General features: G+C 44.8%; 4 protein-coding genes across 8 annotated transcripts in view; 1 reads left to right on the forward strand and 3 right to left on the reverse strand.

The window, feature by feature from the left end:
• Positions 1-18,763: 18,763 nt before the first annotated feature.
• Positions 18,764-21,187, reverse strand: LOC122939995 (transcription factor Adf-1-like). Its single transcript, XM_044296272.1, has 3 exons — positions 19,742-21,187; positions 19,258-19,420; positions 18,764-19,176 (listed from the first exon to the last, which is right to left on the reverse strand). The coding sequence occupies exons 1-3, from the start codon at positions 19,929-19,931 to the stop codon at positions 18,819-18,821; spliced, it is 711 nt and encodes a 236-aa protein (XP_044152207.1). The 5' UTR covers positions 19,932-21,187; the 3' UTR covers positions 18,764-18,818.
• Positions 21,188-21,287: 100 nt separating this feature from the next.
• Positions 21,288-44,014, forward strand: ADRM1 (ADRM1 26S proteasome ubiquitin receptor). 3 transcript variants are annotated; one of them, XM_044296269.1, is made up of 10 exons: positions 21,288-21,384; positions 27,615-27,825; positions 28,123-28,239; positions 32,369-32,492; positions 34,835-34,921; positions 35,486-35,567; positions 35,668-35,900; positions 36,755-36,915; positions 43,513-43,615; positions 43,819-44,014. In XM_044296269.1, exons 2-10 carry the CDS (start codon positions 27,616-27,618, stop codon positions 43,917-43,919), a joined length of 1,218 nt encoding a protein of 405 aa, XP_044152204.1. In that variant the 5' UTR covers positions 21,288-21,384; position 27,615; the 3' UTR covers positions 43,920-44,014. The 3 variants fall into 3 exon arrangements, with proteins under 3 accessions (XP_044152204.1, XP_044152206.1, XP_044152205.1); XM_044296271.1 differs by having other exon boundaries at positions 36,758-36,915; XM_044296270.1 differs by lacking the exon at positions 21,288-21,384 and adding an exon at positions 22,650-22,780.
• Positions 44,015-44,253: 239 nt separating this feature from the next.
• On the reverse strand, positions 44,254-168,091 carry LAMA5 (laminin subunit alpha 5). Its single transcript, XM_044296273.1, is given in 81 exon segments — positions 44,254-45,776; positions 51,078-51,197; positions 51,289-51,382; positions 51,461-51,591; positions 51,752-51,908; positions 52,033-52,185; positions 52,486-52,675; positions 52,930-53,081; positions 53,189-53,327; positions 53,943-54,110; positions 54,291-54,421; positions 54,506-54,649; positions 54,738-54,870; positions 55,586-55,740; positions 55,832-55,960; positions 59,037-59,196; positions 59,527-59,660; positions 60,126-60,279; positions 60,695-60,831; positions 61,205-61,390; positions 61,653-61,795; positions 62,048-62,227; positions 70,084-70,197; positions 71,326-71,428; positions 71,585-71,726; positions 71,821-71,975; positions 72,057-72,173; positions 72,275-72,471; positions 72,651-72,824; positions 73,545-73,656; positions 73,836-73,946; positions 74,029-74,180; positions 76,205-76,348; positions 76,535-76,715; positions 77,100-77,200; positions 77,403-77,617; positions 78,817-78,897; positions 78,985-79,112; positions 79,194-79,304; positions 80,478-80,708; positions 80,823-80,906; positions 80,998-81,102; positions 81,962-82,123; positions 82,206-82,346; positions 82,871-83,015; positions 84,975-85,179; positions 85,636-85,844; positions 86,165-86,280; positions 86,366-86,505; positions 86,616-86,742; positions 86,846-87,014; positions 87,097-87,194; positions 87,278-87,386; positions 87,462-87,622; positions 87,698-87,851; positions 88,708-88,814; positions 88,899-89,041; positions 90,689-90,827; positions 92,978-93,134; positions 94,731-94,830; positions 95,218-95,323; positions 96,944-96,993; positions 97,082-97,181; positions 98,282-98,334; positions 98,522-98,659; positions 101,333-101,467; positions 102,446-102,580; positions 102,807-102,944; positions 103,134-103,274; positions 105,292-105,351; positions 105,945-106,079; positions 107,318-107,408; positions 107,509-107,627; positions 108,011-108,126; positions 110,027-110,124; positions 112,320-112,379; positions 112,381-112,491; positions 112,596-112,714; positions 114,766-114,883; positions 163,853-164,005; positions 167,763-168,091. Coding segments are annotated over 81 exon segments (11,022 nt in total). The 5' UTR covers positions 168,036-168,091; the 3' UTR covers positions 44,254-45,633.
• Positions 168,092-286,191: 118,100 nt separating this feature from the next.
• Positions 286,192-288,358, reverse strand: part of RPS21 (ribosomal protein S21) — an 11,460-nt gene continuing 9,293 nt past the window's right edge. For all 3 annotated transcript variants that reach the window (XM_044298366.1, XM_044298365.1, XM_044298367.1), the window contains exon 6: positions 286,192-286,266. In XM_044298366.1, coding sequence (XP_044154301.1) covers positions 286,257-286,266 — 10 coding nt within the window. In that variant the 3' untranslated portion in view covers positions 286,192-286,256. The remainder of the gene's footprint in view (positions 286,267-288,358) is intronic.

Consider the following 288,358-nt stretch of genomic DNA (forward strand, 5'->3'; position numbering starts at 1 on the left):
ATCAACGGCCCATGCCTAGGAAATAATCCAAAAACAAAATCCATTTCCATGGAGCCATTCTACCCATGTGGCCCATGCTGAGAAAATCTATGCCCGTGTGGCCCACACTGAGATAATGGTCACTGCCTATGGCACCAATGCACAGGAAATAGCCAATGCCTATGAGGTCCATGCACAGGAAAGGACCCACAGCCATGGGACCCACGCACAGAAATACCCGATACCCATGCCAAAAAATAAAAACAAACCCATTGTCATGGGGTTTATGGCTAGAAAATAGCCGAGGCCCATACACTGGAAATCAGCAAGTGCCCATAGGTCCCAGGAAATATCCCCCCCACCAAGAAATAACAAAACGGAGCTTGTGTCCAGAGAAAAAGCAATGCAGTATGGCCCATGCCCATAAAATAGGAGGAGCAGGGCATGGGATTCTTGATGCAATGTGTTTTTATTTTTTCCTAAGGGACTTGGCCTTTTTCTTACCAGCAAAAGCCCAGAGGGATCCTGGGAATTGTGCACACTGTGACTAATAGTAATGAAGTTCTATGAAGCGTAAAAGAGCAATTCCCCTAAAATAAAGCAATCCCTATAAATAACGGAGGTGCCGTCCTCTGTCAGGCTTTTACCAGCCAGCTATTCCTGGGGCAGCTGGCAACCTCCGTAGTCACTTTGACAATTCACACATGGCGACTCTGTCTGGCTGCGCAGGGATGCATTGCCTGCTTTGGCTTAGCTGGGCGACAAGCTTTACTGTCCTACTGGTTGTCGCCCAGCTTTCTCCATATCGGATATAACGCCTGATACTCGTGAAATTAGGATTTGTTTTTATTTTAGAGCGAATTCGCTTAGACTACATTCACACGACTGTATCCGCGTTGTGGTCCGCAAATCAAGGTTCCGCAAAATACGGATGCGGTCCATGTGCATCCCGCACTTTTTGCGGGCCCCATTGTAAAAATGCCTATTCTTGTCCGCAATACGGACAAGAGTAGGACATGTTCTATTATTTGTGAAATGGTCACATAGATGGCATCTGTGTTCTGTCCACGATTTTTTGCGGACCCACAGAAATTAAAAAGCAAAAAATGCGGATCGGACGCGGACAGAAATTACTGTGGTGCGAATGTAGGCTTATTTGTATGTGTTTCTGAGTCTGACTGTGACATGAAACTCTAAATAAGACAAGTATGTCAGATATGGATGGCGGCTGGTATGTCTACCACCAGCTTTATGTGAGCCCAGTCAGTAACATATGTACATAGATCATGCAGCCAGGAGTGCTCAGTGTACATCACAACCACTATGTTGGCCCGGGGGTCAGTGTGCGTGTGGGAGATATATATATTTGAGAGAAGATTGTGCATACAGGTGTATACTTGTATGTGTGTCTGTACATAAATACCTATATGCGTATATGTTTCTATAGAGAGTACACCTGTATAACAAAAGCAATATTTAATGTAAAGCCAATGGATTTAACTACAGAGGGGTGTTTTATAGCAAAAGGGTGACATGGGAGGGGACAACATGGTCGATTTAATATTGTGTCTGAACTGGGTTTATTAAAATTAGTTGTGATTATGATGTACCGCCATCTTGTGTCGTGTCCAAACATCTTTTAATGGCCGCGTAACTTGTTCTATGGCTGTGTGTTTTATATTAAAATGAATGAGAACCATTGCCAGAATCAAGATATCCTAAAGCTTAATTATTTCTGCAGAACGGGGAGGCAAGCTATTGTATAGCATGTGGCACATGTCGTCACCACTGCCTGGGCACTGGACTGCCCTGAGGAATAGACTGAGGAAAGCTGCAAGCGGAGAAATACAGACATAGAAGTGTCAAAGTCTTTAGGTTTTGCTCACAGCCAGTGGCAGCGCTGCACGGGGGAGATGAACACTTGCTGCTGGGTTCTTCTACATCACTGGGAATCCTAGTAGCCGGACATCATGTTGTCTAGTTCAGACAAGCCACTGTCATATAGCCATTAAGAAATCTGGCCTTTTGCGGTCTGCAAATTGCGGATACTGTCTGATTTTTGCGGACCCATTGAGTTCAATGTGTTCATCGTCCGCATTTTGCGGCCAAGTACAGGACATGTTCTATTTCTTTGCGGAATGGACATGCAGGTGCGGAAAGCACACAGATCATATGTGTGCTTTCCCCATCCGTATGTCCGTTCCACAAAATCCGGAACACAAACCAATTTAAGTCAATTGGTGTGCAAAAAAAATAAAAATTCAGACCGCACACGGACTGCATCATTTTACGGATCAGCGATTTGCAAAACAGATACGGTTGTGTGAATGAGGCCTTTGTGTAGGGGTCTTCTGTTCAGGGCTGTCATCTGTTCTGCAGAATGGACACAGGATCTTACAGATAACAGCTGATCGCTATTTGTCCCGGCAGTCGACTTTGTGATCACTGTATTGTCAATAGAATGAGCAATTGTCCAAAGCAGAGCACTTCATTATTGGGGTTTTCCATCCTGACAACACACGCCACCTATTTAAAGGAAAGGATAGGAGACCGAGAGATTTATTGCCAAAGAGAGCAAAGCTAAAATGTTCTTCTATTATATAAATGGTAAAAAGTATAAATCTGAAGGTGTTGGCCCTCTACAGAGTAATGAGGGGGGAGTTGCAGAGAGCGATGAGGAGAAAGCAAAGCTATTAAATATTTTTTTCTCCACTGTATTCACTGAGGGAAATAAACTGTCAGATGAAATGCAGAATGTAAAAGTAAATTCCCCGTTAAGTGTCCTGACCCAGGAAGAAGTACAACAGCAACATAAAAAGATTGAAATGGACAAATCGCCAGGACCAGATGGCATACACCCCCGTATCCTAAGAGAATTAAAGGGGTTATCTGAGTTATGAAAAAAAAATATATAGCACTGAAAATCTGATATATAACTGAGCTAAGCAAGTTTTATGCCCAAAAATATATATTTTTCCTCATTTCCCTAGTTCTTTTCTGGGCCTTTGTTTACATGCAATAAAAACAATCTCTGCCCCTCCCCCACTCTGCTAAGGGAGTGGATACAAGAGCTGCCCTGAGTGACATGTCTGCCTGCTGGGAGACTTTGCAGCATGTTGTATGTGTAGGACTAAAAGTCCCAGCTGTATAATGACACTGCTAAGGGAGTGGATAAAAGAGCTGCCCTGAGTGCTGGGAGACTCTGCAGCATGTTGTCTGTGTAGGACTACATGTCCCAGCTGTATAATGACACTGCTAATACACACAGGATCTTCCCCCTACCTTCTTGTGTAATGTTCTCTCTAGTATATCAGCTCCAGTGCCCAGTATTGTCCCTGCTGCAGAGCTGTGCAGCTGAAGGGGTTAAGTATCCTAGCAGAGAGTAGATGGCAGTGAAGGGGGGGGCGTGGCCAGCACAACAGGCTTGTAAACTACCTTTATCAGAGCAGGGAGAGAAGCTGACATCACAGGTCATGTGACCCTCAGTGAAATCTGAGAAACCAGGCACCGGAGATAAAGTGAGTGAATTGGAAAGCTGTTACATTTGCTTAGTTAGGAACATAGAAAGAACAAAAAAATAACTCGGATAATCCCTTTAAGTAATGTCATAGCCAGACCCTTATCTCTTATATGTAAGGACTCTATTATACTGACAGGGAATGTCCCACAGGATTGGCGCATGGCAAATGTGACAATATTCAAAAAGGGTCCAAAAACAGAGCCTGGAAACTATAGGCCGGTAAGTTTAACATCTGTTGTGGGTAAACTGAAGGTTTTCTAAGAGATGCTATCTTGTTGTACCTCTATGACAATAAGCAAATAACGCCATATCAGCATGGCTCTATGAGGGATCGGTCATGTCAAACTAATTTGATCAGTTTCTATGAGGAGGTAAGTTCTAGACTTGACAGCGGCAAATCAATGGATGTTGTATATCTGGACTTCTCCAAAGCATTTGACACTGTACCACATAAAAGGTTAGTATATAAAATGAGAATGCTCGGACTGGGAGAAAACATCTGTATGTGGGTAAGTAACTGGCTCAGTGATAGGAAAACAGAGGGTGGTTATTAATGGTACACACTCAGATTGGGTCACTGTCACTAGTGGAGTACCTCAGGGGTCAGTATTGGGCCATATTCTCTTCAATATATTTATTAATGATCTTGTAGAAGGCTTGTACAGTAAAGTATCAATTTTTGCAGATGACACTAAACTGTGTATAGTAACTTTAGGCTACTTTCACACCTGCGTTAGGTGCGGATCGGTCTGGTATCTGCACAGACGGATCCGCACCTATAAATGCAAACGCTGGTATCCGTTTAGTACAGATCCGTCTGCATAACGAAGTAAAAAATAAGTCTAAGTGTAAGTCAAATGGATCTGTCCTGACTTACATTGTAAGTCAATGGGGTACGGATCCGGTTACAATTGCACCGATATTGTGTCAACGTCAAACGGATCCGTCCCCATTGACTTACATTGTAAGTCAGGAGGGATCCTTTTGGCTCCGCACGCAGCGTTTTGGTGTCTGCCTCCAGAGCGGAATGGAGGTGGAACGGAGCCAAACTGATGCGTTCTGAACGGATCCTTATCCATTCAGAATGCATTGGGGCTAAACTGATCCGCTTGGGGCCGCTTGTGAGCGCCCTGAAACGGCTCTCACAGGCGGACCCAGAAATGGCAGAGTGAAAGTAGCCTGACACGGAAGAGGACAGTATACTACTACAGAGGGATCTAGATAGATTGGAGGCTTGGGCAGAGAAGTGGCAGATGAGGTTTACGCCCCTTATGTCCCGTCTCTGAATTGCTCTGAGGTTCATACAATACATTTTTGTACTCTTTGAGTTACGGCAGGTTTTGTTCTCCAGTTACATCCAGAGCCGCATAATCCTCTGCCCTTGTTGTTGTGTTTATTGTACCATCGCATCCTGTCTGACCACCGATCACCAGCTACTGTGAAACGCGTCCTCCCTTCGCTCCACTCCAGTTTGAAATCATAATAAACAATGCGTTGTGCATCGATTGTCATTTGCATCTAATTTATTCCTATTAGAACGAGAACACAAATTCATCATATCCACACAAAAACGACTACCAGCCTTTTATTGTATACCAAAAATACACAAAAATCCAACTGCTCCCCCCGGAAGACCTATTATCTCAGGGATAGGATCAATAACACCAACCTGTCAGAATACATAGATAAAATGATACAACCATACGTGAAAATAATTCCCTCCTATATAAAAGATACCACGGCCATCATTACAACACTAGAAGCAATAGAGTATAATGATAACTGGATACTTGGGACACTGGACGTAAATTCTTTATATACAATAATTGATCACACACAGGGTATATCAGAACTCAAGAAACACCTAACTGATCATTCGCCCCTCAAAACAGACCAAATAAATTTCATCACAACTGGAGTCCATTTTATATTAACTCACAACTATTTCATTTATAACTCTGTATTTTACCAACAACAAATTGGCACAGCAATGGGCACCAGATTTGCCCCGAGCTACGCCAACATCTTCATGTCCGAATGGGAACGGGAGGTGATTGGTCCTAGGCTCGGGGCAAGCCTGGCTCTGTGGAGAAGATATATTGACGATGTGATATTCATATGGCAAGATACTGAAAGCTCCTTACAATCATTTCTAAACGAAATCAACACCAACAATCTCAATTTAAAATTCACATCTAACACAACTAAAACCCAAATAGAATTCCTCGACTTAAAAATCCAAATAGAAAACACCAAACTAATATGTAGCACCTACGAAAAACCGGTAATGAAAAACAACCATATTCTATTCTCCAGTTGCCATCTTCCACAATGGTTAAACAATATCCCAACAAACCAATTCAGAAGACTAAAAAGGAACTGCACTCTCAACACCAAATTCGAAGAAGAAGCCACCGAAATGAAAAATAAATTTATAAATAAAAAATACCCAGCCAAATTACTTGACAACGCACTAAATAAAGTTAAAAAAATGGATAGACAGGAATTCTTTAAAGAAAAAGAAGAAATTCCCATACAACAAAAAGAAGAAGCCAGACTAATCTTGCCCTACAATGCCCAACATAAAAATATCGCCAAAATCATTAATAAACACTGGCATCACTTACTCAAAGACAAGACCATAGGTCCAATACTCAATACTATACCACCAATAGTTTACACCAAAGCTCCTAATCTAGGACTAAAAATAGCTCCCACGATAAAACAAAAAGGGAAAAAAGTACATAACAACTGGCTATCTATGAAAGGCTTTTTCAGATGTGGGCAATGCAATAATTGCAAAGTGACAAATTTTCCCAAAAAAACTCTACAAGTGTGCTCCACTCACAATTCATTCAAATTAGAAATAGAAGAATGTCTAACATGCAATACCACAGACGTCATTTATTTACTGGAATGCCCATGCCGCAAACAATACATTGGTAGAACAAAAAGACAACTGAAAAAAAGAATATCAGAACATATAGCAAACATCAAAAAAGGATACGAACAACACACACTATCCAAACATTACAAAACATACCACAACAGCGACCCATCATCTCTCAAATTCACAGCTTTCGAAAAGATTGCCAAACCATGGAGAGGAGGTAATCATATAAGCAATATGTCACGCAATGAATCCAAAAGAATCTATGAATTTGACACCCTAGTACCTGCAGGGCTAAACGCGGAATTGGAAATTTTTGGATTCCTGTGACCCTGGGGAGGTGCCTCCCTGGGAAAGTGAAATAGAGGTCAGGCTGTTACCAGCACCCCTATCTCCTCTCCCATCTAGGCCCCTCTCTGCCCACACGCATCATGAAATATCTCTTCCAAACACTCATCAGATGCACAAAATAGCAGAAACCACCAAAGAAATTGTAAAAATGTAGTCTATTTTATTAACAATTATTAAAATCAAACCAAGTAACAGCAGGAATCCATTTAATTATCTACATGAAAAGGACAAGTAATCCCGATTTCAAAATAATCTTGAAAAATCCCATAAATATGAATATTTCGAAAAAACGCACACTAACCGCATCAAAACCGTAATGGACATAGGAATACCAATAAAGGTATAACATTCTTTTTTGACACAGACACAAATAAGAAAGCCAATCAGCTCAAGATTACGCAGATCAGAATATACAAAACACCTACCAAACTATAATTGTAAGTATAAGACAACCTAAGATAATGAAGCTACAATAAATACCATTCACTAAAGACCCAAATAATAAAGCTGTGACTAAATATGACATAGTCACCAGATTCCCCACCTAAATCAAACAATTTGACTTCAAGTAACAAATAACACTTGATAAAAAAAAGGGGGGGAAAAACGCACTGTAACCGCATATTTGCAAAAGAACCGCAAGCACTAAATAGCGGAAGAACAGTGAGCATAAATCTAGGGATGAGATCCAAGACATATATGGATCTTTTATAATAGTAATACAGATTACTCCTAACAAGAAATATAGAACAACACAAATAATGTGAACAAACATCAGTTCATTTCTATTTTTATTTTCATTTTTATTCATTTTTATCTATTTTTACTTTTATATGCATCCCAGTCTCATTTCATTTTTTCTACATACTAAATCCAGACCAGGATTTAAACAAACCAAATCCAAACCAGGATTTACAAGCAACTCAATCAAATTGAAGGCAACGCCCCTTAAAGCAAACAGCATTTAAATCCTCACTCGCTCCTGATACAACACAAACCACTGAGGAAGGGACCAAAAGTGTCCCGAAACGCGTCTGGTCTAAGGAAGCAGTGAGGACGAAAGGATATCCACCACTTGGAATTATTTAACTTCCGCAAAGAACATATTCTTCTCAGCGAGAATCTTTTCAAATACCCCGCAGCAAAGGAGATTGGCCAATCAGGAACCACATCACCGTGTGACGTTGACCCGCATCATCATCACGTGCAGCATCACATGGTAAGGCGAGAGATCACGTGGGACGCCACGCAGGTCCTTGCACAAAGGAGTACACCGTAACGGAAGAAGAGGGGTAAAGTACAACCTTCTAATTACTAAGTATTCCATTAAACAGGACGAATATATGAATAGACTGCACCGGGAAACTATATAATATATAAAAGACTACTTCCATATATATTCTATATATATTACCAGCAAGGTACCGTCTCTACCATTAAAGGGCGGATGTTCCAATATTGGTAAATCCAACGAGTAGAAGAACAAGCAATGCAGATTCCCTACCAGTAAATATCTGACATTGTTCTTAATATCACTCACACCATTATATTCTATAATCAGTACTGATTATCCAATTTTTTATTATATTTTTTATCGTGCACAATATATATTTGAGTGAACCAGCACCAATTTTGCACTATTTTCTCATCTTATTTCCTTTTTTTTTCACGCTTTTCTACTATTTTCACGATTACTTTTGCATCAAAAACATACTGGATTACCTTTTACTTACAAGGTCACTGTACATGGACTGAAGAATACAAATACTCCAGAAAAACATCCCAACTATATGACTCTATATTCCAGGACTCATTGAATAGACTCTTTCAATATTCTGAACACCAGATACAACTTTATTTTTATTTATTTTTTCTTTTACCTATTTCTCTCATTTTTATTATATCTTTTAACATATGTCCAGATAATTTTTTATACATATAAACAATTAAAAATTAAAAATATAATTAAATAAGCCAATCGAATACCTAACTGTAACTAATAAATACTATTTATCCAACCAAATGTGAGTGTGCCATCACAATTCTGTTTTCCAATACAATACATTCTCGCGGTTTTTAGGTGTACCGGTGATTGAGCACCTCCATCCATATTGACCAATCGGTGAGCCTCAGTAACACTTCTAATTGCATCTAATTTATTGCGTCTCCTGCCCAAATTGTGCCCAGTTACATTCACACAAAGGCATTGGGAACTGTCAGGCACATTCATCAGATTACTGTCCAGTTCCCACTACTCAGATCACTAGGGAAAGCCCTGGGCGGGCACTGAATCATCGAGGAATGCTGGGAGATTCCCCCCTTCCTATGCAAAATGTCACAGTGGTGTGCAGAGACTGACTGCTGTAGTAACATGATGTCGATATAGATAGCCTATCATTATGCTGTGTCCTAAACAAGGAATGGTGGGCCCCGGATGAAAATTTGAAAGGCAAGTATGATACAAAGACTTCTTTAAAAAGAAAATTAAAAAATATCATAGTATATCTTTATGGTTAACTAGTTATTCCGATAGAGAGCTCCACATCCTCCATAAAATAACATTTTTTTTATGCAGTCACCACTAGAGGGAGGCCAGGAGCTTACTGCATACACATTGAACTCAATAATATTGTGTGCAGTAAGCTCTATCTAGTGGCAGCGACAAGAAACCAGAATTTTTTAATTTAACTATTTCTATACAAATTTAGACCTCTGTGTCATAAATACATACAGTGTCTTCCCAAAGTATTTATCCCCCTTGACTTTTTTCGTATTTTGGTGCCTCACAACCTCATGGATTGTATGAGGATTTGCATCATTTCATTTACAGAACATGGCCACAATTTTGAAGATTTCTTTTTTTTTTTTTATTGTGAAGCATACAACAAATAGGACAAAATAACAGAAAAGGTCAATGTGCATAACTATTCACCCCCCTAAAGTCAATACTTTTGTAGAGCCACCTTTTGTGGCAATCACAGCTCCAAGTCCCTTTGGATAAGTCTCTATGAGCTTGCCACATCTTACCAATGGGATTTTGGCCCATTCCTCCTTGCAAAACTGCTCCAGCTCCTTCAAGTTGGATGTTCTGCACTTGTGAACAGCAATCTTTAAGTCTGACCACAGATTTTCTATTGGATTGAGATCTGGACTTTGACTATTATCTTTGGCCATTCCAACACGTATACATGTTTCCCCTTAAACCACTCGTGTTGCTCTAGCAGTGTGTTTGGGGGCATTGTCCTGCTGGAAGGTGAACCTCCGTCCTAGCCTCAGATTACGCACAGGTTTTGCTCAAGAATATCCCAGTATTTAGCACCATCCCTCTTTCCCTCAACTCTGACCAGTTTCTCAGTCCCAGCTGCTGAAAAACCTCCCCACAGCATGATGCTGCCACCACCATGTTTCACTGTGGGGATGGTGTTCTTTGGGTGATGTGATGTGTTTGGTTTGCGCCAGACATAGCGTTTTCTTTGATGGCCGAAAAATTTACATTTTAGGCTCATCAGACCAGAGCACCTTCCTCCATACATTTTGGGAGTCTCCCACATGCCTTTTCGCAAACTCACACCGTGCCTTTTTGTTTTTACCTGAAAGTAATGGCTTTCTATTGGCCACTCCGCCATAAAACCCAACTCTATGGTTGTGTGCATGGTTGTGTGCATGAGGCCTATTGTGTTCTGATCCATCACATAAAATTCAGATTAATAAAACATTGAACTTAAGGCTGTAATGTAACAAAATACGAAAAAAGTCAAAGGGGTGAATACTTTTGCAAGGCAATGTAGCTCCAACCACAAAAAAAAATCTATAAATCAGCACAGAATGTTGGGCCTAATAACAAAAATATGGCATGGAGATTCATTTTTAGTTTCTCAATAAACTCTCTCAGCTGTTTAATAGGGTACAAGTCACCCCCAACAGTTCTAATGACCTACTTAGACCATAGATGGATACATCTGCCCAATCATTTTTAAGCTTTGCATGTTATCTTCTACACCCCCCTCCCAAATGGAGACATCAAAGGTTTTCTTACGTATCTTGAGAGCTTTGGAGACATTTAAAGATTTCCTGCAATTTTTTGATTATTTCATATTTAGTTCCATAAAAAGTGAAATATGCACTTGATGAATACAGAGCTCAAGGCTCTATGTAAGAGCTTCTCTTCCAAAATCATTTTCTTGTAATGCTCCTCTAGTTCCATTGTTCCGTTACTTATTCATAAGGACGGTTCTCTGAAGATTTTAGACCATTCATTGCTTTGTGGGGGAAAACAATTTGGGCAGCATAAAAGGGCATTATTTTCACAGGATTGTCTTCATATTCATACATTGCTTTGCAAAATACAGTCCCACTTATCTGACTGTGATATACATAGAACTAAAAGGGGTAAAATAAGTGAACCCTCAATCTGTGTTAACGCGCTGAACATCTTTCAGAGGCATGTCCCTTGAGACCTTGGATCTCCTTGTACTTGCCTAAGCTGGCCTTCTTATTAGGTTATGGAATTTGGCTATTGGGATTTTTTTTTTTTTTTTTTTTTCTCTATTCACTGACATGGGCCACTGAGGTCAGTCGATAAAACCTAGATCCCCATGGTGGTCCCATTCATCTCACAGTAGAGTTAAAGTCAGGATCCTCTGCCATCAACACCAACTGAGGTAAATTTGGTGAAGAAGAGTTCACAAAAGTTGAAATCTTTACAATAAATAAGTCGATTCTTGGTGATCTCAGGCTTCTATGTGGCTGCTAGGCTTCAAATGAACAATTCTTCTGTTGATGTTGACTCCAGAAGTACATGCTTGGTAACCACAGGCCTCCAGGCTTGTACTTGGCTATAGCCACCCAATTAGAAAGGCTTTGGATGTTCAGTTGCAACCAGAACTTTGTTGTGTTTTGAGAGGGCAGGTAGGTTCTACACAGTACAGAATTTGGTGGTCTTTACCCTAAAGTTGCGATGTTGAGCTGTTGTTTAACCCCTTAAGGACACAGCCTTTTTCACCTCAAGGACCAGGCCATTTTTTGCTAATCTGACCAGTGTCACTTTAAGTGGTGATAACTTTAAAACGCTTTGACTTATCCAGGCCATTCTGAGATAGTTTTTTCGTCACATATTGTACTTCATGACACTGGTAAAATGAAGTAAAAAATAATAAAAAATGTAAAATAAATACCAAATTTAGCAAAAATTTGAAAAAAAAAGCAAATTTCCAAGTTTCAATTTCTCTACTTCTATAATACATAGTAATACCTCCAATACTTTACATTCCCCATATGTCTACTTCATGTTTGGATCATTTTTGGAATGATATTTTATTTTTTGGGGATGTTACAAGGCTTAGAAGTTTAGAAGCAAATCTTGAAATTTTCAAAAACCCAATTTTTAGGGACCAGTTCAGGTCTGAAGTCACTTTGCGCGGCTTACATAATAGAAACCACCCAAAAATGACCCCATTCTAGAAACTACACCCCTCAAGGTATTGAAAATCGATTTTACAAACATCGTTAACCCTTTAGGTGTTGAACAAGAATTAATGGAAAATAGAGATAATTTAAAAATTTCCCTTTTTTGGCAGATTTTTCCATTTTTAATATTTTTTTTAAGTTGCAAAGCAAGGGTTAACAGCCAAACAAAACTCTATTTATGGCCCTGATTCTGTAGTTTACAGAAACACCCCACATGTGATCATAATCTACTGTACGGGCACACGGTAGGGTGCAGAATGTAAGGAATGCCATATGGTTTTTGGAAGGCAGATTTTGCTGGACTGTTTTTTTTTTTTTTTTTTTTTTTTTTTTTTTTTTTTTTACACCATGTCCCATTTGAAGCCCCCCTGATGCACCCCTAGAGTAGAAACTCCCTAAAAGTGACCACATTTTAGAAACTATGGGATAGGGTGGAAGTTCTGTTGGTACTAGTTTAGGGTACATATGATTTTTGGTTGCTCTATATTACACTTTTTGTGAGGCAAGGTAACAAGAAATAACTGTTTTGGCACAGTTTTTATTTTTTGTTATTTACAACATTCATCTGACAGGTTAGATCATGTGGTATTTTTATAGACCAGGTTGTCACAGACGCGGCGATACCTGATATGACAACTTTTTTTTTATTTATGCAAGTTTTACACAATGATTTCATTTTTGAAGCAAAAAAAATCATGTTTTAGTGTTTCCATAGTCTGAGAGACATAATTTTTTCAGTTTTTGGGCGAGGGTATGATTTTTGCGGGATGAGCTGACGGTTTGATTGGCATTTTGGGGTGCGTGTGACTTTTTGATCGCTTGCTATTACACTTTTTGTGATGTAAGGTGACAAAAATGGTTTATTTAGCACAGTTTTTATTTTAAAGTTTTTACGGTGTTCATCTGAGGGGTTAGGTCATGTGATATTTTTATAGAGCCGATCGATACGGATGCAGCGATACCTACTATATATAAAAAAAAAAATATTTATGTAAGTTTTACACAATAATATAATTTTTGAAACAAAAAAAAATGTTTTAGTGTCTCCATATTCTGAGAGCCGTAGTTTTTTCGTTTTTTGGGCGATTATCTTAGGTAGGGTCTCATTTTTTTTGCGGGATGAGATGACAGTTTGATTGGCACTATTTTGGGGTGCATATGAATTTTTGATCGCTTGCTATTACACTTTTTATGATGTAAGGTGACAAAAAATTGTTTATTTAGCAGTTTTTATTTTTTACGGTGTTCATCTGAGGGGTTAGGTCATGTGATATTTTTATAGAGCTGGTCAATACGGACGTGGCGATACATAAATAAAAAAAATGTATACATATTAAGTATCGCCACGTCCGTATCGACCAGCTCTATAAAAATATCACATGACCTAACCCCTCAGATGAACACCGTGAAAAACTGTGCTAAATAAACAATTTTTTTGTCACCTTACATCACAAAAAGTACAAATAGCAAGCGATCAAAAAGGTGTTTTCCCATCAAAATAGTACCAATCTAACTGTCACCTCATCCCGCCAAAAATGAGCCCCTACCTGAGACAATCACCCAAAAAATAAAAAAAAACGATGGCTCAGAATATGGAGACACTAAAACATAATTTTTTTTGTTTTAAAACTTTGTGTAAAACTTACATAAATAAAAAAAATTTATACATATTAAGTAAGTTTTACACAAAGTTTTAAAACAAAAAAAATTATGTTTTAGTGTCTCCATATTCTGAGCCATCGTTTTTTTTACAAATTTTTTTTTAACTTTATTTGGGGAAAATGACGTTTTTGTTTATTTTTACTTGAAACTTTTAATTTTTTGGGGGGAAAACTTTATTTTTTGTCCTACTTTGGGACTTCAACTTTTGGGGGTCTAATCCCTTTACAATGCATTCCAATACTTCTGTATTGGAATGCATTGGCTGTATGAGTAATACAGTGAGTATTACTCATACAGCTTCTGGCCCGTTGAGATTCAGGTGGCTGGATCTCACAGGAAGGCAGCGCAGATGCCTAAGGAAGGCATCGCGCTGCCTTCCATGCCATCGGGTCCCCCCTACAGCCGCATGGGGACCCGATGACACGCCCGGTCACCGCCGCACCCACAGGTAAAAGACGCAAACCGCAGGTCTGAATTGACCTGCGGTTTGCGGCGATCGCCGACAAGGAGGGGGGTCACGGGACCCCTCCGCGCATTTAGCCAAGGTGCCTGCTCAATGATTTGAGCAGGCATCGGGTTCCGATCACCGCCCGCCGTACCGGTACGTCATGTGTCCTGAAGAGGTTAAGGGCATCTGTCAGCAGATTTGTAGCTTTGAAACTGGCTGACCTGTTGCATGTGCACTTGGCAGCGGAAGTCATCTGCGTTGGTCCCATGTTGATATGTCTACATTGCTTAGAAAAATTAAGTTTTAATATTTGCAAATGAGCCTCTATGTGCAAAGGGGGTGTTGCCATTACACCAAGAAGCTGAGCTCTTTCTGCAACTGCCGCCCCCTCTTCACTTTGATTGCAGTTGGCCTCATTGGCAAATCTTAGCACAGGTCCTACTCTTGTTCGTATTTGTGGATGAGAATAGCCATTTTTTGTTGATGAGGGAGGGAGATACACAGAATGCACATGGAAAGTATCCGTTGTGCACGGGCTGAAAATCAAATACGGCCACGTTCTGCATGTTCCCATGTCACAGGGTCTTCCAACAATAGGAAAACACAGTAAAGTTTCGATAAAAATGTTGGGAAAAAATTGAACACTGGGTAACAGTAGAATTTCAGAGAGAAGTATAAGAGTAAAACAATTTCAGAGAGAAGTATATTACAAAGTTGTTTTTTTATTCATATTCTTGACTATTCCCACTGACGAATACTACAAACAGCCTAAAGTTGTTGAAAGATTTCACGCAAAGGAGACAAAGGAATCTATTCTAAAGTAAAAAATATACAGGGTGGGCCATTTATATGGATACACCTTAATAAAATGGGAATGGTTGGAGATATTAACTTCCTGTTTGTGGCACATTAGTATATGTGAGGGGGGAAACTTTTCAAGATGGGTGGTGACCATGGCGGCCATTTTGAATCCAACTTTAGTTTTTTTTCAATAGGAAGAGGGTCATGTGACACATCAAACTTATTGGGAATTTCACAAGAAAAACAATGATTTCCATATCTACGGCTGAGCTGCAATACCAGACAAGAGTTGGACTGTTTTGAACAAGACATTTTTTCCAGCAATAACCACTTTAAAGGGGTTATCCAAGAGTGAATAACCCACACCGGTGGCCTTCCGGATTGCTCCGTGCCATCTTGGCATCTCCCCTGCCTGCAGAGACACGTAATGCAAGTGGGCAGCGCAGCCGCTTGCTATTGGCTATAACCCCTCTGTCGACAAATTTGTATTTATTTTATGCACTTATACGCTATACTCCACAGCGCTTTACACACAGTAGCATCACACTGTCCCCAATGGGGCTCACAATCTAAGTTCCCTATCATTATATCTTTGGAGTGTGGAAGGAAACCAGAGTACCTGAGGAAACCCACGCAAACACGGGGCGAATATAGAAACTCCATGCAGATGGTCGGATTCGAACCCAGGACCCCAGTGTTAACCACTGAGCAACCGTGCTGCCCACTGTTGATTTCTGCAGGCAGGGGAGATGCTAAGATGTCAACACGTTCTTTTCTTATGTTTTGAGATATTATGGGTCCTCTCATCAATATTTTTCTCTCTAAAGTCAGTTTACAGACCCTTTTAAAATATACTTTTTATTATTTTTACTTAAAATAAATGCCCCTTAGTGGTGGTTTGATGTCATACATAAACTACAGGCCTCAGACCGGCTACTCTTATTGTAGGATAGCATCCGCCACAGTTATGACATACAGACTTACACAGTGTATAATGTGAATTGGAAGGTAGATGGTTGGTGTAGGAAATCTTTCCCTAGTACACACTCTTTTTAACCTTTGCCCAGGGGTCGCCCCTGATGGTGGGGTTCCCTGTCCACGTACCTTCCCTCCTTTCCCTATAACACCCTAACAGTGATAGTGTAGTGTAAACAAATAACATATATACGATGCTGCCACAACATAGATAATTGTTGTACAAAGCAATAGTTGGAGGCCTGTACTCTATGTATGACATAATCAGTATATTTTAAAAGGGTCTGTAAACTGACTAGAGAGAAAAATAGAGATGCTAAGATGGCATGGAGCGATCCGGGAGTTGGGGTCCAGATAAGTATTGTCAATATGGCGGATCTGGGCATTGTGGGTGTGGGGGTATGAAATCGTGGATAACCCAATTAAGGGCAATAAACAGCTCAGACTCTGCTGTGTTAATGGAATTTTTCTGTACGTATATACTCCACCTAAACTGTTGCAGATAATTAAATAATTCAGACAAGCATTGCAAAAAAATCATCCATTTTTTTTCATGGACTTGAAAAGGTTGGTTCTTCGCAATAATTGGATCGCAGTAGTGGATTCTGCAGTTTTCTCTATACAGACAGATGGGCATTTTTCACATGGACAATTCAGAAACTTTTGGGTACACCAACCTGAGTCTGTCAGACTAAATACGGGGAGTGCAGAATTATTAGGCAAATGAGTATTTTGACCACATCATCCTCTTTATGCATGTTGTCTTACTCCAAGCTGTATAGGCTCGAAAGCCTACTACCAATTAAGCATATTAGGTGATGTGCATCTCTGTAATGAGAAGGGGTGTGGTCTAATGACATCAACACCCTATATCAGGTGTGCATAATTATTAGGCAACTTCCTTTCCTTTGGCAAAATGGGTCAAAAGAAGGACTTGACAGGCTCAGAAAAGTCAAAAATAGTGAGATATCTTGCAGAGGGATGCAGCACTCTTAAAATTGCAAAGCTTCTGAAGCGTGATCATCGAACAATCAAGCGTTTCATTCAAAATAGTCATCAGGGTCGCAAGAAGCGTGTGGAAAAACCAAGGCGCAAAATAACTGCCCATGAACTGAGAAAAGTCAAGCGTGCAGCTGCCAAGATGCCACTTGCCACCAGTTTGGCCATATTTCAGAGCTGCAACATCACTGGAGTGCCCAAAAGCACAAGGTGTGCAATACTCAGAGACATGGCCAAGGTAAGAAAGGCTGAAAGACGACCACCACTGAACAAGACACACAAGCTGAAACGTCAAGACTGGGCCAAGAAATATCTCAAGACTGATTTTTCTAAGGTTTTATGGACTGATGAAATGAGAGTGAGTCTTGATGGGCCAGATGGATGGGCCCGTGGCTGGATTGGTAAAGGGCAGAGAGCTCCAGTCCGACTCAGACGCCAGCAAGGTGGAGGTGGAGTACTGGTTTGGGCTGGTATCATCAAAGATGAGCTTGTGGGGCCTTTTCGGGTTGAGGATGGAGTCAAGCTCAACTCCTAGTCCTACTGCCAGTTTCTGGAAGACACCTTCTTCAAGCAGTGGTACAGGAAGAAGTCTGCATCCTTCAAGAAAAACATGATTTTCATGCAGGATAATGCTCCATCACACGCGTCCAAGTACTCCACAGCGTGGCTGGCAAGAAAGGGTATAAAAGAAAAAAATCTAATGACATGGCCTTCTTGTTCACCTGATCTGAACCCCATTGAGAACCTGTGGTCCATCATCAAATGTGAGATTTACAAGGAGGGAAAACAGTACACCTCTCTGAACAGTGTCTGGGAGGCTGTGGTTGCTGCTGCACGCAATGTTGATGGTGAACAGATCAAAACACTGACAGAATCCATGGATGGCAGGCTTTTGAGTGTCCTTGCAAAGAAAGGTGGCTATATTGGTCACTGATTTGTTTTGTTTTTGAAAGTCAGAAATGTATATTTGTGAATGTTGAGATGTTATATTGGTTTCACTGGTAAAAATAAATAATTGAAATGGGTATATATTTGTTTTTTGTTAAGTTGCCTAATAATTATGCACAGTAATAGTCACCTGCACACACAGATATCCCCCTAAAATAGCTAAAACTAAAAACAAACTAAAAACTACTTCCAAAAATATTCAGCTTTGATATTAACGAGTTTTTGGGGTTCATTGAGAACATGGTTGTTGTTCAATAATAAAATTAATCCTCAAAAATACAACTTGCCTAATAATTCTGCACTCCCTGTACTTGTGCACCCTGCTGTTGGGCCACTGCTTAGCAAACATGGTTTGTGGGAGACAACACTCGATTTCCATCATCGTCCAGGTTTGCCTTTGTAACTCTTAATGTATTGATTTGACCTTGACTGCCAGGAAGAGGAAGACATCGCTCTGCTGGAGAGTAGACCAGAAGTGAGAATTTAATTAGACATGGGGGCCGTTCAGGACCGGCATGATTTTGCCAGTCTGTCTCTTTAAGGTTTAGGATGGAAGTACCTCCTAAAGGGCTTGTTCATATTTGCCTACTTCCAACCACATGGGTAAACTCTAGGGTATGTCCTACAGAAGTATGAAGAGGATATAGCAATGAATCCCACCATAATGATGCCAACCTGTCAGGACATTCATCTCCAGTCTGTAGTAAATTGAGGCAGCTGCCAATAAGTGTGTGACACAGGTTTATTGTCTACATATTTGCCCGAGGTGAGGACACAGTCTATTCCATCAGGGGTGTTGAACCCGAGGGCTGCATGTACGTTTTCACGAGCTGCAAAATGTCTATTTGTAAATCAATCTTCTTCTCCTCAGGGACTTTCTTCAAGTAGGGGAGCAGAGACTGGACGAACAAGTAATCTTCATCCTTCTCGTTGTCATTCTTCTTCTTTAGAGAATCAACCATCCCAATAATTTGGCTTTCAAAGTCCCCAAAGCCACTTCCCCCTGACTTACTCCTCTTGGTGCGTGGAGGTTCGGGGATCTGTGACACACGTTCTGGCAATGGACTCTGTGGGGGTTCCGAGTCGCTGCCCTCAGATTTAGGACTTTCCTGAGTGTCCGAAGTTTTTCCAGATGTTCTACAAAATGTAAAAAAATATATAAATTACTTCTAGGAGTTTTGGAAAGTGGAATTTGGCAAACGGGTGGAGGTTACTCACGATCTCCGCATCAAAGTAGATTCCAAGAAGGTTAGCTGGTCGTAGAACATGTATCGTTTCCGTTTTGAAGGCGATGATCCGTTCCTTGCTTCCTTCTTCTGCAGATGTAGCTCCCTTCGGAAACAGTCCTTCAAGGACCTCCACCGAGTTTGGATTTCTTTAGCTGTTATAATGAAACATATTGACGTGCATTACAGAAACAAAGGCAAAACATTCAGGTACGATAGACAATCCAAGGATCTAGAGTCTACACCCATGTCTTAAAGGACACCACTTTTGTGGTTATGGAGTTTCAAACTAGCAGCATTTTTTAGGACTGGGACCATCTTGTTTTAACATGCAGTAGACCAAACAACTTAGATTGTTTGTTTATTTTTTTTGGGGGGAGGGGGGGAGTTGTATTATCTCAATCTGCCACACATTGCTGTGTATAAATGGAGGTGATGTTTCCAGCTATCAGCCTTCTATTATCCCAATGTTTTACCCTTGCAGCTTTTCTCCAGTTGACTACTCTCCTCCCAGCCTGGTACAAGAATGGCGCAGATCTCATCCCAGCATTGCTGCTTTTTGCTGCGGTCGCTGTAGGTGTCCTCCTGCTGGTCGTACACGGCCGGACGCTTCTTAACCTCGCTGATGAGGAGGTCTGTGTCCACAATGAGCCGAGACGACTTCATTTCTAGGCCGATGCTACAACCAGCAATTCTGTCACTGACGCTTGTGGCTGGGGTGTGAAGCTATTATGGGATGTTATCGTCTAGCCAGTGATACTGCTATCTGATGTCACCTGGGCTATGACACTAATATGGTATACGTCTCACCTGGCTAATGCTCCTATAATGGGATGTTGCAGTATTGTCAATGATGCTATTATGGGGTGTTTTCTTGCTGGTTACACTATTATGGGATGGTACTGTACAGTCGGTGACGTTATCAGATTTATAATTTTTTGTCTCAACGGTGACACTATCAATGGATGTTGCAGTCTAGTCAATGACGCGATTATCGGATGTTGCGGTCTGGTCACTGACGCTATTGTTAAATGTTGCAGTCTAGTCACTGACGCAATTATCGGATGTTGTGGTCTGTCACTGACGCAATTAACGGATGTTGCGGTCTGGTCACTGATGCAATTATCGGATGTCGCGGTCTGGTCACTGACGCAATTAACGGATATTGCGGTCTGGTCACTGATGCAATTATCGGATGTCGCGGTCTGGTCACTGACGCAATTATCGTATGTCGCGGTCTGGTCACTGACGCAATTATCGGATGTCGCGGTCTGGTCACTGAAGCAATTATCGGATGTTGCGGTCTGGTCACTGAAGCAATTATCGGATGTCGCGGTCTGGTCACTGAAGCGATTATCGGATGTCGCGGTCTGGTCACTGACACAATTATCGGCTGTCGCAGGTCTAGTCAATGACGCGATTATCGGATGTTGCGGTCTAGTCAATGACGCGATTATCGGATGTTGCGGTCTGGTCACTGACGCTATTGTTAAATGTTGCAGTCTGGTCACTGACGCAATTATCGGATGTTGTGGTCTGTCACTGACGCAATTAACGGATGTTGCGGTCTGGTCACTGAAGCAATTATCGGATGTCGCGGTCTTAGTCCTATACTACTGTCCTATGTTGCCGCTTGCAGTGTGACACTTGCGGCTGGGGTGCCCTACAGTCACTGTATGAGAGCCTGTGTCTAGTCCTCCCCCTTATTTGCCTTCTATGGCTTACAACTAAGATGATAGAACAGGCCACGACCCCCATCCAAAAATGTGGCAATAAGAAGGAAACATAATTGTGGAAGAATCCTGCTGGTCATGCATGTATTCTAATCGCTATTGTAAGGTCACACCCGGCCCAGTGTCTCTATCCCCCTGTACAGCCGTCTGTCCATCGCTCTGTCCACCCTGCTTCAGTGACACAGCAAACACACAGCGCATTTTTCGCCCTATACTAAAATGGCCGCCACTGACTGGCACGGGAATTCACCAATCAGAAGGCGAGTTGTAGGTATTGCAGCTATCGAGATAGTTGGCCGACCAATGGAAGTGCGGCAGGAGGTGGTATGAGTGACGTCAGAGCGGCCTTCAGCAGCGTCTGTGGAGAAGGGTGTACGGAGAGTCAGGTAATGGGAAGCGGGGACATGGGGCTCTCCTGGCCGCGCTCTGCCGGGTGGCCGTGTGTGTAGCTTCTCCTGCAGGTCCTGTATGTGGGTGGTACATGTATGGCATGTGTAGATGACATGCTCTGCCCGGGGGTCTGTGCCACCTTACTGATGGTTTCCATCTGTCCTATCATTGGTCTCTGGCTGTGATCCTGAGATTTGTGTCTTTGTAATGGTGAATACCGGCGGTACCCCAGGGTCCATATAGGAGGGGGGCTCAGCTCACGTGTGTCGGGGGCTCACTCATAGGTTCTGCCGTACACACCGGAAAAAAGAGCGCAGACTGTGGAGTCGCCTTCTTCCGGTAACTGACCCTGTTATAGGTCAGGGGGTCACAGGTTGGGATCCACTATATAACGGATCTGCCACAATAACGGACAGAAGACAACCCAGATGTGACCTTCATGTATGTGCAGTGTTACTGGAGCAGCAGAATAGTGAGTGCAGCTCTGGAGTATAATACAGGATGGAACTCAGGATCAGCATAGGATAAGTATTATGAGTACTCAGTGACTCCACCACCAGAATAGTGAGTGCAGCTCTGGAGTATACTCCGTGGTCACCTGCCGGCCCGTACCGCTGCGCTGCACTGGATCCTGACACATCGTCAGGTCATAGTGCACGTAAGCGCGCACTATGACCCAACTCTGACATCAGGATCAAGTGCAGCGCGCGGAGAAGGAGGTGTGGAGCGGCGCCTCTACAGGAAAGGTATTTTATTTCACTGGCACTGGGGACATGGCACTGAAGGGGGACAGCCGGCAATGGAGGAGCTTATCTGATGGCACTGGGGGACAAGGAGGGGGTGATCTGATGGCACTGGGGGAGTGGGGGACATGGCAATGAATGGCATGGAGGGGCTGAAGGCACTGGGGGAACTGATGCACTTGGGCTGATCGCACAGGGGGGTGTTGGGGACTTATGGCAGTGGGGTCTAATGAGTTTTTATAAAGGAAAATGGTCTATTAATTCATTTTTTCTTATTAGATTACTCGATTACTGAAATAATCGTTTACTGCAGCCCTAGTGTATACACAGTGGGGGTAATTTGCTAAGTCTATGCCAGTTTTTGGTGTAAAACCCCCAAAAAAGCCACGAGAGCCTGACTTTCTATAAATGCTGTGCGACAAAATCTTATTGCGGCTGTGTATTATATGTAGGTCAGTACCTATAGGGGACACTTGCCTGCTATTTATTATCCGCAGATTTTGCTCCTTTATTTTTGCTCAACCCCACTGGACAGCGTTCTGATCTGGTATGGTCCCATTCAGATTGGGCAGCATTAGGACAGTAAGAAATCCGATACGGGGAATCTCCCCCCTCACCAGCGCAATCAGAGAACCACGATATCCACAAGGTGAGCAGAGAAAAACCCAGCACTGCCGTATTCTAAACCGGTTGCTTTATTGGAAGAAAACACTCCAGCAAAAAAAAACGTAACCTTCTTGACACATTTTGGGCACCTGGGCGCTAATAAAATGGCATGATCATGATCACTAGCATCAGGACAGTGCTGCAGACAGCGTCTACAGAGGAGCGGGGTGGTCTCTGCCCCATTGGACCCTAGCTGCCAATTGGCTAACATGGGCCCATATCTGGTGAACAGGGGGCCTACAGGTAAAAGGACATGGCTGGAGTCGGGTAACGTGTGACAATTGCCTCAGGTATACTGGGGAACGAGCCTCGTGTGGACATACACATGAGGTACCTGTTAGCTGAACCCTTGTTTAGCCCACATCTCTCCCGATACCCACCCCACATATATATGGGGGAGAACGGGGAGAGCGCAGAGACTTCCCTGGTGCAGGCTTATGTCCTGAGATACAGGGAGACCGTATAAAGAATTTAGACCAGGGGTCAGAAACCTCCGGCACTCCAGCGTTCTGAAACTACAACTCCCAGAATGCTCCATTCACTTCTATGGGAGTTAGTACAGCAGCCGAGCATGTATACATGCTGGGAGTTGTGGTTTCACAGCAGCTGGAGTGCCGATGGTTGCTGATCCCTGCATTAGATTGTCAGCCAGTCCTGTTTTAATAGTCGCGTTTGGCCAATATACATTTAATGAGTACGGCCATCTTTAGTAAGGAGGATCCACTTTTGCCCCCGACGTGGCCCCGTTCTCCCTTCCATACGTTGCACAGACTCTTTATAAAGGTCCAGGCCTTGGATTCTGATGAAAGCTCCTCATCCATTCATGTGTGGAACATAGTAAATGAAGCGTGTAATGGAAGGCGCAGTCACTGAAAATAATATCTAGAAAGACAGTTGCAATACCAACAACAAAATCGCTGAGGGCAACTTCTTAGAACTTCACTTTTATTAAATATCCAATAAAACGGGTCCCAACAGGACCAATATACTCCCAGTACGATGACCACAGAGCAATCAATTGGGGACGGCTAGAGGCAAATCCGGGTAGCATCAATGAGAGATCAATACTCTCCCTAGGCTAACCCTAATCAAAATCTGCTCAGCCCAGAGATACACCTTGATGGTAGGAGTACCCTGTCCACACGCAGCCCCATCACTTATCTGAAATGCACATTAATCGAGAATCCCAATTTGGTACAAGATGCAGTCCTGCCGCGTTTCTCTTGTAATGCACAAGGTTCGTCAGGAGATAATAAAGTTCCAAGAATGAACAGAAATGCCCGATATAACTCAGCATACACAAGAGGAGTGAAGACTGGAGCGCCCCAGACCTGTAGCGGGTTGAGACCTGTTTTATTGGATATTTAATAAAAGTGAAGTTCTAAGAAGTTGCCCTCAGTGATTTTGTTGTTGCTATTGCAACTGTCTTTCTAGATATTATTTTCAGTGTCTGTTTTTCTATGGCGGGATAAGATTTGTCAGGTACATCGTTTACGGAGGAACTTATTAAGGAAGCACAAGATATTTTTTCAGATACGGAATTACTTGGTTTATCAAATTCACTAAGTTGTAAACTTGCATTTATTGACCTGTATGAGGAATATAAAAAGAACATAAAATCATGGTGGGAGATCCGATCTCTAGAAAGTTATTTGGAGCATAAAATGATTCCTAGGGGATTACGTGTACCCATCTTTCCAGCAGAACATATGCGATCACCAGGACTGCTGGTAAGGCGGGAACAAGAACTCACAAATAGTTCACTTAGATTAACGAATTTACTGCTTGAAGAGGAATTTTTTTTATCTTTTAGGTCCTCTGAGAAATTGAGGGGCTTTATTGACTTGGCTGTGATGTTTAAGACTGACCCTGATTTTAATAGGAGGGAATCTTCATTGCTGACTGCAGTAGAGATTCCAGGGCCAGATTAAGGAACGAAAGCACAGGCAGTTCAACAAGGACCTCAAGGGATTCAGAGAAAATAGGGCATATCAAGCAGAGAGCAAACCATCTCCTCTCGGAGACTGACCCTTCTTCCTCTGAGCAGGAATTCTCAGATCTTGAGTCCAATTCTAGAGGCCGAACAAATTATAGACGGGGTCAAAGGGGAGGACGGTATAATAGGAGATGGCCAAGATCAAGCGGCCGGAGGGGGGAAAGGGGGCGAATCTTCATCGCCTTCAGTTCTTACCCTCCTCTTCAGCCCCTACTCAAGTACCCGGGGAGTTTTTTTTTTTTAGCCCAAGGCAACTCTTACCAATTACGGGATCGAACCAAGGTGGGAAACTATTAGAGGACAAAGATCAACCACAAATAATGAAGCTTTCTTCCCGTGTACTTAGCAAGGCGGAATATAATCTGCTTAAAAAGGGACTCTCGTTTCTACCTATAACAAAGTTTGTCCCCTTTATTTGGGTCAAGGAGATTGAAATGGCATAAGTTTATGAAATATAATAACAGGCTTACTTGTGAGCAACTTGTCCTACAGGAGAATGAATTTGCAGGATCTGGAGATATTCCTGGGTCTGCTTGATGAAGGCACACATGAACCAGGACGTGGACTATTTACGGATCTATGTCCTAAGAGTACTAAATTACCGCCTCCCATGAACTATGATCATGTAGATATTTATTTTTATTTTTTACAGATAGTGATTGAGGATATAAAAAGATTGCCCATGTCCTCAACTCATTTCCGTAATTTATCTGGTCTTGAGATTGAGGCCCTTCTAAGTCTAGAAAGAGATGCATTAATAGTCATCAAACCGGCTGATAAGGGGGGAACCTTGTAGTTATGGGGTGCACCCAATACAGACAGTTGTGTGAACGTTTGAGTGATCAGGAATGTTATCGTATTATCAGATCCCACCAACATCTTTCTTGGGGAGCTTGTGTCCATTCTTGATGACTGCCTTACCAAGGGTGTCATCAGTGAGGTTGAATATCGTTTTCTCAAGCAGAGTACACTCAGCCGCTTTTTATGGACTACTAAAAGTCCACAAGGGTTTATCCCCTTTAAAGAGTCGCCCAATTGTGTCTGGTGTAGATTGAATTACTCAGAATAGTGGTATTTATATTGACCATGTTCTGAAGAGTTTTGAATCAGCCCTTCCATCTTACACCAGAGACACAATGGACTTCCTAAGAAAGACTGAGACTATTAATGTAGAACCAGCATGCTCCCTGGCGAGCATAGATGTAGAATATTTGTGTAGTTCTATTCCTCACTCTAAAGGATTGATGGCGGTGGAAGAATTCCTAAAAACAAGGGCAATCCGCTATGGTTCTCACAACAAATTTGTACTGGCTCTCTTCTGGAATTAGTTTTAACATAAGAAAAATTATTTGATTTGTGGTCCTTCCTTTAGCTTAGGGGGACCGCAATGGGGAGCCTCTGTGCTCTGACCTATTCTAATCTTCTCCTGGGCTGGTGGGAGGGCAAGGTGGTCTTTCCAGACATGCAGGCTTGGTGGTGTGACAAGATTTTCTTCTGGACACGTTATATTGACAATGTATTCTTAATATGGGATGGTGACTCTCTGACCAATTTAAGGCTACTTTCACACTAGCGTTCAGGCGGATACGTTCTGAACGGATCCGTTCTGAACGGATCCGCTCATAATAATGCAGACGGAGGCTCCGTTCAGAACGGATCCGTCTGCATTAAAATGGCAAAAAAAAAAGCTAAGTGTGAAAATAGCCTCGGACGGATCCGTCCAGACTTTCAATGTAAAGTCAATGGGGGACGGATCCGCTTGAAGATTGAGCCACATTGTGGCATCTTCAAACGGATCCGTCCCCATTGACTTACATTGTAAGTCTGGACGGATCCGCACGGCCAGGCGGACACCCGAACGCTGCAAGCAGCGTTCAGCTGTCCGCCTGTCCGAGCGGAGCGGAGGCTGAACGCCGCCAGACTGATGCAGTCTGAGCGGATCCGCTCCATTCAGACTGCATCAGGGCTGGACGGCTGCGTTCGGGTCCGCTCGTGAGCCCCTTCAAACGGAGCTCACGAGCGGACCGACGAACGCTAGTGTGAAAGTAGCCTAAATGATTTGTGAGAGAACTCAATATAAATGTGCTTGGTCTGTCATTCACTTTTGAGTTCCATCCAGATACGTTAAAATTTCTTGAAAATCCACATGTACTGTGCCCCGCGTGCATAAACCTTCCGGTGGCAATGTCCTCTCTGCCTTCCATACATTTCAATGGGTGCAATGGGTGCAGCGCTGAGGATAGTGGAGTGGCAGCTTAAATGGGTTGTCTCATCTAACAATGGGGGCATATCGCTAGGAGAAGGGAGCCTCAAAATCGAATATATCGTGGAGGCCACAGTGCGCATGAGCAGCCACCTTCCATTCATTTTCTATGGGCTGCCATAGCACTGGCTCGGCTATCTCAGTCAGGCCCATAGAAGTGAATGGGAGCGGTGGCCGGTCATGCACGGTGTGCTCCCGTTTACTTATATGGGGAGAGTGCTTGGTGGTGGCCGGACCGGAGTTCTCCAGCCACCACTTTGCGGTGCTCCTTTCCCAGTATAAGTGCGGGACCCAGCGGTGGTACCTGCACCTATAAGACAATGAGGGTATATCCTAGTGATATGCCCCCCATTGTCTGAGATGAGACAACCCCTTTAAAGCTGTGGCCGTGCTGAGAAAGGATATGTCCCTTCTTGGCGCAGTCAGTCTCTCCTGCTGCTCCCTATAGTTATTGGCTCTCCACCTTTCTCTTTTCTTGAGGCACATCTGACGCTGCCGTTCAGCTTTGCCCCTTTGACTGTTTCCACCTGACATTTAGTGACCTTTTTCTTCTTTCAGAATGTCTTCAGGAGCTTTGTTCCCAAGCCTGGTACCCGGCTCCCGGGGCTCCTCCAGCAAATATTTGGTGGAGTTCCGAGCTGGTAAGATGACGCTGAAGGGCAGTACCGTTACTCCAGACAAGAGAAAAGGACTAGTTTACATCCAGCAGACTGACGACTCCCTGATCCACTTCTGCTGGAAGGACAGGACATCTGGAAATGTGGATGATGTGAGTCTTGGCTTTGGAGCGACTCGTGCCGTCTTTTATCTAAACTTTTATTATTTTTTGTGTTAAAGGTGTTTTTAGAGATCAGGTGAAAGAGCTTTTATCCTGCGGCAATTAAGGCTGACACTGTAATGGGAAAGGCGATTTTTCTGGAGGAGCCATGCTGCGCCCAGCTGGTGCTTATTTAACCAGACTGCATTGTGTTGTGGCCAATACGTCCTTTCTGCTTCCCTCAACAAGCTGTGATATTGACACTTACAAAGTGCACGACTCACTCCTCCATTCTTGTTTCTTTTGCAGGATCTGATTATATTCCCAGACGATTGCGAGTTTAAGAGGGTGGCCCAGTGCACCACTGGCCGCGTCTATGTGCTGAAGTTTAAAGCTGGCTCTAAGAGACTGTTCTTCTGGATGCAGGTCAGCTACAAATTTGTTATTTTTATTTTTTTTTTGTGTGTGAAACAACTTTTCTAACCATTTTCAATATTTCAGCTTGAAGGAACTGAATGGAAATATATTTTGGAAGATATTACATCTTTAAGGCTTAGTTCACACCTGAGCGTATTCGGTATGCGCATTTTACAGGCGGTTTTATCAGGCGTTTTTGTATTTAGGAAACGCTCGTAATACGCGCGTTTCTGTGATTGACAAAAGAGGCATCCAATGAAACGGCTGGGTATGACATAGTTATGGGGGATCTGTGGAGGGCACACATATAGCATCTTATGCTGGTCCCCCTCATGGCCCTATGTGTCCCCTCAGGTGTCCTAAACTGCGCACATAACTGGCTTTGTGTGTAAAGTATTTTACTACTGTATTAAACAAGCTCTCTCCTATTGATAAAATGGCCAGCCTCTGTACTCACTTTCACTATGAATGCACTGCAGCGAGCGTCGGTGAGCTGGCCGGCGCGTGACTGACGTCACTTAGTAACGCTCCTAATTCAGGAAGGAGGAGCATTACTAAGTGACGTCACGCGCCGGCCGGCCAGCTCGCTGCCGCTCGCTGCAGTGCATTCATAAAAGTGGGTACAGAGGCTGGCCATTTTATCAATAGGAGAGAGCTTGTTTAATACAGTAGTAAAATACTTTTTACACACAAAGCGGCGCATACGTATGCGTTTTTAAATTGGCAAACAAGAAATGCCCATTGTCGCGCATTCCCGCTAAAGTCTATTGGCGGGAACGCGCGAAAATACGCCCCAAAGAAGCTCCTGTACTTGGGGCGTAGGGCGTTTCACAGCGCATTCATACGCGCTGTAAAACGCTCAGGTGAAAACCATGCCCATAGGGAAGCATTGGTCCTTGACTGTTGAGCGTTTTACAGCGCGTAGGAACGCGCTGTAAAACGCTCAGGTGTGAATCCAGCCTAAGGGTGTTTTATGAGACTTGTACTAAAGACCAAGCCTAGTCTGACACCCAGGACCCCCTGCAGATCAGCTGTTTGAGAAGGCACCAGAGCTTGCAGTAGCACCGCGGCCCTCTCTCAGCTCACCAAGCACAGCACCATCCATTTTATGGCGGCTGTTTGGTATCGCAACTCGGTCACATTCTCTTCAATGGGGCTGACCTGCGACTAGGCCATGTGACTAATGAATGTGATGTCACATGGCCTAGGCCAAGGTGGAGAAGGCCGCGGCACTGGTGCCTTTTCAAACAGCTGATCAGCGGGGGTCCTGAGTGTTGGACCCCCACCAATCAGATACTGAGGTCATCATTAAAAAAAAAAAAAACTCCGAAAACCCCCTTTAAGTTCATGTTGATTATCCACATGGAGGGAAAGCTGCATGTATCCTGTCTCCCATTGTTCCTCATTGGGGATTAACACTTGCCCATCATACGGCTGCGGTCTTGGTGCGATACACAAACTGCAGTTAGGCCTCTTTCACACTTGCGTTGTCCGGAACTCCACTTGCTGGAATTACACGCCGGATCCGGAAAATCGCAAGTGTACTGAAGGCATTTGAAGACGGATCCGTCTTCAAAATGCGTTCAGTGTTACTATGGCAGCCAGGACGCTATTAAAGTCCTGGTTGCCATAGTAGGAGCGGGGGAGCAGTATACTTAGTCTGCGCGGCTCCCGGGGCGCTCCAGAATGACATCAGAGCGCCCCATGCGCATGGATAACGTGCCATGCGATTACGTCATCCATGTGCGTGGGGCGCACTGACGTCACTCTGGAGCGCCCCGGGAGCCGCACGGACGGTAAGTATGCTGCTCCCCGCTACACTTTACCATGGCTGCCAGGACTTTAGCGTCTTGGCAGCCATGGTAACCATTCAGAAAAAGCTAAACGTTGGATCCGGCAATGCGCCGAAACGACGTTTAGCTTAAGGCCAGATCCGGATCAATGCCTTTCAATGGGCATTAATTCTGGATCTGGCCTTGCGGCAAGTCTTCAGGATTTTTGGCCGGAGCAAAAAGCGCAGCATGCTGCGGTATTTTCTCCGGCCAAAAAACGTTCCGTTCCGGAACTGAAGACATCCTGATGCATCCTGAACGGATTTCTCTCCATTCAGAATGCATTAGGATAAAACTGATCAGGATTCTTCCGGCATAGAGCCCCGACGACGGAACTCTATGCCTGATCCGGGCAACGCAAGTGTGAAAGAGCCCTAAGCGTACACTGGTGTAGTAGCAGTTAGTTTTCTGCCATGGAAAATACACGTAGGACCTTTTCACCATGTGGACATACCACAATAGTTCTCCTCGCTTGGGGTTTGCCTCAGTTATTTGTGCTGATAGTTTGTCACAATAGAAAAATTTTATTTGTCTGACAGAATTAGTCTAGTTGCACTGGAGTGAGATGCACCAAATTTATTAAGGAGCATGTGTTTATGAATTTTGGCACATCTCGGGAGGTCCATGCGCCAGCAACTGAAATCTATGCCAAGTAGGAGCTGGCTTAGATTTCAGGTGTAACTTGCATCAGATTGCATAAGTAATGTTAAATGGGTTGTTTGGTTACTGATATTGCTGACATGTCCTTAGGATAGGTGATCAATATCAGATCGGCAGGGGTCCAACTCCTGGCACCACCACGGATCAGCTGTTCAAACGTTTACCTGCTGTGAGTCAGCATTGCAGTGGAGAGCCGTGTAATTACAGCTCATTCATCCTGTTCAGGACAGGAGTGCAATTACAAGAACTCCTTATCATCCACCTGCGCTCTCTTCAAACAGCTGATCAGCAGAGGTGAGCGGGAGTTGGACCCCCGCTGATCTGGTATTGCGTTTCCCCCATTCCCTAGACTGGAAACAGTTGTAGAAAATGCATGCCTGGGAGAAGTATTGGGGTAGAAAAGTTTTCTGCTTCTGTTTATAAGTGAGAGTATTTCCAGTTAGTGACATCAAGCAGAGATTGTGAAATTGGTGGCAAATTGAAATGCAACATATGGTTGCAGAATTTATTATGCGATTTTTTTTTTTTTTTTTTTTTTTTTTTTTTTTTTTTTTGGCGCTTTCATTTAGGCTCCATTCACACGTCCGCATCCGTTTCCGCAATTTTGCGAAACTGGTGCGGACCCATTCATTCTCTATGGGGATGGAATGGACGCAGACAGCACACAGTGTGCTATCCGCATTTGCGGAGCGCGGCCCCGCTCTTCCAGTCCGCAGCTCCGCAAAAGCCTGCAGCTACGGACAAGGATAGGCATTTCTATAGGGGGTGCCGGCCGGGTGTGTTACAGATCCGCAATTTGTGTGTCCGCAAAACACCACTGACGTGTGAATGGACCCTTATAGAAGTAAAAAAAAAAAACTGTCAATCCTGACAGGACTCCTGGGAAAGACTGAGAGTCCTGAGTACCCCCACCCACACAGTTACTGACAGCCTCCCATGTACACGATGATACAGTGGAATCTGTCACTGCACGCAGGTGGGGTTATCGGGACCCTCCCCTAATCGGGGGCATTTATGGTGAACAGAGTTGAACTGAATTTCAGGAAGTTATCCCCCGTCTTGTAGAAGTTACCTATTCTATAATATGGGTAGTGCTCAGTACACTGTATTATAGCTCCACAAGGCCCTCGATTGATACAAAGAAGATTTTGTCAGGAAGGAGAAAAAAAGTCCTCCTTTTACATTTCCCTCTCCTTTTGAATCCGCTTCTGACTTTAGCATCAAAAACGCCTGAAGTAAGTTTCACCCTGCTGTTCCAGGCTCTGGCGGACAGTTGAATACCCAAGCATGTAATTTACAGTGTATATACTATAGTCCATATTCCTGCATCCTACTGCTAACCAGTGGAAAGCAATTCAGATTCCAGGTTCACCTATAATAATACACAGTGGTAATAACACGCATATGAATATACTGAAGTACAAAGTGAGGATCTTATTGTGCAGAGAAAATCTATGAATATGTAATGACAGCGGTAATAGAGAATTTCACATCCCAGCATCTGAGAAATAAGTCCACAAATGATGGAAAAATATCAGACACAGGTTTCTGGCCTCCCAGGCTGTGCTGTCATCACTTCTGCTCCTGTTCAATGGGTAATAAATGTTCCCATGATATAATTGATTTTCTCATTTGTTTATCATCAGGAACCCAAGACTGACAAAGATGAAGAATACTGCCGCAAAGTCAACGAGTATCTCAACAACCCTCCTATGCCGGGAGCATTAGGCGGCAGTGGCAGTGGTGGACATGAGCTGTCTGCACTGGGAGGTGAATGCTTCTGCTGTCGTATTTTAAAAGACATCTGTCAGCAGATTTGTCCCTATCTGCGCTCCAGACTAAAAAAAAAAAACTATATCCAGGAGCAATTGGCTCCTAACCTGAAAAATTTAGGAGCCAAATAAAAATTTGTCGCCAAATTTAAATACATATAATTACGGTATAATTTCAGAAAAAAGTCTTACCTAGGGTTGTCACGATACCAAGATTTTAATTCTATTTCAATACCGTAAAGTATTGCGAAATTCGATACCGCGTGAAAAAAATAAACTCCAAAAAAGCCGTTTGCATTCCGCATTTTATGGAACCTCCGGCCCATAATAGAACAGTCCCATCCTATTTTTTTTGGGGGGGGGGGGGGGGGCAAGGTGACAAAAAATGGCAAATTGCGCATTTTTTATTATTTTTTTCTGTTAGGGCGTTCACCGCATAGGAGAGATTTTTTTATATTTTAATAGTTTGCACTTTTTCGGGCGTGGCGATATGCAATGTATTTTGTTTATATAAAATTGAGAGAGGGGGTGATTTTAAACTTATGTAGTGTGTGTGTTTTTTTTTTTTTTTTTTTTATTATTAGCAACCTGGGATCTTTTCATCCCTTGTCCTATTCACTCTGATAGAGCTCTATTAGGGTGAATAGGACTTCACACTCTCCCTGCTGCCCTGTGCATAGTGCACACAGCAGCATGGAGATTACCATGGCAGCCAGAGCTTCAGTAGCATCCTGGCTGCCATGGTAACCGATCGGAGCCCCAGGATTACACTGCTGGCGCGCCGATCAGAAGCTGCCACCAATGAATAGAACAATGGGGGGGGGCGCCTATGGCCACTGCGCCACCAATTATACTTAATACTTGAGTTGGTGGCACTGCACCACCAATAAATATAATTACATTAACTTAAGTGAATATAGTTTATGCCTGAATACAAACGCAGGCTGCGGGTGCCTGCCATATCCGGCTTCTATGACTTCGTGCTGCGAGCCGCTGCAATTAACCCCTCAGGTTCTGCAGTGTAGCCCAGGTCTTAAAAATAAGTTTGCATAATGGCTATGCTTCTTTGTACAATCATAACTGTGAAGGAACATTTGTGTTGGGCTTCCTGTATTATTCCCGTTCAGCTGCATAGCTAGATGCACTACTTTCCACTAGGTTTGTTTTATTTTAGGGAGGTCAGAAGGCTGGTAAGGAGAAATAAATCACACTTACAGAAAGGCAGTTTTATCAGGCTCTTGGCTACCTCTGACCACTCGCACAGAGACGCACGCGCACACAGAGACGCACGCGCACACAGAGAGCGTTTTGGTGTCCGTCTCCAAAGCGGAATGGAGACTGAACAGATCTCGCAAACGGATGCATCCTGAACGGATTGCTCTAAATTCAGAATGCATTAGGATAAAACTGATCAGTTCTTTTCCGGTATTAAGCCCCTAGGACGGAACTCAATGCTGGAAAAGAATAACTAGTGTGAAAATACCCTTAGGTGGCCATATCCATAAGATTAAAGCCTGCTGGAATGGCAGTCTTCAGCCATTCCGGCCAACTGTTTGAAAAACTGGCGCGAATAGGCATTCGTGATCGCCGAAAGGCAGACTCTAGTCTACTGAAAATGTGATCCGCTGTGCTGGAAAACTTCCGAAACTGCATGTCGATGGCATCATCGTCTGAATTCAGCCGATCACTTGCCATTGTGTTAAACCACCAGGGAGTCTGTTTTTATCTTAAAAAAATAAAAAAAATTGCTCCATGGTTGGGCAGTTTAGTGGGTGGGATCGTTGGTATGAATTATCTCAAGGACAACTGATCGATGCGGCCGATCATTATCTCAAGTGCATGGCCAGCTTTTGAGCTCCTCTGCAGGCAAGGTATGCACATAGGGGCTCATTTATTAGTGTTGTAAGAACCAGTCTTTACAAAGGATCTTCCTGCTACATTTGGCAAAGTACTAACGTCGTGTCTATATTGCTGATGATTCAGAATAAATTTGACATTACCATTGTGAGCGCTGTTGTTCCATCAATTGCTTTTATACATGACACAGAACACAATCACTTGTGCCTCTTTTTCATGTTTCCTTTGATAAATGTGCCCCACAGCATCCTGCACATGAATGTGCTTTCTCTAACAATCGGCCAGGGAAATGTTATTTGTATGCTGTGCACCCCCTGCCTAATTTCCATTAGGGCTAGTGTTCTGCGAAAGTGACAGATGATGTTAACAGTTGTAACAACAGTAAAGGCTTGAGGTAGAATAGGAAACCTAAAAAACCTTGTGTGCAGGATGGCGGCACTGTCGGCATAAATGTAAAACAGTTTGTGCCTTTACTCCCTTTAGGAGAAGGAGGCCTGCAAAGTCTACTCGGAAACATGAGTCACAATCAACTAATGCAGCTGATTGGACCAACTGGACTGGGGGGACTTGGTAAGTTTCCATCACATGATGGTATTCCTGTTATCCATCATTTTAAACAACTTTGTTGACTTCTCAAGTTTTATGCGCGGTGCTATTTAGAAGGGCTTTGCAGGATTTTATAACTGATGTATCCTCTGGATAGGTCACTAGTATCTGATTAGTAGGGGTCTGACACCCAGGACCCCTGCCGATCATCTTTTGGAGAAGGCACCAGCGCTTCTGTGAGCGCCGCGGCTTTCTCTGTGCTCACAAAGCACAGCTCTGTCCTGGTATCACACACTGCCCCATTCACTTCTATGAACCTGAACTGTGCCTAGGCCACTTGACCGATGAACATGTCATCACTGACCTAGTGAAAGTAGAGAGAAGGCCTTGGCACTACTGCTGATCAGCGGGGGTCCTGGGTGTTTGACTTCCCCACTGATCAGATATTGATGACCTATCCTGAGGCTAGATCATCAGTAGTAAAGTCTCGGAAAACCCCTTTAAGCAGAGTATAATCCACACTTTTCAGCAGTATGGTGAGTTAATGTCAGTGAGTAAGGCAATGAATTGATATGTGATATCTTTCAGGTGGTCTTGGTGCTCTGACTGGTCCAGGTTTGGCTAGTTTGTTAGGCAGTGGAGGACCTACAACAAGCAGCTCATCATCAAGGTAACATTAAAGTTTCAGCCCTCTCCTTCAAGGTTGAGTGTAGTACGTAAGATTGAACTACTCATGGCAGTAATTGCTGTTTTATTTTATTTTTTATTAGCTCCCGGAGCCAATCGGCAGCAGTTACCCCATCCTCCACTTCGTCTTCCACACGAACCACCACCACAACGTCAGCTGCTCCAGTGTCGGTGCCTGCTGCAACCCCCAGCCCTGCAGTGAGCTCCAGCAATGGGGCCAGTGCGGCCACAAGCCCCACACAACCCATTCAGCTAAGCGACCTGCAGAATATTCTGGCAACTATGAATGTGCCTGCCAGCGCAGAAGGTGGACAAGGTAACTGGGTATTTCCAAAAAGCTAAACTATTCCAGTAAGAACTAGAGCTCCATATTCACTGCTAGGTGTCTATTAGCTTGCAGCCACAAAGCTTGCGTACAAAGCATGGCAAATGAATTTCCACATAAAGCAAATTACTCATTTAAACCACAGTTAAAAGCACTTAGTTTTTTTTTCACACAGTACAGTCAATTTAGTTTTTTATTTGTAGTCATGGGATTGCACAAATTGCTGGGAAAGAACGGTTGCATGACTTTGTATGAATAAACCCACTCGCACATTCATCAACATGCCACAGTCCATTGGTGGCACCTACCTACACTTCTGTTTGTTGCATTGCTACATTACAGCTTCCTTGCGAGGCATCGGAGTAGAGCGCATGATATAAAGTAGATGTATAGGTAATTACAATGGGGTCACGCCAACATACTTCATCATGATCATTTGCCTGAACCTACATGCCAGACTAATCTGTTTTGGCTGGTTTTGCTGCCCAGTACACGTAATTTTTTAAGCTCCAATTAATGAACAGTAGTACAGATGGTTACGAGATGACATTTGGTGTAGGGGCTGGCAGCCGCTGCCTGCTAATCTTTCTGGAGTTCAGTGACTTTCACTAGAACATGGCGGTTGTGACTTGCCAAGTGTCCTGCAGGCTGACTAGTTGCTACTTGCGAGGCTAGCATGCTAGGTAATTATGTGAAAATGGAGCTTGGATATTCTAGAGCTTACAACACTGTAATCCAGCTATTCATGCACAGTGATTATTGCTCACTGCTGGTGTTGGATTACATTTAAAGAATTTGAGAACAACGGAATATAAATCTGAAACATAACCACTTTTGTCTATCAGCAGTGGATCTGGCCAGCGTCCTCACACCTGAAATCATGGCTCCCATTCTGGCAAATGCTGACGTTCAGGAGCGCTTAATGCCGTATCTGCCATCAGGAGAGTCCTTGCCACAGACTGCAGAGGAAATTCAGAATACACTTACCTCACCTCAGTTTCAGCAGGTACGTAGACTTACACAGCATTTTATTGTCTATATTACACCTGCAACATCCTGACTGCCCATGGCTCAAGTGAACCCAACTTATTTCACCATAGAACCCCATAAGTTTGGTCACTTCAGCCATAGTTTTCCAGGTTTTGTGGTTCTAATACACACACATGCAAATGTGACTGCGGCCTCGCATTGTTTTATCCGTATATAGGTCATTTCTAAACTGGCTAAAAGATCAAGCCTGAAAATACTGGCAGAGATGCAGGAGTTCATGTCTATTAACATTGGGTCAGCACAGCTGGGGGTAGTATGGGACTCATTTAAAGCGTCTGTTAGAGGGATGTTCATTAAGCGTATCCAAAGGCATAAAGCTAAAAATCGACAACTGACACAAGAACTACAATCTAGAGTCACTGATACGGAGTGTAAATACGTTGATAATCCCACGGCGGCAAATCGATCTAACTGGGTAGAAGCACAGCAATTGTATAAAGACCACCAAATAGAGCTAGCAAACAACAAAAGGATGTTCTGGAAACAGAAGTACTTTGAGGAGGGAGAGAGTGTGGGCCATATGCTGGCCTCTGTTATTAAGGCTCAGCAAGGACCCTCTTTTGTAGGGTGTTTGCGGGATGCGACAGGCAATTTAATAACGGAAAGCACAGAAATAATAACGGCATTTGCGGATTACTATAAGCAGTTGTACGCCACTAAATTAAAGCGCAGCGACAGTGAGATCCGGGACTTTCTTACCTCGGCCAGGCTACCAGTGCTTACTACGGAACAAATAGAGAGATTTGAGGAACCCCTTAGTCTGGAGGAGTTAGAAGTGGCAGTGGGAGGGCTTCCTAATGAGAAAGCATCGGGGGCGGATGGAATACCTGGGGAACTGCTGAAAAAATATAAAGACTTTGTTACCGCAACTCTTAGAGGTCTTTGATCAAGCGAATATGCTAGGCGGTTTGCCCGAGTCTATGGAAGAGGCCATAATAATAGTTCTACCGAAACCGGGTAAGGACCCCACGTGTCCGGGATCGTACAGGCCTATCTCCTTATTGTGCACAGATGTCAAGCTGTTGGCTAAAGTTTTGGCCAACAGATTGGCTAAAGTGATCCTTAGCTTAATACACGGGGACCAGACTGGTTTTATGCCGGGCAAATCTACGGCCATCAATATTCGACGATTATTCATTAATCTGCAGTTGTCTGGGGGACGAGCGGGTTGCCGTGCAATCCTTTCACTCGACGCTGCGAAGGCTTTCGATAGCGTCGAGTGGAAGTTCTTATGGAAAGTAATGGAGAGTATGGGGTTCGGACCCAAATTTATATCCTGGGTAAAGTTATTATATAAAAGACCGAGAGCTAGAGTACGCACTAATGGGGTATTGTCCGAGGCATTTACTTTAGAGAGGGGTACACGTCAGGGGTGTCCTTTATCGCCAATGCTATTTGCCTTGGCTATAGAACCTCTGGCGCAGTTAATACGTGCGGATCCCAAGGTAACGGGTTTGACATATGGCGGAGTAGAGGAAAAAATTGCACTGTACGCCGATGACATGCTGCTCTTTCTAGACAACATCGAACAATCAATACCCCATGTCATGCAGCTTATTGAGGAATATGGTGCCTATTCGGGCCTAACCATTAATTGGGACAAATCGGTAATGCTCCCCATGGACTCGGTGCCGAGTTCACTCCAGATCAAAATAGCTCCTTTGCAATTGGCCAGGCAGTTTAAATATTTGGGAATACAGGTAACATATCTGTCACAAGAATATATTGACCTGAATCTAAGCCCACTATTGACAAAAAGTGCCCAAAAGGTTGATAGCTGGTGTAAGTTGCCATTATCTGTTATAGGGAGAGCTAACTTAGTTAAAATGGTTCTAATGCCACAATTTCTGTACATTTTACATAATAGCCCAATTTGGATACCAATGAGACACTTCTACAAAATACAGGGGCTATTCAGGGCCCTAATATGGAATAAAAAGTCCCCAAGAATTCGCTTAGAGACCTTACAGAGGGAGAATGATAGTGGTGGACTGGCGATTCCCAATCCGTGGCTGTACTTTTTAGCGGCACAACAGTGCAAATCCTGTAGTGTCCTGGGTAATTCGGGGTCTGTGAGTGCGCTATTGTCTTACTTGATGGGAGGGAGGCCACCAGGGTATATACTGGAGCTTGGATCAGTTATTCGTCCCCCAGAACTTATCCCGTGTGCTACTCTACTATGCAAAGCATGGAAAAAACTTAAAGATATTACCAAAATCTCAGGGTGTAGTGCCCTAACTCCCTTATGGAACAACTCCAGTCTCCCGGAACTGAGTAAGTTGGAAGGCTTTGATAGTTGGGAGAAAAAAGGAATATACTGGGTGTCACAACTGTATACAAATAAAATTTTCAAAAGCTTTGAACAACTGAAGGAGGAGTTTCAGCTCACGAACACAAACTTCTATCAGTACCTGCAATTACGCCACGCCTTGTCAGCGCAGGGAAAGACAACAGATCTCACTATACAGGCTTCTATGATAGCGGAACAGATCAGAAAAGGAGGGGATACCAAAGGAGTGATTTCCGGCTTCTACAAGTTGTTACTCTCATTCTATCAGGACCACTTTCCATTGAATGTTAGGGGAAAATGGTCCCAAGAGGTTGGCCCCCTGAATGATGCGCAGTGGTCCGAAATACTGTCTAAAAGCCCCTTGTTATCATTGTGTGAGACACACAGATTGTCACAATTATACTTAATACACAGGGTTTATAGAACACCTAAATTCCTACTTAAAATAGGGGTACGTGACACATCTAACTGCCCGAAATGTGATGTGTCGGAGGCACATATAATGCACATGTTTTGGGAGTGCACTGCCATAGGTCCCTTTTGGAATCTAGTGCTAGATGTTATTTTTCAGGTATTTAGGATCAGACTTCCAGTAGAACCTTTGATATGTGTATTGGGCTTGTTACAAGACGAATTCACAACAGATCTCAATATAGGCATTAGTAGAACATTGTATCAAGCCAGGAAATTAATAGCCAAATACTGGATAAGCACTGCAGTACCAACTAAGGAGGAATTTATTGCTCGTATGAATGTGATAATTGGGCATGAAAGGGGGGTGTACTATAAAAGAGGTGTGAGTAAGAAGTTTGAATCTATATGGGGACCGTGGTTGAGTACGCCAGGACTACCCAATGGACGTCTTCTATCCTTGCAATTAGGATGGATGCCTAGAATAAGATGAAGTGAAACTTGATAATGGGACGGTACGGATGAACGGGTTATGGTAGAAACAGAGGTAGATGTTTCTCAGGATTTGTGGAGGAGAAAACTGAGCTGACATTGTGGTATGGTGTGGGTTAAAGGTGGGGGGGGGGGGGGGGGCGGGTTACCCTTCAGGGTTTATACTTTGTGTATTATTGTGCCCAAGTTGGGCTTTCATTTGTTTATATCAATGTGTATTTGATGTACGCTTAACTATACAAAAGGGAAAAATGTTTTAATAAAAATTACTTGATTCAAAAAAAAAAAGATCAAGCCTGAGCTCTCAACTTATTGTAATCCGGTAAAGTTCTCATATCCTGGTGGCATATTAGCGGGGTCTGGATACTGAGTCTTGTGCCAATTGCTAAAATGAAGGGGCTTCCACTTGCCAGCTACTAGATTTTCTCTGCTTCATTCAGTAATGGCAATGGAGCTGAGTTTTTTGGTTCTTGTGGTTAGTTAGATCTTAACGTACAGATTGTAACCTGAGAACTTGTGACATATCTCTGAAGTACTTGTATTTACTGTAGAATTTATAACACTGCTAATCCTTTAAGTACTTGGGTTAACTTTTAAAGGGGTTGTCCAAGATGTATAGGAGCCTATATAAAGTAAAGAGGGAAAAAACATTTTTTCTCGCCCATTTTCCTTGGGGGACACAGACCTTGGGTATAGCTCAGCTCCCTAGGAGGCGTGACACTAAGTAAAACTGTTAAGCCCCTCCTCCATCAGCTATACCCTCAGCCTGGAGATAGAGGCTACCAGTTTTAGCTTGGTGTCCAAGGAGGCAAGACACTCCCTGCTACTGCAGGGCTGTTTTCTCCTTGATATTTTATTTTTCTAATTTTGTTATTTTACTTTTTCCTAGGGATACCAGAGACGCATGGACCTCTCTGCTCTCCCGGGGTTGAGCTGCGCCAGTGCCAATTTATCTGCACTGCTGCCTCCCCCACAGAAGCAATAGGAGGATCTGGGCAGCAATGGCTCCCCTACATCCCGCCAGCTAGGGGGTTGCCCGCACGCCAAGCCCCTCTACCAGCTTCCTGCCACTGCGGTGCCAGTGGCTGAAGGGGCGACCCTGCTGGAAGGAACTGAGGGTGAAGACGTCGTTCGGTGAGATGGCTATTCCAGCCCATACGGGTTCTTCGGAGGATCGCGGCAGAGGGCGTTCCCGCGATTTTAATCGCCCCGGATTGGCCCCGCCGGTCTTGGTACGCCGACCTAATGTTGCTGTTGGCAGACGCACCGTGGCCACTGCCCTCCAGGGAAGACCTTCTCTCTCAGGGACCGATCTTCCACGAGCATTTAGGCTCGCTACGTTTGACGGCGTGGCTATTGAGACCGCCGTCTTAACGCGACGGGGTTTCTCCGCGGACGTAATCCGCACCATGATCCGTGCTCGTAAGCCTGTATCCTCTAGGATCTACTATCGGGTTTGGAGGTCCTATCTGGGGTTCTGTGAGTCCCGGAGCATCCCTCCTCTCCGATTCTCCCTTCCCACACTCCTGTCCTTCCTCCAGTCGGGTCTGGACCTGGGGCTGAGCCTCAGTTCTCTGAAGGGACAGATTTCGGCGCTGTCTATTCTTCTCCAGCGTCCCCTGGCCCCTCTAGGGCCCATTAAGACCTTCTTACAAGGGGTGGCTCACTCTGTTCCGCCGTACCGCCCTCCAGTTCCTTCCTGGGACCTGAATGTGGTGCTCTCGGCGCTCCAATCCGCCCCCTTCGAGCCTTTACGGGAAGTCTCCCTTCGTCTTCTGTCCTGCAAGGTCATCTTTCTTGTGGCCATCACGTCTCTCCGACGGGTGTCGGAGTTAGCGGCTCTTTCTTGCTCCGACCCTTTCCTGGTCTTCCACCAGGATAAGGTTGTGCTTCGGCCTGTCCCGACCTTCCTGCCAAAGGTGGTTTCCGCCTTTCACATCAATGAGGACATCGTCCTTCCGTCGCTCTGTCCCTCTCCTTCCCACCCCAGAGAACGGGAACTGCACCGTCTGGATGTGGTCAGGGCGTTGAGGATTTACTTGGAGGTCACCGGATCCTTTCGGCGCACGGACTCCCTGTTTTTGGTTCCGGAGGGTTCGCGCAAGGGTTTGGCGGTCTCCAAGGTGGCTATTGCCCGTTTCATTAAACTGGCGGTGTCTGAGGCTTATCGAGCCAAGGGCAGAGCTCCGCCTTTCGGCATCACTGCTCATTCCACCAGAGCAGTCGGTGCTTCCTGGGCGCAGAGGCATCGGGCCTCGGCTGAACAGTTGTGCAAGGCAGCCACTTGGTCCTCTCTGCACACTTTCACAAAGTTCTATAGAGTGCATACGCATGCATCAGCGGATGCTGCTTTGGGCCGCCTGGTTTTGCAGGCAGCGGTTTCCTGATGCTCTGGTGGTGTTCCGCCTTGGGTTTGTGGTCCCTCCCTTCTTGGACTGCTCTTGAACGTCCCAAGGTCTGTGTCCCCCAAGGAAAATGGGCGAGAAAAGGAGATTTTTGTATAACTTACCAGTTAAATCTCTTTCTCGCTCTTCCTTGGGGGACACAGCACCCACCCTTCTGTGTTTGGTTACAGGGTTATGGTTTGGCGCCCCGTTGGGTTGCTGGTTGGTTGTTCCTGTTATTGGTTGTTTTCCTTTCACTACTTGGACATGCAACTGGTAGCCTCTATCTCCAGGCTGAGGGTATAGCTGATGGAGGAGGGGCTTAACAGTTTTACTTAGTGTCACGCCTCCTAGGGAGCTGAGCTATACCCAAGGTCTGTGTCCCCCAAGGAAGAGCGAGAAAGAGATTTAACTGGTAAGTTATACAAAAATCTCCTTATTCACTCTTTAAATGTCTCCCCCACCCCCACAGATGGATCCGTTCAGATGATACAACTGTCTGCATCTGTTCAGAACGGATCTGTTTGTATTATCGTATTATCTTTAACATAGCCAAGACGGATCCGTCTTGGACACCATTTAAAGTCCATGGAGGACGGATCTGTTTTCTATTGGGCCAGATTGTGTCATAGAAAACGGATCCGTCCCCATAGACTCTGGATCAGTTTGGCTCAGTTTCGTCAGACGGACACCAAAACGCTGCATGCAGCATTTTGGTGTCCGCCTCCAGAGCGGAATGGATGCAAAACGGCGGCAAACTGATGCATTCCGAGCGGATCCTTTTACATTCGGAATGCATTAGGGCAAAACGGATCAGTTTTGGACCGCTTGTGAGAGCCCTGAACAGATCTCGCAAACTGAAACCAAAACACCAGTGTGAAAGTAGCCTGAGAAGATGTTTATTTACTATTTCCCAAGTAATATAATGGACGATGTACTGGCATGTACCCTAACAAGTATACCTTCCTTTTCTCAGGCCCTGAGTATGTTCAGTGCAGCTCTAGCCTCCTGCCAACTGGGGCCACTAATGAGTCAGTTTGGGCTGCCAGCAGAGGCGGTGGACGCAGCCAACAAAGGAGGTAGATGTGTTTTGATTTTCTTTACCTATGTTGGTTGCTTTGTGGTCGTGCCTATTTTCCATTAGATTGTATCTGGACTAATGATATGGGAGAAGCAGTTTTCATTTGTGAAGGAGGTGGAACCTTATGGCATTGTGCTGGGCACTCACTCTGACCTCCTGTGGTTGTTTCCTAATTATAATTTTTGTCCTTCATCCTACTAGACATTGAAGCATTTGCCAAGGCGATGCAGAACACGTCTTCTCAGAAAGAGAGGGAGTCAAAGGAGAAGAAAGAGGAGGAGGAAGACATGAGCTTGGATTAATTCCTGCTGCAGATTGGTCCTGAGTGCTTCGGGCTGGCTTTATACCCCCACGTGTATGTCGGTTAAGTGTTCAATAAATGTTCCTTTCCGTTGCAGTTTCTGCTGACAACTTTTGTTTTGATTTTCTGTGGGTGAGGAACAGAGGGGGGCGCCATTCAGCTTCAACCCTCCCTTGAAAAATTATACCATATTAAATGCTGTACAGTTTGTTCTAAGACGACAATGGTTTGTGTTCTGTGCTGATTAAAGTGAACATTTAATTCCCCCCCCCCCAGTAGGGTTAACCCTTTCCAACCATTCTGGCCTTTGCCCAAATGAAGAATTACGAAAGGAGGAGAGAAAAAAGTGGTTTTATTTTTAGAGTACCCAATTTGTACCATGAATTTACATTCCTCTGTTAAAGGGAAGCTACAACGAATACAAGCAGGTTTAGGCACTTTGTTTCCTATAGGCATTACAGTCCTAATATTACCTGTTATGGGTACAGTTAAAGGGCACGCCTCATCTTCTCCCAGCAGAGGCAGCCATTATCACAGGCGAATCACACACATTCTCCAATGTCAGTTTTATTTTTACTGGCTGCCTCTCCTGGTAATGCATGACTACATGATTGCCCAAGTGTTGTGTATTAAATAGTTCCACACATGCATATATACAGACATTTAATGTGTAAGTGCAGAGGTGAAATCAGTGAAATAGACTTAAATATATATTTATATTTTTCTTTAAAAAATATTCACGCTGCTCTACCACAGGAAGGGAAAATATAATAAATATCTGTATAGGGTCGTTTCTACCCAGTGGTTATTTTATTCCTACAGCCTACGGAGTTGCAGGAGATGACATATCATACATAGGCACCTCCTAATCTCCACTTCTATGTCGCTGCTACATAGTAAGTATAGACGTCCTTGTAATAAGGCAGATTATACCTAATATGAGTATATAGCCACAATTTCAGTGATCTGAAATGGAGAACACTAGGGCAGTGAGATCAGTTTCTATATAGGTGTGGATGCCATCTCCTTGCCCCCCTTTCCTGTTACCCCTCCAGGCAGGAGAAATGGCTTCTCACCTGTATCTCTGTACAAGTTTGTTTTGTAGCCAAGCACCTGCTCCCACCATTATTTCTAAATTTTACCTAAAACCGGCTGTTTAATTACATAGCAACTTGCATTTTCACATCCTTAGTTTATGCATTAACAGCTCCCTGGCAAAAGCAATGTGAAATTAAGAAGCTTTTAAGTAGCAGATACTGACTCATTTTGCCAGTTCAAGTAAAACCATGTGAACAGGTCATATTATTGGTTCAGAGCTTGTGTGAAATCACAAGATGTGCCGCAGCAACGTGGCAAACTGCTGGCACAGCGCTCCAGTGTCTATTAGCATATAATGGCAGGAATGCTGTCTTTTTTTAGGTACATATTCCAGACAGGTTTTTGTATTGTACCAAGGCTGGGCCCTTACAATGGTAATATTCAGCTGGAAAGTCGTATTACAAAGTAAATGGATGTGGTTTGGGTAACGATGGGGGGGGTTGAGGGTAGTAACAAATGTCAAATAGAATGGTAAAGCAACCTTGGAAGAAGCACCCTTGTTTCTGGGTTAGTTGTTGGTCACGTAACAGGAGCCAACACTTCCCCACTACTGGCACAGTTTAGTGGTCTCTGCCCTTAAATAACAGCAGTCCCTTGTCAATGTCCATGCTTTGAAATTAAAGAGCTGGACAGATGTTGATCCCGGCTGATCCCCTGAAAACTCCTGACTTGGAGACCTCAATGACTTTCCTGTTGATGGTGAGGTTCCTCATGCACCCTTGATAAGGAGAAAGGGGATGCTCTGTGACGGGAGTGTGTGCTGTAGTAAAACAAAAAACACAAACGGTTAATAATGACCACAAAGTACACGTTAGGCCAAGTTCACACTTCAATTATTTGAGTTATTTCCATTTCTTATTGTGAGCCAAAACCAGTAGCTTCTTTAACCAACATAAATATCAATGTATTTTCCGCCTCCATTACCGTTTGCTGTTAGTGGCAGAGTAAAAACACTTCTCTTAGCATTTTTGAGGAACATTTTTAGTCAAGGAGTTTGAAATTAGATGCAAGTGGCTGTATGACAGCATGCTTGTTTGTTGGACAAATTCTATTTTTTTTTGGGGGGGGGGGGGGGGGTACATAAAACTTAAAGGGGTTCTGCACTTTCATTTAACTGATGATCTATCCTCTGGATAGATCATCAGCTTCTGATCGGCGGGGTCCGACACCCGGGACCCCCGCCGATCAGCTGTTTGAGAAGGCAGCGGCGCTCCAGCAGCGCCGCTGCCTTCTCACTGTTTACCGCCGGGTCGCCCGCCCACTGACGTCACGACTTGTATCAACTACAGTGGGCGCGGCTAAGCTCCATTCAAGTGAACAGAGCTTAGCCTGATTTCAAATAAATGCACACTAATGAAAATCTGTGCAAAATCAGTGCACTGGATTTAATCAACTCTGGGGATGTTGTGCAAAATGGTGAAAATCAGTGCAATGTTTCTCACTTTATTTCTAATCGGTGAAAATGAGCAGACCAAAATGTTCAGGCTGCCAAATTTACGCAACTGGCTTAAAATCAATGCGTATTAATTGAAATCAAGAAAAATCGTTGCAAACTAGTGAATCTGTGCAAAATCGGTGCACTTGATTTCGTCAACTCTGCAGATACTGTATGTGATTTAAGCCTACATACAGATTAACTCCTTTCATGCAAAATGGTGAAAATCAGTGCAAATGTTTTACACTTGATTTCAAATTGGTGAAAATGAGCAGACCAAATATTCCAGGCTGCCAAATACATCCTACTAATTTAAAATCAATGGAAATCAAGGAAAATCTGTGCAGTTGATTTTATCAACTCTGGAGATATAAGATTTAAGCCTAAATTCCGTTCAAAAGAGTGAAAATAAGTGCAAATGTTTTACGCTTGATTTCAAATAAGTAAAGACGAGCAGACCAATAATTTTATACTGCTAAATTCACCAAACTGATTTAAAATCAATGTATATTAATTGAAAATAAGGAAAAATTTGCACACTAGTAAAAATCTGTGCAAAATCAGTGCACTTGATTTAATTGACATTCAAACTAGTGAAAACAAGAAAAAATTCCAGACAGCTAAATTCACTCTGCTGATGTAAAAAAAATATGTATGTTAATAGAAGTCATAGAAAATCAATGCACTTAATTTGTTATGAAGAATCAGTGCATTTTTATTTTTTTACTTTGGAGGCAAAAAAAATTATAGCCTTCTAATTTCATGTTGTGAGAGACTGCATGCAGGTGAAATTCTTTATTAGGTCATATAGAGGATTATATGTGGCCTGAGCCTTTTCTTCTGCTTGGTGAAAATTAGTGGACGGTTTTACCTATGATCAGTTTATTAAATCTGCAAAGATATTTCCAATAGATGAATAAGGAAAGAGATTTCACAGAACTGTTCCTTGCCCCTGTGGGTCTCCTTTTCAGAATGCCCCCATCACCAACAGGTCAGCTTTTGCTTCTTCAGAGTAGTTTCAGCATTTTATTTTTTTAAATTTTCCCAGCTCACCAACTCTACCATCTAGCATCTCTGCACTCTAGGCCACAGCGTTGGAGGTGTGGATTTGGTCCTGACAACCAATCAGGAGGCAGAACACCATTTTCTAACATCTTTATAAATAGAAGGTGATAGAAGAGGTCCTAATTCCCCTCTTTATTCAATCTTCACTTTGCGGTTGTTCTCCATTCCACGTGAATACACCATATCAAAGCAGCCTTTTAGCTTGCAACCACAGTAATACAAAACTTCAGTGGGGGACAGCCTGGATCCCTCTGCACCATTTGTCTTCACATGGTGCACACCACTGTCATTGGGCGCTGAACCAAAATAGGTGCACAATTTTTTTCTTTAATACTGTAGTAAACTTTTCCAGGACTTCCAAGTTCATGCTGGAAATGCTAGGCTGGTAGGTGACACATCCCAGCCTTTCCCCTCCAACTGTGGACAAGCTCCCTTCGGCAGACCTGCTGTATAGTAAAGCCCATAAAAATGCCATATCTACCTGGCTTCACTGCCCTTCTTTCTCCAACCTGATCTACCTCCTCCAGATGTGCACTGAAATCCCCAAAGGCAAGGATCATTCTGACAGCAAGGGCTCAACAGGACAAGGAACAGTCATCTACACTTTACTCTTCTCTCTTCATGGTTCAACATTTTTGTCCCTCCCACTCAGGAGACCATCCCTAATTGTGGAAATTCCCCTCCTAGATGCTGGACGTCTCCATTTTTAGAGGTTAGGGGGTTTGAGGGTCAACTTCCCTAGCAGGAGACCCTCTGGTCTCTTGCCTGGCAAAGCACACAACCCTACTTATGCAAATCCTTAATGCTTTCTCATCCCAGGATCACTCTGACTGTAGACTGGAATTCCTAGAACCTCCCACTACGGTCTTGAAGAACTGGCTGAACTTTCTCATCAAACATTCACTCTGTCTCAAGTGCTAGACTCTTAAAATAAAATCCTTAACATTTCACTCTTTCTCAGGTTCTTGTCTGTTTGGCACCTACTTAGATGAGATTATCCCTGAGAGCACAGGTGGAAAGAGCTCATACCTACCTCAAAGCAGGACTTGGACTCCTGCCTCTCTAGAAAAGGGGGAACTTTATTTTTCTTCTTTGGTATTTTGTAAACTAGCGTCTTTTACAGAACGCAAAATCCACAAGACCAAAAAGGAGGCCTTCCTTTAAACTGCACCCGTCTTACTGTGCCAATCCTCAGGCACCCAAATCACATGATGGGTGGTCACTGCCTGAGTAAGCCTGGGGTGGTTGACTTCTCTTTTGGGATGTCTCCCACATTAACAATGCCTGGGTACACAATGAAGTCCACATGGGCTACAAGACAGAAGAGAATGCCAACAGATTGCTTGTGCAGATCAGGTCTCCCGAAGCTCTCCCACCAAGGCATTTTTTTTTTTTTTCCTTGAAGAACGGTGCTCCAAGGTAACCTTTTCATGTTTTTTATTTAAAAGATACACCCAGCCTTGTATCCAAAGCACCTCCACCTTTACATCAGGGTACGAAGCTTTCACTTCCAGTACATTTTTTTCTTAGTATTTTTAGCTAGGTAAGAGTACAAAATAAGATGTTGTGGGCCTGTGTGCGGTAAATGTACATACAGCAGAGCAGCCGGGTATAGCGAAATGATAAAGTACAGTCACTGTTTTAGACTTATGCTGGATTATCCACAATGTAGCGTATACAACTCTGTACATTATACCTTGGCTGCTAAGCATTCAACCAGGGTCTTATTATCCTCCCCCCAGGCCAACATCCACTACTAGCCACCTTTTAGTCTGATCACCGTGTCACTGGCAGTAACCAAGAGGCTGCTTATCCCACCAGCCGGGCAGTTAAAGATAGCACGGATGTGTCCTGCAACCCAATTATCTCACCCTGGGGTGGTGCTGAATGTCCTCTGGTCTGGCTGCCCGCCCAAATAGACCAGTCATCTACCAGCTGCAGTCTCCTAAGTAACCAGCTCCTTACTGACCCCCAGTACCGGCTAGCATTGGCAGTTTTTTTTTTCTTTTTTTCTGCCCATAACTGTATTTATTTTTTGCTGATTTAGCTGTGTAATGACTAGTTTTTTGGGACAAATTGTATTTTTTTGTGACCCCATTTTGGGGTACATATAACTAATGAATTAACTTTTATTTACTCTAGAGGTAGCAATAGAAATGTGTCCAGAACGCAAGCTCCTCTAGTACTCATGGTGTCCGTTGTGTTTTTTTTTTGCACTTGCAGCCTGTATGTGGAACCATTCACTTCAATAGGACCGCAAAAAACGGAAATGAGTCCATGTGCATTCAGTGTCTGTATAGCCGTTCCGCCTAAACATAGAACATGTCTTATTATTGTCCGCATCACAGACAAGGATAGTACTGTTCTATTAGGGGCCGACCGTTCCGCAAAATGCAGCATGCACATGGCCAATATCCTTGTTTAGCGGATCCACAATTTGCGGACGGCAAAACATCCAATGGTCGTGTGCATGAGCCCTTAGGGATAACTATTATATTGGTGGGGATCAGACTAAGAACGGAGCAGTACTCTGCTATTTCCAGCAGTCCAATCGACCGTAAATGGAGCGTTGTGCCGCATACTCGACTAGCCACTCCATTAATTTCAGGGTATGGACCCCCATTCTCGCAATCAGTGGGAAGGGGATAATTCCTTATGATCGAAAAAACACCTTTATGTAAATCTTCTCTCCTCTTATATTCAAGAAAGTTAAGGTAGCCGGCAGTCCGATGATTCTCCTTGCACCAGATTAGCCCTTTTAGACTAAGTACACTGACCTGGCTTCTCTACTGGCTGATGCTCTCTCTCCAAGAACATCTTTCTCTCACACCGTCCAGTCTTTCATTCAAATTTTGCTATTTTAATGGCATGGCTATTGAAGCTGCAGTACTGACAAGGTATGGTTTTTTTCTGAGCAGGACACCCAAACCATGCTTAAAGCTAGAAAACCATCTTCCTCACTGGTCTATCATAAAACATGGAAGATGTTCTTTATGGTGCTGAGAGACAATCCTAGCCATTAGAAACCTTTCTTCTCTTGCTTGCTGTCCTTCCGTTAGACAGGTCTGAACACGACAATTTGTTCTTTTAGGTGCCAAGTCTCAGCCCTGTTCTTTCTTACCGGCTATGGAACTTGTACAATGTGCATATAAGAACCAAGAAGTGATTTCCCATCCCCTATAGTTTATGCTTGTAGAATGGTTCACTAAATTACTTTTGGCACCCTCATCTGACAAGCTTTCCATTACACTCTATTACTGATCCCTGGCGGTATTTATGAAAAAGTCTGTGAGGTTATTTCTGAAGGACTAGTGTTGTTATGGTGCTGCGGTGTGTAATCATCCACTAAAATATAGCTAATTTTCATTGCCAGATTTTTATGAGCTTCTACTCCAAAGCCACCACAACTTCCAATTCAGCCTGGGTTGCTTGCTCATATAGTCTTTCCACTCTAATCCTGCACATTACACAGGGACAAATGCAGACTATTGCAAACAAAAACTCGATGTAAGCTACACTGGTACAGACACATAACAAACGCACAAACTGCTAAATACTAACCCGGTACTCCACCCATATAGAGAGATCCCCAGTTCCTGGCGTGAGAGGACGGACTGATGCCTACTAAATGGTTTCCTTCTGTGTCCACATCCAGTTGGACCACATTACTTCCTTTAGTGACTGATGGAGCAAAAAAAGAAATGCAATGAAAATAATGTTTGTCAAGACCATAGGAAACAGTATGTATTGTGTAACAGAACCAGATACTGACCGGCAATTGTGTGCCACTGTCCATCGCACAGAGGCTGTCTCAGATGAACCGCTGTAGAATGTTTACCCTTTACATCTGTCAGGACTACAGTCACCTGAGGAAGGTCAAAGACAATAAGAGACTAAATCCCTGGAGAAAGAACAGCAAGAGGAGGACACAGTGTGAGCTGTACCTTTCTGTCAGCCAAGTACAAGGTGATTGCATAACCCTTTTCTGTGTGTATGTGAAATATAAGTCCAGATGGGTGCATCGGCCGCACTTCTAACTTCAGCTCAAGGTCCTGTCCCACGTCAATCAAGTTTTCTGAGAGAAGCAGGTGAGAAAAAAATTCTATGAAAGTCAGTTTTTTTATTCCTGAAATGGTACTCCACATGGTTGTGTCTGATAATCCCACTCAGTCCCAATAAACTTTTTTTTGTACAATAATTTTTTATTTTATTTATCTCTACATTTAAATGCATACCAAATGTTAGGAATCCCCCATCTGAGAAGAAGAGGCCATGTTCTGTAAACCCTTCAAAACATGGGGTGACTCCTGCAGCTTTTGCTGGGTTGTCAAAGGATTTCCCATCCATTTTCAGGTTCCTCACACATCCGTGGAAACCATTTAGAGTGGTGTCCTGAAAAACAAAAAACAAATCAGTCTTTTGTATGCCCATCATGAATGGATCCTATATATGGTTATCCCTTGCTGTAGCCAGAAGAGAATGTGTTATATATAATCAATGTTTTGTCCTCGCTCACCAGGTTGTCTGGACGGTTTCTCAGTTCAGGGATGCCACCAATGTAAACCGGGCTTGCTAAAGATAGGATGGACCCTGGGGGTAGCATCCCACTCTGAGCCTTGAGGCCATCTATAACCAGGCGGAGCTTATTCTTCTCCTTCCCAAAGAAAATCTAAAATTCATAATATTTAACTGTTAATTATAACAGCATCACTATGGTCAGAAATCTTCAATGTCAGCATCATTATGGTCAGCAATCTGCAATCTCATAGCAGTACACATGGAAACATCCACTGTAGGGTCATCATGATATCAATATCCAGCTTGTATAACTGAGAACACCACAACAGCCCCATAAATGGTTAATTTCATAAAGATGAGACCCATGAGAATGATAGTGGGCATGCTGGGAGTATTCACATTACAACTGCTAGAGAACCACAGGCTGGAGAACACTGGCATAAAATCTTACTGTGTGCCATTGTCCATCAGTGAATTTTTCTTTACTTCTCAGCCGATGTGTTTTTCCACGAATGTTCATCATAAGGACAAAACGAGCATTGGAAACATAAAGAGACAAAGAGGAGGTTCCTCGCTCATCAGCCACGAAGAAGAGAAGACCATTGGTAGAGTTCAGACGAACGTCCATGGAGAAGTGAAATCTATTTAGGAAGGAAGGTATAACATAAGTATAACGAAGCATAAGAGGTCACCGCCTCCCAATGGCACAACCAGTCGTGTAGCTCCACCAGCCAAACCCCAATACTGAGGGAGTCAGTATGTCAGCAGTACTATAAATGCTAGGTGATAGAGGACCAGGGGCATGTCTTGGGATGCAACTAAATAATCTACGCCCAGCTAACATGTATCCGATACCCAAACTTGTGTCTTCTCCCACCTCCGCTACAGCACATACCTCTCTTGGAATGAACCTGGAACATTGGTGAATTCTAGATGGCTGGATGAAGATCCTCCAAATCTCAATGCACCCTTCAGGGGTTTAGGAACATAACAGGATGAGTTCTGCAAATGTCTATGTTCCACCATAGCCAACTTCCTCTGCCGTGCCTGCAAACGTGGAGATATGGACGACAGTTACAGTATGCCATAGCTGGCAGACATTAAAGAAAGGAATGCAGGGGTGATTACTCTCAGAGATCCACAGGATTGTTTACCTTCATTTTAAGTTTATCCTTCCGCCCCACTGCTCTGATCTCTTGGGGTCGTTCCTCAGGGACTTCTTCACATTTCATGGTTACATTTACACTGCGAATGTTCTGCTGCAAATCCAGAACCATCTGAGGTCCAGTTATACTGTGGAAATAGTAATATACAAGTGGTGATGGGTTGGGGATAATTACCATACAGAATATGAGAGGTTTTTACAGGTTAACACAATTATATTTTTAGCATGTCTATTGCTCTTTAAAAGGAACTTGTCGTGTTCAAACACGCAGCCCAGAACTGATCTTCTCTTGACACATTCCATCATACAACAGAGGAAGAAACATATGCCACAAGATCAGCTTGCTTCTCTTCAGAAATACTCTGTGCTCCTGGAAACTCCCTGATCTTGCAATTATCAGTCTTCACCTTCTCACATTATGTGGCCTTGTTCTTACATAAAAGGACAACTCCGTTTTCTGCAAGATGCTCCTGAAACAGTCTGCGCTGCTGGGGGTCTGCTCCTTCTAGTACATTAGCATTAGTTTGTGTGCTCCGATTTCTACATCCCTCTTTTCTCATTATGGTACTGCTCTTATTACATATGGCCTAATTCTCACTAACAGAAAACCATGAGTAGATATGTTCAGTACACTCGTTTCCTGAAATTTTCTGTTACTGGAATACCTTGTATCTTCAACTTTATACTCTCCAGGCAAGCACACTGTTGCAGCTGACTTTTTAAATCTTTGTCAAAAATCTAACCTTTTCACAAAAACATTGCTGATGCAGCCACTAAAGTTGGCTGGGGTGGCGCTATCTGGTGCCCCTCCAAGGAGTAAACTGTTGCTGGAAGTATCCTGCCGTCTTCTGCGACCACCCTGAGATAGTCGTCCACTGCCTTGTAGTTCATCATCCACATAAAGTCGCAACCTGTGCAATGAAATCTTGTATTAAAAACCCATACATTTTCTGAGAGTGTGGTTCACAGACCATGTATCATGTCCTTGGGCAGCAGAGCTTACAGTCTTTTTTTCCATTACTATTCCTAAATATTAATAAATTGCTCATCATATACACAGGTCAATAATACTGTATATGGCTCAGTCTTACTCATTCTTGTTGCTGTACAGGGACAGGTAATGTTTGGAACCATCGGAGTATGGCGTTTTGGAGGTAAGCTGAGTGGCCAGAAGCTTCACAGACAAATGACCGTTTTGGACAGCCACCTGGCACAGTCCTTCCTACAGAAAGAAGAGCGCCATAGAACTCAATACAATGAGAGAGTAATGTTAGAATATTTTGTCATAGATGGCAGGACCCCTCACCTCATTAGTATGGTAGTACATCAGCCCATTACTCTGACTGGTCTGGAAGCCAAAGCCGGCATAAAAGTCATCTTGAAACTTGGGCACATTCTTCAGGTTCATGTTCAAAAATCCATGACCATTGAGCTGGACTGACCTTGCAATCTGGGTGGAGAGTAAAGATAAAATTGCCCATGAAGGTCTAGTGCTCTAGCCATGTCTGTCAGGGAGCATCAAGTTCTGAAGAACTCACCAGGAGGTCCGAGGTGCAGCCGTAACTCACTCCTGTTGTGTTCATCCTCTTCAAGTCCACGTATTTCCCTAATGCCTTGAGCCCCTTCATGCAACCTCTGATGGAACCTCCACTGGGGAAAATGTCCTTCAGGCTGGGAGCAACAGAGAATATACTAAAACATACAGTATGGTCTAGAGGAAGCACAATGGTAGTTACCATCAAAATTGCAAATTACTTAAGGCTGCTTTCACACTAGCGTTCGGGTTTCCGTTCGTGAGCTCCGTTTGAAGGAGCTCACGAGCGGACCCGAACGCAGCCGTCCAGCCCTGATGCAGTCTGAATGGAGGCGGATCCGCTCAGACTGCATCAGTCTGGCGGCGTTCAGCCTCCGCTCCGCTCGCCTCCGCACGGACAGGCGGACAGCTGAACGCTGCGTGCAGCGTTCGGGTGTCCGCCTGGCCGTGCGGCGTGCGGATCCGTCCAGACTTACAATGTAAGTCAATGGGGACGGATCCGTTTGAAGATGCCACAATGTGGCTCAATCTTCAAGCGGATCCGTCCCCCATTGACTTTACATTGAAAGTCTGGACGGATCCGTCCCAGGCTATTTTCACACTTAGCTTTTTTTAGCTAATATAATGCAGACGGATCCGTTCTGAACGGAGCCTCCGTCTGCATTATTATGGGCGGATCCGTTCAGAACGGATCCGCCCGAACGCTAGTGTGAAAGTAGCCTAAAATTGACTTCTGAGAAAGCTGGTTGAAAACCAATATGGCCATTCTGCTGCAACTAATAAGGGTTGCTGGAGTATGGCAGATACAAAACTGCAGAAAGTTCAGGAGGTTTTCTGATAAATTCAACTCACCCCTCAGGAAGCTGCTCAGGTGGGAGACCTCCAAGATAGAAGTATCGTGACGATTCCAGGCTTCCCCCATCATATTCAACACTAAATACATTCAGTCTTTCGAATCGCACAAATATCCTCTTCTTTCCACCGATCACAGCAACAATCACCTGGATCTGAGGGAGAAGAAGAAAAAATAGCAATAAAAAAAATGACAAAATCCCAGATGGGGCTGCACATGCCATCAGGCAGAGGATTTGCTGTTACCGCTTTGGAGGTGGAGGTGCTGACAAACAGCGGTGAGGATTCAATTGACTTGGCTCTCTCAGTTCCACTTCCAATATTGTAATATAAGGCAAGATGACCTTCCTGCGCTGCCAGGCACATAAACTGGTCCTGGAAGAAGAGAATAGAATATTGATTTTTGTCTAATTTACAAGTAATTGTGTATATGTATTAAATGATGTAGCAGAGCTGAACCTGTCATTAAGTACAACTCTTGGCAGTTTACAGGTAAACATCTTAAAGGGGGTATTCCAGCACAATACAAAGACTCTTTCACGGCCTGCAAATGTTTAAAAGAAAATCTTACACTCACCTTGATGGTCTCTGGATGCTACCTTTCCAAAAGTGCCTGGGTTCTCACTGCAACCCAATTCCTGCTCCTGTTCTCGACATGGCAGGAAATGGATAGGAGAATAGGAGCAGAAAGTGGAGAGCAGCGGCACTGTGAATGATGAGGAGGGACTAGTGAGGTGAGTATAAGTTCCTTTATTTGTTTTAACCATTTTCAGGTAATTGGAGAACTTTTGTATAGTGCCGGAACATCCCTTTAAATCAAAAGAATCTGTATAAAGTACATGTTTAACTTTAAATTGCAGCTTCCAGTTTATAGATTGATTCTGCTGCTTGCAATTGCAAACAGTCAAAGCTTGTTGTCATCCTCCCTCGATGCCATGCTGAAATATTATGTCAAATAGTCAGTGCCGTTTGGTCCCTACAAAGATAGAGGAGTGTTTTAACACTCACGGTGTGATCGCTCCATCAGGTGGGCCGGCGGGAGAGGCGGAACTGAACTGCGGCTTAGCCGCTCCCCCTGCCTAGTCATTGGCCGGTCTAGGGGCTCTATCCCTAGGAGGGGAGGGACCTCCTCCTTATAACCCATGCACTTTGGCGGCCGCGTACGGCCATTCTAGCGCTGTTGCCGCCGCCATAGGACGCGAGGCGGTCAGCGTCTATTTTTTTTTGTCTATAGCCCGTTTATGTTGCTCCTGAAACGCGTAGAGCAGTTAGTGGGGGCAAGTTGTATATAGACAATTTTATTGTGTAGTTGATTCGTGCTCACACCGCAGTGATAGGGTACATGCGCCCACTGGTTACATGGCGCACACGTGGTTTGCTTTATTGTCAATCAGCTGCAGGTGTGGGCAGATGTTTATTAACTGCTAGATGCTATCCAGGGTAATTATTTTGGCGCACCCTTATTTTGCCAGACTATTTGCCTGGTATTTTCAATAATAGCGCAAAAGTCGTACTCACCACTTTGAGTTTGTGTGATATCATAAGAGCAGGTACTATAGTGGGCGTCCCTGCACACTGCTAGGGGAAATATTGGCCTTGTATCTCACACCTGGCTACCGCACTCCCCGCACTCAGGGACACTCTCGTGGTGTGCATAGTTGATTCGTGCCCACACAATGGCGACTGTACACACTGATTTATGAGCGCTACAGTGAATCAGTGTGTCATGTTATGATCAGTCTACCAGAACCGTGTGGGCAGATGTTTATCAACTATGAGGGTTTCATTTTTAGGTAGAGTTTTTTCCTCCCGTCTATTATTTTAATATAGTTTTCAATAAAGGTTGATTTTATCTTCTGTCACAACGTTCCTCCAGTCAGTGATTTAGTACATAGTAGTGGAACGTAAACTACATTTTGTTGTTTTGTGAATTTCTTGTCAGACACACCGCTGAAGCTGAGCTGAGCTCCTCTAAATCAGGGAGGGGGCACTTTGTTTCCCTTACATCAGTTTACTGTGCACAGACTAGTGTAAAAAGGAACTTCCCAGAATAGGAATCATCTAAACAAATCTGTGCAGACATTAATCCAGAGCAGAGTAATGGGAAATCTCAGGTCTGCAGAATAATGATTGGAGGGGGGATCCAGGAGGGGGGGGGGGGGGGGGCAACAGAGCAATTGCCCCCCCCCCCCCCGAGCTGCTCAGAAGTGTGTGTGGGGGGGGGGCACATAATGGGGGGCTGTCATTACTGGCACATAATGGGGGGCTGTCATTACTGGCACATAATGGGGGGGCTGTCATTACTGGCACATGATGGGGGGGCTGTTATTACTGGCACATGATGGGGGGCTGTTATTACTGGCACATGATGGGGGGCTGTTATTACTGGCACATGATGGGGGGCTGTTATTACTGGCACATGATGGGGGGCTGTTATTACTGGCACATTATTGGGGACACTATAGGGGCATCTACTGAGGCCACAAAGAAGGGGTGTTTTATATGGGGGGCTCAGTACAGTAGAATTTTATACTGGGACACATTATGGTGGGTACTATGAGGAAGGGGGGAGAGGAGTACTATGGGGTCATCTACAGGGGGCACTAAGAAGGGGTATTTTATACTTGCAAATTATGGGGGACACTGAGGGCATCTACTGGGGCATTTTATACTGGTACATTATGGGGGCACTAGGAGGAAGGGGGAGAGGTGCACTATGGAGGCATTTACAGGGGGCACTATATAGGGGTATTTTATACTGGCACATTATGGGGGCACTATGGGGACATTAGCTCAACTGGGGGCATTACAAGGGGGTATTTTTTGCACTGTCACATTATAAGGAGAATTAATTCTACTGGGGGGCATTATAGTGGGCTTTATTACTCCCCCATGGTATGACCCCCTAGTAGCAGCACCAGCCTCTCCCTGCTCTGCTATTCCTCTGCCCCTTCTCCAAATCCTTATTATGAAATCTTTCTCATTAGGATAAAGCACAACATCAGCTCCGCCGAGCCCACCAGCCAAGTGTTGAAGTGGTGTCCGAGATCCCCAAGGGTTAAGCCAAGTAATTGTAAGTTTTCATGTGAAATATGTTTATGTTATACACATATAGCCTACACTGTGCCACACAATATACAGTATACCGCTACACTGTGTAATCTGTTCTATAAGCACCATTGTTTTGTGGCGGCGGACAGAAAATAATCTGGAAGTGCCGCTCCCGAGACCAGGCTCTGGATCCGCCACTGGGCCCCACCGGCAGACTAGTAAATGCAGTTCTGGAGTATAATACAGGATGTAATTCAGGGTCAGTACAGAATAAGTAATGTCTATATACACAGTGACTCCACCAGCAGTGAGTGCAGCTCTGAAGTATAAAACAAAACTGTAATTCAAGATCAGATAAATTTGTCTTGGAAGACTCTGAATAAAAAGATGAGGCATTTACCTCTCCACCGAGGAAGAAGATGATTCCATTGCGAGAAACTAAGCGGACATCCATCTCAAACCTCTTGACTCCAGGAAGGCTCTCCAACTTAACCTCGGCATAACCTGTTCCATCAAAGTAAGATCCGTCAGTCAGCCAAGGATCTCCTGTAGATTTAGACCTAGGAATGAAACATATCACATAAGTAACAGGCAACCAGACGCCAAAACACAAGGAAATAAAATGTTAAAGGAATTCTGTGCAAATTTTATACACTGTGGCGTGCCTAGTTCATGGCCTGGGGGGTGGCACTAGGCATACAACAATGAATCAGTTTTGCCTTGAGTGTCCATTTAAAATTAAAATAAGAAACAAGATGAACAAAAGTCTTCGACTTACAGTACACGATGTGGTACTGCACCTTAAAAAATAATTAATTAAACACTTAAACTGCAAGAAAACCCAACAATGTATAGGTGTGAAGATGGATGTATTGATTATGGACGAGTACCTGGGACAGGGCTTATCCTTTATTGTGTCCAGTTGAAACGTTCTCTCAAAGTCATACAGGCTGATGGGTTTCTCGTTCAGAGTGTCTAATTCGATGCAGCCCTTGAAGTTGGGATAGTTCAGTGCTGAAGGTGGCTGGAGACAAAGTGTAGAATGGGAAATACCTAATTAATAGTGAGTAATAACGAGAAAGTGATAGAACCCCAAGTGGTAACACCCTGTTGGCAATTCATTTATAAACCTCTAGTAGGAATACTAGAGGGATGACACATCATAGAGACACAACAATAGATGCTCCAGAATTGTTATTGCAAGGGGAATTCAAGGAGTTACTAAAGCAGACATGTCAGAAGAGGTGACATGTTCTCTTTAAGCAATTCTTTGGTATCATCACTCCACCTGCTTTGTAACTACAACTCCCAGCATGTAAACTTACTCGGCTATTCTTGTAACTCCCATAGAAGTGAAAGGAGGATGCTGGGAGTTGTGTTTTCATAACAGCTGGAGTGCCAGAGGTTGCTGATCTCTGCTGTAATGTATTTTAAATCTTAAGTCTTCTGCTGTCTGTTATTCAAGGCGTACAATGGTGGTGGGGTTTACCTTGAACTCTGCAGGGTACCCCCCTACATAGAACACCACTCGTCCAGGGTCCAAGTTGATAAGCCCCTGATCTCCACTGGCTGTGCTGTCTCCTTTGAACTCATGTAAGCTATCCTTTGTAACAAAGATGGACATCTGGCCATACTGCAGGATCCTGTCAGGAAAGAAGGAGGGGATATGAATACCTATTCTCCATAACAAAGAGCAGACAAGAAACATTCAGGAGCCACAGAGGAGTCTTCTTCCCTCCATGACACCTTATGTAACGCACTGCATTCTCTTAGTGTTACAAAGAACCTTCATTTCCAGTTACGCAGTGAGTGAAACTCACACATTAGAGCTTTCTGCTCTATATACTTTATATACAAAAAAATTCCAATGATCCATCATTCTTGCATCTAGCAACTAGATTAAATTATGAGATACTTCCATACTAACCATAAGACCCCTGTACATCCAGTCCACAATATGTTTTACCTGCTGCTTGGCAGCAACTGAAGTTAATGATAGTATTTCCAATGCCAGATTTTTCTATCAATAGATAAAGATTCAAAGCGCGCTGTGCTCACCTCTCTATCACAACAGTGACAAACTGCTCCTTGATGTCCTCATTAGCGGAAAGGTATGTTGGTTCCTGATCCCCGAGACGATAGATGCACTGCAGTCTGTTGCCTCTTAAGACCAAGCCAAAGTAGTCACCCTGACCCTGTGCAACAAACTCAAAGTAGTTAGCATCACTAAAAGGAAAAGATAAAAAATCATAGCCCAGACCACCAGTACCAGCCTTCTAAGACTGTTGAATTCTGTAATGTTTACGGGGCCTCTCATATAACTGTCATGTAGTTAATACTTCCATTGGGTGATGTTGTGACCAGATGTGGTCATATGACCTCTATATGGATAAGCCTTCTAAGTTCCTTCTGTATTATTACAGTACATGTATACCTCATCAACTTTGCCTTTCCCTGTTCTACAGTGAGGTCCCAAACTAGTCATAGATAAATCTATGGAACAACTGCCCGATCAGATCCATAAAGTTCTTCAATTGCTAACTGTCATTAACATTGTGTCACGCTTACATCCTTGTGTCCAAGGAACATCACAAAACGTGTGGGTTCAGCTTCAGCTTGACGCTTCTTCTTGTTCTGTGGGCTGGGGTTCTGGATGTGCAATTTGAGGTAGGTGTGGGCTGCCAGATCAGGAAGGTTACTTGGGGTACGTAGCTGAACCCCAGAACTACCATTAAATTTCACTGGTACCCTAACCTGGAGATAAAAAAGTGAGTGAGAATAAAAAGACAGTTCACATTCCTGGTTCAGAATCATGTCAATTGTTAAATATATACCATAACCAACCAACCAGCACCTCTAATTAAAGGAGAACGCCACCCTTTATATTTCACTGTAACTCCTGAGATGTAACAATCAGAAACTGCAAGATTCAGTGGACTGGTCAATGTCCCTTCTTGTGGAATAGTTCATGTATGAGTGAGGGGCCTCAACCACTCTGGTCTTGCAGTCTACTCACCTTGCTGGCAGCATCCCTGGCCTGTGAGATTAGTTGTCGGATTCGTTGGATGCTGTCTGAGATGCTGTTGTTCTGTCCCTGTTGGTCCTCCAGTTTATTCAGTTTGTCCAGAAGCAGTGGAATGGTGTTTTCTAGGTTAGAGACTAAAAAGACAGATAGCAATTTCAGAAAAATACAAAAATTATTTGCAGATGTACACATTATGCCAAATGCCCGTCATGAGCACTTAATTTAGGTGCAGCACACTTTGCTACATAATGCTTGGCCTGATGTTTGATGTTTTAGTAACTTTACAGAACGTTGTCCACTGAAGCCAGGAGAACCATTTAACTGGTACTGTATACATTCTGATTGGCTGACCTGTGGAGTACTGGGACTCCTATTGTCTGACTCACCAGTAGTTTTGGCTTCATCTACAGCCTTGTTTACATCTTCATTCTTCATGTTTCCGTATTTATCCTTCCACTCATCTAGATTCATCTTGATACCTGTCAGTGTGGTTTGCACCCTGGAAGCAGTGTTGTTGGCCTCTGTGGCTTTGACTTTGGCTTTCTCTATTTGATCAGAAACACTATCTGGAAGACACCAAAACATTAATATACAACTGGGACCTTCAACTCAGGGAACCTACCAACAAAGGCATTCTGAGTATGATGTATACAGTATATTTCTCACCCTGTCACTTTCATGGGGCCCTAAAACTAGTGTGGTCGGAGAGTCTCTGGTTGGTAGACAGCAATGTACAATGTCCACAATCCACATCACTTCTGGATTTCTTGCCAAGCCTAGATTATCTAATTTAGTATTGGTAAGAAATCTTCACATGGGCCAGCACTCCTTTTTTTTTTCAGAAACAAAATAATAGCAGATCTTGGGGAGACCAGCTACAAAAAATACTGCAGAGCCTCATTTATGAGTCTCAACACAGCAATCCAAAGTGTAAAGCTTCCTGGGAAACTGTAAAAATAACCCTGGAGCCCCAGTTATGGGTCTTCAACACAGTGAAAGCCAGATATCCTTCCAGGGAAGGAAAACCAAGAGATCACCAAATCACCACAATTTTTTTCTGAAACAGAGCTTCAAATCCCCTGCTTCTTTAAACACAGCCACGGAGTTAAAGGGGTTGTCCATCAATTTTTTTAAGAAAAGAGGCAGAATATCTTTTAAAAAAACAAGATTTTTGTACTTACCGTAAAATCAGTTTCTCTTCCGTTCATTGGAGAAAAGGTTTGACCATGGGTATAGCTGTTGCCACTAGAAAGCGAACACTAAGCACACAAAGTGTGAGCTCCTCCCTTCAGCTATACCCTTCCTACATGGACTAAGCTAAATCAGTTAGTACAAAAGCAGTAAGAGAAGCAAGACAAAACAGAAAAGCCAAACTATGTACAAACCCAGAACCACACAGGCCAGAAAAGGCCCGTAAACAAGAGAACGGGTGGGAGCTGTGTCCCCCAATGAACAGAAGAGAAACAGATTTTACGGTAAGCACAAAAATCTCATTTTCTCATCCGTATCATTGGGGAACATAGGCTTGACCATGGGACGGTACAGAGCAGTCCCAAGGGTGGACATAACAAGAAACCCTTCTGCCAATCAGAGAACCCCCGTCTGCAAAACTCTACGCCCCAAAGAAGCGTCAGAAGACGCAAAGGTTTGCACCCTGTAAAACTTGGAAAAAAGTGTGCAAAGACGACCAGGTAGACGCCTTGCATACCTGAAGGGTTGAAGCCCCGTGATGCATTGCCCAAGAGGCCCCCACTGCCCGAGCAGAATGAGCAGTAACCTGGAAGGGTGGGGCCCGGTCACTGACGCCCCCTCTGGAATCACAAACAGCGAATCCGTCCGCCGGAAAGATGACGTCTGGGACAGATAGGTGCGAACGGCTCGTACCAAATCCAGAGTGTGGGGCGACTGCTCCTGAGGATGAGAAGGGTCAGGACAAAATGAAGGGAGAATAGTCTCTTCATTTAGATGGAATGCAGACACACCCTTCGGAAGGAAGGACTGAACAGGGCAAAAGGACTACCTTGTCCTGATGGAGGATCAGGAAAGGCGACCAACATGAAAGAGCCGCGAGTTCCGACACCCTACGGATGGACGTGATTGCCACCAAAAAGGCCACCTTGTAGGACAGGAAGCGAAGTGACACCGGCTGCAAAAGCTCAAACGGTGAGGACTGGAGAGCGCTGAGCACTAGATTAAGATCCCAGGGATTCAATGGAGGCCGGAAAGGCAGAAAAGTCAGAACCGCAGAAAGCAAAGCCAAGTTCCACTGAGAAAAAATGGAGAGAGCAGAAACTTGCCTTTTGAGGGAGCTGAGAGCCAGCCCCAAGTCCATGCCCGACTGCAGGAAAGGCAAGAGTCGCGGCAACGAGAAACGAACAGGAGACAGCAGATGACGCTCGCACCAACTAAAGTAGGACTTCCAGGTCCGGTAGATTCAGGAAGACGACGGCTTTCTGGCACGAATCATGGTCTGGACCACAGCATCCGAGAAACCTCGAGCCCTTAAGGGCCGCTTCACACGAGCGGATGCCTTGCGTGGCATCCGCTCCGTGACAGAGTGCCAAGACCCGCTGCAGACTGCAGAGGCACGGGGCAGTAACATGACTGTTAATGCTCCGTGCCTCTCTGTGATCTCTTTACTACAAAATCACAGTTGTCACTGTGATTTCGTAGTAAAGAGATCACAGAGAGGCACGGAGCATTAACAGTCATGTTACTGCCCCGTGCCTCTGCAGTCTGCAGCGGGTCTTGGCACTCTGTCACGGAGCGGATGCCACGCAAGGCATCCGCTCGTGTGAAGCGGCCCTAATACAGCAGCTTCAACAGCCATGCAGTTAAATGTAGTGACCCTAAATTTGGGTGGAAGATCGGTCCCTGCAACAAAAGGTCTTCCCGAAGAGAAAGACAACAGGGTTCATCGGCGAGGAGGGTGACTAGAGATGCGTGCCACACTCGGCATGGTTAATCGGGGCCATGAGAATGATGGGCAGACCTTTGGACCTGATCTTCCGGGGGAGACGTGGAATGAGAGGAAGAGGCGGGAACACGTAAGGAAATGTGAACTGACTCTACGGAATCACTAGCGTATCGCACGCCAGGGCCATGGGATCCCTGGACAGCGTGACAAAGTCCTCGACCTTGTGGTTGAAGCGGGAGGCCATGAGATCCACGTCCGGCTGACCCCATCGCTTGCAGATGGCTAGAAAAACTTGCGGGTGAAGAGCCCATTCGCCGCAATCCAGATGTCGACGCCGGGGATGTGAACTGCTGACAGTGCCGGAACATGGTTTTCTGACCAGCTGTGAATCAGAGCTGTTTCCGCCATGGCTGCCGGGCTACGGGTGTCGCCCTGGTGATGTAGGTATGCCACAGCCGTGGAGTTGTCAGACTGAACTCAAAGTTTGGATCAAAGGTTGGGTTGAAAGGGATTTTTCATAATTTTACTATTTATCACAGATTATACAAGGCCTACAAGCCTCATCTCTTGTTTCATGCAGTACCCCGAATTAGCACATCTCACACCCTTTGCCAGTTGGTGAACACAATAGCACCTTCATCCCTTAGGCCGAGTTCACACGAACGTGTGTGACCCCTGCCCGTGCTACAGGCCACAATGCTTGATCGCCGGCCGTGGGTCAGCCGAATCGGATCACGGACCCATTCACTTTAATGGGTCCGCGATCCGCCCGTTCCGCAAAAAGATAGGACCTGTTCTATCTTTTTGCAGAACGGAAGGACGGGACGCAACCCCACGGAAGCACTCCGTAGTGCTTCCGAGGGGTCCCGTTCCTGTGCGGTCGTTCCGCAATTCCGGATTTGCGGACCCATTGAAGTGAATGGGTCCGCATCCGGAATGCACACGGAACTGTGGCCGTGTATTGCGGCTCGCAATACGGCCATGGATCACACACGTTCGTGTGAACTAGGCCTTAACAAAAAGCTATTTAAAATCACATCTCACATACAATGACAGCAACCTATGACAAGTCATTCAACTTGTTAGCATTTAGATCAACCTTGGTTAATATGTAAAATAACCCTTTCATGTATTGTATATAGCAGATACCAGTATTGTTTAACGAAGTTTCATCTGTATCTTGCCACACACTATGTTCCCATCCCCAATGCCCTATAAGTATGTGCTGTGAAATAAAGATTGTAGATATTGACAAACTGAGTTCAGTCTTGCCTGTCTTATCTCCTGGCCAGTGCAAATCGGATATTCATTGCACAGGGAAATATTCACGGGGTGGAGGTCTGATGCCTCATCGTATAACCATCATAAACCTGCCTGGAGAAAAACCGCTAACACCCCCCCCCAACCCCGGAGGCTTGCGTCTGTTGTCAACACCGTCCAATGGAGAGGAAGGAATGGGCGGCCAGCATCGGGGGAAACAAACCACTACCTGAGGGCCCGGCGGGTCGGGGCAGAGAGACGTATGGGCCGATCCAGGATAGAATGGCTCGCTGAAGAGTTCTGGTATGGAACTGAGCATAGGGAACTGCTTCGAAGGAAGAGACCACGTGACCCAGAACCCACATGCAGTGAAAAATGGGAAGAGGACAGGGCTGCAACAAGGGAAGAATCTGGAGACGGAGAGTGGATAGCTTCTCTGGGGGAAAGAGTACCTTGGCCTGAAATGAGTCTAGCACCATGCCCAGATAGGTTAGCCACTGTGATGGATAAAGACAGGACTTCTGCCAGTTCAGGATCCATCCAAAGTGTTCCAGGGTGTCCACTATGCGCGGGATGTCCGCCATCACCCGGAGTGACGGACCCTTTACCAGGATGTTGTCCAAGTAAGGGATTGCCATAATCCCCCTGGCATGGAGCAGGGCCATGACCGCCGCCAGAACCTTCGTAAAGACTCTGGGAGCTGTGGCCAGGCCGAACAGGAGGGCCACAAACTGGAAGTGAAAGGGACCCACTGCGAACTAGAGACATTTTTGATAACTGATGCAGATAGTAACATTAAGATAAGCATCCTTGATGTCTATCGAGGACAGGTACTCCCCCAGTTCCATGGACATCCGGAAGCGGCGGATCTAAAGGAAGCGGTTGACTGCCTTGAGGTCGAGAACGGGATGGACCGTCCCCTCCTTTTTGGGGATCACAAAGAAATTAGAGTAAAACCCTTGAAAACGGTCTTGCGCAGGAACTGGGACAATCATTCCCTGCTGCACAAGTGTGTGAATAGCCTTAAAAAAGGAATTTGCGGCAGAGGAAGAGGTCGGAGAAGACGACCGACAAAAATCGGGACGGAGGGGAGGACCTGAATTCCAGCTTGTAGCCCCTCTGTGATGACCTCTCTCACCCAAGCATCCGAGACGTGAGCCAGCCAGAATGCCGAAACACGGGGACGCCAGGAAGAGCGAGGTTTGAAGGAAGGCTTGCGCTTCTGATCTGGGGCAGACTTGTCGGCTGGCTTCTTGGGGCTGGAAAACCCTGAAAGGGGCGAAAAAGAGGCTTGCGCTTTGACTTGTTCAAACGAAACCTGCTCTGTGGTAAATGAGTGCTCTTACCACCTGTATCGTCAGAAATTCTCTCATCCAGGCGCTTACCAAAAAGTCTGCTGCCGGTAAAGGGGAGGGCCGTCAGGGTCTACTTTGAAGCATTATCTGCCGCCCAACAGGAGAGCTATAGGGTACGGCGAATAGCCACCAACAGTGCTGACGAGCGGGCCATAAGCCTGGCCACGTCCAGAGGCTTCACAAATATATGCACTGGCATGGGAGAGCTGCAGGGCAATATTGGCCAGTTCCCCAGAGGGAACCCCCAAGGAGAGACTCTGGAATAAATGATTTGCCAACTCCCCTATAGCTTTACTCACCCATGTAGAGGCAAACACCGTTTGCAGTGCTGCGCCCACTGCTTCAAAGGAAGATTTTGCAAAAGCTTCCAGTTTCTTATGCCTGATATCAGAGAAAGAAGCCCCATCCGCCATTGGCAACGAGGTATGCTTAGACAAGCAGGAAACTGGCGGGTCCACTATAGGTGAGGATGAACATTTCTTAGTCAAATCGTCCAGAAATGGATAAAGGACGTTTAAGCGTTTTGGCAAGGCAAAACGTCTACCACTCCTTGGAAAGAGAGGAATCAAAATCCTGGTGGTTGGGGAAACACTTGTGCGAGCGACAGGACTTCCAAAAGGAAAAAGCCGATGAGGGTGCGGGGTCCTCAAGCTGTAACGCCGTTACAACTGCTGTAATAAGATTGTCCACCATGGAGGAGAGTTTGGACGAATGACCCTCAGGAGAGACAAAATCTTCTCAGAACATGCCTCTTCCACTGAGGACACATCGGAGTGAGACCCTCTAGGAGGTGGCGGAGAGGCAGAGGAAACGTGAGACACAGACACCCTTTTGGGGGAGGATGGTCTGGCCCGTATAGTGGGGCGGCTGTGATGGGAATGAGCCCCAGGATCCCCAGAGTCAGACTGGTCAGAGGACTGCCTTGCCGACAAATGCCCCAATATTTCCACATCAGCATTGTTGGTATTGAAGACGTCCTGTACCATCCTTGACAAGGAACGCGCCCACTCCGGCTCTACCATAGGCTGGGCAGTAGGGGCGATTGGGTCCAGGGAAGAGCAACTTGACGGTGAAGCAGCGCACACAGAGCAGAGGGGATCTGACTGAGCGGATGGAAATTTTGCGCGACACGACACACAAGCAAAATGGCGCACAGAAGTGACCGCCTGCTTTGGGGCCTGGGGTCTGGCCTCGGACATAATTAGAACCCTGCAGTGACAGGAAGGAGGATGAGGAGGGTAGGTTAAACCCTGTAGGAAGGGGAAACAGCGCTTTCCCGGCCTGTGTCCCTCCACACAGCATGTCCAGAGGAGCCTTGCCAGCGTCCCGCCGTAGGTGCATTTAAACGTAGGATGTGGGTGGAGGCAGAAAACAGCGCCCAGATTTGCTCTAACTGATGGCGTGGGGGCAGGGAGAACTTATGCCTCACCCCCAAAATGGAGTCGGCCCCTGACACAACTCTCCTGCTGGCCCCCGCTCCTGCTCACGGGAAACTAGGTAGCGCTAAAGCCCTGGCCGAACGGAGACCCTGGCCGGGGAATAAGAACCTGTGGGGAGGAGATGCAGGAGTAGGCCGCAAAGAAGCCCGGGCCTAAATCAATAGCGGTCCCGGCAGCACCCTGGACCAGAGATGACGCGCAGAACCAGGAAGGGCCTCTGGAAAATGGCACCTTGTACCCGAAGCTGCAGCCCCACCCCTCTCCTGACTGGAAAAATGCCTGGAGGGAACCAGCTCTGTGGGGGGACAGGTAACCTGAGAAGGGGAGGATGTTGGAAGGAGGGGAGAACTTTGGGGCCAGGAATACTCACCCGTCCAGCACCTTCTGCCGCCCCGGGCTCCAGCCGGATTACCACCTTCGTGTGTGTGGACCCTTGGGGAGGGACTCCACACTGGAAACAGAGGAGACTTGTGGTGGGAGGCCGTGGTGATCCGCAGGCTGGCGGGATGCAGAGGCTTTTAGGGACCTCTGGTCCTCCTTTGCTTCTGGAGAACGGGAAGGAATAGCGGGCTTGGGGACCCCCTGGTCTCCCATCTCCTGGGTGAGAGTGCAGGCAGCCAAGACCGCCTGAAACTCCCGCTAGAAGAAAATAAATAAATAAAATAAAATCAGCAGACCTGTAACGCAGGGAGGTCTGCCTCCTACAGACACTAAGCTAAAACTGATTTAGCTTAGTCCCTGTAGGAAGAGTGTAACTGAAGGAAGGAGCTCACACCTTTGTGCCTAGTGTCCACCTCCTAGTGGCAACAGCTATACCCATGGTCAAACCTTTCCCCCTCAATGATATGGATGAGAAATAAAGTCATCCCTTACTAACCCTACTGCTCCTGTCCTGATGCTTCCTGGTCCCCCATCTAGTCCTTTTACCTGGTTCTTCTTGACATGATACTGTGTCAGTCACTGGCTGAGAAGAGTCACTGCTGCAGCCAGTGATTGCTGAGTAGTCACATTTTCTGTGTGGAGAGGAACCAGGAAGTGCTGGACATCGGGGAAATCAGTGAGATATTGCCTTCTTTTTAAAAAAAAGAATACTGCCCGGAGAACCTCTCCGTGTAGAGAAGCAGGGGAGATGAACAAAAAAGTTGGCTAACTATAGCCACCATTATGGGGGAGCTTGGGTTCAATGTAAGCTCTATAAATTCTATCTTGAAATTTTCCACTGATGATGTTTTTAGGTAAAGGATGGTCCTTTATAATATAATCCAATATCTATCTAATATCTATCCATCTATCATTTATATTGATATTACTATATAGAAAAAAAAAGTTTGTTTTTTAAAATGTAGAATCTCAACAAGATGGCATGCAGACTATTTGCCGTGCTCTTCCCCGTTCCATCATTCTTGACTGGAGGGATTTGGTTGCGATGGAAACAATTCAGTGATTTGTACCTCGTGTCATGCTGATTTTGTCCATGACAGATCTCAGCTCCGATTGAAGATTTTCCCTCTTTGTTTTGCTGTCCTGAAGCTTCTTCTTTGCTTCCTGCAGCTTCTTCAGGACATCTGTAAAAAGAAAGGGTCAACAAGTCGCTCTAGGACTCCGAATGACACAATCCACTAAAACAAGTCATTTGAAACCCCCTGGATGTGTGAAATTGGCACTGAACTGACTATAAGCACATTATCGCCAGCTCCGTGATGTGCAGAAAACCGACTTGTTATAAAAGCAGCAGATGTTACCCCATGGATCCCGTCACTCAGTAAAATAACTGTGTGGTGCCCAAGGTAGTGGCAGACAGAAATTCTCATACAATTCTAGTTGTGGTCAAAGAATGTCTCTAGTTGGTGCTGTATTGATCTTTGTTCTATGAGGGTAATATGGGGGGAATGTTCTGAAGGTCCTGTTTGCTGTACATGAGCAGATTATGTAATGTAAAGTAATGCTGGGGGTGCAGAGGTTACAGTCATTCCAAGACCCTGGTGCCTAACTGCACAGGAAAAGGGCAATCAATATGATATCTGCACAAAAGTGTAGGCATAATGGACACAGCCACATGACTATAGAAATGAATAGTTCAACATAGTACTTAGGGCACAGATTTAGCATCTGGCCCCTGATGCTTCAAACTATACCTCCAGCATATGGAGTGAATACATCATTGCAGTGATTAAAATAAATTGCAAGTCCATGATACCCTTAGGCTACATTCACACGTCAGTATTTTTCTATATCCCGAATTTCGGTCCGTTTTTTGCGGATCCGTTGTTCCTGAAAATGTTTCCGTATGTCATTCGTATGTCATCCGTTTTTTGCGGATCCGCAAAAAACGGAAACATGTATAAATTTCAATAAGCAAATAAAGTGGTTTGTATTTCTTTCAAAAAAAAAAAAAAGTGAATAAAAGTCTAGTTATGTGTATGTGTTACCTCAGGATTTAATTTCCAGGAACGGAATCCGCATAAAACTTTGTATTGTACCAGGATCCGATTTTTGCGGAAAAGAATAGGACAAGTTTTATATTTTTTCGGACATGCGGAACGGAACAAATGTGTGCTGTCCGATTTTTTTCAGGACCCATTGAAAATGAATGGGTACAGAACTGGTCCAGATCTGTTCCGCCCAAAACGGAACAGATCAGGAAAGAAAAAACGGACGTGTGAATGGACCCTTAGAAAGCTTTCTGAACTCACCTCCATTTAATTCTTCCTGGGAAGTTTTGGCATCATGTTCTAACTTTGAACTGTTGTTCTTCAGTTCTTTCCCTCTTTTCCCAAGCTGCTCAGATAGGATGTTCTGTTGAGACATCAGGGTGTCAGCTTTGTTGCATTATTCCTCCACAACAGAGGGGGTGCCATGTTGTATTGTTCCCTTTTAACCCACTAAATATGCAGCTTCTGACCTTTCCTTTATAGCCTGATATCACCTATAAAGGGATGGGACACCACCCACCTTAAGCGTCTCTCCAGCCACTCGGTTGGCATCTTTTGCAGCTCTATCAGCCTGCTTTATGGCATCAATGATGCTGGAGTAAGCATTGGAGGCATTTATGGCCTTCTGGATAAACTCATCTTGGTTGGAGTCTCCAATGGCACTTAAAAAAGATGGTAAAAATGTAAATAACACAACACAATTTATAATAAATTGGAATAATCCATAACCGGTCTTAAAAAAAAAGTTTGTCTCACTTGAACAAATTCTTTGCCACTTGACTTAGGAGTCTTGCATGTTCCTCTGCCTGTTCTACAACAGACAGCTTATTGCTTGCTGGGGAGAACTGCTTCACCTTATCCATAATTGGGCCTCTGGCCCCATCCAGTCCAGCTGCCAACTTTTCATACTCCTGAAGACAACATAAGCCAATTGCTTGAATACTCTTGGGTGACAAGTGACTGGGTACTGTCCCCTTCAATGTCCTCCTTACCTCTTTCATGTCATCTATCATTTGCCAAATGTTCGAGACTTGAGCCAGAGCATCTTCTCCCATCTTAATTGCATCCACTAGTTCTTTGTGTTGTGCCTTCAAGTCATTGATCTTAAGCTACAACAATAAATTGAAGATGTTCTAGCATATGATGGATCACAAGCTCATAGAAAATCAGTGTGAAATTTCTTCTTGTCACTGAGGATCTCATCTAGTACCTTGTTCTCCTCCAGGTTGTTGTAGTTCAGGCTGTTGAGAGCCTCAGTCTCTATGATTTTGTTCACTGCCTCATTCAAGGCATCCCGTAAATCCATTAATTCTGAGCTATACGTTTCAAGTCTCTTCTTAATCTCATTCAGTAGGTCTTGGTTGGCCTTTAGACTGGAGAGCAGCTCAGCTTTTATTCGATCCAGTACTAAGAAGAAAAATCATTCATCACATTAATATACACAGTGGTTACCATCAGCACCAGGTCACCATGATAGTTCTCAACTATGAGGAAGCCATGAAAAATGTTTCTCCTAATGAGAAACCCCTATTCATACCAAGTATTGAGTAACCTGTCTTTGAAGGCGTTTTCCAGTGCCCACTTACGTTTTTTGCCTTCTTCATGCTCCTTCCATGCGAGGTCTTTGGCGTGGCTGAAGTCCTTGTCTCTCATCTCCCTTAACATTTTTTCCACATCAGTCATGATCCGTTTAAACTCCTCAGTGGATGTGACATTACTGGTGTTTGAGGAGCCAATCTTGCTCAGCTGATTAATCAGTCCTAACAATATTTTAACAGACATTTGAATTAAGCATCTGAGATGGATACAACAGTGTTTAGGATCATAAATAATCTCTTGGCCACAGTGGTTACAAAGAACATCTCTCACTGTGAAGGACCTGTCCTGCATTATACAGAAAGCGCCTTGATTTGAATGAGCACTGACCAATGCGTTATGTCCTTTGTGGAGGCACCCCAGAGAAACTGAATATTTACTTCCAGGTTTCCTAATGGTCTGTAGTTAATCGCCAGGGTTCCCAGCAGGAGGGCACATTGCGAACGGATTATTATCAAGGGACTCCTCTAGCAAGTAGAGATTGTCCTAAGTAGAGGGCACCTAGAACCTAACTGCAGATATATTAACAAGGTACATCAGCCAGCCCCTGATGAAGAGGGTACCTTCCATGGCCTAGTACCCAAGATTTTTGACCACGAGTCTTGATATTTTATAGCAGTAAAAGAAATGGAACAATGTTATTAGATGGCTTATTTGATCACTAGTGGCATTTGGACCCTGATACTTAAGAACTGTACAGAATAGCCAATTAATTGCACAGTTGTTGGGACACCATACTTAATAACACTTTTAGTATGGTTATTGCTACACTGTATGACAGCACTTCATACATGGGAAGGAGGTGACAACACAAGGTGCTCCGAAGACAATAAAATAACTCAGCACCTGGCAGAAGTAAAAAATAAATAAACGAAAAATCTCACCCAGAGAATTATTGTATAAAAACTGTACTTGGTTCATCAGGTCTTTTGCTTTCAGATTGGTTTCCCTGGTCATTTTCTGTACATTGACTGCTGTTCTGTTTGTTGAATTCACCTGGAGAAAGTAAAGTTCATATGAGGTTCTATCCATCCATCCATCCATCCGTAAGCTAGATCAAGCATTTGCATGAATTAATTAATAGGCCAGCATTTATCTAGGTGTACAATATCTGTATATGCTGAACATTATTGGAGCACCAGCTTGTGGCAAGGAGAGGAGAATACCCCACTCACCTTCTCCTGCAGTGCATCAAAGTCTTGAGAAAGACTAAAACTATCATCTTCCAAATCATCAGCTTTATCTTTAATACCATTAATGGAGCTTTGATACTGGAGCCATAGATCCTATAAAGAACAATATGGCACAACATAAGTGTTTGATGAAACATTACCCAACCAGACAGAGTAGTATATATTTCCGGCTTACCGTCAAATTTGCAATGGAGGCATTGAGACCGCCTAGACGAGTCCATGCAATGGAACTGATACTCAGGTTGGCGAGTTGGTCTCTGATGCTGGGAATAAAGTCTGCCATACGTTGCAGGTCCTCCAGCAGAGTCACCACACAACTATCACAAGCTGCAAGAAGCACAAAAAAATCATCACTTAAAAAGGTCATGCAAAAATCAAGAATCATAGTACTCAACAATCTCTTTCTAACAAAGCTAGAAGCTTTCTGTGTAGCTCTTTCCCTGTAACTGCCAGAGCTTCTAACAAAAGATAGATAGATGCTGCTATCTCATGAATGGTAGCAGCTATAAACATGCAACTGGTCCAAAGTCCAAGCAACAGAGGAGAAATCACTGTTAGAAATCGAATCTGGAATAATCGCGGGTAAAACCTGCCTTTACTTTCACTTTTAGCTGCATTCACAGCATCCCACTTTCTATCAGTGATATCTTCCCGTGTTCTGAACAGATTTATTTTTTTACCTTTTTGTCCTAAAAATAAAATAATAAAAGTTATTTAATACACTATATATACCCCAAAATGGTTCCTAAAAACCCTACAACTAATCCAGCAAAATAAAAAAAAACATTTAGAAGAAAAAATTTAAACGCTAGAACACAAAGGGGGAAAATATTACTGGTCCTTAAAGAAGACCTTTCATCAGTTTTGACATAGGCCAATTAAGGTATTACCTTGTAGGGCGGCCCCCACTTATGCTATGGGTGTATATATTTTTTCAAACCCCCCTTCCCGTTCGTCCGCTGTGGCCCACTGATGATTTGGCGTGCTGTATTATAATGAGCATTAAACTCGCAACGGGGAGTAGACGCAGTCTTCTGCTGTGGGCGTCTCCTTCTCCCTGGCTGTGAGCGTGATCCAATCAGAGCGGACCGCTCACAGCCAGGGAGAAGGAGACACCCACAGCAGAAGTCTGCATCTCCTCCCCGTTGCGAGTTTAATGCTCATTATAAAACAGCGCGCCAAATCATCGGGGGGCCACAGCGGACGAACGGGGGGGGGGGGGGGGGGGGGTGTTGAATTTTTAAAAAAAATACATACATGGTATCAGTGGGGGCCGCCCTACAAGGTAATACCATAATTAGCCTATGTCAAAACTGATGAAAGGTCCTCTTTAAAAGGAACCTGTCATGTGGATATTTGATTATAATCTAACTAATTATATACAATCATTAACTACTAAAAAGTACCTTAGATGTATTCACTTACTGGTGTGACAGATGGTTACCCCATAATTTACACACAAAGATGCCGCATGCTAATGAGCTGATTTGAGTCCAGCGTGATGTCATTGAGTCCAGCGTATATTTAATTCAGAGCTATAGCCACTCCCCTGCCCACCTGCTGCTGATTCATATGGAAAAAAACTGTCATTCAGCAGCAGGTGGGCGGGGAGAGTCAGGAGCTCATGAATATTCATGACTCATCATTATCAGCTGGAGCTTTTTGAAACAAGATGTTGGCAGATTGACTGGGTCAATTAAAGAAAGTGACCCAGCATTTTGCTAAGAGAATCAGTCACTTATTTATGTTGCCCTTAGTTAGGACACCATAAAACTGGTGACAGGTTCCCTTTAAGGCTAAAATTAATGGTCACCAATGGGTTAAAAATGCAGTAGTGTCCCCTGAGTTGTGCGCCAACTAGATTTACTGCAGACACACATTAAAAATCTACAATTAAAAAGTGACATTTTTGGAAGGGTTTTCCCAATTTTAACGTGACTGTTAAGAGGTTGATCAGAACAAGAAGAGGCAGCTACAGTTTTCTAAGTTCAAACAAAGCAGTTCCATAGTGTACCATGTGAACATGTTTTCTAACATCTTTCTTCTATGTTACAATATGATTGATTTAACAGGCCCAAAGCCTGAGGCTGAACTACTAGAGCTTGACAACATTTCCTGTTTCCATTAATGTCAGATACAGATTTGTAATGAAGACTTTCTAAGATTCTATATCACCAATTACATTCATTTAGAAGTCAGATAGGATGCAGATACTGGAGTATTTTGTGATTTGGCCTCCATGACAACACGGCACAGGACAAGGGACGTGTTGTCATTAGGATATCTCAGTAGTGTAGTCCTGGGCCTATACCTTGAACATAACTTTAGAATAGGGAGCAGATAATACTCACGTTCACACTTCATCACTTCTGGTCCATGGCTGACTGGTACCTCGTACGGGCGGCTACAGGTGTCACACTGCTTCCCAATGAGCCCGTCACTACATTTACACTCCCCGGTCCGTGGGTCACATGAGCCTCCTTTACAATGACATTCTAAGGAAGGAGAAACAAGGGTATGACATGAATCATATCCTGAAATAAACTTACATAAATCTAAAAAAAACTACAGCTCCCAGCATGCCCTGACAAATGAAGAATGTCAGGGCATGCTGGGAGTTGTAGCTTTGCAACAGCTGGAGAACTGCAGGTTGGAAGTCAATGATCTAGAACATCACTTACTTGTGCAGCCACTAGGACCGAACCTCCAATATCCAGGGGCACATTGCTGGCAGCGGGAACCTGTTATACCGGGGAGGCAGTGACACTGACCAGTTTGGGGATCACAACTAGAACTGGTTGAGCCCTCGCCACAGCTACATCTCTGACACCCTGAGCACCCATCAAATCCATAATAGCCTTCCTAGAAGAGAGAAATAAAAATCCAGAGGCATTTTAAGAGAATGTAAGGGATTATAATGTCCACTTTTGACACTCCAGAGCTGCATTCACAATCCTGTAGGCTTCAGAACAGAAGATCTTGCTTGGCATATAACTTGCTTTTTCAGCATCCGCACAAAGCTTGTTCTGGTGTGCCCCACTGGATTGTGGACGTTGAGCTAAGCTCTTAGGCAGTGTCTGATGACAAGCTTGATGACGGATTACAACAATAACCAGCAGAGTTGTGATTGCAGCTCTGGAAGTCAAGCTGTAATTTAGGATCAGTACAGGATAAGTAATGTAATGTACAGTGTTCGACAGCGGACATACAATTGTCGATGGTTGCTACTGATCTCTGGTATATTACCTCACAGCGGTTACAAGTTGGACCAGTCACTCCAGGTTTGCACTGACATCTTCCAGTTCTTGGGTCACACGTGTCCATTCCACAGGGAGAACAATTACAACCTACAGAACATATTATATTGTAAGACATAGGAAGTGAACACCAACTAGTGTACCTGACAACTGACCCTGGCGAATGGCCTGTTACAAGGTGTCAGTGATCTAGCTCACTAGAACTATGAGATGGTGCCAGCAGGACCTGATGAGAAGGGTTTACTCTGCTCTATAGAGGCTTAGGATAAGACGGGCAGTATACTGTACTTACTGGTGCAGTTTTTGGCAGCTATCGCGTCTCCATAGAAGCCCGGCGCACACACCTCGCAGTGCGGCCCGGCGGTGTTGAACATGCAGCCAGAACATGTCCCGAATAGGGGGTCACACTCGCTGAACAGCATGTTAGAGTCTGTGTTCCCATTACAATTACAGGGCAAGCAGGAACTTCCGATGACCATAGGATTTCCATAGTAACCAGGAGCGCAACTAACAAGGGAGGATAAAGATGAACATAGTCATTACATTTGGACTTGAAACCAATACATAGAAACATTAATTTCCCCAACATCTTAAATTATTTTCTTAAACATATCTTGTTCGAGGAGTTTTCCTTTTCATGATTCTTGCTTGCAGTCAGTTAATGAAAATATTGGGGGACATTTTTTTTAATGCCCTGGCGTATAAAAAGTCACAAGGGCCTTTTTTGTGACTTTTTTTTTATGCCTGTGCAACAATATTTTGTCGCACAAGCGTTTTTATGCACCAGTGTCAAGTGAGTGGCGGGGGCCAGGGCATCGACCCTGACAGATTTACCAACATATACGCCTGGAAACAGGTGTAATTGTTGGCAAAAAACTACTCCAGTCAGGGGGCTGGAGTTTTTTTGACGCCGAATGCCTGAATTATGCACAATCATACACCAATGCAAAAGGGAAACAAGGACCGGCGTAAAAAGCCAGTCTTTGTAAATGACATCATGTGAGCCATAGGCAAGAGTAGCCAAGATGGAAGCTACCAGATCAAGTATTCTAATGTATAAGGGTACTTTCACACTAGCGGCAGGACGGATCTGACAGGCTGTTCACCCTGTCAGATCCGTCCTGCCACTATTTCGCCGTGCCGCCGCTCCGTCCGCATTGACTATAATGGGGACAGGGCGGAGCTCCGGCGCAGCACGGCAGTGCACAGCGAGAGGCCGCCGGACTAAAAAGTCGGACATGCAGTACTTTTAGTCCGGCGGCCTTATATTATAGTCAATGGGGACGGAGCTGCAGTCCGGCGGCACTGCGAAATAGCGGCAGGACGGATCCGACAGCGTGAACAGCCTGTCGGATCTGTCCTGCCGCTAGTGTGAAAGTTGCCTTAGACAAAGGGGGGAATTTATAAAAGACTGGTGTTTCATACGCCAGTCTTAACAAAAAGTGCACTGAAGCAAGAAACGGCAGGACGATTAACAAATTTGCATCATCTTCTGGTAATCCATGTGCCAGAAAATGAAACCTGTATCATCTATGAGCTGGTGTGAATTTGAGCTATAATTTACTCCAGTTTCTGGCATAAATTTTGTAAATTTGTCGGGTTGCAAGAAAAATGCAGCTTGCACAGAATCTGTCATGAGATAACTGTGATTTTACTCAGCATATTCCATTCAGTTTTCAATCCATATCTGTTGGTTCTTCACTTACCGTTCACATTTTGCCCCCGCGTAGCCTGGTTTACAGAGACACTGAGTGGATGAACCCCTTTGTACACATCCAATGGCAAAACTGTAAGTACCACATATAAAGCACGGTTAAAATAACGTGACAGATGAGAGCTGACACACAAAAAAAACTGTATCATATGGCACTTACTTGTTGGAGGGCACAGACAGAGGGCAAGGGCAAGCAACACAGTGTAACACTCCACCCACTGTTCCGTTGGGTACAAACCCTTCTTTACAGCGCTCACACTGGTCACCCTCCGTGTTGTGCTGGCATTTCTAGAGATGACGACGTGAGGTGTTAATGGCATAGAGAGTATCACAGAATAGTTACTATGGGGGAACACAAAAAAAGCTCACCACACAGTTGCCAGTCCCAGGTAAGCACTGGTCCGAATGCCCACCGCAGCTACAGGGCACGCACTTGCCCAAGAAGAGACCCTTGTCTCGGTAAAAGCCAGGGGCACATTCCTGCCAGAGAAATCAGATATCATATGTCCATGGAGAATGGGAGACTAGCTAGATCCGGTACTGGATGTCTTATATTAATCATGCACCCGCGCCCCTTATTAATTAATTCACAGTTCTCAACCTAGCTGAAGCTGTACCCTCATACCCACCATAGATTTAAGGGGCATGTGTGGTGTGGTGGTTGGCCATGCTTCTGTCACAGGCCTCCACCCTCTTCCACTGCTACATGCCGGCTGGATCTGTTATAGGGGCACTGTTGTTGGATGGCCCTGTTACAGGCAGTGGCGTGCCAAGGAGGGGGGTTGCTTCACCCCAAGTGACAGCTTAGGCGGAGATGCTGGGCCAGCTGCCAGACTGTGGAGGTGGGCTACAGTTCACTGCGTGGCATGGGAGTCATATTATAATACACACAGAGGGGGCTATTATGTGTTCTAAAAATACAGAAGGGGTTATCGACAGGACTATTTTTTCCATCATGTATAACAGAACCGTTATTTGGCCCCATAGACATGTATTAGGATGGAGCAAAATGGAATGCCTCTTCAAGGCTTCTATTTTGCTTTCCATCCTAAAATTCCATCATAACTCTGTTATAACAGAACCTATAACGGAATTCCAACCCGCGCTGTCCATTTGATTGCGGCTGTGCTTGGTATCGAAGCCGAGTCCCATTCTTCACTTCATTGGGGGAAACTGTTCATGGATGGCTCTGTTATAGGGGAACTGTTGCTAGTGGCTCTGTTATAGGGGAACTGTTGCTAGTGGCTCTGTTATAGGGGAACTGTTGCTAGTGGCTCTGTTATAGGGGCAATGTCATTGAATGGCTTGTTTATAGGGGAACTGTTGTTGGATGGCTCTGTTATAGGAACTCTGTTCTTGAATGCCTTTGTTATAGGGGCACCGTTATTTGATGGCTTGTTTATAGGGGCACTGTTATTGAGTGGCTCTTACACAGGGCTACTACAGTTTGGTGTCACTATTATACAGACACTGTTGTATGATGGTACTGTTATAGGGACACGGTATCATGCATTATATAACCTGAAAATATTATCCCAACAAGACAAATATATCCTTATTTCGAAATAAGCCCTCATATGGTTATTCCATGTGGAGTGAGGAGCCACCTACAACAGCATTGTAGCCTTGGGTTAGTGAGAGCACTAAAGGTACCTGACAGGAGTCGCCACGGTAGTTGGCAGGGCACATACACAGCTCCACATTGCTGGCCTTCACTCCAACACCAGTCCCTTGACCAATCTCCAGAACAACCTGCCACAGAGACACCATGGAGGAGGACTGGGAATTCAAAGCTCGAATATGCAGTGCTTCCAAATTTGCCAAAACCATCATGATGTCCTCACGGGATACGGGATAATTGGTACCAATGTGAATGAAGTTACTCTGCAAACCAACGGAACAATGGACAATTATAGATTCAGATTATCCTTTCAGCCTGAAAAATTACCAGTGTTCTGCCATTTACCATGCTCCTATCACCAAGCTTTGCTGACTTACCTCTATAAGCTGGACCTGGCCTCTGTGAATATCTCCGGGTAGAGGATATTTTGGCTCCAAAAAAGCAATGCTCATCTGGTTCCCCTGTGGAAGTAAACAGGAAACATTTCAATTAATTTATTTCCAAGTTCTAAGATGTAAATGCTCCAATGTAAGTTGCATTCAGGCATTATACCTTTAGTATGATGTCTGGCCGCCGCTCCACAGGAATGTAGATCTGATCTCCTCTAATGGCTTCAGAATTCAGCTCATACCTCAAGAACCCACCATAAGAAGAAACCTGTAGTCACAGAATCAGATGCTTAACCCTAGTACTAGAAAATAAGCCCCATCACATTGTTAAAATTCCACCCAGCACTTTACAGCTGTGGATGCTTAAAATAAAAGTTTGGATGTGCAGAATTCATTCATTACTTATGACTACATGCACAAATCATCACAAAACCACCACACTAAAAAGTGTGTCACCAAAAATTCCCATGTTCCAATTCCAATAAACATCCTATTCACCGAGAGGACAAATGTTTTGGCGGGATGCCATGGACCCCTTCACATATATGGGTTGCATCCAGATCAGGTTTTTTGAGCCTCAACTGATATAATTGGATGCTAAAACTGATACAAAAACATTTTCATCAGTTTTAAACCTTTTTCTACTGCAAAATGAACATTTGCCATCAGACTTCATAAGTTGCCTTGATTTGTCATAATTTTTTAAAACCATCAATGGGATTGTTTTTTTTTTTGATCATTTTTCCTCCTTGGTTTCTATGACATGCTGGAGGGAAGAAAAATGGAATGCTGTATATATATGTGAAGAGGCGCTAACAGAACGAAACAAAAATACCCCTTATATGTGAGCAGATAGCCTCTCTCGCTGGTAACAGTGTTTTGATATGAAGAAAAATTCCTGACCTCCAACCCCTATTTCCTATTGCTTCAAATAATTGTTGAACAGTAAACATTCCACCTAGAATACTGGTCCAGGCATCACTCAAAAGATTCAGGATTTTAATACGATACAAAGGTCTAAGCTCAACTACTTAAATTCTAACCATGGCAAACATTTAAAGACATGACATATTACAACCCTTGTATTGGCAGTGCAAGGGTTAAGGAACTGGTAAGCCTAAACTCACTCGGTCTCCAAGGTAGCTGCGTGGTGCATGCCAGTAGAACTCCTGGTAGACATCAGGAACATCTCTCAGATCAGCCTTAACGAGACCTCTATGAAGAAGTTGTGTGATCTCCACCTCCTGGCGATCTCCTCCAACCAGAACCCATCCTCTCATGTCACTAAACTGTAAGACATCAACAATGAGGCTAAAGTGCGAGGGAAAGTAGGGGTGTGGGGTACGTTAGTGTAAGCATTATATTCCTTACCTCAGTACGATACTTGGATCCAGAGTGGCAGCGATCAGTGGCTCCAAAACAGAAGCAACGGGTACAGCCCTTAGGATTGTTGGCATCCAGGAAGAAAGTGCCCAGGCGACACTGGTCACAGTTACGACCTTCAACGTTTTCCTATACACATAGACCATAAACGCAAAGGGGTTGCTTGGGTTCTAGATACTAATTTGATATTGCTGAATGCATTAAACCCTGAGCTGCTCCTAGACCATGTGACCAATGAATGTGATGTCACATGACCTGGACTGCAGTGCTCATGGAGTGCTGTGGCTTCCCCATACACCTGATCAACAGGGGTCCCAGGAGTCGGTCCCCCACTAATGTCATATCGAAGACCTATCCTGATGTTAGGCCATCAGTATGAAAATCCTGCATTCTAATCTTTCATATGAGTACCCATTACCTGTGGGCATCTAGATGTGTTACCTAAGTGCTAGCATATACTGATACATGTCACCAACCCTTCCACTTCAGTGCCAAGGAGTCTACAAAAAGGCCACCGCTCCCCAGCACTGGAACCCAGTCTCAGTAATTTCTCAATTTTCACCATGCACTTGGGACGAGGGGTTTAATGTCTCCAGCAATATCAAACTCCACAAATGTATGATACAATGATTTGTGCAGGCTCCATCCCATACCTTGCAGAGACATCGCCCTGTAACAGGATCGCATATAATTTGCTCGGTGCCTGCCTGGTTGCATTCACAGGGTCTGCAGTTTGGGTACCCATAGAAACCAGGTGCGCATTTTTCACAGCGACGTCCCATGATGTTTGGTTTACACCTAAAAGAACAAAACGGTCGCAAATGTTAACAGTGGATGGAACTGCTGCATAGTAAAGCAGAAGGCATCCCTATTCACGGCCAAAGTGAAGTTCAAAATGTTGATCCTGGAGCACTTAGAAGTGATTTATGGGAAGTCAAAGACAGACAGAACCAAACTGTCACTTATCGGACCGTGAAGTTCCGCAGTCCAAATAAAACCTGTAGAATTGTGAAAGCATCTTCGGATGTGACTAGATATGATGCAATTAGTATTAAACATGTGAAACAATGTATTTGCAAAGATGTTTGTCATGACAGTGTAAATCTAAAAGAGGGCTATATTCATGTATTCAAGTAAATGAGCCTAAAGGCAGGTTTACATGGCCCGATGGAGCAGGCGATTGTCGGGAAGTGTTCCTTCCCGATAATTACCTGCTCGTCAGTGGAGGTGAAGCGCTGTATTTGCATGCAGCAATCACCTCCATTGCTTGGGGATGAGCGATGGCTACTGCTATCACTCGTCCCCATACATATTGATTGTTTCTAGGCAATAGATCGCTGTTTACACTGCGCAATCTGCTTCCCAGAAACGATGATTGAGGTGTGCGCAGCAATAACCATATCACCCGATGAACAAGCATTTCACTTGTTCAACTGGTAATCCGTGGCACCTTTTCACCGGCCAATTATCTGGAATCAGCTTTCATACAAATGTTCATGCCAGATTAATCAGGCCATGCGAAACCGTCTTAAAGGGGTTCTCCAGGAATTCATAAAATGACTGAAAATACTTAAAACTTACTTTATTATTATAAATATATTCCCAAATACCATACATTAGTTATCGTTATAATGGCTTATTTTGTCTGAGTAGCAATCCTCAGAGGAAATAAAATAGCCCCTGTCCTATTAGTACACACAAAACCTGTCCTAATCACACAGGAGGACAAGTTACTTCAGAACTCTGAGCTAAATAGCTGCCTCATCCTCCTCTCTGCTCTACTTCCCGAATACAGCTGATAAGATCTTTAGCCGAGTCTCTGTAGGAAAGGCATTCCTGAGGAGATATGAAGTACACAGAGGACGGACAGGACAGACTGTGGTAATGTGAGGCTGTGGTTATGGAGACTGCACACAAGTGCTGCTGCTCATTAGTCACATTCCCACCTCCTCTCTGTACTTCATGTCTCCTCATGAACCCCATTCCCACAGAGCTTGAGCTGAAGATCTTATTATCTGTATGCAGGATCATAATGCCTGACAAGCAGAGCAGAGTAATATCAAATTAATATTTAAGTATTCTCAATAATTGTATTTTATGAATTCCCAGAGAACCCCTTTAACACATACAACCTATAATTAGGAGTGGCACTGTTTCTACAAGTTTTTTTTTTGTAAAGAGTTGCTCAGTTGGAGGTATGCTGTAAGGATTGAGGAGCGACTACAACAGTGGTTCTGACCCAAGAATACAGAAAACAGATCCAATGTGGCTTTTTGTACATTTCATGTATAAACACTGAACACCCAAAAACACTTCTTTAAAGGGTATGTTTTGAACCCAAATTGAAATAATTACTCCACAATAAAAAAAAATGAAGCCACTTTTCAAAGACTCTTGGTCAAATATAATCCTGCCGTGTGGTGTATACAGCTCCTCTGCAGACCTATCTGTCTCTATATTTACTGCGTGTGCGCTGATACTGCAGCCATGCATTACTCCCACCTGTGCCCTCTTTTTGTTGATATGCAAAAGAAGCAGAATAACACGACTGCAGGATGAGACGGCACAGAAGTTTGTTTTATTTCTTATCTGTAACTATGGAGACACATAGGTCTGCAGAGATGCTGTGAACCATAAAAAAATATATAAAAATGAACAAAATGAATAAAAATACATGAAATAAATGTGACCTGAGAAAGATGAACACAAATACTTCCATTCCGTCTTCCTCTACGGCATGGTGGCACCTTCACTTACGTGCACTGGCCGGTCTGGATATCACATCCTGGTTGGGTAAAGTTCTGCAGTCCAATTTCAGAGCAGTCGCACTCCTCGCAGCCCACCAGGGGGTGACAGCCGAATGTTTGGGGCTGGCATACTGTGCACTCTGGTTTCACAGTGTGCGGGGGACATATGCACTGCCCGGTCACTTCATCACACAGACGCAACCCACAGTCACAGGCTGAAACAGAGGATGGCTACATCGTGATTACAAAGCAAGGATACAGCAATGAAACACAGGAAGAGGCAGAGACAAAAAACAGAAACCGCCTCCCTTAATAGCTGAGGGTTTGTTACAATTGTATCCCGTCTAGACAATCCTTTGTAAGCTCCAGAGCCTGGAATTCAGGATGATACATTATACCTACCAGGAAAAATTACAGGAAATTATGAGGATAGGACAACGAGATTTGTGCTACCTATGTATGTACCTCACAGAGGACAAGTTAGACTGAATACAGTTGTAACAAACCCTCAACTGTGAGAAGTGTTGTGACTATAGTAAAAATGATTGCTATGTCTATGGCCACCCTCTATGTTGGTACAGAGAAAACATCACAGAGCTTTTCACAACTAGTGGATATAAGCACGACTCTGGTATGGAACATCATAGTCCTTGGGGGAATCTGGAACTTACGTCTGCAGTCAGGGAATCCCCAGAATCCTGTGGCACAGCGGGAACAATCTCTTCCTATCACATTAGGCTTGCAGGAGCACTGGCCTCCATACAGCTCACAAGTGGTGCTCAGAGAGCCAGCCTCATGACAATTGCAGGACTGGGCCCCATTGTTATAGAAGAGAGACAGAGAGATTGCAGCATCTCTGCAGAACTTAGAGGTGGCCGGGCTGAAGAAAAACACAGAGAAAAGATCAACAGGGGGAAAAGATAAACTTACTATATAGCTACGATGGACAACCGATTTTCATAAGTCAGGGACCCCTGCTATAAAAGAAGTAATGTATGGAGGAAGTTCTGTAGAGTTCTGTGGTCCAACCTATATCTTTCCAGCTTGCATGGAATTACAGCCACAGGCTGCCAGGGTATACTGAGGAATTGCAGTTCTGCACCAGCTGGAGATCACTAGATTACATGTATGCCCATCAATGTCACTACGCACAATAAACAATCGGAGATGACCAAAGAGGAGACTGATAAAGAGACTTACTTGCTCTGGAAGCTGTTGGCTCCGCACTGACTGATAAAGTTGTATGATTTGTCCAGTGGTTCCTCCACCAGGTAAGTGGAGCTGTAACTGTCCTCAGGAATGACCAGAATGTACTCCTAACAAAACAGGCCATAGACAGGTCAACCAGTGCGAGAGGTTGGACAACTGACCGGATGACACAAGAAACCTCCCCTCACTTACCAGCCAAATTATCTTGCCATCAGGGGCACGGATGCTGACTGACAGGTCATTATCAACCACATCTATAATGGCTTGATCCTCAGAAAGGACCAAGCTGCGGCAGCCATAACCATGAGGACAGTACGTAGCATTAGCTGAACCTAGCATAAAAATAAGGGAAGGAGGGCTTTACTTCCATATGTTATACACAAAATCATCAATAACAATGGATTCTTACTTCATGTAGTCACCTAACATCCTAACCCCTCACCTTGCCATATGCGTCCTCCATGCACTCGTACCTCAACAGTAAATGAGGGCTGTAAGGGTTGATAGTAGTGGATAATGAAGGCGTAACGCCCAGGGGTAGGAACGTGGCCATTAAAGGTCACCTCCGTCTGGTTGCAAAAGGAGAGAAAAATAAAAAGGTCATCATGAGTGATATTTTGTGATACATAAAATTGGACCCCTTTATATTGTACATATGCACAAATCACAAACCTCTGGGGACTGCAACCGGATCAACTTAGTAGCATCTACAGCTGTTGGAGGCAATGGTGCAGGGTGGAAAGGCACCTTTTGGCCATTGTTGGCATCTGTACTAGTCTTCCCGTCAGTCAATACCACTGACTGAGAAGGTTTATGGAATCTTGAAGGAGTGCAGGAACCACTGTGGACAGAGATATCAGATGAGAAAGCAGCCATGGATAAAAAGTGAATGTGATACTCAAGATACAATAAGCAGACAGTACCTGCTAGGGTTGAAGGCTCCATGAACGGCAATGCAATGAACTCTCGGCTCAATGTACTCCATGGTGTACTTATCAGCAGGGACCAAGAAGATCTTGCCCTGGAAGAGGAACATATCAAGATTCAGCATAATGCATGGGTTTAGTGTAGTCATTAGTGGAAATTCTCCCCTTCAAGACTCACCAAGTGCAGTTGTGTCTTATCTGCTGAGAATCGAATGGTCACTTCGGTCGTTAAATCAAAAAAGGCTACCTTCTGCTGGGCATCCAAAGCCACCCCACGGCACAGGAAACTGTAATACACATGTGATCCAAGTCAAATCCTGAATGCTCCCACAAGAAAATGAACATCTTGAATGTAGACTGACCTGAACTTGCAAGGGTAGAAGGTGAAGGTTCCATGCTGTGGAGGGATCTGTGGAGAGTTTACTGCTACATTGGTTGTCTGAAGGTCCTCCTCATTGGCATATTCAACAACAACGGCGTAACGACCGGGGTGGGGGACTGGTAGGTGGAACAAGACCTCAATCTAGAAGACAATATGTAGGTTAAGGGTAATGCTTATGTGGGTCAGCCATCAAATAAGAGGTGGTACCATACTCACATCACTTCCATAGCAACCAATCAGTGGTGGATGTCGTAGAGTTATCTGCTCAGTCTGACAGGGCCGTGGAAGACTATTATCCATGCGACAGACCCCATCACTGCCTTCCAATGATGGAAATTCATCCAGGGAGAGATATTTGTACAAAAGGCAACTGGAACAAATAATGGATGCGCACACTATTAGGGTACGGCCACACGGTGAGGTTTCTGCATTCAGTTTTTTAAAGCCAGAATCAGGAGTCGATCATAAAAGGAAAGAAAGTATAAAGGACAGATACGACTTCTCCTCTATTTTGAGTTCACCCCTGGTTTGGCTTCCAAAACTGCATCCAGAAATGAAGTGTATGTAGCCTGGAGATGCACAAACATATAACAATACGACATGATGCAGCAGCTAATCCAGATGGAACATCACTTTCCTATGGTGTCAATATATGTAGATAACTGGTCGGCACCACAGTGTAGTAGTGTGGCGGTGCACGTGTCCACGTTATGGTTCGTGCTGCTGATTTGATGTTTACTCATGTATTTGCATATATGTTATTCGCTACATTGTTGCACTTGGGGGTGGAGTTCTTGTGATGACGTCAGTTCCTTTGTATTCTGGCGGTCTATTTAAAGAAGTGATTTCTTTATATGTGTGTATAGTCTGATGAAAGCACATAGTGCCGAAACGCGTCACTAACCATTGATATGTGACCAATAAATGTAGCATTCTGAAAGCTACCTTGTGCGAGTGCCGGTCCTTTCTATATTGCTGTTTCTTATGGTGTCATCATACAAATACAGATGTGGAATACTGTATAACTCTTACACTCGGCCATGTAAACTACCAGCTTAATCTCTGCCTGGCAGTACATCCCCAACTCTTTCCACACCAAGAATTAGGGTGCATCCAGCCGACTGCCCTGCAGTGTGTTATTAAAACAAATGACCACAGTTTTCTGATGCAGTTTTTGGCCATGTGACTACAAACTGCATTGTAAAATGGCCATAATTCATACTTACTTTTGATTGCTCTGCTCCTGGGAGGGTGAGTAAGTGCAGGCCTCAGTCACTTTCACCTGGAGGATCGGAGCCTCATAGTAAGCACTAGGAAGCAGGACCAGATAATCCTAAGAAAAAAGAACATGTATCAAGAGGGAAGACTCAACCCAAGGTACGAGCATACGCCGCATGTGAAGAACATGGGGTCTCACCAGAAGCACATCCTCCACCTCAATCACAACAGACCATGTGTTAGGATTCAGGACAAAGGGTTCACCAAAACTTCCATGTGGAATGGTGACAAAGGCTGGGTCTTTGCTTGGAGGAAAGACGATCTGCTTGATCTGTTCAGAACCTACAAAGGAATAAGCGTAAGAATTAGTTCTTTAACTTGTAACTATGCAGGGGATCCCAACTTCCCAAGCCCAACCGCACTACATATTAAAATAGTAAAACTATCTAAGGTACTTTGTGTTTCACCATTTTCAAGATCACTGCTTGCTAGCTGTGAATGGAAACATTGTTGACATCTAGAGGCTGGAAACATGTAAGAACTTAGAGAGGTGGTTCCAAGATTGAAACTTGAAATTGAAACCCCTGACACAGGATAGGGGATAAGCATCTACCGGTAATCGTTTGGGTCCTACTGCTGAGACCTCCACCGATCATAAGAATGGTTGGGACCACACTGCTGTAGTCAGCTATCTCCGGCAGTCCCATAGAAAATGAATGGAGTGGCAGCGCATCGCATGACCTGCTACTCCATTCATATGGGGGAACAAGACCCCATTCTAGTTAATGGGGGTCCCAGTGGTCAGATACTGTGGATAGGGGATACGTTTCTCTCCTAGTGTAACCTCTTGAACACTTCTCACAGATGAGGGTTTGCTACAAATATATCCGGTCTAGACAAATCTCCGTGAGCCAAACACTTTGGACCCCAGATATGTTTTCAATGCATTCAGAACAGGAGAGATGTTTGTGTTTGTGATGTGTTTAGCTCACATAGGACTGTCTACACTGGGATTCATTGTAGCAAACCCTCAGCTGTGAGGGGTATAATCTGTGGATGCAAACAGCACTTTTATTCAGTGACAGCAAGATGACATATCAAAAAAAGAGGATATGGAAGGGATGCTCACAAACAGTAGAGATCTCTCACTGTCCAAAAAGATAACAGACCACCTCAATCATGACAGCAGAGAACCTGTCGGGCGATGCTGATGGGTCTGGCCATATATCCATTATGGCAATCAGCTGTAAGTTAAGGCAAACCTGACACCAAGCATTTCTCTACAGCTCCACCACAGGAGAAATCAGGCATTACACAGTTCCTATTTAAATCAATGGGTTGTTTTGTGTGTGGAAGTGCCTGGTCCTCCAGTTACCTCCATCATTGGAATGGCTCCCTTTATGACCAGTCTGATACCAGAGTGGGTCTGGCGGGACAATGACACCATGAATAGAGCACAGGGCAACATTAATGGAAGACATCATCCTAACTACCGTCCAGGAGCTACAGTTGTAAAACATCCCATGGCTATAGATGGCTGACAGACATTTTAGGGAACTCCCAAAGCTTACCTGCCCTATTATTATAACACTGCTACCTGTAAAGGAATAGATGCCAATGCCAGAGGTATATTATGAAATTGTTATTCATGCAGTTCCGCAATACACAAGTGTCCTGGATGTTTTAGGTTTATCACAAGTAATGACTTTTCACAGTTGTCTTCTGATCTGAATAATTTCTAAATGTTCTTCTCCCATCCAGCAGAGCTCTGTACAAGGCTGATAGATTTCACTGCCTGTAAGTCACGTTCCAGAACAAATATATCCCACAGGAGATGAGAACGGCTTCGTTTACATGACATTTGTGACTAGAACAAGTGAAAGATCTTATGTCCGCACTCGCGCCCCCTCGCCTAATGACTCTGCAGCGAACAGCCGGACTGTCTGCCCTGTGGAATGCACCGCTTCTCAGTGGCTGCGAGATACTTACAATTGGCACAAGCGTTAAACTTCTTCTCTTCAATGAGTGACACCTTCCCGTAAACGCTGTCGACACCACGATTCACATATCGAAACACGACTCGGAAGAGGTCGGGGGATGTCACATTGATTGTCAAAATGACCTTAGGCTGTGAATAAAGGGGAATGTAATATAATAAGTAGAATGCTATATACACATCTATACAGTGGTGTAAAGAACTGACTGGGCCCCCCAGCAAATTTTTGAAAGGGCCCCCAAACCCCAGCAACCCTCACTCTTGTGGCTAGTCAAGATAGCTCTGTCAGACCAGGCCTGGGAGCCGCACCACCCGGTTCCTACAGAGATATACTGTATGTCAGGTCATTGTATATAATGTCACTGTATAAAATGTCATGTGTAATACTATGGAGGGGACCCTGACCATAAAATCTTTCAGTTCTCCTTTTGGTCCCCATATCAGCTGCTTCCACTATAACTACACCCCTGCATCTATACTGATCCTAAATAACAGAGCTGCACTCACTATTCTGCTGGTGGAGTCACTGTGTACATACATTACTTATCCTGTACTGGTTCTAAGTTATATCCTGTATTATACTCCAGAGCTGCACTCACTATTCTGCTGGTGGAGTCACTGTGCACATACATTACTTATCCCATACTGATACATCCTGTATTATACTCCAGAGCTGCACTCACTATTCTGCTGGTGGGGTCACTGTGCACATACATTACTTATCCTGTACTGGTTCTAAGTTATATCCTGTATTATACTCCAGAGCTGCACTCACTATTCTGCTGGTGCAGTTCCTGTGCACATACATTACTTATCCCATACTGATACATCCTGTATTATACTCCAGAGCTGCACTCACTATTCTGCTGGTGGAGTCACTGTGCACATACATTACTTATCCTGTACTGGTTCTGAGTTATTTCCTGTGTTACACTCCAGAGCTGCACTCACTATTCTGCTGGTGCAGTCCCTGTGCACATACATTACTTATCCTGTACTGATCCTGTATTATACTCCAGAGCTGGACTCACTATTCTGCTGGTGCAGTCCCTGTGCACAGGCATGACTTATCCTGTACTGATCCTGTATTATACTCCAGAGCTGCACTAACTATTCTGCTGGCGGGGTCACTGTGCACATACATTACTTATCCTGTACCGATCCTGTATTATTCTCCAGAGCTGCACTCACTATTCTGCTGGTGGAGTCATTGTGTACTTACATAAGATTACTTCTAGTTTACCTACTGATCTTGAGTTACATCCTGTATTATACCCCAGAGCTGCACTTGCTATTCTGCTGGTATTGTCACCATGTAAATACGCTACTTATCCTATGCTGATCCTGAGTTACATCATGTACTATACTCCAGAGCTGCACTCACTATTCTGCTGGTTGAGCTACTGTGTACATACCTTACTTATCCTGTACTGATCCCGAGTCACATCCTATATTATACTGCAGAGCTGCACTGACTATTCTCCTGGTGGAGTCACTGAGGATCATTTTTTAAATGCGCCTCGCCACTTTTTGGCAATAAAAAAGATGCAAACCCCCTTTTTACGACTTTAACGCCCCTGCGATAATCTCTAGTCGCATGGGCATTTTTGTGCCGTTTTCGTCACTTGGAAGTGGCGGGGGCTGGGCAAGGACATGGATCCTGGCAAATTTACTAACATTCACGCCTGTTTCCAGAGACTGGAGTGTTTTTGCTCTCCAGGCGCATGGATGCACCTAATATATGGAGAGGCACATGCCTCGTCATAAATTATGTGAATCCTATGACAGCGCAGGGGGAATCCAAGACCAGCGGAAAAAAGCTGGTCTTAGTAAATGACCCCCACTGTGTACAAATATTATATTACTGATCTGGAGCTATAGAATGTGTAAGAGTTCATTCACACATGGCAGACCTATTGCAGAAATGTGACTGTTCCATTCATCTGGATGGAGCTTGTTTATTTCCAAAAGCTTCCTGCCAAAACGATGCCATTCAGATGTAATATTTCCAGTAGTTTTCCATCACAGAAATTTCAGCAACAAATCTGCCACGTTTTACTCCAGAGCTGTATTTGCAATTCTAAAGTCTTCCAAGCTGAAATCTCCCAGCATTCCATGCTTTTCACAAAGCTTTATCTAGAGATTTGTATTCTGGAAAGTGTGGTCTTTAACTGTACAGTCATCTGATGTATGCAAAACTACCCCCCCCCCCCCCCCAATACAGGAGTTCAGCTAAGCTGTAGGGCTTTGGTAACCAGCTTGCTGACTGTTTCCAAAGTTACCTGGTAAGGAGACATTTGAGCATATCCTCTCCAGCTGAAGTTTTCAAACTCCAGAGGGTTGTATCCAAAGCGGACTGGTCTTCCATCGGTTGTTCGCCCATCTTCCACTTCAAATTTCAGGTGATGCAGATCTGGAAAGTAATAGCTGCCAACTGGTCTGAGAAATGAAACCAAGCAGAAGTTTTTTCTTGGTCTCTAATAACTGGATTACAATATAGAAGTCACCAAATTACTATCATTTCAATTACACATGGGGCTTGTAATCTCACATCTAGCGCCCCCTGCACATTTCTCCCTGTCCCTCCCTGGTGCGGTCATGCACACAGCACTATGATTACCTAATTAAAGGGTTATACCCATCTCAGACATTGATCAATGTCAGACAGCACTATGATTACCTAATTAACGGGTTATAAAGGGTTATACCCATCTCAACATTGATCAATGTCAGATAGCAGCGGGTTCCGCCTCTGGGAACCATTCCTATTTCCAGAACGGGCCTCCCTAAATGAAAGCGATCACGCTGCGCATGTTCTCCTTTCACTTCTATGCGAGTTCCAGAAGTAGCTGAGCAAGCGATCTCAGCTATTTTTTAAAAGCCCATAGCAGTGAATGGAGAGCCCACTGCGCATGCACAGCCACCTCTCCATTCATCGCTATAGGACTGCTGGAAAAATTCGAGCCATCACTCAGCTATTTTTGGAACTCCCATAGAAGTGAACAGAGGATGGCTGCACTTGCTCGGTGCACTCTCCTTCAATTTGTGGGGCCCGTTCTGGAGATGGCATCTGTCTGACATTGATGGCATATCCTAGCAATATGCCATCAGTGTCTGAGATGGGAATGGCAGACGCCCTTCCACCAAAGACACAAACATACCCGCTGGGGGGCATTTATTACTATTAAGTCATTTTTTGGTGGTCTTTTTCATTCCTTTTACGCTGACGTTGCTTCAGGAAGAATTTATGTGCATTGTCATAAATTAGGCCCATCTTTGGTAGTCCTTGTGGCTGCTGGAAAATCTAGTTGCTTTTCGGCACCTTTTACACCTTTTTCTTGGCATAAAATTAATGAATTTACAAGTGTTGCAGTACTGCCATGTTGTCGTATGCGGCGTAAAAACGCCCCTGCGACAAATATTGTCACATAGAAGTTTACACCAAAAAGAGATGTAAAACTGATTGTAAAGGACTCCCTGTGTCTATACATAAATCCACCCCTGTGGTCATAATTAGTGCTCCTCGTACGGTATTATTATTTTATACCTGGAAGGGATCACGATCATGGAAACTGTATAAGGAAAACATCTGCAACTTTCTAGTATACAGCAAACTTTAGGTTTCAATTTCTCCCCATTTTCTAGCTATGTGCTTGGTGTCAGTGAATGGAAACATTTACTTGCAGAGGCTCATAACTATCATGTCTGCTTTGATAGTCCTTCACTGTTGGAATCAGTGGGTTTACAGCCTTGAGGTGTAGATAAGAAAGTTCCATTCTCTGACAGCAAACACAGATCTTGATATAGGATCATACGATTATTGATACTTGTGGTCTTCACTACTTTTCATCCATGGTGATCACCCGCCATGGCTGCAGCTGACTTTGTACCGGACAGAGGTCGATTTCAGTGTAATTTAATTAGAGGCGGCAGCTGCCACAGCGCGAGTGACAAAACGGGAACCTACACAGTATAATACAGTATATTAAATACATTCAGGCGATACATTAGAAGCTTCCTCTAGCAGACACTCACTGGTTGCACTGGGGACCTTGCACATTCTCACGGCACTGGCATTCACCGGTCCTCGCGTTGCACGCCAAGCCGACAGAGCCTCCGATATCACACTGGCATCCTGCAGGGGGTGAACACCTGGTTAGTTCATTCTGCCGGGCTTAGGAGGCGGCGTGAGGATATTTATAGGGATGTTTGCTCTGGCATGCGGAGGTGGCATCCGCTCCTCTAAAAGGGAATTAAAGAGGAATTTCCAGATACCCAATTAGAGGGGAATTAGCCACCCTGAAAGAAACGGGACAGGAGACCTGCACTCAAAAAGTCAAAAGAGGTTAAAAAATAACTAAAAAGTAGAGGGCTTGTGGTGACAACTTCTTTGCTGGGGCTGAAATGTGCTCAGAGCAGTAGTCACTTCCCTTCCCCCACTCCTTTTGGCAGCTTTCTGCCTTGCACAGTAGGGGGCAGCACAGAGTATGGGGTGAAGTTCTTTTTTAGAACAAGAGCCTACCCTTGCACCCGAAATAGCTGTCAGGCTTCAGGTTGTAGAATCCATCTTTGCACTTGCTACACGATCCGCTGCATATGTTGGGTTTGCAGAAACACTGGCCAGTCACCTAGTAAAACAGGGAAATGTTACTTACATGGATCCGTCCTGTGTGCTGACGAGCTTCAAAAGACCTAAACACATCTATCCACGCGGAGACAGATAACGAATACTGGGTGAGATTTATAAAAACTGGTGTAAAGTTGAACTGGCTTAGTTGCCCATGGCAACCAATCAGATTCCACCTTTCATTTTCCAAAGGAGCTCTGAAAAATGAAAGGTGGAATCTGATTGGTTGCTATGGGCAACTAAGACCAGCTTGGTAAATCTCCCCCACTACATTTTACTCATTTATAGTCGATTCCCACTATAATAAGTGATAGTACATGGCCTTTTCTGGCCCCTTACTTACAAATTAGTGGGTGCCTGACCAATCCTGGGGCCCACTGTACTACTAAAGTTGTATGGCCACCTGCACAAGTCTCCCTTCACCCTCCTGACACAGCCCATTTATATTAGGGACTTGTGGGACCCCCACTGATTATTTGCCATAAGAAGGTAAAATAACATTTGTACGGTTACTGTTCCTTTAAACCAGAAGCGGCTGGACAGCCAGACACAATCAATCACTCTCTACAGCCATCAATGTAATGGATAGGAGAAAATCGACAGAATAACTTCCCCCTCGCCGAGTCGACCCAGCAGTTCTCATTAGTTCCATCTATCTGAAATTACACACAGGCCCCGGTGGTTTATCCCTCACCTCAAATAATCTCCATTTCTATAGTACATAGTCACGTCCATCGCCCCCTGATAACTCCCCAATACCCCACACAATAGGAAATTAGGCATCTGACTCATTGGCGAATTCACAGGCGAAAGATTTATTACAACAATTTCTGTGACTCTCCTATTCAGCCCAATGAGGTTTGCAGAAATCCATGTACTTGCTACAGATACAATGTCCTTTCTGCGTCAAATCCAACCTGTGCAATGTATGCAGCACCCCTGCAGCAGCGTAAGCAGCATCGGGTCAGTACAGGTTTTTAGTGCCTGAATGGAATAAAATGGGGGTCATTTGTCAAGGGACTTGTGACAATTTTAGTAAAAATAAATACAAGTATTCCTTTTGACAGCCGTGCGGCAACATTAAGCCAGTGCTAAAAAGTTTTTGATGGTTGGGCGGGACAAGATCCGAGCGGGGACGTGTTGGGGGCCGTGTCGGCCCGGACTCCAGTCACGGCAAATTTACTGGAAACAGGAGTACATGTTGGCTAAAAACTATGCCTGGGGCTGGAGTAGTTTTTCTGCCAGGCACACGGACACGGAATATGAAGTGCACATGCCTCTTTATAAATTTGGCTAATCCTCCACCAGCACAAGGGGAAACAACAACTGGTGTCAAAAAGCCGATCTTTGTAAATGTGCACCAATGTTTCCATTCACATTTCCGAGAAATCATACACCAAACCATATTTTAAATCATTATATGTGGTTCTTCTGAATTTTGTGACCACTAGGTGGCGATGTTCTGTTGCTCTGTAGGTATATTTTTGCATCTGACCCCAGTAAAACCATATATAGGGGTGCAAAGCTATAAAAAAGGCAATACATTAGACTCCTTGTGTATAATACATGCCCATAGGGCTCGTTTCTAAAATGGTAAGGGAACTTTAAACGGTTTTCCTACCTGCCGACACTCTCCAACTCCATTTATTGTCCCTGAGCCGCAATCACATCCTGCAGGAGGTACAGAGAGAGTTGGTCTGAATATTTAAAAGGTCTATATTAGTGGGGGTTGGGAGGACATTGGGAACGACCTCCTTACGCTTGCAGCCTTCGGGGTGTTCAGATGAGAGGTCCCAGTATAAGGGTTTACACTTGTCACAAGCCGTGCCCTCCACATTCTCCTTGCACTCACAGGAGCCCTGAAGGACAAAGAAGAAGAAGATGAGGCTAAGAAAGATCCATAGGCGGCTCCTCATACTAGTCCATAGAGGAATGAGCATACTAGTATTGTAAGAGAGGAGATGGTCACTCAACCCTCAGACCTGCTTCTCTCCTCCCATGGCACAGTTTTGCCCTCCCCGCACCTTTAAAGGACCAGGGACTGCCTGATAACCCTTTGGCTGCCTGCAAAGCTCAAATCATCACCATCTCTGCCTGTGTGATCTCCACTCAATGACACATGTCATCCGATGCCAGAGACTGAGTGCATTCCAAATGCTTCCTCCACGAAAACAGCTGTGACCCTGCTGTGGGACCCTGCTCCGTTCTGCCCCTCGTGTCTTCACCAACACGTCACTGCTACAACTAATGCAAGCTCACCATGGTCTCGAGTTCTCCACAAGTTCAACTAATGAGCCCTTTACTTCCTCTTCCCAATCCTATTATAGCGTCCAGTCTAAGAGACAACTTATTAGACGGACAACAGGTACTTAAAGTGCAATAAAATCCCCCAACCAACACAAAACAATTCCGCAGTATAGAACATAGTGGAGAACTCAGTGAGGCATCCGCATGTGATTTGCAGTCCCCAAACCTACTGATCCGCAAAACATCGCTCCAGGACGTGTGCATGCCGCCATCTCCCCCCCACAACTATAGACATGTGCAATAAGAATAGGACATGTTCTATCTTTTTAGTGGGCAGACATAAGGATGCATTTTTTTTAATTAATGGGTCTGCATCCATTGGATGTGGACCAAAAATATGGTCTAGCGCAGGAGGCCCAAAACAATCTTCTCCGAGATCAGAAACCCCCTTACATATGGCCCGGCAGGTTAGAGGGGTTAAAAGAAAAAGACGCACTTGTCATTGGCACTACAGTTCCAGCACCAGCACCCTATGCCCCCTGCCCTACTGAATGGGAAATGTAACATGACATCTACATGCACGTAACTGCTGCCGGCCAATCAAAGGCCTCATCGGTGGCAGTGATCACAAACCGTGACTGCACTGCTTGTATCAGCTAAGGGACCATTCTAACTAGAAGAGACCGTCCAACGAGTTGCCATGTATACTTACCTCTGGAGGATCTATGCTGACAGAGGTAGATCCAGCCGGATTACAGGGTCCCACTGAAAGAGGAAAATAGACATAGAACTGACAAATGACATTTCCTGAAGGCAGAGCAGGCATTACTGAATTCAATGTATGCGGTAAACCCGTTTCACGCCCCCACCCTGAGGTCCTGCACTAGACATAACCCAGTGTATTAGTTCTGCCAGGTATATTCCTTCAAGCCCAGTCCACCTCCTTCTTTACCTTCACAGTTTGGAAATCCATATGTTCCGCTGGCACAGATGTCACATCTCAGTCCGGTGACTCCAGGGCGACACCTGCACTGTCCACTCTGTGGGTCACAAATGCTGTTGGGGGATCCTTCTCTGGAGCAATGGCAAGCTGAAGAAAGAAGAGACAGAATTTAGGCAAAAAAAGCTGCAGCTATCCCAGAACTACTCACCCCATCATGCCAGAGCATGCCTAAACTCATTGATTATGTCTATAGTCTAACACAGGGGGGTCCCCAGCTCGAGAGACACATGTGGTTCATGAGCCCTTGCTGTGCGGCTTGCGGCTGTCTGCTATATCCGAACATTTGCAGTGGATCTAGCAGACCCGCAATACGTTTTCTGTATGGCAGGGTAAAGCTGTGTGACAGGAGGAGCTATAAAAGGCTATAACAACGAATCGCCTGCCTCCTCCTCCAGCGCATGACATCACTGCAGCCCGAGTCGTCCACGTGGAGGTCCAGTCCATGAGACAGTCCTCGCAGCTGGCATGTCCATTGTCCAACCAGGGCAAAAATGGCCCTCATCTCACCCCAAGCCTGCCCTCCAGTGGCATTGCTGGCAGAATTGCCAGGGAAATGTTCAGTGAACTCGCTACGTGTGGATGTAGTCCTAAGGCTACTTTCACACTAGCGTTAATATTTTTTAGTACTGCGATCCGTCATAGGGACTCAATACCGGAATAAACACTTTCGTTTTGTCCCTATTCGATGTCAATGGGGACAAAACATAAATGAACAGAACGGAATGCTCCAAAATGCATTCCGTTCCGTTCTCATACCGGAGAGCAAACCGCAGCATGCTGCGGTTTGCTTTCCGTCCTGGGATGCGGAGCAAAACTGATCCGTCATGACCCACAATGGAAGTCAATGGGGACAGATCCGTTTTCTCTGACACAACAGAAAACGGATCCGCCCCCCATTGACTTTCAATGGAGTTCATGACGAATCAGTCTTGGCTATGTTAAAGATAATACAACCGGATCAGTTCAGAACGGACACAGATGGTTGTATTATCAGTAAGGGAAGCGTTTTTGCTAAATCCTGCCGAATCCAGCAAATACGCTAGTGTGAAAGTAGCCTTAGGCTGAAGACCGCGAGTAAGATGTGAAGCATAAAGTGACATTGCTGCAGATTTACAACCCATAAAACATGTCACTTTACACTGCAGGTTCTCTCTGTAACCTGTGGATGAGATGTCATCACTTCGCTGCCACTGTAAGTGCTGTGGGATTTTCTGCCTGCAATTCCACTCTGGAGAATCCTCAGCATTTAAAGGGAATCATCTGTCACCAGTTTTATTAAGGGCAGCATCTACTAGTGGCAGATCCCCCATACTAGGTCACGTTCTTTAATTGCCCGCAGCACTTTTTCTAAATCTTGTATTGCAGAGCTCCAGCACATGCCGATGAGTCCTCATATTCAAAGCTCCTGGTTCTCCCAGCCCACCTGCCCCTAAATGCAGTAGGAAAAAACGGAGAGCTAGGAGATTAATGATAAAAAACTCCAGCAATATGCAATGCACTAATAGTGATTTTTTATTGAAGGTGCGGCAATTTTACACATGACGTTTCGGCCACAAAAATAGGCCTTCATCAGACTAAGGCCTCATGCACACGACCGTTGTTGTGTTCCGTTCCGCAAAATGGGGTTCCGTTGTTCCGTGATCAGTTTCCTTTTTTGTTTCCGTGTGTCTTCTTTTATTTTTGAAGGATCACCAGACATAAAGGAAAGTTAAAAAAAATCTAAGACAGGTTTGCCATGTAAATGATAGGAAAAAAAAGGACGCGGATGCGCGGACAATCTTGTGAGCCTCTCATTGACTTGAATGGGTCCGTGAACCGTTTTCCGCGAAAATAATAGGGCAGGTTATATTTTTTGGACGGACTGGAACCACGGATGCGGATAACAAACGGAGCATTAGCCGAGTTTTCAACGGACCCATTGAAAGTCAATGGGTCCGCAGAAAATCATGAAAAACTGCACAACGGACACGGAATAAAACAACGGTCGTGTGCATGAGGCCTAAAGCCGCTTTTGCTACTGCCTGGGCAGTGATGGTCGTCGGGTAATGCGCAGAAGATATCTTCTGCTATGAGAAATCAGCCGCTAGGAGAGGCGGGAGCTCACGAATACAGGGACCCATCGGCATGCACTGGAGCTGTTAGGACAGATTCCCGTTAGAGAGGACCTCTCACCCCCTGTCATGTCTGTTTTAGTAACTACTTACATTCCACATGAATTAACAATTCTGGAGCACGTATTCATAAAACTCTGTGTGGTGCCTTTCCTTTATTACTCCTTCTATAAGTTTATAAATAAAGGTACAACTGGGTGTTACCAGTTGGGGGGGTGTCCCTGCACAGTCTGACACTGGTAGCACTGACAGTGGCAGGCTATGCAGGGACAACACTCCCAATGGTAACACCCTGTTGTACCTTTATTCATAAACATCTAGTAGGAATAATAGAGGAATGGCACTACATAAAGTCATAAAATTGAATGCGCCAGAATGGTCATTTCATGCGGAATACTAAAACTGAAATGTCAGGAGACCCAAGTGTGGCCGTGCCCTAACAGTTTCTAAGATTTCCAGCCATTTCCGATTGGTTATATGGCTTCTACGATCTCTTTGTGTTAAATGTGGCTTGTTACTTTCTCTCAGAATTTGATGTGGCTTTCAAGGTCCCCAAAAAAGTTGGAGACCTCTCATCTAATAGAATGGAAGAGAAGTGAAAGATCATGTGCTCCCTCTAGTGGCTGTAGAATTTGCAGTGAATACGCACGTGTACAAGTAGGGAACCCATAGTAGCCAGGGGCACACTGGTTGCAGGTGGGTCCAGCATAATTGGGGTGACACTGGCAGTGTCCAGTTGGAGTGCAGTTATTGTCCAATGCTCCCCGACGATCACATGAACAAACTAAGAAAAAAATGAAATAAAATTAGAAATTGTTCTCAAATTGCTAATTCACGTCAGTAAAATGAGTGGCTGACGAACTAACTGTTAAAGTGTAATTACGCACGCAATTTTACATATGGAAATAATCTTTAGGCTTCATTCATACGGGCATAGAACATGTAGACAATTTTTGTTGGGATTAAAGGGGTATTCCCATTTGAGACAATGGGGGCATATCGTTAGGATATATCCCCTTCGTCTGATAGGTGCGGGTCCCGAGAATGGAGCGGGGAAGGTGGTGGCCCAGAGGATCTCGGGCCACCACCAAGCACTCTCACTATAGTAATGAATGGGAGCACACCGCGCTTGAGCGGCCATGCTCCCATTCATTTCTATGGGGCAGACGGAAATAGCTGATCCAGCTCTCTGCTATTTTCAATGGCCCCATAGAAATGAATTGAGAAAGGCTGCACATGTGCAGTGCCCCCTCCAGAACTTTCGGGGCTCCCTTCTCTGTGTAGTTGCAGGTCTCAGCAGGTGGGACCTGCACCTATCAGACAATGGGAGCATATCCTAGCGATATGCCCCCATCGTCTGTGATGGGAAAACCCCTTTGATTAAGACTCCATGCACACGACCGTTGTGTGTTTTGCGGTCCGCAAATTGCGGATCTGCAAAACACTGGATGGCGTCCTGTGTGCGTTCCGCAATTTGCGGCAACGGCACGGACAGCCATTAATATAACTGCCTATTCTTGTTCGCAAAACGGACAAGAATAGGACAGGTTATATTTTTGGGGCGGATCACTGGAACGGAGCAACAGATGCGGACAGCACACAGAGTGCGGTCTGCATCTTTTGCGGCCCCATTAAAGTGAATGGGTCCGCATGCAAGCCGCAAAAAACTGCGGCTCGGATGCGAAGAAAAACAACGTTCGTGTGCATGAGGCCTAAGTGTTAAGTAGAAATCCGCTGGGTACTGAATAGTGATTCATCATACCTTGGCAGTAGGGGTAGGAGTGATATCCCCCTGAGCACTGCTCACATCTAGGACCATCGTATTCCGGCTTGCAGTAGCAGCGCCCTCTCTGATCGCAGCCTTCGGGTAAGGTGCCTACATGGCTGCATCCACACACTAGCAAAAGACACAGGAAACATAAGCATTGCAGTAGCTTGGGAAGCCATTAGGTGGCGATAACACTGCTAGACTATACTATACCAGCACCCACCAAATCCATAACAATCAAGCTTAATAATGGGAAAACCAAGCAAAGGCAGGAAGTGCATAGTGTCCCGGCCATTCATTCCAGAAGTGTATAATACATTACAGGTCCCCAAACCACTTCAGAAAAAGGACTCACACTGGCACAGGGGGTAACTGAAATAGCCCGCAGCACATCGGTCACAGAACGTTCCTTCGAAGCCATCCCGGCACACACACTGTCCGGTGTCCTTATCACAGCTCCCATCGTACACGCCAGGTCCGGAGCACTGGCACTCTGCAGGTCACAGGAGCATAGCGCAAGGAAAGGTCGGCAGGCAGAAAAATAGGAAATTCAATGGAAAAGACAAAAATAAGGAGGGGGCAGGGAGAGGAGTAGTAGGGGGAGGATACAGTGACTTAGTACCACTCATAGGATGTGTGGCATCTGCACCATTACTCCTCACGGCCATATTGGCAGACTCACCTTGGCAGGTGCCGTTGTAGTAGCCAGGGGCACATATGTCACAAGCCTCTCCCTGGAAGTTGTACTTGCAGATACAGCTGCCGGTAAATGGGTCTCGCCGACAGGCGTTTCCCTCTGTTCCAGCTACGTTACAATCACAGGCTGGGGAGGAAGATAGAGCTCCATCACTGGCTGCGCAGTCTGTACAGTCATCCATTATACAACCTATAGGGCATCGAAGCCGCCCTAAAGTAATGCCAAGGGGCAAATCTGGGTGATGCCTCATTCATTTTAAAAAGGTTGAAAACCAGTCCTATTCTGGCCCTTCTGACAAAATATTACAGAGAGTTTGTTACAATGTGTCATAGTAGGTAAGAACTAAGTCCAGGAAAGGAGAGAGATTTGAACTGAAACTTTGGCCCGTTTCTCACTTCCGTTGTTAATTCCGGTATTGAGATCCGGCAGAGGATCTTAATACCGGAATGAAATGGATCCGTTTGGATTTTGCACATCAGGATGCCTCCGTTTTGTTAGGATGCGGTAGTGTGAAATCAAAACGGATCCATCACTAAATACATTGAAAATCAATGGGTGACAGATCTGTTTTTTTAGGCTCCTAAAAAAACGGATTCGTCACCATTGACTTAGGGTCCATTCACACATCCATGGTGTGTTGCGGACCCGCAAATTGCGGATCCGCAACACATCAGGCCAGCACGCCCTATAGAAACGCAGCTGCGGACATGAATAGGACATGTTCTATCTTTTGCGGAGGTGCGGACCAGAAGTTCGGGGCCGCGCTCCGCAAATGCGGAAGCGGAGAGCACATAGTGTGCTCTCTGCTTCACGTCCGGGCCCATAGAGAATGAATGGGTCCGCACACGTTCTGCAAAATTGCGGAACAGGTGCGGACCCTTTTGCGGACGTGTGAATGGGGCCTTAGGCTACATTTGTTTCCTTGTCCGTTCCGTTTTTTTTGCGGATAGGATGCGCTGTCCGCATCAGTATGTCCGTTCCGTTGCCCCGCAAAAAAAATTGTGCATGTCCTATTTTTTTTCTAGTTTACGTACAAGGATAGGCATTACAATGGATCCGCAAAAAAAAAAAAACGGATGTCATACGGAACGTCATCCTTTTTTTTGCGGACCGCAAAACACATACGGCCGTGTGCATGTAGCCTTAGGCCTCCTGCTCACGAACGTGTGCACCCCGTGGTCATGCTGCGGCCCGCAAATAGAAGGCCGCAATGCACGAACACCATCCGTGGGGCAGCCGCAGCGGATCGCAGACCCATTCACTTTAATGGGTCCGCGATCCGGCCATTCTGCAAAAAGATAGGACATGTTCTATCTTTTTGCGGAACGGAAGTACGGGATGAAACCCCACGGAAGCACTCCGTAGTGCTCCCGTAGGGTTCCGTTCCGTGCTTCTGTCCCGCACCATTCCGCATCTCCGGATTTGCGGACCCATTAAAGTGAATGGCCTTGCATTGTTTTCTGTGATGGATCCGTTTTTTTTCCGTTTTTATTTCCTGTCACAAAACGGAAAGCTGACAGAACGGAAGACATCCTGATGGATCTCTTTCCATTCAGAATCCATGAGGAGATCCAGTGCCGGATCTCAATATCTAAATACCGGAAAACAACAACGCAAGTGTGAAACAGGCCTTTATTGAGTTTATAGGATTGTACACTGATACACTGTAACAAACCCTCAGCTGCAGGGGCACAATTACGATTTCATAGGACCCCAGCAAAGTTTAGGGGTTCCTATAAACTGCGGCAATGTAAACGGTAGCACCACTCATTTTACACGGGCAGAGTAGCATCATATACGAATCCATGGAAAACTATGGCATCAGTTTCCCTCCCACCCAGATGGCCGGATATATGTGAGGTCAGCCTTAGCAGCTGCTATGCTTCATATGGATATAGTTACACTCTTGCTCAGCTTTGTGAGAGGGACTAGGACAGGACAGGTTCTTCAGCCTCTGAATGGAAAGTCTATTATTCATCAACAGCAAGCAGAGATATTGCTGAGACCTCACACAATGACTGGAAAAACATTCAATTTCTTGCCAGCAGACCCTGCGGTGTGACTGGTTGAGGGAAACGGCAAGTCCTTTCTTAGCACAAGACATTAATAACATTTTAGAATGAAAAATGATTATTCTTCTTACTTATGATTTCCCCCGCCGGCTGGTTCTGGGCACCAGTGTTGTCAGATGTATCAGGAACAGCTTATAGGACAAAGGGAGAGAGAGGAGTTATTAAAAGACCAAAAGGACTCACAGCGCCATCTGGTGTCGGATATCAGGTATTGCGTCCTACTTCCTGAGTCACTCGCACAACGCTGTGGGGCTAAAATGTGTAATGTTTGATGCTGGTCCCTGGTTTTATTCATCAGCTGTAATAATTGCTGGATTATGTTCTATGCCAATCACATGCCTGCAAATAGGAATGCAAACTACGAGGATGTAGGCTGCTGAACGTCACTAGCCCATCTACACCCCCCTTCCGATCTGATTTTTTATTTATTTTTAAAATATTGTAGGATCAAAGTTTGGTTCAGATGTATACTTCCAACATATGTCTTTATACAAAAGCCATATACCCCACGGTGTACTTTTTTCACTCTATAGGAAAGCGAGGTCTGCTGCACTCCCAATAAAAGTATACAAAAAAAGGTAAGTTAGTGAAAAAAAACCTGATAGAGAGAAAAAGGGCACCAATGGGAGGCTATGGGCACGTTTGCCACTGGATGCCTTCCTGGTGCATTTGTCAAACATGTTCACACACTAAGATGTGAACGGGGCCTTAGACTCAGACTTACGATAACACTCTGGGAAATCCGTATATCCTTCCGCGCAGGCTCTGCAGTCCTTGCCTGTATAGTTAGGTTTACAGTAACATCTTCCCGTAAGGTCCTCACAATTTCCACTCATAAACTCAAAGTCACAGACACAGCCTGGAAGAAAGCACAACAGATTTATATATATATATATATATATATATATATATATAAACACACATACACAGGGGCGTAGCAATAGCAGGTGCAAAGGTAGCAGTCGCTACCGGGTCCAGGAGCCTGAGGTGCCCAAAGACCCTTGTGCCACATAGAAGACACTGGTATTATAGAAAGTGCATGCTGGTCAAGTTACACCTCTGGCTGGAGGGAAGGGGTTAGGTCAAGAATTTAGCGGGGGGCTGTTTCAATTTTTGCTTCAGGCAGCCCGAATGCTAAGAGTCTTCCTGGGGGGCCCCAAGCTCAACTCTTGCATCAGGGCCCATGAGTCATTAGCTACGCCCCGGTATATATTTATATATATGGTCAGTGGGGTGGATGTACTGTTCTATCACATAGATTGCAAGCTCTTGCGAGCAGGGCCCTCATTCCTCTTGGTTTAACTGTTACATTGTTTGTTACTATGTTATTTATGACTCAGTTTGTACTTGAGCCCCCTGATTGTAAAGCGCTGTGGAATATGTTGTCGATATAAAGATTATTATTATTATTATTATGGTGTACAATTAATTAATTAATTAAATACAGCACTGTATTCAGGGAGCACCATGTAATGCTCCAGATTCCAGTAGCCAGGCACCTAGTGATCAGCTTCAGTGAAAATGCTGAACCTAAGGGGGTAGGACCTCATGGTAACTGCCTTTAAAGAGGACCGGTCACCTCTCCTGACTATGTTAGTAGCTTCTTGCATTTCCCTTGTAATAATAATTCTGGAAGATCTATGCTTATGGCTCTATGATGTGCCATGCCTTTATTATTCCTGATAGAAGTTATGAAAGAATTACTACCAGTTTGCAGTGAAGATCCAGATGGGTGTTACCAGTTGGGGATGTGTCTGACACTGGGCACACTGATTGGACAATGTCAACTGGTAACACCCATCTGCACCTTTATTGCAAACTGCTAGTAATTAATTTATAATTTCTATCAGGAATAATAATGAGTCATAAGTATACATGCTCCAGAATTGTTATTACATGGGGAATGCCGGTAGTTGCTAAAACAGACATGTCAGGAAAGGTGACAGGTCATCGTTAATATGAATGTGTACAAGCCAATGAAGGGGAAGTCACATGTGGTATGTATAGTGCCAGCAGGGTAGAGAGACGATTGGCTACAGCCTTCTCATAGGGCATTATGTTATCAAGTTATACTAGATGTGATCTAGCTATACTTACGTTGACAAGTGTACGGAGAGTCGGTGGGATGGTCCGGTGATTTATAGTATCCAGGGCGGCATCGTTCACAATTGACGCCGTCAGTATTATGCTAAACAATTCAATAACATGGTTTTATTTGATATCGAGAAGGTATCTAATATGACGGTAACGCTATAATTATGAGCAGGGACATATAACATCAGCCTTACCTGGCAGTCTAAGCACACTCCTCCTCCTACGTACTGGCCCTGCAGATTCATACTCGCCCGGACCCTATCAACCTCCGCGTCATAGGAGCAGTCATAGGCATGTCCATTACAATTGCAAGCTGCAAGATAAGAAAAACATTTTTTTTTTTCTATTAAGAAACACGTTGCAAACCATTTCAAAAGTGATTATTATGGCACATCATTTATGGACACCTGAAAAAGGTATAAAACCTAAACTTCTAGTTTTCCAAGATCTCCAACTGCTTTTTAGTTGCATCAGTCAACAGTCTCACATCTACGGGTACTGCTGCAATATTCATGTACAAAGTATTCAGAAACAGATGTTGTCCAAACCATTAAAAAAAAGGAAAAAATGTGCGTGACTGTATCGCCTCTGGAGACATTTCATCCACATAACTCAGGACTTCTCACTATTCTCAGAAGACCTCCTCAGAAAACACTGACTCAGACTGTTGGATGAAGCAAGGAGATCAGAACTTACGTTCACATTCATTGGGATTATCCATGGTCGCTGGTTTCCACGGTAGCTGGTGGTAGCCAGGACAGCAGGTGTCACATGATGGTCCACAAGTATTATGCTGACAGCCACAATGTAGCCTTGGAGGAGAAAAGAAGAAAAGCCTCAAGAAAAACATCTTCTCATGAATGTTAAATGGGTTAATATACCACTATTCACCAAGGAGCATCCAACCCTAAGAATACATTGGGGCCGATTTATTATGACTGACGTGTAGTACCCCTATGCTGGCATAAGATGTCCCTAGATTTATTAAGAGATGTCTTAGTCTTAAAAACTTTGGCGCATCACGGGATTTCTGTGTACCAGAAACTAAGTTCTACATCAGCGAGGAGATGGGATAGATTTCAGTTTTCTGGTGTAAGTAATGATAAATCTGTTGGGTTGAGTAGCCCCGGCCCCCTCCCACCCATTTCAAGGTCACAGTCAATTAAAAAAAAAAAGAGGATAACGATTGGGTGAAGGAGAATAAGGAGAGCGAAGAGAAGATGGGTGAAGTTTAGCTGGAGAAAAGGAAGAACAAGGAAAAAAAAAAACATTGATGAGAAGACAGCCTGAAGATCTTTAGTAAGGAACAAGGGCAAAGTGAAGGTCTCTAGGTCTCTGAAGGAGAAAGACTCTCAGATAAGGGTTACTGAAGGGGAAGATAAGCATGAGTAACGTCACTGGAGGAGAGAAGCACAGCAAGATGAAAGATTATGACTTCAGAAGGACAAGTAGATTTTTTTTATGGCAGGGAAGGACTACAAGATTTTTCGGTGAATTAGAGGGGTAAGGAAAGTTTTGGTAAAAGGTCAGGTAAAGTGATTTTTTGGGGCTAAGGAACAAGGGCAGCAAGATATTTGGATAAAGAGGAATAGCAAGGCGATTTTTTGAGTAGAGAGGAAGAGTGAGACAATTTGTGGATAAAGTGGAAGAGCAGGGAGATGTATAGGTGACAAGGAAGGGCAAGAAAAGTTTTGAGTAAGGAGGAAGAGCAAAAATGTTGGGGTAAAGAGCAAGGGCAAGGATATATTTGGTGATGAAGACGGGCCGGGAGATTTCTGAGTGAAGAGGAAGAGCAAGGATAATAAATCATTTGGTAAAAGGGCAAGACATTAGTGAATGTAGATAACTTCATCACTTGTTTAGAGAAGAGATAAAGGTCAAGAAAAGCTCCAGTGGGACAAAATAAGTCAAGGAATTAAGAAGTTTTCAAAGAATGCAGCAAAGTTACAACAAGTGCTTTTTACAATCACATTATAATCTCACTGTCCGGGAAGCATGACAGCCCAGTATAGAACATGTCAGTCATACACAGGCAGATTTATACGGATCAGGCAACATCTGTCAATGCTATAAATTACTGGTAACGGCTCTTACCACAAGCTTTACAAATCCCCCCTCCCCCCAGCAGAAATAAGAGACTGAGTTAACCTCACTAGCCTCAGTTTAGAGGAACCTGTCATAGCAATCATAGCAGATTGCTAGTGGGGTCATGTGTGACCCTCAGAGAAAAACAGCACCCCTGATCAGAAGCTTGCCAACATTGTCGGATCATGTCAAGGAAACTGCTGGAGGCAAGAAGAGGCTCCTGACAAGAGGTGCTGATCCATAGATAACCCCAGCCCATCCTTTCAGCCTCCGCTCCTGTCAGCTGTCAAGGTGCACATAATAATTCAATGAACCCACCGCTCGGTAGCTGGAAATATACAAATATCCATAAACTTATAATACATATGTGTAAGGAATGCTATTCTACAACTCAGAATGTCATAAGCACAACATGTAAAATGCCATGGAACCCAAAAATATTGGTTCTGGGGTGAGAAGACATGGTGAACCTCATGTCCAGCCCATGGGCACTGGTCTCTGAGAATGTGCTAGAATGTGCTAGCTTAAATACACAAATAGCAAATGAGATCCATATAGGCTCCTACGTGGATGTGACTATGCAAACAGTGCATCCTGTCCCTCTGTAGCTCTTTTCTACCTTTTTACCTGTATGGGTTTGTGGGGTCCTTGGCACTGCAGACTTCAGCATGTCCGTTACAGACACAGCGCCCTCCGATGCTGATATCTTTGATACTGTAGAAGTACTAATAAAAATATTTTATAACATATAATTAAAGTTATTGCCTCATTACTGGGCTCACATTCAACAAGCATTGCAATATCTACTTGATGAACATTAGGATTGCATTTTTGCATTACACTAGAGGGAAAATTTCAGGGCAATTAAGGACATTCTGACAGTTCTTGGTTATTATCCAAGATCCTCATCTCCAAGGAACCTTTTATACAAATGACTGGGAACAAAGGTACTTTTGGCCGATCGGTTCATCGAAATATCCCAATCAGCCAATAAATGTGCTGATTGGGATATTTCGCAATTTTTCGCTTAATAATATGCATTGTGTCTTATAAAGCGAATATTAGTAAAAGCGTGGTGACCGGACCAGAGTCCTCCAGCCTTCACTTTGCAGGGCTCCGTTTAGGAGATAGGTGCAGGTACCCAGAGGACCTATCAGACAATTTGGGCATACCCTAGTAGTATGCCCCCATTGTCTCAGATCGGAATACCCCTTTGATTTATTAATTTTAAGGTCTGATATTAGATCTGATACTTGGCGGGTCTGACATGAGGTCTCATATAGGGGTGGTCTGACATGGAGTTCAGATATGAGGTCTGATGTGTGGTCTGACATGGAGGTTTAAAGGGGGTCTGATCTGAGGTCTGATATGATATGGGGGTCCCACATGGAGGTATAAAGGTTGGTCTGATATGGGGGGTTGGTCTGACATGGAGTCCTGATCTGAGGTCTGATATGGGGGTCTCATATGGAGGTCTAATGGCGGTTTGATCTGAGGTCTGATATGCGGGTCTCACATTGAGCTCTAAAGGCGGTCTGATCTGAGTTCTGATATTGTGGGGGGTCTGACATGAAGGTCTAATGAGGGTCTGATCTTAGGTCTGAAACTGGAGTCTGATCTGAGTTTTGATATGGGCGTCTGACATGGAGGTCTAAAGGGGGTCTGATATGGGGGAGTCTAACATGAAGGTATGATGGGGGGGGGTCGGTCTCATCTGAGGTTTGATATGGGGGACTGATCTGAGGATCTGATATGGGACTCTGAGGATCTGATAAGGGAGTCTCATCTGAGGTGTGATATGGGGGTCTGATCTGAAAGGTAAGGGTGTATTTCTTGTACTGGCACACCTTGTAAGGAGGTATTTGCACTGATGCACATTATAAGGGGGTAGCTTTTGTACTGGTGCACATTATAGGGATATATTTTGTGCAGGCTTCCTTTATAAGGGGGTATTTTTATACTGGCACACATTAGGGGGTATTTTTGTACTGGCACACATTAAAAAGAGAAGCATTAGTACTGAGGGGTTATGGGGAACATGATTACTAGAAGACATCACTGGATATAAGAGGTATGTGGCACTGTATTACCCTGTATTTTTGTAGCTCTGTATGTAATGTTTTAAAGTCTTCAACAGTAGGACTAGAGAGAAAGGGTCAGGTTGAGAATTTGGCGTGCACATAGCCTTTTTACCTCAGGCAGCACAAAGGTTAAGTGTACCCCTGCCCATTGCCACAAATCACTGAGGGAAACGGGTGCCCCAATATAAACTATTGACCCAGGGCCCATGAGCCGTTAGCTACCCCTCTAAGCGTAGATCTGTACTATGATCATATGGCCCTGCAGTGAGCCATGTAAAAGGATCCCTAACCAGAGTGGGACGTAGTCACAAAGAACATCTGTTGCCCTGAAGGACCTGTTCTGTCCACCATTATTCAGACAACCCATTGACTTGAAAGGGAACTGTGTAATGTTTACTTTCCCCTGTGGAGACACTGCAGGGAAACTGAACACTTATGGGGTCATTTATCAAACTGGTGTAAAGTAGAACTGGTTGCCCATAGCAACCAATCAAAATCCACCTTTCAAAAATGAGCTGTCAAAAATGAAAGGTGTAATCCGATTGGTTGCTATGGGCAACTAAGCCAGTTCTACTTTACACCAGTTTAATAAATGACTTCATTATTGTCTACAGGTTTCCCTGCAGCTGATCTCTTGGGGTCCCACCAGGAGGATTTTGTAACCAAATAATTGTCCATGGACCTGTATTACAAGTACTGATTGTTAAAAGTGGAGAACCTCTTTAAGTTAACATCTATAAGCTTCTAGGATCGCAAAGTGCAATGGGCCAGTATGTCATCCATGCATGTGGTCCCACTGCCCATTTCTTAAGACATTTAAGATTATTCCTGTTACTCACCCTTCTGGTTACAGTGGGATCTCCCTGTGCTATGCCCATAAGGTGCCCCAGTAAGGTGTTCGGTTCTGAGGAACCGTAAACGAATGTTGGTTGCTTTGGTGAAGTTCCTGAGAAGAGGGGAGTAGGAGAAGTTCAAAGCTCCTGGACGCTTTGTCACCAAGGGAACCACAATCTGAAACCACAAGAATAGAAAGCTCAATGATTAAGACGGTGAATATGAAGGATTGGGGGGTGAGGGGGTTCAAAAACTTAAGACAAGGTCAGTAAGGTGCTCACCTCTCCATTCTCCAGTGGCACAATGCGGGAATACTCTGTAACACAGATGACATCATCATCTTTGGTGATCCGGTGTAGAGTGTGTGCTCCAAAGCGTTCAATGCAGTCTCTCTTGGTAGCTAGGAAATATGATCGAGAAAATGTTATTATTAATACATTAATGTTTCATCTACACAAGGATTGGAATATACTGTTGGCCCACTGGTGCTTAGGGAGGCAAAGCCCATCAGGCTCATAGGAGGGCACTACAATATTAATAGTTTGCATTGAGGCCCAAGAAGAATTGAAGGAAAGGCTGCAGTCAAGCACAGGACGGTTGACCATGTCTGCCCTGCATATGGCTGAGAGAAAAAGAAAGACGAAGGAGATATGCGTGAATGGACACCGAGGACCATGAAGAACCGGACACGTGATTGCTCTCCTCCAAACAACCTAACAGCTCTCAGTGGACACCACACAGGCTGAAGTAGGACACTGTGTCCAACATCTGTTAAAGGAATATCACTGAACGGATGGCACCGCAGATGCAAGACATAACATAATAGCTATGCCTCATACATTAGTAGATACAAAAACACATCACAAGGATGAAAATGAAGGTCATCCACAAGAGATTAAGGTTTTGTGAAGCTCAGCATATCTTCTATAGACTGAGTTACATGATTTCTTCTCCAGTAGTGCCTAGAGCTAAAACCAACATTATGCTGGTGTCCAGTTAACAGGAAGCCGTGCATTATGGTAGCCTAGGTGACACAGTGCGTCTCAGAGCTCAACTATCAGGTCACATGTCTGACTACAACTGCTGTCTGTTTCCAAGGGTAACAGCAGAATGTTGGAGAAGTCAATATTTCATTCAAAATTGGTACATAATACCAATTTTTAAGAACATTAATGGAGTGAAATGTTTAATGTGGAATTAACTTGATGTGAAGTATAAATGAGTAGAGAAGACCAGGTGGTCATAAACACAACAGGAGAAGAGTGTGCTGGTTGGAGACAGTGACTTTCCACAAAAAGGACAGGACAATAGTGTAATGATATGAGCAAGGGACTAGAGCGGTCACGCACAAAGGTACATACTATAGTCGAATAAGCAGTAATTTTCCCCAGTAGCACAAAGTATTTCAGGAGAGGAGTATGTTGATCATGTGAGATGCAATGACCCTCTGATTTGAGGACATGGCAGCATGTGAATGGGACAGAGTCTTAAAGAGTTGAATGGAGACAAGTGAGAGGTCACAGACAGTTAGCAACATAGTTGCAGGAACAAGGGCCCCAGCTGCACAGAGTGTTTCAGTGTTCAGTGTCATAATAAGAGAGGTAGAAAGGAGGAAGTTGGAAGGATGTTCCGTCCAACATAAACTATTCGATGAGAGGAGATGAAGGGCCGCGAGATATGGGCTAGCAGACCCAAGGGATTTCAGTTTGAAAGTTGAAATTCCTGGCAAGGAACGATGCTCAGTAAAGATCTCCTCATCTTATTCCAATTAGCGGTCTCCAAACTGTGTTCTCAGAGCTAAATATAACCAGGGAGTAGGATCTGGAGACACAGAGAGATACAGATTGTTCAGGACGAAGACTGCGGTATCTGATGGAAAACCCCAGATAACCGGCTGGGGATGGGATTATATACTTTGCCGTGTATCAAGTCTTTTTTGCATCTCACAAAAGTCCATTTTTTCAGGATAACTTGTTAGCTGCCTGTGCCTGCCACTAGAGGGCACTTAAGAGCTAACTGTGGACTGTTGGTACACTAAAAGGGTATTCCCTGACAGGGTTCTGATGTGAGGTCCTGATATGGTGGTCTGATGCGAGGGCCTGATATGGGGGTCTCATGCTAGGTTCTGATATGGGGGTCTGATGCAAGGTCCTGATATGGGGGTCTGATGCAAGGTCCTGATATGGGGGTCTGATGCAAGGTCCTGATATGGGGGTCTGATGCAAGGTCCTGATATGGGGGTCTTATGCAAGGTCCTGATATGGGGATCTGATGTGAGGTCCTGATATGGGGGTCTGATGTGAGGTCCTGATATGGGGGACTGATGCGAGGTCCTGATATGGGGGACTGATGCAAGGTCCTGATATGGGGGTCTGATCTGTGGATCTGATATGGGTCTCTGATCGGAGTTCAATGTACTAACATTCACTTTAGGAAAAGAATGAAACTTACATGCAAAATACTGCCAGGGTTGGTAAGTGGCACCAAAATCTGTAGACCGTTCCAATACCCATAGATCGGGTCGGGGAGCGTTTGCAAACTTGATCCAAACATAAGCAACATGAAAAACCTAAGCGAGATGGAAAAGAGCACAATTTGTTAACCAGTCTATTAAATAGATTTGTAAAATTTTGCGACATTAATGTGAAATATTTTGCGAAAAAATACTCAAAATTATATCTCATGCCTCAGTTAGGTTACTTTCACACTAGCGGCAAGGGACTCCGGCAGTGCTGCCACTAGTGCACGCGTGCCCCCGGACTTCCGCTCCAGCCCCATTGACTATAATGGGGGCGGGCCGGAGTTCTGGCGACAGCACAGCAAACATGCCGAGGGGCAGCCGGAATAAAACTACGACATGTAGAGATCACCCAGACTTGGTAGTCTTAAAAGAAGGCTCCAAAACTAATACACTATATTATGCAGCACCTGAGGGCTGGAGCATGAGACAAGGATTTAGAGAACACCAGGAAGACAACATATCCTTTTTTATCATTACTGGTTACATGATTCAGAACAGTCACAGTTTGATGTGTATGAGGAGTTTCCAACTCTCCCTCGACAGATGATTTCAGGGGAAAGAAGGGTTAGGTGAAATTAATATTTTTATATTCATTTTGCCCACTCCTTTTTCTAACCAACCAACCATCCCGGACCTGGCTGGAGAGTCCTGGATTTTGATGGCTGTCGCCGAGCCCAGGATGGCTGAGGTTTCTCTTAGTTTCAAGTGTCTCTGCATCCTGAGGATGCGTATACAGTTGAATGCAATGGTGAAGCAAGGAGCCACCATTCACTCGGCCAATGCTCTACCCAGCAGGCGTGTGTCATGAGGTGATGTCATTGTGCATGCTGGGCTAAATAAGATCAACAATGATGAACATTCCTTGGACTGTGCACTCTTGTACTCGGCTCAGCAGGTGCAATGACGACACTTCATTGCACCTGCTTCTGGGGAGAGCAGGATGAGTTCCATTCACCAGCGACCAGGGTTACACTGTTGTAAGGTGGGCATTAACTTAGGGGGCTATACTATTGTATGGTGTACACTAACTAAGGGAGGCTACCCTATTGTAAGGTGGACACGAAGGGGGCTGTGGAGCAGCATTATTATGAGGGGGCACTAAGGGTGCATTCTGATGTTTGGGGGCACTAAAGGGGAATTACTACTGTGTGGGGACACTAGGAGGGTATAACTACTGTGTGGGGACACTAGGAGGGTATAACTACCGTGTGGAGACACTAAGAGGGAATAACTACTGTGTGGGGACACTAGGAGGGTATAACTACCATGTGGAGACACTAAGAGGGAATAACTACTGTGTGCGGGCCATTGAAGGGGAATAACTATTGTGCGGAGGCTCTAAGGGAAAATAACTACTGTGTGGGGTCTCTAAGGGCAAATAACTACTGTGTGGGGGCTGTAAGGGGGAATAACTACTATGTGGGGTCTCTAAGGGTGCATACTGATGTTTGAGGGGCTCAAAGGGGGAATAACTACTGTAAAGGGGGCACTTAGTGGGTATAACTATTGTGAAGGAGGCACTAAGAGGACAGTGGATGTTGTCCCTCCTTTGGCTTTTTAAAAGATGGGAGGAATGCCTTTTGTTCTCCTGGGAGATGAGTTGTTGCCAGAAGTTTGGATGAGCTGAATGTGTGTGTGAGGGTTGGTAGGAATTTGGGAGAGATAGCTTTCAGCCAAACGATCGTTGGGCCAACAGCTACTGAATGTGTATGGACACCTTACCAGAACCCTTTGCGTTACCACTGATTAGAACAATAGGGTAGATTTTTTTTCCTGTCCAATCTTTATGCTTTCCTTCAGAGATAAGCAGCTCCAGAGGTTTCTACTGCCTTTCTATCTCCTCACTGCTCCATTGAAATAACATACATGGTCAATTAAGCCAAACTAATGGGCCCATTTTGTTGAGCAGCTTATGGCTCATAAGCCATTTCTTTCATCAGCTTTTCCCAACCGATTGGATAACTGAAGCATGAAATATCAACCCTCAATACGTTTCCCGACTGAATGGGTGCATTTAGGAGCCAATTTGCATCTCATGGAAATGAATGGAATTGGTCAAAGGATCTGATTCTTTATATTTTGTTTCAAAAAGGGGGGATCAAAAATGTAAAGAGCAACTCTCATGTGAACCCAGACTTCTATTACTTAAAGGGGTTCCATGGTCTGAGCAAGAACTGTTCATTTGACTCAATACCTAATGCCATACAAGTTTGCAATTGACACTCAGGGGTGTAACAATGCAGGATGCAGAGGTTGCAGTTGTATCCAGGCTCTATGGCTTGAAGGGGCCCCAAAAGCCCCTTTGTCACATAATTAGACACCAGTATTATAAACAGCATGTGGGACCCTGTTATAGATTGTGCATAGGGTCCCAGGAGCATCAAACAGCTCGGGTGCAACCGGAAACTTTTAAATATTGAATCTTCAATATTGAGCTTAGCGAAATCCCCAAATATCTGCTCAGTCCTAAATGGTTAATAACAATTTTTGGATCCACATGATTATTGTAATGGTGATAATAATACCCTGGCAGAACTAGTACCCAATGTGTCCTCAAAGATTGGTACAGTTTATTTTTTCCTAGTGTAAGCTCTGTTCTATGTACAATCCCTTGTAATGCACGGTCCGTGCTTCCATCATCGCTGCAGTAATTAAATATGTGCACGGCGGAGGAGTTATCCCATACACACGCATACGCCAACTTTCCACTAACCCATCTATCAACCTGCCAAGAAAAAGCAGCCCAGGGAGATCAGCTCATCTGACAACAGACTGCATCGGGCACAATGCAAAAGTATAGGGTGACGGCAGAAGAAGGAAAGCCCTGGACATCAATCAGGAGGTCACTAAGAGAGGATCTATAGGAGTCATACATCCAGTGATTTTGAAAGGGGAAGCACAACAGGTCCCCTATTTGAAATAAAACTGAATCCGTGGGTATGCTGGCATTAAGTAAATACCCCAAGTTCCTCCTTACCCTTCAGAATTACAATTAGAGGAAAAAAATAGTGAGTACTTTTGCCCAGGAATGGGTACAACTATCTTTCTTGAGTGTGAAGGGGGCGTGTCAAGTTCTCTCTCTCAGTCCAGCTGATTGGCTGAGAGCACTCAATAAAAGGCAAGGCATATTTGGTCATTTTATAGGGACGTTTTTGCTTATTTGTCCCTCAAGAGGCTGTTTAATGGGGCCCGTAATATAATGTCAAGTTAGACCAGAACATTCAATCCCAAATATGGACCACAAGGAAATCAGATGGGGGATTTTCTGGAATAATTTGGATATTTTTGTACATGGACACATAAATATTTGGCTATTTCTCAGGTCTACATTTACAGTGACCGGGCACATTCCTCGCCAGGGCACAAGGGAGTTAAAATGGAGGAGCCTGGAAAATAACCCCAGTCTATTTCTAGACTATCACTATAGAGAGCCATGTTAGGTCTTCATGTAAGAAGCCATAAAAGGAGAGATCATCCAGACAAGGAGCATCTCAAAGAAATCTGCTCCTGGGATTAGCAGACGACACTGTCTCCCGAACTACAGACTAAGAAAATGTGGAAGGACTACAAGTCCCAGCCTAGTCTAATTATCTGTCAGAGCCTGCTAGGATGTCATATGCAACCAAAGCTAAGAAGCTAAGAACCACAAAATGACCACACTGTCCTAGGTGTCACAGCGAAATGGCATAACATACTATTAAAGAGGGGCTGTGGGACTATGAACTCATTCAAATACTGTAATACCCCATTAAAAACCTTCTGAATAGCAAATCTCCAATTTACAGCAATATGTAAGTAGATGTGCCAATCAGGGTCAGGGGAAGTGGAGGACAACCAACAGCTTGGCTGTCACCAACCTTTCTGCATATTGTCATAAATTCTTGAAATCATGAGCTAATATATAGAGTAAATTGTAATATATTATGTAAGGTGTGGGGAAGGGCGCAGCCGGGAGAGTCACACATTTTACAAATCATTAATTTATTTTTGGCATTGATGTCCAGACTGCAATGTGAACTCTGATCCCAGACTCCAGAATCTCCTAGAAAGACATTAATACCCGACTGACTCACCTCGACCAAAGAGCCTGATGGAAGAAAAGATCCTTTACCCATTACATAACGAGGGGCGATAAAGGAGGCAAAGTTGCCAATATTACAAGTGTATCTCCGTCCAGGGTCAGTGTGCTGCTGTCTAAGCTAGTAGATGCAAGCCTACTATGTGCGATACAGTCAGCTGAGCTGGTATATCCAAGCCTACTATGTGCGATACAGTCAGCCGAGCTGGTATATCCAAGCCTACTATGTGTGATACAGTCAGCTGAGCTGGTATATCCAAGCCTACTCTGTGTGATACAGTCAGCTGAGCTGGTATATCCAAAGCCTACTGTGTGTGATACAGTCAGCTGAGCTGGTATATCCAAGCCTACTATGTGCGATACAGTCAGCTGAGCTGGTATATCCAAGCCTACTATGTGTGATACAGTCTGCTGAGCTGGTATATCCAAGCCTACTCTGTGTGATACAGTCTGCTGAGCTGGTATATCCAAGCCTACTCTGTGTGATACAGTCTGCTGAGCTGGTATATCCAAGCCTACTCTGTGTGATATTCAGAACATATATGACTGGAAGAGCTCACCTCGATACCAAGCAGAGGCGCACGAACTACAGGACTGACTGATGAAATATATAGATTCGTTCAGCACTTCATAAAATCTATAAAGTATTTATTTGATATTGGGATACATAAGCATTAATATTCAAATTTGCTTACGCGTTACAGGTGATCATAGCAAAAAGTGAACAGTAAAATGCTTAAAGAGGTTGCATCATCATTGCTATCATCGCTAGGATATGCCAGCAATGTCTGACTGCAGCAGGTCCCAGAGGCATCCCTGAAAAGGAGCCCGCAAAGCGAAGGACAGCGGAACTCGCATGCGCGGCCGTCCTCCACTCATTTCTATGGGAGTGCTGAAAATAGCCAAGCAGTGCACTCAGATTTTTTCAAATCCAACAGAAATTTACTTAAAGTGTACCTCGCAAGGGCACCCACCGCTCTATTCACTCCTATGATGCTGACGGAAATAGTCAAGCCAGCAATCGGCTAGGGCTGAAACGATTAGTCGATTGAATTGAGTAATTCGACACAAAAAAATCATTGATGCAAATTTTTTGCATCGGGGATTGGTTTGTGTCATGTGACCACGAAGCAGGAAGCACTTGTTATTACTTACCGCTCCGTGGTCACCATCCGGCCCGTACCGCCGCTCTGCACTGGATCCTGACACATCGTCAGGCAAGCGCACACTATGACCCGACGCTGTGTGACGTCAGAATCCGGTGCAGCACGCGGAGAAGAAGAGTAAGGAGCTGTGGAGCGGTGCCCCTAGAAGAAAAGGTATTTTATTTCACTGGCGCTGGGGACATGGCACTGAAGGGGGACAGCCAGCAATAGATTGCATGGAGGGGCAGATGGGAGTGGGGGACATGGAGGGGCTGATCCGATGGCACTGGGGGACATGGAGGGGCTGACCCGACGGCACTGGGGGACATGGAGGGGCTGACCCGACGGCGCTGGGGGACATGGAGGGGCTGACCCGACGGCGCTGGGGGACATGGAGGGGCTGACCCGACGGCGCTGGGGGACATGGAGGGGCTGACCCGACGGCACTGGGGGACATGGAGGGGCTGACCCGATGGCACTGGGGGACATGGAGGGGCTGACCCGATGGCACTGGGGGAGTGGGGACCTGGCAATGGATGGCATGGAGGGGCTGATCTGATGGCACTGGGGGAGTGGGGGACATAGCAATGGATGGCATGGAGGAGCTGATCTGAGGCACTGGGGTGGGGGACAGCTGAAGGCACTGGGGGAACTGATGCACTTGGGCTGATCGCACATTGGGGAAGGGTGTTGGGGACTGATGGCAGGGGGTCTGATGAGTTTTTATAAAAAGGAAAACAGTCTTTTAATTCATTTTTTCTTATTAGATTACTCGATTAATCGTAAAAAAATAATCAATAGAATACTTGATTACTAAAATAATAATTTACTGCAGCCCTACAATTGGTTATATTCAGCATTTCCATAGAAATGGATGGAAGGTGGCCACTCATGCGAGGTCCACTCTCCTTCCCTCAGAGATAGAGAGGTGGGACCCGCAGCTCAGACATTGGGGGCATATCCTACTAATACGCCACCAATGTTTGAGATGACACGACCCCTTACAATAGGCTAGGCCTGCATCATGGGCAACAGGAAAAAGCTTTGTGTCCGAGAAGCAATCTTCTCCAGTCCCTTTTCCTTCCGGGTTCATTAACCCTTTCATTTGCCTGGACATACGATTACATTTTTTTCTGGTGATGGTTCACAATATGCAGTGCTGCTTCAAACAGATTCCTATATTCTGGATTGGCAATACTGGGGTCATGCACATCAAGATCCATGCGGCTGGTCCACAAATTATAGAACATGTCCTGTTCTATAGTCCTTTGTATGGACGGGAATGCACATGGAAGGCGGCCGTGTTTTACGGACCAGTGGTTTGACGACCAAAATATGGACATGTGACAAACGAGTCACAGTCACACGTGTCTTACATTAAACTCTATACTGGAAAAGTCACATGCTTTCATGACGCTGGGGTCACAACACGTCACACTGTATGTTATAAGACGAGCACATTCACAAGTGTGACCTCATGAGCTTTGGGTCGCACAAACAGGTCGTGTAGCCTCGTACGTGTAGCAGTCTTTGCTATGCGGCTGAAATCCATGCGGTTTAACGGTAGATTGCCACGTTTCTCAGGGGCTCAATTTTGACAGGTGAAGCATGTCGTTTTAATGTCCAAGCCGACTGGCTAAAAACCGTGGTAAAACAGTATGCTAAAAGCTGCACACAAAGTGGTTGCTACAAGCAACGCCTCCATTTTTCCTAATAAAGTCCCCACCACCAATTTGTAAGCAGATTAGAAAAAAGACCTTACAAACTGCGCCAAGACTGCCACACGGGAATAAGCAGCCATTTCGGAGTCATCCTCATCTTCTGCTCCCATCAGCCACAGTCACACATTGTGCCATAAATAACAGATACTGGGTTCACGTCATTTTCCAAAAGGGAATAAAAGCTGCAATCCGCCCACAATCCTGTGGAACAGAGCTGGGGCTGCTGATTTTTCCGAAATTTCCATACAAGTGGATAAGAGAAGGACACGATGAGTGTGGAATTTATGAAACGTAAGGCAAGGGGTAAGAGTGGAGCCGCTCCTCCTGGCAACCAATCAAATGAATGCCCAAAGGACTGCAAAGAACTGTGTATTCACACAATGCAATTGCGGACAAGAATAGGACATGTTCTATTTTTTTCGGAAGCGGAATTGCGGACCCGGAAATGAATAGGTCCGCAATGGGAACAAAATTGCGGACGTGTGAATGGACCTTTATTGTCCACATTACTGACAAGGTTAGGACTGTTCTATTAAGGGTCCATTCACACGTCCATAGTGTATTGCAGATCCGCAATACACGGCACCCCTATAGAAATGCCTATTCTTGTCCGCAATACAGGTTCTATTTTTTGGGGGAGTACAGAGCCGCGGACCGGACATTTCCAATTGAGAATGAATGGGTCTGCACCCGTTCCACATAATTGCCCGATCCACTCAACGGACGTGTGAACGGACCCTTAGGGCCAGCTGTTCGTTCCGCAAAATACGTAATGCACACGGATGTCATCCATATTTTTTGTGGATCCGCTTTTTGCGGACCGCAAAATACATACGGTCGTGTGCATGAGGCCTTACGGAAACCATTGTGCTGTTCCTGCCGCCTCCCCTCTGACGGTGAATACTTGGCCTGCGTCCTGGCACTGCACAGTTAGATTAATCTGTCACCCACAGCTGAATATGTTCAGCACTTCACAGCCAACAACACTGTGCCCATCAGAACCTCGCAATAACACACGCCCAGAGGGTAGCACAGCTGCAGCGCGCAGACACCCATCTGTTTGCCACACTCCGACAGCATCGGGGACTTGGCAACAAGTGCACCCCGTGCTACATGGGCAAAGATCTCAACAGAGTATACATTAATAGTATCTTCAGAAGGAGGGTGGCATTAATATGGTGGCATATACTGTGATATGACTGCATAGAACACGTGCAGATTGTGCAGTGTCTGAACCCGCCCTTCACTCTGGATGTAAACAAGATTTTAATTTTTTTTCACTTGCTGACAGCAAGCAAAGATTTGGAAAATAGTAAGGAATAGACACACAAAGGCCTCATGCACGACTGTTGTTGTGTTCCGTTCCGCAAAATGGGGTTCCGTTGTTCCGTGATCAGTTTCTGTTTCCGTGTGTCTTCCTTTATTTTTGGAGGACCACCAGACATAAAGGAAAGTAAAAAAAAAAATCTAAGACAGGTTTGCCATGCAAATGATAGGGAAAAAACGGACGCGGATGACAATCTTGTGTGCCTCCGTGTTTTTTAGCAGTCCCATTGACTTGAATGGGTCTGCAAACCATTTTCCGCGAAAAGAATAGGACAGGTTATATTTTTTTGACGGACTGGAACCACGGATCACGGACGCGGATGACAAATGGTGCATTAGCTGCGTTTTCAACTGACCCATTGGAAGTCAATGGGTCCGAAGAAAATCACGAAAAATGGCACAATGGACACTGAATAAAACAACGGTCGTGTGCATGGGGCCAAGGGCTCAAATTTAGGTCCAAAATGGGCGCCTTGCCCGTGTTGAGGACCAAAAACAGCAGATCCGCAATACATGGGTATCTGCCGTGTGAACTCCATGCTGCGGTGCAGACCTATTGATTTGAATACAACAGCGAAATACCCCCCCCCCCCAAAAAAAAAAACTGAGCAAATGTATCCATTAGGCCCCATTCACACGACCGTATGGACAACAAATAGTGGTCCGTAAAGCACGTGCATCGGCTGTGTGAACTTCGTACTCTGGTGCGGACACATAGACTTGAATGGGTCCGTGATCGGCAAGATATGGCAAAAGATAGGTCATGTCCTATCTGTTGCGGTGCGGAGGCACGGATCGGAAGCCCTTCAAGTCAATGGGTCCAGACTGCAGTACAGAGTTAAAAAAAGCCGATGCACGTGCTTTGCTGACCGTATTTGCGGTCCATAACACGGGCACTGTTACCATATGGTCGTGTGAATGGGGCCTTACGGATACATTTGTGCCTCATTTTTTCTGGCGTAAATCTCACTGAGTGACATATTTAATAACTATTTGCGGCAGTTTGTAAAAGCGGAGTGAAAAGTGGGTGTGCCTCGCTGCTTGGCCTGGACAGAGGCAGCTTTTTCAAATTCAAACATACGACAAATTCTGGAAAATCGTGTGAGATTCTTATAATTTCTTCTTCCCACAGTCCATTACAAAGTTTTCACCATACAATACACCATCGACTTTCCTATGGACCATCGACTTTTCCCATAGGGCTATTTTAATGTCAAAACAAAATCCCACACAATGTTATGGTGCATTCTGACTCAGGACTTCTCTGGGGCCTTTTTCTGGAGAGGTAGCGGTGAGGCTCTGATTGTATTCTGGAGTTGATCCTGTAAGTGCTGTGCCCAGGTGGTTACATTATGAATTCTATAGTGAGCTTCGCATCTCTCCCTGCTCTACCCTGCCTCTCTGTGTGCCCACTTCATGCAGCGAGCGGTGCCAGCGCTCTGCCTCCCTCCTCACTTGTCTTTGTCTCTGACTTGTTCCCATAGCCCCCCACCCCTCCTCTCGCCTCCTCCCCCCAGTGCCCTTTCTCCAGTCTGTTAAGCACTTGTTGCTCATGCTAGTCTCTGCTCTGACACTGCCTTACTGTTCTGCTCCCCAGGGCTGGACAACACACCCTGCAGATCGCCCGTACGCCGATGGCCGGATCACATGGAAAGTGTTAATACACTAAATGATAAATGTCCACATTATTCCTATTCCAGGCGCCTTCTGGCTATGGCGAGCCCAGGAGAAAAGCGTGCCTGTTGTGTGTGGGACGGGAGCTGAACAGTTGTGGGGATGAACATCATAAGGGACAATTTAAGGGTTACTTTAAGGGGAGCTCCACTAAACCCCCCAAATGTTCCATTATAATTATTCATTGGGTAGTCTTACTGAATCCCAGTGGTTTTTTCATGCACTATGTTGGCCAAATAAACCACTGGCCAGCACCACGAACAGGTGACTACCCTGGATCTCCATGCTGCAGTCTAAATAGCTTTTTAATCATTGTGAATGTCCTAATGATCAGCCTCAGGATGCACAATTCTCTATACCCTGAAAAAGGTGTTTTCTGGTGTGTTGGTAGACCACTGCTAAAAGGGTTAAAAATGTGTGGAAAATGCGATATTGAGCATCTCTTTTTAAGGCTTCTTGCACACGGCCGCGTGTCCCCCGTGGCCGTATGGCGGCCCGCATACAGCGGGTCTGCAATACACAGGACACCGGCCGTGTGTACTCCGCATCACGGATGCGGACCCATTCACTTGAATGGGTCAGCAATCACGGAGATGCGGAACGGAAGCAAGGATCGGAACCCCACGGAGTGCTTTGATGGGGTTCCGTTCCACAAAAAGATAGAACTTGTCCTATCTTTTTGCAGAAAGGGCGGATTGCGGACCCCATTCAAGTGAATGGGGTCGCGATCCGCATGCGGCTGGCCCACGGTCGGCGTCCGTGTATTGCGGACAACAATTTGCGGTTTGCAGCACGGGCACGGCCAGCACACGTTTGTGTGCAAGAGGCCTAAGGGCTAGGGCAGGGGTGGACTGGGAGGCTGACCTCTTCACTGCATGCACCAACATCTGCAATTGCTGTCCTTTTGTGTTTGTCTGCCTCCAACCGGAGACCCTGCCTGGCACACCCACAAGGGCACCCTGAACAACCACCAAGCAGGAGAACCTCAAAATCACAATGTGCCCTGAGGGAACAAGAGTGCACCCTCCCTTCACTGCATGGCCCAGGGAGCACTAGAGTAAGAAGTGCCACCATTAGTACTACTACTACTACTATCATTGCCAAGCACCCATGGAGCATCGCGGCCTCTTTATACAACTGATCAGCTGGGGTTCCGGGAGTCGCAACCCCCGTGATGAGACAGAACGTCAATATGAAAATCCTGGAAAAACCCTTTAAATTCACAGTCGAGAGTCATTACACCTAGGGGATTACTGTTAGATTGGTGAGGATACTACTGCTGGGACCCCCACCAATCACGCAAACTGAGACCTTCTACTCCTTAGAGCCCCCTGGTACAGGATTCAGCTATTTCATGAACTCCCATAGAGATGAATGGAGACGCAGTGTGCATGCCCGACCTGCTGCTCCATTCATTTTGGGGGCCTCCAAAGGGTTTGGGGTCTCAGCAGTAGGACACACACTGATCTAACAGTAATTAAAGGAGTATTCCGGTTGTGACAAATCATCCCCCATCCACAGGAATAGGGCATAACGTGTCACAAGCGAAATGCCCCATTAATACTGGCCCCCAGTGAAAGAGGCCACCGGCCTACGGCATTCTACAAATAGGAGCATTCTGCATATCATCACCTGTCTGTTCTATATGGTGGGAAGGAGGATAGAAATGAAAAAGGATCCGATCAACAAAGGGTTGGGCAACCTGCGGCGCTCCAGCATACTTCATTTATTTCCATGAGAGTTCTCAGAAAAGCAGAGCAAACATGCATGCTGGGAGTTGTAGTTTCACAACAGCTGGAGTGCCGCAGGGGAAAATTTAACTAGTGTAAAGGACCATGTTATTTTAATTCGGCTGCGCGCCATTTCATTATCTTATATCCTAATCTGTTTTCCCCTACAGAGGCTGACTGTATTCTCAGGACCTGGCTCTTGTACAGGATGGAGCTTTATGAGGGTGACTGAGCAGGGCGGTGACGACATAGGGGTCAGGAAACTGCTGAACAAGCAAAAAAATTATAATATCATTATATTATTAGAAGAAACCTTAAGAAATAAACAAGGCAATGAGCGAGACCACATGAACGGTAAACTACGGAAAGATTTTGCGCACAGCAATATTTTTTTTGGTGTATCCCCGCACACAGTACATGAGACAGTCTTCATCACGCCCCAAAAATAATTAAGACCCCCAAAACAAATAAGACCTAAGAAAAATACAGACCGCAACAAGACCCTCTGAACTAAGCCTAGACCCCCTACACCAGACTCCCTTAAACTAATATGGACCCCAGACAAGACCCCCTAAACAAATAAACAGCCAGACCAAAGCCCCTATGCTAATACAGACCCCAAACTAAACCGCCTAAGCATAATAATACAGACCCCTAAGCAAATACAGATCCATTGAAAGAAAATCAAAATTAGGGTTATTCACTTTAGAAAAAAGACGACTGAGGTGAGATCTAATAACTATGTATAAATATATCAGGGGACGGTACAGAGATCTATCCCATCATCTATTTATCCCCAGGACCTGTGACGAGGGGACATCCTCTGCGTCTGGAGGAAAGAAGGTTTGTACACAAACATAGAAGAGGATTCTTTACGGTAAGAGCAGTGAGACTATGGAACTCTCTGCCTGAGGAGGTGGTGATGGTGAGTTCACTAAAAGAGTTCAAGAGGGGCCTGGATGTATTTCTGGAGCGTAATAATATTACAGGCTATAACTACTAGAGAGGGGTCGCTGATCCAGGGAGTTATCTGATTGCCTGATTTGAGTAAGGAAGGGATTTGTTTCCCTTAAAAGGGACCTTTCACTAGAATAAAACATCTAAACTAACTATACAGACATGGAGAGCGGCGCCCGGGGATCTCCCTGCACTTAATGTTATCCCTGGGCGCCGCTACTGTTATACCTGGGCACTTACTGTTATACAGGCCGAACTGGATGGACAGATGTCTTTTTTCGGCCTTATGTACTATGTTACTATGTTACATTGTAACAATGCCTAAAACGGACAAGAATAGGACATGTTCTATTTTTTTTTGCGGGGCTACGGAACGGACATACTGATGCGGACAGCACACGGTGTGCTGTCCGCATTTTTTGCAGTCCCTTTGAAATGAATGGGTCCGCATCCTATACGCAAAAAAAATGGAACGCACACGGAAACAAAATACGTTTGTGTGCATGAGGCCTAAAGCAGAGGCAGCAGGTCGATGGCCTGGTCTAAGGCCCCATGCACACGGCCGTGTTTCACGGCCGTGTGCGGGCCGTGGAACCGCGGCCTGGATCCCTCCTGAGAGCAGGAGCGCACGGCGTCACTGGTTGCTATGACGCCGTGCGCTCCCTGCTGCCGACACAGTACAGTAATACACTGGTATAGATCATACCAGTGTATTACTGTATTGCGACGGCAGCAGGGAGCGCACGGCGTCATAGCAACCAGTGACGCCGTGCGCTCCTGCTCTCAGGAGGGATCCAGGCCGTGGTTCCACGGCCCGCACACGGCCGTGAAACACGGCCGTGTGCATGGGGCCTAAGGGGAGGATATCCTGGTACAGCTCTTACCCTGAGGTCTGGATGCTTGAAGCTCCTGGGAATCGCAGGTGTTTAGGAATCCCACAGCTTCTCCAAGGACACAACATGAAAGGTTCTGCAGTCATTCCTCATTAAGGAGCCGTGGGCAGATTACAAGGTACAGTATCCAGACAGCACTAGACATAAGCATGTCTCTTGTCACATGAATGAATTGCTAGCAGTTTGTAATTGAAAACTGCTAGTAATTCATTCAGAACTTTTAGTAGGAATAATAAAGGAATGGCAGAACATAGAGGCATAATAATGGCTGCTCCAGATCAGACTTGTTATTACATGGGGAATGCAAGTAGTTGCTACAACAGACATGTCAGGAGAGGTGACAGGTCTCTTTAAAGGGATTTCAAAGAATTTTAATTGATGGCAGGACCTAAGTACAGGCCATCAATGTGTGATCTGTTCCCGTTGCCCCTGCCCGATGGACAGCGGTCTATCTGTACAGTTGCCGATGCCTGGTGCTGCAGCTCATTCCACTTTTTATGTAGATTTTAACTTGTATTGCAAAAACACAAAGTTCCAAGGGGAGAACTGCAACTTTTTAAACGCCATTGCACCTACATCTAGGCACATGTGGTGTTTCTACATCGTCCTTGACACTTTCGAAAAAAAAGTGGGCAGCATGTGGGCACATGTATCATCATTTACACCAGTGTTCTGGCGTAAATGAGGAGTGAAATCTACGGCAGCTATGAGTTTAGGTGCATGGACGGCCAGAAGATGCGCCTTTATGACTAGGTGTGCACATCGTCCTGCGGCACAGGTGATATCAAAAACGACGTGTGTCCCTCGTACCTCAGAGGTGTCAAACATGAGAAATAATGCAATACATTTGCTGGATTAATAAAATGTCAGCCTTCCAGGTGTGCACTTTAAGTAGTAGTTATGTCTGGAGCAATTTAGGCAATTATCACAATTTACCTAGAAGAGATGTAACAGACCAAAATTATCGAATGACTAATGAACTCCGGGGTTCTGTGTAATTATGTATAATCAGATCTCTAATTAGCCGTATACAGAGCCTAGCCTGCAGATCATAACTTATAGGGCGCGGTTTACAAGGTTGTGTTGCAAATGATCAAACAACATGAAAATATTCAGTTTTTTAATTTTAAAGATGAGGGCAGATCGTATTAAAGGTGCTTTCTGGTGGGTGAGCTGCAGTAACCCATCACGGCCACTATACTGTGTATGGAGCAGTTTATGTACGGCCATGTTAACTTTTAGGGCTCATTCACATGGCTGTTGTTCGGCTATTCCATGCACCCCATCGCACGGCCACATCTGTGCGGCTGGCGCAAACGGATCCCGGTCCCTTCAACTTGTTCTATTTTTTTGAGGTGCAGAGGCACGGACAGAAACCGGTGGGTTCAGTGCCTCCGCTCCACACCAACTTCCGGATTGCGGACTCATTCAAGTGCAGGGTGCACACGGCCAGTGCCCGATCTTTGCAGGCCGCAATACGGGCACTTGATGCACTTGAATGAGTCCGCAATCTGGAAATTTGGGACGGAGCGGCAGTGGGGACGGAGCGGCAGTCCAGGGGCACGTCACCGGGCTTCCTGGCAGCCCCATGGAGAGCCCCGGTACGTCACCGGATCTCAAAAAAATGCATTTGCCCTGTGAGATTTACCGCAGAGCAAAGGAGAGCATCAGAGCATGAACTGCTCCGATGCTCAAGTCAGGGGAGATGCCGGGGTGAAAATGGAGGCATGTCCGGGTTCAGCTCTGAACCTGGACAACCCCTTTAAAGGAAGGAAATGAGCATGTGTGACCACCTCATTAGGAAGGTGTGCACATTTCTATGCAGATCAAACACCAGGGGGCGCCATTACAATGAAGTAAAGAGAATATCTCACAACTGGAGCTCTTTTGCACCAGAAGAAAATAACTAATATAACTAGCTTTTCATGTTGAATTACGTTAAAGGAATTATCCCATTACTAATGTAAAAATAAAAACCAGACATCGTATAGAACATAGCAATCTCTAACCGGCCCTGTACCTCACATGGGTCCAGAGATCTCCCCATTCATTGCTCTGCTAGATTTATATCAAGCTGACAGCTCAGGGAGAGTGTCTTTTCTGCTGAAGCTCAGGGGGCGTGTCCATGTTCTCCCTATCACAGCTCAGGAGGCGTGTCTTTTCTGCTGCAGCTAAGGGTGTGTGTCTCAGCTCTCCCTATCACAGCTCAGGAGGCGTGTCTCAGCTCGCCCTATCACAGCTCAGGAGGCGTGTCTTTACTGCTGCAGCTAAGGGTGTGTGTCTCAGCTCTCCCTATCACAGCTCAGGAGGAGTGTCTCAGCTCTCCCTATCACAGCTCAGGAGGCGTGTCTTTTCTGCTGCAGCTAAGGGGGGGGGGTGAACATTCTCTGCCTATCACAGCTCAGGAGGCAGTTGAAGGATGAGTATGTTCGGCCTTCTCAGTGAGCAGGACAAAGAAATAAGAAAAAAAACTAACAGCAGGTGGCGCTATACAGATACAATTTATTAAATAACTCCGTGGCTAAGCAACATTTTTAATTACATGCAATTACAAAAGAATTCAGATCCAGGTGCTGGTTTGAAAACTGTAGAATATTTTTCATGGGACAACCCATTTACCGGTGGCTCAACCCCTTTAAGAGATTATCTTTTTTTTCTAACCGCTTAATACATGTATTAGGGTACTTTCACACTTGCACTGTTCCGTCGCCGGAACCACCTACCAGATCAGGCAATCTATATGTAAACGGATAGCATTTGTAGACTGATCCGGATGCGGATCCGTCTCACAAATGCATTGCAATACCGGATCCATCTCTCCGGTTGTCATCCGGTTTTCTGGAATACTTGGGGCCGGATCCGGCATTAATGCATTTCAATGGAAAATAAAGCCGGCATTCCGGCAAGTGTTCCGGAATTTTGTACGGAGAAAATACTAATATTTTCTCCGTCCAAAAAACGTACAGTGACTGAACTGAAGACATCCTGATGCATACTGTGCTCTCCATTCAGAATGCATTAGGATAAAACTGATCAGTTTTTTCCCGGTATTGAGCCCCTAGGACGGAACTCAATGCCGGAAAAGTTTAACGCAAGTGTGAAAGCACCCTTAACTTTTACAGGTATATTTTCTGCTACAGGATGACCTCTCCAGAGAATGTAACCTCCTCGTCTGAAGAATAACCTTCTATGAGGACATTCTAGAGGGTATTGGGCGGGAGTCATGGATTAAAAAGTTTCTTTGGTTAATTAAAGAGTTTTGTAAGTGTATGAGGAATTTGAAATCCGTCTTCAAAGTTTGCACAAGCCCCCCCCCCCCCTCCTTCTCCCCACACACCTAACAGAGCCCATATAAAAGGATTCCTTACATCAGGGCATTTTCTTCTCTTCTCTTGTTTGACTTGAGTAGAGAGGCTCAGGGAAAATGTTTGCAAAGCTGCAAGGGGAGGCGTCATTAACCCTTTCCTCAACACTCTGGTTGTGAGTGTCACAGGTATATTATCACCAAAGAGACCAAGAACCGGAATCAGTGTCCAGTCCGGAAATCAAAGTTAATCACTGGCAGCAAAATTGCGGAACGTACACGGATGCCATCCGTGTTTTGCAGATCCGCAATTTGTAGCCCGCAAAACACACAACAATCGTGTGCATGAGGCCTAAGGCTACTTTAACAATTGCGTTGTTAATTCTGGTATTGAGATCTGGCAGAGAATCCGTCACTAAATACATTGAAAGTCATTGGGTGATGGACCTGGTCTTTTAGGCCCCTTAAAAAAAAAACAGATCCGTCACCATTGACCTACATTGTTTTTAGTGCTGGAACCGTTTTTTTCCCCGTTTTATGATCAGACACAAAACCGCAGCTTGCAGCGGTTTTGGGTCTGGTCACAAAATGGAATGCTGATGGAACGAAACAGATCTCTTTCCATTCAGAATCCATGAGGGCTAAATGGAAACTTTTTTTTCCGGTATTGAGATCCTCTGCCGGATCTCAATACCGGAAAACAACAACACAAATGTGAAAGTAGCCTAAGCCTGTCATGTGTGATACTGTCCACTGTGCTGGTGTAGCCAAGCCTGTCATGTGTGATACTGTCCGCTGTCCTGGTGTAGCCAAGCCTTTCATGTGTGATACTGTCCGCTGTGCTGGTGTAGCCAAGCCTTTCATGTGTTATACTGTCCACTGTGCTGGTGTAGCCAAGCCTGTCATGCGGGATACTGTCCACTGTGCTGGTGTAGCCAAGCCTGTCATGTGTGATACTGTCCACTGTGCTGGTGTAGCCAAGCCTTTCATGTGTTATAGTGTCCACTGTGCTGGTGTAGCCAAGCCTGTCATGTGTGATACTGTCCACTGTGCTGGTGTAGCCAAGCCTGTCATGTGTGATACTGTCCCTCGTGCTGGTGTAGCCAAGCCTGGCATGTGTGATACTGTCCACTGTGCTGGTGTAGCCAAGCCTGCCATGTGTGATACTGTCCACTGTGCCTGTGTAGCCAAGCCTGTCATGTGTGATACTGTCCACTGTGCTGGTGTAGCCAAGCCTGTCATGTGTGATACTGTCCACTGTGCTGGTGTAGCCAAGCCTGTCATGTGTGATACTGTCCACTGTGCTGGTGTAGCCAAGCCTGTCAAGTGTGATACTGTCCACTGTGCTGGTATAGCCAAGCCTGTCAAGTGTGATACTGTCCACTGTGCTGGTGTAGCCAAGCCTGTCATGTGTGATACTGTCCACTGTGCTGGTGTAGCCAAGCCTGTCATGTGTGATACTGTCCACTGTGCTGGTGTAGCCAAGCCTGTCATGTGTGATACTGTCCACTGTGCTGGTGTAGCCAAGCCTGTCATGTGTGATACTGTCCACTGTGCTGGTGTAGCCAAGCCTGTCATGTGTGATACTGTCCACTGTGCTGGTGTAGCCAAGCCTGTCATGTGTGATACTGTCCACTGTGCTGGTGTAGCCAAGCCTGTCAAGTGTGATACTGTCCACTGTGCTGGTATAGCCAAGCCTGTCAAGTGTGATACTGTCCACTGTGCTGGTGTAGCCAAGCCTGTCATGTGTGATACTGTCCGCTGTGCTGGTGTAGCCAAGCCTGTCATGTGTGATACTGTCCACTGTGCTGGTATAGCCAAGCCTGTCATGTCGGATTCTGTCCGCTGTGCTGGTGTAGCCAAGCCTGTCATGTGTGATACTGTCCACTGTGCTGGTGTAGCCAAGCCTGTCATGTGTGATACTGTCCACTGTGCTGGTGTAGCCAAGCCTGTCATGTGTGATACTGTCCACTGTGCTGGTGTAGCCAAGCCTGTCATGTGTGATACTGTCCACTGTGCTGGTGTAGCCAAGCCTGTCATGTGTGATACTGTCCACTGTGCTGGTATAGCCAAGCCTGTCAAGTGTGATACTGTCCACTGTGCTGGTGTAGCCAAGCCTGTCAAGTGTGATACTGTCCACTGTGCTGGTGTAGCCAAGTCTGTCATGTGTGATACTGTCCACTGTGCTGGTGTAGCCAAGCCTGTCATGTCGGATACCATGCTATAGATTTTCTAGCAGCAGTAGATTGTAGATGTTATACGTTTTCCTCCCAGTGAGACATGTTGGCAGCCAGGATCTCGGTTACCCCCGCACAGCAAGCTGCAGCAGGTAGCGCGACGCCACGTCCTCACCACATCACACACCTCAGGGGTGACACAATCCAACTGTGGAGTCTTAGTCAACTGTTAAATACACAGTGAGGCTCCACTGAAGGTATTAAGATAATAAAATGGAAAAATACATAAAAAACAACCCCCCTCTGTCCATTCCCCCACACTTATGGAGCTAGAAGACGTCTAGACACAACTGTCTGGAGGTGGAGCTTTACCACAATAATGCCAGGCAGGGAGAGAAGAATGGCGCCTTTCACCAGCTGCCAGGTATTATTCCTTCTCACATGCCCAAGATAAGAGCCAATTTCTCATTTAGCTGCAAGGAGTCATTTTACCTCAATACAAGTAAAGGGCTTTACAACCACTTAGGCCCCTTTCACACGGGCGAGAATTTCGTGCGGGTGCAATGCATGAGGTGAACGCATTGCACCCGCACTGAATCCGGACCCATTCACTTCAATAGGGCTGTGCAGATGAGCGGTGATTTTCACGCATCACTTATGCGTTGCGTGAAAATCGCAGCATGTTCTATATTCTGCGCTGCTATGGCGGGGACCCGATGGGTGAGAAGGCAGCCCGATGCCCCAGACGGAATCTCCTAGGCAACCTGTTAGTGTATTACTCAGTGTAATACACTAACAGGCAATGCATTACAATACAGATGTATTGTAATGCATTGCAGAGGGAATCAGACCCCAAAAGTAAAGTCCCAGAGTGGGACAGAAATAAAGTAAAAAAAAAAAAGTAAAAAAAGAGTTTTTCATAAAAAAAAGTTTCATGTAAAAAAACAAAAAAAAAACACCTCTTTCCCCTGATTTTAGATTAAAAAAATGGAGAAAAAAAATGAATACACACATATTAGGTATCGCCGCCTCTGCAACAACCAGCTATATAAACATATCACATGATCCACCCCGTCCGATAAACACCGTAAAAAAATAAAATAAAAACTGTTTAAAAAAAGCCATTTTTGTCACCTTACATCACAAAAAGTGCGACACCAAGCGATCAAAAAGGCGTATGCCCCCCAAAATGGTAGCAATAAAACCGTAACCTCATCCCGCAAAAAAAGAGCCCCTACATAAGACAATCGCCCAAAAAATAAAAAATAAACTATAGCTCTCAGAACATGGAGACACTAAAACATAATTTTTTTTGTTTCAAAAATGAAATTATTATGTTAAAGTGAAATAAATAAAAAAAAGTATACATATTAGGTATCTCCGCATCCATGACAACCAGCTCTATAAAAATATTACATGACCTAACTCCTCAGGTGAACACCGTAAAAAAAAAAAAAAAAAAAAAAAAAAAGTGCCAAAAAAGAGATTTTTTGTCACCTAACATCATTTAAAGTGCAACACCAAGCGATCAAAAAGGCGTATGCCCCCCAAAATAGAGCCAATCAAACCGTCACCTCATCCCGCAAAAAATTTGCCCCTACCTAAGACAATCATTCAAAAAAAAATATATATATGAATCTCAGACTATGGAGACACTAAAACATCATGTTTTTGTTTTGAAAATGCTATTATTGTGTAAAATTTAAATAAATAAGGGTACTTTCACACTAGCGTTTTTCTTTTCCGGCATAGAGTTCCGTCACAGGGGCTCTATACCGGAAAAGAACTGATCAGTTTTATCCCCATGCATTCTGAATGGAGAGTAATCCGTTCAGTTTGCATCAGGATGTCTTCAGTTCAGTCGTTTTGACTGATCAGGCAAAAGAGAAAACCGCAGCATGCTACGGTTTTCTCTCCGGCGAAAAAAACTGAAGACATGCCTGTACGCCGGATCCGGCATTTTTTCCCATAGGAATGTATTAGCGCCGGATCCGGCATTCAGAATACCGGAATGCCGGATCCGTCGTTCCGACATGCGCTTGCGCAGATCGGTAAAAATGTGAAAAAATGTACAAGACGGATCTGTCTGTCCGCATGACAAGCGGAGAGACGGATCCGTCCTTGCAATGCATTTGTGAGACGGATCCGCATCCGGATCCGTCTCACAAATGCTTTCAGTCAGCGGCAGATCGGCAGATCGGCGGATCCGGCGGCCAGTTCCGACGACGGAACTGCCCGCCGGATCACACTGCCGCAAGTGTGAAAGTAGCCTAAGACAAAGTGTACATATTAGGTATTGCCACGTCCATAACGACCTGCTCTATAAAAATATCACCTGACCTAACCCCTCAGGTGAACGCTGTAAAAATAAATAAATAAATAAAAACTGTGCCAAAACAACCAATTTTTTGGGGTCACCTTGCAGTGTAATAATGAATGATCAAAAAAATCATATGTACCCAAAAATGGTACCAATAAAATTTCAACTCTTCCTGCAAAAAATTAGCCCTTGCACAAGGCGATTGGCAGAAAAATAAAAAAATATGGCACAAAAACATTTTTTTTTCAAAAAATGCTTTATTATGTAAAACTGAAACAAAAAAAGTAGACATATTTGATATCACCACGTCCGTAACAACCTGTTCTATAAAAACCTTATCCCCTAGTTTCTAAAATGGGGTTACTTTTGGGTGTCTAAAAACCAGTCCAGCAAAATCTGCCTTCCAAAAACCATGCGACAGTCCTTTCCTTCTGCACCCTGCCGTGCGCCCTTACATCAGTTTACGACCACATGTGGGGTGTTTCTGTAAAGCTCAGAATCAGGCCTCATGCACACGACCGTTGTGTGCATCCGTGGCCGTTGTGCCGTTTTCCGTTTTTTTTCACGGACCCATTGACTTTCAATGGGTCCGTGGAAAAATCGGAAAATGCACCGTTTGGCAGCCGCATCCGTGAGCCGTGTTTCCTGGCCGTGAAAAAAATATGACCTGTCCTATTTTTTTCACGGCCAACGGTTCACGGGCCCATTCAAGTCAATGGGTCCGTGAAAGAACACGGATGCACACAAGATTGGCATCCGTGTCCGTGATCCGTGGCCGTAGGTTAGTTTCATACAGACGGATCCGAAGATCCGTCTGCATAAAAGCTTTTTCAGAGCTGAGTTTTCACTTCGTGAAAACTCAGATCCGACAGTATATTCTAACACAGAGGCGTTCCCATGGTGATGGGACGCTTCTAGTTAGAATACACTGCAAACTGTGTACAAGACTGCCCCCTGCTGCCTGGCAGCACCCGATCTCTTACAGGGGGATATGATAGTACAATTAACCCCATCATATCCCCCTGTAAGAGATCAGGGCTGCCAGGCAGCAGGGGGCAGACCCCCCCCCCCCCCCCTCCCCAGTTTGAATATCATTGTGCGGCCCCCCCCCATCCCCTGTTGTTAACTCGTTGGTGGCCAGTGTGCGCACCCCCCTCCCTCCCTCCCTCTATTGTTTTAATACATTGGGGCCAGTGTGCGCGCGCCCCCCCAACCCCCCCTCCCTCCCTCTATTGTTTTAATACATTGGGGCCAGTGTGCGCGCGCCCCCCCAACCCCCCCCTCCCTCCCTCCCTCTATTGTTTTAATACATTGGGGCCAGTGTGCGCGCGCCCCCCCAACCCCCCCCCCCCCTCCCTCTATTGTAATCATCATCGGTGGCAGCGGAGTGGAAGATTTTCATACTTACCTGGCTGCTGGCTGCTGCGATGTCTGCGTCCGGCCGGGAGCTCCTCCTACTGGTAAGTGACAGCAATGCGCCGCACAGACCTGTCACTTACCAGTAGGAGGAGCTCCCGGCCGGACACAGAGATCGCAGCAGCCAGCAGCCAGGTAAGTATGAATCTTCTACTCCGCTGCCACCGATGATGATTACAATAGAGGGAGGGAGGGGGGGGGGGGGGTTGGGGGGGTGCGCACACTGGCCCCAATGTATTAAAACAATAGAGGGAGGGAGGGAGGGGGGGTTGGGGGGGCGCGCGCACACTGGCCCCAATGTATTAAAACAATAGAGGGAGGGAGGGAGGGGGGTGCGCACACTGGCCACCAACGAGTTAACAACAGGGGAGGGGGGGCCCACTGGCCACCAATGAGTTAAAAACAGGGGGGGGGGTCTGCCCCCTGCTGCCTGGCAGCACCTGCCAGGCAGCAGGGGACAGTCATGTACACAGTTTTTTTGTATATTCTAACCTGAAGCGTCTCCATCACCATGGGAACGCCTCTGTGTTAGAATATACTGTCGGAAATGAGTTTCACGATGTAGCTCATATCCGACAGTATATTCTAACATAGAGGCGTTCCCATGGTGATGGGGACGCTACAAGTTAAAATATACCATCGGATTGGAGAAAACTCCAATCCGATGGTATAACAGAACTCCAGACTTTACATTGAAAGTCAATGGGGACGGATCCGTTTGAAATGGCACCATATTGTGTCAACATCAAACGGATCAGTCCCCATTGACTTGCATTGTAATTCAGGACGGATCCGTTTGGCTCCGCACGGCCAGGCGGACACCAAAATGACTTTTTTTTTCATGTCCGTGGATCCTCCAAAAATCCAGGAAGACCCACGGACGGAAAAACGGTCACGGATCACGGACCCACGGACCCCGTTTTTGCGGGCCGTGAAAAAAAACTGTCGTGTGCATGAGGCCTCAGGCCTCATGCACACGGACGTTTTTTTTCACGGTCCGCAAAACGGGGTTCCGTTGGTCCGTGATCCGTGACCGTTTTTCCGTCCGTGGGTCTTCCTTGATTTTTGGAGGATCCACGGACATGAAAAAAAAGTCATTTTGGTGTCCGCCTGGCCTTGCGGAGCCAAACGGATCCGTCCTGAATTACAATGCAAGTCAATGGGGACGGATCCGTTTGATGTTGACACAATATGGTGCCATTTCAAACGGATCCGTCCCCATTGACTTTCAATGTAAAGTCTGGAGTTCTGTTATACCATCGGATTGGAGTTTTCTCCAATCCGATGGTATATTTTAACTTGTAGCGTCCCCATCACCATGGGAACGCCTCTATGTTAGAATATACTGTCGGATATGAGCTACATCGTGAAACTCATTTCCGACAGTATATTCTAACACAGAGGCGTTCCCATGGTGATGGAGACGCTTCAGGTTAGAATATACAAAAAAACTGTGTACATGACTGCCCCCTGCTGCCTGGCAGGTGCTGCCAGGCAGCAGGGGGCAGACCCCCCCCCTGTTTTTAACTCATTGGTGGCCAGTGGGCCCCCCCTCCCCTGTTGTTAACTCGTTGGTGGCCAGTGTGCGCACCCCCCTCCCTCCCTCCCTCTATTGTTTTAATACATTGGGGCCAGTGTGCGCGCGCCCCCCAACCCCCCCTCCCTCCCTCTCTTGTTTTAATACATTGGGGCCAGTGTGCGTGCGCCCCCCCAACCCCCCTCCCTCCCTCTATTGTTTTAATACATTGGGGCCAGTGTGCGCGCGCCCCCCCCCAACCCCCCCTCCCTCCCTCTATTGTTTTAATACATTGGGGCCAGTGTGCGCGCGCCCCCCCAACCCCCCCTCCCTCCCTCTATTGTTTTAATACATTGGGGCCAGTGTGCGCACCCCCCCTAACCCCCCCACCCCCCTCCCTCCCCCCATTGTAATCATCATCGGTGGCAGCGGAGTAGAAGATTTTCATACTTACCTGGCTGCTGGCTGCTGCGATGTCTGCGTCCGTCCGGGAGCTCCTCCTACTGGTAAGTGACAGCAATGCGCCGCACAGACCTGTCACTTACCAGTAGGAGGAGCTCCCGGCCGGACGCAGACATCGCAGCAGCCAGCAGCCAGGTAAGTATGAAAATCTTCTACTCCGCTGCCACCGATGATGATTACAATAGAGGGAGGGAGGGGGGGGGGGTTAGGGGGGGTGCGCACACTGGCCCCAATGTATTAAAACAATAGAGGGAGGGAGGGGGGGTTGGGGGGGGTGCGCACACTGGCCCCAATGTATTAAAACAATAGAGGGAGGGAGGGGGGGTTGGGGGGGCGCGCGCACACTGGCCTCAATGTATTAAAACAATAGAGGGAGGGAGGGGGGGTTGGGGGGCGCGCGCACACTGGCCCCAATGTATTAAAACAATAGAGGGAGGGAGGGAGGGGGGTGCGCACACTGTGCCACCAACAGTTAACAACAGGGGAGGGGGGGGCCGCACAATGATATTCAAACTGGGGAGGGGGGGGGTCTGCCCCCTGCTGCCTGGCAGCCCTGATCTCTTACAGGGGGATATGATGGGGTTAATTGTACTATCATATCCCCCTGTAAGAGATCGGGTGCTGCCAGGCAGCAGGGGGCAGTCTTGTACACAGTTTGTAGTGTATTCTAACTAGAAGCGTCCCATCACCATGGGAACGCCTCTGTGTTAGAATATACTGTCGGATCTGAGTTTTCACGAAGTGAAAACTCAGCTCTGAAAAAGCTTTTATGCAGACGGATCTTCGGATCCGTCTGTATGAAACTAACCTACGGCCACGGATCACGGACACGGATGCCAATCTTGTGTGCATCCGTGTTCTTTCACGGACCCATTGACTTGAATGGGTCCGTGAACCGTTGGCCGTGAAAAAAATAGGACAGGTCATATTTTTTTCACGGCCAGGAAACACGGCTCACGGATGCGGCTGCCAAACGGTGCATTTTCCGATTTTTCCACGGACCCATTGAAAGTCAATGGGTCCGTGAAAAAAAACGGAAAACGGCACAACGGCCACGGATGCACACAACGGTCGTGTGCATGAGGCCTCAGGGTAAAAAATTTAGAGTTTTGTTTGGCTGTTGTTAACCCTCGATGTGTTAAAGAAAAAAAATGGATTAAAATGGAAAATCTGCCAAAAAGTGAAATTTAGAAATTTCATCTCCATTTTCCTCTAATTCTTGTGGAACACCTAAAGGGTTAACAAAGTTTGTAATATCAGTTTTGATTAACATGACGTGTGTAGTTTCTACAATGGAGTCATTTATGGGGGGTTTCTATTATGTAAGCCCCACAAAGTGACTTCAGACCTGGACTGGTCCTTAAAAAGTGGGTTTTGGAAATTTTCTTAAACGTTTTTCGAATTGCTTCTAAAATTCTAAGCCTTTTAACGTTCCTAAAAAAAAAAGACATTTAAAAATGATGCAAACATAAAGTAGACATATGGGAAATGTTAAGTAATAAATATTTTATGAGGTATCACTTTCTGTTTTAGGCCTCATTCACACCTGCGTAATAGTCTTCCGGCATAGAGTTCCGTCGTCGGGGGATTATCCTAATGCATTCTGAATGGAGTGAAATCCGTTCAGGATGCATCAGGATGTCCTCAGTTCCGGAACGGAACGTTTTTTGGCCGGAGAAAATACCGCAGCATGCTGCGCTTTTTGCTCCGGCCCAAAAAACTGAAGACTTGCCGCAAGGCCGGATCCGGAATGAATGGCCATTGAAAGGCATTGATCTGGATGCGGCCTTAAGCTAAACGTCGTTTCGGCACATTGCCGGATACGACGTTTAGCTTTTTTAGAGTGGTTACCATGGCTGCCGGGACGCTAAAGTCCTGGCAGCCATGGTAAAGTGTAGCGGGGAGCGGGGGAGCAGCATATTTACCATCCGTGCGGCTCCCGGGGCGCTCCAGAGTGACGTCAGGGCGCCCCAGGCGCATGGATGACGTGATCGCATGGCACGCCATCCATGCGCATGGGGCGCTCTGACGTCACTCTGGAGCGCCCCGGGAGCCACACGGATGGTAAGTATGCTGCTCCCCCGCTCCCCGCTCCTACTATGGCAACCAGGACTTTAATAGCGTCCTGGGTGCCATAGTAACACTGAAAGCATTTTGAAGACGGATCCGTCTTCAAATGCTTTCAGTACACTTGCGTTTTTCCGGATCCGGCATGTAATTCCGGCAAGTGGAGTACACGCCGGATCCGGACAACGCAAGTGTGAAAGAGCCCTTAAAGGGGTTCTGCACCTTCATTTAACTGATGATCTATCCTCTGGATAGATCATCAGCTTCTGATCGGCGGGGGTTCGACACCCGGGACCCCCGCCGATCAGCTGTTTGAGAAGGCAGCGGCGCTCCAGCAGCGCCGCTGCCTTCTCACTATTTACCGCCGGGCCGCCCGCCCACTGACGTCACGACTTGTATCAACTAGAGTGGGCGCGGCTAAGCTCTGTTCACTTGAATGGCGCTTAGCCGCGCCTACTCTAGTTGATACAAGTCGTGACGTCAGTGGGCGGGCGGCCCGGCGGTAAACAGTGAGAAGGCTGCGGCGCTGCTGGAGCGCCGCTGCCTTCTCAAACAGCTGATCGGCGGGGGTCCCGGGTGTCGGACCCCCGCCGATCAGAAGCTGATGATCTATCCAGAGGATAGATCATCAGTTAAATGAAGGTGCAGAACCCCTTTAAAAGCAGAGAAATAGAAATTTTGAAAATTGGGAATTTTTCAATCTCAGAATGGCTTGGATAAATAAAAGTGTTCCAAAGTTATTACCACATAAAGTGACACATGTCAGATTATCAAAAAATGGCCTGGGCAGAAGAGCGAAAACTGGCCCGCGGTAGAAGGGGGGTAAGGATACATATCTAAATTACTGCTGCAGGCTATGGCTTTAAAGGGGCTCACAGGGACTTTGATATTATTGGCCTATCCTGAGGATAGGTCATCAATATCAGATCAGTGGGGGTCCGACTCCCGATCAGCTGTATAAAGAGGCCGCAGCGTTCTGTAAGCACTTAGGCCTCGTCCTAGGTCATGTGATGTCACATTTAGCTGTCACGTGGCCTAGTGAATGGGGCTGAGCTGCGATACCAAGCATGGCCGCTATCCAATCTCATATTTACGACCTATCCTGACGATAGGCCATCAATATCAAAATCCTGGAAAAGCCCTTTAAGGAGTGAAGATAGGGCATAAAAGTGTAAAAACTGTAATTGCGATCCAAGCTTATATGTAATATTCATGATAAGATCTGACAATGCCATGTACCCCAAGACGTATGACTAGGTGGCATGATGATAAGTCGGTGACTGCTCGTTATGAAACAATATGCAGTGAACAAGTTTCCCAGAGCGACGTGTACTGGGCTGTATAATGGTCGGCTACTGGAGTGAGCGGCACAGAACAGCACATCATAAATCCTACACAAGGCTTGTACTCTGTTCAGACCAAAATTCATGCCTTTGCTGGGCACCTGTTACCAGGGCGCATCTTGGGAGCTCCGGTACACAGTGAACTGTTAGGGCACATGACCACGCAAGACTCAAAGTAGGAGTCAGCAGGATATGTACTTTCACTTTGGGAATGAAGGCGGAAGAAATCTTGAGATAGATAAAAATCAGAACAAGTAACAGAAAGGAATTACAAAGTCGCTGAAAAGTTTATGCAGAGTTCAACTGTGAAACCATTGTTCAAAGGTGGAGCTGACCTTAAATGACGAGCGTGGCGAGGAGAACCCAGGAGCGGGGGTTTAAGAGGAGTGACCTGGCCCCGCCCACAAATACAGGCTGCATGCAGCCTTAACTACTTGTGTCCGTGGCCACGGTCCGTGGTGTGGTGGGAAGGGGTCCTAACAATGGATGATGTGTGCCTGGAGCCACGACACGTGGGCAGGCCTAAAAGAGGGCCAAAAAGACACTGAGTAGGGAAAAAACAATGTAATTTAATATACATTACAAAGCCAAAGAACGGAAAACTTCACGGGTTTCAGATTGCGGATCCGGGATGTACCGGGAAAAACAGGCAGATCTCCACCTACCCATGTGACGTATGACGTGCGGAGGTGTCCCGTGTTTGGAGGCTGCAGAAGCCGCTCCGATGCAGAAGGAATGTCCGGTTATGGTTTTGGGGTCCACCCCCAACCCTGCGACCAGGGATCTGATGTGGGATATGAATTGCAGCGTGGATAGGGGTTTCCCTTGGAACGGAAGCAAAGGTGATTCGGGGTCTGGAGATAGTATGGTGTTTAAGAGATGTCGGAGCACAAGAACCGGACACCAGGAATTCTTGGATTCAAAGAAGCGGATCTGTATAGGAGGACCGGGTCTTGGTGGAAGGAAGGCTTAGCACAAGGTGATCCTGGTTCCAGTATAGTTGTTTCCTCTTCAGGACGGTCGCCCTTGGGGAAGAGACGGAGAACTCTCCCGGGCGCAGAAAGCCGTAGAAGCTCAAATACATTGCGTCCTTGATAACCAGACTGAAGGAAGGGCCAAAAGGGTTTCCATCTAGGGTTGCTGACAGCTGCCTAAAAAGTTCGCCGGAGACCGGCTGTCGGGAAGGGTTTGTGTCCTTACTGCTCTTCTCAATGCCCCTGAGAGTGGCTTTGACGGCTTGAGACGTGAATGCAGAGCGATGTTCTGGATTCTGAAGTACTAAGAAATGTTGCCCCCGGCGAGGTACAAGCGGATGGTGTTGGGTGCCAGCTTGAGGTTGACATGACAATGGGCCATGAAAGCCATGATATAGGGTGTGAAAGCTGTATCCCGTTGGGGATGATCTATGGTATATTTTGAAAACAGATTTCAACCGGTGCGGTAATTGCGGGCCGTGTTGACGGAGAGGGATCTGTGCATGAGGTCCTTGGCAGTTGCCAGCAGTGACCTTAATCAAACATCAGGTCGGACCACAAAAAGGAGCAAAAATAGAGGGGACAAAAAACGCGAACCGTGCATGTGCATGCACACACATACATTTGAACTATATCCTTTATTTTACACTGTTCGCACTTACACTTTTTGCTATTATTTACCATCTATATATATACGCATACACACACACGGTCCACATCCCTTGTCCCCCCTACCCCCACCCCACCTCTTGCACACGAACGTATTTTCTACCAGTCTCCATTGAAGTTACTCCCAAGTGCATTACGTTTTCGTATCTCCGTATCTCCATTCCGCAACGAAATAGAACATGTCCCATTACTGTCCGCATTACAGACAAGGATAGTACTGTTCTATTAGGGGCCAACTGTTCCGTTACGCAAAATACGGAATGCACACGGACGGCATTCGTATGTTTTGCGGATCAGTTTTTTTGCGGACCGCAAAATACATACATTCGTGTGCATGAGGCCTGATTCTGTATTGGTCATTTCTCTGCAAAACATGCTGCTACAGGTCCCAAATTATTGGCATTTTTCACATCCTTCTAGAACCGCAGCTTAAATTTCCTGTTTACTGAGCCAGTCCCATTGGAATAAAACAGAGGATTTCCTTCTGTCAAGAGATTCCCAACACGTGAAGACCGCAGCACTGTCACCACCGCTGTACAGGGGACAGGGACTATGCAGTGTGTGTGAGGTCTTGCTTTTCTTGACATGACAAGATGCAATTATGTCTACTTGGATAGTGTGTATCTAAGCTTCCCAGGTGTGTTACGGTCTGCTGAGACACTGCAGCATGTGCTTATCCTGTGTGATACTGTACTGTTGAGTCTGTGCATCTAGGCCTAACAAGCATTAAACTGTAGTGGTAGTATCTGACCCTATCCTATGTGACACTATACAGTCGTGGCCAAAAGTTTTGAGAGTGACACAAATATTATTTTTCACAAAGTTTGCTGCTAAACTGCTTTTAGATCTTTGTTTCAGTAGTTTCTGTGATGTAGTGAAATATAATTACACGCATTTCATACGTTTCAAAGGCTTTTATCGACAATTACATGACATTTATGCAAAGAGTCAGTATTTGCAGTGTTGGCCCTTCTTTTTCAGGACCTCTGCAATTTGACTGGGCATGCTCTCAATCAACTTCTGGGCCAATTCCTGACTGATAGCAACCCATTCTTTCATAATCACTTCTTGGAGTTTGTCAGAATTAGTGGGTTTTTGTTTGTCCACCCGCCTCTTGAGGATTGACCACAAGTTCTCAATGGGATTAAGATCTGGGGAGTTTCCAGGCCATGGACCCAAAATGTCAACGTTTTGGTCCCCGAGCCACTTAGTTATCACTTTTGCCTTATGTGCTCCATCGTGCTGGAAAATGCATTGTTCTTCACCAAACTGTTGTTGGATTGTTGGAAGAAGTTGCTGTTGGAGGGTGTTTTGGTACCATTCTTTATGCATGGCTGTGTTTTTGGGCAAAATTGTGAGTGAGCCCACTCCCTTGGATGAGAAGCAACCCCACACATGAATGGTCTCAGGATGCTTTACTGTTGGCATGACATAGGACTGATGGTAGCGCTCACCTTTTCTTCTCCGGACAAGCCTTTTTCCTGGTGCCCCAAACAATCGGAAAGAGGCTTCATCGGAGAATATGACTTTGCCCCAGTCCTCAGCAGTTCATTCACCATATTTTCTGCAGAAGATCAATCTGTCCCTGATGTTTTTTTGGGAGAGAAGTGGCTTCTTTACTGCCCTTCTTGACACCAGTCCATCTTCCAAAAGTCTTCGTCTCACTGTGCGTGCAGATGCGCTCACACCTGCCTGCTGCCATTCCTGAGCAAGATCTGCACTGGTGGCACTCCGATCCAGCTGCTGAATCCTCTTTAGGAGACGATCCTGGCGCTTGCTGGACTTTCTTGGATGCCCTGAAGCCTTCTTAACAAGAATTGAACCTCTTTCCTTGAAGTTCTTGATGATGCTATACATTGTTGATTGAGGTGCAATCTTAGTAGCCACAATATCCTTGCCTGTGAAGCCATTTTTATGCAACGCAATGATGGCTGCACGCGTTTCTTTGCAGGTCACCATGGTTAACAATGGAAGAACAATGATTTCAAGCATCACCCTCCTTTCAACAGGTCAAGTCTGCCATTTTAACCCAATCAGCCTGACAATGATCTCCAGCCTTGTGCTCGTCAACATTCTCACCTGAGTTTACAAGACGATTACTGAAATGATCTCAGCAGGTCCTTTAATGACAGCAATGAAATGCAGTGGAAAGTTTTTTTGGGGGATTAAGTTAATTTTCATGGCAAAGAAGGACTATGCAATTCATCTGATCACTCTTCATAACATTCTGGAGTATATGCAAATTGCTATTATAAAAACTTAAGCAGCAACTTCCAATTTCCAATATTTTTGTAATTCTCAAAACTTTTGGCCACGACTGTACAGATGAGCAGGTGTATCATGAGTGATACTGCACTGCTGAGCTAAGCATTCGGAAAAGACAACTCAGGGTGCATTCACATCACCGTTTAGCTTTCCGTTCTTCTGATCCGTCAGAAGAAGAGAGAAAAAAAACAAAAAACAACAGGATCCTGTAAAAAAATTGATCCTGTTGCATCAGTTGTCTTCCGTTTGAGCCATTTCCGTCTGAGATCTGTTTTTTAGAATGTCCTCTCTATTATGGGGTCCATTGTGTGAGCCCAGGACCCATCTACTACCACCTGATGTACGGTATAATATACAAAGCTCTGTCTGTGGAGCCCAATGCATGTCTGGTGTAGACAACCTTGATCACAGTCCAACTGAAACCAGTGTCAGTGAATTCCTAACATTTTCCTGCATTCTTCAGAATTACGATATGTTGCCGCTTCCTTGTAAACTGTAAGATTCATACTTACCTCGGCTACTGCTGTGGTTTTTCTCACAACAGGAGGGTCAGGGCGGCCATAAATATGTAGGTTAAAGGTGCAGCTTTATTATTACAAAGGTCTTGTATTTCCTCTCGCCCCACTGACAAAATATAACAGATCATTGATCTTTATGGCACAATCTTAATCTCTCTACAAAGCGCAACACGCTCACCTAAACACTGGATTGTACAAACAGTACTGACTGCCATTTACAAGTAAGGCTACTTTCACACTCGCGTTTGGTGCGGATCCGTCTTGTATCTGCACAGACGGATCCGCACTCATAATGCAAACGCTTGTATCCGTTCATAACGGATCCATTTGCATTATTCATTCAAAAAAAAAGTCTAAGTCAAAACGGATCCGTCTTGACTTACATTGAAAGTCATTGGGGGACGGATCAGTCCCCATATTGTGTCAGTGAAAAACGGATCCGTCCCCATTGACTTACATTGTAAGTCAGGACGGATCCGTTTGGCTCCGCGAAGTCAGACGGTCACCAAAACGCTGCAAGCTGCGTTTTAGTGACCATCTAAAAAACGCAACGGAGACCAAACTCAGCCAAATTGATGCATTCTGAACAGATCCTCCTTATCTATTCAGAATGCATTGGAGCTGAACTGATCCGTTTGGGCCGCTTATGAGAGCCCTGAAACGGATCTCACAAGCGGACCCAGAAACGCCAGTGTGAAAGTAGCCTAATGTAGGCTTATGTCTACCTTCTTGTATCTAAAATAAAGCAACTTTGCAAATAGTTGTGACTAAAACAAAACAAACAAACAAACAAAAAACTGCCATTTTGTGTGCAAAGCTATTATGCTTACCTATGCGTCTCCATGGTTACAGACTACAAACAAACCCTCCGCAATTTGTATCGGGGCCTTTATTATGTTGGATTCCATATATCTTTCAGATGCCAATTCACATGCTACAGTCATTGTGGCAGATCAATTCTTGTGCAGATGAGATGATTTCGATCAGATCAAATGGCCATGCTTTTACATATACAGATATCTGACCATTTTCTGTCCATTCAGACCAATTTATTTCCAAATTGGTGTGTAAACGCCCCTCTACAGTGGCTGAGCAGCAGGACAATGATCTAGGACAGGAATGGGCAAACTCAGTCCTCCTGCTGTTTCAAAACTACAAATCCCATCATGCCCTGCTGATAGCTGATAGCTGTAGGCAGCCTGGTAACTATGGGATTTGTAGTTTTACAGCAGCTGGAGGGCCGAGTTTGCCCATCCCTGGTCTAGGACAAACAGTCATATGAGCGCTTGTTCCTGGTAACTGTGCCGCGTAAATGTGCCGCCGATCACTCGACGAATACTTTCACACTGGCGTTTTGGCTTTCCGTTTGTGAGATCCATCACTCCTCAGAATGCAGCACCTAAAATCATTGTTTGTGGGCAGCACAACCACCACCCAGGGATTTGCTGCCCACAAATAATTAATCTGAAAGGGGAGGAATGATCGCATTAGCGACCATTCAACCCCAAGGTGCTTGCTGCATGTAAATGCTATGATCAGGAGAAAAAGGTTTGTTGTCCTGTGCTTCGGGCAGCGTAAAAATACCAAAATTAACCAATTGATATGGTTGAAATCTGTTTCTGCCAGAAAATTCATCGGTCGCATGTAAAAACATGTTTAGCCACTACTATGGGTTAATGTATAAGCGTGAAGGATTCTCTACATATAAGTGACTCGATGTTGGTACTAAGGGGGTTGGGACTGCACTTTTTGAATGAGCAGCAATCTCAAGGATCCCGCCAGAGATTTGTGACCTTCTCAGTCTCCTGTTATACACTTTGTACTACCCCAGGTACAGATGCTAGGAATGACACCTTTAACCCTCGAATCACCACGTTGATATAAGGACTATAAGCGGAGATGTGAATGGTCTTGATGTTTTCCTTTCCAGCCTCTCTACTTGCGAGCTGTGTGTTTATCACAAGAGAAAGACAGATTTCAGTCGTGGGGTGTTATACGTAGAGATGAGAGTCTGATCATGGTGTGTGGACAGGGCCAGGAATTCACAATGAATGAGAAAGATAAAAGACAATAGAGAACGAGTAGACAGGGCCCCAAGACATTTCAAAGACTTAAAACTATAAGAGGAAAAAAAAAAAAAACGCTTTCCCATAAGTCTGGCTTTCTCAGTCAATTACCCCACAACCTTGTCACCCCCCCCCCCCCCCCCCGCACACCCGTCTCCCATCCGTGGCGATCAGATTCACAGTCTGAGGCGCAGGGTTAGAGAGCGAGACAAAACACTGGCATCAAAGAGATGGAAATTACCTTACAGGATTTGAGAAAAAAAAAACAGAGAGAGCACTGCATGGAAGGTGCGTACGAAAAATCCAACACGGTCAGGTTAAACAAAGATGCCGTAACATGTAGACCTGATAGCGTGACAGACAGACGTAGGGGACCTTAAAGGAAAATTTCTCAGAATAAAGCTAAAGGCACACAACCGTGCCGTTTTTTTGCGGTCCGCGGATCTGCAAAAAACAGAAGCCGCCCGTGTGCCTTCCGCAATTAACGGAACGGGCAGCCCATTGTAGAAATGCCTATTCTTGTCCGCAAAGCACGGACAAGAATAGGACATGTTATATTTTTTTAGCGGGGCCTCGGAACGGAGCAACGGATGCGGACAGCACACGGAGTGCTGTCCGCATCTTTTGCGGCCTCATTGAAGTGAATGGGTCCACATCCGAGCCACAAAAACTGCGGCTCGGATGCGGACCAGGACTACGGTTGTGTGGATGTAGCCTTAGGCTTTTAGGTTTTGGCGGCTCGGATGCGGACCCATTCACTTCAATGTGTGCTGTCCGCATCCGTTGCTCCGTTCCGTGGCCCCGTTAAAAAAATATAACATGTCCTATTCTTGTCCGCGCTTTGCGGACAAGAATAGGCATTTATATTGAAAGCTGTCTGTGCCGTTCCACAAATTGCGGAACGCGCACGGACACCATCCGTGTTTTGCAGACTGCAAAACACACAACGGTCGTGTGAATGCTGCCTTATTCTAAATAAAACCTCTGTTGTTGAATTTTGTTTTCTCGCACCCAAACCTGGTTTCAAAATTCGGTTGGTTGCCCTCGGAAACATAGGAGTAGATTAGTTCTAATGGGGTAACCGTCATCTGAGATCCCACAATTATGGCCGCCGCATCATGTTCTCTCACCGTGCCCGGCTCTTATACTGCGGCATAACCAGGAAGATTTGTCAATCACAAATCTGAGAGAGCTTGGGGATGATCACTGTGATATTTGTTATAGTAGCCATATTGGGGAGAAATGTCCCCTAGAAATCTAATGTCTATGGAGATTAAGTAGCTTATATTTACAGGCAGCCATTACACTGTAGACAATATTAACTAATTGACGGTCACCCGAGATAAGGGGACTGTTAAAAGGAGCCTCTTGATGTTAAATAAATAAAAAAAAGTCAAGAAAACACAATTACAGAGGAAAGCAGCACGGGTCTGTAATTTTGCAAGGTATGTGCCAATCTCTAATGAAAGACAAGATGTCTTGGTTCATCATGAAGATCAGAGACTGGGAGAGGAGTCTACGCCCATAACAAGTTCACAGTAAAACTCCGTCAGTTTACATGACAGACATTACACACTGGGAGACCAGCTGCAATGACAAATGTTGACGCCAAAATATTTGTCAGCAAAGTGACCAATTACAGGTCAGGTCTGGTTGAAGAACCTGTACAGGGAGTGCAGAATTATTAGGCAAGTTGTATTTTTGAGGATTAATTTTATTATTGAACAACAACCATGTTCTCAATGAACCCAAAAAACTCATTAATATCAAAGCTGAATATTTTTGGAAGTAGTTTTTAGTTTGTTCTTAGTTTTAGCTATTTTAGGGGGATATCTGTGTGTGCAGGTGACTATTACTGTGCATAATTATTAGGCAACTTAACAAAAAACAAATATATACCCATTTCAATTATTTATTTTTACCAGTGAAACCAATATAACATCTCAACATTCACAAATATACATTTATGACATTTAAAAACAAAACAAAAACAAATCAGTGACCAATATAGCCACCTTTCTTTGCAAGGACACTCAAAAGCCTGCATCCATGGATTCTGTCAGTGTTTTGATCTTTTCACCATCAACATTGCGTGCAGCAGCAACCACAGCCTCCCAGACACTGTTCAGAGAGGTGTACTGTTTTCCCTCCTTGTAAATCTCACATTTGATGATGGACCACAGGTTCTCAATGGGGTTCAGATCAGGTGAACAAGGAGGCCATGTCATTAGATTTTCTTCTTTTATACCCTTTCTTGCCAGCCACGCTGTGGAGTACTTGGACGCGTGTGATGGAGCATTGTCCTGCATGAAAATCATGTTTTTCTTGAAGGATGCAGACTTCTTCCTGTACCACTGCTTGAAGAAGGTGTCTTCCAGAAACTGGCAGTAGGACTGGGAGTTGAGCTTCACTCCATCCACAACCCGAAAAGGCCCCACAAGCTCATCTTTGATGATACCAGCCCAAACCAGTACTCCACCTCCACCTTGCTGGCGTCTGAGTCGGACTGGAGCTCTCTGACCTTTACCAATCCAGGCACGGGCCCATCCATCTGGCCCATCAAGACTCACTCTCATTTCATCAGTCCATAAAACCTTAGAAAAATCAGTCTTGAGATATTTCTTGGCCCAGTCTTGACGTTTCAGCTTGTGTGCTTTGTTCAGTGGTGGTCGTCTTTCAGCCTTTCTTACCTTGGCCATGTCTCTGAGTATTGCACACCTTGTGCTTTTGGGCACTCCAGTGATGTTGCAGCTCTGAAATATGGCCAAACTGGTGGCAAGTGGCATCTTGGCAGCTGCACGCTTGACTTTTCTCAGTTCATGGGCAGTTATTTTGCGCCTTGGTTTTTCCACACGCTTCTTGCGACCCTGTTGACTATTTTGAATGAAACGCTTGATTGTTCGATGATCACGCTTCAGAAGCTTTGCAATTTTAAGAGTGCTGCATCCCTCTGCAAGATATCTCACTATTTTTGACTTTTCTGAGCCTGTCAAGTCCTTCTTTTGACCCATTTTGCCAAAGGAAAGGAAGTTGCCTAATAATTATGCACACCTGATATAGGGTGTTGATGTCATTAGACCACACCCCTTCTCATTACAGAGATGCACATCACCTAATATGCTTAATTGGTAGTAGGCTTTCGAGCCTATACAGCTTGGAGTAAGACAACATGCATAAAGAGGATGATGTGGTCAAAATACTCATTTGCCTAATAATTCTGCACTCCCTGTATCAACCCTTAATATAATAGCTCTTAAATGGAAATGGTCAGCAGCTCCCCTCTTTATTCCAGTTGCCATCAATACAGAGTAAAAGAATATACGAATTGCAAAAAATTGGCACTTTTTTCTAACAGGTTTCTAAGACTAATTTTGAATACTGGCTCATCACCACTGGAACTACAGCAGAGCCAGTGGGGGCTATCCAGCGTTTGTAGACTATACGTCCCACCACCACAGCTGGAGAACCATCATCGGCCTGACCTTCTTGCGATAGAAAAACAGACCCTATAAGGTTTCATTCCTAAAAGAATTCAGAAGCAGAAAAATCCCCCTGCAGTCTTCAGCCAAGTTCTCAACAAAAGCCTCTGCAATTTAATTATCCAGATCCGCATCCGCCTCTGGAACACCACGGTATCCACCTGCTGTGAACCTGCTTATTCATTGCTATGGGAGACCACTATAGAATAATCCCCGACACTTTCATAGTTATCATTGAAAAATACACAGGAATCCGACAGCCTTCCAAGCATAACAGAGCTAAACTCACAGGTCACCGACTGTGAGGGTACCCCTTAAATTAACCTGTTCTTTGCCCGGCACAGTTCCGTCTACAGCTTTGAGAAGAAGAAGGCATACCTCGGAAAGTGTTAACTGCCTTGCCCGGAGTCAGATTACCATTAAGTACGTGTAATGGATGACTAGCTAACCGTGTATAATTAATATCCAGGCTTTAGACAATCACTACCTGCCCAAATGAATTCAGTCTTATTATTAGCTAGTGGGGTGAAATCTATTTCTAGTAAAAGTAAAAAGTAAATGGTCTCATGTGAAATGACCAAGAACAGGAGAATCACTCAAATGAGACAATTTCATAAACCATATAGGAACTTTTTGGATATTAACCCCTTATGGGTCAAACAACGATATCAGTCCATCAACTTGCAATCCCAATGATGTGGTACAGTAACATGGTACACAAAGGTCACCCATTGGGTGTTTTCTTAAAGGGTATTGTCATACATTAAAAAAAAAACGTTTCTAAGCATGGGAGATCCTACTTCCTGTACTCTGTGGACACACATGAATACCCTCATTACCAAATGTTCAACCCCTCACCGATAATATTTTTATGACATGTTAGGCCTCGTTCATATATCCGTTTAGGACATCCGGTTGCCTGACCTGGAGAAAATGCTAACTGTTGGCCAGACAAAAAAACAATGCACACAAGGGTTTTTGTCTGGCTGAAAACTGACATTTATGCCAGAAAGCGTCCAGGTTACTGCTGGACCTCATTGCAGTCAATGGTTATCCAGCGCTGAAGTAGAGGATTATTGTATTATTATTATTTATTATTAAAGCGTCATTCATTCCATGGCGCTGTACATATGATAAGAAGTATACATACATAATGGAGATAATTGCAATAAGGATGAAAAAGATGAAAGGGCCCTGCTTGCAAGGACTCACAATCTAGAAGGTATAAAGGAAGAACACAGTAGGTGAGGGTGAAGCTGGTCATGATGGTATAGCATCTGCAGCGTCACTGGTTGTAGGCTTGGCCGAAGAGGTAGGTTTTCAGGTTTCTTTTGAAGGATTCCACTGTAGGTGAGAGTCTAATATGTTGGGGAAGAGAATTCCAGAGTATGGGGGATGCACGGGAGAAATCTTAGAGGCAGTTGTGGGAAGAGGTGATAAGAGGAGAGAAAAAGGTCTTGTAAGGATTGGAGATTACGTGTGGGGATGTGTCAAGAAAGTAGTTTAGAGATGTATGGAGGGGACAGGTTATGGACAGCCTCATATGTATTTGTTAGTATTTTAAACTGAATTCACAGGGCAATGGGGAGCCAGTGAAGGGATTGGCATAGGGGAGAGGCGCAGAGGACAGGTCAAGGAGGAGGAGGACAGAGTAATGTTGTTTGGTTTTGGCAGTTAGCAGCTAGTTGGTGACTTTGGTGAGGGCAGTTTCAGTCAAGTGGTGAGGTCGGAAGCCAGATTGTAGCCAGTCAAAGATTGAGCAGGAAGATAGGTGACAGAATAGCTCAAAGTAGACATGTTGTTCAAGTAGCTTTGAAGCATATGGGAGAAGTGATATAGGGCGATAACTAGACAAAGTAGATGGGTCAAGGGAAAGTTTTTTGAGGATGGGTGTAATGATAGCATGTTTAAAACCAGAGGGGAAGACACGGTGGATATTGAAGAGATAGGTTAGGGATGGGATAAATACTGTGGTGAGGTTGGGGGTGAGATGGAATGGGATTGGGTCAAGTGCACAGGTGGTGAGAAGTGATCTGGAGGGTAGGGTGGGAAGTTTTCTTCTGCAATGGTGGAGAAGCAGGTGTTGGGAGAAGAGGACTGAGTAGTTGTGTAGAGGGGCTGTGGGGACTGTGCACAGAAGCTTTCTCTGATTTTGTCAATCTTTTGTTTAAAGTATGTGGCAAAGTCCTCAGCTGATATGAGAGAAGAGGGTGGGGGCGCTGGGCGACGGAGAAGAGAGTTAAAAGTGTTAAAGTTGTTTAGGGTTGTGAGACAGGGAAGATATGGGAGATGAGAAGTAGGCCTGTTTTGCGGCAGCAAGTGAGGATTTGAAAATGAGGACTCTGCGGGGTGGCAGCATCTGCATCCTAGAAGGAACATGTAAAGAGTGGCAGAAGATAGTCAGAAAGCATGGGAAAGTCAACACGTTTAAGCTTCCTGCGGGGGGTGTGATCGGATAGGGGGAAAGGTGAGTTAGAAAGGTTAGATAGGGAGCAGAGGCGGGTAAAGATAAGATCCAGAGTGTGACCAAGAAACATTTTGAAGAGGATCTACCATTTTCCAATATCATATGGTTGTCTTCCCTTGAAAATTCACTCTTGACAAGATGAAATCAACCATATACTGACAATCATCAGGTCTATTATAGATTTGTCATGACCAGGTTAATGTACTATAAAAGACCTCTCCAATAGACAGACACTGTACAGAAGATCTATCTACTCTTACTAATAGCAGCCCAACGTGTTACTTGCCCACTTTCAACCTAGTCGTTTTAAGTAGGCTATAAGCTCCTAGCATAGTCTCCTCCACTTTTGCCCAAGGTGAGTTTAAGAAGACACCACTCAATGACACATTGTTACCCACTATATAGCACAGTGGGACATTTAGAAATAATGTTTCTTGCTTACATTTCTCAAGGTTGGTGGACAGCCAAGGTTATTCTCAATGCCCTTGGTCACTCAAAGAGGCCAATGTTGTATTATCAGGTTTTACTTTGTGCTCTAAAGATAAATTACTGGTTTTACTTTGGTAAATAACAAGACCAATAATCTCTGTTTTGATAAGTCCACTGAGAGTGCAAACTGACTCATAATTCTTACAGGGTTCTTTCATAGGAGTCTTGAAAAGATCTGTTCATAAGCTGATAGAACTGTTATGACACGTCATGTCCTTAGATCACCTTTGCATCAATCACCTCATACTACCATGGAGGTAGCCAATTGATCCTTTCGGGGGCAGAAGCTCCCACCTGTTCGGGGGCAGAAGCTCCCTATGAACCTTACCAAAAGCTCCTTTTTATAGGCACTACATTAGCAAACAACTGAGTCATGTCCTCCTTTACTCCTATAATGATCAGAAGTCAATAGAGTAGAGAAGTGTCAGGATCTCTTGTCTTAGGGAGAAATGTTGTGGTAACAGTATGATCCATCTCCGGTAAGGGGCCCCTTTGGTAATAACTTTGCTCTGAAGAACAGGTTAGACAAGTTTATTAAAACTTTCTTCGACCTCGATTTTGAAATTTTTTCAGCACAAATATTCCAGAGTTTGCAAGAGCAATTCCTGCTGGCTTGGACTGTCCACTTCCCAGTGGCTCCCAAGGGACAGGATAAATCTGGAGATTTCATGACATGAGCACAAATAAGAAAAACAGAGCCCTGCTCTTTATCTTTGTCCTTTTAGTCATCTCTTTGGGTCATTCCTCTGTAATTGACCCTGATCCACAAGGAGCTGAGGAATGACAGCTGATCTTATTGTTAGGAAGTGACCATTAAAACACTAGCCACTTAACTCTTTATGCTCTTTTTTCCTTAGAAGAAACCCTACTGTAAAGTCAATGCCCACATTGCAGGGCTAGCTGGGTGGCCCGTGGAGCTTAATTGGCTTGTTAAAAACTGTAATAAATAAACTGCAATAAACAGCAAGCTATTATACTAATCCAGGGGGTTGTAGCCCATAAACCCACACAGGCTGCCCCTGCCCTCCTCCACCTGCCTTTATTTGTCCTCACCTTCTTGTCTGAAAATCTTCTAGTGCCCAAGTGCTCCCCCACACACACCCAATGACCTTGTCCTGTTAACAGCTTTTACATTGATTGCTCAGTTACTTCATCAAGCTCTGATGTACACAATGTAGGGCAGCCCGGGGAAAAATTGAGAAGTCTGAGATGTCAGACCAACCCTACATGAGATTTGCTATGAAGCCTGGTCTTGATGATAGAGAAGAAGCAATAAAATGTTACCAGGGTCGTTGCAGGAATCAATTGTGAAATATGATATGTGAGATTTTATCCACTGCAAATTACTGCAGAAATGCCCAGATGTTAGGCATAAATGGGTTGTTGAAGATTAGAAGATATTGTTTTTTTTTCCGTAAAACAGTGAGTGCCACCATTTTGCATCCCAGCTTTATTCATGCTGATGGAACTAACCTACATTACCAAATACAGCCCAAGGACAGGAAAGGTGCAGCTTTGAAAGAAAGCAGCCCTGTTTTTTCTAATTCTGGATAAGCCCTTTAATGGGGTCTTAAGGCTGTACTAGACAGCCCAATTCTGCGTGCGATTGTTGGGAGGGAAGCGTTCTTTCCCGGCAATCGCCTGCTCGCTAGCGTTGGAGAGCGCTGTTATTACATGCAGCGATTTCCTCCTCAGTGTAGGGAGGAGCGATCGTTATACCATCACTCTTCCCTATACTGAATCATTGTTTGCTGCAAATGATAATTTTTAAACCCGTCAAAAGATTTGGATTGCCCGATGAATGAGCGTTTGCTTGTTCATTAAGTAATTGGCGGCAGTATTACACTGCCAGATGATCGTTAGTGATCATTTGGTAGAAAATCTGCCCGTCTAATATAGGCTTTACACCTTGGTCACATCTGCTCAACACCTGGTTGTACTAGTAGGTCCTACCAAAACAGGCTCAAAACTGACAACCTGTGAACCTAACTGATGGCACTCAGCCTCAGATACATACTTGTCAAGGACCTGGTCCGTCATTTGTTTTTGGGATCTGTTAGTTGTGTACCACTAGTTGATTGACTATGACTAAAGCCTGTTTTAGACTAGCGTTAAAGTTAAAGGGGCTTTTTATTTTATCCCAATGCATTCTGAATGGAAAGCAGTCCGTTCAGTATGCATCAGGATGTCTTCAGTTCAGTCCCTTTTACGGTATTAGGCCGTAGAAAATATAGCAGCATGCTGTTTCCCGGTCTGCGCATGTGCAGACCTTTAAATCTGTGAAAAATATAAATACCGGATCCGTTTTTCCAGATGACACCGAAGAGACGCATCCGGTATTGCAATGCATTTGTCAGACAGATCCACATCTGGATCCGGAAACAAATGATATCAGTTTGCATACGAATTTCCGGATCCGGCAGGCAGTTCCAGCAACGGAACTGCCTGCCGGATTCTTCTAATGCTAGTGTTAAAGTACCCTTAGACAGGCAGATTTTCTGCCAGATGATTGGTGATGAGCGTTCGTAGTAATGCGACGCCGACTACCCCATGAACGAGCGAACACTACAAATCTTTTGACAGGTTTAAAAATTATCAGTTTGCAGATGACAATCACAGTCTGCTGCCGGCAAACAGTGATTCAGTATAGGGAAGAGCGATGGTATAACGATCACTCCTCCCTATACCGATGCGGAGATCGCATGTAATACAGCAGTCTCCTCCACTAGGGAGGAAGTCGATTGCTGGCAGAATAGGGCTGTCTAATACAGTCTTAAAAGGGTTGTCTGGGTTCAGAGCTGAACCCGGACATTCCACCATTTTCACCCAGGCAGCCCTCCTGACCTAAGCATTGGAGCAGTTCATGCTCCGATGCTCTCCTTTGCCCTGTGCTAAATCACGCAGGGCAAAGGCATTTTTTGGAGATCCGGTGATGTACCAGGCTCTCCATGGGGCTGCCAGGAAGCCCAGTGACGTCACCGGCACTGATGGGCGGGATTTAGCGCTGCTCTAGCCAGTAAAACGGATAGGGCAGCGCTAAAGCCTGTTCATCAGAGCCGGTAAAGTCACCGAACACACTGCCGGGCGGAAGCCAGTGTGTTATGATAAACAAAAGAGCCCGCGCCCGGCGCGATTTAGTGCAGGGCAAGGGAGGGCATTAGAGCATGAGATGCTCCGATGCTAGCCTCAGGGGGGCTGCCTGGGTGAAAATAAGGCTATGTCCGGTTTCAGCTCTGAACTTGGACAACCCCTTTAAACTATTTGGGATATTTCATTTGTGTGAAAGTATCCCTACTGTAAGTGAGAAGGACGCTGGACGACACGCCAAAGGAACGGTGTGGTGTTTGGGGTAGTGGGTGGATGGGCATAAGAATATTAGAGTAAAACTCCTATATACAGTACCCAAGACAGTTGTAGAGGCAGAGGGGTGTTTAATGCAAATTATGAATGTCCTCAGGGTAATAAGATGTCATAAAGAAACTATCTGTCTCCTTACAGACTTTAGTTGATGAAGGGCAAGCAGAGACCTGTGTTGGCCTACCCTCCATGACTGGGACACATCCTGAAGTTTGGGAACAAAGCGAGGAGGAGACAGGAGAATGAGATTCTCAAATGAATAAGCGCAGACTTCCTGGTGGCTGATTATATTTTTCTTCCTCCTAACTTATGAAAACAGAGGAATCAGAGAAAGGTTATAATATTCAAGATTAAATCACACCCCCAATCCCATGACTTTCCTGTGTTTTGACAGCCAATAAACCTTCAGATTTATTCATAGTGCTAAATCAGGCCCTTTGGCTGCTTTAAAGCATATTGGCGGCTAATTAAGGACAAAGGAAATGTAGGCAGACAAGGAGATACATTTATAGAACATCACTTGTGTCATAAATGTGTGAACTGTTGATGTTCTATCATTGGGGCTCCCACCAATTCTAAGAAGGAAGGGTGTCCCAGTGGACAAAATATTCATGAGCTGTTTATGTACTGGACTCAATTGCTGCTAAAGCCATAGTGGTTGGGTAGGGAGGGTCTGGTTGAACACTAAGTGCAGAAGACTGGCAGGTAAAGCGTTAAACCAAGAGCCACACAAGAACAATAAAAAAATGTCAAGAGAACTTGTTGGAAGAAATAAGTGTGTAAGCTCTCCGGATGTACGGGAGACTGCACAGGTACAGACTGATCCCTGGATAACTGGAATTCCATACATATCCGCAAGACAAGAAACAAAGACATTCCTTATCCTCATCTACATGGCACTGTACAGCACGAGGGGAGGCAGAAGAACGCAAAACTCTTGATAACTACTAACCTTATTATCCCATCTGAACAAGTTTTTATATAAAGGTGGATTTACACGGTGCAGTAATGGGCAGATTATTAGAGACTAATGTTCCTTGCGTTCCCTCCAATCGTAAAAGGTGCCGACGTAAAGGTGCAGCAGATCACCGGATGAACGAGCCAAAACGCTCATTTATTGGGTGAAACTGTCGTTCATGCAGGTACCTAAATGATCATTTCTGGGAACCAAATTGTGCTGTCTAAACAGCGATCTGCTGCCCAGAAACAATACAGCTGTATGAGTGATCCCTCGCCCTCGTACTATGGGGGTATATAAATGCACTGAACGAGGAGCCAACTGTCGGAAAGGAATGCTTCCTTCCTGACAATCGGCTGCCGATCAGTAGGTGTAAATGTACCTTAAGACTCATGGGCATCTGTCAGCAGATTTGTACCCATGGCACTGGCTGACCTGTTACATGTGCACTTAGCAGCTGAAGACATCTGTGTTGGTCCCATGTTCATATGTGCCCGCATTGCTGAGAAAAATTATGTTTTATTCTATGCAAATGAGCCTCTAGGAGCAATGGGGGTGTAACCATTACACCTAGAGGCACTGCTCTCTCTGCAACTGCTGTGCCCTCTGCACTTTGACAGGGCCATGCAGTGAAAATGTAATCACACCTGCCTGGCTCTGTCAATCAAAATGGAGAGGATGCGTTAGCTGCAGAGAGAGCAGAGCCTCTAGGTGTAATGGCAACGCCCCCGTTGCTCCTAGAGGCTCATTTGTATATATTAAAACTTCATTTTGGCAGCAACGCAGGCACATATGAACATGGGACCAACACAGATGCCTTCAGCTGCCAAGCACACATACAACAGGACAAGTGTCAAAGGTACAAATCTGCTGACAGAAGCCCTTTAAAGGAACAATAAATCTAAACTCTATTTTATCTGTATTGGATTGAATTCAAGTTATTGTTTGTCAGTATCAGACATTTTCAGTTGTGTTCCTCAATAAATCTGCAAAGAATAAATCAAGGCAACTGGACTTACTGTAAATTTCTTGAAAACGTTTCAACCGTTCTTCCAACGAGCTTTCTCAATTCTGAGTGACTGTACAAGAATTCTCTGGGAATTCATTCTTGTACAGTCACTTAGAATTGAGAAGAACGAGTGAAACGTTTTCAAGAAATTTACAGTAAGTCCAGTTGCCTTGATTTATTCTTTACAGATATACCATGACCTGGATAAATGAGAACCTTCACAGACATATTGTTCCTCAATAAGTCCCAGGGCCGAGAACCCCCAGAAACAATTACTGTACATCCATAGCTGCTGGTCTTTTAATGTTGCTTTGCTTATATACTGCTGATATCATTTAAGTGACAGTCCCTTCAGAATTTATCTACAAGTGTATTTCAGATAAGGGCTGTATTACACCAACAGATTATCTGACCAATATCTGTCCAATCAGACAATAGTTGGTGAGTACAACAGAAGATCTCTTTGTGTAAATTGCCATCTGACCAATAATCTGTTGGTTTAATACAGCCCTTAAAAGGTAGACTGCACAATTTTCTGCCCGATAATCGCTCATGAGCGTTCCTATGAACACTTGTTAGCGATCATCTGGCAGTCTAATACTGCCTCTAAATGCCCGATAAATGAGTGTTTGCATGCTGAAAGATCTGGATTTGGTGGAGGCAGATCGCTCTGTCTAATAGTGATCGCACACCGCTGTCCAGCCTGGGGATGAGCGATGTCACAGCATGTAATCAGCTAGCTATCTGCGATTGGTGTCTAATACACCCGTAACTCACTGTTTCCAGCAAGATTCAAATATATCTGACACCATATCCCTATTTGTGGGATATTATTAAGCTACACCCCATGTTATGCCCAAGACTGTGATAATCTGCATAAGGACCACCCCTTTTAGTTTTGTTCCATAGGACAATGTCATGCAAAATGGGACATTTGGGAGATATTCCTCTGGGTTTCATTTATCAAAAAACAAAAATTCTGACACAAAACCAGGAAAAAACAGTGCTCATAGCAACCAATCACAGCACAGCTCTCATTTTTCCACAGTGGTTTAAGAGATGAAAGCTGAGCTCTGATTGGTTGCCATGGGTGACCAGGCCTGGAGTTTCTCAGACAAGTTAACACCATCACAATTTCACTACATCCATTTTGTATTATACCAGCCAGCGTACTAATGACATTTACTACAGAACCCATCCTATTCTCCACTTAGCCATCTTGAAAGCCACTCAAGTTCCAGCCTTTAAAAGGGAATGTCTCATGAAGACAACCCCTGTCCATGTGCTCTATTAGGATATATGTATATCATTGGGGGCAGGTCCTGCGGCAAAATCAGTTCTGAAAAGAAAACCCCCTTAAGCTCATACTGTATATACATGATACAAGGAGAATGAAAAGTAGAATGAAAGCTAACAGCAAAGCTCACAGAAGCAAGCAAGCAAACAGGTCTAAATGTCAAGTCTCTGTACCTCAGTATATCCGGTATAACCTCTGCAGCACAGGGCAGAGATTTAACTCAATGGTCCATAGGACGTTAATTGATTGAGTCACCAAAAGTGACCCCCCAACCAATGCATGCCAATGGTCTGGGAATCTGAGGCCTGTTGCTGCTCATCTACAAGCATCTCAGGCCCAGGACACCACAGCCTGATCTATCTGCACAATGACACTGTCCTGGGGGATGGGACCTGAGCACACAATAAAATACAATTAAATGCACCGTCCCCTCCTCCTCCAGCACAGGCAGAGCAGTCCTCCACATTAGGGGCACTTTCCAGCTGGGGGAGTGAGCTCACAATCAATGAGACGAGATTCCAGCAAGACCACCAGCAAGTGAACTCCGTCCTCTTGGTCGATATTTGGAGGGAAGGGGGATTTAGTTGAATTCATTAGTACTGTATGGGAAGCAGAGTACACAGAACATAAATGCAGAGCCAACCAATAGCGAACGATTAACGAGGGAAATTATAAATGAACATTCTTCTATGTAATAAGCACATTTTTGGTTGCTAACGAGTTGCAAAAATATAATCATTACCTGCAAGACATCAGTTGGTCTAAGGGTACTTTCACACTTGCGTTAAACTTTTCCGGTATTGAGTTCAGTCCTAGGGGCTCAAAACCGGAAAAAACTGATCAGTTTTATCCTAATGCATTCTGAATGGAGAGCAATCCTTTCAGGATGCATCAGGATGTCTTCAGTTCAGTCACTGTACGGTTTTTGGAAGAAGAAAATACCGCAGCATGCTGCAATATTTTCTATGTCCAAAACTCCGGAACACTTGCCGGAATCTCGGATCCAGCATTATTTTCTATTGAAATGCATTAATGCCGTATCCGGCCCCATGTGTTCCGGAAAAACGGATCTGGTTTTGCGGTCTGTGCATGCGCAGACCTTTAAATATGTGAAAAAGATAAATATCAGATCAGTTTTTCCGGATGACAACCGGAGGTATGCAATGCATTTGTGAGACGGATCCGCATCCGGATCCGTCTACAAATGGTATCCGTTTGCATACAGATTGCCTGATCCGGCAGGCAGTTCCGGTGTCGGAGCTGCCTGCCGGAATCCAACAACGCAAGTGTGAAAGTACCCTTATACAAGCTTTACACACAGTAGCATATCTCATACAGACCTGCCCCATATCCAAGGTAACGTTGACTTCATTGTACTCCAGTCCCCGGGAAAGCGGAGGGCTCTGCCACCATCGTTCAGTTCCATCAATGGCGTTGGTGATCGGGTGAGACTTATCTCCACTGCTGCCTAAGCAGATGTCGCAGTACTGGCCCTGGGAACAAAGACAAGACATTTAATAAGATGATTCCAGGTGTCAAGATGACCACAGAAAGGCAAGAATGACACTGTTTTATTAAGCCTCATTCACGCGTCACGTTCCACGGACATGTTCTCCGCAGACAGCACACGTCCCTATTCATTTTAAGGTGTGTATTCACTCATCAGTGTATTAGCACTGTCAGTGGATCCTTGTTTTTAGCACAGATGAATGCACTATTTTGTCCATGTTCACAGATCCATCATGTCCATTATAGTCTGTGGGTCCGTGAAAACCATGGATATCATCCGTGTTTCACGGATCATTAGAAAGAGATGCTTTGAAAATTCTTTCTCAGCTGTGCAGGGTCAGTGAAACACAGATGGCACACGGACCGCAAGAAACAGACCCAACACAGATCCTTCATGGACAGCTTCACGGATGCATCACTGACCACCTTCTCACGGATTTGAGCACGGACACGGATGTATGAGCGAGACTTCACAGGCATGGAGATCAGCGGTGCCTTCTAAGGACTTCATTATATTGTATGATAGTCCCACAGGTCTTTGCATGTCAATAATGCATTGCCATGAAATTATTTACCCATATTAGGGGTATAGCAGAAAACCTCTAGTAAATAAAAGCCCTCGAGTCTTACCCACTTCTGTGTACAACCGTTACAACGCCCTCATGGGCTGTCATCCAGCTTTCTAGCCTCCTGAATGGCTTAGTAAACTGTGTGATTCAGTGAATTATGAAAGGCTGGGTGACAATCCCTGTTATACATTGATATGGGGGGAAGGGTGTATATTGCTATTTGGCAAATGATTGGTAGATCTGGAACAGCAACCTCCTAGACTCAAGGATGCCTAGCTACACCTCGATATGGGCCTAGGTGATAAATCACTGTTTAGTAAGGGCTCATGCACACAACCGTCTTTTCTTTCCGCGTCCCTTCCATTTTCTTGCAGCCCATATGCGGAACCCTTCACTTCAACGGGTCCGCAATAAAAAATAAATGACTCCGTGATCATTCAGTTTCCGTATGTCTGCAAGTCCGTCCTGCAAAAAAATACGCCCTATTCTTGTCTGTTTTGCGGACAAGGACAGGCAGTGTTACAATGAATACACAAAAAAACAAATGTAACACGGACGTCACCCGTTTTTTTGCGGATCCGTGTTATGCTGACCGCAAAATACATACGGTCGTGTGCAAGAGGCCTTAGGCCTCATGCACACGACCATTGTTTTGGTTCGCATCCGAGCCACAGTTTTTGCGGCTTGGATGCGGGTCCATTCATTTCAATGGGGCCGCAAAAGATGCGGACAGCACTCCGTGTGCTGTCCGCATCCATTGCTTCGTTACATAGCCCCGCAAAACAAATATAACATGTCCTATTCTTTTCCGGACAAGAATAGGCATTTCTACAATGGGCGCAAAAAACGGAACGGTCGTGTGCATGAAGCCTTAGGCAGATATTTCAGAGTCTGGAAAGCTGGGTAAAAAAGCAGTAGTTAAAATGGCTTCCGCTGATATACTGGTTCTAATCCAGCTTTTCCAGAAACATATACAACTATCAGTTGACTGACATGACCATAGAGGACGTCACAATGACTTATATTCGTTGGTGTTTTTTTATTTAATGGGAAACACTCTTTAAATATTTAAGAAATATGGGCCCACTTTACATAATGGACTTATAGAGGCTATGCATATAGGCTTTGTACAGCTGGCACAGCAGGATCTGACTGGCTCATTATGGTGCAGTCACTCCTGCTGTGTCACATAACTAGGTGGTCAGTCATTTCACAGTTCAAAGAGGCCGCCAGCCTTTCAGATAAGAAAGCCAAGGAACAATTAGCAAGATCTAAGGCCTTTCTTTGGAACGGGTAGCATGGTGACATACTCCGCTCAGGTCTGGAAAGGAGAGGGCGTCACCAGTAATAATGGCCACATTCTCACCTGTAAACAGAGAGGCTGGAATTCCAATAATTGAGGCTGAAAAGATCAATCCAATTGAAAGTAAGGACGGGGGAAAGACTAATTTTCTTATAGCCACAAGGCAACAAAATAACTGAGACCAGTCAGCCATGAAAACACTTTCTCCTCTACAGGTGAAACTCGAAAAATTTGAATATCGTGCCAAAGTCCAAATCATTTCAGTAACGCAAATTAAAAGGAATAGCATTACTGCAGCTTAAAATTAGAATTTTGTGAAAAAGTTCAATATTCTAGGCTCAAAGTGTCACACTCTAGTCAGCTAATTAATCCATACCCCCTGAGCAAAGAAAGGGGACCTGAGATTGTGACTTTGGGGTTTCATAAACTGTAAGCCATAATCATCCAAATTATAACAAAGGCTTGAAATATCTCGCTTTGCCTGTAATGAGTCTCATATATTAGTTTCACCTTTTAGGTTGCATTACTGAAATAAATGAATATTCAAATTTTTCGAGTTTCACCTGTAAGTTATGGTTGTCAAATAATAATCCAACAATGTAAAACAGCATGACCATGATCAGACTACAGTGAACGGCCCATACTAATAATCTACATGTTGAGGGGAGAAGACTATTACATTCAACCAATGGAAATCTGTTTCATCACTCCATATATATATGGTGCGTTTCAAAAGTTTTTTATCGATATTGATAATTTTTTTCAAAATCAGATTTCCACTGCTGCAAAATGACTATCCATGCACTTTGTTCCTATGGGAAAAAAAAAAGCTGAAGGAGCGCAGTGACCAAAATTAGGCCTCTTTCACACATCAGTGAATCACCAAGGTGTTCCGTCATCTCCACGGAGCCCTCATGCGTCCATTGTGTATTCACACATCAGTAGTTTTCCACGGACCGTGGATCCATGCTAATAACATGGATGCATGCCCTATTTAGTGATTACGGATCCCATGTGTACAGGGATACATGACATCTGTATTTGGTACGTGGTTTTCACAGACCACTTGTAGGAGATGCTGTGCAAACAAATTTTCAGCCTAAAAGTGGTCGGTGGAAAACTGATGACACAGAAGACAAAAAACAGACACATGGACCAAACACGGATCCTTCACGGATGTCATCACAGACACGTAAAAATGAGGCCTAACACTTAAAGAGTTCCAAAACTTTAAACTGCAACATACATAAAGTATGCAAGTTGCACAAAAAAAAAAAAAAAACACAATGTAAGACCACAAGACCATTTCCTATATTGTGCAAGTATGACCACCACTGATGGATTGCAGGGTGGTCGTAACCCCTGGATACAAGCATTGTATGATGTGATGGAAAAATGAATCAAGCCAGGAAAGGAGGCAATATGGACAATCACAATACATTAGTAAGTGCCTTGTATTAACTTTCTCTACATGATAAATGCCATCCGTTGAAGTGAAACAAGTAACAACCCCTTTAAGGTGACCTCATTTTTAAGGTGCCATCAGATCTTCTCCTGCAAGCACCAAGCTAGGAAGCCTTCCTGAGGAGGCACCAGTAACAAGTGCAGCTCCTGCTTTAGTCCTCCATAGCTGCAGCCCAGTGATTCCCAGCCCTCCAGCAGAAGATTATTGAATTGTTTTGCCCCCGTTGCTAAGCAAATCATCAGAGTTAATTTCCTTAACTACAGAAAGTGTCCGGGGTAAGGGCCAGGAGTATAAGGGGGCACTGCCCCGCTACTCTTATGGTGGAAGTGACTGATACAAAGTAGCAAATAAATAAATAAACAGAGGGGGATTAACTCTGTAAGTGCCGGACAAGCGCTCAGTACCTGGATGGTCTGGCTGGGATCCCCAGACACTGGTCCCCCCACCAGTTTGCAGTACAGATCCTCCAGCGGTCTGCCATCCTCTCCCTCCCCGCAGGTGGCAGTGGCGGAGATCTTGGTGCCCTCTGCCAGGTTGAAGTATGGTGGGTGCAGGCTGTAGCCATTGACTCCGTTATTGGGAAGCTCCTGGGCACAGATCGATCTCCAGACCAGGCAGCAGAACAGCGGCAGTAGGTGCAGCAGCGGCGGGCAGGGGTGTCTCCTGGGCACTGCCATCTCCCGGGACTGTCTGTGCTCCCGCTCTCCCCCTAGCTCCAAACTAACACAACTGAGGATGATGATGATGCTGGGCTAGAGGTTGACACAGGAGCAGAGGGGCGGGGGCAGCACTCAGACCTGCCCTGGGGAGAGGGGCTGCCTGCTCCACACTGGGGGCACACACCCTGCACTGGGAGTGGGACAGGCACCAGCATCAATGGGGTAATCAGGGGGCAGACCTAGTCAAGTAATACCCTCCTGGCAAATCTAGGGGAAAAACTATACTGATGACTATTAGGGATTGTCATCCCTACAAACCAGTTATCAGGAGTTGGAGTTTGGTTACAGAGGGCACCCACTATGGCATAACCCCACTGTGTGATAACAGAGAAGGTCCCTGAAATAAAGCAAAACATTACGCTAGTATTATCTGCTTCTAGGAAAGCTGGGTGGCAACCAATATGATTGCAGTTACAGGGTGCTGAGCTTCAGCTCTGATATGTGGCAATGGTGGAGCAGACTGGGTAGATTTGTCATTCAGGAGGCTGAGTGATCATCAGTAGAGGTCATCACCCAGCTTTCCCAGAAACAGATATAACTAAGTGACCAGTGAGGTCACCACATTTTATTTAGAGAGGAATTTTTATTTGGGGTGGGGGTGAAAATGACCTAAGAGTTAAATATAAATGTCCTATATATTGAGGAAAGACCTGTACACTTTAGGTTTTACACAAAGGTTTTACTGACGTGTGCCCATCTTTCAGGTGCAAAATTTTGGGATACATGAGCTGATGTAAGGGGTCTATCTTTTACGTCATAAACTGTGTCAAATCTGTTATGTGAAGAGTCCCATTCACACTATGGCCCAGATTTACTAATGTATCTGTTCCAAAAATCTGCCTAAAAAGTGGCGCCCTTTTGCACATATAAGTTTTTTAGACCGATTTTTAGCTGACACATTAGTAAATCTTGGGCCTATGTTTGCCAAATTGCAATTTGCCTTATGCTTTAGCATGATTTGATATTTTGAGCAGTCTAACTACCCAGTTCTAGTGAGTAATCAGCAAGGACCCAACAGCTCCCCATATCTCAGTTTCCTTCACCCCTGTGGATGTGATATGTGGAAACTAAGGTAACTGCAGTCCCCCCTGAATTTTCAGGAATAGAAACTGCTGCTCTATTAGTTTCTATGGAAGTTCTCCCACCTCTTCAGACAAGCCTACAATCAGTGACCCTGCTGCCTCTATACCGCCATGACCAGCTGCACCCTCTCCTACTGTGTCCTTCTCCCATACCTTGTAGATTGAAGGCCCTCGCGGGAAGGGCCCTCTCTCCTTCTGTACCAGTTTGTAACTCGTCTTGTTTATGCTTAGTGCAATTGTCTGTATTATGTATGTGTACCTCTTTTTATATGTACAGCGCTATGGAATGAACGGCGCTTTAATAATAATAATAATAATAATAAAGTTCTGGAGACAACAGAGTACAGGACTTGTCTTTTTTTCGGAAAAATCCACTTAATTTATTTCGGGGCCCTCTGAGGTGTATGGGGTACCAGTTCTCGTGATCGGTGGGGACCCTCATCAATGCAAGTTATCCTCTAACCTCACACAACATTAACTGGGTTGTCTCACTTCAGCAAATGGCATTTATCATCTAGAGAAAGTTAATACAAGGCACTTACTAATGTATTGCGATTGTCCATATTGTCTCCTTTGCTGGGTAGATTTATTTTTCCATCACATTATGCACTGCTCATATTCAGGGGTTACGACCACCCTGCAATCCATTATTGGTGGTCATGTTTGCATAATATAGGAAAAAGTGTTGGCCTCTCTGGTGGCCGGGACCATGGGTGCGCAGCTGCGGTGGCTGTATCCCCTGGATACGAGCAGTGTATAATGTGATGGAAAAATGAATCCAGCCAGCAAAGGATGCAATATGGATAATAACAATACATTAGTTAGTGTCTTGTATGAACTCTGTCTACATGATAAACCAATTTTGCTACTCTCCGTAGGGCTGGTTGGGAGCATGTAGGGGTTGACTGGCCATAGACCCTACAGGGAAATTTCCTGGTGGGCCGGAGGCCAGGGGGCTGCCCACGCCCTACTCATGGCCACCAGTTGGGTACATAGCAGTCTGATGTTCTCAGCATTAATTAATGCTAGGAACATCTGGTACTTATACACTTGGCTGGCAGAAGAATGTGCCCCATGAAATTGAACTGTATTGCCTTCCTCAGGATGGTGATAGAGTTAAATGATGAGACACTGTGTATTTGGTTCTGCCGGGGCAGTATTTTGTGCTGCACTACAGTATTGTTGGCCCCACTTACTTATATTGGCTCTGCTGTCTGCCAATTTGTATCTGCCAACAACATGGGACCACTTAAAAAATTTTTTTTCCAGAGCCACTTTAAGTTCCCACTTTGCCCATGTGTCATGGTCTTACCTCCTTGCTGTTCCCTTCGTTTGACATGTGCTGGCGGCCATCTTGGTTTCTGGGTTTTCTTGTAGCCTCCCACCCTGCGGCTCCTCCTTCCCACTGGGAGGAGCTGGATGCCTAGCTCATATATATAGGAGGTCTGTGGCTTCAGTTCCTTGCTTGGTCCTCCTGTGTTCACATGCTTCCAAGACTGCTGCTGCTTCTGGTTCCTGATCCTGGCCTCGTCTGACTACCCCGTTGGTTCCTGATTCCGGCTTCGTCTGACTACCCCGTTGGTTCCTGATTCCGGCTTCGTCTGACTACCCCGTTGGTTCCTGTTCCTGGCTTCGTCTGACTACCCTTCTGGTTCCTGACCTCTGTCTCCGCAAGACCCTGCTTCGGTTTAGCCATCCGTTCGGACTTTGCTACGGCTTGCTCTTCAATAAAACCTTCTTATTTTCCACTTATCTCTTGTTGTACGTCTGGTTCATGGTTCCATGACATTAGGACCAAGCCATGAATTCTGACGGTACAGGGCCACCCTCGCTACCTACGCTGGTTGCCAGACTTGATCAGCAGGATCACCTGTTGGGTCGGTTCGCTGTGGCGTTGCAAACCCTGCTTGAACGCACGGCTCATTTAGCTTCCGTTGCCGATGGGTCGGTTGTCGCTCCTGGGCCCGCTCCTACTGCCGCTCCGGTTGTTGCGCCAGAGTCTACCCTGACACCTGTTGCTGCGCCTGTGGTGTTTCAGGGTATGACCGGTTCTGCCCCCCTTCCACAGCGCTTTGGGGGAGAGCCAACTCAGTGCCGAGGTTTCCTTAACCAGGTGGGCATTTACTTCGAGTTGCTGCCACATGCCTTTCCTACTGAGAGATCAAGGGTGGGCTTCTTGATCTCGCTGCTCTCGGACAAGGCCTTGGCCTGGGCCAGCCCTTTATGGGAGAACAACAATCCGGTGGTTGCCGAGTTTTCCGGTTTTGTTGCTTCTCTTCGGAAGGTATTCGATGTGCCGGCTCGTGCTGCCTCTGCTGCGAAGCTCCTTATGTCCATCAGACAGGGTTCACGATCCGTAGCTGAATACGCCATTGAGTTTCGTACCCTGGCAGCAGAGGTGGGCTGGAATAATGAGGCTCTGGTCGCTGCTTTCTCTCATGGTCTCTCGGATGCCTTGAAGGATGAGGTTGCAGCTAAGGACCTACCAGTGGAGCTCGAGTCTCTTATTTCTTTCCTGATTTTGATTGACACCAGACTCAGGGAGAGACCTTCCTTTAAGGAGAGCCTGCGGAGGTCTCCTAACAGATTGGCGCCTACGTTTGCTGTCCCACCCGTGCCTCCCTCTCCTCCCACGCCTCCTGGGGATGACTTGTCTGGGGGTGAACCCATGCAGCGGGGGTTTGCTCGCCTGTCTGAGGGGGAGAGGGTACTCCGGAGACGCGAGGGCCGATGCATGTACTGTGGTCTCGGTGGGCATTTTCGGTTGGCATGTCCGAACCGTCCGGGAGAACGCTCGCACCTGAGGTCCTGTCGGGGGCAGATCTTGGGTGGAGTCTCCTCGTCCCCGGTTTCCCGTGTTGACAAACCACTGATCACTGTTGTCCTCTCCTGGGTCGGGGGCTCGGTGACGACCCAGGCGTTGGTGGACTCTGGTGCTGGTGGTTTGTTCATTGATAGAGTGTTCGTTGCCGCCAATTCCATTCCTCTGCAGCCTCGAGGTTCCCCACTGGCTCTTGAGGCGATAGACGGCAGACCCCTTCTGCCGCCACACGTGACTCATGAGACCCTTCCAGTGGGGATGGCCATTGGTGCCGTTCACAGAGAGTCGGTCTGTCTCCAGGTTATTTCGTCTCCACACTACTCGGTGGTCTTGGGGTACCCCTGGCTCCAGAAGCATAATCCGACTTTCGATTGGAGATCGGTCGAGATCCTCTCGTGGTCACCGCAGTGTGGGGCTAGTTGCATCCATGGGCCTGTCAAGTTGCTGTGTACTTCCTCGGACTCTCTGTTGCCTCCTGAATACGAAGAGTACCGGGATGTATTCGATAAGGTGCGCGCGGTTGCCCTACCTCCGCACCGCCCATACGATTGTGCCATAGAGTTACAATCCGGTGCCGTTCCTCCTCGTGGCAAAGTCTATCCACTGTCGGTAGCGGAGAATGAGGCCATGGAGGAGTACGTGAGGGAGGCGCTTTCACGCGGACACATTCGCAAATCCTCGTCCCCGGCAGGGGCTGGATTTTTCTTTGTGAAAAAGAAGGGCGGCGAGTTGAGGCCTTGCATCGATTACAGGGGTCTCAATCGCATCACGATCAAGAACGCTTACCCGATACCCTTGATTTCCGAGCTGTTCGATCGCCTCAAAGGGGCCACGGTCTTTACCAAACTCGACCTGAGGGCGGCATATAACCTGGTAAGGATCAAGGCGGGCGATGAGTGGAAGACCGCGTTTAACACCAGGACCGGTCATTATGAATCCTTGGTTATGCCCTTTGGGTTGTGCAATGCGCCCGCAGTCTTCCAGGAATTCATCAACGATGTTTTCCGTGACCTGTTGCAGCAGTGTGTGGTGGTCTATTTGGATGACATCTTGGTATATTCTGCATCCATGGAGGCCCACATTCTGGATGTCAGACGAGTGTTGCAACGCTTACGAGAGAACAAGCTGTTCGGTAAGCTTGAGAAATGCGAATTTCACCGATCCCAGGTAACCTTCTTAGGTTACATCATTTCCGCTGAGGGGTTCTCCATGGATCCTGAGAAGGTTTCGGCTGTCTTACAGTGGCCCCAGCCCAGTGGGCTTCGTGCCCTGCAGCGCTTTTTGGGCTTCGCCAATTATTATCGGAAGTTCATCAGGGACTTTTCCATGCTAGCCAAGCCTCTCACGGATCTGACCAGGAAGGGCAGTAATCCTCAGGTCTGGCCGCTCGAGGCCATCCGAGCTTTTGAGGCTCTAAAGTCCGCCTTTGTGTCGGCTCCGATTCTGTCGCATCCCAACCCTGGGTTGCCTTTTGTCCTCGAGGTGGACGCGTCTGAGACGGGAGTAGGCGCCCTCCTGTCTCAGCGTAGAACACCAGAGGGTCCTCTGCTTCCTTGTGGGTTTTACTCCCGGAAACTGTCTTCCGCGGAGTGCAACTATCAGATTGGTGACAGGGAGTTATTGGCCATCGTGCAGGCCCTTAAAGAATGGAGGCACTTGCTCGAGGGCTCGGTGGTTCCGGTTCTCATCCTGACGGACCACAAGAATCTGACCTACCTCTCTGAGGCCAAGAGATTGACACCACGTCAGGCCAGATGGGCTCTGTTCTTGTCACGCTTTAATTACGTGGTTTCCTACCTACCCGGCTCCAAGAACATCAGAGCGGATGCCTTATCACGGCAGTACTCCGAGCTGTCCGGGGAGGAGTCGATTCCGACTACGGTCATACCCCCGAATCAGATCCTGGCCGCTATTCGCACCAGCCTGACTTCTCCTCTGGGTGAGCAGATTTTGGCGGCTCAATCTGGTGCTCCCTCTGGGAGACCCAACGGCAGATGTTTTGTGCCTGAGGAGTTGCGCACTCGGTTGTTGCGAACCTACCATAACTCCAAGGCCGCGGGGCACCCTGGAAAGAATCAGCTGTCCTGGGCGGTTTCACGTCTGTTCTGGTGGCCTTCTCTACGTTCCGACATCGCCGCATATGTAGCGGCATGCTCTGTTTGTGCCCAGAGTAAGTCCCCTCGGCACCTTCCGTTGGGCCTTTTGCAACCCATAGCCACCGGGGAGCGTCCATGGTCACACCTGGGGATGGATTTCATTGTGGACCTCCCTGCATCCCGAGGCCATACGGTCATTCTCATGATTGTGGATCGGTTTTCCAAAATGTGCCACTGTGTTCCTTTCAAGAAGTTACCCTCTGCACAAGAGTTGGCCTCGATTTTTGCCAGGGAGGTCTTCCGGTTGCACGGTTTGCCCAAGGAGATTGTGTCGGATCGGGGGAGTCAGTTTGTGTCCAGGTTCTGGCGCGCCTTTTGCTCCCAGTTGGGGATTCATCTCTCTTTCTCCTCGGCCTACCACCCTCAGTCCAATGGGGCCGCAGAACGATCCAATCAGGCCTTGGAGCAATTCCTTCGTTGCTATGTCTCCGATCACCAAGACAATTGGGTTGACCTCCTGCCTTGGGCTGAGTTTGCCAGGAACACGGCGGTGAACTCTTCCTCTGGGACGTCTCCCTTCATGGCCAATTATGGGTTCCAACCTGCCGTGTTACCGGAGGTATTCTCTCCCCAGGATATTCCAGCTGTGGAGGATCACCTTTCCGTCCTACGTGCTTCTTGGGTACAGATCCAGAGGTCCCTTGAGGTCTCTGCGCAGCGCCAGAAACTCCAGGCTGATCGCAGACGAGCGCCCGCTCCTTCCTACCAGGTCGGAGACCGCGTATGGTTGTCCACCCGCAACCTCAACCTTCGAGTGCCCACTCCCAAGCTGGCGCCTCGCTTTGTTGGTCCCTTCCGAGTGCTTCGCAGGGTAAACCCGGTAGCCTATGCCCTTGCGCTTCCTCCTGGCATGCGGATCTCCAATGTGTTTCATGTCTCCCTGTTGAAGCCACTGGTGTGTAATCGTTTCACTTCCTCGATTCCTCGGCCTCGTCCGGTCCAAGTGGGCAATCGTGAGGAGTATGAGGTGAGCAATATCCTGGACTCACGCCTGGTCCGCGGCCGGGTGCAGTTTTTGGTCCATTGGCGTGGTTATGGTCCAGAGGAGCGTTCCTGGGTTCCCTCCGCAGATGTCCATGCTCCTGTCTTGCTCCGAGCCTTCCACGCACGCTTCCCTCAGAAACCGTTCCTTACTCCGCGGAGGAGGGGCCCTTGAGGGGGAGGTACTGTCATGGTCTTACCTCCTTGCTGTTCCCTTCGTTTGACATGTGCTGGCGGCCATCTTGGTTTCTGGGTTTTCTTGTAGCCTCCCACCCTGCGGCTCCTCCTTCCCACTGGGAGGAGCTGGATGCCTAGCTCATATATATAGGAGGTCTGTGGCTTCAGTTCCTTGCTTGGTCCTCCTGTGTTCACATGCTTCCAAGACTGCTGCTGCTTCTGGTTCCTGATCCTGGCCTCGTCTGACTACCCCGTTGGTTCCTGATTCCGGCTTCGTCTGACTACCCCGTTGGTTCCTGATTCCGGCTTCGTCTGACTACCCCGTTGGTTCCTGTTCCTGGCTTCGTCTGACTACCCTTCTGGTTCCTGACCTCTGTCTCCGCAAGACCCTGCTTCGGTTTAGCCATCCGTTCGGACTTTGCTACGGCTTGCTCTTCAATAAAACCTTCTTATTTTCCACTTATCTCTTGTTGTACGTCTGGTTCATGGTTCCATGACACCATGGGAGCTTGGAGCCGAAATGGGGATTGGCAATAGTAATGTTAGTGGTAATGTTGGTCTTGGTATACTGTGCTATGTGGTTCTATAAAAAAGTGGTTTGTCCACAGATTAGGAGGTGCAATACTTGGCTAAACCCGGGTGCTGGCAACACACACTACACCACTAGGACTGATGGAGATAGACAAGCGCTGCACTCAGCTATTTTAGTCAGTCCCATAGGCTATAAATGAACCAGCAATGATGGGCTCAGTCTATTGATCGGTGGAGGTCCAGCCATTATTATATTTTTATCACCTATCCTGTGGATAGGTGATGCATGTTTTCCTTGACATAACCCCTTTAGCCATAACACTAAGTATTAATAATTCTATGTTATGCATCATTTCATAATCCAGTAGATTATCCACTTGACTCTTGCACTGAGTCCTAAGGAGCTGCGGACTGAATTAAAAAGACGGACTGAAGACATTGGGTGGAGGACAGGAAGGGAGTTTTTGTAGTAGAAAGTTAACAGTTATTCTTCCTGCTTTAACAATGGAGAACTAAATGTCCACATAGGACATAATCAGTACTGGAGGAGCAGTAGCAGCACTAGGAGGCTAACTACTCGGCAGACTTTAACCCCCATCTTGTATACTGCAACTCAAACATGCCATAGAAGTAATGATATTGAACAGAAAAAAACGAATCTATATTTACTGTGGATGCATGTAAAAGAACGCATTAAATGTTTCTACTTTACCATAAGGGGCAATCTTTTGCTTATTGCTTCCTCCATAGGAATGTTACCACTATAATACTGCCTCCTATGTACAAAAAAATAACTACTATAATACTGCCTCCTATACATAGGAATATAATACCGCCTCCTGTGTACAAAAATATATTAATAAAACTGCCTTCTTTGTACAAGAATATAAGTTCTGTAATGCTGCCTCCTAAATACAAAACTATAACTACTATAATACTGCCCCATATGTACAATAATATTACTATTATAAATTCTATAATACTGCCTCCTATGTACAAGAATATAACTGTAATGTCTGTAGGTAGGGACAGACACGGACAGTGAGCCCTAACCTAGAATCCAGCTTGCTTTCCTTACCTACTTGCAGTGCAAGCCTTAGGTAGCAAGACGGCAACTGGTTGACAGTCCCTACGCTACTAAGTTGCAGAGAAAGACAAACACCTAGTGACAAATGACACAAAGACAGAGTCATACGTAAATTGGTCATAATCAGGAGGACAACACAGTACAAAAATGAGAGACTGAGAGTGGTCAAAAGACGAGTCAAGGTCAGAACCAGAAGTGATGCACAGTACAAATCACAAAAGACAGAGAGTGGTCAAAGGATGAACCGAGGTCAAAAACACAAGCAATCCAAATCAGCACAGGAGCCAGAAACCTGGCTAGTGAGCCCAAACAAGACAATCACTGACACTGGAGTAAGGCCAGGAAGGGGTTTAGAAAGGCACTCCATTAGTGAGAAACACTAGCACACAGGAATAGAACAGCTGAGCAATCAGCCCACTACTGATCTCCTCCAGCAGACGCCCGCTGCAGGGAGAAACAGAGCATTGCATCCTGTTAAGGATGCTGTCATATCACTCAGCAGTGCATCTTTCCCGGCGCAGCCGTGCCGAGGTTGAGGGTCATGCTGCTGGAGCTCAGACAGGTACGTTTATGACAATATCTACTATAATACTGCTCTCTATGTACAAGAATATACCATAATACTGCCCCCTATGTACAAGAATATAACTGCTAAAATACTGTCTCCTATGTACAAGGCTATAACTACCTTTGAGTATACACATTTAAAGTGGTTATCCAATATCCAAAGTATCCCCCCCAATGCCCAGGCCCCTTGTATGGATTATACTTACCTGCTTCCCAGCACACTCATCTCTCCGGAACCCTGCACGGCCACCGGCGACAGGGTGGAAAGCAGCCAATAGCAGGCCGCGACGGGGACAAGCCCCCTTGAGGCTGGTCACCGTCGTGGCCCGCTATTGGCTGCTCCCCCCATCTCAGGGTTGTGTTGATCAGAGCGATGGGGAGATGCAGCGGCGGCAGTGCAGGGATCCGGAGCGACAAGGGTGCTGTGGAGCAGGTAAGTATAATCCATTCAAGGGGTCCGAGTATTGGGGGAGATAGTTTAGATATCGGATAACCCCTTTAAGTACTATTTATTTATTTTTAATTGATAGCAGAAGAAAAAAGCACCGCGGCACTCACCACTGGTCACAAAGTTGCTGTTTGCAGTTTATTTTTCAAATACACATCGTGGACGTGGACAGGACACAGGTGAATGAACAGGCTACAGCTGTTTCGCGCTGTGTTGCGAAATTTCTTTTTAATTTGCTTATATAGCAAATGTTCTGCTGCTCTTTACAAACAGTATGGTCACTCTCTGTTCCCAGTGGGGCTCACAATCTAAATTTCCTATCAGTATGTCTTTGGAGTGTGGGAAGAAATCAGAGTACCCGGAGGAAACCCATGCAAACATGGGGAGAATATACAAAGTCCATGCAGATTGTGAACCTAGGATCCCAGGGCTGCAAGGCACCAGTGCTAACCACTGAGCCACCATGCTGTCCAAGAATACTACTACAGGGTTGCCCACAAAAAAGATGAACGAGCGAGTGGATTTCTTTTATTTTTATTACCTTCAAGTCACAAAAGATGCTGAAAGTGGTCCCCATTAACGTCTGTGCATCTTCGGGCAGGTCAGATTATATTTGCTGATAATGCTTACAGTATCAAAAAGTGTCCTGCTTTTCCCAACAAGATGGGGCAAAATGCCACACCTCACTGGCACGAGCTTAGGAACTGTTTACGGAGGAGTGAACTGTGAACAAAGGGGTTCCACATTCCCCAGACTTGTCCACATGCGATTCTTATCTGTGGGGAAATTTAAAACAGAAAGTGTCCACTACCAATCCACATTACCTGGATGCACTCAAGGAAAACCGTTGAAGAGCTGAAAGCAGTATCAGCCAACATAATCTGACATGCCCAAAGATGCATAGATGTGAACAGGGACCACTTTCAGCATCTTTTGTGACTTGTGGATAATAAAAATAAAAAAAATCCACTTGCTCATTCATCTTGTCATACTATCGTTGGAAGGGGGCTACTTTTTCGTGGGCCACCCTGTATTATGCTGCCTTCCTATGTACCTGAATATAAGTACTATAAACTGCAGTTCTATTTAGAAGAATATAACTACTATAACATTGATCTCATGTACAAGAATATAACTACTATAATACTGTTCCTATGTACAAGAATATAACTACTATAATACTGTCCCTATGTACAGGAATATAACTAGTATAATACTGTCCCTATGTGCAAGAATATAACTAGTATAATACTGCCTCCTATTTACAATAATATAACTACTATAATACTGTCCCTATGTGCAAGAATATAACTAGTATAATACTGCCTCCTATTTACAATAATATAACTACTATAATACTGTCCCTATGTACAAGAATATAACTACTATAATACTGTCCATATGTACAAGAATATAACTAGTATAATACTGTCCCTATGTACAAGAATATAACTACTATAATACTGCCTCCTATTTACAATAATATAACTACTATAATACTGTCCCTATGTACAAGAATATAACTACTAAAATACTGTCCCTATGTACAAGAATATAACTACTATAAAACTGTCCCTATGTACAAGAATAGAACTATTATAATACTGCCTCCTATTTACAATAATATAACTACTATAATACTGACCCCATGTACAAGAATATAACTAGTACAAGTCCTGATCAAAAGTTTAAGACCACTTGAAAAATGGCAAAAAATCATATTTAGCATGGCTTGATCTTAACAAGGTTCCAAGTAGAGCTTCAACATGCAACAAGAAGAAATGGGAGTGAGACAAAACATTTTTTGAGCATTCAATTTAATAAAAACAACGAATAAACGGAAACAGGCTGTTTTTGAGCTGATCAAATGTTTAGGACCACACCTCCCCAAAAAACAAAACCCCCCCAAAACAGAAATCCAACTTCCAAACATGAACTCAGTAATGAGTAGCTCCGCCGTTATTGTCTATCACTTCAAAAATTTGTTTCGGCATGCTTAATGCAAGCGTTTCCATGAGGTGAGTGGGAACATTTCTCCAAATGGTGAAGACGGCCGCACCAAGGCCATCTACTGTCTGGAACTGTTGTCCATTTTTGTAAACTTCCCTTGCCATCCATCCCCAAAGGTTCTCAATTGGATTTAGATCAGGGGAACACGCAGGACGGGCCAAAAGAATGATGTTATTCTCCTGGAAGAAGTCCCTTGTCCTGCGGGCATTGTGTACTGTAGCGTTGTCCTGTTAAAAAACCCAGTCGTTACCACACAGACGAGGGCCCTCAGTCATGAGGAATGCTCTCTGCAACATCTGGACATAGCCAGCAGTCGTTTGATGCCCCTGCACTTCCTGAAGCTCTATTGTTCCACTAAAGGAAAAAGCACCCCAGACCATTATGGCGCACCCTCCACTGTGGCGCGTAGAAAACATCTGAGGTGGGATCTGCTTGTCATGCCAGTAACGTTGGAAACCATCAGGACCATCAAGGTAAAAAAAATCAGAGAATAAAACTTTCTTCCACCTTTGAATGTCCCATGTTTGGTGCTCTCTTGCAAAGTCCAAACGAGCAGTTCTGTGGCGTTCAAGGAGACAAGGTCTTTGAAGATGTTTTTGGTTTTTGAAGCCCTTCAGTCTCAGATGCCGTCTGATGGTTATGGGGCTGCAGTCAGCACCAGTAAGGGCCTGAATTTGGGTTGAGGATCGTCCAGTGTCTTGACGGACAGCAAATTGGATCCTCCGCTCAGTGCTGATGACATTTTTTTGGGGCTTCCACTTGACTTTTTTGTTCCATAACCCTCAGGATAATTTAAGAAATTCCAAATGACTGTCTTACTGCGTCCCACCTCAGCAGCGATGGCGCGCTGTGAGAGACCCTGATTATGCAGTTCAACAACCCGACCACGTTCAAAAAGAGAGTATTTTTGCCTTTGCCATCACAACGTGTGACTACCTGACAGAAAATGACAATGAATCCATATCTTTGCACAGATTTGGCCTTTTAAACGCATGTGGTCCTAAAATTTCGATCAGCTGAAAAACATGTTTTGTCTCACTCTCATTTCTTCTTTTGATCATTAAACTTTTGATCAGGACTGTATAATACTGCCTCCTATTTACAATAATATAACTACTATAATACTGTCCCTATGTACAAGAATATAACTAGTATAATACTGCCTCCTATTTACAATGATATAACTGCTATAATACTGCCGCCTATTTACAATAATATAACTACTATAATACTGTCCCTCTGTACAAGAATATATATAGTATAATACTGCCTCTTATTTACAATAATATAACTACTATAATACTGTGTCCTATTTACAATAATATAACTACTATAATACTGCCTCTTTGTACAAGCATATAACTACTAGTGTAAATACATTAGATTCTTACTCTACTGTATGAAGACAAGTGAATAGTGTAATCTGCTCACAGCCGGATTCTCTACCATTGTTAATAATCTCACTCTGGAGATCAGGTTACAGAATGGGCTCTACCAGATGGAGAACAGCTGCCCAGTTGGCACTGATATTACTAGCATGCTATAGCACTGACATCATCCATACGCCGCTACAGAAGGCAGGGCCCTGCTCTATCACTGGGTAGGATTGGCATCACCCAGGTGGAGTGAATGATGCTGCAAGACTCTGATATCTTTTGCTGATATGTCTGCGAAAAATAAGGCCAACAATCCCACTTTTATTATAGCACTGCATGGCATCGATGGGGCAGCTGACCTTCTATAGCTTCATCTTAAAGGGTACCTGTAATAAAAAAAAAGAAAATAAAAAAAGATCTTTTGACATGTCTAGAAGTTTTGATTGCTGGGCATCCGGATGCTTAGACGACCCCCCCCCCCCCCAAAAAAAAAATGAAGGGGTAGACCAGGACAAAGAGGTGTATTGACTCATAGGCACACTGGCCCAGGCCTCGTCATATATTAGGCGCATCATCTGGAATCCCGTGCGCCAGAACGAAGTCTAACAGCTCAGAGCTGCCATAGATACCTGTGCTGTGCTCGCTGGTCCCGTCTTTTTAGAAAGTGGCGAGGGCAATGCCAAAACGGCACTTGCAACAAAATTTATTGCAAGTGGCATTCAAAAAGTCACAAACATGAGCCGGCCAACTATGAGGAGAGAAAAACATAGCCAATCAGAAACGAATAGGCAAAGCACTGAGATGAGCACTTCTGCCCCTTCTTTTTAGCGATCGGCGGGGTCCTAACACCTGGATCCCAAGCATCACTGTGGTGGTTCAGCATTATGTAACACTGGCACATTCACAAAGTGGTTAACGGAGGACATTGCATGGGTCAGTACTGGTGGTGGGCAGAAAGACCCTACAAGAAAAATTTTCGGTTTGCCAATGCATAGCCAACGGCAGCCTTCTCAGTTCATTGCTGTTATTAATACTTCCTGGCGGTGGGCCTGGAGCATAAGGACCTGATGCTGCCAGTATCGTGACAGGACAATGCTGTAGAGTAGGGGTACTCAAGTACTTTTTGTAAAGGTCTGCTGAAGGATGAAGGTCCGAGCTGCAAAACAAAAAAATATATAAGGAGGGACAACACCATTGGCATGTAGCACTACTTTCTTTTTTTTTTTTTTTTACAATAATCCACACCTCCAAGCCTATCTAATCTCCTTTCTGCTGACCAAATAGTAAGAATGTTCTTTCTGTGTCCTAACAATAATGATGTACCTCAGACAGTATGATATCCCTTTAGTGCTCCACAGAGTATGATGCCCCTAAGTGCACCCTCACAGCAGGGTGATCCCTTGGTACCCCCACACATTATGAAGCTCAGTAGTGCCCCTGACACATTGCAATGCCTCCTTAGTTCCTCCCCACAGAGTATGAATACCCTAAGTGCCCCCTCACAGTAGTAATGCCCTCTCTGTGCCCCTTTCACAGTAGTAATGCCCTATCTGTGCCCCTTCACAGTGGTAATGCCCTCTTTGTGCCCCTTCACAGTAATAATCCCCATTGTGTCCCTTAACAGTAATAATCCCCATTGTGCCCCCTTCACAGTAATAATCCACATTGTGCCCCTTTATAGTAATAATCCTTATTGTGCCCCTTCATAGTAATAATCCCCATTGTGCCCCCTTCACAGTAATCATCCCCATTGTGCCCCTTCATAGTAATAATCCCCATTGTGCTCCTTCATAGTAATAATCCCCATTGTGCCCCCTTAATATTAATACTCCCCAGTAATAATGCCGCTTAATAGTAGTAATTCCCATTGTACCCCCTTCAAAGTAATAATGCCCATTGTGCCCCCTTAATAGTAATAATTCCCACTTTGCCCCCTTAATAGTAGTAATGCCCATTGTGCCCCCTTCACAATAATAATGCCCATTGTGACCCCTTCACAGTAATAATGACTGGATTCAGTATTGTGGCCTGCATGGCTATTAACCCCTTTACATGCCAATCATTTACAGTGCAGTTTCTCAACACAATGTGGTTAGCATCAATCAGTGCGGTTTCACACACGTTTGCAGTGCCCATCAACATCTTTTTTGAGAGTATATAGCTCAGTTGAGCATTATTCCCATCACACAAGCCATCTGTGGCATCACCACTCATAAAATACATAGTAAACATGGCATGAATACTCAGGATGTTAAATCCACAGTGGTACATACATTACTAAGTATCACACTGGCATCTGTAAGCGCCTTTAGACACTTTAAAGGGACACTGACAGCCCCAATTAGCATATTTAGGTATATATACGTGAGTACAGGTCTTATAAAGTCTATTAAAATGATCTAAGTATCCCCCCTGTCCACCTTATAAGTACCAAAATATAAAGTTATATAACCTGCTTGTCCGGTCACCAATCTGCCCAAGGGGCGGCGTTTCATCACAAAATGCGCCCAGCCAGCCGCTCCTAACTGCCGTTCTGAAGCCCCGCCCAGCTCATCAATATTCACTTAGCTGGGCGGCGGCTACAACTCTGCCGACTCAAGTGCCAGGCGCATGCGCATAAAGCAGAGGCTGCAGCACTTGAGTCGGGAGAGTTGAAGCCGCCGCCCAGCTAAGTGAATATTGATGAGCTGGGCGGCGCTTCAGACAGGGGGGATACTTAGATCATTTTAATAGACTTTATAAGACCTGTACTCACGTATATATACCTAAATATGCTAATTGGGGCTGTCAGTGTCCCTTTAAATTACATATCATATATAGCATATCACACATGCTTCACATAAACAGTGAGGAACAGAAGTATTTGAACACCCTGCGATTTTGCAAGTTCTCCCACTTAGAAATCATGGAGGGGTCTGAAATTCACATTGTAGGTGCATTCCCACTCTGAGACAGAATAAATAAATAAAAAATCAGGAAATCACATTGTATGATTTTTAAAGAATGTATTTGTCTTGCACTGCTGAACATAAGTATTTGAACGCCTGAGAAAATCAGTGATAATATTTGGTACAGAAGCCTTTGTTTGCAATAACAGAGGTCAAATGTTTCCTGTAGTTCTGGATAAGGTTTGCACACACTGCAGCAGGGATTTTGGCCCACTCCTCCACACAGATCTCCTCTAGATCTGTCAGGTTTCGGGGCTATCGCTGAGCAACACGGAGTTTCAGCTCCCTCCAAAGATGTTCTATTGGATTTAGGTCCTGAGACTGGCTAGGTCCCAGAACCTTGATATGCTTCTTACGGAGCCACTCCTTTGTTATTCTGGCTGTGTGCTTTAGGTCGTTGTCATGTTGGAAGACCCAGCCATGACCCATCTTCAATGCTCTGATTGAGGGAAGGAGGTTGTTGCTCAAAAATCTCACAATAAATGGCCCCAGTCATCCTCTCCTTAATACAGTGCAGTCGTCCTGTCCCCTTCACAGAAAAGCACCCCCAAAGCATGATGTTACCACCCCCATGCTTCACAGTAGGGATGGTGTTCTTGGGATGCAACTCTTCCCTCATCCTTCTTTTTCCTCTAAACACAGGGGCAGACATACCGCCTGTGCAGCTGGTTCAGCTGCACAGGCGCCCAGCAAGGGAGGGGGCCCATCTCAGTGCCAGCAGAGGTGTTTATTTTTCATTCCCTACCTCTGCTAACAGGGTAACCTGGGCACCTTGGGGTGGAGGTTGGGAGGGAGCGGAGTTGGGGGGGGGGGGGGGAAATCTGATCAGCACTTACTGTGAATCTGCTGCTCATTTGTGTCTACACTCCATAGCTCAAGGACCTGCGATATAGTCATGTGATCTTTTCAGCAGTGGAAGTGGAGGTAGGACCTGTGATGAGGTCACCGTCATGTGATCAGTGCAGAAAGAGGCAGCGCTCAGCAGTGGAGACCTGTGATGCCACGGAATTAATGTGAGTGCCAGAGAAATGCTGGGAGATGTGATTCTCCCCTTTATACCTCCTCCCTACTTAGTGGGAGGGAAATATGTTATTTAACTGGGACTGTATGTTAGAGCGGCTGAAGGGAGGGGAGGGGTGTCAGTTACATAGGACTGCATGTTATAGAAGACTATAAGAAAGATATATTTTTTTTTTTTACAAGGGACTGTATGTTATAGAAGATTGGAGGGAGATGACTGGTGTTATGTACTGTACATGGGACTGGATATTTTAGAAGACTGGAGGGTAAGGAGTGATGTTATTTATATGGGACTGTCTGTTGGAGGAGGGTGAAGGAGGGGATTTAAGTTATTTACACAGGACTGTATGTTATAGAGAACTGTAAGAAAGAGAAGGTATTTACATCGATCTGAATGGAGAGGACTGGTGTTATTTACATGGGACTGCATGGTATAGAAGACTGAAGGGAGAGGAGTGAAGTTATTTACATGGGACTGCATGGTATAGAAGACTGTAAGGAAGATAGGTTATTAACAAGGGGCTGTATCATATAGAAGACTGGTGGGAGAGGACTGGTGTTATGTACATGGGACTGCATGGTATAGAAGACTGGAGGGAGAGGACAGGCATTATAATTTATGGGTGCACTACAGAGATGATTATAACTCTGGGGGGTATGGCAGGAGGTATTATAATTACAGGGGGCACTGCAGGGAATAATATAAATACTGTGGGCAGTGGTGGAGGGCATTACTACTACTGAGGGCTCTATAGAAGTGCCTTATAGATTATAAGAGGTGCCCTATAGGGAGGCCTTATTAGTACTGAGGGCACTGTAGGGAGCCTTATTACTACTGGGGATACTATTTGGGGGTGGCTTCCGCCTGGCAGTGAGCCCGGTGATGTCATAAAATGGCTAGGGCAGCGCTAAAGCCTCCCATCAGTGCCGGTCTATATTGGGCCCATGTGCATATATGCCTGCATTATTGAGAAAAAATAATATTTGAATATAAGCAAATGATCCTCTAGGAGCAACAGGGGCGTTACCATTACACCTAGAGGCTCTGCTGTCTCTACAACTGCCGCTCCCTATCGAACTTTGACAGGGCCTGGCAGTGAAAATGTCATCCCACCGGGCCATCTTAAAGTGCAGAGGGCGTGGCAGTTACAGAGAGAGCGGAGCCTCTAGGTGTAATGGTAACAGTGCTGCCCATAATTATTCATACCCCTGGAAATTTTGGACTCAAAGTTACTTTTATTCAACCAGCAAGTAATTTTTTGATGGGAAATGACATAGGTGTCTCCCAAAAGATAATAAGACGATGTACAAGAGGCATTATTGTGGAGAAAAACCATTTCTCAGCTTTTATTTACATTTGAACAAAAAGTGTCCAGTCCCAAATTATTCATACCCTTCTCAATAATCAATAGAAAAGCCTTTATAGGCTATTACAGCAATCAAACGCTTCCTATAATAGCAGACCAGCTTTTTGCATGTCTCCACAGGTATTTTTGCCCATTCATCTTTAGCAATGAGCTCCAAATCTTTCAGGTTGGAGGGTCTTCTTGCCATCACCCCGATCTTTAGCTCCCTCCACAGATTCTCAATTGGATTCAAGTCTGGACTCTGGCTGGGCCACTCCAAAACGTTAATGTTTTTTGTCTGCTAACCATTTCTTCACCATTTTTGCTATGTGTTTTGGGTCATTGTCATGCTGAAATGTCCACTGGTGCCCAAGGCCAAGTTTCTCTGCAGACTGCCTGATGTTGTCGTTGAGAATCCTCATGTATTGCTCCTTTTTCATGGTGCCGTTTACTATGATTAGGTTCCCTGGTCCATTGGCTGAAAAACACCCCCAAAGCATTAGGTTCCCACCACCATGTTTGACAGTGGGGATGATGTTCTTTGGATTGAAGGCTTCTCCTTTTTTATGCCAAATGAAGGAAACATGATTGTGACCAAACAATTCAATTTTTGTTTCTTCTGACAATAACACAGAAGACCAGAAGTCTTCTAATTTGTCCAGATGAGCTTTTGCAAAGGCCAAGTGAGCTTTTGTGTGCCTTATCTGGAGAAGTGGCGTCCTCCTTGGTCTGCATTGTGCAATGTCTGTTGGATTGTCTGCTTTGAGACATTGCCACCAGCAGAGCCCAGATTCACCAGGATGGCCTTGGTGATGATCATTGGATTCTATTTCACCTCTCTAACTATCCTCCTGGCCAGCACAGGTGTCACTTTTGGCTTCCGACCACATCCTCTGAGATTTTCCACATTGCAGAACATCTTGTATTTTTTGCTCAAATGTAAATAAAAGCTGAGAAATGTTTTTTTTCCACAATGATGCCTCTTGTATATCCTCTTATTATCTTTTGGGAGACACCTATGTCATTTCCCATCAAACATTTACTTGCTGGTTGCATAAAAGTAACTTTAAGTCCAAATTTTCCTGGGGTATGAATATTTATGGGCAGCACTGTAAGAACATGGTACCAACATGGATGCCTTCAGCTGCTAAGCTTACACGCAACAGGTCAGTCCTTTAATTGTCCAAGTGTATGAGGGAGTCCCAAGGGATAGCTGAAGGCCTAGGGAGCATTTTACCATCATCTATGGACTTCATTGGGGGGAGAAGGCTGGCACTAAAGTGCCTAGGGCAGCATCGAATCTAAATATGGACCTGGCTCCACAGCAGCAGCAGAATTTAGTGTCACACATCACACTGCTGGTTTGTGTAGGAGGAGGAGCGGTGCGGCCGGGAATCTGCTGTGCTCCTCCTCCTACACAGACCAGCAGAGCAATGTGTGACATTACATCCTGCTACTGCTGTGGAGCACCAGAGGCTGAACTGTGATCATGAGGAACTAGGTGAGTATATGTTTTTAACTTCCTGTGAAGGGGGCACATATCTAACCATTACTACTGTGAGAGGGCACATATCTGACCATTACTACTGTGAGGGGACACATATCAGGGCATTACTACTGTGAGGGGGAACATATCAGGGCATATCTACTATGTACTGGCACAAAGGGGGGAATAATTACTATGTGGGGGCATTAAGGGTACTGGGTGTGTATAATTATGCTTTGAATGGAGGTGAGCTCTTGAATGGAGCTCCAGTCCGAGGGAGACTGACAGTTGTCTTTAGCCTCTTCCATTTTCTAATGATTGCTCCAACAGTTGATCTATTTTCACCAAGCTGCTTGGCAATTGCCCCGTAGCCCTTTCTACCCTTGTGGAGGTCCACAATTCTGTCTCTGGTGTCTTTTGACAGCTCTTTGGTCTTGCCCATGGTAGTAGTTGGCGTCTGACTGACTGTGGGGTGGACAGGGGTCTTTAAAGAGCTCAGACAGGGGCTACTAAGTTAGATTAATGAGTGGAGTAGAGGTGGACTTTTTAAAGGTACAGTAACGGGTATTTGAGAGACAGAATGCTTGCTGTTTCTCAGGTGTTCAAATACTTATGTGCAAGACAAATACATCCTTTAAAAATTATACAAAGTGATTTCCTGACTTTTTTTATTCTGTCTCTCAGAGTGGGAATGCACCTACAATGTAAATTTCAGACCCCTCCATGATTTCTAAGTGGGAGAACTTGCAAAATCGCAGGGTGTTCAAATACTTCTGTTCCTCACTGTACATACTGTATTATGTCCCATAATGGGCACAGTACTGGCATTGTCCGCAGTAAATAGGCACAGTCCAAAATGAGTGGTATTGCCAACGTAACAGGTGCAACGGTAACTGAACTGAACAAACTTCCTCAACAGGATGTGAGCATTTTTACGCCATAACTCATTCATAGATCTGGGTCTTCAATTCGCTCATTTGCACTTTATGTGCAAGTTTGGGCTGTGATTGGTCCCCTTTTGCTTGATGTCTAGAGGATTCTCAAATGTTTTCCAAAGAGCCAAGATGTCTTCTTTCCTTCTTCATTGGCCACAGAATATCTCAAGTCTGGTGTTTGGGTCATCCATCCTTTCTTGGCTTTTGGATCCTTTCTTGTCAATTGTTCCAAGGTGGTAAAAGTTTATATCCTGACATGTAACTTGATGTTCATGGGCCCAGTAAAAAAGCTATACCAGAGCCTCCACCTGCCATACGCCACTTATAATACTGATGTCTTCTTATGTGTCCGAGGGGCTCTGTATAACCTCAGGCACCAGGGCCAGTTAGAAACTGCTACCTCTGCACCCCCTATAGCTATGCCTATGTTTCTACCACTCTAATATATCTTGAGCACAAAAGTTACATGTCCCATTTCTGCTTGTAGAAGTCTCAAGGATATTCCCCCTCCCCCCCCCAAATTAATAGGAAATTGAGCTACCAGTACATACACGGCTGATCTGATCAGGCTCCTTTTGAGTCTTCTCCAGTTTGTGGCTTCTAATCCCCCTGTTTATATGTGAATGTGACGGGAAGATCTGAGACCTCAGCCGCAAGCCTCCAGGCCATGTATTCTGTGGAAAACACCAAGATTTTAGTTCTGTTCCAGAAATGGAAAAAAAAAACTCTGCAACACGGTTTGGCATGTTCACAAGTCATATGTTGTTTAGGAGAAGAGCTAAACATGATTGGAGGACCCCCCACAGTAAACACACAAACAGATACAGCATGGGCATGCCGGGTCACAGGTTATAGAGCTGTAAACTGTTACATTTGGAAAAAACAAACCTGAAGATATAAACAGAGAATAAAAGCCAAATCTGTAAAACTCTACGTGCACCATCTTACTGCTAAGGCTACATGCGACTGGAAACTTAACCGCTTAGTGACCAGCCTGTTTTTGGGCCTGAGTGACCAAGCAATTTTTTAACTTTTTTTCATCGTTACACTCCAAGAGCTATAACTTTTTAATTTCCAGGACAAGTTGTAGTTTTTAAAGAAACCATTTTAGGGTACACATAACTCAATGATTTACTTTTTATTAACTCCTTTTCTGGGGAGTGGGGGCAGCAATACTGCTGCTGAGGTTGTACATTATGAATTTTGTGGCATTCGTTTTTCGGCATAAATAACGTGATAACTTTACACTCTGGGGCAGTTTAATTGCAGGGATACCAAATACATATAGTTTTTTTTACAGTTTGCTACTTTTGCACAATAAAAACAATAAAAAAAAGAAAATGTTTTTGCATCATGGCATCCTAAGACACATAACTTTTTTTTATTTTTTTTCTACAGAGCCGAATTTTTCAAGGATGAATTTGGGGTGCATAACACTTTTTGTCTTCATTTAAATTTTTATTGTGGCAAAAAAAAAAAAGCTTCTTTTTACACCGTTCACCACACGGGATAAATTACATGCTAATTGTGTAGTGTGATTTGTTTCGGACGAATGGCAATATTAAATATGTGGAGATTTTATTTTTGCAATTTTGCAAGGGGACTTTAAGAGGCAATGTTTTGATTGCTCCTATAATATACTGTACTACTTATGCAGTACTGTGTATTATATTGTCAGTGCTATTCTGACAGGCAACATTATGGTGCACCAGAGAGGTGCAGCCTGATGGGCATAAACTGCAGGCAGGTCTACAGCCTTCATTAGGCCCTGGGCGGCCATGTAAAGATGTCGGCACCCTTCGATCTCATTTGCAGAGATGTCGATGGGAGACAGAGGGATGTGGTTGCTATTGATTGCAGCATCTAAGGGATTACATTTCCCAGATCAGCACTTCTGCTAATCTGTGCTGTTAGAGCAGGAGCCCGGCGTTCATCTGAGAGTTGAGCCCACGCTCTCTACTGCATGGGAGATCTGTGCAGCGTTTAGACTAGGCCACCATAAATAGCGTCAGACTAGCCTAAGGCCTGTAAGTGACCACCCTAAAAATGAATATTGGTGGTCACTAATGGGTTGAAGTGGTTGTCCAAGATTATTTTTTAAGTTCTAGAGAGCAGGGGCTGTATAAATAAAGAAGAATGGCTACACTTACTTTATATGTCCCACCACTGCTGCAGTGGTCATTGGTCGTTCATCGTTCATACAGCTGCTGCAGGCAATCATGGCCTCATTGGTCGCATACCATTCATAAACTCATAAACAGGAGACGTTTTCAGGAAGGATTTCAGGGTAAACATTCCGTTGTGTTAACATACCCTTACATTTTCGTCAGGCAACTGGCTTAAATGGGCTAAATCTCCTTAAAGGTGTGGCTTATCAAGTCTATGATGTCCTACTGCAGATAGTTGTGAAGGAGGGCTCCTGCTGCTGCTAGTTACCTTACAGACAGAAAGCGGTCTTATCTGAGGTTGTGAGAAGTAGGGAATTCATGATCTCTTCAGATGAAAGTGGAGGACATTATCTATTTAGAGACTTTTAGAATAAAATCTGTAGTCATTCTGACCACATGTAATGTTGCTGTGACAAGTCTATGCAGCGAGCCCACGTGAGAGCGGGTGTAAAGGATGGGAGTGGTAGTGGCCCTGATGTAGTGTAGTTGTATCACGGTGTCCTACCTCAGGCCGTCGCTCCCTGAGGCCCATTGCAGTGAAAGTTTTAGCCCCTAAGAATGAGGCCAGGCTTGAATGTAACAAAGTCCTTTTACTAAGTGCACAGTAGAACTTGAGAATATAATCAGTAACAGCAAGGTTGTAGTGCAATTCTCTTCCGGCAACAGCAGAGGAGATATGGTGGCAGGTTGGTTGGTGATGATTATTAGATAATACTGGCCTATGATTTGGTGATGAGGGTGTCTTTGGACCTGTTTTCCCTCACTTCACAGCGGGGCCGGCAGCAGCTGGATGTAACAGTTCACTGTTGTCTTGGTCCTTACTTCAACTCTGGAACGTGGGTGCTCTAGGAGCCGGTTTCTTACTCCCTCTGGCAGGAGAGGGTCAGCACACATCTCCTCTTTGCCTCACTCTCCTCTAGACCCCCTTTTCACTTCCTCAGCCCCACCCTTGGCAGGAAGTTGGGCTAGCCCACTGCTACCAAAAGGAGAGGAATGTTATGGTAAGTTCCATTCTTGTTATAGAACATTGCCAACCATAGTCCATCTGCTGGTGAACCAGGTTCATAACATGTCATTACATTCACATTACATCAGAGATATGCAAAATACAGTAACCTATTGCAAAATAGTAATACCCCCATTCTCGGTCTCAGAAATCACTGATGTTCACATTTCACACTACCTCGGAGTGGGGGACGGTCCTTAAATGTACTGCTAGACACCTTTACAATACCTTCATGTGTGCAGCCTGTAATTATGACAGACAGCGCCTCTGTGGACAGATGTTTCTTCATATTCTAGCATAAACCACATGTTATTTGAGACGATGACAATGAACCTGTGGCTCCGTCCTGGGAGCAGCTGTATATGGCATCTATAGAGACAGAGAGGCCTATGTAGTAATTTGACTGGAGTAATGCAATGTTCTAGTTGTTGGTTTAAATTATATACAGCATTACAAGTGTTGAGTCCTTTTTTTAAATTTATTTTAGCTCTGCTCCAATGGGGTACAGCTAGTGACTCCACTTTAGCTGCATAGTCTATTGGAACATGAGGTAGTCCCAAATCTGCCCCTTGTACTAGTTTTGATCATGTTCCCCAATGTTACAAAAATATCTGAAGGGTCCCAAATTCTACCCAAGGTGTAATGAACACTGTGAGAGTCCCGACTAATAACAGTAAAGGGCATCTGTCAGCAGATTTGTACCTATAAAACTAGCTGACCTGTTACATGTGCACTTGGCAGTTGAAAGCATCTGTGTTAGTTCTATTTTCACATTTGCTGAGAAAAATAATGTTTTAATACATGTAAATGAGCCTCTAGGAGCAATGGGGGCATTGCCCTTATACCTAGAGCCTCTGCTCTCTCTGCAACTGCCACGCCCTCTGGACCAGGCAGTGTGTGTAACTGTCATCAGGTGTGGCCCTGTCAATCAAAGGGGAGAGGGCGCAACAGTTGCAGATAAAGAAGAGCCTCTAGGAGTAACGGCAACGCCCCCGTTGCTCCTAGAGGCTCATTTTCATATATTAAAACATCATTTTTTTCTCAGCAATGCGGGCACATATGAACATGGGACCAACACAGATGCCTTCAGCTGCCAAGCATACATGTAACAGGTCAGCCAGTGCCACAGGTACAAATCTGCTGACAATATGAATATTAAATATGGATTATAGACATATTACTTTAAACTGTTCTCTTCAATTTGTAGCAAAACACAAAGAGAACATACTGGGAGTTGTGGTTTTGCAATGGCTGGATAGCCACAGGAGGTTGTCAGGACATGCTGGGACTTTTGTAAATGTTGGAGACCACAGCGTTACTGGTAGATGACAGCACTGAATCATTTCTCTGAATGAACCTCTTTAGTTTCCCATTTCCACATTCCTGGGACAATGTTTTATCTGACTGATGAAACAGGTGAAATGAGCCCGGCCTGGGAACCGAGCGGCCTGCAGCCCTGACAGCAGCCAAAGTAAAGTGGAGGGGGTGTGGGCGAACTGCATCCCATAGGCGCTTCAGAGGAATGAGAGGGGAGGGGGGGGGGGTTGAAATATGTTGATATTTGCAAAGTTCTTGGGGGAGCGATGTTCATTGTACAGTAGGTTCTGTAACAGATGGTGGATATATTCCCACATGGAATAACCATGTCCTGCTTAATGTACTCTGATCGCTGCTCTCCTCCGGGACCTCAAGCTGCCAAATGCACGAAGCACAGAATCGTGGGGCCTGGAACAGCAGCGTGGTTAGACATTAGACTGACATAATGCTTGTCCTGAAGTAATATGTTCTCGGGCAAGCGGGATTTAAGAAGTTAATCATAGGCATGGGACTAATACTTCCAACAATATTTCCCATTAGGGGTGCTACTCCATGAAAGCCTTCTGTTTTCAAATTCTTTCCTTTTTGTGATTTCATTGTTTGACATATTTTCTTCAAAGGTATTTTTAGTTTTACATAAATAAAGATTAATCATTGTATAATTCAGCAACTTTCCAATATACACTGTTTATGTACTTGTTCAAAATCTCTGCTTGCTGCTGGTGAATGGAGTTATGCTTGCTTACATTTAGAGGTTGAAATCATAACACTCCTCATGGCGTCGGACTGGTCATCAGGCCCTATTGTAATTACTTGTGCTTGAGGCTGTATTACACGCCGAATATATAGCAGATGATCGCTAACAAGCATTCGTATGAATGCTCCTTAGCAATCATCTTACAGTGCAATACTGCCCCAATTGCCTGATGAAAGAGCAAAGCCGTTCATAGGGCAATTGTCATTTTTAAGCACGCTAAAAAATCCTCGTTTGGCGGCGGCAGATTGTGCTGTGTAATTACAAACCACATGGCATAGGGATCGCTCCTCTCCATGCGGAGGAGATCGCTGCATGTAAAAGCAGCAGTCTCCTCCGCTAGCTAGCACGCGATTGCCAGGGGGGACGGACACTTCCCTCTCAACAATCGCTTGCACAATCGGCATGTGTAATTCAGACTTTAGAAATAGAAGCCTCAAGCACCAGCCCTGTGACTATGCAGAACTGTCTGGCTACATATTAATACAGAAAGAAACAGCTCCTTCTACTTTCCCAGTGCAAAGATCAAACCCTGACAGCAAATAAATCCCCCTCTCCTCAGTCTTATTGAGATCCTCCATTACCCCCCCCCCCCCCCTCTCCTGCCTTGCAATAAGTCCCAACAGCACTTGGTACAGCATTGTGGCCACACAGGAGAGGGAGGGGGAGAAAGGCTGCAGATAGCAGGACTGGAGAATATCAGATGCTCAGTCCTGGCCAGTACTTAAAGGGTTTATCTGAAATCTAAAAGATCCCCTCCAATGTCCGGACCCCTCATATACATTATACTTATGCAGCGCTCCAGATCCCTGCTCTGTACGCTCAGCACTCTGTACATACAGTCATGGATATTTTAGGCTTTTTTAGATGACGTTTGGCAAACTCTAATCTGGCCTTCCTGTTTTTGAGGCTCACCAATGGTTGAAGTCTTCTCTTGATTGTTGATTTTGACACACATGCACCTACCTCCTGGAGAGTGTTCTTGATCTGGCCAACTGTTGTGAAGGGTGTTTTCTTCACCAGGGAAATAATTCTTCGGTCATCCACAGTTGTTTTCTGTGGTCTTCCGGGTCTTTTGGTGTTGCTGAGCTCACCGATGCGTTCCTTCTTTTTAAGAATGTTCCAAACAGTTGATTTGGCCACATCTAATGTTTTTGCTATCTCTCTGATGGGTTTGTTTTGTTTTTTCAGCCTAATGATGGCTTGCTTCACTGATGGTGACAGCTCTTTGGATCTCATCTTGAGAGTTGACAGCAACAGATTCCAAATGCAAATAGCACACTTGAAATGAACTCTGGACCTTTTATCTGCTCATTGTAATTGGGATAATGAGGGAATAACACACACCTGGCCATGGAACAGCTGAGAAGCCAATTGTCCCATTACTTTTGGTCCCTTAACAAGTGGGAGGCACATATGCAAACTGTTGTAATTGCTACACCGTTCACCTGATTTGGATGGAAATTAAAGCTGACAGTCTGCAGTTACAGCAAATCTTGTTCGTTTCATTTCAAATCCATTGCGGTGGTGTATAGAGCCAACAATGTTAGCATTGTGTCGATGTCCCAATATTTATGGACCTGACTGTATATTAGCAGCTCTGTCCCATTCAAGTGTACACAGTAATGTAAACCATGAAAGATGGTGGCCCCTTCGAACGGCTGATCAATGGAGTTACCGAGAGTCAGACAACCCCCCCATCCCTCCCATCAATATTAAAATCACAGAAAAACTCTTTATCCATCTAGCTGGTCTTTAAAGAGAACCTATCACCTCCTTCACAAATGGTGGTTTCCATTGCCTGACTGTAGCAGGTTCTGGGCCAGTTTTTTTTTTTTACCCTGGAGCCTACGTCCCTGAGAAATCATTGCCATTTGCCAGCTCCTGATGTGCTATTGAGGCCATGCACTGTCATGGGGAATAATTCTCTGCAGGTTGAGAAATAGAGAGGTGAATCTGTGCTGATTGGACAGAGTATGGTGGTACTTTTTATGTTTAAAATAAGCGGTAATGTTTATATGCAGGTTGTAAAAGGAAATATTAATTATTAATATTTTGGGTTAATATCAATAATTAATATTCATAAATAGGCGTGAGTTGTCTATTCATGACTCTGCCTATTTATACTATAAATACAGACAACCTGTTGCTATACCTTTCTGTGAACTACGTGCAACGGATTATAACGGCGGCGACCAAAAGGACTATAAACTGCGTATTGAACAATAAAGGAATTTATTAAACAAATACAAGTCTACAGTCTATAAATTATACTATATCTATATATATTTATATCAATGGTTATACATATATATACATATAGAAATACACCGCAATACAATAACAACAGTATAAAACCTGACTACACTAACACAGCACAATCTACTATTCCACCCCACAAACTATCTAAGTATACCACTTACATACACATGTTAATAACAGCAGCACCCTCCCTCCTGACGCTATACTGTCCCTATGGGATATAATTATATGGGGGAGAAAAAAGAAAGAACTGGGTCGCACATCCACAGTGCTTGGCTATGACCTAAAAAGTGTACAGCCCCCCGTATTGCATGCTGTACAAGAGGCATTAGTGTACATTTTGATCAAAAGGCATAAGCCCACTCACCACGTCAAGGAAGCCTCTATTGAGTGGGACCTACTCTGACAAAAGGGCGCAGCACGGTGCGATGACAAAGCGGTGATGTCCTGGTAGGCGGCGGGACCCAGGAGTCAAAACAGCAACCATGCTGTCTGACAATGCCACCCATGGCACTGGGTCCCACCAACCCACCAGAACAGCACCACAAAAACAAAGGCCACCGCACAGTACTGCACCATGTGAACAGCTGTCTAACACAGCATGTCCATTACTATCAGGAGCTACAGGTCAATGACCACTATGACCTATGGGATATAACAAGGTGTAAATAGTGGCACTGAAAGGGTTACAGAGATGTGGGATACAGGAGTATATGGTAGTGGCACTGCAAGGGTTAATACAATGCAGGCCATGGATACCAATGTAGGGCAGTGGTATAATATTGATTGCAAGGATTGGTGGCAGTCGGAATAATTTTGCAGGGGTAGATATTCAGGGGTAAATATTGAGGGTAGCAGGAATTGGTGGCAGTGGGAATGTATGGGTTAATATTGATGGGTGGCAGTGGGAATAATGCAGGGGTATAAGGAAAGGGTTAAGGATCGTTGGTGGTATAGGGTAGTGAAGGTAATGCAGGGGTTAATGCGTTGGTGGTATAGGGTAGTAGGGTTACTCAGCCATCTCTAGGGGATGATCCTTGCTTGGATGCCTGTTCTCCAGGGGTTAATTCCCGCTTGTAGATGCTCGTCTTGCTGGAGATGCTTCTCGTTTGGGGCTGCTTGGCTGAACTGATGAGCGCTGCGCCGCCAGACTATTTAAATCCGGCAGCGCTTTGTTCCGAGCAGCCTATGCTGCAGGTGTGCGCGCAAGCATGCGTCTACAGGAGGATACATGGGGGGGGGGGGGTGGAAGCACCCGTGATTGGGGGGTACACAACCTGGGGGCATATAGCCCATACAATTTAGCCATTCAGGGCCAATAGATATATATAACCTGGGGGACCTGGCACTTCCCTCTACAGGGGGCATATTATATAACCTGGGAGCACTTTTTCTTAATTTGCTTCTTCAACACTCCGGTCTACAGCTACCCATGTTATGTCTGCGGAGTCAGTCGGCATAAAAAAGGTGAAGGCTCACAGGTAGCAGCCCTATCAAATGCAAAGGAGTAGCAGAGAGAAGTACAAGTCGCAGACTAGGCCAGGAAATTCAGTGAGAGACCCATAAGTAGACAAGGGGTTAATCCATAGACAAGCCAAAGTCAGTTCACCAGGCAATCTAATGCACAGAGCTAGACACATGCATCACATGCACTGACAAGCAGCAAATGCCATTGTTAAATCCCCCACCTAGTTTTGGGACTGGCCAGGAACCTGACTGGCCTGGTGTCAGGGCTCACTTGATAGGTAGACCATCCAGGGCTTGGTTGGTTGGTTGGCATGGTATTGTCACTGCCTCCCCTGTGAGATCTGAGAAGATCGGATAGACTTGCGGCACGTGAGTCTATCTGACAGGTCTTTCTGTGTTTCCTTTCTGTTTGTTGTTGCTGGCAGGATCCCACCTCTCCACAGGTTCTGTTCGGTATCTGTGAAGAGGCTCTATTTAAGTCTGCCTTTTACTGCTGACTTTGCGTTTGATATTTTCCTTCTGGAGTTATATTCTGGTTGTTTGTGGATCATCTGCTTCCCCCTCGTCTCAAGCTAAGTTCTCCTATTTCCCCTTGGTGTGTGTGTTGTTTCTAGGTCTCAGGGAAGGTATTGGCTCTCTCATTCCCCGCTCCCTAAGTTAGGGTTTGCGACAGTATCAGCAGGGCATTGGTTCCAGCATATGAGTTTGTTTACCATCAGGACTTCCCCATACTGTCAGCAGTCAGGGAGAGGCTCAGGGATTGTTAGGAGGTTACCATTCCCTCTTCCCTAGCTTTGAGGCCTAGTCTGTTTTCCTGTCGCTGTTTATTTGGTGTTCCTCTTAACCCCACTTACCGCGACATTATAAACCACCCTACTGTTATTATTTTCCTTGCTCTGTGCAGATATGGATAGGTTTTCTGGGGGGAGTGATAATTTTGTTTGGTTCAGATAATTTTGTAAACTGTATGTTCGACTGCGTCCGCTCTCCTCTGGGGACGAGAATCAAAGAGTGGGGATTATTATTTCTCTGTTGAAAGGTGATGCTCAGTCCTCTGCCTTTTTTAGAGCCCTGGGCCTTATTTATGATGACCCAGACCAGGTTTCCCTGGCCGAATCTAAGCTGCGTAGTTTGCATCAGGGAGAACGTTCTGCAGAGTCATATTGCTCTGAATTTAGGACATGGGCGACTGATTCGGAGTGGAATGACCCAGCACTCCGTAGTCAATTCTGTCAAGGGCTGTCTGAGAAACTGAAAGACGCCCTGGCATTCCACAAAAACCCTGATTTTTTGGAGGCGGCTATGTCCCTACACCCTAGCCGTACGGATTGATAGACTCCTGAGAGAGAGGTGCAAGGTTCCCCTCACTCGGGACGCACTTCCATATGGGGAAGCAGTCTCTTCTGTCCCTCGGGGTACAGAGACACTTGTGTCTGTTGATGAGCCTATGCAATTGGGACAGGTCTCTTCAGGCCCTGGTAATAGGAACTTCACGGTTCAGAGAAGACTTTGTTTCTTCTGTGGTAAAGAAGGACATTTTATTAATATATGTCCTTATATTAAACCTCAAGGTGAAAAAGAAAAAAAGGTTATAACTAATGGGTCCAGTTCTCTTACTTTTGGCAGTGTGTGTGTGGGAGTCGGAGAAGGTATTTTTGTCTTTTACCGGTAATACCCGATTTCTCCTGCCTGCCATGGTGTCGCTAGACTCCACAAATATTGAATTGGAAGTATTTGTTGACAGTGGGGCAGGGGTTAACCTTGTGGATTATCAGTTCAGAGTCATGGTTTTAAAACAAGCGCATTAAACAAGGGGATATCTGCGTTTGCTTTTGATTCCGCCCCTCTCTCTCAAAAGTGTCTGACTCATATGGTGCATGATATTCATTTGAGGGTGGGTGATTCCCATGTTGAGTCCATTTCTTGTTTTGTACTGAAGGGTTTGCCTGCTCCCCTACTGCTAGGTTTACCATGGTTGACCAGACATAAGCCTACCATAGATTGGCAAGCAAGACAGATCAGTAATTGGAGTGATTTCTGTATAGACAACTCGGCACATCACTTTCTGTGGTATCCACAAGATGTTACCCCCGTTTCTTTCCCATTTTTCTGATGTATTCTCTGAGAGTGGAAATCAGGACTTACCCTCTCACTAAGCGTATGATTGTCCGGTCAACCTTATTCCTGGAGCTAAATTGCCAAAGTCTCGGTTGTATAATCTTTCTGAACCCGAAAGAGTAGCTATGCAAAAGTATATTACCGAGAGTTTGGCAAACAGACATATTAGACCATCCAAGTCACCTGTGGCTGCCTTTTTTTTTTTTTTGTTAAAAAGAAGGATGTTAAAAAGAAGGATGGAATCCTTAGATTGTGTTTAGACTTCCGGAAACTAAATCTTATCACTGTCTGTGATCCTTATCCCTTTCCCTTAATCCCAGATTTATTCGATCAGATTGTCGGAGCCACGGTTTTTTTTCCAAGTTGGATTTAAAAGGGGCTTATAATCTGATAAGAATAAGCGAAGGGGACGAATGAAAGACGGCCTTTAATACCCCTGAAGGCCACTTTGAGAACTTGGTCATGCCCTTTGGGTTGACTAATGCTCCGGCGGTCTTTCAGAACTTTATCAATGAAATTTTTAATCATTTGGTAGGGAGGTTTGTTGTTATATACCTCGATGACATACTACTTTACTCGCCCGATATGGAGACTCATCAGGATAATTGAAGACAAGTATTACTGATCCTCCGGGAGAATAAGTTGTATGCTAAGTTGGAAAAATGCTGTTCAGAAAGTGCAGTTCCTGGGTTACCTGCTTTCTTCCTCAGGTTTTTGTATGGATCCCGAAAAGGTCTGTGCAGTATTGGACTGGGATCGACCTGAGAATCAGAAAGCGCTGATGCGGTTTTTGGGGTTCACTAATTACTACAGAAAATGTATCCTGAATTATTATACTGTTGTCAAGCCTTTGACCGATATGACTAAGAAAGGTGTGGATTTCTCAGTCTGGTCTGAAGAGGCATTACATGCTTTTTCTGCAATAAAGAAATGTTTTGCTTCTGCTCCCATTCTGGTGCAACCCGATGTGTGTCAACCTTTCATTGTGGAGGTTGACGAGTCGAAAGTAGGAGTCAGAGCAGTTTTGTCGCAGGGTCCTTCTCCTGGCAAATGGCACAATTGTGCTTTTTTTTTTCTTCCAAAAAACTCTCTTCTGCCAAAAGAAATGATGGTGTTGGTAATAGAGAGTTGCAGGCCATTAAATCAGCCTTTGAAGAATGGCATCATTGGTTAGAAGGAGTGATTCATCCCATCACGGTAATTACTGATCATAAGAATCTGGCTTACCTGCAATCGGCTAAACATCTGAACTCAAGGCAGGCCAGATGGTCGTTGTTTTTTTTACCAGATTTAATTTTGTGGTCACTTATCGCCCTGGGGTCAAAAACGTGAAGGCAGATTTCTTTGTCTCGTAGCTTTCCTGGGGGGGGGGGGAGATTCGGAGAATCCTGCTCTGATTTTGGCTGATGGGGTGGTTGTATCCACCCTTTATCCCAAACTTGAGGCAGAGGTGTTGGAAGCTCAAGGAGAGGAACCTGAGATTGTTTGTTCCTCCTGAACTTCGGGACAAGGTGTTCAAGGAACATCATGATACTGTCCTTGCGAGACACCCTGGGAGCAGATCCACTGTGGATCATATTTTGTGGAGATTCTGGTGGCCAGGTTTACGTAAAGGTGTGGAGGGCTCAGTGGCAGCCTGTGAGACCTGTGCACGTGCCAAGGTGACTCATACTCAGCCTTCAGGATCTCTTCCTTTGTCCATCCCATCCCTGGACACATTATCCATGGACTTCATCACTGATTTGCCTAGTTTCTCTGGGAAGACGGTAATTTTGGTGGTGGTGGACCGCTTCAGTAAGCTGGCGCACTTTATACCATTATCAAGTTTGCCCAATGCCAAAACTCTCACTTAAGTGTTTATTGATAACATTGTGAAATTACGCGGCATTCCCTCTGATGTGGCGCAATTTGTTTCCAGGTTCTGGAGGGCATTCTGTACTCGCCTGGGGGTTTAGTTGTCCTTCTCTTCGGCTTTCCACCCTCATTTGAATGGACAAACTGAGCGCACTAACCAGAATCTGGAAACTTAAATTTGAGGTGTTTTGTCTCTGAGAATCAGGAAGAGTGGTCTTCATTTTTGTCTTTGGCTGAGCTTGGCTTGAATAATCGTAGACAGGAGTCCACTGATAAGTCACCATTGTTTTGGTGCATATGGGTTTCACCCTCAGTTTAGTACTTTTTCTGGGACTGAGTCCTCTGGTTTACCTGAAGAGGAAAGATTATTTTCTTCATTGTCATCTATCTGGCGGAAGATTCAAATCAATTTGTAAAAAATTGGCGGAAGATATAAACGTATGGCTGACAAGAAACTTATGACTGGTCCGGACCTGTGTGTGGGTGATTTGGTGTGGTTGTCCACTAAGAACAATAAGTTGAAGGTACCCTTCTTGGAAGTTGGGCCCAAGATTTATTGGTCCTTACAAGATCTCTGCCATTATTAATCCGGTTGCGTTTCGTCTCAAACTTCCGCAGGCTTGGAAGATCCATAATGAGTTTCATAAGTCTTTGTTGAAAAACTATGTGGAATCTGCTGAACCACCTCCCTTGCCACCTCCTCCTGTCATGGTAGATGGTAATCTTGAGTTTCAGATCTCAAGAATATTTAACTTGCGTATTCTTCGTGGTTCCCTTTAGTACCTCGTACAGTGGAAGGGTTACGGTCCAGAAGAAAGAATGTGGGTTCTGGCGATGATGTCACTCCAGCTACACACTTGGTCTACTGTTCTTGAAAATCCCATGGAAGTGCCGCAGGTTGCTGTATAGATGTATGTACAGTAGGGTGTTATGAATCTCGGGCCAGTCCCCTTCTACTTTATTAGCAAATCCTGTAAAAAGGGGAGCCCTGATTCACATCTCCCATGAGGAAGAGTATGAGGTAAACCTAAGTGTTGGCCCCAGGACCCCAAATCAGTGACAGATACTAAGTCTATAGTACAACCTCCATTGAATTTATAGCTGGAGGACTTTGAAGAAGTCATTAAAGGGTTTCTGTCACCTGAATGGGTATTAAGCTGGCTGACATTAGCGATGTGCTAATGTCAGCTGAACATAACTATATTAGTGCCATCTCACTGCTTAAAGCCTTTATTGAGAAAAACAAACTTTTATAATATGCTAATTAGCCTCTAGGAGCGGGGGGCGTTGCACCTGCTCCTAGAGGCTCAACTCTTTTCACGTCCTTCTTCTCTTGATTGACAGGGCCAGGGCAGTGCTGCTCTCCTCCCGCTGGCCATGTCTGCAGTGTAAATCTCGCGCCGTTCAGTATTCGGAGCAGGCGCAGTGAGGAAGCCAGCAGCTGCAGAGCATCCTTCCCTCACTGCACCTGCGGCGTTCAATACTTAACAGCGCTGGCCCTGTCAATCAAGAGAAAAATGGCGTGAAAAGAAGTGGGCAAACTGAGTCTCTAGGAGAAGGTGCAACGGGCAATTAGTATATTATAAAAGTTTGTTTTTCTCAATAAAGGCTTTAGGCAGTGAGATGGCACTAATATAGTTATGTTCAGCTGACATTAGCACATCGCTAATGTCAGGTAGCTTAATACCCATTTTTCAGGTGACAGAAACCCTTTAACTCTTATAGTTCCCATGGGAGACACATAGCATTACACACTTCCTATTAAAAACAATAGGCTGTGTTGCATTGACATGACTGGTCCTCCTGGATGAAAACCCCATATATTTACCCAGCATAGTCTATTAGGGTATTTGATAGTGATAAAGTAAACCGGACAACCCTTCAGGAATTCTCCCAGCACTGTGGTGAGAGAGTTCTCCCAGACAGTATAGTGGTCCATCCAGTTCCAGATATTTTTGAATTAACTGCTTTGCCAAACAGCATCACAGCCCAGATTCTGAACCACGTGGTAAATCTAACCCCGTTATTAATAGGAATCCACCAGCATTCATATGTGTTGCTGAATATGTATGAAACGGATTAAAAAAACCTAAAACTTTCTGAAGGGGCATGGGCCCCATGCCAAGATAGGCAGTGCTGCCATTCAGGGGCCTAAAGAAAGGATAGGTTGATACCAATCAGAACTGCCCTCATCAAAGTAAGTCATCGCAGTATTGTCAAAAGCTCCTATGGTAGGTATACCACAGTCTCTGTGGTACTGAGAACGTTAAATGATTTTTTTAAATAGCTCAGTAGGAACTGAAATTGGGACACACAAGGATGCAGATCTGCTGGTATGATGATGGTGGCAGGAGAATGAAGAAAATCCCACGTTAAGCAAAGTAGTGCAGGGAGGAGACATTCCTGACATTCTGAGCTGGTGTGGGGGGCATACATGAACCAGGTGGTTTACTGACAGACGCCACCGCTCTGGGTTCTCACACTATATGGAAGGGGCGGGGAGTTACCTACAGCCTGCATGGAACAGCTGGAATTCTTAGTACCATGCAGTGCCCTAACCCAGAGATAGTCTACTCCAATATTCTGCAGCTCAAGGCAACCCTACATATGACCCCATAATCCAGCTAATAACCATCATTATCCTAATAGAGGCCATGTCCACCCGAAAGGAAACATGAGGCTTCGGATGTAAATAGACCATAAAATAACCACATTCTCCTTATTTCTGCTGAAGTGAATGACCTGACATAAATATAATTTAGCTATATTTTTTTTTTAGCAATGTTCTATGTTATTTCTTAAGGGGGTTTTCCAAGATTTCTATACTGATGATGGTGCGGGAGGTCCGACACCCCCATCAATTTACTGTTTTAGGAGGTTGCGCCGCTCACTGCAGGTGTCTGTGCTTGTTATTGAAGTTTAGCCCCAATTACTTGAATGAGACTGAGCTGCGCCTAGACCACAGACTTACCAGAGTGCCACTGCCTCTTCAAACAGCTGGGTGCTGGGAGTCGGACCTTCACTGAGCAGATATTGATGATCAATCCTGAGGATAGGCCATCCATATAAAAATCTTGGACAACTTCTTTAATATATTTTCATAGCAGTCAGGGCTGTTTTTCGGATACAGAGCTCCAAAGGCTCATAACATAAAATTATGAAATTGTGGTTTCCTGCAGCCACCACTAGAAAGAGTAGAAGCTTACTGCATACTGAACTTGCTCTGAAATCAATGATAAAGCAGTGTACAGTAAGCTCCCCCTAGTGGTGGCTGAAGACAGCCAGGATGTTATCATTTAGCTCTACTTATGCTTAGTTTTGGGTAGATCAGACCACAAAAAATTTAGATTAAGAAATTAATGTTAACTGAACATTAGTACTGGATCAGTTAACAGATTGGGGGAGATTTATCAAAACGGGTGCACAGGAAAACAAGCTTAGTTGCCTATAACAACCAATCAGATTCCACCTTTAATTTTTCCTGTGGTTGGTTGCTATGGGCAACTAAGCCAGTTTTGATCTCTCTGTAGTATCAGCTGCAAAGTTTAGAATCTGCTTAAAGGGACATTAGACCTAAAGTCTGTCATACTTTTCGGAGATAAATAGATCAGTAGCATACGTCTGTCTCCTGACTTGATAGTTTGCAACAATGTATCAGGTCAGGTGTCTTTACTGGATACAATTGTAGCAAAACCTCTGTAAAGGTTTTTTAGCTGCTGGAAGCAATGTGTTCCCATTTACTGATCGAAAGCAAAAATCTTGAAAATTGTTAAGAATTAAAAAAAGAATTAGAATTAGAAAGTGTAGAATTGTTCACTGTACAATAATTAAACTTCATTTAGATAAATAAATAAATAAATAAATAAAACACCCTGGAAAGGCCTTATGACATTTCTATGTATTGTGGGGATTCGCTCTGGTCGTTAGGACTAGCGGATGCACTATAGAGGCAAAGTACACAGTTCTTGAATCAAACAGCGGTGTATAGCAAAATGCAGATAAGGTGTATCACAAAATGCAGGTGGCTTGGTGTTTGTTCACACACAAGGAAAGTCCATAAACAATGAAAGTCACCTTTTCTTCTGGGTGTTATTTCACACCCTGTTAGCAGTTCAGCCTCATCAAGTCCATAAGCGGCCTGTTCGCCTTTAGAGGGGCCTGAGTCCTCCAGCCCGGCTCAAACCTCAAAACCCAGCACAGCCCTCAGTTCACAGCACACAGACTCCTGAGCTTGACTGTCAGAGGGAGGTAAATCCACCACACCTGGCAGTGCTGGCTGGTTTTTATGCCTGGCAAAACTTGGCCTGGAACATGGGGAGTAGTCACCCACCCAGCACTTTGACTACTCCCAGTAAGAGCTGTCCCGGATCAGCTATGACAGCCATGCTAAATTTCAAGGTGTCAGTTAGCAATAGCTGCTGCTGACACATAAAATACCGGCTCTTACTTCACCGAGGCCAGGAACCTCGGTGACACATACCTTCCATCCACGATGATTCCAGGTACCTTCTTACAGTATGTATCCATTAAGGGGACAGTGCTGTAGTGTCAATTCCATTCATATGTTCTACTCCCCTTTAAGACAGACTTCAAAATATCAATAGAGCAGGTGTGCAATTGTCAGCTTTAGTGAAGTTCAACCAGGTGACCCCACAGAACAAAGCTAGGCAGACACAATGCAGGATGCCTGCATGGCCCCCCTTGCACCTATAAGGACCTTACATTAGGGACCTTTGATCCTAGATAAAGCAGGGGCAGAGGTGGTCTGTTTGAAGTCGCACAAAAAGCACCTGCGTTCTGTAATGTGTTCCTTTCTGATCTTTATGCTGGGCTCTGTAATAGGGGTGCACATGACGTCTACACTGATACTATCCAAATATTGGCAAGGTTATGCTATGTCTTGTGGTGCAACATTCAAAGGTCCTAGACGTTTCTTTGGCAGTTTTTTAAAGGGATTACTTTAACAACTGTTAATCAGATTATTAAAGGTTTATAAAGATAATTTAGAGGTTCCCAAATTCTGAGACCCTGAACATCACCCAGAACAATGGTATTTCTTCATAGACTTGGGAGGCCAAATGAGAGCGATGAGCTATTTCTGATGCCCCCTTTGAAGTCTATGAAGAGGGGCATGGCAAGGGACAGGAGAATGGCACTGAGCTGCAATACCAGGCTTAGCCAAATGTATGGCGCTGTCTCTCTCGTTTCTAATGAAGGGGATGCAATGCTTGCTGGGACCACTTCAGCCACCTGTGGTGCAGGGAGTTGGACCAATCTTAGATTAACCCTTACACAGTTGCTGCTGGAAGCACTGGCATAGCTATAGTCATCACAGTGATTGCAGTTGAGACAGGAACCCTAAGCCAGGGGGGCCCACAGGCCAGTAGCGCTGTGCTTTTCCCTTTATAACATGCAGTGCATTTTATAAAAGGAATACTAGAGAGCGCTTCCATTATGGAAGAGCTCAGTAGTTTGCAAGAGGTCTGGGAGGAAAGCGCTGTGAGAGCTGTACTTACCCCTCCTACCTTCTTGCTCTTCTCAGGGCCCGAGCCACTTTATCCTGGTTGCCTACAGCATCAGGACATACAGAGCGCACTATGACCTGGTGACTGTGTCAGGTGGGAGACCGCCGGACCTAGAGGGTTGGCAGCAGAGCAGGAAAGGTAAGTTAATTTATTTTAAAGTCTGATCTGAGGTTTGATTTTGGGGGTCTGAGAGGTCTATTGGGGTTTTTATCTGAGGTCTGATATGGGAGATCTGACATGGAGGTCTAATGGGGGTCTAGTCCGAGGTCTGATATGGGGGCCTTGAGAGGTCTAATGGAGGTCTGACATAGAGGTCTAAAGGTGGTCTGGTCCGAGATAGGGGGGGGGGGGGGTCTCCTCTGAGGTTTGAAAGGGGGTTAATCTGAGGATCTGGAATGTGGGTCTGATCTGAAAGGTAAGGGAGTATTTTTTGTACTGCCGCACAATATAAGAGGGTATTTTTTTGTACTGGCGCAATATCGGCGTGGTACCAGTATTTTCAGGGGAACTGTTTCTGCAGTATAGTATTGTGGAGCACAGCGGGCAGAGTATTGGGGGGGCACAGGATGGGGTGTTCAGATGGTGGGAGAATGATGAAAAAGTAGGAAATTAAGATGTCTGTTTGTTAAGCTCTGCAGACAGAAGAGATGGCTGAAAGAAATCATCATGGTGGTCTGGTCTGAAAAGAGAATATCTACATCAGAGGAGACCCCACTGGATGTAAGAGGTATGTAGGGCTGTATTGCCCTGTATGTAATGTTTTCCAAGTATGTTTTATAAAAGGGTCGTCAGGTTTATTTTTTTTTCATACGAGTGTTGCCTTCTCTGATCTGTTTTCCTGCTTACCACTGCAATTGCTGTGGCGAGCAGGTAAACAGAGCAGAGGAAGTATATGAGCGCTGCCTTCTCTTCAAACAGCTGATCAGTGGGGTTGCTGGGGGTCGAACCCCCGCCGATCTAATAGTGATGACCTATCCTGAGGATAGGTCATCAGTAATAAAAAGAGGACAACCTCTTTAACATTAGGACTGGAGGGAATTGGTTAGTTTGAGAATAGGGCATGGGGGAGGGAATGTTTAAATTTTTACCTCAGGCACCACAAAGGCTAAGTGCACCCCTGCCCCTTGCCACAAAGCACTGAGGGAAGGGGGTGGGGGGTCCAAGCTGAACTCTTGCACCAAGGCCCTCGAGCCTTTAGCTACACCCCTGGCTGGAATTCATCTGTTTAAATATGGCGCCCGCTGCCAATCGGCCGCAGGTTGAGCATGCCTGCATTAAAAGGTAGAATTTATCCAGCATAAAACAAGCCCTCATGTGGAAGCCAGAAGTAAAAAAAAAAAAAAAATTGTAATCCAAAAACAACTAAGGATAGGCAATCAATATTGCAGTTTAAAAAAAAAAAAACTTTAAAGAGAACCTGTCAGGTGGTTTATGCCACCCTATTCGGGAGAGAAACTGAGCTCTGTGATATATAGGCTTATATGATTTGAAGTAGGATTTCTCACACAGGAGGGGCAAGGAGGTTTCACTCTTCTAGGAGTCCAGCTAAGATTAAAGGGGTTGTCTGGACTACAAATATTGACGACCTATCCTCCAGATAGTTCATCAATATCAGATCAGTGGGGATCCGACACGCGGCACCCCACTGATCAGCTGTTTCGGGTAGCAGATGCTACACAGTGTACAGTGTGGACGCAGAAGACTCCATTCCACCTCTGTATACTGAATAGTCATAGGTGCTGCGGCTGCCCTTTAAAAGCTGGGGGTGCTGGGTGTCTGAGGATAGGTCATCAATACCTGTAGCTGGGAAAAGAAAAGGGCCTTATTCACACATCCGTGTTTTGCAACAGTGATTGTGAGCCAAAACAAGCAGTGTAGTCAACACAGAGATTAGGTATAATGGAAAGGTTTGTACCTGTGCTGCGTTTTTGACCTGCCTCTGGTTTTGGCTCACAATCACTGATTGAAATCACTGACCAAACATTGAACAAAACACTATGAATAAGGGCAGCCATACATATGGCCGAATTATCGTCAGTTATGTGTTCAGGAATGGCATGTGACCATTGAGGCACAACAGTCACAGAGACCAGAAGTGGTGGGGAGGTGAGCCCAATTTCAGTTTTTTTTGGTCAGTTTATGAAAACCCCTTTAATAATAAAATTCTCACTGACTGGAGCCACCACTAGAGGGAGCTTAGTAATTTACTGCATACTATTTTATTATTGAGTTCAATGTATAAACGCTTAGCTCCTAAGCTCCCTCTACTGGTGGCTGCAGGTTGCTAAAATGATATTATTTACCTCTGTGTCAGGACAGGGGAGAGATTTGTGCTGCTGATGTAAATAGCTCACTGAGGACTGTCTGGACAGGAAGCTTTTCATTTGTTGGAATTTGGTGGAATGATACATTAGCATACAGATATCAGCCTCTTGTCATCACTGCAGATCTTATACAGGTTGTCCGTGAATGGGCCAAAGGCAAGGAATGTTTTAACATAAAAAAAAAAATCTATAATCACAGATTAAATTCTCTTCCAGCATCTTTGGCTCTCCTCATTGAGTTTTTCTTATGGCTACAGTGGTAACATGCCCATATACCCCACATGACCGTCACAGTCAATCAAAGTTCTCAGCAGCCTTATCTCATACACCACTGATAGGTCATCAGGGTAGCACAGTACTGGCGGTTCTGATGTTTGGGCCTGAATCAAATTTAAAAAGAAAGAGGGCCAGTTGCTGGTACAGGCCACTCACCTAGTGCCCGAGCAGTACCACAGTCACTGGGGGTATCAGCACATGTTTTGTTTGTAATGTTATGTAAAGAGGACCTTTCATGGGTCCAGACTTTATAAACTAAGTATCAAGGTATGTACGGCATACAGCGGGGATCTAATAGAGCTTACTATTTTTTATGGGCACTGCTCCGTTCGCCCACTGTGGGTGTGTTAAATTCTCCTGTGTGCTAATTTTCGCATTGGAACAGGGAGGAGGAGACGCCAGGGTTTCTCAACGGGCGTTTCCTTCTCCCTGGCTGTGCCGTGATTCAATCACAGTGGAGAGCATCACAGCCAGAGAGAAGGTGAGTTTTTTTTTTTCTCCCTGGCTTTGATGCTCTCCGCTGTGATTGGACAGCGCTACAGGGAGAAGGAGACGCCCACAGAGAAAGACTCAGTCTCCTCCTCATTGCTCCAATGCGAAAATTAGCATACCAGGCGGGAGAATTTAACGTGGGCCACAGCGGGCGAAAGGAGCGTCGCCCAGAAAAAATAGTGAGCGCTATTAGATCCCCGCTGTATGCCCTATATAGAAAATAGGAAAATCTAGCTCATCCACTTTGAAATCCAGATAATCCACCCTTGGCGCACGGAAGGGTAGGTAAGACCTCATTGATTATAAAGATGAAAGAATTCCAGCACCTGTAATCTTTGAGTGACGATTTCTTTATTCCAGCAGTGGATAATAAAACATCGATGGCAAAATCTTCACACATCCAGTTACAGTCAACGCGTTTCGAACAAGTGCTCCACTTCTTTATGAGCTTTGTGATTCACCATCCCCCCTTTGCTGGGCGGGTGGTCAAGTTCAGGTGTGGACAATGGAGTGGGTAATTGCAGGTAGAGAGGCCGTCTGTTTTAACCTCTAATACAAAGAAACGTGTAATACATGTTAAAAGAAACATACAATATGGTTTTGCTAGGATTAAGTACACATTCCAGCTGACACTGTGTCGACAAAGAGTACTTTTCTATGTTCAGTAAAAAAAACGCAGTGTCTGAACTATCATCTATAGCAAATCAACCTCATGTAAAATACAGAGAAGTGCTTCCTTCTCAGTAAATATACATTAAATCTTTCCTTAGGTTTAATCCCATGGGGTAGCTTGTATTTCGTTTCAAGATCCAAAAGGCTTCTCTTTGAAGGGTTCAATTGCATAGGCAGAAAAAGTATCCAGGCTTCTGTTGTGGGAAGTGACAAAATGTTTCGCAGCATTCAATATATTCACATAAGCGCTGTTTGTGATATAATTTAAATGTTCCAATAATCTTGATTTGTAACCCACATACAGAAGTCTGCATTCCACACATTCGATCACATAAACCACTCCGATGGAGTTGCAGTTGTTAATGTACGATTTAATGGGAAAACTGTTATTGTCCGAGGAATCTCAAAAAGTTTTTCAAGGAAGGACATAACCGCAGGCTCAACAAGGATGACTATGGCATCGTGTAAATCCGATGTATTTCAACCAAGTCTGTTTAATTTTCTAGATCTAACTTTGACAGGCAATAAAGGGGAGATGGTCCAAACCAAAACATACCGTAAACCAACAACAGGTAACACTATTCTTAGGGCGTTACCATTGTCCACACCTGAACTTGACCACCCACCCAGCAAATGGGGGATGGTGAATAACCAAGCTCATAATGAAGTGGAGCATTGCAGATAGCAGGCCAGTCATGAGTAAGAACATTTACTTGTTCGAAACGCGTTGACTGTAACTGGATGTGTGAAGATTTTGCCATCAATGTTTTATTATCCACTGCTGGAATAAAGAAATCGTCACTCAAAGATTACAGGTGCTGGAATTCTTTCATCTTTATATGCCCTATATAGCCTGACACTTAGTTTATAAAGTCTGGACCCATGAAAGGTCCTCTTTAATGTTTGCTAACCACCCCATTCCTCCCCTCTTGGTAGCATTGAACTGGTCCTACTTCCTGTCAGGAGATGGGAGTGTTAGCTAGGACTTTGAGGAGTAAAGAAGCACTTCCTACTGCTCCTGCTCCAAGGGTCATAGTGACCAGAGAACCAACTCACCTGTGAAACCACTACTCCGGAGAGACAAAACTACAGTATATGGATATTCTGCAAAGCTACAGCGTTACAGTCAGCAGAGAAACCATCAATCATAGCTATCAATTGTATAAATGGTAAAAAGCATAAATCTGAAGGTGTCGGCCCGTTACAGAGTGATGAGGGGGGAATTGCAAAGAGCGATGAGGAGGAAGCAAAGCTATAAAATATTTTTTCTCCACTATATTTACTGAGGAAAATAAACTGTCAGATGAAATGCAGAATATAAAAATAAATTTCAAATTAAAAGTGGTCTGTCTGACCCAGGAAGAAGTACCGCGGCGTCTTAAAACGAGTAAAATAGACAAATTGCCAGGACCAGATGGCATTTACTCTCGTATCCTAAGAGAATTAAATAAGGTAATAGGAAGACCCTTATTTCTGATATTTAGGGACTCTATACTGACAGGGAGTGTTCCACAGGATTGGTGCTTAGCAAATGTGGTCCCACTCCCAATATTCAAAAAGGATTCAAAAACAGAGCCCGGAAACTATAGGCCGGTAAGTCTGACATCTGTTGTGGTTAAACTGTTTGAATGTTTTCTAAGAGATGCTATCTGTGAGTACCTCTATGAAAATAAGCAAATAAGCCATATCAGCATGGCTTCATGAGGGATCGGTCATGTCAAACTAATTTAATCAGTTTCTGTGAGGAGGAAGCGAGTCAATGGATGTTGTATATCTTGACTTCTCCAAAGCAATTGACCCTGTACCACATAAAAGAATAGTATATAAAAATGAGAAAGCTTGGACTGGGAGAAAATGTCTGTATGTGGGTAAGTAACTGGCTCAGTAATAGAAAACAGAGGGTGGTTATTAACGATACACACTCAGATTGGGTAACTGTCACTAGTGGGGTACCTCAGGGGTCAGTATTGGGCCCTATGTTCTTCAATATAATATTAATAATAATATTTATTTATATAACGCCACCATATTTTGCTGCGCTTTACAAATTCGGAGGGTTCATGTACAAAACAAAAGACATCACAATGTAACTAGCTAATATACAACTGAAATACTAGGAGTGAGGGGCCTGCTCGCAATCTATGAGGTATTTATTAAAGGTCTTGTACAGTAAAATTTCAATTTTTAACACGGAAGAGGACAGCATACTGCTACAGATGGATCTGGATAGATTGAAAGATTGGGCAGAAAAGTGGCAGATGAGGTTTTACACTGACAAATGTAAAGTTATGCACATGGGAAGGAATAATGTCACCAGTACATACTAAATGGTAAAACACTGGGTAACACTGACATGGAAAAAAAAAACTAAACTGTAGAAACCAGTTTTAGGCAGCTGCTGCCAAGGCCAATAAGATAACTGGTTGCATCAAAAGGGACATAGATGCCCGTGGTGGGAACATAGTGCTACCACTCTACAAATCACTAGTCAGACCACACATGGAGTACTGTGTACAGTTCTGGGCTCCTGTGAGCAAGACAGACATAGCAGAGCTGGAGAGGGGTCAGAGGAGGGCAACTAAAGTAATAACTGGAATGGGTGGACTACAGTACCCTGAAAGATGATCAAAATTAGGGTTATTACGTTTAGAAAAAAGACGACTGAGAGGAGATCTAATACAATGTATAAATATATCAGGGGTCAGTACAGAGATCTCTCCCATCAGCTATTTATCCCCAGGACTGTGACTGTGACGAGGGGACATCCTCTGCTTCTGGAGGCAAGAAGATTTGTACACCAACATAGCAGAGGATTCTTTACGGTAAGAGCAGTGAGACTATGGAACTGTCTGCCTGAGGAGGTGGTGATGGTGAGTTCACTAAAGGAATTCAAGAGGGGCCTGGATGTATTTCTGGAGTGTAATAATATTACAGGCTATAGTTATTAGATTTCTGGCGAAGGGTCGTTGATCCAGGGAGTATTCTGACTGCCTAATTGGAGCCAGGAATTTTTCTTGGCTTCTACCTCACAGGATTTTTTGCCTTCCTCTGGATCAACTTGTAAGGTAACAGACTGAACTGGATGGACTGATGTTATGTTTCAGCCTTACAAACTATGTTACCATGTTACTATCCAGACTTTTTTGGTGAGGGACTACTGCTCAGGCACCCATCACCTTAGCACACATCCAGGCAAGGCCAACTGAAAAAAGCCTGCATTACACAGGGGCCTCATGATCTGGGAACAGAAATTTCACTCTGCATAAACTACTGCTGGATGTAATACAACTTTTATACGTTTACTTCTGGACTGATTCCTTAAACCACCTATACACTGCACTGGACCCCAGGGAGCAATGGCCTGAGGGAGTACGCTGTGACACATCATCTCATCAGGGTCACTATCTCTCCCATCATCTGCACAGTTTCTCAGGGGCTCACTGCACCTGCACTAATGCCATTATTGTTACCCCATTTATCCACTATAGGACTCTGCATGCTTTGGATAAGGTCCCCTGATTTTACCAAAGACCACCTGCCATTACTTTCTTATTTACTTACATAAAATATTTCTGCCCTGACTTGCCACTACCCATCTACTCTTCTAGTCTCCTCCGATCCTACTCCATCTCATGCAGCACAGCCTATATTGGCAGGGGAGGAGATGAGGCCGATTCAGCAGGAATTCTAAAGTGGTGGCAAGAGTTAAGCCTGTCAATTTCCCTGGGCGGCTGGCCGCTACTAAGTGGGGGGAGCTAGCTGTAATTGGCTGCAGTGGTCACCAGGGGGAGCATGTCACGCCTGCACCTACAAAGGCTGGCTGGGAGGACTGGAGCAGGACCGTTCCAAGCAGAGGGGGACCAGTTAGTGCATGATATTTTCTTAATTTAACATATTCTCAGTTTTTGGCTCATTTTTTTACTGTGTTGGACAACCCCTCAAAGGGGTTGTCCGGGTTCAGAGCTGAACCCGGACATAACTCCATTTTCATCCAGGCAGCCCCCCTGACTTGAGCATTGGAGCATGAACTGCTCCGATAATCTCCTTTGCCCTGCGCTAAATTGCGTTTTTAGGAGTTCCAGGGACGTACCGGGGCTCTCCATGGGGATGCCAGGAAGCCCGTTGATGTCACCGGCACTTATGGGTGGGCTTTAGCGCTGCCCTAGCCAGTAAAACAGCTAGGGCAGCGCTAAAGCCTGTCCATCAGAGCCGGTGACGTCACCGAAGACACTGCCGGGCGAAAGCTTCTGCCCGGCAGTGTGTTATGATAAACTAAAGAGCCCATGCCCTGCACGATCTAGCGCAGGGCAAGGGAGCGCATCGGAGCAGGAGATGCTCCGATGCTAGCCTCAGAGGGGCTGCCTGGGGGAAAATAAGGGTATGTCCGGATTCACCTCTGAACCCGGACAACCCCTTTAAAGGGGATATACACTTAGTCCTACTGACCAATTTTTGATTGATTTTGATTGTACAGAACAATAGAGTAGGACTCTGCGATTTTAGTTAAACCATTCTAAAATGGTGGCATCCTAGAGAGATATAGCTCCTTTGTAATGGCCCCACTTCTGCTACAGGGAGATGATAGTATCAGTAGTAATATAGAGAAGTGAGTTTATAGTTTTCTCTCAGGGTATGGGCTTAAATCAAGGCCAACACTCACAAGCTGCCATTCAAAAAATGAACACTGCAGGAATGTGGCTGTGGAGGAATTTATACAGTGATGTGAGGAATCTGTTCCTGCCTGCTCCACGTGTAATGATCCTCAGGTATGAGCACTACACACTGGTTACTCATCGGATTAGACTGGGACATCGCTGTTCCATCCTGTCATCAAAATTCAAGGGCAGCTTCAGCCACACTTGAAATCAACACCAATGATGCTTTAAATGTTACTAAGAGATTTTAACAAATAGGTTTTTATTATGAAAGCTCATGCCACAGGACTTAGGCTACTTTCACACTAGTGTTTTGGCTTTTCCGTTTCTGAGATCCGTCATGGGCCTTCACAAGCAGTCCAAAACGGATCAGTTTTGCCCTAATGCATTCTGAATGGAAAAGGATCCGCCCAGAATGTATCAGTTTGCCTCCGTTCAGTCTCCATTCCGCTCTGGAGGCGGACACCAAAACGCTGCCTGCAGCGTTTTTTTGTTTGCCATGTGGCGCGGAGCAAGACTGATCCGACCTGGCACACAATGTAAGTCAATGGGGACATATCCGTTTTTTCTGACACAATAGAAAAGGGACCCGTCCCCGATTGACTTTCAATGGTGTTCAAGACAGATCCGTCATGGCTATAGAAGACATAATACAACCGGATCCGTTCATGACGGATGCATGCGGTTGTATTGCCATGTAATCATTCTTGCCACCTGCTGGGTAATGCACCTATTCTTTGAAATGGTCACTAAATACTAGAGCATCATATTAAATTTGAATATCATCGAAAAGTTTATTTATTTCAGTAATTCAAAAGGTAAAACTCATATTCTATAGATTCATTACACAGAGTGATCTATTCAAAGCGTTTATTTATTTTAATGTTCATGATTATGGCTTCCAGCTAATGAAAACCCAAAAGTCAGTATCTCCGAAAATTTGAATATTATGAAAAAGTTCAACATTGTAGATTAATGATGTCGCACTCTAATCAGATAATCGACACAAGACACCTGCAAAGGTTTCCTAAGCCTTTAAAGGACCTTTCAATTATCTGATTAGAGTGCGACATCATGAATGGTTCAGTAGGCTACACAATCATAAGGAAGACTGCTGACTTGACAGTTGTCCAGAAGACAGTCAATGACACTCTCCACAAGGAGGGTAAGCCACAAAATGCCATTGCTACAGAAGCTGGCTGATCACAGAGTGCTGTATGCAAGCATATTAATGGAATGTTGAGGAAGGAAAAAGTGTGGTAGAAAAAGGTGCACAACCAAAAGGGATAACCCTAGCCTTGAATGGATTGTCAAGAAAAGGCCGTTAAAGAATATAGGGGAATTTCATAAGAAGAGGACTGCGGCTGGCGTCAGTGCTTCAAGAGCCACTACAAACAGACGTATCCTGGACGTGGGCTACAACTGCTGCATTCCTTGTGTCAAGCCACTTATGACCCAGAGGCAACGTCAGAAGCGTCTTACCTGGACTAAGGACTAAAAGCACTGGACTGTTGCTCAAGTTAAGGTCCCAGAGTCTGGAGGAAGAGTGGAGAGGCACGCAATCCAAGTTGCTTGAGGTTTAATGTGACGTTTCCACAGTCACTGATGGTTTGGGGAGCCATGTCATCTGCTGGTGTTGGTCTATTGTTTTTATATCAAGTCCATAGTCAGCGCAGCCGTCTACCAGGAAATTTTATAGCACTTCATGCTTCCCTCTGCTGATAAGCTTTATGGAGATGCTAATTTCATTTTCTGGCACCTGTCCACACTGCCAAAGGTACCAATACCTGGTTTAATAACCACGGTATCACTGTGCTTGATTGGCTAACAAATGAGCTCCATAGATAATCTATGGAGTATTGTCAGGAGGAAGATGAGAGACACCAGACCCAACAATGCAGACGAGCTGAAGGCCCCTATCATAGCAACCTGGGCTTCCATAACACTTCAGCAGTGCCACAGACTGATCGCCTCCATGCCATGCCGCATTGATGCAGTGATTAAGGCAAAAGGAGCCCCAGCCAAATACTGAGTGCATACACTGCACATACTTTTCAGTAGGTCAACTTTTCTGTATTAAATATCATTTTTTAATTGGTCTTATATAATGTTCTAAATAATTGTCTGAGATACTGACGTTTGGGTTTCCATTAGTTGTAAGCCATAATCATCAGCATTACAAGAAACAAACTCTTGAAGTAGATCACTCTGTGTGTATTGAATCTATAGAATATAGATGGAAAGGTAACAGTTGCACCCGCTTCCTGGTGCCTATGAGAGCAGATACATAAGGAGACACAGTATTATAAATGGCACATGATGGGGGTAGATGTTACCGATTTTTCTTTGGGACCCTGCAGTTTCCTTCTGATACCTGGGGCACAGTACCAGTTCTCCAGGTCTGTGTTCTGGTCATATTAGTCAGTCTTTCTACCAATATAGACAACTACACAACATTCTCTGTAGAGATAAGTGCACAGTACCACTGATCATGATATACAGCCAAATAAAGGTATAGGAGTTGTACTGTGCCAATGCTGCATTCTAGAAGCATAAAAAGCATCTCTACAACATGGCTGCGTAAACAGGCAGCTTTGTGTCCAGGGCTGACAACCTCTTTGTTTAGCTGTAAATGTGGCCAATGTTTGTTGTCACCCAGCTTTCCCAGAAGCAAATAATTAACAAATCCTTTATTTTTTTCAGGCAATGTATAGACAGCTGCTCCATATGGCTTCTTCATTGCTATAAAGAGACCCCCTTTACAGGCTGCAGACTGGCATTCTCCCTACACATATACTGTATGTGAACTGCTCTAAACCTGTGCTCCACTTCTCTGTCTCTAATGAGATATCCTGCCCTGGGGCCTCCTATGAAGTCTGCAGCTTCAGGCTAGGTGTATAGATAAAGCCTATGCCCTCCCACTCCCCCAATACCTGATATCACCGGGTTGGAATGCGGGGAACCCTGGGGCGTGTTTTTTTCAATAATGGAGACATTCTGTAAGGGCAGAGATCAGATCTCAAGCGCTCACCTGCTCCACTCACTATCAAAGCAGAGTAGAAAGAGCGGGAGGAGAAGTGAGGGTAAATATTTGTTTATTCCCAGAACATTCCAAATCCAAAGATGAAATATGTGGTGCACACAGTTACCTCTTCTGAAACTTTAAGATCTGGGGCCCCGCTGCTCTATCTTTATCCGGGCCAGTACTAAGTAGAAGGTGACAACTTTTACTTGTGATCATGCACACGACTGTATGTATTTTGTGGTCCACGAAATGTGGCTCTGCAAAATACAGATGATATCTGTCTTGCAGGGGTGGACATACCACCTGTGCAGCTGGTTTAGCTGCACAGGGGCCCAGAGAGGGGGGTGCCCTTCCCAGTGCCAGCTGAGGTGTTTTTTATTTATGGGGCGTTGGGGGTAGGGGCCTGATTAGGACTTACTGTGAATCATCTGCTGCCGATTCTGTCTATGCTCCATAACTGAAGGACCTGCGATGACATCATAGTCATGTGATCTTTTCAACACTGGAAGTGGTGGCAGGACCTGTGATGAGGTCACCATCATGTGACCAGTGCAGAAAGAGGCAGCTCTCAGCAGTGGAGAGAAGTAAGAAAAGATCATCATGCCATGGAATGAATGTAAGTGCCAGAGAAATGCTGGGAGATGTGGTTCTCCCCTATTACACCTCCTCCCTACTTAGTGGGAGGGAAATATGTTATTTTGGGACTGTATGTTAGAGGGGCTGAAGGGAGGGGATGGGTGTTACTTACATGGGACTGCATGTTACAGAAGATTGGGTGAGGTGACTGGTGTTATTTACAGGGGACTGGATATTATAGAAGACTGGAGGGTGAGGATTGGTGTTATTTACATGGAACTATGTGTTGGAGGGGCTGAAGGAGGGGATTTAAAGAGGACCTTTCATCTGTTTTACTTATAGGAGCTAAATACCTGTACATATCTTGGCATAGCTGTGAAGGGGGGCACATATCTGGGCATAGCTACTCTTAAGGGGACACATATCTGGGCATAGCTACTGTGAAGGGGGCACATATCTGGGCATAGCTACTGTGAAGGCATCTCTGGGCATAGCTACAGTGAAGGGGCACATATCTGGGCATAACTGATGTGAAGATGGCACATATCTGGGCATAACTGCTGCGAAGTGGGAATCTCTGGGCATAACTACTGTGAAGTGGACACATCTGGGCATAGCTACTGTGAAGGAGGCACATATCTGGACATAACTACTGTGAAGTAGGCACATATCTAGGCATAGCTACTGTGAAGGGGGCACATATCTGGGCAATGCTACTGTGAAGGGGGCACATATCTGGGCATAGTTACTGTGAAGTGGGCACATATCTGGACATAACTACTGTGAAGGGGACACATCTGGGCATAGCTACTGTGAAGGAGGCACATATCTGGACATAACTACTGTGGAGGGGGCACATATCTTGGCATAGCTACTGTGAAGGGAGCACATATCTGGGCATAGCTACTGTGAAGGGGGCAGGTACATTCCTTGTACAGGGGCCCTCTGCTGTTTTGCATCCATTTTCTTTTTTGTGGACCAATTAAATTCAATGGGTCCGTAGACCGCATTTTACAGCCAAGAATAGGACATGTTCTATCTTTTGCCTAATGGACATACGGATGCAGAAAGCACATGGATCATCCGTGTGCTTTCCGCAGCAGTATGCCTATTCCGCAAAAAGATAGAACATGTCCTATACTTAGCCACAAAATGTAGACCACGGGACAATGGGTCCACAAAAAAAAAAAAAAAGGATGACACAAGGACGTCACATAGACATCATCCATATTTTGTGGCTCTGCGCTTTGCAGACTACGAAATACATACAGTCGTGTGCATTATATTGTGATCTCCAGCCTATGGCTCTTCTGTAGCCACAGGATGCCAGGGCAAGCTGAGAGTTGTAGGCTGGAGACCACTGTTCAGAATATCCAGCGTTGACAACTACTAATGGTAACCATTACAGTAGGATATATGATCAGGGGCGGACATATCACCTCTGCAGCTGGTTAAGCTGCATGGGGGCACTTCCTAGTGCCAGCTGAGTTTTTTTTTTTTTACCTCCCTTCTTCTTGGGGTGGAGGGGGGGGACGTTTGGGGAGTGCCTGATTAGCACTTTCTGTGAATCTGCTACCCATTCTGCCTATACTCCATAGCTGAAGGACCTGCAATGACATCATAGTCATGTGACCTTTTCAACACTGGAAGTGGTGGTAGGACCTGTGATGAGGTCACCATCATGTGACCAGTTCAGAAAAAGGCAGCGCTCAGCAGTGAAGACCTGTAATGCCATGGAATGAATGTGAGTGTAGGAGAAATGCTGGAAGATGTGGTTCTCCCCCAATAAACCTCATCCCCCGAGGGGAGGGGTGCTATTTACATGGGACTGTATGTTAGAAGGACTGAAGGGGGGGGTGTTATTTACATGAGACTGTATGTTATAGAAGATTGCAGGGAGCTGACTGGTGTTATTTACATGGGACTGGATAGTATAGAGGACTGGAGGAAAAGGAGTAATGTGTTGGATGGGCTGAAGGAGGGGATTTAAGTTATTTACATGGGACTGTATGTTAAAGAAGACTGTAAGAAAGAGATGTTATTTACATGGGACTATATTGTATAGAAGACTTTAGGGCGAGGGCAGGCATTATAATTTATGGGGGGCACTGCAGGGAACATTATAAATACTGTGGGCAGTGGTGGCTGGCATTACTACTGAGGGCTCCATAGCCTTATTTCTATTAGGGGTGTCTTATTAGTACTGAGGGCACTGTAGGGGTACTATGGTGGGGAGGGGGGGGCTTCCGCCTAGCAGTGAGCCCGGTGACGTCACCGGCACTAATGGACAGGCTTTAGCGCTGCCTTAGCCTGTGGCGTCACCGGAAACACTGCTAGGGCTGTAAACAAAACAGCCCTTGCCCTACGCTTAACAGCGCAGGCCAAGGGAGTGCCTCTGAGCATAATGTGTCAGAGGGGCTGAGTGGGGGGAGAGCCACAAGACCTGAAGGTGATATGTGCGGGGCTTGCAGTGCCACTCTCACCCTCAGTCAGTCACATGTTGGCTGGCGCGAGTGACTGGCTGGGGGTGTGAGAAAATCTCAGTCAGTTATTCTGTAGCTATAGCGCACTTTCAGACAGCGCAATGTCTGAGCGTGGAGCCACTGAAAAGGACGACACCCAAGCATCCGTTCAGGTATTGCGGAGGACAGGGTGCCAGGAAATCAGACTCTCCGGTCTAAAGCCAGACATCTGGCCACCCTAATGTACAAGCCTCAGGCCTCCCGATTTAAATAGACCCCAGACCTCATATCTATACAAATCTCATACCAGCTGTACAGGTACTCACATTCCCCCATTTCTGCACTCCTCTTCAATACGGGGTGTCAGCACAGGCAACGCCCTGACGCCAGGACCAGCATCAGGACGTTGTGTGAGGCACTGCCTAACAATACTGCAGGAGTGAGGAGAGGTGAGTATAATAAAGATATATGGCACCCAGGAGATTTGCCTTCTTTAGCTGTATAACCATAGTCCCAGTGTCTTGTCATACAAAGGTCAGTGTGGCGAGCCGGCAGTGATGGCTTCCGTTGGCTCATCTGACATTTAATACTATAAATATGCTGCATAATTAACCGGGAAATTGCATCATTTCTATTTATAAGATCCCCAAAACAGCAACTTCCGCTGTCGTTTATCAGCCGAGGGACAATGAACTGCGCGGAGTCCGGCACTGACGCTGCACAATCCTGCATTCCTTCCTAGACCGCGAATCTACGCAAAAAGAAAAAAAATATTATGGCTGCACCGCTCTCAGCTGTGAGGCTGACTCATTTACAAGGACTTTATACTGAGCGTGAGACACAACAAGACGGCACAGCCATCACTCCAGTTCCTTCCTGCTCCAAAAAACGAATCCGAGCCATTCCTTCATTATCTGCTCCTGTGAAAGCAGGACGACAACTAATTTAGCCATTATATCTCCTCAAGGGGTTGTCAACCCAGCTTTCCTGAATCCTGAATGACACCGCTGCCTACCATTCACTTCTTTGATGACCCTTGGCTGGCACACAGCTTTCCAAGGAGCAGATCTGCAATGGGCACCTACCCCCAGGGCCCTCTATGTTGCATCACAGGTGTAGGAATGCCGAGTGGTATAGTTCGGCCTAAAATGTCTCTCTATCTGTGTCACGGTGCTCCTACCTGGATACGGCTGGACACCACGCTTTATAAATAGATAGGGGGAATAATTGAGGGATTTAAAAGAAAGATTGAGTCCAGACCTTGTACGTAGTTGAAAAGCAGCTTTACTTGAATACACGTTCATCAGAAACAGTCTTCAAACTTTATCTTGGTCCCAGCAGGCTTTAGCATGAAACTGGCAGGCAAACTCGTTTCTGCTTCATCTGTTTCTCTCACTCTGTCTCTGCTGTACCGACAGGCTGACTGTATAAGGGTACTTTCATACTAGTGTTATTATTTTCTGGTATTGAAATCCGGTAAAGGGTCTCAATACCGGAAAAAAAACGAATCAGTTTTGTCCTAATACATTCTGAATTGAAAGCAATCCATTCAGTATGCATCAGGATGTCTTCCGTTCTGTCCCTGACCGGACAAAATCCTGGAACAATACCGCACTTGCCGGCATTAATTTCCATAGAGATGTATTGATGCCGGATCTGGTACCAAGTGTTCTGGAAATTGCAGAGACGCCGGATCCGGTTTTCCGGTCTGTGCCTGAATATAAGAGGAGCTAGTTTCGCTTTTGATCTTTGATTTTTTTTTAATACCAGATCCGTTATTCTATTTGAAACCAGACGATAACGCATGAGACGGATCCAGTCTAACGGATCCAGAAAAAAAAAGATATCCGTTTGCATACAGTTTGCCAGATCCGGCAGGCAGTTCCAGCAACGGAATTGCCTGCCGGATTCTAACAACGCTAGTGTAAAAGTAGTCTAACTCAGATTCTTCTGTCTGCTGCACCTTCTCTCTGTAGTCTGACTCTTAAGTTATGCCAGGGAACAATGCTCCTGAGGCTTTAAGCTTTGGCCTCCATGGCCAGCAGAGCTGAGGGTGCTCTTGCTGGCTTGGGCATGTCCAGCAGAGATGTGCCCTGCACACCTTCCCCAAGCAGGGGGTAAGCTAGAACTGCCTAGAAACTGGTCCTCACCCTTCCTCGCCCACTTCTCTCCAGGAGGGGAGGGGGGGGTTTAGAATGCAGCTCTGCCATGTTTGCTGCTACCTGCTGGTGAACCAGGCACATTACATTAAATAAACAGTTGCATACAATATTAGGAATGCACAGTGTGGTGAACCTGGAATAAATACATAAGATGACACGAGGTTAGACCATAAAAGATAGTAGCAAGGTGCAGAAGTGGTAACACCACTCTGGGGTGTTACAGATCTAAGAAAAGAGCTACTGTAGATATCATTCTTAACCACTGGACAGCAGGTGACGACTCAAAGAATAATTTTTACTAGGGCTTTTTATTTTAGGGAGGGATTCTCTTTGACATCAAAGCCAGATGGGTAGCAGAGGCGTGTTCGCTAGTACTTCTTAATGCCATGAAGGGGACATGTCCTGAGATATTTTTTCTGTCTTGGACAATATCTTTGTTCTTAATAAGGGTCCCTTAAAGAGGACCTGTCACAACTCTTGATATGTTTGTTTTAGTAGGCACTTACACCCCCCATGAGGAAATAACAATTGTGGGGCATCTTTCATTACACCGCGCAACAATGATTTTGCTACTGAGAGAAAAACATGTGATTTATACTAAAATGAGCGCGCTGATTCCAAATATGAACTCGGAATTTGCCTGACACATCTAGATTTTAACCCCTTAAGGACAGTGGGATTTTCCATTTTTGCATTTTTGTTTTTCCATTCCCCGCCTTCCCATAGTCCTAAATTTTTTTTATTTTTCCATTCACGTAGCCTTATGAGGGCTTATTTTTGGGGGGGACAAGTTGTACTTTCTAATGGCACCATTTACAGTTGCATACCATGTAGTAGGAAGCAGGGAAAAAATTCCAAATGGGGTAGGATTAGGAAAAAAAAGCAGTTTTTGCAAGTTTTTTTTTTTTTTTACACTGTACACTATGCGGTAAAATTGACCTGTCATCTTCATTCTCCAGGTCAGTACGGTTACAACGATACCACACTTGTATAATACCTTTGAGGAAAAAAAGTTTTTTTTATAACCATATTCTGACCCCTATAACTTTTTTTGTAGTTATATGTACGAGGATGTGTGATGGCTCATTTTTTTGCAGGACGATCTGTTCTTTTCAGTGATACCAATTTGAAGTGTGTGCAACTTTTTGATCACTGTTTATAAAAAAAATTATTGGGTATTTGAAGTGACAAAAAATTGCAAATTGGCAGTTTTTATTTTTTTTTCCCATTAAGCCATTTGCTGTATGCCATTAATATTGTTATATTTTAATAGTATGGTCATTTTCGCATACGGCGATGCCCATGATATATATATATTTTTTTTTGTATTTTTATTTTAAGGAAAGGGGGGTTATTTTAATTTTTTTATATTTGCAAAAACTTTTTTTTTTACTTTTTTTCTTACTTTTTTTAAGTCACCTTAGGTGCCAATAACTGGCAATCATTAGATTGCCTATTGTGTTCATTGAGGTCTATATAGACACCATTGAACACTTCATTTGCACTATACCAATGCAATGCTGCCACCTAGTGGCCTGTATTGGTGTAGTCATCCAATAGGCACCAAAGCCTGCTTGAGGCTTCAGCCTATAAGATCAATGTAACAGGTTCCTCGATCTCAGCAGGCGAACGCTGTTACCAGAGCGGAAGTGCGCGACTTCCGCTTCTGGACTGTGCAGATGCCATTGTCATATTTGACCACAGCATTTGAAAGGGAAAATGTATGCGATCAGCCTTATGGCTGATCACATACATGTGCTGCGGGTCTCTGTTATTTAAAATAGCAGAAACCCGGCGGCTATGGCGCCCGCTGCATGTGCGAGCGGGTGCCATGTTTGGGGACCGGACTTCCTCTGAACATGTACGGCGGAGGTCCTTTAAGCGTTAAGTTATACAGTTATACATGCAAAGCCTCTTCAGTTATAATATTAATACATTATATTGGAGATACTCCAATGGACATGTCCAGTCCAGACCTGTACGGACGCACTAAGGCTGATGTCAGCAGTAAGTATATAAGGCAATCTGGACAGATTTTGATAAAGTGATCTGTTATAATGTTATCAGTTTTGAAACTTAAGATGGATAAACGCAAATGTGTTAACGATCCAGACAATGTCTGCTACATATGTGGCAAATACACTACTTATGATCAGCGCTAGAATCTGACAAAGCGAGTGCGTCTCTCAGCTTGGGATACATTTGTGCTAGTAGTGCAGAACTTCCTTGGGAACAGACGAGCTGCAAACTATGCTGAATTAGTAGACAACATGCTTACAGCCTATGAACAACTTGGCTGCCGAATGTCATTGAAAGTGCATTTTCTTACATTCTCATCTTGACTTTTTCCCACCCAATTGGGGACACGTAAGTGACGAACATGGAGAGCGGTTTCATAAAGATATTTCTACAATGGAGAATAGGTATCAAGGCCGCTGGAATCGACTACTGCTGGTTTTTACAACGGGAAAATATGACCGTTCACAAACTCAAAAGCAGATGCCTGAAGCACTTGTAACAGTCTGGGCCTTGCTCAAGTAAGACTTTTCAATGGAAAAATAAGACTTTTTGAAATGTTGTTATTCCGTTACATTTTCATACACTGTTTACTACGCAAACTTTGATGTAGATCAGGTAATTGTTGGAGTAAAACTCGTTCTGTTCAAAATTATTCAATGCTTTCCAAGGGCTTAATTCATTTAGGCATACTTATGCATTAGCTAAATTTCGTGACGTGTTACAACAATTCTGACTTCGGATTTGTAATCCGCACACTCGATTTAGTATAGGACAAATGGTTTTTGCCCAGTAGCAGACGAAAAGTTTTTTTTTGTTGTGTGGTGATTATCACTGTATGTTGTGCTCGTCCTCTATTACTCCTACAGGGGTAGACTATGTCCTTGCGCAGTCTGCCCCTGCTAGCACTGGTTGCACAGTGTCAGTCTGTGCAGGGACTCACCCCCAACCAGTAACACCCAGTTGGCAACTTCTAGCAGACATAATGCGGGAATGACATAATATAAAGTCATAAGAGAAGATGCTCAAGAATGGTCATCTCATGTGGAATACAATTTTGTTCTAGAAGAGAAATTTCGGGCGGGGTGACAGGTCCTCTTTAATGATAAGATGATCACTTCCACAATCTGTGGGGAACCCTGCACTGACTGTTCAATTTCCCTACGGCGCCTCGACAGGAGAAACAAATCATTACACAATTCTTAATCAAATCAATGTGCTATCCGTGTAATGTGCACCTTAGTTATAGACGCCAAGGGTCTTGAATGGTGGATCCCCTCTAGAATCCCCTAATAGGATACTTGAAAAAAAAATAATATATATATATATATATATATATATATGTGGGTGAGCCTACAAAGTCAGAAGAGCCAGTGGCAGGAAAAGATGGCTGTAAAGGGTTAAGTGGAGCGATTACATTAGGAATTACGGTGTGTGGCGTCCCCGGCGCTGGGATGGATGACTGTGAGAACAGACAAGATGATGTTTAATTACAGGAGAGAGAAATCTTGGTTGTAAGCCCTGGACACGCTGGTTCTTGTTTCTGATACCTACAAGGAAGGAATCCATCTGTGCACCCCTTCACTGCCAGTACCCCATCCCAGCCGTGAGTCACCAAGTCACCTACCTCCTGCAGGGCTGGGGTCACAGGAAAAGGTGAAAGGTGAGGGGAAGCTGCAGGAATCTGGAGGGTCCCATTCTGCCCAAGGGCTGCAGGGTATGAGGGTAAACCTGCGCTCTCCATAGACATATACTGTATAGCAAAGGGCAAATGCACAGGTGTGGCGGGCAGATTATTATTATTATTATTTATTATTAAAGCACCGTTCATATGATAAGGGGTATACATACATAATACAGACAATTGCACTAAGCATGAACAAGACCAGTTACAGACTGGTACAGAAGGAGAGCGGGCGCTGCCCGCGAGGGCTTACAATCAGATCATGCCATTACTATCAGTACATTATCATTTATAGCTAGAACTTTTAGACAGTCGCATTCACTGACAGTGGTATAAAAGCATAATGAGGAGAATTTATCATTCCCTTTCAGAATTCTGGTGGGAAAAGTGGTACATTTTGGCACACAGCATTTTTACACAAAAAAATGTACAACTTTTTGTGATTTCACAATATGTGACCATAGATAGTTATGCTAATTAGGCACATTTAAAGAGAACCCGTCACCTCCCAAAACCATCCCAAGCCGCCTGCAGTACCTGCGTGTAGCCCGCAGCGTGTTTCTGATGATGCCTTTCTTCCTGAGGGCAGATGCAGCAAAAGTACGGAAAACTGCCGGCTGTCAGTCACAGCGAATCGGCAGGGAAGGGGGCGCGGTTACCGTGACGTGAAGCAAGGAGGCCGCTGCCCCCGTGACTTCAAGCATGTGTGGAGAAGCGCGCCGGCAGGGGATAAAACAACGTTTTCAGTACTTTTGCTGCATCTGCCTTCAGGAAGAAAGGCATCATCAGAAACACACTGTTGGCTACACGCAGGTACTGCTGGCGGCTTGGGATGGTTTTGGGAGGTGACAGGTTCCCTATAAGATTTATTGACTACGAATAAAGGTGCAACCTTATTTCCGTGGGAGGTGTAAGAAGACTGACGTTACATCTCTAGACATACTATCAAGCTGGTGTAAAGTAGAACTGGCTAAGGCCTCATGCACACAACAGTATTTTTTCACAGTCCGCAAAACGGGGTTCCGTTGTTCCGTGATCCGTGTCCGTTTTTTCTTCCGTGTGTCTTCCCTGATTTTTGGAGGATCACCAGACATGAAGGAAAGTGCGGCATCCCCCTCCCATCCCCCCATCATTGGTGGCAGTGGAGAGTTCCGATCGGAGTCCCAGTTTAATCGCTGGGGCTCCGATCGGTAACCATGGCAACCAGGACGCTACTGCAGACCTGGCTGCCATTGTTACTTAGCAATATTAGAAGCATTATACTTACCTGCTGCACTGTCTGTGACCGGCCGGGAGCGCCTCCTACTGGTAAGTGACAGGTCTGTGCGGCGCATTGCTTAAAGCTGAAAGTCAACGGGTCCGCAGAAAATCACGGAAAACGGAACAACGGACACGGATGCACACAACGGTCGTGTGCATGAGGCCTTAGTTGCCCATAGCAACCAAACAGATCCCACCTTTCATTTTCCAAAGGAGCCGTCAAAAATGAAAGGAGGAATCTGATTGGTTGCTATGGGCAACTAAGCCAGTTCTACTTTACACCAGTTTAAGAAATTACCCCAAAGTGTTCTTTGTAATAAATGTGCCAAAATAAAATAAAAAGTTTACATTTGCCAAATTTGGCGCAAGCTGTGGCAATGCAAACCCAATAAATCTGACTTGGAATATTCCCCTCATGATAAATTCCTTCCGAACTGTGTTATAGTGATTTATGATGCCATGAGTTCCAGCCCGACCACCACGTACTACTGCCCTGTACTCACATCAAAGATCATGACTAGGGATGAGTGAATTGACTTCGTATGAAACATCCAAAGTAAATTCGCATAAAACTTTGTTCTAATACTGTACGGAGCAGGCGCTCCATACAGTATTAGAATGTATTGGCTCCGATGAGCCGAAGTTATTGCTTTGCAAAGTCTCACGAACCACTTGGAACCGAACCAGAGTTCAGGAAATGTTTTTTTACAGTACAAATTAATTTATGAAGTTATTGCGCGAGACTTCGCAAAGCAATAACTTCGGCTCATCGGAGCCAATACATTCTAATACTGTAAGGAGCTTCTGTTCTGCACAGTATTAGAACAAAGTTTTATGCGAATCGACTTCGGATGTTTTATCCAAAGTCGATTCACTCATCCCTAATCACGACAGGGTCAGCTTAGCTGTGGTTGGTCCAGGAAATGTACATACTTGACAATTCTCCTGGAACGTCTGGGAGGCTCTGGGGAAAAAAGGGGAGACCTCTCTGAAAAGCTGGCAAATCTCCCACCAGCTGACGGAGGGCAGCTTTCTCCCAGAAATCATCTCTAAATGTATGTGGCACCAGGATGCAGCATCATTAGACATTGCCCTGATGCTCATATCTGGCACGGTGCATCACCAAAGGGGTGTGGTCTGCAAGTTAAATGGGTGGAGCCTTCTAAAAGGGGCATGTCTGTCCAGAGAGTCTATCACTGTAATTTGCGGAACGGAACGGAACGGGCGGCCCATTTTAGAAATGCCTATTCTTGTCCGCAAAACGGACAAGAATAGGACATGCTATATTTTTTTTTGCGGGGCCATGAAACGGAGCAAAGGATGCGGACAGCACACAGAGTTGAAACTGCGACTCGGATGCGGACCCGAACTACGGTCGTGTGCATGAGGCCTTAGGGGAATAACTGGGTTTACTGAGAGAAGCTGAATGACTCTAGGCTGCCACCTGCAGAAGACTCTTTCACATGTCAGTGAATTGTGTACATGTGCTATCCGTGGTCTCCATGGACTGCTCATGTATCCATTGACTTTACTGTGTGTATTCTCACAGCAGTGGTTTTCCGCGGACCGGGGGTCTGTGGTGACACCATGGAGGTATGTCCTATTTTTGTCCATGATTACGGATCTCTCATGGACACTATATACCATCACGGACCATTAGTAGGAGACACATTTTTAGCCTAGCAGTGTCCGTGAAACACGAATGACGCACGGAGGGCAAAAAATGGGGACATGGACCAAACACGGAACATTCATGGACATCTTCACGTATGAACCACTGCCCATCTTATCATGGATTGTATCATGGATGTGTGATCAATAAGGCCTAACTTGTTCAGTGAAAGACTAGAGGATGAGCCCACTGATGTAGGAGTGGTGACGCAGTAATTTTAGATACATTTGTATTCATAATGTGATTAACCTCTACCACAATGCTCTCCTCTGAGATGTCGCAGAGCTACAACTCCCATCATGCCTTGACAGTCTGCTGCAAACACGGCATGATGTGAGTTGCAACAGCTGGAGAGCCACAGGTTGGAGACACTCTTACCCTGGGTTCACACCTGAGCGTTTCACGCACGTATTTGTCGCGCGTTTTTATGCGCGTTTTTTGCAATAGTAAACGCGCGTTTGTGTGATTGACTGCAGTGTTGACCAATGAGTCTATGGGCCAAAACGCGCGTTCAAACGCCCTGTAAAACGCTCAAGTGTGAACCAGGGCCATAGGGAAGCATTCGTTTTCACGTGTTGAGCGTTTTACAGCGCGTTTGAACGTGCTGTAAAACGCTCAGGTGTGAACCCAGCCTTAGGCCTCTTGCACATGGCCGTAGTGCTTCTGTGCCCATGCTGCGGGCAGCATACGGCGGTGCCGCAATACACGGGTCACCAGCCGCGTGCATTCCACATCACGGATATGAACCTATTCACTTCAATGGGTCCGCAAATCTGGAGATGCGGTGCGGAACGGAAGCACTATGGAGCGCTTCTGTGGGGTTCCGTTGCTTCTGTTCCGCAAAAAAATAGAACTTGTTCTATCTTTTTGCGGAACGGACAAATCGCGGACCCCATTCAAGTAAATGGGGTCGCAATCCGCATGCGGCTGCCCCGCGGTCAGTGCCCGTGCATTGTGGTCCACAGCACGGCCCCGGCCAGCACACGGTCGTGTGCAAGAGGCTTTAGGCCCCTTTCACCCCAGCGACTTCCACACATTGGACTCGCAGGGTGTGTCAGGGAGAGCACCCGTCCTGACCTCCCAGCACTGACTTGGTCACATAACATTATAGTGATTTATGAAGCTATGTAACCCTTAGGCCTCTTTCACACGGGCGTCATATTTTTGGCCCGGATTAGAGGTGTGTGCGTTGCGGGAAAATGCGCGATTTTTCTGCGCGAGTGCAAAACATTGTCATGCGTTGCACTCGCGTGAGAAAAATCGCGCATGTTTGGTACCCATACCCGAACTTCTTCACAGAAGTTCGGGCTTGGGATTGATGTTCTGAAGATTGCATTATTTTCCCTTATAACATGGTTATAAGGGCAAATAATAGCATTCTGAATACAGAAGGGGTTAAAAAAAAAAAAAAATTTAACTCACCTTAGTCCACTTGATCACGAAGCCCGGCATCTCCTTGTGTCTCCTCTGCGCTGAACAGGACCTGGGGTGAGCTGCTCCATTAAATACCGGTTAAGGACCTGCGATGACGTCACTCCGGTCATCACATGGTACGTCACATGATCTTTTACCATGGTGATTCACCATGGTAAAAGACCATGTGATGACCGGAGTGACGTCATCGAAGGTCCTTAACCTCTATTTAATGCAGCAGCTTACCCCAGGTCCTGTTCAGCAGCAGAGGAGACACAAGGAGATGCCGGGCTTCGCGATCAAGTGGACTAAGGTGAGTTAAATTATTTGTTATTTTTTTTTAACCCCTCTAGCGCTGTTTTACTATGCATTCTGTATTCAGAATGCTATTATTTTCCCTTATAACCATGTTATAAGGGAAAATAATAATGATCGGGTCTCCATCCCAATCGTCTCCTAGCAACCGTGCGTGCAAATCGCACCGCATCCGTACTTGCTTGCGGATGCCATCCGATTTTCACGCACCCCATTCACTTCTATGGGGCCTGCGTCACGTCAAAATCGGACAATATAGAGCATGCTGCGATTTCCACTGAACGCACAAGTGATGCGTTAAAAACAACGCTCATGTGCACAGCCCCATAGAAATGAATGGGTCAGGATTTAGTGCGGGTGCCATACGTTCGCCGCACGGATCACTCGCCCGTGTGAAAGGGGCCTTACAGTTGTAGAATGTATTGGATAACACTGGCAGCATTATGTCAGTGTTATCCAATACATTCCAGAACTGTAAGGCCCCTTTCACACGGGCGAGTATTCCGCGCGGATGCGATGCGTGAGTTGAACGCATTGCACCCGCACTGAATACCGACCTATTCATTTCTATGGGGCTGTTCACATGAGCGGTGATTTTCACGCATCACATATGCATTGCGTGAAAATCGCAGCATGCTCCTCTTTGTGCGTTGCGGTGCGATAATCCACGCAACGCAGGCCCCATAGAAGTGAATGGGGTTGCGTGAAAATCGCAAGCATCCGCAAGCAAGTGCGGATGCGGTGCGATTTTCTACCATGGTGATGGATCATGTGATGACTGTGACGTCACCAAAGGTCCTTGTTACTGCACAAAGCTAAGATGAAGACAGAAGGAGATGCCGGCTACGCGAGCAAGTGGATTAAGGTGAGTTAAATTTTTATTTTATTTTTTTTAACCCCTCCAGCGCAATTTTAATATGCATTCTGTATTCAGAATGCTATTATTTTCCCTTATAACCATGTTATAAGGGAAAATAATACAATCTACAGAACATCGATCCCAAGCCCGAACTTCTGTGAAGAAGTTCGGGTTTGGGTACCAAACACACGCAATTTTTCTTACGCGTGTGCAAAACGCATTACAATGTTTTGCACTCGCGCGGAAAAATCGCGGGTGTTCCCGCAACGCACCCGCACATTTTCCCGCAACGCCTGTGTGAAAGGGGCCTAAGGGTTACATAGCGTCATAAATCAATATAATGCTATGTGACCCCGTCAGTGCTGGGAGGTCAGGCCGGGTGCTCTCCCTGACACACCCTGCGAGTCCAGTGCGTGGAACTCCCTCATGTGAAAGGGGCCTTACAGAAATGGTCCAAGCACAGAGTGACAGCCATCAGACGTGACAAATAGTCACCCAAAGCTTCTGCCACTAGTAAGAATAAATATTTGTTCCCTGGCCTGTAGTCAGTGTGACATTTTCACAGTGCCCTGTTACAGGTTAAGACTTGCCCTTTTAAAATTAGCAAGTGCCTGCTGCTTCCTGACATTTCCATTAACCCTTGAATTTCACACTTGAAAAGTACTTAGGAATCCCTGAAAATAAAGGGAGAGGTGAAAGATGTCTCTCCAGGTGATGCAGATTCAGCAAGTCTACAAGCCTGTTAGGCTGGGATGTGTAGTTCTCCAACAGTCTGACCTCTACATTTATTTAAAAAGTCATAGATATCCAAGTCATATTATTTTCCTGAAATAATGAGGGAGATTTATCAAAACTGGTGCTAAGGAAAATTGATTTAGGGCTCATGCACACAAACTTATTTTTGGTCCACATCCGATTCGAATTATGTGCGGGTCAGATGCGGACCCATTCACTTCAATGGGGCCTCAAAAGATGCAGACAGCACATTCGTATGTCCGTTCCGCGGCCCCGCAAAAAAATAGAACATGTCCTATAGGACTGTTCTATTATGGGCTAAGCGTTCCATTCCGTAAAATGCAGAATACACACAGTCGGTATTCATGTTACGCGGATCCGCAATTTGCGGACTGCAAAACATTCAACGGTGGTATGTATGAGCCTTTATGCCAAGTTCACATCATCGTTTTGCTTTCCATTCTTTAGGTTTTTTTTCCCCATCTAAGATAACGGATCTGAGACGGAGATAGCTAGAATGGATGCAAAATGTGCATAACTGAGCATAACGGATGCTTAAAATACAGGATCTGTTTTTTTCTATTCTTCTGACGGATACGAAAAACGGAAAACAAAACTGTGATTTGAACCCGACCTTAGTTGCCCATAGCAACCAATCAGATTCCACCTTTAATTTTTCAGCACCCCTGATTGTTTGCTAAGGGGTTTTGCCACTTCAGCAAATGGCATTTATTATGCAGAGAAGGTTTCCATGGTTACGACCACCCTGCAGTCCAGCAGCAGTGGCTGTGCTTGAACACTATGGAAAAAAGTACCAGCTTACGTGAGCTCCCACGGTCCCGGCCACCATAGAGGCTGGCATTTTTTTCCTATAGTGTGCAAGAATGACCACCACTGATGGATTACAGGGTGGCTGTAACCATGGAAACGAAAAATGAACCAATTCAGCAAAGGAGGCAATATGGACAATCGCCATACATTAGTAAGTGCCTTGTATTACCTTTCTCTACATAATAAATAGCACTTGCTGAAGTGAGACAACCTTTTAAGACCGATCCCAGTCAACTATCAGTGACTGAGAGCTATGTACATATGTATACACACTTAGGCCTCATGCACACAAACGTATTTTTGGTTTGCATTTTTTACCGATCAAATGCAGGCCCATTAATTTCTATGGGGCCGCAAAAAAATGTGGACAGCACATGAATGTTATATGTGTGCTGTCCGCATCAATTTATCATGTAGAGAAAGGTAATACAAGGCACTTACTAATGTGTTGTTATTATCCATATTGTCATCTTTGCTGGTTTGATTCATTTTTCCATCGCATTATACACGGCTTGTTTCCATGGTTACATCCACCCTACAATCCATCAGTGGTGGCCATGCTTGCGCACTATAAGAAAAAATGCCAGCCTCTCTGGTGGCCGGGACTGTGGGAGCTCACGTAAGTTGGTACTTTTTTCTATAGTGTACAAGTACGGCCATGGCTGCTGGACTGCAGGGTGGTCGTAACCATGGAAACCTTCTCTGCATAATAAATTCTATTTGCTGAAATGGCAAAACCCCCTTTAACACCAGGTTTGATAAATCTCCCCCAATGACTTAATGGAGAAACATGTCTGAGAACAGAGGAAGAGTGAAGGAGCAGAATTCTTGGTAATACCAAAAATATATAACGTAGGGTTATTCACTTTAGAAAAAAGACGACAGAGGAGATCTAATAACTATGTATAAATATATCAGGGGTCAGTACAGAGATCTCTCCCATCATCTATTTATCCCCAGGATCTGTGACGAGGGGACACCCTCTGCGTCTGGAGGAAAGAAGGTTTGTACACAAACATAGAAGAGGATTCTTTACGGTAAGAGCAGTGAGACTATGGAACTCTCTGCCTGAGGAGGTGGTGATGGTGAGTACAATAACGGAATTCAAGAGGGGCCCTGGATGTATTTCTGGAGTGTAATAATATTACAGGTTATAACTACTAGAGATGGGTCGTTGATCCAGGGAGTTAGGCTAGGTCTACACGACGACATTTGTTGCACGACAAAAAGTTGCGCGACAAATAGGGCGCAACATTTGTCGCGCGACATTTTCTTGCACTAATGTCGCGCGACCATTTTTATAATGGCAGTCTATCGTGTCGCACTGCAACATGCGACATGCTGCAACTGCGACGCGACAGTCGCAGAAAAATCCATCTCGAATGGATTTTCTGCGACTGTCACGTCGCAGTATGTCGCATGTTGCAGTGCGACACCATAGACTGCCATTATAAAAATTGTCGCGCGACATTAGTGCAACAAAATGTCGCGCGACAAATGTCGTCGTGTAGACCTAGCCTTATTCTGACTGACTGATTGGAGTCGGGAAGGAATTTTTTTCCCCTAAGGCTACTTTCACACTTGTGGCAGAGTGATCCGTCAAGCAGTTCTGTCGCCGGAACTGCCTGCCAGATCAGGCAAAATGTATGCTAACTGATGGCATTAGTAAGACTGATCAGGATCCTGATCAGTCTTAAAAATGCCTGATCAGTCAAAAAAATGCATTGAAATGCTGGATCCGGCATTCCGGTACACTAATACATTCCTATGGGAAAAAATATCGGCATTCAGGCAAGTCTTCAGTTTTTTTCGCGGGAGATAAAACCGTAGCATGCTGCGTTTTTCTCTTTTGCCTGATCAGTCAAAACGACTGAACTGAAGACATGCTGATGCAAACTGAACGGATTACTCTCCATTCAGAATGCATGGGGATATGCCTGATCAGTTCTTTTCCGGTATAGAGCCCCTGTGACGGAACTCTATGCCGGAAAAGAAAAACGCTAGTGTGAAAGTACCCTAAAGTGGGGAAAATTGTTTTCTACCTCACAGTTTTTTTTTTTTTGTCTTCCTCTGGATCAACTTGTAGGATAACAGGCCGAACTGAATGGACCTATGTCTTTTTCAGCTGTAAAAACTATGATATAAACTGTGTTACTATGTATAGTTTTTCTTTAAAACCTTAAGATATTTTTTTCTTTTCATCGCCATAATGTGACCCCTATAACTTTTTTGTTGTTGCGAGTACGGACCTGTGTGAGGGTTCATTTTTTGCAGGGCAGTCTGTACTTCTCATTGATATCTTTTTCGGGCGTTTTTATTAAATTTTTTGTGGGAGGTGAAGCGACCCAAAAATTGCAAATCAACCATTTTTACTTTTTTCCTGTTTCACCATTTACCATATGGAATAAATATTTTGATAGTACGGGTGTTTTTTTGCATGTGACGATGCCCAAGATGTCTATTTTTTATTGTTTATGTATTTTTATTTTGGGGAAAGAGGGGTTATTTTAATTTTCATATTTAAAAAAATATATAATTATTTTAAAGTTTAAATGGATGGATTGGCTCACTCTATCAATCACAACACAAGGGTGCTCCCCCAAAAAAAGATATCCCCAATCTTTCAGAGTGATTAAATACGAATAAAATGACGTGAGGGGCACACCTGCACCTGGAAATCACATGGAAGGCCAGCCAATACGTATGTGTAACAATAATTTTATTAACACACACTATATGTACAAAATGTATATAAAATGAGGATCCTCAACTTTCACATAAATGAATACATAGATATTAAAAATGCATAGAAATAAAATATCTGTGCAGCAATTTAAAATCGACTAGATGGTGCAGACTTGTTATGTTTCAATTGCACAAAGATGGAGGCGCACTGCCTCTATTTGGAGTTCTAGCTATGGTCAGTGGTAATGTCCAATCCTGACCATAAATGTCTTCACAGCTTATATGGCTTGCTTTGCTGATAAACCGCTCTGTGTAGCTGGTGTATAGTCTAATAATGCCGCACCTGTGTGGCCGGTAAAAATATTTGTATGAACAGTCTTTATGGTAAGGTTTCTTCACAGCACATGTCCCTGAAACTGCTGTTAAACCGTACTTAATGTAACCACATTACTCACTGTTCTGATGTGGTACAATACCCGATCCTCCGTGCTTAGCGTAGCGTCCCACGTGTTACAGCATCGGTGGTCTGGGTTCCGGTCCGTTCTTTTTAACTGACGAGCGGATTGTTGGGACAGGATAAGCAGTGTTTGAGACGCCGGGGTCAAACGTATTCAGGACCCGATGTAAATTTCGGCGTTGTTTGGTGTCTTTAATTCAAGGCACTTCAGTACTTCACCGCTTGTGTTCCTTTCTGTCCGATGTGTGGATAAGCGCTTCCGGAAGTTCTGTAGTGGTGCGCAGGTAAATCCGCTGCGGCTTTTTTTCTTTTAGTTGAGACTTAATACCAGACGCGTTTCGGAGTTGACAGTGACTCCTTCCTCAGTGGTCAGGACCACTGAGCGGTTTATCAGCAAAGCAAGCCATATAAGCTGTGAAGACATTTATGGTCAGGATTGGACATTACCACTGACCAACAAGTCTGCACCATCTAGTCGATTTTAAATTGCTGCACAGATATTTTATTTCTATGCATTTTTAATCTATGTATTCATTTATGTGAAAGTTGAGGATCCTCATTTTATATACATTTTGTACATATAGTGTGTGTTAATAAAATTATTGTTACACATACGTATTGGCTGGCCTTCCATGTGATTTCCAGGTGCAGGTGTGCCCCTCACGTCATTTTATTCGTATAATTATTTTAAACTTTTACATTTTACACTTTTTTTTATAGCTCCCATAAGGAACTATGCCAAGCAATCATCAAATGCATTGGCATTGGAGTCTGGAGATTACATCAGGGGCAGGGGCTCTATAGGAAGAAATGTGCGGCAGCCCCACATTCAGGAGCACCAAGGCTGCCCACGTTTGTCCACAGCACAGCGTCGATTGTATACATTAGTCCCGAGTGTCTGCTGTTTAACATAGCAGGCACCTGATGGCTATGGTGCCACAGACGCCATCTTTAAAGTCCCGCCCAGCACCGTAAATGTTCAGTGCTGGTCGGGAAGGGGTTAAAAACTTATAACTTGTCGCCTTTTCATGGCCATTTTGTATCTCTGGGTGCATCCATTTCCAGGCCGTCTATTTTTAAGACCCCATTGATTTCAAAACGGTCAAAAATAGGACATGTCCTGTTTCTAGATGACCACTGTTCACTGGCTGTTAAAAAAAAGTCCATGTGAATAGCCCCATAAACTGCAATGGTTCCGAAAATAGCCGTGTGGTGGTCGTTTAAAAAAATGACGCTGTTTTTCACTGTTGTGTGAATGTACCCTTAGGCCCCTTTCACACAGGCGAGTTTTCCGTGCGGGTGCGAAGCGTGAAGTGAACGCATTGCACCCGCACTGAATCCTGACCCATTCATTTCTATGGGGCTGTGCACATGAGCGGTGATTTTCACGCATCACTTGTGCGTTGAGTGAAAATCGCAGCATGCTCTATATTGTCAGATTTTCACGCGACGCAGGCCCCATAGAAGTGAATGGGGTGTGTGAAAATCGCATAGCATCCGCAAGCAAGTACGGATGCTATGCGATTTTCACGCACGGTTGCTAGGAGACGATCGGGATGGAGACCCGATCATTATTATTTTCCCTTATAACATGGTTATAAGGGAAAATAATAGCATTCTGAATACAGAATGCATAGTAAACTAGCGCTGGAAGGGTTAAAAAAATAAATAAAATGGTTTAACTCACCTTAGTCCACTTGATCGCGGCCCGGCATCTGTCCTTTGTTGAATAGGACCTGTGGTGAGCAATAATTACAGGACCTTTGATGACGTCACTCCGGTCATCACATGGTATACGTCACATAATCTTTTACCATGGTGACGTACCATGTGATGACCGGAGTGACGTCATCAAAGGTCCTGTAATTATTGCTCACCACAGGTCCTATTCAACAAAGGACATATGCCGGGCCGCGATCAAGTGGACTAAGGTGAGTTAAACCATTTTTTTTTTTTTAACCCTTCCAGCGCTAGTTTACTATGCATTCTGTATTCAGAATGCTATTATTTTCCCTTATAACCATGTTATAAGGGAAAATAATACAATCTTCAGAACATCAATCCCAAGCCCGAACTTCTGTGAAGAAGTTCAGGTTTGGGTACCAAACATGCGCGATTTTTCTCACGCAGAGTGCAAAACGCATGACAATGTTTTGCACTCGCACAGAAAAATCGCGCATTTTCCCGCAACGCACCCGCCTCTTATCCGGGCCAAAAATATGACGCCCGTGTGTAAGAGGCCTTAGGATGGCTTCACAAGTGACTGATTAGCTGATGATTTGCAGTCAGGTGTTTTGCGCGGCAAATCTGCAGCATTGATCACTACCAGCAAAGTGAATGAGCTTTCAGCAATTCTCAGAAAAAAATCTGCAGCAGTAACTGAACTGTTGTGGGGATTTGAAATCTGCGGGGTATCAATTGATGCCGTGGATTTAATTGCTGATTTCGCCCTTTCCAATGAAAATAATTAAACTGTGCCTAACCTAAGATTTTCGGCAACAAAACCTGCAGTGTGTGAAGGCGCCCTTGATGCGTTTTTTTTCTGCTGCAGATTAGAAACAGAAATGCTGCATATTTTCTGTTGCAGAAATCAGTCACTTGTGGACCCAGCCTTACAGGTCCAGCAGTATACCAGAAAGCTGTAGAAAGCTCTTCAGCACCTCCAGGTGGACAGTAGAATAACAGCAGTGACTGCTCTCACTGCGATCCCTGAATAATACGTGATTTGATGTCACCACTTTAACTGTAGAATGAATATAGGGGACAGTATTATAGTAATTATTTTCTTACTCACAGAGAACAGTATTAGAATAAGTTACATTCCTAGGTGGTGGTATCAAAGTAGTAAGGGGCAGAATTAACGCAGTTATATTCCATTACATAGAGAGCAGTATTACAGTAGTTATAGTCTTACACATAGTGGTCAGTATTATAGTAGTTATAATCTAGTATATGGGGAGCATTATTATCATAGTTATATTCTTGCACACAACAGTGAAAAACGGACATGTGATGGATGTTTTTTTAACGGCCATCACACCTGCATTTTAATGGGGTTATTCACATGGCAGTTTGACGGTCAGTGAAAAACAGACATAAAAAAATAGAACATGTTCTATCTTGTCAAGTTTTTCACGGACCGACTGCCCCCATACGAATGGGTCAGTTTCTCAGAAAGGCATCAGTGAACTAAACGGCCGTCAAAAATGGACAGTTAATCTGTTTTGAACTTACATTTTTTTGTCGCGTGCATATAGCCTTACATTCTTGTACACAGGGTGGTATCATAGTAGTAAGGAGCAGAATTATAGTATATATGTGATAAAAGTCTCTGAGGCACCATTTCACTAAATGCGAACGACGATGAACGTTGGATTGTTTGCAAAACAATATCTGCTACTGCCTTCTTCTGGGATTTTAGGAGCTTCAATTGATAAAGAATGTGGCGGGGTCAGGGGCGTAGCTAGAAATGCATGGGCCCCATAGCAAAAATAATTTTATGGGCCGGGCCCCCCCCCCCCCCCCCACATATCTATCGGGCCTCCCACCACGCCTTCCAGAGCTCCAACCCAGTCAGGCAAGCGACTGAGCAGAGACCAGAGCTGCGGAGCGGCCGAGCCAGGAGGCGGAGTGGGGAGGGAGCACGTAAGTGAGTGCCAAGTGCTCACCACTCCCTCCGTCCTCCAGCGCGGCCGGCAGGCGCGGCAGCAGCAGCGACGTGGTCAGTGCAGTGGTGTATCTTGGTTTTGTGCTGCCCTAGGCGAGACTAAACTCGGGCACCCCCCTAATATAAATTTGACCCACCCCTTCCTGTCAAGGCCAAACCCCTTTCTCTCTAAACCCCACCCCTTCCTATGTGCCATCCACAGATCCCCCTCCCCTAAACAGTGCCATCCACAGATCCCCCTCTCCTAAACAGTGCCTTCCACAGATCCCCCTCCCCTAAATAATGCCATCCACAGATCCGCCTCCCCTAAATAGTGCCATCCACAGATCCCTCTCCCCTAAATAGTGCCATCCACAGATCCCCCACCCCAAACTGTGCCATCCACAGATCCCCCTCCCCTAAACAGTGCCATCCACAGATCCCCCTCCCCTAAATAGTGTCATCCACAGATCCCCCTCCCCTAAATAGTGTCATCCACAGATCCCCCTACCCTAAATAGTGCCATCCACAGAGCCCCCTCCACTAAACAGTGTCATCCACAGATCTCCCTTCCCTAAACAGTAACATCCACAGATCCCCCTCCCCGACACTCACAGGAGTACATTTATAAACTAATCAGTAACTTTAATCATTGCTGATCTCTTTACTTGGATAAGGATTGTATACCTTACTCTGTCTTAGCTCCGGTAACGGTAACAGCAGGTCACTGACGTCACGCGCCTGCGCCGCCTAGTGGGAGGAGCAGGCGCGTGATGTCAGTGAGTGAGCGCCGCCCGCACTGCCTGCTGTTACCGTTACCGAAGCGAAGACAGAGTAAGGTATCCAAAAGAGATCAGCAATGTCAATGATTAAAGTTACTGATTAGTTTATAAATGTACTCCTGTGAGCGGCGTGGCTCTGTATATTCTAATCCCCAGGCAAGCATCCCTGTCACCATGGGAACGCCTGGGGGTTATAATATACCATCGGATTTGAGTTTTCACGATCTCACTGAGAGCGTGAAAACTCAGATCCGATGGTATATTCTAACCCCCAGGCAAGCGTCCCCGTCACCATGGGAACGCCTGGGGGTTAGAATATGATCAGATCTTCTGAGTTACTCAGTGACCTGGCTAGAGCCTCCCCAGCCTCTGTGTCGGCCCGGCCCTGCATGCGCCCTGCTCCAGTCCTGACTCCTTCTCCCCAGCCAGGCCTGAGCCGCGGACCGCCCGCGCCCCGCCCATTACACTAGTCTAGTGGGCGGGCGGTCCGCGGCTCGGGCCTGGCTGCCTGTGTGTGTAAATAAAAAAAATTAATCAACAGAAGGCGGCCCGGACGGGCCCCATAGCCACTGCTATGGCGATCCCTACGCCACTGGGCGGGGTCCTTCCACCCAAGAAAATTTCGGATTGATTGTAAACCAGCAGGGATAGTATACGTATAAAAGAATGGAAGTGGGGCACTCACTAAAAGTATAGGGATCTTTAATTACATATATCACAACAAAAACACAGTATAATGTCGGTAATACAATAAAAGGAGAGCAGATAAAAAGTTGGTACTAGCAAAGATATAAATAGTAAAATAAAACAAAAGTAAAAAAGGATTAAATTCAACAATATTAATATGAATAAGTTAATAAGTAGGATCCCAATGTGTACAATTGAGGATAAGATGGTAAATTCAAATATCAGACAATAGTGCTATTCACTAGTTGAATTCTAATGAATAGTTCCATATGTGGTGATCCACTCCGACAACCAGTCTTTATAGCAGGTCTCTCGTATATGATAAAGTCAGAGTCCCAGGCGTATGCAGCTGTAAGATTTTGCTGAATAATAATTCAGCTGCTAATACGCGCAGCGGCGTCCCGCTGTATTAGTATGAAGCGATCGCTTTTAGGTGGGATATGCAAGATCTTACCCGAGGATCCTTTGCGCTGGATGATAGCCCCTCGACTCGGCGTGTTGTGTTTAACTCCGGTCTCAAGGGTTAGTATTCTGGTTCATATTTGGCGCCAGTGGAGATGTTTGCTACACGTGGTTTGGTTGCCTTACGTGCAGTAACAACGATGTACTCCGGTAATTCTCTGGCCCACAGAAAATAACCTCCAGGCTTCCTCTGACTTGCAGACCCACTCCTCCTGGTTAGGGATAGTATACGCCAACAATGTATTCCACAAGCAGTTGTAACGTCTTTAAGTTGTTGCCTTTAAGGCCATGTTTTGAAACCCATATGCGACATATTGCAGTTGTTAACCACCGAGAGTGGCTTACAGGACCAATTTCTAATAATGCCAGATGAGTTGGAAGTACACCTGTCCTTATGACTTGAGTTATCCTGCAACCATAAGCCTGATCTGTAGAGAGATCTTTGACAACAGTGTCACTCAATGGAACCAAAGGCTCTGGAAAGGATATTCTCACAAATGTGGGATTGATTTCAAGTTCAGTTGCACTATCAAGCATGTTGCCAATTTTACCACTCCACTTGTTGTTAGACAAAGTTTTCCCATCCAACTGTTTGATCAAGTGCCACAATGGTAGCTCATTAGTATGAAGAGCACAAACCAACCAGATGAGTTTACGATTTAGCTTTACCTCAACGCATGCATGACTCCTCCTTCACAACCAGTGTTAACATTCGTTGAGTCACCACCAATAGCCTGCAAACTTTTATCAATGCTGACCACCAATAGCCTGCAAACTTTTATCAATGCTGTTTTTCTTTAAAAAAAAATCCAAAAGATGGTTAGCAATAACTTCAGCAGGTTTCTTTTTCGTTAAGTCTTTCTCTGGAGTAAAATGGAAAAGATACCTTCCACCTGGCTCACTGCAAACAGTGTAATGCTCTTCTTTCACAATACTTGGAAACTGATGACTTGAGTTATCTGCTTGTAACTTTAGTGGAATCTTGGCGTCCATCAAAGAAGATACATTAAATCTTGCCTATCCGGCATCGAGCATGAAATTCTTCATCAAGTGATTTCATTACTTTTTCTTGGGCCCTTTTTACTTTATTGTGATCAACCACAAGTCTCCTGTCTCCTTCAGTAGTTAATTCAGCATCCAAAAATGCAACTGTTGTAATGGCAGCTGTAGCACGTAGACCGACACCATACCTAATACTTTGCAATGCAACATTGCGCAATTGTAATCTATCATACTGACTTGTACTTGAAGTAGAAGGTACATCAGAATCATCACATAGTATCTGCAAGGGTTCTTCAGAATCTTCATCTTCAACATCAGTTGGCTCTTCATCTTCTTCGGAGAAAAGAACTTCACTTAGTTGTAATGACTGTAATGTTAACGCTTCCTTCTTTTTCTGCTTATATTCAGAAATTCTTCTTACTTCATCTTCTTGCCTCTTCTGCTTTTTAATTTGTCTTCTGTGCTCAGGTAGATCTGGTAATCCAATTTGATGCTTTCCAACAGATCCAACCTTCTCTCTTTGACCATTAATAAACACTAGTTCTTTGACAGGGATCTTCATGTCCTTAGAACAAGAGCAGGAGATGTGCACTTCATGTTTACAGTCAGCACCACCTGGACATGGACCCTCAAATTCTGAACATGGCTTAATCTCACACTTGCAATTGCGGATGTCAAAGAGCTTGTCTAACTTTGCTTTGAAAGCCTCTTTCACTTCCAGTTTGCCTCCTGCCAAGTGATATGTTTTTGGCCTTTTCCCAGTTTTCTTCTATCTTCTTCAGGACTGTGACTCTCTAAAATTGACACCACAAAACAACTAGCTCCCACTTTTCAAGCACTTTTGGATAAATATCCTTTGCAAGAGTGGCTGCTGGGTAATTTCTGACATTCTCTCCACTCTGCTCTCTTAGCAGAAGGCCATATCTTAGAACATCACGCAGAGTTGGGCGTTCAGAAGGCAGCTATTTCTCGACCAGTTCCAATGAAGTTACTCATGTGAGTGGAAGTTGCCAGTCTTGTCTTCCTTTTACTAGCCATGGTTCCGAATTCTCAGATTGTGTAAGTGGAAAAAACTATTCGTGCCTGGAAAAAGAAAGACAAGAAAATGTTACTATTTGTATGATACTATGATAAAAATGTAGTATGACATTAGTAAAAATTATCAAAAGGACACTCTGCTGCAAATGAGTATTGCTAGTTTAAAAACTTTTACGAATGGCATACATTTTTTTTTACATATTTTATAGTATGATATAAGTATATTCTTAACCTTAGAGCAGAAGTACAGACAGAAATAATGAGAAGAAGGCACTTCTTGAAAGAAGACAGTTTGCTGCGAATTTTACATAAAATGTAGTAGCTATTTTACCAAGCAAAACAATGGAATTGCCATTTCTTGTAAATATTATTGTGAATTGCTAACCAAAACACAACTTTTTGACCACCCTCATTTTTTGAAAAACAAAGTAAAAAATTTGACACGCCCTAATGTTATAAGAAAGGCAATATTAAAGCAAATATATTCTAAAACATAGACAGTAGTATTATAGTAGGTATACTGTAGTACATTGGTGGAGAATATATGGTACGTGTGCCAGAGGAGGCACTCAGAGCCCTCTCTGTCGGCACCTGGCTCTGTGTGGGCCGTGCGTTCCATTGTGGAGCGCTCATTAGTACCACCTTTGCCTTAAATAAATAAATAAAACTCACCTCATCCAGTTAATCGCGCCATGGGGGAAACTCGCTGCTCACTGGATGCTCAGGACAGGACCTGCACCCCAGTGTGATGCCATTTGGCAGCATTGACTGGAAGCAGCAGGATCTGCGAAATGTCATGACCCCATAGCCTACGCACCAGAACTGGTGTTTTAAACCCTGTGTAACCACTTCCAATGAGAATAGTCCTGACGAAGGGGGTAATCCTGTCCCAGAAATGCGTAGACTACAATTAAATAAAGATCCTTCACTATCCTATACTTCGATTCTGAAGTTTTTTTGATCAGAGTCCTGGCAGCGCCATCAAAAGGTCCAGAACCACTGTTTTTTCAAGCCATTTACCTCGCCTGCTGACTACCCCAGAGTACGCGCAGAGGACCGCGGTTACAGCCTAAGGACAACCGCCCGCTGGTCAGGATACAAAAATAACCAGCTAGTCGATCTACAGTTGTTGTGACAGCACACGGTAAGCAGCACACGGTAAGCAGAAATTTACCTTTTAACCAGAATAAGGTGACTTTTAATGCACATGTGGCGCTCTATTCTTCCAATTTTATCTCTACATATGTTGGCACTTTGCGATAGATAAGTGGGTTTTGGTTTGCAGTTTGGGCACTTGGTCTCTAAACGGTTCACCATCACTGCTATAGTAGGTATACTGTAAAAAATAAAGGGCAGTGTTATAGTAGCTATATTCTAGCACATAGGGAGCAGTATTATAATTATTATATTCCTGTACATAAGGGGTGGCATTATACTAATTATAAAGAAAAAATATTAAGACTGCCTGTGCTCCACAGAATAGGATAGGGATATATCTAGACCCAAGACAAGCAGGGTTTAGTGGCTGCTGCTAGATAACACAAGCCCTTTGTGCTAGTCAGAATAAAATTATAGTGATTAAGGGCTGTATTACACTAAACAGATTATCTGACCAATATCTGTCCAATCAGACCAATAGTTGGTGTGTATAAAAAAAGATCTGTGTGTGTAATAGGCCATCTGACCAATGATTGGTCAGAAAATCTGTCAGTAGAATACAGCCCTAAGGCTACTTTCACACTTGCGGTAGCAGGGTCCGGCAGGGGATCCGTACTAACGCTAGCCCGTCGTGCAGTCGAAAGTCCACTCCGGCCCCATTCACTGTAATGGAAGCGGGCCGGAGGTCCGGCTACAGCACGGCAAACATGCAGAGAGGCGGCCAAACAAAAACTACAGCACGCTGCAGCTTCTTGACCTGTCTGCCGTGCTGCGGCCGGACCTCCGGCCCGGTTCCATTATAGTGAATAAGGCCGGAGTGGACTTTCGACAGCACAATGGGCTAGCGTTAGCACAGATCCGGTAGGCCATTCCGGAACAGCCTGCCGAACCTTGATACCACAAGTGTAAAAGTAGCCTAACTATTGTGCACCTGTAGAACCCTTTGTATTCCAAGTGGCCTTCCTAGCAAATGGGAAATCAGATATTGAATATGGTGCACCCTTATCTGTCCATGGTTTGAACAGATGAGGATGCACCATATTCAACATCTGGTGAACAATAATGGTGGTCACTATTATACTAATACTCTTGTACAGGAGGAGTATTGTAGTAGTAATATTTTTGTACATAGAAACTGTATTATAGCAATTATATACTTATAAATAGGGGGCAGTATTATAGTAATTATATTCTTGTACAGTGAGGAACAGAAGTGTTCTCCCACTTAGAAATCATGGAGGGGTCTGAAATTCACATTGTAGGTGCATTCCCACTCTGAGACAGAATAAAATAAAAAAAATCTGGAAAATCACATTGTATGATTTTAAAGAATGTATTTGTCTTGCACTGCTGAACATAAGTATTTGAAACCCGGAGAAAATCAGTGTTAATATTTGGTACAGAAGCCTTTGTTTGCAATTACAGAGGTCAAACGTTTCCTGTAGTTCTGGACCAGGTTTGCACACACTGCAGCAGGGATTTTGGCCCACTCCTCCACACAGATCTCCTCTGGATCTGTCAGGTTTCAGGGCTGTCGCTGGGTAACACGGAGTTTCAGCTCCCTCCAAAGATGTTCTTTTGGATTTAGTTCTGGAGACTAGGCCACTCCAGAACCTCGATGTGCTTCTCACGGAGCCTCTTCTTGGTTATCCTAGCTGTATGCTTTGGGTCATTGTCATGTTGGAAGACCCAGCCACGACCCATCTTAAATGCTCTGACTGAGGGAAGGAGGTTGTTGCTCAAAATTTCACAAATGGCCCCATTCATCCTCGCCTTAATACAGTGCAGTCGTCCTGTCCCCTTCGCAGAAAAGCACCCCCAAAGCATGATGTTACCACCCCCATGCTTCACAGTAGGGATGGTGTTCTTGGGATGCAACTCATCCCTCTTTTTCCTTCAAACACGACGAGTGAAGTTTAGACCAAAAAGTTCTACTTTGGTCTCATCTGACCACATGACTTTCTCCCATGCCTCCTGTGGATCATCCAGATGGTCATTGGCAAACTTCAGACGAGCCTGGACATGTGATGACTTGAGCAGGGGAATATTCCGTGCAATGCATGATTTAAAAACCATGACGGCGTAGTGTTCTACCGACATTGACCTTTTAAACTATGTCATTGACCAGCTCATCCCTTGTAGTTCTGGGCTGATTTCTCACCTTTCTTATCATCAGTGATACCCCACGAGATGAGATCTTGCATGGAGCCCCATTCCGAGGGAGACTGACAGTCATCTTTAGCCTCTTCCATTTTCTAACAGTTGCTCCAACAGTTGATCTATTTTCACCAAGCTGCTTGGCAATTGCCCTGTAGCCCTTCCCAGCCTTGTGGAGGTTCACAATTTTGTCTTTGGTGTCTTTTGACAGCTCTTTGGTCTTGCCCTTGGTAGTAGTTGGCGTCAATACTTTTTTGCAGTTCGGATGGACCACAGACCCATTCAAGTTGAATGGGTCTGGATCCGTCTGAGGAATGCGCACAGTTGTTGCGGGTGCATTGAGGACAGAAAATTGTGGTCAGAATGGCCAATCAACGGCCGTGTGCAAGAGCCCTTACTGTCATGTTAATAGTCATGTTACTTTGTCCTGGTGTTCTCATCCAGTGATGATGCCTATATTTCCCTGAATTTGTTTCAAACCCTTTTAATGTGTTTGATTAATAAAGTGTTTGATTACTTATAATGCAGTCTGGCAATTTTTTTGTAGGATTTTGAAAGCCAAACTGGTCTATTCCTCCACTTCCTTGCTGGATATAACATTGGATTTCTAATCGAATGTCCAAGCATGTGAAAATATTCACTTGTTTGTAAGGTGTGTAATTTAGAGCAGTATTGTCAGCTGATTGTATACATTATACACTATATGAAATATAGATATGAATCTTTTATACTGCTTTATGTCTTGGAGTCATGTCTAAGGGGTAATCCTCTGAATACGAGGGCAGGAGGTAAGAATGTCTTCTAAGGAGTACTGGAATTTGGCAGCTTAGTGTAATGGAGCCATGTAAGGGCAGCCTGACACACACAGGGAGACTTTATTTCCTTTAATGGACCTAAATAACTCAAGGCAGGTCAATAAACACAGCATGGATCTTCTATAAACTAAGTGCATGAAGCAGGGCCAGCACAGCTCTACACTGTGTATATGAAATTAGGGACCAAAAGAAAACCATAACCCCTAGCTTTACTGCTATCTTATACCATGATAAACTTCAAAATACCTCCCAGCAGCATTAGACACCACCATGCAGCATAAAACACCTCAACAGTGTCAAATTGCCCCAAGAGTGTCAAATAAATGAAGCAGTGCATCATAAAATACCTACCCAACAGCTCCAAATTAATACCACAAAACACCTCCACAACAGTGTCAAATAAACACCATTGTGCAGCAAGTACCTGCTAAACAGCACAAACTAAATACCACTGTGCACCACAAAATACTACCCCATCAGTGCCACAGTGCAGCATAAAATAACCCAACAGTGCTAATTAAATACCACACTGCAGCACAAAATACCCCCCTCACAGTGCAAAACAGAGTCATGAGGAAAAAAAAGTACAAAAAAAAACAAAAAACATCAGGTCATTAGAAGGTCTCAAAATTAGGTAAATAATACCTCCGATGAACAACAATAAGACATTACACTGTGTTACTATTTATTTAACAAAACCTAGGCCAAAATGCACAAGCTGTGTAAAAAAATTAAGTACACTCTTAGGGCTCATTCATATGAACGTAAGGGCTCCGTGCCCGTGCTGCGGTCCGCAATGCACGGGCACCGACCGCGGGGCAGCCGCATGCGGATCGCAGACCCATTCACTTGAGGGTCCGCAATCCGTCTGTTCAGCAAAAAGACAGAACAAGTTCTATCCTTTTGTGGAACGGAAGCACGGAACACCACAGAAGCACTCCGCAGTGCTTCCGTGGGGTTCTGTTCCGTGCTTCCGTTCCACACCGCATCATTTTCTGCGGACCCATTGACTTTCAATGGGTCAGTTGAAAACTCAGAAAATGCACCGTTGTTCATCCGCGTCCGTGATCCGTGTTTCCTGTCCGTAAAAAAAATAGGACCTGTCCTATTTTTTTGACGGACAACGGTTCACGGACCCATTCAAGTCAATGGGTCTGTGAAAAAACACGGATGCACACAAGATTGTCATCCGCGTCAGTGATCCGTGTCCGTAGGCTACTTTCATACAGACGGATCCGAAGATCCGTCTGCATAAAACTCAGATCCGACAGTATATTCTAACACAGAGTGCTTTAAGCAATGCGCCGCACAGACCTGTCACTTACCAGTAGTAGGAGCGCCCGGGCGGTCACAGACAGCGCAGCAGGTAAGTATAATGCTTCTAATATTGCTAAGTAACCATGGCAGCCAGAACTGCAGTAGCATCCTGGTTGCCATGGTTACCGATAGGAGCCCCAGCAATTAAACTGGGTCTCCGATCGGAACTCTCCGCTGCCACCAATGATGGGGGGGGGGGGGGAGGCCGCACTGGCCACCAATGAAATTAATACAGTAGAGGGAGGGAGGGGGGGGTGGCCGGGGGGGCCGCACTGGCCACCAATGAAATTAATACAGTAGAGGGAGGGAGGGGAGGCCGCACTGGCCACCAATGAATTTAAAACTGGGGAGGGAGGGGGGTCTGCCCCCTGCTTCCTGGCAGCCCCTGATCTCTTACAGGGGGCTATGATACGCTCAATTAACCCCTCAGGTGCAGCACCTGAGGGGTTAATTGTGCGGATCACAGCCCCCTGTAAGAGATCGGATGCTGCCAGGCAGCAGTCATGTACACAGTTCTTAGTATATTCTAACTTGAAGCGTCCCCATCACCATGGGAACGCCTCTGTGTTAGATTATACTGTCAAATCTGATTTTTCACAATGTAACTCAAATCCAATGGTATATTCTAACATAGAGGCGTTCCTATGGTGATGGGGACACTTCAAGTTAAAATATACCATCGGATTGGAGAAAACTCAGATAGGGACTCCTGACTCCCTTACTAGGAGCAGGGTAAGACGACCTGTTCCACCTGGATACGGAGGAACGGGAGTCTCACTGGCCAAGCTGCAAGGAAGGAAACCAGGACACACAGGAAACCAGGACATCTATAGCTGTAATAAACATAGAAAGGAACACATTAACTAGACATCATACATGGGTTTTATGAGCACAAGGGTGGCCCTCACTGGCAGATGGAATAGGATACCAGAAGGATGACTCCAGCAACATGCCTGGAGTACCCCTCAGACTTCTGATCTCCACAGAGGCTTTATAGCCCAAAGTGGCCACATCCAGACAGAAACACACAAGAAACTGAGTTAACCCTTCCAACACAAACAGGGGATTGAAACCACTTAAAGGGGAATACACACATAAGTATCACACTGCAGCTGTTACCGCCGGCAACGACATGCATGGCAACCATGTCCTAGAAACAGCCAGAAGGCCGAGACACTGCCACCACATGTACACAGACACGACGTTGCCGCAGACAACCGCAAGTGAAAGGAACAACACAGTGCACACACACATATAAACTCCGTGCACACCAAACAGATAAAAGGCACACCTATAAAGACAGGTTGCCGGGTACAACCGCATGCACCTGGCAGCAAGCTGCCCAGCAACAGCTAAGGCTGCTATACTGCCAAATGTAACAATTGTGCCAGCGGCAACCACACGTGAGGCAACAGACAAGCAGCCCTCACCATGTGGTTGACAACAACACCAAACCGCAGGCAACCTCCTGCGGATCAGGAGTCACGACCATAACCATGGTCGTGACAGTGTCTGGATGAGTGAGGATTGGAGCTGAGAAAAAGGCTTGCTTTAGCGTCTCAACGGCTTCGCCAGCCTCTTTCGTCCACTCAGAAGGGTTCATCCCCTTCTTAATGAGGTTAGTGAGAGGCAGCACTACCGCAGAAAAGTTCTTAATAAATTTGCGATAGAAATTGGCAAAACCTAGCAAACGCTGTAATCCCTTCAGATCTCTAGACTGAGGCCAGTCCAGGACAGCTGAGAGTTTGGAGGGGTCCATCGCCAATCCTCTGGAAAACCTGACAAATATGATCCCGGTGAGTTTGCGAGTCTGATGAGTAGATTAGTACGTCATCTAAATAGACAACCTCGAATCTACCCAAGAAATTAGGCAATCTGACCTCCAAACCGAGGGTCACCAACACTGGCGCCCCTCAGGGATGTGTACTATCGCCATTCCTGTTCTTTCTGTACACGAACGAGTGCAGATCGGAGGAGGCCTCAGTTAAAGTCATCAAGTTCGCAGACGACACCACACTCATGGGCCTGATTAGCAACAGCGATGAGCAGGCCTGCCGTAAGGAAATTGACAGGGTCAGCAACTGGTGCGGCGCGCACAATCTGGTCCTAAACACCACAGAGACAGTCGAGCTGGTCGTCGACTTCAGAAAGGGAAGGTTAGTGTCCCCCCCCCCGACCTATATTGACGGATCTGAAGTCGCAAGGGTACCCAGTGCCCGCCTCCTAGGCACGACAATCTCTGAGGACCTATCCTGGCGTCCCAACATCTCGTCCATCATAAAGAAGGCTCACCAGCGGCTTTATTTCCTTCGACAACTGAGGAAGTTCGGCATGGCTCAGGACCTACTGAAGTCCTTCTAATCCTGTACCATCGAGTCGGTATTGTGCTCGTCCCTTCTGGTGTGGTATGCCGGCTCATCAGTCAGTGACAAGCGCAAACTACAAAGGGTCATCAGCTCGGCGGAGAGAACTACTCGACTGCCACTACCACCCCTTGACTCTATCTTCTCCAACAGACTGCGCTCCAGGGCTCTGAAAATATTCAATGACCACTCCCATCTGGGCCATCATCTCTTCAGACGTCTAAAGTCCGGCCGCAGGTATCAGGTCATCCCTGCAAGGACATCGAGGAGGCTGAACACTTTCTTCCTAACGGCCGTCAGACTGCTGAACTCATCACGTCCCATCTCCCGCCCACCATAACCCCCCCCTTCCACCCCCTAGTACTATACCTGTGCCTAACCCAATTCCGAGCACGATCGACTGTGTCGTGTTTGGTGAATAAAGCTAATTCTGATTCTGAAATCCCCGAGGACATCATTGATGAACTCATGGAAGACTGCGGGAGCATTACAGAGACCGAAAGGCATCACAAGATACTCATAATGCCCATCTCTAGTATTAAATTCGGTCTTCCATTCGTCACCCTTACGAATACGTACTAAGTTGTACGCACCCCTCAAATCGAGTTTGGTAAAAATCCGGGCCTCTGCCATCTGAGCAAACAAATCTTCAATAAGTGGAAGGGGGTACCGATTCTTTACCGTAATTCGATTGAGGGCGCGAAAATCAATGCAGGGTCTCAATCCGACGTCTTTCTTCTCCACGAAAAAGAATCCTGCCCCTGCGGGAGAAGTGGACGGTCGGATGAAACCCTTATCAAGATTCTCCATTATATATTCTCGCTGGGCCTGAATTTCAGGCCCAGTGAGATTATACAGATGCCCTCTGGGTGGCATGGTACCTGGCAACAAATCAACCTTGTGGGCTAAACACGTCTTTGAAGTGATGATAGCGTTTGGGTAACGCACTCAGCACTTCCGTGGATGCAAGTGGCAACACCGGGCAAATACACCTGGTGAAGCAGTCAGAACTCCACTTGCAAATTTGGCTGGAACGCATCCACAACTAGATTATGAAGTCTCAACCAGGGAAGGCCCCAAATCACAGAAGTGGATGGCATGTCCAGGGTTAAAAGGTTTAAGACTTCCCGGTGACTAGCCCCCACCTTTACCTGCAACCCAGGTGTCATCCACAACGACCGGCCTTCTTGAAGGGGAGACCCATCCACAGCGGTGACGGAAATGGCTTCTCCCGGTTTGAAGACTGGGATCTGTAGTCGTTAGACCAGGGAAGAGTCAATGAAGTTACCGGCAGCTCCCGAGTAAAGTAAGGCGGAGATAGATAGGATGGTTATTCCCTTGCCACTCAATAGTAATAGGTATGAGAAGACGACTTCTTTTAAGAGGAGGCAGCAGAGTACCTAGTGGATTCTCCTCAATCTCCACTAGGCTTTGTCGTTTCCCAACAATAGTAAAGGACATTTCTTTAGTCGGTGCCCAACTCCTCCACAATATAAGCAAAGACCCTCATTCTGGCGACGAGCCCTCTCTGTAGGGGTAAGACGCGGAGACCCCAGTTCCATGGGTTCCTCAGCCGGTTTACTGGGTCGTGGAGATGGGGTGGAAGAAACTGAATGAGAAGCCTGCTCCAGACGACGTTCTCGAATGCGACGATCAGCGTCGATTGCTTGTTGGATTGCCACATCTAGAGATGATGGAGATGGTAGAGATAATAGTAGATCTCTGACAGGGTCGGAGAGTCCCAACCGGAACCGGTGGCGAAGAGCAGCATCCCCCCAGTTGGTAAAGGTGGCCCAGCGACGGAATTCTGCAGCGAATTCTGCAGCAAATTCTTCCGCTGTGCGTCGTCCTTGTTGGAGGTGTTCCAGTTGAGTCTCAGCAGTTCGAGTGCGATCTGGGTCGTCATACAAAACCCCCATAGAATGAAAGAAGGCCTCTACTGAGTCAAATGCGGGATCCCCTGTCTGGAGGTTAAAGGCCCAGCGTTGCGGGTCCTTCCTCATTAGAGACATCACTATGCCGATCCTTTGTTTGGTATTACCCGATGATACAGGGCGCAGTTCAAAGTATAAGCGGCAGGAGTCACGGAAGTTGAGAAACTCCTGCCTATTACCTGAAAAAAACTCAGGTAGGGGTATCTTGGGTTCCACTGGGCGTTCTGCTGAAGTCGGGTCGGGCAAACCCTGGCCTCCCTGAAGGAGAATTTTAAGCTTGTACCCGACTTTTGCCAGTTGTGCATGGATCTTATTAATATTCACAGCAGCAGTGATGTTTATCCTGTGTTGGACCAAAAGGTTCGCTGCTCCGGTCAATTCCACTAGCTGCTGTTGGATACGATCCATAATAACTGGAAGTTGGGGCTCACTGTTCTGTAATGCTGCAGAACCCCAAGCAACCAGGCAAAGATCTGAACAAACGTGGATTTATTGAAAACACAGCAGTAAAGTCCAAGCCAGAAATCATACAGAAATAACGTAGTCAAAATAATAACCTCTGTGGGAAAACTTCAGAGAAAAGCCAGACCAGGCTAAAGTTCATACAGAATAGTCCATAAAACCAAATACCTAAGGATGAGACGGTGAAGTATCCAAGGTCCGATCCGAGGCCACACGGTGCAACTGTAGAGCAGAGACGAGGTTTCTCATTAGGACCTGTGCAGCAAATCCCTAATCAACTTTGAATTTGTGCACAGATGCTTTACCTGCCAGTGGTCAACGTAGCGCATAAGATGCATGCACACTCGGCCGCGCATTCCTTTGCGAATAACCCCTCGGGCGTGCACGCGGTAGCCCAACAGACTCGGCACCGGCACGGGATTGTGCCAGCATGGACGCCGGAACGGAACCCGCAGGAGACACCGGAGGCAGGACCGGCCGCGACGTATTGCCATCAGCCCGGCAATTCTGCCTCAGAGATCCCCGCGGCCCTCCCCTTCAGTGCCCATGCGGACGCCCCACCGTATCTGCCCGCAAGGAAACCAAAACCGTAGAGTCCCTTACAGTAGGCTTAACTTCTGGTTTTGGCTCACAATCACTGACCAAATCACTGAGAACTAGGCCTTTGGAACAATGTTCTTTGGACAGATGAGATCAAATTGGAGATCTTTTTTATCATAATGCACAGTGCCATGTTTGGCAAAAACCAAACACAGCATATGTCAGCACAGACACTTCATACCAACTGTCAAGTATGGTGGTGGAGGAGTGCTGATTTGCAGCTACAAGTCCTGGCCACCTTGCAGTCATTGCATAAACCATGAACTCCTCTGTATACCAAATTATTCTAGAGTCAAATGTGAGGCCATCTATCCAGCAGCTAAAGCTTGGCCGAAACTGGATCATGCAATAGTACAATGATCCCAGGCACACCAGCAGATTTACAACAGAGGAAGAAAAGAATCAAGGTGTTGAAATGGCCCAGTCCTTAGAGGGAACCTGTCACTGGGATTTTGTGTATAGAGCTGAGGACATTGGTTGCTAGATGGCCGCTAGCACATCCACAATACCTAGTCACCATAGCTCTGTGTGCTTTTATTATGTAAAAAAAACCGATTTGATACATATGCAAATTACCTGAGATGAGTCCTGTACGTGAGATGAATCAGGGACAGGACTCATCTCAGGTTAATTTGCATATGGATGAAATTGTTTTTTTACACAATAAAAGCACACAGAGCTATGGGGACTGGGTATTGCGGATGTGCTAGCGGCCATCTAGCAACCCATGTCCTCAGCTCTATACACAAAATCCCGGTGACAGGTTCCCTTTAACCCAAATTCAATCCTGTGGCGGGACCTCAAGAGAGCGGTGCAAAGCCAAATGCCCACAAACCTCAATGAACTGCAACCACGTTGTAAAGAACAGTGTGCCAGACATCACACTGCCCCCTAACCACCGTTGCCTCACTGTCAGTAATACTGTCCCTCTTACTACCCCACCCCCAGTCAGTAACATTACCCCCCATTTTAATTTCTTACCTCTCGCGCAGACTGTAAGGAGCAGTGACACTGGAGGTGGAGGGAAAGTGCTTATTCTGACGTTTTCTGTACTCACAGAGGGTGAAGGATCTGTGATTATGTCATCACAGCCCTCCTAACCTTGGCACGGCACTGATACAGCAGGGCTTGCATTATCAATGCAAGTCTTGTACTCTCAGGAGGTGAAGGACCTGTGAAGATGTTATTACAGCCATGTCTACGAGCCCTTCTAACTTCGAAACTGCACTGATACTGCAGGACTTGCATTATTTTTTTATTTTTTTTTATTTTATACACTTATCTGCAGCGCTTTATAGACATTAGCATCCAACTGTCCCCAGTGGGGCTCACAATCTAAGGTCCCTATCAGTATGTCTTTGGAGTATAAATACTTTTTCATGGCACTATATATGCCAGATGATTTACATTATGCATCTTCCTTACCCATATTATATGTCACCTTACTAATGATAACTAAGTGTTAGCATGCCCCCTGTCACTGGGTTGTGTCACCACTCTCACAGTGTCCAGTCAGGACTGGCAGCATCAGACTGTGTATGCCCACTACCCATTGCCAAGGGGAATGGTAACACCAGATGTCAATTTATTCGTACATTTCTAAAAGGAATAACAGAAGGACAGCAAAATGCAGAGTTTTATAAAAAGAAAGTTATGGGGATGCAAGTATTTAATAAACAGACATATCAGCATTGTTGGCAGATCATCAAAGACGCAATCTGCGGTTTTTCCATGGTGGACTCTGTAGACTACTAGAGGAACAATGTATTGCAGTAACTCACATTACTGCCCACTGTACTGCAGTCTGACTTGCAGAGTTCTCTAGTGTCCGCTGTGTCAGCCAGAAGCAAGTCTCCACTCAAGCCTAAGGCCCCTTTCACACAGGCGTTGCGAGAAAATGTGCGGGTGCGTTACGGTTACGATTTTTCTGCGCGAGTGCAAAACATTGTAATGCGTTTTGCACTCGCGTGAAAAAAATCGCGCATGTTTGGTACCCAAACCCGAACTTCTTCACAGAAGTTCAGGCTTGGGATCGGTGTTCTGTAGATTGTATTATTTTTCCTTTATAACATGGTTATAAGGGAAAATAATAGTATTCTGAATACAGAATGCATAGTAAAATAGAGCTAGAGGGGTTAAAAAAACGAAAAAAAATTATTTAACTCACCTTAGTCCACTTGATCGCGTAGCCCGGCATCTCCTTCTGTCTCCTTTGCTGAACAGGACCTGGGGTGAGCATTAATTACATGAACAGGACCTGTGATGACGTCACTCCGGTCATCACATGGTCCGTCACATGATCTTTTACCCTGGTAATGGATCATGTGACGGACCATGTGATGACCGGAGTGACGTCATCACAGGTCCTGTTCATGTAATTAATGCTCACCCCAGGTCCTGTTCAGCAAAGGAGACAGAAGGAGATGCCGGGCTACGCGATCAAGTGGACTAAGGTGAGTTAAATAATTTATTTTATTTTTTTAACCCCTCCAGCGCTATTTTACTAAGCATTCTGTATTCAGAATGCTATTATTTCCCCTTATAACCATGTTATAAGAGAAAATAATAATGATCGGGTCTCCATCCCGATCGTTTCCTAGCAACCGTGCATGAAAATCGCACCGCATCCGCACTTGCTTGTGGATGCTTGCGATTTTCACGCAACCCCATTCATTTCTATGGGGCCTGCGTTACGTGAAAAACGCAGAATATAGAGCATGCTGCGATTTTCACGCAACGCACAAGTGATGCGTGAAAATCACCACTCATGTGAACAGCCCCATAGAAATGAATGGGTCGGTATTCAGTGCGGGTGCAATGCGTTCAACTCACGCATCGCATCCGCACGGAATACTCGCCTGTGTGAAAGGGGCCTAAGAGACTCACATTATCAGTGCAGTTCCTGTTTAAACATGTCAGGTGACTTGTGATGAACAAATAGATTTTAAATTAATCAAATTAGTTTAGAATTTCCCCAAAATAAATTATTCAAACAAAGCAGAAACTTTTGCAATTCATGCCAATTGCTAATAATGGTTTTAGCCATTTTGCATATCCCACTGCAGTAGGAAGCACAGCAGGGAAGATGAAGACCGAGGATAAAATGACCCTGTGCGGGGCTCTGGCTGGCAGGCTTCCATAATCAGTAGGAGAAAAAGAACAAAATGTACAAAAAGAGGTTAGAGCATCTGATAAATATTAGGGGCGGTGCCCATAATATATGAGATGACGGGCGCCAGGGGGTGGAAGATCAGAGGACGCTATTAAATGGATCAGTTTGGAAGGCACCTAGCTGGTTACGTGTAACGGGGCTTGCACATAGTAGTATAAAGGCAGGTCTGTCACCTTATGATCTGGGGGCTCAAAGGCACAACAGAGACCCAAATAGGTGACGGTAAAAATACTCACTTTGTAGCGCCACTCCTTTGTCTACTTTCACACTCGCGTTTTGGCTTTCCGTTTGTGAGATCTCTTCTGGGCTCTCACAAGCGGTCCAAAACGGATCAGTTTGCATTCGAATGCATTCTGAATGAAAAAGGATCCAGTCAGAATGCATCAGTTTGCAACAGTTCAGTCTCCATTCCGCTTTGGAGACGGACACCAAAATGCTGATTGCAGCGTTTTGGTGTCCGTCTGATAAAACTGAGCCAAATGGATCTGTCCCCATTGACTTACATTGTGTGCAAGGATGGATCCGTTTGGCTCAGTTTCATCAGACGGACACCAAAACGCTGCAAGCTTACACAATCTGGCACAATAGAAAATGGATCCGTCCTCTATTGACTTTCAATGGTGTCCAAGACAGATCCGTCTTGGCTATGTTAAAGATAATACAAACTAATCTGTTGTGAACGGATGCAGGCGGTTGTATTATCTGAACGGATCCGCACAAAACGTGAGTGTGAAAGTAGCCTTTGTCGCAAATTAGAAATGTGAGTTGCATAAAAACCTTTTTTTTTCTTAACAATTTTTTTTGTTTTATATGCGAATAAACATCACCATTGCATATACATATTACACAAGAGGCAGTATTAAAGGTAGTTGAAAATGAAGAGCATAATGAAGCATACATAACATCAGTAAACATAACTTACAATAAACCATTAAGTAAGGCATGGATGGGTAAGGACACTAATCAGAACCTGAAGAGAGAATAGTGGTAGTCAGGAGAACTGTCTAAACCTCTTCCAAGGGGCCCATATCAAGAGAAAGGTGGATCTAGTACGCTGTTCCCAATGGGAGATCTCTTCTAGCCTGTAAATCTGGTCTACCTTATTGGTCCATTACTCTATAGATGGTACTTCAGGAGAGAGCCAAAAAGTAGGCAAAAGTACTCTAGCAGCGGCTAACATTTGGGAGTATAGAGAAGCTCTATGTGTACCTACTACCCTGATGCCAATAGTAAGTAGAGTAAGTTCAGGAATACATGGATAGGAGGTCCGGCAAATCTGGTTACAGAGTCTAACAATTTTAGACCACCAATCTTTAATTATTGTGCAGGACCACCAGATGTGAAAAAAGGTGCCTTTTTCCGTATGGCATCTCCAACAGTTATCAGAAACGTTGGGTGCAAAAAGGGAGGTCTTGTCGGGAGTCTTATACCAGCGAGCCAGAACCTTATATCCATTTTCCTGGATGCGGACACATCGAGAGATTTTATGTGGAGTAACAAATATTTTTGTACTTTCACTGGGGGACAATTGGCGTTTCAAATCTTTCTCCCATAAACCAATAACAGCAGGTTTAAAACGCTGCAGGTTGGCACTTTCTATTATTAAAGAATATGGTCGGTTATCATATTATAAAGTGAATGAATCCAAATCTCAAATTCTTCCTTTAAACATGGTAGACAACCTGATAGAATCCCTGAAGATTTCCTTCCCGTTCAATTGGAGAAAGGATTGCATTAAATATCTGGGTATACACTTACCTCCGTCTCTTCCAAATCTGTTTAAGAGTAACTATCTCCCTCTGTTGGAGATGATTAAGAGTGACTTCACCTCGTATAGCAAACATATCATATCCTGGGTCGGACGTATCGCGACGTTTCAAATGTTCATTCTGCCAAAGCTTCTGTTTGTATTTAGAATGGTCCCTATTAAAGTCCCTGCCTTCTTTTTCAAGAAGGCTCAAGGCCTGCTCAGTGATTTTGTGTGGTCTGGGGGTAGGCCCCGGATAGCCACAAGAGCTCTCACCAAAAGTAGACTTAATGGTGGTCTTAATCTTCCAGATATTGGGGATTACTTTCTGGCCACTCAGGTCCAGGTGCTGAAGAAATGGTGGATTTCGGATATTCAGACTCCATGGGTACAGATAGAAGCTGCTTCAGCCCCAAGGGGCCTTCTTAAGGCTCTTTTGATTGACAGCCTAGGTGTCTCTAGATCTAAGGTTCCACCTTTGCCCCTGGTAATGAAGACTTCACTACACCACTGGTGCTTATTCCATAAAAGTTGTAGGCCGACTCCATTCTCGCTATTAAATATGGCACCTTTACAAATAGTGGAATTACATATTCCTGAGTTAGACCTATCACCATGGAGCCGTTTAGGTATCATCACACTCAGTCAACTATATAAGAATGGCTCTTTAAAATCCTTTGGTGAGCTGCAGGAAGAATTTGAGATCCCCAGGGGAGACTTCTTTAAATTTTTGCAGGTTAGACACCTCTTGCAATCAATATCTCCTTGTCAGGTGACTGCGTTTAAGGGGATTTTCGAGATATGGGCCCGACCATCTAGTATTGACCGCAAGGAGGGGATTGGTCCTCTATATCAAGCGCTTGGCTTGAAATCCACATTCTCCAAATTTGCCCCACTTCAAGCATGGGATAAAGAGATACAAGTAATTATCCCTGAAAAAGAGTGGATAGCATCGTTCAAATTCATTTCTAAGACCTTTCGGAGTGTATCCTTGTATGAGGCAGCCGTTAAGACATGTTTGCGGTGGTACTATACTCCGGACAGGCTAAGCAAAATGTACCCTGGTACGTCTCACCTTTGTTGGCGGGGTTGCGGTCGCTCTGGTACGTTACTACATATCCTCTGGGAGTGCCCCTTGATATAAAAGATTTGGGCTGACATATTTGAGTTAGCTTCTAAGTTCTGTGGTTTCACGGTCAATAAAAGTGTGTTCATGGCTTTGTTTTTTAGGGGTATACATGAGATCCCATCTAGGTGTAGAATACCGATAGCACATTTATTACTGGTCACTAAATTACTGCTTACCAAATATTGGAAATCAACCTCTATCCCGTCCAAAGCTGAAATAGTAGCTAGAGTCCATAATAATTGTGTATACGAGAAAATTATGGCTTATAAGGAACACAGAGTGGATAGGTTCTTACACCAATGGGGGCTGTGGATGCAATTTCTGCCCAGGGCCCAGGGCCAGCCCTATGACATATCGCTGTGATATAGTCGGTATGGACCATAATGTTATTCTACACAAAGGCAATGACTCCTTTTTCTGTTGTGTTTGTTTGTTTGTTTTGTTTTATTTTATTTTGTTTTCTGCTTTCTAATACTGGTGTACTTGTATTAGATTACCCATTGCTAAATGGAATGCACCGCCATCTAGGTGTACATGTCGGTTTGAACAATGCCTTCTGTATCTGATGGTGTTTATTCTCGCTTGTATTGTAAAACTTTCAATAAAAAGTATTGAAACAAAAAAATAAAACGCTGCAGGTTTAAAACGCCGAAACGCGCGTTGGGGTTGCGCCATCCAGGGTAATCCAGCACACAGTCCTCGTTAGGTGAGCTCTGGTCCTCTTGTTACTCCCTTCTTGGCAATACAACCTTGGTGCCTCATTACACCTGGTCATTATGGTTGGTTTGTTGCTTACCCTTTACCTTTATTTGTCGAACATAACATTTTTTACCGCCATGTGGGGGTGTTCATGCTGACCACTGTCTCACCTATATACATTAACCTTATTGTCCTTTCTCATAGTTTGGGCACTGTACCCAGTATTTCCCTATGATCTACAGATATACTGTATTTTTGACCCATGTGCTTCCCCAGGGTGGCGCTCTTTCTTTTCTGTCCTCTGCTCTTATTTTATCCTGTTAATGGCATCACATTTACTGTTTTTTTCATTTATGTAATTTCAATTATGCTCTAATATAATACATATTTCTATATTTTGGTACTATGAGCTCCATTTTCTTGTGTTTCTGCTGTTGTACTCGGGAGCTTGTGCCGAGTTACCCTTTAAGGGTGTCCTTTGTGGTCGCATTGGGCGGGCACTGTCCTTTACCCCTCCCTGGGACACCCTGGGTCTTTTTTGCTTTTCTAATTTTCAAGGGTGTAGCTGATCTTCCTATCAATTTCTCAAACCAATTGAACTCCTTCTGAGGTTGTGTTCCTCGTAAAAGACTAAGTGACTTTGATCTAAAAAAGCTTAGAAGGGGTATTTTGAATTGTGATTGGATAGCAAAATCTGATAAAATACAGCCATCTTGGTCAAGCATCTCTGCCAAAGGTATAGAAGAGGATCTAAGAGAGACCGAGCAGCTCTCTTGCAGCTCTCTAGGAACTAGGGCTAAGACATCTTTCATGAGTAAAAGAGGGGAGGGTGTTGCTATCGCCCCTTGACCAGCCAAAAAACACTTCCAAACTTGCTCATAGGATTACGTATAGTGGGAGGGTCCCGCCTGTCAGTAGGAGAGCCCTGTTAGAAGTTGGAAAGAAGGTATTTTCAAGCTTTAGCCATAGTTTATAAGAGGAGTTTCTGATCCAATCTACAACTCTAGCAAGATGTATGGCCTTCATATACATTTCAGGGTCGGGTAGACCTATACCACCCCTACATTTAGGTTTAGTTAGTGTGTCAAAGGAGATCCGCGGCAGCTTTCCCTGCCAAATAATTCACTGTCTGTGCATATTCAAGGAGCAGAAAAAAGATCTGGGAATCTTGATAGGCAGGGTTTGCAACAAGTAAGTCTGGGTATCACTAAGGACATAAGAATATTCTTCCTGCCAAACCAGGAAAAATAAGGAAAGTTCAATGAGTCAAGCTGGGCAACTATGAATTTCAACGGAGAGGTGAGGGGATAGTTTTAAGCACAGATATGTAAATGTTTGGGTGTTCCAATCAAAAGAGGAGTTAGTCTGTAGGGCAGAAAGTGTCGAGAGGGAGAGGCCAACATAAAGCACCTGAGATTTAGAGGGATTAATCTTAAAATTGGACAGGAAACCAAAAAGGTCAAGAGTCGACAGGATAATGGGAAGGGATGTATTGGGATTTGTTGTGAGGATCAAAAGATCCTCCGCAAATGCAGCTAATTTGGTGTCCTGGCCCTCTAGTGGGAGTCCCCTAATCTCTTTCTTTTGCCTGAGAGCCTGAAACAGGGTCTCCATAACTAAGACAAAGAGAAGAGGTGAGAGTTGGCATCCCTGCCTTGTTCCATTTTTACAGAACCTATTTGACATAACTCCATTAACAGATACGGACTCCTAAGAGTTGAAATACATAGCAAACACAGCATTAATAAAAGGCTCTGGTATCATAACCTTAGAAAGTTTAATGTAGGTCCAATCTACGCAATCAAAGGCCTTTTCGGCGTCCGTACCAGCAGGACCAAATGAATAGATCTGCTGGAGGTATAATATAAGGCGTTTAGGACTTTGGTGGTATTATACTTTCCTTCACGTCCCTTAACAAAGCCCACCTGATCTGGATGAATTAACTCAGGCAAAGGGGATTGGAGTCTAGATTATAGCATTTTAGCTAGTAATTTAAGATCAGTGTTTAAAAGGGAGATAGGGCGATCATTGGAACAGAGGGCGAGATCTTTACCCTCCTTGGGGATGATAGTTATGGTGGCTCTAGTCATGTCCGCAGAGACCGGTTGATTCTGCATAGTAAAGTTGCAGACTGAGAAGAAAAGGTAGAAGTATGCTTTTAAAGGCGGAGTAATATGATAGCGGTAAGCCGTCTGGGCCAGGGGAGTTTCCCATTGGTGATGTTTTGATTGCAAGAGAGAATTCCGCTATAGTAAAGGGTTTCGTTAAAGTATTACATTGCTCAGATGATAAAGATGGGAGTGCTAAGGTGTCTAAGAAGGAGCTAATGTTGACCTCTCTCCCCAAGAGAGGATGTGGTAGTTCTGAGGGGGAAGATTATATAGAGACTCATAAAAAAGTCTAAATTGTTCAGCAATTTCCTCTGCTCTAAATAATTGGAACCCTGTGGTGATTTAATGCATTGAACATAGCGGGAATTTCTTCTCTGTTTTATTCTCTGCATCATAAACTTTGATGCCTTGTTACCATGAGCAAATAATTTTTGCTGAGAGGATAAATAAAACTTAGCTGATCATTCATTGAGAACATTTTTCAGTTCAGTTCTAAGAGAAGAAAGTTCCGGTAGGTGCCGCACTAATAGGGATTGTTTATGAGCTCTTTCCAAAATGTGTATTTGTGACAACAAAGCAGATAGTCTTTTTTCCGACTCCTTCTTGAAGAAGAAGCAGAGGCTAATTAACTTCCCTCTTATAAAAACTTTGTGGGTGTCCCATAGAACTTGGGGGGAATTGTCAGAGGTATTATTGATAGAAAAGTATTCTTCCAAATAGGAAGCAATTTGTTGTTTATGGTTTTCATTACCCAACACTGACTCATTAAATCTCCAACATAGACTCCTGCCAGACACAGTGATTGGACGAATGGGGCAAAAGACAGGTGAGTGATCGGAGAGTGTCATGTCACCAATCCAGGAAGAGGAGCAAAACTGTAGATATTCCTTTGACACAAAGATGTAGTCTATCCTGCTGAATAGAAAGAGAAGTCAATTTAATCTGGGTTAAGACATCGCCACACATCAAGCAGTCCTAGACTAAACAACTTGACTTGGATTGCTTTAATAGCCTTAGAAGAGAGAGATTATTTTTTGGAGGAGGTATCCAATATGGGGTTGAGGGACACATTAAGGTCCCCAGCTAAGATAAGAGTAACCTCCCTATGACTCTCTACTAGCGAGAGAAGGGACAGAAACCAGGAAGTTTGATTTGTGTTGGGAGTTTGTCCCACATGACCCTTTAGAATAATATATCGACCCTCCGGGTCTTGGATATGATGCTTATATACAAATGACAGTCCTCTACGAAAGCCAATGCTAACCCCCCTCGAGGCAGCCCCCAGCCCCACAATGGTACCAATTTGGAAATCTAGAAAAAGAAAGATTGGGGTAGTGGCCATGTTTAAAATGAGTTTCCTAAGGCTGGGTTCACACCTGAGCGTATTCGATAAGTGCTGTTTACAGGCGTTTTTATCTGGTATTTTTTAGGCGTATTTTGGGGCGTTTTTGTATTTTGGAAACGCGCGTTTGTGTGATTAACCACAGAGGCATTCAATGAAAAAGTGCGCGACAATACGCACTGTAAAACGCTCAGGTGAGAACCATGCCCATAGGGAAACATTGGTTTTTGCCTGTCGAGCGTTTTACAGCACATAGGAACGCGCTGTAAAACGCTCAGGTGTGAACCTAGCCTAAAGGAAAACAATAGAGCTATTCTCCTTTCTCAATAGGGAGAAAATTTGGCATCTCTTGGAGAGGGACCTCAGTCCTTTAACATTATAAGAAACAATTCTTAAATCCACCATAGGGATAATACCAGATTGAAGAGGAGCGACCGGTTCTACCTCGAGAGGGGAGCACTCCACAGGACCACCAGACTAAGTGCCACAAAGATAGCATCCTATACATCCCATGCTTAGTAACAGGTAGAACCTTAACATGAAGAGAAAGTGTAACAAAAAGGTAAATAAACTGGAAAATAGACATATTACAGTAAAATATATAATGTGCAAGTCTCCAAGGACCTTCTTAAGGAGGGGGGAAAGAAGGTTATCAACCTTATAGACCTGCAGGTCTAGGGAGGCGATTAGAGCCTCATAACTTGACAGAGATGAGTTGTTATGCCTAGGTAGGCGACAGGGAGATATGAAGGAGGAGGCACCAGATAGCGGAGCATAAGGAAGGTGTAGAGAGGGAGTTGTCATGAGGGCATGACGCGGCAAAAGGATAGTAGGCATGGAAATAGAAGAGAAATTTAAAGGCCCTAAAAGGGCCACTAAAAAGGGAGAAGCAAAAGATTTAGCCCATAGTTTAGGGCCCAGAGATTCAAGTGTCATTCAGAGGCCATGAAGACTTTTTTGGAGTCGAGGCGTCACTCTTCCACTTGGTCCGTTGCTGTTTAGGAGCAGCCGCTCGTTCCCAAGGTTGAAGATTAGGGAGGGCAGGTAAAGCTGACACATATGAGACTCTATCCCAGTTTTCTCTCTCTAGAGGTGGAATGTCCAAGGCTGCATAGGCATCAGAGAGATGAAGCGATAAACACACGTTTGCCTGAGATAGTAAATGCTAATCCAAAGGGAAAGCTCCATCGATACAGAATCTTTTTCTCTCTAAGATGGCTTGTGAGCGGTCTAAGAGCTCTTCTCTTCTGCAAGGTATGAGGGGAAAAGGTATTGGTATACCAATATATGAGCCTCACCCAGCATAACATTATCTACTGATCTAGCAGCTGCCAGAATCATCTCCTTGTCTTGAAAGTTCAGGAAGCGGCATATAATGTCCCTTGGTGGGTCAGAATCTCTGGGGCGTTGACGCAGCGCTCTTTGAGCCCTCTCAATAGTAATCTCCTCCGACTGAAGATTTAGCGGACAAGGCAGCTCCCTCTAAAGAGTGGGAGGACGATGATTTCATATCAGAAGGAGAAATTGTGGAGGAGGCAAATTTTTTAAATTTTTCTACAGAAGAAATGGGGAATCTATTGAAGGCGGTGAGAGCCACCATGGGCATTGAGGATGTTCAAAAGCCTCACTCTTTTCAAGAGGAGATGTTTGGCGGGTTATGAACCAAACGCTCTAAGGTATTTCCTATAAATGAAAATATCAAGGAAATGATCCTAGACGAATGGTCTGATTCAGAGAAGCGTCTAGGCATATCTAGGGAATTCAAGAATCGCCTCTTATTTGATCCCTCTGAATCACAAGTATTTGGCAATACACCAAAAATTGATATACAGGTTGCGAAGGTAAATAAAAAGACCTCCCTTCCTTTTGAACACTCCTCCCAGTTAAAAGATCCAATGGAGAGCTGATAGTGTTTTATGCAAGTCCTGGGAGGCAGCTATGTATAGTGTAAAAACTAACATAGCTGCAACATTTGTGGTAGGATCAATGTACTTGTGGTTAAATGAGTTGGAGGATCATCTCAAAAAAAAAAACCAAAGGGAAAATATTATAGAGTATTTACCCCTACTAAAATCGTCCACTGCCTTCCTGGCTGACGCTTCTGCGGAAACAGTAAGGTTCTCTGCTAAAGATGCAGCCCTATCTAATACGGCAAGAAGAGTCTTATGGGTGAAGTCATGGTCTGGTGACAAAGCCTCAAAAATGAAATTGTGCTCCATCCCTTTCTTGGGAGAATATGTCTTTGGTCCTGTCCTCAACAAAATTCTCGAGAAAGCGATGGATAAGAAAAAAGGATTTTCAGAGGAAAGACCCCTAAGAAGGAAATTTCCTTTTCGTCCCTATGGGGGACAAGAAAGGTCATACAGGGGAAAAGGAAAGACAGGAAGGTGGAGCTACCCAAAGGGTGGTCGAGGTAGGGGGTTCCTTCTTAATCCCCAAAATAAAGAGATAGTGTTCAGTCTATGAGGCAGATTATACCACGCCAATGAAAATCCCCAGATGATTTATGGAGAATAACGTGGGTATGTGCCTTGGATGCCTTAGTTAGGATGGAGGAGCTAGAAGCCAAGGCCCATAACAGATCCCAAATGTACGCGTTGACCTGGGATCCCTGGCTACAGTTCAGGAGCTCCTCTCGCTTCCAAACCTGGTTGGATACGGGTGATAGCATCTGAGACTTCCTTGATAAGTGGTCCAGTCATACCTTCCCTCTCTCCCCTTCCCTTTCCCCCCTCTTCACTCCCTGGTCTTTTGTCTGTCTATGTCGTGTTCTGGTGTGTCTCCTGTCTATGTTAGTTGAATTTTTTGTGTTTCTTACCACGTGCCACGTTTTAGAAACACTATTTTTGCCTTATTATCAGTATGCATTTTAGGAATTTGACCTGAGTGCTTGTTACTCTTTCCTTCCACTCACTTGGCTCCACAGCTTGCACTTTATGTTCCTTTTATTGCTATGCTACTTGGGGTGTGTGCACCAAGTGGTTCTTGAGACGACTCATTTCCCCCAGCTAGAGTGTGTCTATGTACTCAAGTCAGGGTTTTTCCTTATTCCTGTACTCTCTGGGTATAGGAGGCTTTAGTCTCACAAGCCTGGTTGCCTTGGGCGTCATTTCTGGTTTACTTCGTCCGCATTGTACCTAGACTAAGGTTTATGTTGTACTGTATTTCCATCTAACCACTGAGGCCTCTACTTGGACTTAGTAATTAGGGGCACTCACTGTTTACATTGTCTATAATGCTTTGTTCAAATTGCTTTGTCCTTCTTTGCAATAAAAACTGATTCAACAAAAAAAAAAAAAAAAAAAAGCAATAGACAATGATGCCAAAATTGGGGGAAGATTAAGAAAGTTCTCAGATCAGTGGAGAGAAGCAACTTCAAACCCCTGGGTACAAAACATCGTAGAGAGGGGATACAAAATAGAGTTTTCCTCTCTTCCCCCAAACAAATATGTAGTCACTTCCCCCTCATCAAAAAGTCTGTGTCAAAAATTCTGGAAGGGTGTTCAAGACATGTTAAGGTTAGGAGCAATTACGCAGGTTCCCTCCTCTCAAGAAAAATACGTTTTTATTCAACTCTTTTTCTAGTATCCAAACCGGGTGGATCCTTCCGTACTATAATAAATTTAAAACAGCTAAACAGAAGTATTCTGTACAGAAGGTTCAAGATGGAGTCGCTTTCATCCACAATTCCGTTAATAGGGGAAAATGCGCTGATGCGCTGATCGACTTAAAAGATGCGTATTATCACGTCCCAATTCAAGAGCAGTGCCAAAAGTTCCTGAGATTTGCAGTAAAAGATCTAAAAGGGAAAATTTATCATTTCCAGTTCACAAGTCTCCCTTTCGGTATCTCCTTGGCCCCCAGGGTCTTCTCCAAGATCATAGTGGAGATGATAGCTCACCTCAGGAAACAAGGTCTAATATTAACGCCGTATTTCAACGACTTCCTAATTTTAGCAAACTCAGAAGAACAGATGCAAAACAACCTCCATGCCTTTCTAAGTCTATTAGAAGATCTGGGTTGGATTGTAAATCGAAAAAAATCCTGTATTCATCCCCAAACAAGAATAAAATTCTTGGGCATCCTCCTAGACTCAGTCAGTCAGTCCACTTTTCTTCCACAAGAGAACATTTTGGGCCCGATACAAAAATTTAAAAAACAAAAAATGTGCTCAATCAGAGACATAATGAAGATGTTGGGAGTTCTGACGTCGTGCATATCCTCAGTTCCTTGGGCACAGTTTCACTCCAGAACCTTACAGAACTGGCTAATGAAGATTTGGGACAAAAGACAGGTTTCGTTAGACAGGAAGGTCCAGATCCCGGTGTGGGTAAAATCATCCTTCACATGGTGGACAGAGACCTCAAATCTCGACAAAGGCTTAGTCTGGCAGAGAATACCATGTACCCAAATCCAAACAGATGCAAGCAAATCAGGTTGGGAAGCATTCATAGAAGGAAACTTCTTTCAGGGTCTCTGGCCAAAGAGCGTTTTGGAAAAATCATCAAACTACAGAGAACTAAAAGCTGTTTGGGAAACGCTAAAAGCTGCATTGGGATGCTTAGAAGGTCATCATATAAAGATTCTGTCCGACAACATAACAACTGTATCTTATTTGAGACGACAAGGAGGAACGAGATTACAGGATCTGATGAGGCTGTCGGAAAAAATATTCTCTTGGGGAGAAAGAAATGTAAAATCAATTTCTGCAGTTCACCTAAAGGGTTCTCAAAACCAAATGGCGGACTTCCTAAACGGGAAAACTCTAGATCAGGGAGAATGGTCTCTGAACCAGGAAACATTCAACCTGATGGGGCCCACCAAACATAGATCTTTTTGCCTAAAAAACAAATGCAAAACACTGCAAATTATGCTCCCTAAATCCCAGGGACAACCCTTGGGGAATAGATGCTTTCTCCCACACCTGGGATTGGAAGTTGGCTTATGCATTCCCTCCATTTCAGCTGATCCCAAAACTGGTTCAGAAAATCATCCACGACAGACCAAATCTCATTTTGATAACACCATTGTGGCCGAAGAGGAGCTGGTTCTCAAAAAACTGTTTATTCAAGACCCTTGGATCCTTCCCTACAGAAAGGACATTCTAACACATGGTCCATTGATCCATCCACATTCAGAATTCTTCAAGCTGGCAGCCTGGATCCTGAGTCAGAAATCCTAAAGAGACAGGGCTTATCTGACAAAGTGATCTCCGCACTCAAAGCCTGTAGGAAAAAAGTCACTTCGACAATTTACTTAAAGATCTGGAAAAAATTCTGCACCTGGTTGGGAGAGACAGATCCAAATAGGTCTCCTCCAAATATACAAAAAATCCTATAATTCCTTTAACGGGGACTAGACATGTGCCTTCGGCCATCAACCCTATAAGTACAAATTGCGGCCCTAAGCGTATTTTTCGACTCAAATTTGGCAGAACATAGATGGATAAAAAGATTCTGCAAGGCAGCCACTCGTTTGAAGCCCCTTATCAAACCTCGTACACCATCGTGGGATTTAAACATAGTTCTACAAGGCCTAACATCTAGCCCTTTTGAACCTCTGAATGAAGCATCAGTTAAATTTCTCTCGCTTAAAACAGTCTTCCTGGTAGCCATTAACTCTGCTCGGAGATTAGGCGAAATTCAGGCCTTATCCATTAGACAACCCTATTTAACGATTAGGGATGATCGCATAATTTTCAGACCAGATCTGGGGTTTTTGCCGAAAGTAGTTTCTGAGTCCCATAGAAATCAGGAAGTTGTTCTTCCCTCTTTCTGTAATCCCCCAAAAAATAAAAAGGAGGAAAGTTTCCATTCCCTAGATGTTAGACGTACAGTTATGAAGTATATAAAAGTCTCTAGGGAGTTCAGAAGAGCTGACAATCTTTTAGTCCAGTTTGTGGGCAAAAATAAAGGGAAAGCAGCCTCTAAAGCAGTGGTTCTTAACCTGGGTTCGATCGAACCCCAGGGGTTCGGTGAGTCAGTCTTGCGGGTTCGGCCACCGGCCCTGGGGGGCCGCTTTGATAGGTGGCTGCCACAAGACAGGAAAATATTTATTTCCTGTTACTCGGACTCCTTTTGCGCCCGCTGCGGCTCATGATCAGAAGAGCCGAGCGAGCGGAATGATTTTGCTTCCGACGTCATATGACATGAAGTCATATCCGGCGGCTGCGCGGCGGCGGATCTAGTGACTGCACAGCATGGTGGCGGCGGCGGCATCCTGTCCCTCCTGCACACAGACACCGGCATCACTGAGCTAAGCTGACCTGTTGTACTACAGGTAAGAGTAAAGGGGCTTGGAGGACCTATTGTGTATTGTATTTAAGGGGTCAGCATTGTATTGGAGGGGGGTTAGCAGTGTATTAGGGAAAGGGGGTTAGCTGTGTATTAGGCAAAGGAGGGATCATCAGTGTATTAGGGGAAGGGGGATCATCAGTGTATTAGATAGTGGAGAGGGGGGGGCAGTAGTATATTAGGCGTAGTGACTTATGGGGCTGACATAGATTTTTTTTCCAGGGCTGCTTTGTATCCCCAGTCCGGCCCTGGAGGTCAGGACACACACCCGACTCGCCCCGCTTGTCCATCATTGGCTGCAGGTGATCACGCAACATCACTTGGCCTATCCCTTCATACTAACTATGTCGAGCAAAAAAAGAAAGTGGTCGGACGAATATGTACAATATGGATTCACATGTATAACGGAACGTGATGGAAGTCAGCGTCCTAACTGTATGATTTGCAATGCCAAGTTGAGCAATTCTAGTCTAGCACCGGCAAAACTAAGAGAACAGCTGCATGGAGATGGAAAATACAAGAACACAACGCTCGCTGAATTCAAGGTGAGGAGAGCAAGATTCGAGGAAAAGGCTAGTCTGCCTGTTCTCGGCTTTGTACCCATCAACAAACCGATCCTCATAGCATCGTACGAAGTTGCTTACCTGATCGCAAAGCAGGGCAAACCCCACACCATTGGTGAAACACTCATAAAACCAGCTGTGTTGAAGATGGCGAATATCATGCTGGGAAAAGCGGCTGAAGTTAAGTTATCCCAAATTCCTCTTTCAAATGACACCATCAGCTACAGAATAGAGGACATGAGCAAAGACATCTTGGCTCAAATAGTTGCAGATCTGATTTCAAGCCCGGCAAAATTCAGCCTTCAACTCGACGAGACCACAGACGTCTCCAATCTAAGCCAGCTTGCGCTATGTGAAAGACGACATGATAAAGGAAGAGTTTTTATTTTGTAAGCCTCTTACAACAACAACTAAGGCAGCTGATGTGAAGAAACTTGTGGATGACTTCTTCAAAGACAACAATCTTTCGTGGGATATGGTTTCTGCAGTTTGTTCGGATGGAGCTCCAGCCATGCAGGCAAAAAAGTCTGGTTTTGGTGCGCTAGTGAAAGCCGATGCACCACACATCATTGTTACGCATTGTATTCTGCATAGGCATGCATTGGCAACAAAAACCTTGCCTCCAAAACTGGCAGAAGTATTAAAAATTGTAGTGGAATGTGTGAACTATGTGCGAAATAGTGCTCTGAGGCACCGCATCTTCAGGGAGCTGTGTAAAGAAATGGGATCTGAATTTGAGGTACTTCTGTACCATTCCAACGTTCGGTGGTTATCCCGGGGACAGGTGTTGAATTGTGTTTTTGCCGTGCGTGTGGAATTAGCCCTGTTTTTGCAAGAGCACCAACATTGTCATGCAGATTGCTTCAAAGATTCTGAGTTCATTCTCATTTTAGCATACATGACTGATATCTTTGCAGCTCTAAATCATCTCAATCAACAGATGCAGGGCGGTGGAGTCAACATCATCGAAGCGGAAGAAAACCTGAAGGCTTTTCAAAAAAAGCTACCGTTATAAAAACGACGAATAGAGAACGATAACTTCGCAAACTTTCCTCTGCTAGACGACTGTGTAAGTAAGATCGAAGATGTATCTGGAATCGGAGAAATTTCTGTACCCACGGAACTGAAGCAAGCAATTGCCACGCACTTAGATGAGCTTGCAACGTCTCTTGATGGATACTTACCTACAAGAGAGTCATATCCAGCATGGGTGAGACAGCCGCTCACATTTAGTGTTGAGACAAGAGATGTCAATGATGAATACCTCGATGAAATCATTGAACTTCAGCAGAGCCAGGTTCAACAGCAACTCTTCAGAACAACAACGCTCTCAACGTTTTGGTGTCAACAAATGGTAACGTACGCTGTTATTGCTAAGAAAGCTCTGGAGTTTTTCATACCGTTTGTTACAACATATCTTTGCGAGCAATCCTTTTCAAGGATGCTGGACATAAAAACGAAGAAAAGGAACAGACTTTGTTGTGAAAATGACATGAGAGTGGCACCTGCCAAGGTAAAGCCGCGCATTTCTGACCTGGTCTCTGAAAGACAACAGCAGAAGTCACACTGATTTGCAGTAAATATTCATTATTATGTTTTTATTTTTGTGTGAAAATCATGTTTTAATGGTTTTGTTCTTTGTTCTTTATGGTTTTGTTCTTTAATGGTTTTATTCACTTTGTGCACCTATGTATAAATATATACCTATGTTTTGAATTTGAAAAAATCATATTTAATTTTTCCAATTAAGAAGGGTTCGGTGAATGTGCATATGAAACTGGTGGGGTTCAGTACCTCCAACAAGGTTAAGAACCACTGCTCTAAAGCCTCTATTGCCAGGTGGATAAAAGAGACGATCTGGCATTGTTATCATGTCCAAAATCTTGCTTGCGGTAAAAATTAAGGCTCATTCCACCAGTGCAGTTTCTTCTTCTTCTCATGCCGAAAAAGCAGGTGCATCTTTGCACCAAATATGCAAAGCTGCGACCTGGTCAAATGTGCATACATTTATTAAACATTATAGGCTTGACTTATTATCTTTTGGTAGGAAGGTCCTTCAGGCCATAGCCTGTTAGGTCTCATATACTATGCCGTCATGGTGGTGAAATGGCAAAAATTTTATTAGACTTACCAGGTAATTCCTTTTCCATGAATCCACCATGACAGGTACGGAATTCCCACCCAAATAATCTAATATTATCTTTAGTATGAAGAAAAAAAAAAAAAGGATTTGATATCTTCTCGGGCACTATAGTAATTTTAAAAACAATGTACTGTACTGGTCGACAGTTACATATTTATTCTGTGACCACCTAATGTACTTCCAGCCACAGAATCCAAAGTTCTTTGCTTTCAGGTGAATGCCTATTGGCTAATTTTTAGGGACTGTACTGGCCGACAGTTACATTTTTTATCTCTAGCCACATAATCACACCCCTGTCTCACTCCTCTGCCTCTCATTATGATGGCATATGGCATTCACCATAAGGACCTTCTAATGTCACAGGGTCATGTGACTGTGCCCCTTATACCCTGTGCAGTGCCCCTAGTCATTCCCTGTACTGTGCCCTCTTATACCCTTTTATCCGGTCACGGTATGGCGGTGTTATCCGGTCAATGTATGGCGGTGGTATCCAATAACTGGATGGCCATAACTGTAACCCGCTGCCCACACCATCCTTTTTTAGACCTGGGATGAGCGGGAAAAAGTATGCAGATTGCGGTGCTAATGACCTTTGTGCCACAATCTGTGGTGTCAGAAATACGCCTACATAGACGTATTTTTATATAATAAATGACCACCATAATGGTATTATTCGGGGCAAGGGCTAATATCTTTATATTATATAGATGCTGGTGCATTATACTGTGCCCTGTAGTTCCCAGTAGAAAATGATTCTTGGGAAACACAGTTCTCATCCCTGACCACCAGGACCAGGTAGCGCTCTGTAAGTACACGGCGTCCTCCCCTCTGTGCCACGCTGCCACGCTGTGTACTGGTGCTTATTCTGACACTAGGGCTGGGTTCACATCCTATTTTTGCCATCCATTTAATGCATACCAAAAATGTATGCGTTAACAGATGCCTTCCGACTGATGTCGTACAGTGGCGTCCGTTCACCATACAGTTCCATGGTAAGAAAAAAAAATTACGTTAACGTATGCAATTTTTTATAATAGACTCTGAAGCATACAAAAACGTGGAGTGCTGCACATTTGTATATATCAAACCGATAGGAAATAAAATTTGTCTAGGCTCCAGCAGGGCACACTTTTTAGAGTTTCCGCTTAAGACGCATAAAAATGGCCCCTGATTAAAATACATATTTTTTGTGGGAATTTTTGCCAATGATCCCCCTCTGGTATATCACTGTCCATGTTGTGGGACTATTTGTGTATTTCTAGTAAGTCATTAAAGTGAATAGGGCCCATTTGAGAATTGTCCCGGCCGATGTTTATCCATCACTAGTTCTAGAACAGCTGATCATGGGGCACTGGATGTCAGACCCAAATCTGATATTGTCTGTCCTAAGGATAGGTCCAGGGACAGACTGGGAACTTAAAGTGGCCCCGCAAAAATAAAACAAACTAAAAGTCTCCCCAATGTTGTAGGAGGGTCCAAAATGACAGAGGGTGAGGCAACACAAGTAGATGGGGCCAATACAAGTTTGCAGGGTCAGAAGTACCATAGTACATCACAGAATGCCATCCCGCAGAACCAAATACCCCTTACCCAGAAGCTGTCCCTCTGTGGTGGCCAGCAATAGCTATCGCGTTCTGCCCTCCTCCTCCAATTGTCTCTAATATGGATATGGAGCAGTGGGCTTAGGAGAGGAGATCTGAGCCATGCCACAAAGCCAGCTCTACCTTCAGCATGCTGCCTGGACTTCCCCTAATAATGATCCCTATAGTTTCCCCAGTAGCATGTACCCAGCCAGTGGCAGGGAGGAGAGCTTGGGTGGACAAATGGACATTGGCCCACCAGGAAAATTCCCTGTAGAGTCTATGGATAGCTCCTCAGTATCTAAAACCCTGACATAGGCCTCTTTCATAAGTTTTTCACGGATCCGTTGTTTTGTTTCCGTTGTGTTTCCATTTTCGTTCCGTTTTTCCTGTATGGCATATACGGTATACAGTAATTGCATAGAAAAAATTGGGCTGGGCATAACATTTTCAATAGATGGTTCCGCAAAAACGGAACAGATACGGAAGACATACGGAAGACATACGGAAGACATACGGAAGACATACGGATGCATTTCCGTATGTGTTCTTTTTTTTGAAAACCCATTGACTTGAATGGAGCCACGGAATGTGATTTGCGGGCAATAATAGGACATGTTCTATCTTTCAACGGAACGGAAAAACCGAAATACGGAAATAGAATGCATACAGAGTACATTCAGTTTTTTTTTTTTGCGGAACCATTTAAATGAATGGTTCTGTATACGGTACACAAAAAACGGACCGTAAACGGAGAAAAAAAACGGTCTTATGAAAGAGGCCATACTCTCTCGCACCCCTCCAATCTATCCTCAACTCTGCTGCCCGACTAATCCACCTCTCACCCTATTACTCCTCTGCCTCTCCCCTCTGCCAATCCCTTAAGGTCCCTTTCACACGAGCGTGATTTCCGCGCGGGTGCCATGCGTGACGTTTTTTTTCACGCATCACTTCTGCAATGCTTTGAAATCGCAGCATGTTCTATATTCTGCGTTTGTAACGCAGGACAGGCCCCAAAGAAGTGAATGGGGCTGCGTGAAAAACGCATTGCATCCGCAAGCAAGTGCGGGTGCGATGCGTTTTTCACCGATGGTTGCTAAGAGACGTTGTTTGTAAACCTTCAGTTTTTTTATCACGCGCGTGAAAAACGCATCAAACTGAAAAACTGAACAACTAAACGCAATAGCAGACAAAACTGACTTGTTTTAGTGCCAAAATCGCAGCATTTTCACTGAACGCACCCTGAACGCATCCGGATCAAATCCGTCACGCCCGTGTGAAACCAGCCTTACTGTTTCCCCATTGCCCAGAGAATTAATACAGGTACTAACAAATACATACAAGGCCGTCCATAACCTGTCCCCTCCCTACATCTCTGAGCTGCTTTCCCGATACATCCCCACCACGCACTCTCCGATCCTCACAAGACCTCCTTGTCTCTTCTCCTCTTATTGCCTCTTCCCACAATCGCCCCCAAGATTTCTTCTGTGCATCCCCCATACTCTGGAACTTGCTACCCCGACATATCAGACTCTCACCTAGTGGAATCCTTCAAAAGAAACCTGAAAACCCACCTCTTCAGCCAAGCCTACAACCAGTCACCCTGCAGATGCTATACCACCATGACCAACTCAACCCGCACCTACTGTGTCCTTCTCCCATACCATGTAGATTGTAAGCCCTCACGGGCAGGGTACCTCTCTCCTTCTGTACCAGTTTGTAACTCGTCTTGTTTGTGCTTAGTGCAATTGTCTGTATTATGTATGTATACCCCTTTTCATATGTACAGCGCTATGGATTGAATGGCGCTTTAATAAAAAAGAATACGTTGATAACCAGATTTTAACAACGCTCGTATAGCACCACCAGCTATAATAATGCCCCCATTGTTCCCACAGTAATAATAATGCCCCCTATATTATCTCCTCCAATAGAAATGCCCCTATAGTGCTTCCACAAGTAATACATTTATAAAACAATGATAGTCACTCCCAGGGGTCAAGAACCAGTGGCACTCCAGCTGGTGTAAAACTACAACTCCCAACATGCTCCATCCACTACTATAGTAATTCTGAGAACAGCTGTGCACGCTGGGAGTTGCAGTTTCACAACAGCTGGAGTACTGCAGGTTGCTAACCCCTTGGCTCTGTTGTAAGGATGGGTGATCACTAATATAGTCCCAAAGAAACCTTTTAAGGGAAACCCGATGCTTTGTATCCTCCTCACACTGTATTATTTCTTAGGTAAAACACTGATCTCATATAAAGTTCTATTTTTGTACAAGGGTCCAAAGGAATCTGACCTGAACATGGCCCTGGGGGAGTATCATTTTATATGGACTGATAAGGCACCCAGACATAGACGAACAAAGGAATGCTTGTGGGACACGATATACCTGGACGAGAGGACGGCCAGAGGCTATGCACATAATCAAGGAAATGTCATCCTGGAATGAGACCTTCCGTCATAGGACATCACAGACACCTCTGCAGTCACCATCCTGCCGTCCAGCTCAGCTTCCTCCACCAGATGATATTCATGCATCAACCAGCCGCAAAAACAAACTCACAGAGTCGCAAACTTATCAGGGAGCAAGTAAATCCCTCAAGTGCAAGAAGCAAAAGGACGTGACCCAGTGTCCCAGGAAGATAACACAATCCTGACTGACGAGGATGGAACTATATAAATACACTGATCAGCCACAATCATGGCTGATCCAAGAAGCCCATTCCAGGACGGTGACTGTACTAGAAATCGCATCCACTTAAAGGCAGAGTTCTTCTCCTAAGAAAATGACTGCAATTTATATATAGAAATGTCCGTGCTCACAAAAATGACTTTATGGAATTAGGAATAATAGTTGGCATCAGCTATGTCAAATACACAAAATACCCAGCGTGGAGGTCCTTTTGCATCTTGCATACTTTTGTAGACTGTGATGGAATATGACAGGAGCTGCCAGCCACAGGCTAGTGAAACAAGAGCAGCTGAGCCAAACGCGGAGGTTAGTGTAGTGGGAGCCGCTCTCCGCTACATTGCCGAGTGGGTGGTGCGGCATCGTCAACCCCCCGGCAGCTGGTGAGTGCTGGCCAGTGTCTCTACAGCAGGGATGCCCAAGCTGTGGCCCTCCAGCTCTTGTAAAACTACAGTATGCCTGGACAGTCTACAATCATCGGTCTACAGCAGGGCATTGTGGGAGTTGTAGTTTTACAACAGCTGGAGGGCCACAGGTTGGGCATCCCTGCTCTACAGTATAAACAATTAGGAGTCAAGTCCCCTATATATATAAATGCCTTAGCATGTTATGTGGTCATCCAACCACATGGTGGCAGTATTTCGGTTACAAACTGACACAGGACAGGATAAGGAATATTCATATGAGATGGTGTCAGGATCATATTTCAATCAGTGGCTGGTGTGGACAGTTCATACAGCCGCATCCTTCCTGTAAAGGCTTCATTGACACGGTCGTGTCCGTATTTTTGTCTGCAAACAACAGACCTGCAAAAAAAGGATACCTTTTGTGTGCATTCTGTATTTTTCTCACTCCCATGAATAGAAAGGGCTATTCTCGCTTGCAATGTGAAGACGAAGAAGGGCATGTTCCATAATTTGCAGAACGGTCACACGGATGTGTGCATAGCCCCATAGAAGTGAGCGTGTCAGCATGAAATTCACAATTACGCTACAGGCAGACGGGATGTTTTTAATGGCCATCATTTTAAGAACAATGGCAGTCTATGGGCTTATTCACACGGCAGTATTTTTGACGCCCAGTAAATAAAGGACGTAAAAAAATAGAACATGTTCTATCTTGTCCGTTTTCCTTGACAGACTGCCCCCATACAATCGAATGGGACTGTTTTTACAGTAAGTTTCTCAGAAAGGCATCAGTTTATCGGTTTTTAACAGAAGTTTGAGTCGTAGCCTTACCCTTGACAAGCAGAACAGTTTAGTCTGCCGTGCTTCTTGGGTAGATTCATACATGGCGGCACAGACAAGTCTATCACAAAATCTGCATGTCTGACATGAGCACTTTGCTGCCGATTTTCTCCATAGTTATAATTCACCTTGTATTGCAAATGGCAAAACCTGCAGCAATTCTACATTGTCTGTGGCATAAACATTTACAGTATGTTTGCATCCACTCTCTGTCATAGTGCACCATGTGAGCTCCCTTGTAAGGGCTTGAATGGGTCTGCAATCCGGAAGGTGCAGAACGGGGACCCGGAACCAGTACGGAGTGCTTCCGTAGGGTTTCTCACTGTGATTACGCACCGCATAAAAATAGAACGTGTTCTAATTTTTTGCGGTGTGGTCGGATCAAAGACCCATTTAAGTTGAATGGGTCGGGATCAGTCTGCGGAAACCGCACGGATGGTGCCCGTGCGTTGGGGACCGCAAATTGCAGTCCCCAATGCTCAGAATGGCCAGCACACATTTGTGTGCATGAGCCTTAATGCTGAAGAAATATAGAGGGGGCAACATCCCCCTATAACAAGGATCAGCAATAATCTGAAACTACAACTCCCAGAATGCTCCATTCACCTCTATGGGAGTTACATGAGCAGCCAAGCAAGTGTGCATGCTGGGAGCTGTAGTTTCACAGCAGCTGGGGCACTGAAGGTTGCTGACCTTTGCCCTATAACAACTGCTATATTACCTAAATCTGAAACGAAGCAGCGTGAGCTGAAAATATACACATGCCGATCCCCACTCATGTACATTCAGGTATTGTTTCCCAGCAGAAAAAAACAACCACTTCATCAGGTGAAGGATGGAACGGAGCATGTGCTTCCATCTCAGTGAGCAGGACAGAGAAGTTAGAAAAAGAGCAAACAGCAGGTGGCGCTATACAGATAGATTTCAGTGAAAAACTAAATTTCCTGGGGCTGGTTTAAAAAATGTACAATACTTTTTGTGGGACAACCCCTTTAAAGAGGACCTTTCACTCGTATACAAACTAAAAACTAACTATACCTGTGGGCAGAGCGGCGCCCAGGGGTCCCCCTGCACTTACTAGTATGCCTGGGCGCCGCTCCGTTCGTCCGGTATAGGCTCCAGTGTCTCAGCTCCGTCTGTTGTACTGGACTGATTTTTTGTAGGAGGCGTGTCCCTTGCTGCAGTGCTGGCCAATCGCAGGCTATGAGCTGTGTGCTGCGATTGGCCAGTGCTGTAGCAAGGGACACGCCTCCTACAAAAAATCAGTCCAGTACAACAGACGGAGCTGAGACACCGGAGCCTATACCGGGCGAACGGAGCGGCGCCCAGGCATACTAGTAAGTGCAGGGGGACCCCTGGGCGCCGCTCTGCCCACAGATAGAGTTCGTTTTCAGTTTGTATACGAGTGAAAGGTCCTCTTTAACTCCACATGGACTGGAGGAACCTCTTTGACAACCTCCCACAGAAAACCTCCACTTCCATGCAAGATCTTCAGAGAACCTCCGAGAAGATCCAAGGAGGCGCATTAGGGATCAAAAGTGCAAGTGTGTCGGCCATTCTCCAGCACTCACAAACAAGCAGATAACCGCCTCACACTGTGTATTTCTGTCCTGGCTGCATCTCACCCCATAAACATCTACAGGAGCTTAAGTTATCAGAACCAGGAGGAAGAAACTGCAAACACACATCAGAGGCTGCACCCGTCACCCCCTACATGACCTCTGCTGTGTTATAAACAGCCCGTCATACCGCAGATAACAGCACTGACAGAAAGTAAAGCTCATGTTTAGGCCTCATGCACACAACCTGTCTGCAAACCACGGATACTGGCCGTGCGCATCCCGCCATTTTTCTTTTCCCCTTCTGTAGAAATATACCAGCCTTGTCTGCAATGTGTCAGCACACTGGGTGCGGTCGCTTTTTTTTGCCGCCACATTGAAATTAAAAGGGGTATTTCGGTTGGTTAAAGTTATATCCTATCCCTAGGAATGGGGGAGTCCTACATATCCCCCATTACAAGAGCAGGAGCCGCATACCTTCCCTGAAAAGAACAGAGCAGCCAGTCACATCTGCATGCAACCCTCCATTCAATTCTAGGGGAATTCCAGAGTAGAGCGCTCCACTATGTCCGGGACTCCTATAGAGATAAATGGAGCCACCACTTGCATGTGTGACCAGTCGCTCCAGTGATTTCAGTGGGGAAGGGGTACAGGTCCCCCGTGCTCACTGGGACCCCCACCAATCTGATAGCTATCCCCCCCCCCCCCCCCCCATCCTGTGGCTAGGGGCATAACGTTAACGAACCGGAAGACTCCTTTAATGGTTCGGCATCCGATCTGCAAAAAATTGCTGCAGTACATTATGACCAAGCTCGTCGGGGTCAGGACTGCACTGGATGGTATTATATTTCTACATTATTCCTGAATGTACGGCTATTTATATGCGCTTAGCACTTTACTTAGAAATAAGGTAATAATGCACCTAATAAAATAGATGCAAGCATTATATATGGACAAAGTCCTCACTCTGATGTGGACACTTAGCATATGCATATATATATATATATATATATATATATATTTTTTTTTTTACTCTTAGTTTATTGGAAATATTTTGATTAAAAAAACACATCTGTGCCCGCCTACCAAGCGCCAAGGTGGTCTCAGGTCAGGCAGGTCCTACGCTAAACCTACCTAAGCTATTGGGCTCCTATGTTCAGGAGTGCAGACCACACACATATGGCGTGCTGCTCCTAGTCACCTCCATGGGCATTATGCTCTTCTCCTTCATCAACTCAGTAGAGCGTAAGGCATCCATATGATACGTGGTTCAGCCATTCAGGATGTTTGCTGCTAAGACTTTTGTATATGTGAACAATAAACTAATTATTTAGAATATATTTTGCTATGTTCTTACTTTGGGGTTATGATCCATGTTTATCACTCACAGCAATCAATTTGTTAGGAGTCAGTGAGTTTCTCGGTGTTGCACTGAATAAGAGGACTCTCAATATTCAGGTGTCAGGCCACTGAAAGAATCTGCAGTTGCATCTTCGGAGGCCACTAAAGCCTCCAATAGTGTGAAATGGAGGTATTTATGGACCAAGTTAAAAAGAACCGGCTTTGGGAAGGGATCTCTCTCCTGGGTAAAGCCAACGTATGCACCCCCAAAAGCTTGGTTCCAAGCTAACCACTTGCTACCAGAGACATTTCTATTGAATAAAGGTCCTATGCGTTTGTTCCCTATGGTAAGTGAGCCCCTGGCAACAGCTCTTTAAGGGTCTTAAGAGGTGATGATTTAACTATGGAGTTCTGCACAAGGTTGCACTATATGTGAACAACCTCTTGCTTTTCCTTGATAACTGGTTGCTCTCTATATTCAGCTATGTCCATAATTGATGACTTTGGCAAACTGTCTGGGACTACCATTGATTGGGCAAACTCTTGGTCTAGGGTGGGTAGAACTTCTACCCATTTGGAATATATCAAACCCATGCTCCTTGGTTGGTGTTGGGTTAAACGTTGTAACTGTGTGCTTGGCAGCTGAAGGCATCTGTGTTGGTCCCATGTTCATATGTGCCCGCACTGCTGAGAAAAAAATGTTTTAATATATGTAAATGAGCCTCTAGGAGCAACGGGGGTGTTGCTATTACACTTAGAGGCTCTGCTCTCTCTGCAACTTCTGTACCCCCTCCACTTTGACAGGGCCACGCAGTGAAAAGGTCATCACACCTGCCTGGCCCTGTCAAAGAGGAGAGGGTGCTTTATTTGCAGAGAAAGCAGAGCCTTTAGGTGTAATAGCAACACCCCCTTTGCTCCTAGTGACTCATTTGCATACATTAAAACATAATTTTCAAGGTTGTATTCCATTGGCCAATATAGCTTAGATGGACAATTTCAAGGCTGGGGTATTCCCATCATAGGCCACTTTCCTGTCAAATTTCAGCTCTAAAACAGTCACACATTTTTGGTTGCGTGACACATAGCCTCAGTCTAATAGCTGAAAAGAAGTGCGCAGGAACAATTGGTATAACCTCCAGAGACGCATGTACAGAGAAGATGTTTGCGCAAGTTGGATACGGCACCAAACACAGAAATGAATCCGCTCAAGGAAAAACATAACCCAAGTAGTGATAAGTAGTGGTATTTAGACACAGATGTGTGTGCTCCAACATCTCACAAATCAGGACCTTTGATCATTCGGGTGTCTGTAGTGCAGCATCTTTGTGCTTGTAATAGAGGTTACACCACAAAAGGTTTCACTCTGCAATGGAACAGCGAATTCATTTCAAGCCAAGTATAACTAAAGAACAGGCAGAAATTCTGTAAGGTTTATGTACATTGCATTTTCCATTCTGGTGGCGCCCCCTGCTGTTTCTGTGGCTGAACTTCCATTCCACCATCTACTGTATTCAGTGTTGAACTAACCTGCTGAATTGCTTCTGCCCTTCTCTCAGTCCTGGTTTCATGGTGAATTGGCCCCGACACCTGAAGTCATAGAAGTATATTGCTTTGTCTTTCCATTACATAGCACAGTGCATAGAGGGCTATGTGCGAGGGAAGGCGCGATAAGGTGTGAAGCGGACTGCAATGCACTGCTGGGAGATGCAGCTGCTCGGCAGTCTCATGGGATGAGTTGTTGCCTCCCCTCAGAATGGGAAGAGACGAGAGGTGTGAACAGTGAATACATCGGAGAGCAGCATTGATATGCTTACAATAACGGTTCGCATTAGTTAAGATATTTTTTCTTCATCCCCTATAAGCAATCATATCTGAGTACGAAGCAAGATGCTGAAAGCTGTTCACATTTGTATCACACACAAAATGTCCGGGCTATGGTTTTTGTACAGCAGGGCAGAATCCAAATATTAAAATTCCTGTTATGTAAAAAAAAGTATGTATAGAAAGCATGAAAAGCTGTGTGGATGAACAGAGCACAAACTACAAAGACTCAGATGTTTCTTAATTTTTTTCTTATTTTATTGTTTTCTTACAAGACTCCCAAATCCAAAGGATTCTTCATTTAGAAGTTCCTAAGAGAAAAAAATAAATAAAGTCTCCTGTTAATGAAGTGCAGATCCCAGTCAAGCCTTTTTGTGTAATGCACATTTTTTGGTCTAGCCCATGCTCACAAAACCCTGCAGCCATAGGGAAACAATGCTGCCGCATATGTGTTGTACAGTACCAGAGCCATTGGGTGAGGCAGTCATGTCACGCCACCTGTACAGCTAGACATCCACGGGATTTAAAGGGAACCCGTCACCTCCCAAGTCGCCTGCAGTACCTGCGTGTAGCCAGCAGCGCATTTCTGATTGTTTTCTTCCTGAAGGCCGATGCTGCTAAAGCTCAGAAAACGTTCTTTTATTCCCTGCCGGCGCGCTTCTCTAGTCAGGCTTGAAGTCAAGGGGCAGCGGTCTCCTTACTTCAAGTCAAGATAACCACACCCCTTCCCTGCGACTGACAGCTTATGCATAGAGTTCGGCATGGCAAGCTAAACTGCCGTCTGTCAGTCATAGCTAAGGGGCAGGGAAGGGGGCATGGTTACCGTGACTTGAAGTAAGAAGGCCGCTGCTCCCTTGACGCATGTGTGGAGAAGCGCACCGGCAGGGGATTGAAGAACGTTTTCAGTTCTTTTGCAGCATCGGCCTTCAGGAAGAAAGGAATCATCAGAAACACGCTGCTCACTGCACGCAGGTACTGCAGGCGGCTTGGGATGGTTTTGGGAGGTGACAGGTTTCCTTTAAAAAGTGCTGGCAAAGATTACCACAATCCTATGGGTAAGGCGCAGTCTGTGAAAAACGCTCCGTGTGACAAATATTTCCCAGGCTGACTGCTGCTCCTGTGACAAACTCTCTGCATTATAATTATTTATAATGCTGTGTGTTTCAGCCTGACCGCTGCTATACTCACACAATCCTACAGTACAGCCGAGGTCAAAACAGCAACACACAGCATTAAAGGGAACATGTCACCGGGATTGGATGTATAGAGCCGAGGACATGGGTTGCTAGATGGCCGCTAGCACATCCGCAATACCCAGTCCCCATAGCGTCAGACAGCCAGAGCGCCGTAATCTTGCAATGCGCGAGCTAGCGCAGTTCCTTCCCTGTGCTGGCATCTCCCTCAGGGAAGGAACACTGAGGACACTGCGCATGCGCTAGCTCACGCATCGCGATATTACGGCGCTCTGGCTGACGTCGGGGAGCAAGGAGGATGCTGGGCGGTGCTTCGCTCCTTCACACAGGACTCATCTCACGTACAGGACACATCTTAGGGTAAATTGCATATGGATCAAATCGTTTTTTCCACAATGAAAGCACACAGTTATGGGGACTGGGTATTGCGGATGTGCTAGTGGCCATCTAGCAACCCATGTCCTCAGCTCTATACACAAAATCCCGGTGACAGGTTCCCTTTAAGAATAATTCTAAGGGCTCATGCACAGAAACGTATTTGATTTCCGTGTCCGTTCCGTTTTTTGACTGACTGTGTGCCGAACCATTCATTTTCAATGGGTCTGCAAAAAATTATTCTGTGTGCATTCCTTTTCACAAAAAAAATAATATAGAACATGTACTATTATAGTCCGTATTACGGACAAGGATAGCACTGTTCTATTAGGGGCTAGCTGTTCTGTAGTATACAAAATGCACACGGATGTGATCCGTATTTTTGCGGACCACAAAATACATATGGTCGTGTGCATGAGCCCTAATGCTGTGAGTTTGTGCCACAGGAGCAAAGTTCAGTCCAAGAAATACCTGTCACGTGGAACGAATTTCACGGACTGAATATGCTTGTGTGAAAAGGGCCTTAATGAATCATACCAGCAGCTGTCTCCTGCTATCCCCCTCACCCCACACAAACTAGATCTGCACTCTAGGATGAGCCGAGCTGGCCTGTTGATTTCAACAGGGAAACAATCAGGAAGCCATGTGCCGAGAAGACAAAGGATCGGACGAGCTGAAATCCAACATACCCCATCCTACTCCTCCCCGGCTGCCGCGCACACAACCAATTGGCCAATACTACTAAAATTTGCATTTTTAGCTGTCATTTACGGTATGTCAATCAAAATGATGCTCGTATAACCACTGCTGGAAGGCGTCCTGATTTATATACATG

The sequence above is a fragment of the Bufo gargarizans genome, chromosome 6, assembly GCF_014858855.1.
Source record: "Bufo gargarizans isolate SCDJY-AF-19 chromosome 6, ASM1485885v1, whole genome shotgun sequence".
Lineage (NCBI taxonomy): Eukaryota > Metazoa > Chordata > Amphibia > Anura > Bufonidae > Bufo > Bufo gargarizans.

Excerpts from the sequence above, each read along its gene's own strand:
- ADRM1 (XM_044296269.1), top strand. The coding sequence starts at position 27,616 with ATGTCTTCAGGAGCTTTGTTCCCAAGCCTGGTACCCGGCTCCCGGGGC. Across the intron at positions 27,826-28,122 it reads CATCTGGAAATGTGGATGAT|GATCTGATTATATTCCCAGA; the intron begins GTGAGTCTTGGC and ends TTTCTTTTGCAG. Across the intron at positions 28,240-32,368 it reads GACTGTTCTTCTGGATGCAG|GAACCCAAGACTGACAAAGA; the intron begins GTCAGCTACAAA and ends GTTTATCATCAG.
- LOC122939995 (XM_044296272.1), bottom strand. The coding sequence starts at position 19,931 with ATGAAGTCGTCTCGGCTCATTGTGGACACAGACCTCCTCATCAGCGAG. Across the intron at positions 19,421-19,741 it reads ACTGGAGAAAAGCTGCAAGG|CTAAAGAAATCCAAACTCGG; the intron begins GTAAAACATTGG and ends TCATTATAACAG. Across the intron at positions 19,177-19,257 it reads TCTACTTTGATGCGGAGATC|AACATCTGGAAAAACTTCGG; the intron begins GTGAGTAACCTC and ends TACATTTTGTAG.